This window comes from Patagioenas fasciata, chromosome 3 (assembly GCF_037038585.1).
Source record: "Patagioenas fasciata isolate bPatFas1 chromosome 3, bPatFas1.hap1, whole genome shotgun sequence".
Lineage (NCBI taxonomy): Eukaryota > Metazoa > Chordata > Aves > Columbiformes > Columbidae > Patagioenas > Patagioenas fasciata.
Genome location: NC_092522.1, coordinates 36,899,023 through 37,187,380, shown reverse-complemented (window position 1 = coordinate 37,187,380; position 288,358 = coordinate 36,899,023). Strand labels below are relative to the sequence as shown.

Below are 288,358 nucleotides of genomic sequence, written 5' to 3'. Positions count from 1 at the left end.
AGGAATTTGGTAAGAAGACAAGAGTTCCGGTATAATCTACCTCCACAGCCCTTTCACCTGTTACCTAGTCCCTTGTGGTCCTTGTTCCATCCTGTTTGGTTGTTGAGAAAAAAGACAACAAAGGCTGAGCCATAACACCCACAGCTGTCCTTTAAACAAAGGTCTTGCAAGATGTTTGTGGCTTTTAACTTATGGTTTGTATCCTCCTAGACCAATATCAGCAGTAGATATTAAGAGAGTTTGGAAGGAACTTGGATTTCCATGTTTGTTTTCTTCCAATGGTGCCTCCCACATGGCAAAACTCGGTGTAGAAGTAGCAAGCAAATCCAAGTCACTAGCAGATATGACTCTAAGGAGGCAACCTGGCACAGAAATGACTAAGACCATCAGGAAAAAATCCACCTGGTCTAGTGCTTCAGTCAACAGCTAGAGTGTTGTCACTGCTGAAAGTATAAAAGCTGCCTGCAAGTTATAGTGCGAGGGCGAAAACTCATGGACTCCACACAATTCAATATGAATTCAAGCGAAGCCATTTATTACAGAAACAAGCCTCCTTATATATGCAGTTATTTCCTGATCACACGTCCACGCTCCAAGCATGCATTAGCTGATTGGATATTGTCCATGTTCATGAGCTGTCCATGCGCTGAAGTCTCACTGCTGATAGGGCCGTTGATTTACACCACGTTGAGGCATCGTTATTTTGGAGGTGCTTCTCTCCCACGGCAGGTCCTGTTCCCACCCTTAAAATTCCTGGCTGGTTCAGTAACAAATCTCCATCTAACTGCAACCCCTCCACAACTCAGCCTCAAGAAAATCCCTCAGAACTCCCACATTATAGCTTACACTGGTCCTGGTCTCACAGTGAGCATCATGCTCTTGGTTCTCAATGGCTTTTCAGGGATGTGTGTGGAGTGTACAGTCAATTGCAAGATAACCCATGACTGAAGTGGTAAAGCAAGTCAGATGCTGGAGCTTTGCCTCATATTGTGTAGCACCTCAGCAGTGCTCTGTTTTTCGTTCTGTCCAATGGCCTCTTGGCCTCAGAATTGGAAAAAAGTATGGAGAAACTGAGGAAGCAGTGAGTGAATGGTACATCTGCAAAAATCTGTGGGGCAGTTGGTGGGGAGAGAAAGAGAAAAGGGATGGGGAAGGGAACACTGACCCCATCAAGATGAAGTGATGTGGTGCTCTCTACGGGCATCCAAACAGAGATGAACGTCCCCAGCTGCTTCTTTCACTCAAGAGGACCATCTGAGCCAGCCAGAGGTCTCCAGTGAATATTGCATTGCTAACATGCATTATAGAAACTAATGGTTAGCAGGCTGTTGGAGGTTTCACAACTCATTTCCTTTCAATATTAGTTATTTATTTTGTCAAAGAGAGAAGGAGAAAAAGGGAGGAGGAGGAAATAAAAGCTACATGGGTAGTTAATTTATTTTAAAAGATTGAGTCAGCAAGGAGATGGGTGAACTCTGCAGATAGCATTGCTTCAGTCAGGACAGAAAATTGTTTTCCTTGCAAGTGTTTAAGATTTCTTTGGAACAAGGAAGCGTATGCAAATAATAGGATCAATCTGCAAACATTCAGGTCAGCAGCCTTTGCTCAAGAACTCTCACTGATTTGGGATACTTGTAACAATAAAGATTCCCCAGGTCAGGGAGCCTGGCTCTTAGATCTGCCTCATTTTCTACCCTTGCTTCACTCCCTACTCTCACCCCCGATCTTTTGCAACTCAGTGACAGAGTTAATAAAAGGTGTGTCTATGATCCTATAAAGCAATTTGCATCATCATGTTTTGTGATGAAATTTTGACAGGGGAAGGAGAAACAGCAACATTTTGCCCAAGTCAAGGTTGTCCTGACAATATACCAAGAAGCCTGAAGCCCTTAATTCTCATAAGAGAGATGTGATTATGGCAGCCCAGATTTGAGTGCAGAAATGTGTCCTCCAGAAACTCCACCACCACCAACTCTCCACCCCACCACTTCCAAGAGAAGTCTAAAAGTAGTCCAGAGTGTCCACAGTCTTGCATTACTGCCTTAGTGTCACAAGCACATGGACAGGCTTGGGCTGCTTTCTGAAGTTATTGTACTGCATGTACAACAGATCGTGGGACGGCTGCCGCTGCCCTCCTGAAAACATCATTTTCTTTAGCTAGGTTGAAGAAACATGCTGCTTTCACTAAACAGAAGTGGCCAGAACCTGCTAGTTGATGTTAACTGTGTTGTACGTTATTTCAATGTGTGTGTATTCTAAACAGATTACAATGCAACTTTAATTTTGACTAAATGAGCTGATAATTGACACACATCTATTAAAATGTGACAAATAAGCCATGTCTAAGCCATCTGAATGAAAGAACCGTCAGAAACATGTGTCTTCTGCTGTGTTGTCTAGTGCTTAATAAACAAGTCCTCATTTAGTTCTGGGATTGTCTCAACACTCTTTTACAACCACTTGGGACAAGATCATTAAACTTGCCTGTATCAGCTGAAGACCTGCCTCTCCAACTTCCTTCTAATGCTGGGAAAGGCCCTAGTTACACAATTATACATTATCTAACAAATAATTATTCCCAGCAGTGGTGAGTTATTTTGCAGCTCTCTATTGGAGTGTTCAAATGCCTTGTATGAAATGTAGAGAGATTAAATTTCTTTGCCCTTCTTTCTAGTTGATCTGCTTGTAGGGCATGCTGCAATGCTGGCATCTAAATCTGCTTGGAGAGCAATGTGGAAAGATTACAACTGGAATATACATTCAAACAGTAATGTGTGGAAATCTGGCACCTGTTAACAGAGCAGTTTGGGAAGGACATTACTGAAACTCATAGGGAAAGCAGAGAGGGGACTTTGATACCAAATGTCACTAGTACAGAAGAAGGAGAAAAGCTGCTATGGTTCTTCACTGGCAAGACATGGTGAGGAGGCTGCTGGGGCAATAAGGTGGGCCCTGTAAGAAGGGGTGGCACTGGAGCTTGTGGGAAGGGTTGTGCAGGCTGCAGCCATTGCAGGCCTTCGCTGGAGACTTTGTAGGCAACAGGGCCACACGATGAACAACTACTACACCTATAATTTTTATTTTCCAGAAAAAAAGTTGGCTTTCGTATCTGGAGTGACTAAAGTGTCTTTTCTCCATTTAATCTTTATGCAAACTCAAATCTGTTTCTGAACAGAGATGCTGGGTTTTAGGATCCTGTTCAAATTTGAACATTTTCTTTCCTTTTGGTCTCCACTTGGTGAAAAATGCCTCTAAGTCCACCAGTCTTCCACATCAGAAATCTACTATTGTTACATTGATCGTGGTTCAGGCATAAAGCCTGAATTCAGTCCTGTGTGGATGGCAGGTTTTAATACCTTCAAACAGTGACAGAGAGGAAAAAAAAGGTAGAATAAAAATGCCTCGAATAATATAAAAGGTAAAATCTGCCACTGCTAAGGAGATAGATCAAATAACCTCTTGGTCTTTTCTATGGGTGACATTTGCAGTCTCACACAGGCTTTTCACAACAGCTGAGTACCCTGCATCAGAGCCAGGGTGCAGAGGTGAGGAAGAGCTTGCACTAGCAGCTTGAGAGTTTGCCAATGCATACAGAAGCAATACGCACCTTTCAGTTAGTCACTGCAGTGAATTATGTTTTCAGTTGTACCTTGCAGAGTGAATAGCAAATAACTTTAGACTATAACACTGTCCAATCTGTTCCCCCATATGCACTCCTTTTCCAAAGAATACACCGTACCATGCAGTAATGAAAGCGTTTAAATAACAATGGAAATAATGACTCTGATATTCTCCTGAACTAACTTCAAAGCTACATATCCAGTTTTCTGCCTTTTTTGGTCAGTCTCTTTAAACCATTTATGCCTGTTTTTAAACAGACTGGGTAGGAGAAGAGATTCCAGCACACCTGATCCAACTTTTAAACTCAGCTGCACAGAAAAGGAGACATAATGCAGTCATAGAGGAAAATGTCAGTAGAACTTTGCCTGCTCCCAGCAAATTTATATTTCTTAAAACTATCCAAATGATATATTGGTAAAGTAGGTAAAAATGAGAGTGGGAGGTTACACATGAACTGGAATGCAGGACACAAAAAGTCATATCTTTCTGTAACACTAAGTATTATCTCACATACAGGAGGCCACTTCCAGGCAACATATCAGAACTCACAAATCATCTTTTAGGCACCTGTGAAAAAACACTGAAACCAGCACAGGCCACCTGTGACACGCAGACACCCCAGCTGAAAAACTCCTATTTGCGAAGCTGAGCTCTGAAGTCCTCTATGCTAAAACGTCCTCCAAACTGGAAAGATTTATTGTACTTCTGGTGGGAGTTTTAGGCACACAACTTATTCCCACTGAGGTCTGACAGTTTCTCATATTCTGTTTCTTCTCACAGTATCTTCTCTATGGCCAGTCCTGCAGCTAGCTCGTCTTCTAGCTGGACAAGCTGCCTCTGCTATAGTATTAATATCAACACTTGTTGGGCCAACAGGGAAGACAGTGGAACCAGATACATACAGAAGAATGGTAATACTGGTATATACTTGATTCCTTGTATTGAGTTTCTCACTGAAGGACTGTGCACAGCACAATACTGAGTGAATTTCAGCCTTGTATGCAGGGCCAGGATATGGTTTATACAGTATCTGAGTTCTACCTAATCCTCAGGTTGGCTTAACACTTGTGGTACACTTCTGCATATGGGAAAAATTTTATTAAAGAGAACTAAAGATTATTTGGGAAGAGTGGAGATCCTTTTTTTTTTCCTTCTTTTTCTCAGTCTGGAAAGAACCACCAAAGCCCTTGTACCTACTGAACTATGAAGGCAAAGAATCAAAGTTGCAACTACTACAGCAGGGGAAAGCTTTTACACCGCAGCTCTGGCCTGTTGAAGTGACCACCTCCATATATTGTTCGTGCTTGTACAGTGCAGTTTCTATTCAGAAATGTTCCCATTTGAGTTTCTGCTACATGCTGCAATAGTTAACAGAACACTGTTGTACATGGTGCCTGGCATGGAGCATTGGTCTGCCTTTCCAACCTGCTGCGAAAGGGCTCAGCAGTGGCTGTGATGACATGGGTCAAGGCTCCCAAGTGCACTTGTCCAAGCAAATATATTTCTCCAGAAATAGTGTCTCAGAATAGGACAAGCGAAAACCAACAAGCATCTAATTGAAAAGCAGCCCATTAATTATTTCAGATTTTTTCTCTTCTGTTGGTCCAGACAAGAACCTGATTTATCTATTGAAGGTAATTTTGTTTATGCAGGGGATGGATACAAGCCTTTCATACCCCAGATCTTACATATAGATGTATAACTGTCTTCCCAGATGCATTTCATTCTTAATATAAAACAAGTCCAGCTCATCCCTCTGCAGACCTCTAAACTGTCAAAATTCTGGAACAGCGAGGCTCCTGGGTAATTGCATCACGGGAGAGGGGAGGAGGTCTGAGGGAATAATTCCTTGAGAATGCATCCCCACATCTCAGCTCCTATACATGATCCGACACTGGGCATGTCAGATCCTGCACAGAGGAGATGCGCAGGGCGTGCCACTGCCAGCAGACGCGTGCTGCTTGACAAGGTTGCTTTGCACATGGGTCCCTGTGAGGTCTCCTCCACCTACTCCACCTCCGGGCTCCAGCGCTTCCTCCCTGCAGCCGCAGTGCTGGTGGCAGTTCTTACCTTGGTGGGTGCTACCAGAAGGGATGGGAGCAGCAGAGAAGTTGCAGCAGAGCGAATCTTACTCAAAATGCCTCAGGCTCAGCAGGGCTCCTCTTGGCATCTATCAACAGAGCATGTCACTGCTGTCACAACTGCAGAAATAACGATGAAGGATGACTTCTCCCTTTAAAAATGGAGAAATTTCATATATTGAACCACATATTTCTAGGATGTTATTTGGCTTGCCAGATGGTTTTAACCTGTCAGCCTTCAGTTTCTTTTTACCGGGTCAGCCCAAGGCCTTCTCTAATCTCCTAAAAATGCTGTGTCTTGTACCTTATTGCTGAAAGATTAGTTTGGTCATGTTAGGCTAAAGAGGCTCCTTTCATGAGAATCTGTTAGTGTACAGGTTATTAAGCTCCTTGTAGCTTCCTCACAAAGCAAATATTGTTCCCTTTGCCCTAGAAAAACATTGAATTTGTCAAGGGATCAGTGTACGTTTAAGAATAAAAATATATATATAGAGAAAGCAAGGAGGTCAGAGAATAGACAACTTCTTTGGGTTTCTGTGTTTTAGAGCCAATATACTGAAAAGCATTTCTGTTCAAACACAGAAACTGTGGCTCTCTGTGCTCTCAAAAGGGCGTCACCAATTGCAGAAGTGTGGAAGAGGAGAGGAAATCTCATGGCACCAGCTAAAGGAAGGAGAGGCAGTGAGATGAACAGTGCCCCTTCAACCAGCAAGAAAAAGAGGAACCACCAGCTCTGTTTCTGATCTCTTTTCTGTGCCAGCAGGATGCTCCTCCCAGTCCCAGCTTCAATTTAAACTTGTGTTTCAGAGAAGCAAATGCAGATGTCCTGGGTGAGGACTAATTTGTATCACAGAAAATGAAAGGAACCTATGAAGAGTCAGGAAAATAAAGACTTGAGAAAGGGCTAAGTTGCATTGCACTGCGCTTTGCTTTGAACTAGCTGAAGTTCAGATACATTCAGAACTGGAGATTTGGAGCAGATCCAGCTCTGTTGTCACCTCACTTGACCTCTGTTGCTGTGGATTGTTTATTATAGAATAGCCTGCGCAAGATATTACTCAAAGTAAAAATGTATAAAAATGAGAGGTGAGTGCAGTGACCATAATAATTTCATTGTTTCAAAGACTTTAAATTATATGCTTAAGAAAGCTGGGGACTGGTACATATGAAGATATATTGTTTAAAACAGTGAACTTTAGCCATGTAGGTCTGCACATTGTACAGATAACAACATCATAAACTGAAGCACTCTTAGGTTAAAACAGGCTGGATTCATCAGGAACTCTTCAGCTGTGGACAGAACATATTTCAGCAAGTTGGAAATCATACCAAATGGTTGTAGGCTGAAAAAGCTTTTATCCTGCTCTGAGTTGCAAACAGAGCAGGATTTGGCCCAAAGTATACCATCAGAAGCTCTTAGAATTAATATAATAATAGAAATATGGTGGTTTTATACCTTTTATCTAATGGTCCCAAATTAATGTATAAGCATTACTTAGCACTAACTAGAGCTTTGATTTGTGGGAATGTGTTTTCACAGGCAACTGTGATATGGTTGTGTGAATGTGTCATTGTTATTTTTGAGATTTTTATTTGCCACCTTGTTGAATGCTTACCAGGTTCACTCAGGGATGGATATGAATGTGTCCCCTCAGAGAAGCCCAAACTGTACTATCATACTCTAGGAATAGTTTGTGAACTCAGTTATTCCGTAGGTATTAGAATAGGCTGTTCCTGTCAAACCATCCCTTTTATCTTTCCGAAGCACTGGATGTTTGCGCAGTGCTTTACATGCATGTAATTACATTGACACAATTGCAATATGCTCAAAAGGTAGTTTTATAATAAGCCTGTGGATTGTTGCTCAAGAGAGGTTACTTCAGTCACAAAAACCAGCCACACAGAACATGTCTGGATCTTTTCATAGGGTAGAAAAATTAACGCCAGGATCTTTGTAACCAAGAAGATGTTGAGAGATGTGCAAGCGTTAAAGGCTCTGACTAACAAACCAGGGAAATGATAGCAGACCACTGGCAATAAAGATGCTCTTACAGTTTCCCCACCCAGTAAAGGCTGGGTCCAAATGTTTGTTGTCAGTTGCTAGAGAGCCTGTAACTTGACATAATGAGGCGCTGATGTCAGGGCTTCAGGGCTAATACTGAGCTAAGATCTTGCCAACATTTATAGTTAACCTGTTTGTACTACAGATTGATAGCATGAAGCAAACTTAAGTCAATGTTTGCCTCTACTGTTAAAAGCAAGGAGAAGGGAAGAGGATGGTTGATGGCTGGAAGAGGGCTTGATGGCCAAAGACTAGTGTCCTTGTAAAACTGATTAATAACAGACAGTCCAAATTTTTGTAAGAGCTCCAAGGTTTCCTGTGGGATTCCTTTAGATAAGAATTTGAAGGGCGCTGGTCACTTCTGAAGGTACATTCCCCTCTCAAGGTCCAGCATATGAGCAGAAACAATGCTTTTACAAAAAACAAAAACACGAAAAACCAAAACAACAACAAAAAAAACAGCACACCAAACCCAAAACCAAAGAAACAGAAATACACACACACAAAACCCCACCAAACCCAACAATTTGTCCCTTATTTGCATAGAAATGGATGGTCTACACTCTCTTAGAAGCAGCATGCAGTCAGTGGATGTATAAAGCAAGAGGAACAATTGCACATGATGGTGAGCAGAAACATAAAAAGCAATGGAACTGAAAAACAAACAAATCCTGCTATATGTAGCCTCCTGAGGTAGGGTCATGCCCTAAATACACAATACTGTCTGAAAGAAGTGCATGTAGTATTTAGGTATCTAAACACATGGTATATACTTGTAAAATATTTTCCAGATCCAGCATAATACCTTGTAGAGTATGTTCCTTTAATAAGGAAGAGATGCCAATTCTGGACCTGCAGTCAGAGGCTTTTGTATTAGAGAAGGTTCCTGGAACCCTCTTGGCTCAGGTTCAAAGGCTACTCAAATGTTTAGGCTCAAACTAATCAAGTTAAGTATGTTCTTGACAGATTCTTTTCTCCCTTTCATAGCTCTCCTTTGAGAGATATTAGTCATAAACTCAGCAGAATGCCTACACTGCATCCACACAATTTGCAGTAGATGTTAAAATAATCGCCCACCTGAGAACACAAATCTGGCAACTGTTCAATCAGTTACGCAATTTTCATGTGTAAACAAATTTTGCATTCACATATGGACTCATATGTGTATTATGGATAGTTAAGAGGGGAATCTGAAAACTGTTCTATTGCATTAATTTTCCCTAATGTGATTTTGTCACATTAAATTATAACCCTATATATTTTTATATGGATACATATATATACAAAGATGCACGGAACATATCTGGCTGTGTTCACTTCACTTCTCGAGCTGTACGGCTGCTTAGCTAATTGAGAATGGGACGGTGGAGCTCTGCCCAGCAGAGCCTTTGCTTGTCACATTCTGGGAAAGTGAGTGAGACAGCAAGACTGGCAATTTTTTAAAACGGTAGTGACCCATGAGAATAGCTGATTTCATCCTCTGAGTGTTTGGATTTCAGTTTGCTCATCATTGTAACTTTTACTCTATTTTTCTTGCATGCAAATCTTCAGGTTACGCAATGCACTGTTCAGATTCTGTATTGCCAGTGCTCAGAAAGGAAACGTGTCACCAGTCCCACTGGCCATTCGTTGGCACCAAGTTGTCAGCAAAGGGTTGCGTGAGTGCTGGTTTTCTGGCACTGAAATTTTTTAATATTGTTTTCTTTAGAGAACAGACAAACACGCAGTTCTGAGCTTCACAGATGAATGTAGGAAAATAAGGTAGCTTAAGGTTTGAGCCTGACAGCTCTCTGTCAGTATTACTGGTTTCTATAGTATAATAAAAACCAGAAGTATTTTTGCATAATCAGTCCAGGATAAAATTGGGTAGTTTCAATGACTGATACTTCACCTAGCCTTAGAGATTTCAACTCTCATCAGTTTCTCATGGAACAGAAATATCTTCCAGATATTCATATGTTAAAAATATAACGCCTCTCACTTGCATGTTTACAAAACAGTTTCCCAAGATGATTTTCGCTTTCTATGTGGCTGAGGATTACAAAAAAGCTCTTTTTAGAAATCATCCTCTATTTCATGTTTAGTGATTGAATTAAAGTTTGAGTAGCAGTAATGGCACATTTAGGCTTTTCAAATTTCTCTTAGGAACCATGGGCTTACTGCTAGGAGCCATGAATGTGGCTTTACCTATATACCTATAGGTATAGGTTTATAATATAGATTTATAGGTTTATATATTTGACTATTCCCTGTCAAATAAAAGAACATTAATCAACATAAGATGTTAGGAACTGATTGAATCACTTGACTAATTCTCCATGGGCATCTCCCTTATACTGATCTGGTTTTGGCTTAAATGAAATGTACTTACCTCAAATTCTATTACCATATGGCCTTTAAAATTTAATCTCAAATATTCCCAGCAAATTTTGGGAAACCAAAAAAAAACCTTTCAATACTCTTCTTCAGTCATAACACAAAAAGGATCTCAGTACTTTTTCTTTTAGAAAAAAGAGCAAAAGGATACCTCTGAATTCGTGGATTCTCTTGTCTTCTTGGCTTATTTTTGAGGAAAAAAATAATAATAGAAATTTAAGAATTATAAAACTTTAGAAAAAGTACTATACCAGTGAGCAGACACTGGTATAGGACATTAACCAGCTAGAAAAATGAATGCTGACTAACTGAGGTGTTGGGGAGTTTTTTCTGCCTACTTTAAACTCAGTTTCTGGTTTGCAAATTCCCAATTCTAATGCCTTATAAAATGTTAGGAGGCAAAAAAAGGCTTTGGTGATGACTTTATGTTTCCTTCCTTCCCATTCTGTCACATTATTTAGTCAGACACTGATGCCAGTAATTCAAATAAACAAAAATAAAAAGCTCACTCATCCCCAGAGAGTCCTGTAGGTAAACCAGTCTTAAAAAAATAGCATTGACAATTCCTCTAAGTTCCATAACCTCACGAGAACTAGAAAAACTATTATTTTCCCTTTGTAAATCACTTTAAGGTCAGGGTATGTTACTTTACTTGAAAATTTCAATCCTAAAAAAGAAAGTGTCAAAAAGAATATTAATCCTGTCCACTGATTATTGCAGAAGATGTGCTGTTATGGGTACTCTCTGTCCTTTGCTGTTTTTTGGCTGCTGGTAGCTGCCCTTGTTTATACCTACTGCTGGAATACAGCCTTATTGCATGACATTGCTGTGTTACAGTGCTGCTTCCTCCTGGTGTGCTTCTGTTTCATTTCTTCAGTTACTGCCTCTTGTTTATGCCATTTGCAAGATGCGAATGGAAACAAAAACCACAGCATGAAAGACATTGACAATATAGATAAAGGTATAAATCTATATCTTCATTTAGTCCCCTACTTCAGTCTTTACTATCTTCATATTTGTTTTATTTTGTTATAGTGATATACTGCATTTGTGTTTACCCCAAAAAAGCCTAATGCTTTGGAACTTCTTTAGTTAACTAAGAAGTAGGAACATTTTTTCAGGCACAGCAAGTATTTTTCCATCCAGCTCTATCTTCACAACTTCATGATGTCTTTGACAGATGAGGTTATTAGTTTCTCTGTCATTTCCAGTGTGGACTATTTAGTACTAGTAAAAGACTTTGGTCCAAGACATGACCTACCAGAACTACATAGCTGAATCCCATAGGAAGAATGCAGCTGAAAAAAAAAAAGCAGATGTAATATTCTGCTTTTCATATGGTAATAAACTACTCTGATATACACACTTCACTGTCAATATATCTTCATCTGCACCTTAGAAGGTAGTTGGAGCAGTACGATTTCTGGGTGGAAATATGGCCCAAATGACTCTTTCATGACTCCTTTTAAATCCAGTTGGCTGTCCTGGTCAATGTGGAGTTCTAATTCAGTTTCATTTTGGATATATTTAGTTTAAGTGTTTGCTTGAAAAAACATGTATTTAAAATCTTGAATTAATCTAAGATTAAGTGCTTTACCACACAGGAATTTAGGTAAGTGCATAAGAGTTCTACTGAATCAGAACCCTGTGAATAAATGAATACCTACATGCCTTTATACATTCTCCTTTTAGATTACATATTTTCAAGCTCCAGAACTACTAATGGATTCAGCACAATGCTTATTGTACTTTTTTTTTTACCAGGAAAGACATTAAATGATACCATGCATATGAAATAACTATTTAAAACCATGTATTAAGACAATATTAAAACATATTAATGATATATTATGCTATTGTTATAGTATTCTGCACTATATAATAGATGGACAGAATTCAGAAAAGGATTATGCTTATTCCGGGAAGGCAATGGTCTAAAGACAGATGACAAAGTTAACAAGAATTATGGGGGTGGGGAAATACTATATATGGATTAACCATAAAATCTCTGGGCAGTGACGTGATGCTGAAGCAAAGAGTGTCATTAACATAGGTAAGATAATTTTATCTACTCAGACTTCAAAGTCAGAGAAAGATGAGAATCTTTGTGAGGGTTACATTTAATTTTTTATTGTCTTTCTTCCTTGCAAATGAATTTTTAGGCAATCTCCAAGGACTAGCGTGGTCAAATGAATCAAATATGTTGGGACAGACTGTGTAAATAGACAAAAGATGATTGTGAAAATTTAACCGTTGACAGTAGTGAGAAATTTTCATATAAAAGGGTTTTACTAGAAAATATATACTCATAAATCCCAAAATGTTTAACCAAAATATTTTCAGTGCTCTTCTGAAGAAAAGCAGGCTGGATCCACTGGCAACATCCAGCTTGCTCAATGTCCAGCCAATAGGTCTGGAAAGTAACCAAGAACTTCAGCTTCCAGGTCCATAGCTCCATGTCAGTGTCCCAGTGCTGATCGGGTGGCTCAGATTTAGCCTGTGAGGCTCCAAGGTCCCCTGCCTTACCATACGGGGTGTTTCAAAAACAGGGATCTAGAAGTTTCCATGCTTCCTGCCTTCCAGGACAAGCCCTGCAAGCTCTGGCAGCCAGTTCTGCTCAGGGACTGTTTCTGAGTGCCACTGCAGGGAATGTGGGAGTCCCTGTAAAATCAGATCTCTCTGTTGGGAAGAACTTCAGGACTCCCAGAAGTTGTGGCTGATCATATTGTACCACATCAGTATTCTAATTCTAAATGTATGTGATAACAAATAGTTATAACCATTTAACTTAGGGTGCAGTGCGACATGATAGCAATGACAGTCGAGGGGCTGGTGTCACTGAAAGAGTTCACAATTCTCTGCACAGTTCCTTGTGTGAACTTCCACTCACACAGCTATAAAGGTGTTAGGCAAGTGAGTCTTATATTTGTGTAGATATTGATGTTAAACTGATGTAATCTCAGTGGACATAGCATTCTCTGTGTTGATTTAGCTTCAGTTAATTGCCTACTGACTTAAGCTAAATCCTTAAAGCCACTCATAACTTCCTATGGTTCAGGGTGCATTCTGTCTAATCATTATAGTTTTCTTTTCTGTAAAGGGGTTATGTCCACAAACACACTTCAGTGATTTAGAAGCCTAAGTCTCCTTTTAGAAATTACTCGAATCTCTAGGAGCCTCAGTCTTTTTGAAAGACACTAAAACTTAAGCTTATCTTAAAAATGATATTGGTGGTCTTAAAATGGCAAAAGTCTGCACCTGTGTTGTGCAGCACAAAGCCCTAGATTAGAAAACAAGTCAAAAGTAAATATTTAATTGAGGATAAACAATTAACAGTTCAGAGAGATCAAAGAGAGACCTCACATTTTTGACTAGGACTGTTTAAACTTGCCTGGCTGCACGTTCGGAGCAGTGACCACTTCGAGGTCACCTTCACAGTCAGAATCGACAGGAACTTTAACATTTAAGCAATCTCAGATCTCCAGGCTTAAGGACCATGGAGAGCCCTGAACACCAAGCTAGCTATACATTTTCCATGGCTGGAGATTTCTAATGTCTCATTTAATTATGATCTCCAACCATGAAAGCCAGTGGTGATCACAAGTTCTTAAACTGCCTGTTATCTGGTATTTGCATCTCTTGTTGAGGGTAAAGAGCAGGGTGTGGAAGAGGGAAAGATGGTATGCAAAGTGAAACTGAAGTCAAAGAGAGATCTGCAAACATCCAGGCTGAAAAGACAGCTGCTAAGCTATCCTGTAATATGGAGACTTAGGAAAAGTTAGGAATGGGGAGTTATCTTCTGGCAACATCAATACACTGAGAAAGCAAAACATTAGCATGGCTTAAGACAGCTTAATGAACTTAATTGTCTTTTCCTGCTTTATACATTAATTCGATGAATTTGATATAGCCAAGGAGATTTCACACTTTAATCTCCTACCTCCTTTGGACATGGTGGTAACAGTTCAAAATCTGAGACACAAAGGTATGTCATTGTCATATGTTCTTGTCTAAACGTAAAGACCTCACTTTGTAATATGAATGACAACAATTTTAGCCTTAATCCTACCCTTCTGAGAGGCAAGTATTTTCCACAAGTAAGGAAGATAATTTGAACAGAAAAATATCTAAAGATCTACATAGGAGACTCATAGAATATACTCTTTCTGTGTCTTGCTAGTGGAACATGGCCAAACATGTTGATGGACCTGGTAGCCTGATCACAGCAGCTCTTTGTATTTGCAGTGTGAACTTTTGGGACTCTGTTTGAGGTTCTGGGACAGCTGACCAGTGCTATTTCAGCCCATGTTCCTCTCCAGTGCACTGTCTTGAAAATATTAACAGCAACAAACTATTTCTCTGTCAATAGAGAGGGCTATCATACAATAAAATTACCAAGATGAAGGTACAGAATGTAGCTGAAACCAAAAATGAATCTGTGTATGAAACAGTGTGAAAAGTACAGAACTGACATTTTTTTCACAGTTCAAAATGGAAAAGTCAGGCCTCTGAAATCATGATTAAAAAATCTATGTGTTTCTGAGCATGCTGTACAACCTTTACCCTCAATCTCATTCGCTCAGCATGTGTCAGCGTGACTGAGATGACTTGGTAGACAGCTCCCAGGTGTCCCTAAGATCACAAAGTCCCACTGTACTAGGGCTCTACCCCACAGCCAGCATCTCTCCCCTGTCCCACTGCAACTGTTCTTGTGGCTGCAGGTATTCTTTACCTTTCATCTTAGGATAGCTGATGTACATCAGCTACCCCAAGGTTAAAAAAAAAAAAAGGAAAAAGCAGCATTTAACACTGAAGACAAGCCCTAAGGAGATATTGACAAGCAATCTGTCTTGGGGTGGTGATTTCCAGATGGATCCAGTGCAGAAACCACATTCCTGAAACTAGTAGATGAAAGCATGGCAGCTGATACAGCTTAAATTTTTGACTCAAGCAAATCTGTGTTTACCCAGGTAGGATTGATGCTGATACCAGCCAAACTTGAAGTCACTTAGTGCCAGCAGTAACTGTTGTCCACCTAAAATGACTACTTGCTCTAGTGGCTGCTATAAATACACCATTGATTTCTTAATTTATTTTAAAAATGACAAAACAAACACTCCCAATACAATCTGGGCTTTCATTTGCAGGAGACCCAAGCTGGTTCAGGCAGGTTACAGTAATTTGTCTGTAGACATTCTTCTGATGGACAAAATGCCTTTTATAAATAGGTTTGTTGCTTCCCCCACTCTAGTGGCCTCTCGCCAGACGTATGATCTGATTCTGGCTTTAAGAGTTTGCTCTGCAGATACAGTGCTTCCATATGCAGTGCAGCTTCGAACACTAAGGAAAATTAATTAGACATACCACTTATTAGAATAGGGAAGTTTAGAAGGTTAAATCTTCCCACAGCTGAGTGAAGAGTTTGGAGACGTGTCTTTCTGTGGCTGGTGAATTCAAAACCTATGAAGCTTTTACAACCCATTAACCACAGAAAACGGATGTAGATGGTCAACAAGTCTGCAAGTGGCCTTGGCAGTTTAAAAAAAAAAAACAAAACCAAATCAACCAACCAAACCCCAAACAAACAAACAAACTTTAAAAAGTTATTATCTTTAAACCAGACCATACAGAACATATTGCAGACATAGAAATAATTATTTCTAGTGCAATGAAGAAGGAAGGAATATGATGCTGGGAAGGAGAGGAAGGAGAAGTTAAGACTAAGGCTGCCCTAACTTAAATCAGTTCAAGGTACCTAGAACCCTACTCAGAGTTTCAGCAAATACCTTTCAAGGTCTCACATGCATTTGCTTTGAGACCAATGCAAAATGAGCTGAAATTTATGTGCTTCTTGAGCTGATCTATATGAAATTCTAGTAATTCTGTCAGAGAAACCAAACCTCATTCATTTCCCAGAGCCCCAGCACCCTTCAGATTGCATCTAGCACTAATGCACACTTTACTTAAAACCACTTTGCATATTCAGCTACAAATGGTTTTCAGGATCAAAGCTTGCAGCAGTAAGGTGACACATGGTGACAAAAACGGGCTGGGAAATTCCATCACTCTCCCAGACCCCTCTGCTTACAGTGGTAAACAAAAGTGGAGAGGCACCCTCCGGTGCTAGGTACCAAACAGGATGCCCAGGGACTGCCACAGGACCATGGAAAGCCACTTTGCAAAGGCTGGTGCAAATCTAGAATGGAGAACAGAAAACCATGATGACCCGTCAAAACCTCTCATAGGAAGAGAGATTGGAAAGACTGATGTTTTCACAGATTGGAGGCAAGTAAGAGCTACATGAGAAAAATATGTAATACAGCAGGTGGTCTGGAAAAGAGAGACTAGGAACTAAGCTATAAGAAGAGGAAACTGACTTTGATCTTATAGCCCAGTACTTAAACCACTCTGGAGTAGATGGATTTCCATCTGCCTGCTGCAGGTTTCTTCTGCCTGCCTTGTAAATCTCTGGTCTGACCACAGTTTCAGGTGGGCTTGGACTAGCTGGATGTTCAATCTGATTTCTCATGGCCATTCCTGTATTCCTGTAATTGAACAAGGCTCATTCAAAGTTCAAATCTGATTGCTGTGGTGATATTTAAGCGCATATTTAAATGCCTCACTAAACCAGAATTTGTCAGTACCTGTTTTGGGGTCTACAGAAGTTGCGCCACTCAGAGGAGCAGATTTCTGGCCACTCTGGATGGGAAAAGATGGAAGCACATGACTTGTTAGCTCTGCTGGGTTGATTAGCACATGTTAACCAGTTGGGTGGATGTTTATTTAAAACCATCAGCTCAGTTAATCTTTGTAACTATCTGAAACAACTCCTGAGATCAGTCTTATAAACAAAGGGATTGGACAGATGGTTGGCACTGCAGTGCAGGTGGAGCACTACAGGTTTGAGGAAGCAGATATAATTCCAATATAAGCTTGAATTGCCCACTTTTCATGTAGTTGTTGGATTGTTAGAGCTGTTGCATCAGTTCCCAGGTGGTGTTTCTGGTAACATAACCACATTAATTCATGCTGCTCCTGAGGTCTAGCACCTGAGACCAAACATTAGGGCGTATGCATTTGTACAGCAGTTTCACTGCTCAACTTCCAACCACCACCCTGCAACTAGCAGCTGCCGCTGATTCAGCTGAAAAAGCACAACTATTTCAGTGTGGAGAGCTTTAGACCCCTTCTAGGGGACATTTAGACATGTGTGCTTAGTTTGCATTGCTATGACTTTTACTATGGCTGTGATCAGTTACTGTAGCTCAGCTGAAGTGGGGCAAAACTAAGCTCTGTGGGCTGCTACCTCCTTAAATTTACTGAAGATAAGGGAACATCTGACTCTGCACACTTATTACTTCTGCAGACTTCGCCTGGGTAGAGTCAAGCCAACAATCTACCTACCTATCTATGTTTCACTTTCTGTATTTACAAAAGAAAGTGATAGCACGTATCTGGCTCCTCAGTGGTATATGCAACATACATAAGGAGAAAATACACACATATGATAAAAACATCCATAGAAACAAAGATTGTTTTGTAGGTCTTTTGAGGGTACCACATGTTGAGCATGGAAATCCCAGCAGAAAAGGACAAGCTACGTTTGGATATTTTGATTGCCCTTGAAGCCTTACAGAACTGTGAGAGCCAAAGGGAAGGTAAATAGTTTAAAATATTTATTTATCAAGGAGGTTATCTGTCTGCAGAAAAACAGTGTGATTTTTCAGTAAGATTTGTTCTGAACAATTTCATCAGACACATCTACTAGATGGCTGTCCAAATAATTGATTTTGTGGCTTGGCAGCCAAATAAAAATTTTGGGTAAAATTCAGCTGGGATTAAAGAGAATTTGAATCTTCTTGCCAAACCAAAATTAGAAATTTATTTAATTTGACATGTCATGTTCTAGCTAACACGAAATACGTCATTTAAAGAATTATCACAGAAGCAGAAATATAAATATGTAGCGAGAACTGCTGCTGGGGAGACAGTGGCCCTTTTATTCAGTATCTCAAGGGCTGTAGCACTTACACAGGACACGAGCTATCCAGGTGCAGCTTTTTCCTCTTTCTCCATTGCTCACCTCCCAGAGAGGTGGTGTGATCACCACATGTGGTTAAAGAGCAGCTCTCAAGTTATGTATTGATGCACTTTCACTTCAGACAAACATTTGCAGGAGCAAAGACTGGAGCTCCAGCCTTACAGGGAGTTTATCGCACACATCAGGTGGAGGCTCATTCCAGGACACTTTTCTGTGGTCTTTCTCTTGTAATATTTAAATGTTCTATGTGAAGTGGACCTCTGCTGCTAATCCAGGTTTACTCACAGCCCAGGCAAACACTCTACTCCCAGTCTGTCAGATAAATCCGGGGTCTGTCTCATCCCCCTTTATCTTTGTGGTAAAAGAGAAGGAGCACCAGGTTGTAGCCAATTTGTAAATAACACTGGGTTAAAGAATCCAAATACACTTTGCAGAAAATTTATCTAGCTCTGGTAATTTCTTTGCAAACTCTTGAGAAAGGAATGTGTTATATATATATTGTCTGATACTGAAAATATTGCAGGATCCGTGGAGGTGGACTATGGTCAAAAAGTTTTAATTTTAGCTGCATTGAATATTTACAGTATATAAGTCTGCATTAATATATGAGAGTTACATTAATTAGATATGAAATACATTCCTGGGCTAGGCTGGACAAGACAAATTAAATGTAAACTTTGTATTAAAGTGACTGCCATTAAACATTTTTACACTTCAGATGTACAGAGTCATATCTCCTGAAAAAAATATTCATACAAATTCACTGGGAATATGGTGATCCTACCCTCTGAAATATGTTATCTCAGTTCTCCTTATCAAAATGGTAACCGACTAGCTATGTTTGAATTCAAGAAACTGTGTAGAGAAGACTAATAGAGGAAATTTTTAAGGGGTCACTTGACAAAGAAAGATCTAAGGAAGCATGCTGTCTCATGTGTTCTTGCTGACGCACAAAAAAACTGCCTGGAAGATGCCAAGACAGTGTCAAGAATGCTGGCATAAGTAGATGAATGACCAGTGCCTTTGGGGCACTGATGTTTCATTGCATAGACAAAAATAGACAAGACCATCACATGCATTCACATGTAGTGGGAATGAGGAAAAATTCTAATGCTTTCTCCATGTCAAGAATCTAAGCTGGGAGACTTCTTGAAATATATTGATAGATCACAGGACAAGGAGGAAAAAGGAGGGCACATAGTGGCTTTCATCTTCTTTTTCACTCTTGCAAAAATGAATCAGTTAGTGAAAACAGGTCATATTTTAGACCACACCAGAAATGACTGCAGTCTACTGCCATCATCCTTAGACAAAGTTGAAACACAAACTTGGGTCAAAAGTGATATCAAGACCTTTCTGCTTGGATGCAACAGCTTTATAACTGAGGCGCAACTTAGTACTATATATTCTTGGTGACTAATGGTGGCAGGAAGAAAAAAAAAAACAATAAAATTCCAGTCTGCTAACATTGTACTTAGGACAAAACACCAGCAGCCAAGTTTCCAGCAAATGGGAGCAACCCAGTCCACTGGGCAGCCAGAATACCTGCTCAGCTACAAACAGGGAAGCCAAGGAAGCTGGCTGGTTCCCTAAGAAGCTAGCCAGATTGTGAGCCCATCAGGCAGTCACACCTTTAGCCAGGCAGCCAACTTGCCTGACTTCTGCCAAAAGCCTTCAAAGTGCCATTGTGTCTCCAGGGGGAAAAAAAAAAAAGTTACCAGTGAAAAAGAGTTATTTTCCAAAAAAAGTGTTTTGGTGGAAAAATTTTTACCAGGTCAAGAGGCAATTTTGTCTGTGCTGCTTAAATAGCCTCCATTGCCTGAGGCCTGGAATAATTACAGAGTATTGCTGATGCCAAAAGGGAGGTACATACTAGAAATATGGTACATGATGTTGAAGGACTAACTGGTGAGGTAGACTGTAGGAGGACTCATAAGGCTAGCACAGGCAATGCACAGAAGCCTACCCTGCTAATGGCACTCTGCTGAATAAGGAATTACTCATATTCCCATTACTAGCTGTTTTTACCCATGGGACCAGAGCACTTGAGAAGTTTTGCCTCTAAATTTGCATTCTTGCAAATACAAGGTAAGAAAAGCATTTGCTAATATTTACAAACATCATACCCGGTATGTTTAATATGGAATAGGAGTACACAAAGAATCACTTAAGTCTGAGGTATAGCTGACTCCAGCCACAGTCCAAAAGTTGGGACATTTTATTTTTGTAAAACAACCTCGTTATTATTACTTACACTTGGCTTACGCACTTGTGTGTCCTAGGTTGACTCTCACTTGGGGTGAATATTGAATAGAAATCTTCTCATTTGCTTCACTCAGTGTCTTCCTAAATGTTCCTTTTATGATGCTTCCATAATGTGTGTACAGAATTAATGGCTGTCACTAGAACTTTATGGGACTTGACAGTCAGAAATAAAAGGGGCCATTGAGCTGTGATGGACCACTTAGAAGTCCTTGAGTACCTTGGTGTACTTTTCACTGACAGAAGCCAGCAGGAATATATAGCAGAGATGAGACACATTCTTTGCAGCACAAATCACACAGTCATGACAAGCTAGACGGTAAAGTGCTCTGTGTCACTGAGAAACAGCAACTTTACCTTTAATGAAAATTTTCACTGGTGCTAAATATTAGTCCTGCCCTGATCAGAATTCACAGTTCCTGCCACATATCCAAAGACCAGACAGTTTTCAGCTCTCAGAAGGACTGGAGCCTTTGATTTAGCCAAGGCAGACCTTAACAGTATCCCCCATTTTTGTATTTATATAATAGAAATGCTTTGCATTCCTCTAGCACCTGTTATCAGAGGATTGATCTCCTTTACAGACAGTAATGAATTAATGCTTGCAATGCCAGCGTAAATTTGGATTTGTTTTCCTTGTTCTGCAGATGGGAAAGAATGAAGCACAGAGATGATGCAACTCATTTGAAGAAGGCTTGGCAGAACCAGGCACAGAATCCAGATTTCCTGATACCTGAGCCAAAGTCTTCACCTTGCGATCATTGTCCTTGTCCCTGCATGCTGTGCAACAGGCGTTCCAGCTAGACACAAGTATAAAGAAAAGCTTCACCTGCTTTTTAAAATGGGTGCCTAAACTCATGGGTTTCTAGCTAGACATAAAGTGTGCTAAGTGTCCTGGGCATCTTCAGGCATGAGATTTCACTAGTTCCAAAAAGCAGGATTTAGTGACTAAATAAGGATTAAGAACCCTAGTTGTATCCATGCCTTAAAAAAAAAAAAAATCCCTTTTTCTAATAAGCACTTCTAGGTAGCTATGCTGATTATGAAAGTATCACAGAAAAAGAAAAGAAATAAATGTTTTGAAAATAAAAAGAAACTGCTTTTACTTCACTGGTGTCCATCTGTCTGAGATGTTATTAAAACCAAGGCTGATTTTATTTGTAAACATTTGGAAAAGTTTCCAGGAAATATGTGCACAGACTAGACCTGACAGTATGTGGTGTTGAACATAGAAGCCCAAGATTTTTCAGAGGGTGACTATCACAAGATCATCTTGTATCACATGGTCACCTTTTTTGCCCTGCCTAATGACACTATCTCATTTCCCACTTACACCAACTCATATTCATATACCACATCTATGCCAACCAGACAATTACTAATATTTGAGAAGAGAGAGTGAACCATAATTGGCATCGTGTAACACTCAAATTCTATATAGATGAACAATTTTGCTCCGGACTGTGACTTGGGTATATTCCTTGATGCAAGGAACATGTGTAAAGAACTATTCCAGTGGAAATAAACAAAAGCAGGTATAACCACAAATACATCCTCATACCTGCCCCTCCAGTAACTGTCTGTTTCTGAGCACTCTCTTGTCTTTCGTAACACATTTGAGGGTGTTTCTGTTTCAGTCTGCCAGTTCCTGTTCCTCTTTGCACACAGGGAGACACTGTCTATGTGAATCCACTGATTTGGGGGATATAGCTTCAGATGCAACTTGTGGTGTGAACTGCTTTGGGGCTGAAAGTTGTTGCTTTTCAGCTCCTGTTGTTTCCTAAAATCATGGTCAGAGAAGAGTTCTCAAAACTTCTACTAGTTTCATCTAGAGCCATTAGAGCCATAACTGCCCACGGTTAAAAACAAACAAACAAACAACAAACAAACAAAACACCCAAGGATTTAAAACTTGCTAGCTTAGTCCCAAGAAAACTGGGAATAATAAACCAATTTACAACACAGACCTTTCTTTTGCTCTTGTAGACCTCATTTGAGAGGTTAGCATGCGTTCCCCCATGACAATACAAAAGATAAAGTCTGAATACCACTATTTAACCAGTGTTTTAGAAACTCTGTTTGCTTCATCTTTGTTGTTTGTTTGATTTTCCTACCCTGCCACTGATTATTCTGTAGAAACTGCTTTTTACATTAACATTTCCTTTACTTTCCTGTACATTGTATTTCTACTAAAAATACAGTATCTCCAAGAGTCAATTTTTCTGATGTAATCTCTAACAAAAATTGTTGTTGGTCAATGCACCAATAGATTACTGTCCCTAACGTATTTCCACTGTGAGATTCAGGTGTTGGGGTTGGTGGGTGCATCGCTGTGCTGTACAGGCACACATGCAGACAGCCCTGTCTGACAGCTGTTCAGGCACCTAGACCAAATTCACAAATTCTGGGCTTCCAGGACCAAAAAAGCAAGTTGTCTGCAGATCAATGTTTGACTCTGATGCACAAATACTTGCTTTGTATCAGTACTAGTGTTGCACTGGGGAGGCACAAAATTGTATATGGCCATTGATTCCTTGTATTTTTTTTTCTGCAAATCACTCTGATCCTCACATGTGCTCTGATCCTGGCTGTTCCTGCCTTGTTCTTTATGGTTTAATTACTAAGAATGGTATTGCACCGTATATTTGTACAGCAAGCGACTACCACAGTCACTCTATTTTTTACGAGCTGTTTCCAAGTTGGATTTCTGCTTTAGCCCATCCTGGACCCCTCAGATCATCTGCATAAAGGATCTGAGATTTTCAAGTCATAACCATTGCTCAGGCCACAACCATTGCTCAGGCCACAGACATCCCCTGCTACCCTCAGTTTTGTACTTGGTCCTTTTCCACAAATATTCTCGCCACTCACATCCCTGTTCCTCTCCTCTCCCACTCATAAAAGCAGTCAATTAACCTTTGCAACAACCAGCCCCAAAACCACTCCTGGGGACAAGGCAGAGTAAAAACCTCACAGCCCGCCTCTCCAGAGGGAGGCAATAACCTGCAATCACAGTACAGTTTTTCCATGGAGCCAGACTCAGGCAAGCCATTGCACTACATAAAGAACCTCTGTTATACCAGGGATTTAGACCAGGTGGCTCAAAGCCCTTCCTTCAAGCAACAATGTTTTTCCAGTCTTTTGATTTTCCTAACCTGCCACTGATCCCCGTTTTCCTCCTATTCACACTGTCACCAGCTCTAAAGCAAAGCTAAAATGAGACAAAACCTGGACTAAAACCAAGTCCAGTTCAGTGGCTTTGGTTTACACAAAGCCAGGGACGTCTCAGCTACTCTTTGCCACGGGCAGCTTTCTGAAAGGCAAGCCTCCCACAGAAATGTCTCTGTATGGAGAGCACCTGTGCATGGAGCAGACCTCAGCCAGCAGAATAGCCCATCTTTGGGACAGTGAGGTCAGGGAGGCAGGTCAGCATTATCTTGTTTAACCTAGAGCAGGGGCAGAGTCATTTGTTTTTGGCTTGCAGAGCACCACACGTGCCAACAATGCAGTTCCCAGGCAGAAGAAAGCAACAGGAAAAAACAGGCACATATTTTTCCTTTAATGATTGACTATATGGAGTATTTTAGTTCAGAATTTGGATTTCCATCTTTCCTCATCTCTGTTCTTTCTTACAGGTCTTACTGTTTAGCTTTGAGGAGAATATTTTCTAAACATTTATTATTTAGCTCCTTCTTATTAATCAGTGCTTTTGATTTTAAATCCTGAAGTATCTCCCCTAATAGCATGTTTAAGGCTCACAGTCATAACATAGAAATATTTCCAGACACTGATGAAGACAATATATATGACTGATTTTAACACTGTCATAGTGCAGCAGTTTTCTTTCCATGCTAGTGGTCTGAAATGCAGTTGCCATTAAAAGCTTAGAAAAATAAATGTGCATTTTGGATGATGAACTCCAGGACAGGACATTCAGTGTAGCTGGGCAACGAGGGTGCATAATCAGTTAATGTAATTCCAGCCTCGCCATTCCGGAAGTCCAAAGGGGCAAGTAGAAATTTATCATCCAGTTAGTTAACTGTCTTGGCTAATCATAATCCTGGGTTATGTATATAGCAAAGGTATTTTCTTACCTCATACAGAGAGTTTGAGGGTTGATGTTTGAGTTCTTTTTGTGGAAGATCACTGACACATTAATTCAATGTGCTGGCCAAAGATTCCTAGCTGTTGAAAATTGAATGGAAGGTGGCAGTGATAAATATAGTTTCTGTCTTGCAAAGCAAGGTTGTGGGACTTCTCAGGGACTTAAGCAGTATAGATAGTACTGATCAGGAATATGCCATTTCTAACATGCAATTAGGAGCTACAACTGTAATCAATCTTTATACAGATCTGGAGCTGTGCAGAATACCTCCAAATTTTCCACTCCCTGCTTTTGCATTTCTTAGTGAAATGGACTTCATAAAGATTTGGTTTCTTCTAGCCAAAGTATATGGTAATATTGAGCAAAGACTTTCGTAGATAGATACATGCAATTATGCTTGTCTCAGCAGAATAACTATGTCTGGGCTTTTGGTTCTGCAAGACATATTTTTATTTCACTTATCCAAGGACATGTGTAAACTAAATCATGGAAAGCAGTGCAGAGATTCCTAATTTAGTATCTCCAGATGGCTATGTTTGGAGGATAAACACTCAAGACACTCACTTGGGTCCAGAAGCAATATGGGTCCATGACACACAGGTTGATAAGCCCTGCCACTCCACAAGGCTTATTATGACCTCTTGGGACAGTCTGGATTTTAATAGCTCTGCCTGAGTGCATCAGAGATTCCTCATGAACAAGGATATGCTTGTAAATAACATCCCTGGGAGCTGGGCCCTGACCTGGGATGAAGCAAGATGCTACAAATCAGCCATCTGACACTGCGGAAAGCTGAGCAGTCAGGCACTGGAACAGGCTGCCCAGAGAGGGTGTGGAATCTCCTCCTTTGAAGACATTCAAAACCTGCCTGGATGTGTTCCTGTGCAACCTGCTCTAGGTGAGCCTACTTTAGCAGGGGAGACAGGTCTAGATGATCTCCAGAGGTCCCTTCCAACCCCAACCATTCTGTGATTGATTGTGATCTGCTACCTCCACCCCAGTTCAGCTGCAGAAGCAAGGTGAAGAGCCGGGCTGGGGGATCAGGGGGCCTGGGCTGAGGTACTGGAGGTGGGCAGGTGGAGGAGCTGGAGCCTGGCTGTGGAAGTGGGGGAACCATAGGCATATCAGACACATGTGGTGACATGGTGGAAGAGGTTGCTGAGGACTCAGACTGTGGCATGAGGAAAATATGGTGTACGGAGGGATAATTCCCTGTGTGTCTGTGTGTGTGTCCAGACTTCCAGCAGCTGCAAATACCTGTCTTGGCTGAATGCCCTCCAGCAACAGCCCCAAGCAACAACAGCTCCAGTTCCTTTCACAGCTCTGCCCCGTGCCACGGACACCATACCAGGATAACTACGCTAAAACAAGCAGTCTTAAACGCAGACACCTGAGGCAAAATGGAATTGCAGGTGTTCAATTCACAGCCTATGTTTTTCAGTTTTCCGCAGCCGTTCCACACTCAGATGGGTATGTCCCGGGCACATGCTATTTACCTACAAGGAATCTGAAGCATTTAGTGGCATGCCAGCATCAGGATGATTGCTGCCTTGCTGGAGCTGCCCCCTCGCCCTGATGTGATATCCTGCCTGAACCGATGCCAGTGCTTTGGTCTTCCCATCCTCTCAATCTATCTGAATTCATGATATTCATTTGAGGGTGAGCTGACACCACATCATTTTGTGTCTATTTGAAAAGTTCTGTGTGCATCCTGTGCACTATGAGGAAACTGATATGGACACTGCCATCACAGCTTTGACGGATGAGTGCCAACAAAACTCACTGCGGTAGTTCAAGACTACTACTCCAGCTACTCCCTTTGCTCTGGATTGCTTTGTTCAGTAGGAAGAAAACTGTGATGGGGATTTATTTTATCCTGTCCCCCCACCATGAAGAAGGGCATAATCCCCATTCAGACAGTTACTTTGATGTATAATTTTTTCTCTCGAGTTTGGGTGCTTTGAGTAATTCAGCACTGTAAATTGAAGAGACACTTCTATAAAATAAAGTGCATGGGTAGTATATAGTCTAGTTTAGGGAGGACTCCCTTTTTTTCTATATGGAAGTTCCCTAACAGGAATACATTTGTGCCATGAAGCACATGAACATCCGATACAGTAACGCTCACAGGACTAACTGTATAAACTGTAGATTTGATGTGTACAAAACTGCTAGAAATTTTTGGGGGGGTTTCTTCTTGTCAGACAGTCTGGACAGAGATATACCACTGTAGTAAATGGGCTACTGGGCATCTGGGCACAATGTCTGGGCAGAAAGACAGGACACACTTGGGAAGACCTGGAAGTATGGAACTCCTAAAGCAGAGATATCTAAGTGAGATGCACACACTGAGTTGTTAGGAAGCCTGGGGAGCATAATTGAGGGTGCCGATATTACTTCCCTGCATTCGTTGCGTAATTGCCTACCTCTGTACTCCTTCTGGGTGCCTACATGAGTAAACTGCACCAAATTTTTCATTAGCTAATTATATTAAGATAATGAGAAAAATATATCCCATGTAGGCAAGCATTTAGACAAATCTCTAGCCACACTTAAATTAGCCACTAACATTCTGAAAAACTAGTACCTACATAATCTTTTACGTTGTTTACAATCTCTTCAAGTAACGTGAGAGTAGCTTTCCCTTGCAGAGAAACCAAGTGTTTCATGTTGCAGTGTAGATAAGTTGCTTTGCACATTGTTTTATTGTCATTGATTTGACATATTTTCCTTTTCCAAGCCCTGAAAACTGCTTTTATTTTACTTTAAGCTCTTTGGGGCAGAAATCATGTTTGTGTGTGTTTTTACAGCAGAAGTGGGTCTTGCTGTAAGACTGCGGTTTGTAAACATTACCACAATATAAATAGTACATCATTAATTTTATTGTTGATACATTGTTATGTCTTAATTGGTGGCACTGTCTGTGACTCTGGTTCCTCATAGAGATGAGGTCAAGACATTGCCATAATCATAACACCTGTCTGAAGTCATGGTTGCCCCAGATCTTCTTGGAACTGATCCGGAAGCAGAGACTGACATTGTATTGTGGACTTCAGTTGCCTAAGACAGCATCCATATCACAGATTGGTATACTTAGTGAAACTTCAGAAGATTAAAAATTATTAACTAAGGTATGTGCATTAAGTCACGTGCATCTATACACAATTTGATGTATGTGAGAATCTCAGACTGCTTTGCAAACTTTATTTGGCTTCCTATAATGTACAAAAATATTATAATCTCAAACTCCAGGATAAACTAGCATGTTTAGTCAGCACATTCACAAAATGTCAGAAAGTAGGTAAATTTGTTTGCTTGATGTGTATAGGAAATGAAGTTCAGATATATTCCGATTTCTTGTGATAGCCGATGCCTAAAACATTGAGTTCACTGTTATTTGATGTGAATTGATTTGATAGCCAAGGTCATACTGGAAATCTGCGGCAAAGCAAAAAAAAAAAAAAAAGAAAAAAGAAATGAGATCTCCTAACTCTCACTAAACGACAGTTTCTGAATTACAGCAACTGATGGTGTGATCCATAACAGCATTTGGACACATAAAGAGCATTTTAAGACCATTTCCCAGCTACTTGAAGCAAATAATCAAATCTCATATGAACTGCCAAGGGACACATGGCTTGGACTGAGAAGCCAAATTTCACTCTTCTATTTGTATGACTGATCAGCAATATAAAATACCTAACCAATGGTGGCCTGGGACACACAGCTCCTCCCCTCCCTCCTGAGTCCCCAGACACTGTGGTGGCCTATTGTGAGCCCCTCTTCCCCTGTTCTTCCTTGCCGCATGAGTTTTGTAGTCCTGGCCCCTTACCGTCAACAAGAGACTAGGAGGTGTCTACCAGGAACGGCTCATGCCTGGCGACTGGCTGTCCTGCAGGAAGGGAGCCCTGGGTTCAATGTCCCTGAGGCTGAGCAGGGCCAGAAAGTGACAACGCAAGAAGGAGCCACTGGAACAGACTGTTCTGCTACCTCATTTGCCTGTGTTCAAGTGCATGACTAAGGTGTCAAAGCTGAAGAGCTGGTTTTGGGTTCTGCCTCACAAAAGCACGTAACTCCATAGCTGAGTTACACTACTAAATAGAGGTGAGACAACTTCAGCCATATCCTTTTCTTCAGCATTTCCTACTGCCTGGCTGAGTGCTCTGAGTACCGGGATGCCTATTGTCAATCTCAACTTTAAACATCTGCCCCTGTTTGCTTCTTGTGTGTGACACCTCATTCAGCAGAAGGGTTCCCTTCCTGGAGTTGGGTACACACAGTTTAGGTGCTGAGTATCACAGCTCTCTAAACCTTTTGAGAGAGGGTCTTCTGAGATTCTTCAGTAACAAGGCACTATATTTCAGGTGCCCACAATCCTACTTTGATATAGGCCATCTAGAAGGGACTTCAATACATAGTGAAAATGCAGCACTTGATCATCAGGGGAAGCTGGAAGTCACTGTGGAAGAAATGGCTGGACTAGTGATCAGGGACTTAGGAAACCTTGATTCATGTTCTTACTTCTTGCACAATAAAGCTATGTGCAAATGGTGCCTCAATGCTTCAGTTCCTCCTCTGCAAAAAGAAGAGTACTTGTGTGTCCTGCACAACTGCTGTGAGGACAAACTGAAATGTGGAGACAGGATGGGAACAATGTCCAAAGGCAGAAGTGACAGTCTGAGTGATTATAAACCAAGTTACAAGAACTACTCACATGCACAGGGAGAAATTACTGTGAACAAGCCCCATCATGGATAAGGCTTTTTAATTTGTCCATGCATTGTCATATTGCAGGAGTTTATCTGCTTCTGGGGACACATTTAGCAAAATTATGAGTAAACTTTTTGAGCTTTATGGGGAATAAGAATCCCCACTCTCCAGCTGAGCCTGCCTGAGCTTTTCCTTTCTGACTGTCATGATCATCTGCTACTACTTAAATCCCAGTAATCCTACATGTCTTCATATGTAAACTACAGTTCTGACCCACATCACCCTCAGGCTGCCTCCATGTCAGATGTCTCTAGAGCAGAGAGGTCCAGGCTTTGTCTGGTACGGCCATTTCACAGGCAATGAAATAATAAAAATATTGATCAACAGAACATTAGGACCTGTATGAGCACTTATATTCTTTTCCACCCTTATCAGCACATGTTTCCAAGTCTCTTGAAATGAAGGAGTAAGGGCAATTTCATTGTTTGCTCATAATTAGAAATAACACTCATCATTCTATAATTGTGTTAATGTTTCTCAGAAGAGATCAAGTTTGCCCAGGTGTCTGGAAGGAATATACCTAAAGGTTTGATGTCAGACAACCAGTGAAAGCAACAAAGTAAATGGAGGAATGGGAAAGGTAGGACAAAAGTGACATTTTTCAGCTGGGCAGCTAGATAAAGTGAATACCCAAGTACTTTTTTACCACTATAAAAGCTTGTATTTGGTTGATAATGTTTCAGAAACAACGTTCTGGGAGAGGTCTGGAAGGAGAGACAACAGCCTTAGAAAGCAGAAAGAAGGGGAGGTGTTTCATGGTGGAAAAGAAAACAGAAAGGTGAGATCAGCAGAGACTTTTCACCCAAAAGACTTCATTCATGGTGTGCAGACTGCCAGCCTGCTCGTGCTGTTCATTTAGAGGAAAGCACTGAACATTTCTTTAATAGCAGTCATTTGTTTTATAGGGATGTCTTAACATCACATGCTTGTCATATTCTACAAAGGTACTAGAAGATAATTAACCAACTCTAATGAACCTCAGCACAGTCAAGTATTCTCTTTCAAGATTCAGCTGCATAAAGGTCACCAATTCTGAAAAATTAACTGCTTGATCTGATAAGGCTCTGCAGTACCTCTCCTTTTGAAGTTGAACTTAAGTGATCCTCAGATATTACCTATCATTTATGTAAGATCAATTCTATCCTGTAGTTCCTAGTGTCCTACTTCATTTAAGCTCTTTTGCAGCATGATTTTCTACACAGTATTCACCTAGTCCTCCAGATAAGACTCAAAAGTAGAATCTCTTTTTTCAACAATAAAATTGGAACATGTAGCATTGAGGTCCTGGAAGAATAAGGTGCTCATTCCTGTTATTATTGGAAATCACGGTGACAGTACAGTGGTAGTAGAGCAGCAGCATGCTGGATTCCCAAGAGAGAATTCTTAGTGCTGTGGAGGCTGGAAAACACCCAAAAGCAGTGTGCCTCAGTTTGCAATCTGATTTCACATGCAAGCTAACTACCTAGCCAGTACAGAGAGATAAGATCAAATGGCAAAAGTCTATGGTTTTAGGGCACTTGAAAGAAAGAGAGGATTTAAGCATAGTTGGAATGAAGAGGATGAAGCATGTGATTAGTACATTAATGGGAAGAAATCAGAACACCAGAATAGCACAGACAAAAAAGAAGTACATGAAGTGAGAGAAGACTAGGATTAAGTGTATGGGAATATAATAGGTTAGCCTGTTTTAAAGATGTTCACACTTGAATTCTTCATCTGAGCTACTAATGGACAGTCCAGGGTCGTTTGATACATACGCAGACAGAAACCCTGATGAGTTTTCCCTGTCCCTGACAGGAGCTCTGAAACCCAGACATGCACAGTAGATCTGGGAGGCCCACAATCACTGCTGTAATCCTATTTGAACTAGGGCATGGTTGCATGCCCTGTTGCAGGGTGTAGCTCAAAGTTTTCAAGTCACACACTAGTTATCACAGCTATTACATATCACTGTCTCTTTAAGGGAATCAATATCAGCAACCTCAAATATTTCAGGCTCCACTCCTATAAATAACAGAAGAATCACTTAGAGATTGCATAGCTTCCTTTATATTTAACTAGTTGCCATAGCATCTCTACTGCAAAACTGTGATAGCTATGGCTACCTAAGGGATGTCTAACCTTTGTCAATCATGTTTCTCTCTCTGCAAAATGAAAAGAAATAAGGATAGGAAATTAAGCTTTAAATAATTTTCTCAAAGCATGGCTAAGACTATCTGATGAGGTCCCTTGCCTTTTTAGAAAGTATCAAGTCAGAAAAATCCACGTTTATGAACACAAGGAATGAAGAATTAAAGTACATGTTCAGGCAACCTTTACCCTGCCTAGCTTGGGGAATAGCTCCCACACTGGAGGGTAACTTTGAACTGTGCAGGGGGGTGGCTACACTTGCCCTGCAGCCAAATTCCTGGCGCACCTCACCCCAGAACACTAGATCTCTCAAATTTGATAAGCCCTTTGCTTCTCTTTTATAGTCTCTTAGCCTTTATGTACTTGATGCAATCTAATCCTACACTCACCTGCCATTAAACTTGTCATGCACAGACAGCTACGGGCCAGCTGTTGACATCCTTATTTATAGGACAGATTCAATGTAGTGCCTAAGAGAGGTGTGTAGGAGCTCTTGAAGATACAGGAAGCCCTCCTTTGATCAAATGAGTGTCCCTGTAAAGGAATTTGCTACCCCATTCACAGATGGGAATGGTCCATCCAGATCACCTTTTAACATGAATCACAGGTCTGTTGAACGGCTGTGACCAGTCTTTCTGGCTAATCACACCTCATACAGGCACATGATTCCAGTGCTATCAAGGGAAGGGCAAGTGTCAAGGTTTTGCAGATACATCCTTTGATCCTTTATTTCCCTTTTTTTTTCAGATGTGGGAATTATACCTGAAGCATGCTTGAAGGGCATGAAATAAATACCAGTGGACAGCTTTAACTTTGCATTGGTGATGCCTTCTCCCAGCAAACATCTGTCAATGAACTTACGAAAATCCCTGATGTGGGAGCTGGCCAAGGATCATGTCTCCCTATCTAGAAGGAATAAAATGAAGCAGAAAGCTGAGCTGGGAGATGCTAAATCATCAATGCTTCATCCTTGTGATGCAAGGATTAGAAGATCAGGATACACTCAGAATGCCCTTTGAACTAGATGTACACAGGAATTTAAATTAACATGGTTGAAGGTCAGAAAGATTATTTTCCTGCTATTATTTTTTTAATGAAAAGACCTAATCCCCAATAAGTCTATGGCAAACCATTTCTCAGCACTATTGTCTGGAAAGGAGCACTTAGCCATTTGTCATTGAAAAGTGTGCGTCAGTTTTTATATAAAAATAATCTTTGCATGGGTTTCATGATTTAAAAGATGATGAAATACGAAAGAGGATGAAATGTACCTCTACTTATGACAGTCTTTCACTACTTTAGAGTCTGTCTTGCTTTAGAATAAATTGCTTTTAAATTGTATGAATGGTACTTTGGCTTTCCTTTATAGTACATCAATGAGTGCTTCGGAAACTCTGTGGGCTAAAAAATTAAGTAAACCAAACTGTTCAGAACAATAAAAATAGCCTCTTGGTCTGCTGAGTTTCCATCACCTGGCTGCTTGCTGTAGTTCTCTTTCTTATGAGTCAGTGTGAGCAGGATAGTTTGCTCAGCTGAATTATCTACCGGAGCTCAGGTTGTGTTGTAAGCAATGTGTGTTATAAACCAAGTTACAGGCGATGTGATGCAACCAAATATTTGCATACCACGGAGGTATGTGTGCTATAAATACATAAAAGCAAACGGACATGCTGTTTTCCCTGTGGTTACATTGGTTATTTACCATAGCAGGTGTCAGCCTCTTGAACAATTAAGATACCAACTAAGTTTAGAAATGGCTTCTATTTATTTATGTCTGTCAGGTATGTGGGTAATACTGAGAAGAACCTACCATTAAAGGGCATTAACCAGCATTCTCTATAAGTCTACTACATGATAGCAGAACCACTCCTAAGCTGCTCTCCTGGTATTTGAGTTTTTTTCATTAGCACATAAGAGAACATTCAGGTGCTGTTTTCCAGTTTTTGTGAGCATATACCAAAAAGGAGAAAAACTTAAATTATCATGTGGAAATCACTAATGAAGTAATAGTAATACCTTTTCAGTAAATACATAAGTTTGAAGTTAGAGCAAAAGAGCAAGAGCAAGGCCTCCTGAGTTTTGTTCTCTGGTCTGCTGCTAATGCCAAGCATCCATGCACAAGCCCCTTGCCAAGCTCCTAGGGAAGCTCCTGAAAGCACAGTCCTGCATTTACATCCTCCTCTCTTCTTCCACCAAGGGTGCATCTCAGAAACATGAAATGGATCAGTCCCATGAGATCAACTGAAGAAAAGGACTGGACAAATGCAGTGTATTGTCAGAAAGGAACATGTATGCTCATGACTTTGCTTCTTTGCCAACTTCCCCTCCAACACAACAAAGAAGCAACAAACCCAACAAAACACTACAGAACACTAAAATCACATGAGGCAATGCTGAACATACTACAGGGTTGTCAGCACTCATGATTTCTTTCCTATTTATCACATTTCAAAGCAGAATCACGTTTTAAACTACTGCATAAAGTTGGTCAGTGGCTGAAGTACTTCAAATTACTAAGTTCTAATTGCATATTAACTATCTAAAACACATTTTCATATCATAAAGGCTGATTATGGACTTCATTTTAAGGACCCTCCAGCTACTATGAGAACAGACAGTAGAGCTGTTTTCCCAGCTCTCTCATGGTAAGTGGAGGACAGTGAGAGCCTATTTGACTGCTGTAAACTTTCCATCTGAGATTTTAGGGTATATTTGGATGCCAGGCAATCCAAAACTTTTTTCAAAGCTGGATTGGTCCAACTTTTGTTCAGTCAAACTGAAAAAAAAAAAAGCAGAAAGTGAAAAAAAAAAATCAGTCTATTTGGCTGTTTTGAATTATAATACCTGTTTTCCTCTTTACTCCTCAGCTAAATTGCAGAGGTAATGTCCTGCAGAGATAATCCACTACCAGGTTGGATCTGCCCTGAGAAAGACTTAAATTTCTCTTTTCTGAAGCATATGTGCCAGCATTTTCTGTTATTACAGTATAGAAAGAACTCCATAGGCATAAGCAGGAGATAAACTGTTTGTGCTAAAATAAAATTCTTCAGCTGGATTTTATAGAAGTTGAACAAGGGAATTGTTCAAATCTCTTCTGCCATCATTATCTATTAATTGATGAACATGGATTCCTCAAAGCCTTTTGACCAACACTTTCCAGCAGCAACCATTTAAATTCAAGGGAAGATGAAGCCTTTTGTGAGCAAAGTGGACAAAGAGAGATTCAAGCAGCAAAGCATCCACGGAAATAACACCTTCCAACCCATTAGTGGAAGAACAAAACCTTCATGAATTAATCAAAAGGGAAAAAATGTTGGCTTCCTAATATCTCATGGTGGCATCCCTTCACAAGCTCTGTTGTGGCTGACATCTGTCCCTCTTCCCTCAGGTTTCCTCCTGTGCTACTTCATTAGGCCAAACACTGATTTCCAAGCTATGACCTGTTATACCACTTGTGGCATTTTGATCAACACTTAGATTATCAGATGTAACTTCAATGATATATAAATTCATTATATATATTTTGTGTGTTCAATAAAGGAGCATACCTAAAACAAGAAAGACCTTCAGTACCCTTTCCATTAGTAGTACGCTTGATCACAGATCATGAAACCTACATGGTAGAGGAAGTTCAGTCTCTAGTAATTCCCAGTAAGTTGGAGTTCAAAGCAGTCCATTGAGAGCACTAAAGTTTGAAGGGTTGCTTTGGGCTCTGCAGTCAGTGGCTTCATCTCTGTGACTCCCTTGCAAACAAATTTTAACCTATATCACCAGCACAGTGGTTTCCTAATTGCAGTGTAAATCGCATGTGGCAGTTTTAGAAATTTTTATGGAGTTGCTTTCACTTTTAGATACCTCTCAAATCCTCCTTCTCTTCCAAAACAGCGAAAAGAAGGCAATTATCCCCTTTCACAAGAAGCAAGACAGATTCTGTAACTAAACTAGGTAGATGGAAAGAGTTAACAGAGCAGGTCCTCTTTTCCTATCAAGGCTAACTTGGTACCTGAAGTGATGGTGGTATGTGGGGAAGGGGATTGCTAAGGACTCCACAGTGGCAGTGTTGGTGATGCAGGAGTCTGGAAACACAGGAGAAACTTTGCATTTTTTTGACAGATGTACAGTTTCCAGATGTGAATGCCATTCATATCTGAATAAAGTATATATTGCCTGCATTTCTGTTTCAAAATACTTAAAAAGCTTTTTCCATTCTGTTTCAAAATACCTATAAAACCTCCCTCAGCTCCTCTCTGCCTGTGTTGTGCAGGAGCAATATACTCCTATCCCCACAGCCCAGAGCTCCAGTAGCAGGAGCCAGCAGAGAAGTGTCTGGCAGTGACAGCGCAGCATTCAGCTGTGCAACACTCCTGTTCTCCTAATGCATTTCACACTCAGCAGATTAAATTGCTTTGGTCTTCTCATTTCTTTTTCTTCCAGCAAACAAAACAATTTTTTTTCCCTCCTTTTCCTTGACAAAGAGTTTTGCCATATGCTCCAAATCAATTGCAACCTTCTTGATGCTTTGTTACCACCCACATCTTGGGCTGCATTCAAAAAAAAAATGGCAGCTTAAGCATTTCTGTTTCTTCTCCAACCAAACTAAAATTGAAACATTCTGTTCATTAATTCAAGGGTTAATGTGTCTTATCACTCCTCTCTTACTCTGCATATAAGCAACTTCTTAACTAGATCTGAGCCAATCCCTTGCTGGAGCTAACACATCTAGCTGACACATTTTTTTCATTCTGCATGGATAGTTGTCATGAACAGAAAGGAATTTGCTCAATTCTTTCACTGATCAACATTATTTATTGACTTAAGATATACTTCCTTGATTATCCTCATTTGATTTAATGCTGCACTTTATGAAGTTCTCTCTCTTCCTATGTGCTGCCATCAGTCCTTCTGTGGCCACACAGTCAGCAGGGCCAGGGGCCTGACCTAGGAAGAAACAAAACCTTTTTATTGGTAAAACTCACACTGAGTTCTCCTGTGAGCATCCCCTAGTGAGTATCACCCTGGCCCAAAGGATAGGCAGAGGTAGGGGTACCCTCTGCCTTCAGCAGCTGTGGAGTCTTAGATGAACTTCGTCTTCTGCCTGGTTCTGGCAAATAGCTTTTGGGCTATGCTGTTCTAGGTGTTATTTAGGGCATAAGGTATCCATATGCCATACTAACTTCTAGTAAGGACATATTTATAGCAGTAGAATGGTCCTGCATTCAGATATGGTGAACTACCTATTAACTAACTGCACTGACAAAAGCACTTTGTTTGGGGAATAATTGGTTCAACCTTAGAATACCTGGTGGCACATCACATACTGATGAGGAATCGTGCCTCTTTCCTGCCCCCAGCTGATAAAAGTAAATCACATAGAAATCTCTTGGGTACTTCAGGATGTGATTTATCTAGAGGGATAGGAATAAGAAGGCAAATATTCAGAGCATGAAAACTTCATTGCTTAGGTTTCACCCAAGATTTCTATCTCCACTACCCCACTTTGTTCCTTCCCTTTCTTCCACCAAGGGCACAGGCCACTGGGGAGGTCACTCTGTACCTGTGGATGGGAAGAAGTGATGCCAGTGCAGTTCCTCATGCTGTGCGTCCAGCCTCTGTGTACTGCAAGTATTGTTTTGTATTCCCCAGATTCCCCAGCTCAAATGTGTTTTACAGGTACCCGGCTACTACTTTTCAAACTGGTTTCACTGAAACCTTCCAGTTATTTGATATGTTCAGTTTTCTTCAGTTCCTGTGTGTAGTCATTCCTGGAATGGAGAGTTGCATTTTCAAGTTCTATATTCATTTTTTACTTATCTGATATTTGCTGCAACTTGACTTTGTTTCTACTAAACTACCTGAATATACCAGTGAGAATTTTCATGGAAAGCAAAAGAGAAGGGATGCAAGCCCAGAAGAAAGAATGAAAGATAATGTCACACATCTACTGATAGAGATGAAATTTTAAAAGAACAAGAAAAAACAGGGAAAGAAAAAAAAAAAAAGAAAATTAATCCTTCAGGTCACTTCAGGTCATCTAGTTTATTTAATTCAGCTGCTTAGTTTACACCCATAAGGTATGTCTGCATTAGGAAGATTGTTGGTATAGCTATCCTGGTATAATTATATTAATGTACAAAATCAATGTAAATGTTGAAATTAAAAGCCAAAGCAAATTTTTCCTCTGCTGCTCCAGGTCTGCTTTTTCATTGTAAGAGGATAAGCAGCCAAAGTAACCCGACGTAGTCCAATTTACATCATGTGATAGAAAAGTGTTTCTGTCATAAAAGTTTTTTAATAGCCTTAGTACTTGCCTTAGGTAAAATACATTAAATACTTTCCTTATGTTACTCCTCAAAGACAGACTGTAGGAATGTTATATGACTGCAAATAGAAGAAAGCAGTTCTGAAAGGAAGGAAAAAGTGAGCCATTCACTGGAAAATTTGAGAACAGCTGAATATAACAGATAACACTGCAGGAGGAAATGCAAATTCTCTCCACCTCTTCTCTTCAACTCAACATCCGTCTTAGCTCAGTTGATCCTGTGGAGCAAAGCCTATGAAACAGAGTTACATTATCTCTCCCTTGCTATCTGGAGTGTTAGGAGTTAAGTTATTGATGTTTGTATAGTGCGTTGGCTTCTGGAGATACAGGTCCCATAGAAGTATTACCACTTCAAAGAGGTCAGCAGCTCAAAAAAAGGATGAGCTGAAATGACATGAGACAGTGGGGTAGATCTGCACTCATCTGAGTGAGCAAAGGCAGACGTTATTTGGATGCACTTTATATTGTTACATTTGTAAGGGACAAAGTCCTGAGTAGCCATACTCATTCATTTCAGCTCAGTGATCGTTGCCAATGTCTGTTTCCATAAATTTGCCATTTACAGAAGGTAAAGACTAAGTATGCAACCTGATTACATGGCTTGAGGTCTAACTCAGTCCTGAAACTCAGTTTCCTAAGGGCTTTGTTGCACAAATGTCTCGAGAATTCACTGTGTCCTTAAGGCAATTTACAAATTGTAATTACAGATGCACTGCACAAGTGTAAAGAGAGAGCTACATTAGTGTCAATCATGTTTGCAATTTTCTAAATTCAAACTGAAAAGTTTTGGTCTACCTTAGGGAATCAGTAAGTATGTTGATCAGAGGTGCAGTATCTTGTTTTTTACCAGACAAACGCTTATGCCATTAGAAGCCTCAGATAAAGTAATATAAACTATATTGCTTCTCAACCAAATTAACTGAGCAGCACTTCTAGTTGATATCTTTATATTTGTGATAAAGTGTGGGGAAAGGTTGCTTGCTTTGACTATACAAATACAGCAAAAGCTGCAAAACTTCCTAGTGCAAAGAAGGCTTTGCTCATTGAATCTCCTTTTCCTGAATGCAATGCTTGTTATTCTGGTGATTTTTTTTTTTTTCCTTCAGTGTAGATAAGGTTTTATCATCCTTCTCTGGAGTGCCAAATGGAGGGGCAATTGCAATTAACTCTTTGTTGGCTGAAGGCAGCTGCAGGGTGTGTCCCTACAATTTCCAATTTTTCATAAGCATCAAGACTGGAGAAGAAAAGGCGTCTCAGCCTGCTCTGTAAGCAATAACAAACATAGAAGAGGAATGCTGTTTATTTGGTGCAGCTGGAAAGAATGAAGATGATCTTCTTCCTTTATCCCTTTCAGGAATTCAGACCACTGTTAGGTAACAAGAAAACTATGCTAATAATTTTCCACCTAAGTAAGCAAGCATTTCACCACTGATGCTGCAACTGGCTTCTCTACTGCTGCTAAGTGGCATAGGTAATGGATGAAGCTCCTATAGTAATCCCGGATCCGCAGAGAAACTTTTCTGCCCAACTGCACTGTAGAGATTAAAGCATTTGAAGATGCTGAGCAGAGGAATAGTTAATTCTAATAAAATCTCTTTTTTTTTTTTTTTAAACAGGGCTGACATGATTTAAGTGTTTAGCTTTAGGACATGATCCATTGCTACACTATATTCCTTCCCTTGCTTAGACTACATTTTTTTTTTACACCATTAGATGTAAAATTTGTATTTCTCCTCCTCAGTATATGATTCTCAGAAGTAACGTTTTTAGGTTCTTTACTCAATTATCTGGTTGCACTGGACTTGGGGATTTGGGGCTGCATGTCGCTCTTAGTGTCAGGACAGCTGGACATGAGAGTCTGCAATGTGAAGCAGCATTCTGCTTTGTAGATTTAGCCTTTGCCTGCTAGCGATGATGAGGGTGACTCCAGACAGAGGGGTGCAGATGGTCCCAGGGCTGGTCTGCTTGCTGCCCAAGGCTGCCTGGATGTGAGCCAGTTCTGATGCAGAAGTCATGTCCTCAGCATGGCACTTCCATCTGAGTTCAAATCCTCTGCAAGGCTTCTGTGTTCACGGGCAGGACCATGGTAACATAACCGCATGGTTTCTGGTTTGGATCTGGCAGCCAGGAGGGACCATGGGGACAGCAGATGTGTGGATGTTTGCAGTGGACTAAAGCTGTGCTTCAGTTTCATCACAAATACTAAAGGATTCAGTTTCAGAGAGGCCTGGGAAGACCGACAAAGATATTTTGGTTTTGGGCAGATAGTGTTTTATTCAAAATGACAATATGAAGACCACGACTATGGAAAAGCAGTGGTGGGGTGGTGCACTCAGCAGACCAAACCATGAGCTAGTCATGTGGGCACCACTATCAGAAGACTGAGGTGTAGAACGGAGAGTCTAATAGTGAGTTGTGTGAGTGCCAGTGGAATTTCCAAAGGGATTTTAATGGAGGTCCTGAAGGAAAGGATCATTGTAGGCAGGAAACAGTACTAATCATGAAAGGTTCTTTGTCACTCCAGTAGATAAAACAGCAATAAAGTTTGAGGAACCTGAGATATTACTTTTAGCTGTCTTGTGAAGGGCTAAGACTGGAAGAGAGAAGCTGTAAGGGGAAATGTTGAGTGGCTTTGTCATTCCCTTTAACATGCAAAAAGAGCCTGGTTTGTGGCTAACAACCTTGGTTCAGTACTTCTGCAGTTGCGGGCAATACTGTAAGATACCTCTCCTCCAAAAGACTCCACACGCCTTCTCCTCCACGCTCTACCACAGACCACAAATCTCTCTACCGTACCCTACAGCAAACTTCTGTAGGGAAGGTTACAACACAAACCGTGCCGTAGCAAAGCATCAGGGTATCAAAGTGTGTTACTGGTGCCCTGCATTATTGCCCTAGAGAGGATATATTAGATAAACAATACACAAGATTTAGGAGTGTGGCCCTGCATTACAGAAAAGACAAAATAAAGAGATTAGATAGATAGATAGATAGATAGATAGATAGATAGATAGATAAAACAATTATTGGCAGGTTGAAATGAGGGAAGGTTCCTTCCAGACCCTACATTTGGTAACTGATAGACCTTACTTACACACTGGTGGCATTTGGGTTTTCCAGTACCAGTATCACTGGGAGTAACAGTGCATGCTAGAAGACGTCTGGCCAAACTGAAGGGTCACCAGTAGATGCAGAGACCTCCCTGAGCCAAGTGATAGAAAACGGGAAAATTCTGAAATGGGAAAACTAAGCTAGTATGTTTCATCCTTCAGGAGATGGCCTACCTCTCTGACATATGGTGCGAATGAAGTGCAAACGCAGTATTTTCCATCATATCCTGCTGACTTTTGAAGTATTCGAAACAGGGTCCATCTTCTTCTCTACATATAACTATTTGGGAAAACAGCATTCTGCTGTTAGTGCTACTGTAACACAACTCTGTATCATGGTACGGCCCTTAAAACACAAGTCATATTTTCCCCTCAGGACTTTTGCCTGATAGACGGTCTCATTATCACAGGAATAGCCCATATCTTTTCCTTATCTCTCCTGAGTCAGCATGGCCAGCCAGTAGTTCAGCACTGAGCTGCCAGACCTCACCTTCAGCTGGGACTGGGTGTTGGTTCACTTGCACAATCTGCCCAGGCTGCACTGCCACAATACGGGGATTTCAGCAATGAACCTGCTTGGGGAGCTCCTGCCCCAGTCCCATCCCATCCAGCTGCTTGTTCATATGAGCTGCTCCACTGTGTCAATAAAACATTCATGGGGCCATGCTGGGAGCCACAGCACTGAAATGAACCTCAGTGAAAATAGCTCTTTGAGGGAAGGGAGAGATGCACCTATTTGCAACTCATCTGCATTCAGTGGTCTAGCTCATGGGAAGGCCCCACAAATAGCTATATCAGCAGGAGTGAGGGACCAGTCTGCAGAGGTGTGGGGATGGTGCTCCCATAACCGTGAAAGGGCAGTGCCACCTTCACATGGCACTGTTGCCAGGATGCTTAGGCTGCTGTATGACCACCTTTGTGCTCCCATTTCTTCCAAGAGAAGGAAGGAAATTGCTAATGGTCACCTTGTCAGCATGTGCGAATTTGTAAGAAAGAGGCAAAGACTTATGAGAGTACTGTTAATTACCTCTTTTTGACTGACTATAAATAGCCTAAATTCCTGTTGCCAGGTTGAGAATAATCTTTCATTTTGTTATAAGAGGAATGTATTTGCTCTTAGTTTTATTTGGACAGTTTCATTAAACATGGGCTGAAGTAGAAAGCAGGAAAAATTAATTAAGCATATCTGGGTGTGAAAGTGAGAAGGGAATAGCAAGCTCTAAACAGGAAGGTGTATCAGTTTAACAAATAGTACAACACTGCACAGATTTAGTTAAACAATGTGATTCGGCATAAGGACATTCTGACATTGGCTTATGTCTTGTTTTCACTGGATGTATGCCACAGAAGACATACATAAATTAAAACTACATGTGCCAGTACTTGGGATTGGAATGATCTAAGACACAACATCATAACTTCATTTAAATACAACAAACCCTTTGAAAGATATATGTTTTAATTCTTATATATATATTTAAACTGTATCTTCTTGTGGGATCTGATTAGTTCTTGATATAGTTAGGACATAGATTAATCTTGCATGAAATACTTTTGTGTAGTACATTTTAACTAGGTACTTGCATCTTAGAGCAGTCATTGTATAACCTACATCTATAGAATAACTTATCTAAAAAAATCTGCAATCTGATTTTTTTCTATAACCACGTTGGGTGCAGTGTGTGTGAACTAAATTGCATATCTGTCAGTCAAAAAAGAGACCTCGAGTATGGTGGATTTCTTGGTCTGTAATTCTAAGCGAGAATGAGCGAAGCAAAGACAGATAGTCACAGCATGCTATTCAGTGGTCAATTAACAAGCAAAATTGTTTTGCTTGGTTGATAGCTGCTGACAACTGTGTGGTCGCAATAGCTGGGTGGTCCCTTTTCAGTTTTTATAAATAAACACTGCAAATTCTGATATGGCTGGACTAGAGTGTCTGTGAGTATAAATCGCATCCTCACACAAGAGAACACAGGAAGCTTGGTTTGCTGGCAGACATTTCTTGCGCTGGACTTCCCTGAGATAGTAATTCCACTCTCAGGGTACACAGTCATGGATCAAACCCACTGCAGTCGCAGGATGCGAGGGGCTGAACTAATACTCTCTCTGCCGGCTCAAAGATGTTCAAAATGTTTTGGAGGAGTAGCTCAGCAGGTAAGATCCGCTCCCCTGCAACTAAATACTCCCCAAAACAGCATCCTGATCTCATGACTCGTCCATATCAATTGTGCACTGTCACATGATCCTGTAAGGCACAGAAACTGGTATTGATGGAAAGGGAACTGCAGCCTCCGTGTTTCAGTTCAGCTAGAAGTTGGTATAGTGCAGTTTCCCCTCCTTTTAAGCCCAGGCTCTGTTTGAATTAATCAAGGAACATTTTGCAGCAGAATTCAGGACAAAGGGAGAGCTGGGTAAGCAACCTCAGAGCTGAAATGTAGCTCACAGATTAGGAATGGCTTACCCAGAGAAACATTATATAATTTCTGAAAATAATAAAAAAAAAAATGGAGATGAGAACTGTCAGAGCTGGTAATTGTAGTTAGGATTCAGATTCCTGCTTATTGGCTGATCAGATTTACAAAATAGTTTTGCACTCATGAATGTGGTTCTGCTATTTTGGCAGGCTCTTGGCACAAGAATGAAAGTTATTTCCTTAATATGAAGACAGCATGAGGACAAATGCCTGAGATGGTGAAGTTTGGCTTCACTGCTTGCTTTGGGGGTATTTGTATCATATAACATTAAGGACTTCACTGTCTGGGGTCCATCTATAGTCATTGAAAGGAGATAAGGATTCCTGCTCTCCATCAAAGAGCTTATCTCTCCCTAGTGACCACAGAAAAAGCCCAAGAAGATGAGCTAACTAACTTCTTCGGCTGTAGTTTTATGTTACAAAGAGTTTCACAGCTATTCTGCTTGAAAGTATAATCTTGTTCCTCTCCTTAGAGACCTCTCCCCAGAGATGTCTTCTCTCATTTACACCCTGTCGAGGTCCAGTGGCATGCTATCCCTCAGTAGTGCAGCTGTGCTGTAAACAGCCTTGCGCAACCACTCCAGTGAGAAAATGACTGTGATGGATGCACTAACAAAAAGGAAATCAGTTTTCAGATGGAGCCTTCCAATCTGTTTCACACAGTGACCACACAAGCAGCTCTATCAGCAACTGGTTTACCCTTGGCAGGGGCAGGGCAAAGCAGCAGTGGGAAGAAGCAACAGCAGTGGTTTAGTGTAGTCATAATGTCCTACAGTGTCTTGATGTGCCTTTGTGCTTCTGGAAAACACATTCATTTCCTGGGGCTGGGATATGCCCCAGCTATGTCCAAGGCCCTTAACAGGGCAAAGTTTGAGCATGCACCAGGCTCTCTCCTCCATCGTTCTCTTCCCGTTGTCCCTGTGTTCATGGGAAAGAAACCCAGAACCATGGGCGAGACCGGAGCAGTGCTGTGCTCCTGAGCAATGGCGCACGAGTCAGATGCTTTGGCACTTGTTGTTGAATGTAGATTCAACAGTAGGTACCTACTCTGAGCCAAGTCAAGTGCCTAAAAATTAAGTTGAGCAATTTCAATCCCTGCATTGATGTGTCACCTTGTATTTGCTTGAGAACCTCCTTTACCCATATCAAATTGGCACAACAATACTTTTCCAACTTTTCAGCTCATAGCAAGAGCTGCTGTGAAGACAGGCCACCAGATCAGTTAGGTTCAGGCAAGCTCAGAAAATCTAGAAGTCAATATTTCCTTTGATGCCAAATCTGTTGATAAGAGAATTTAGTGTAAATAGGAGCCAAATTCTGCTGGCTGCCTATCAAAGGCAGCCTCATGACAGAGCTTTTTTATGATGTGGCTTTACTCTGTAACTGCTGATTGTCAGCCTCTGTTGTAACACCATTCTGCAACAAGGCATCCATTCTTTGGGGGCAAAGAAAATGGATGCTTCATACCAGTAATGAAAGTGCCATTGATTTTGTTGAGAGTTGTTATTACAGTTACAAAAAGATCCCTTCAGACTTGCACACTGACACATGAGGCATTGAAAATCAAAATCACCCTCTTAACTATGAACAAGTAGTGTGCTGGAATGGGAAGCAGAGTAGTGGGAGTCAACTAAAACAGCTATGCAGCCGCATTCTGAGTTATTGCCAGAAGTAAAGTTTGCAGAGCGGGGCTTTCAGAAGAAGAAGGGGAGTGATGACCTGAGTTTGATGGTAGGCCCAAAATGTATCAGAATAAAAGTACCAACTTATATCAGAATTTCTAACTCCCTGAATAGAAAGAAGTACAAACAATTTCCAGAGGCAGTTTTAAACTATAGCAAAGTCTTCAAATTAGTCTGCAATTCAACAGCCAGCAAATAGGGGTGTAGAGTTCTGCAATGGGAGGAAAACTCTGTCAACATATCTTCAAAAAGGATTCTATGATGTGCACTGTCTCTGCTGTTTAGAACAGAGGATAAATACGGAGAGGATAAATAGCTCATGAAGACATGGTCAAATGCACATGGAAAACAGGGGGAAAAGGTGAAAGAGCTGCAGTTACTTCTGTGGGTCTGTGTCGCTTGGTCAGGAAAGCGCACACCAGACTGGACTATGCTGAAGGAGAGAGTATGCACCTGCACCCTGCTACAGCTAAACAACTCCTCTCCACCACTAGACATAAAAGAAGAGCAAACCACTTGAAGAGCTCTCTATTCAATAGCTGGATTTCTATTTTCTCAGGCTGAAGGGTGATCTAGCACAAATGCATCAAGCACCACTGGTATTGCAAAGAAATTGACAGAGGGTAGTTCCTCTGTGAACATTGGTTTAGACTTGGAAGAAGCCATTCACAATTTATAGGAATCCTTGATGCAGCAACAAGAGAATTGTCCCCAGCATTGGTTGGACTTTTTTTTTTTTTTTTTTTAATGGATGAGTGGGAAGCAAAAGGCAGATCTAGTCACAGAGGCATCAGCAATTAACAAAACCCCACTGATTGCTTCTTTTTATTTAGTTCTGAAACACACCCAGATTTAGCCCAGAGAGAAAAGTCATTGCCACAGTGCTGTGCAGAGCTGCTGCAGACGTGTTTCCTACCTAGAAGTGACCACCTGAGTGCAGAGGACTGGAAAAGTTATTGCAGCCCTGCTGACTTCTTTTTTCAGCTGAACTTCTGCTTGTCATGCCTAGCTGCCATTTTAATCTTATTTAATCTTAACTAATATATTGGATGTTTTGCCTTAATTTTTTATGATATCATTTTCTCATATAGACCTGTAACCTGGACATCATATTCAATGCAACTGATTATGTCCTTAGACTGGTTGAGTCTACATCTTGCAGCTTCTGACAGATATCTCCACATATACAGTTGAAGTTCTCTGCTAGGCTACTGTCATCTCACACCTTGATGACTAGTATTTCCTCTTTTCCTTCCTCCTTTACTTTAAAAGCAATTTTTATTGAACCCTGCTCAATTTTACACTACTGGTTTCATCCCTATTTAATGTCATAAAGGTTTCCTGGCTTCCTACAAGATGGTGCCTCAGACGGAATGTATCTTAGGGTAGAAGTGTTCAAAGGACCCATCTCTTACTAGCACTCCAATCTTGAGAGATGAGTTTTGCATATTATGTTTGCATCCATCCAAGCCTGTGGATTCTGCCTGATTAGGGTTCTTGCTGCCAGTGCTAGAATACAGAATTAATACTTGAGAAGAGACCGTTACAAAGAGTATCCACAGCAATATCAAGGACTGAAAATAATGATAGGAAAATAGGGGAGAGTTTAGAAGGATAATGCATAAGAACTGATGCTTTTGCTTCTTTCAAGATACAAAAGCTCACTGTGAGCTCAAGTGCTGACAGGTTTATGCAGGAATACAGGCACATACTGTCCAGCACAGGTCCCTTTGCTTGTGGCCTTGTTACAGCACAAGAATGTCCCCACAGCACACTAGCAGAGTTACTGCAGTTGTGTAAATATGTTGATAAATAAATAGCAGTGTATTTTTGCATACACAACTCCTACAATAATCAAATACCAAATGTTCAGCTGGAAAGAACCACAGAGTGTGAATGCCATCCAGCACAAGAAATTGCTGCATATATTTTTGCTTCTACTTCTTGAAACATATGTTTAGCTTTAGTATTGCTTTCTACATCTGTATCCTCAACTATATAAGCTGATGTCTTTATTTTAGTGTAGAAAAGAGAAAGAGTAAATCCTTTGGTCAGGAAAGAAGTGCAAGGCTGGAGAGGCTGTCCATGTGCAATGCACAGCAGGCTGCCAGTTGAAAACCCAAGGCACAGTAACAGGGGTGGGACTTGCACTCACACGCAGAAGTAATGAAGCTGTTATCTAGTTATGCACAGGTTGATGAGGGTTTGATATTATAAATGCCAAGAAGGAGAATGAAACATAAAAGGTAGGTGGGGAAGGAGGAGGAATAAGAAGGCGTGATATTTTCTATAAGTCAGAGGGAAAACAAAACAAAAACCAAAAACAACTTGCAAAGAATGGAAACATTTAAGCTACAGAGCATGTCATGTCAATAAGACCACAGCGATGCTGTGGACATTACAAGTGAATGGATAGCTCTTGTTTGTAGCACAAATGAATTGCAGAAGGGAGCCTCTGCCTTCAACCTGAGGAAGCCATCCTGTTGGCAGATGTACCTGGTATGTAAGTATCCCACTCGAATAGCTTTCTTTTTGGGGCTGTCGGACATCTCCAGATTAGGTGCATGGCAATGATGTCACTAAAACGTTGATAAGCCAATCGGAGGCGAAGCAAAGATCTCACTGTCATATGAGAGCTTGCAGGTTCAAGGGTCTGTGTAATCAAAACTGTGCTGCAGCCAGGAGGGGAGGAAACTGGGCTCTGCTCTAGCATTGCACTGCCAGCCAGCTAAGGACGAAGTCCTAAGCAGCTGCTCTTGTGCAAGACATCTGGGTTTTGGCAGCTTTAGATGCAAAATATGTTTGTAGCTTCTTTCTGGGCCAAGAGATAAGATGAACAAGAAAAAACTTAATCTTTTATTAGAGAGATGAATCATTACTAGTCCATGAGGCTGCTGAAGGGGCTTTTCTAGACTCAGAGTTTGGGTATTAATAAGGTGGAGTATACAGCATCATGTCATCAGGCACACTATCTGAGCAGAATGAATCGAAGCTTGATTTAGGGCGTGTGTAAGGTTCTCAAGGGAGATTCATGGGAGTGGCTCTTCACATGACAGAAAAGAATGACAGCATTTTGGGAGCAGATTTTTTTCATGGGAAGCTGTGAGCACTGAGGCTGCTCAGTGAGGACTGAATTTGGATTTGGCCAACAGGAGGAAGTGTGGAGTTGGGAAAAAGCCTTGCAATCAGGACGGTGTTCAAACACCAGTGAGAAACTGAGGTGAGCTGGCTGCTGCAAGGACTCTGCATGGCACTGCTCCACAGGTGACCTGACCTGGGACACCACACAGATCTACACTGTCCTAACAGAGTGTCCTAAGGCCATTATTATGCTTTTAATAGTGCTAGCTGAAAGGGATACAGGACATTCAAAACCATTGGGAATATGCCCGCTGAACCTTCAGTTTGTCATTTTCTTCAAGTCTGGAAGAAGAGCCAAGCCAGAAACTCACTGAGGCACATGAAGGAGTTTGGTCCCCTTTCATATTCAGAAGAAGAAAAATACTTAGCTTTATCTTCAGGTACTCAGGCTGTTTCTAGAGAGGTAACTTCTCACTTTTGCACTAACACTTCTGTCAGTGTTGCTGAGGGAATTAATACTTGTGTGACAACACTTGTGCTGCCACTGTGGTAACTAGGCTGGCCATCTGAGCTGGAAAACCTGTGATGTGATGAGACCAAACAGCATATGAATAACAACCATTAATGGACCATTTTACACTAAGCATATGTATGCATGTCTCCATGTGGGTGGGGAATGCATACAAGATGTTCCTACAGATTCTTGTAGAATGGAAATGTGAAAGCGGAATTGAAAGTGGTGAAACTACTGTGTGCTGCATGAAAGTTAATAAAAATGTCATGCAAGCAGATGGTTTTTCCATAAGTCATTGCTATAGCTCGGTATTGCCTGCACTATTTTAATGAGATGATGCTTGCTGGTAAATGTCCATACCAAACAAAAGTGCATTAAGGAGCAGTGTTTTTAATCAATAAGTGTTCATCTGTCTCTCATGTTAATTTTCTTCTCCTCAGCATATTCACTTTCATAGTGGAAAGATATTAAGATGAATGAACTCCAGCATCAAAAGAAGATGTCAGAAGAATTTTTAGAGTTTAGCATCTTTTATGTGGATTTGGAGGTTTTAGACACTTGTTAAATTTAGGAGTTAAAGAAAACAGCTTTGGCTGATGATGCAATGCAATGTTGAGATTGCAGGAAAAGAATATCCCAGCAGAAGGCCAGCACACAGATGTGTCAGATGATGTTGCATTCCACATACCAGAAGTCACGATCTCCTCACTGAGCCATCAGCGGCATCACTTTGGACTTCCTTGCATTTGAAAGCACTCAGAAACACTGGAAGAAATTCCAGTAATTGCAAATAAATTTAGCCTACTGCTAAAAAGCCAGAAAGTGTCTCACGAAACACTCTCACTTTTATAGTAAGTGGTAGTACCAATGTCCTTTATCTGGAATCATAATTTTTCAAATACCAGTTAGCTTAGAACAGAATAGAGTCTGGTCCATTTAAGCAAGTATTTTACTTTCCTTGTTTTTTCTAATGAAGTAAGGGAATTATTTCGTGACTTTACAGTTATGTATACTTTCCTGACTGTCCTGTTCTCTTTTGCTCTTTGGCAATACATGCAGGAACGAAAGCCCATGAAATGGTCTACGGACCAGATAGAGTTGCAGAATCACAGACTAATTAGGTCTGGAAGGCATCCCTGAAGCCATCTGACTAGACTACTTGCTTATAGCAGGGCTAACTTAAAAGTTAGGTGAGGTTGCACAAGGCCTTGACCAGCTGAGTTTTGAAAGCCTCCCAGGACTGGGACTCCACAGCCTCTCTGGATGCCTGTTCCAGTGCACAATCACTTTCAGGATGAAATTTTCCTTCCTTATATCGAGTCAGAGTTTTCCCTTACTGTCCATTGCCTCTTGCACCTTTCCTGATGCATGTTTGAGAATAATCTGTCTCTGTCTCATCTATAACCCCCCCATAGGTAGTGGAAGATGGCAATTAGCTTTTGCGGCTCAACAAACCTTGTTGTCTCAGTGTTTCCTCCCATCTCATGTTCCCACAATCATCCTTGTGGTCCTCTGCTGGACTCCCTCCTATAAGCTGGACGCAGTTCACCAAATACAGCCTCATGAATACCAAATTGAGGGAATTGTCCTGCTGGCAACTTTATTGCTAAGAAAGATCCTCTGTCATGTTTTTCTTGGAGACAGGTGTGACATTTGCCTTTCTACTTGACATTGGGGACCTCATCCCATAATCTTTCAAATATGATAGTGTGTGGCCTTACAATGACATCAGCCAACTCCCGCAGAACCTTTGGATCCATGCCATCCCATCCCAAGGACTTGTACGTTTCCCCATGCTTATGCTGATGCATTTGCTTACGCAGTCTCTGATTTAATCTTCCCCTGCCATTAGCAATATTTGTCTCCAAACTCAGCCACAAGGCATGCAGCTTTGGGAGGCTAAAGGCAAACTGACAGCAAAGACTGAGGAAAAGAAGGAAATCAGATCTTTAGCCTTTTCTTGGTTCCCCACAACCAGGTCTCCTGCCCTATCAGGGGACGTTTGGGTGTCTAAGCTCTGCAATGAATTTTCACTTCCAAAAATCTGGACTGTTTCTGCTGTAATTTCAATTAAAAAGTTTTGTGAGAGAAAAGAAAGCAGAAGGCTGTGGACGTGAATGTTTGCAGAAAAGAGAGCTATGGACCCAAACAGATGGGTCTCTTGCTGGGCTGTTACTTGTCAGATTACTCCTTACATAACGGCAAATATTTTTCCTTTTTAAAAATTAAGTTAATATAAAAAAATAATTATACAGGGAAAAAAAACCCACACAAACTCAACAACTCTTAATTCATTCCCCAGACGGTGGCTCAACAAAAAAGAAAACACAGATGTTTAATAACACAGCTGTAGAGTGAGCTTTACCAGGTTTGTGAATTTGGCACCCTACTGCCTCTTTGGGACCCAAGTTAATGGTTCAGGGCAGATGTAGATAGGAATGTGCTGCTGCAACAGGGATCAGGAGGTAAGCACAAGCTCTACCAGCACAAGCTCTTAGGATTCAGTGGAAACTGAACCTGAGATAATTTGTGCCATGGGTTTCAGTGTTTAGGTTATCCCACAAAATCATAAGTCGTTTGCAATAGACACTGATTTCACAAGCACTGATTTGCACAAGCAATAGACACTGATTTCACAGCCCTATGCAGATTAGAAATATGACACAGGGGAATTTTTACTTTTTTTAACAAATTCAAGCCATTTGTAGAATATATATGGTAGAGAGTAGGTGTAGCTTTTGCTCAATCCTTTGTGCATCAGCCGAGGTTGTAATCCAGTTGCTGGAGAGCTTCAGTGGTTGTGGCTGGTACACCTGTATATCATGACTTGCTTCAACTGAAGAGAAGGCAGGAAGGCTGCTATTGCCCGAAACAGTGTTCCTGAGGCAAACTGCCTTGATTATTCCTAGTAACAGTGCTGTTAATATATATTCCTTGCTAGAGACAGGTATACCAAGTCAGTGTGGCTGCCCAAGACAGGGTTGCTTCCTACATGCATTCAGTGCCTAGACTGAGAATCTCACTGCTTTATAAATAATTACTTTTCAAATCCCTTCCATTCTACAACTACGTCAGGTAACTTCATTCATTTCCCTGTTCCTGCAGCCAGTTCCTTCTGGACGCAAAGCCTGCAGTCCCCCTTCCCACATCTCCCAAACCACATACAGAATCAAACACCTAATTTCAAATTCACCTGCATTTAAGTACACTTTTTTAATAGCTAAGAAGACTAGAATTCTACATCTAATAACCAAAAAAAAAAAAAGGATTATGCTGAGGGGACAAGCTCTAATTGTCAGAATGAATTAACTGCAATCTGACCCTGCAAAGTAATTGGGACTATTGGTTCCCATTGCCCACACTGAGAATGAAGGATCTTCGGTGTTTCAGAGGTTCAGCTCTACTAATACTACATTACAGGACCAAAGTACTAACAGGATTACCTGTTGGAGCATCAAATTAAGATTTCCCTTGTGAAGAATTAAGATGAATAAGATTAATGATTTGTGGAAAGGCAGAAACTCTGTGTACCAGGCAGATCCCCTGTCTGTAGTCATTACAGTTTAGGCAAGGAAGAACAATGCACTAAGCTCTCTCCCTTTGGGACCATGGAAACTGATCAGTCTTATCTTTTTTGATGTGCATTATCCAGATTGGTTTGGCATAGCAGCAAGCGGACACTTATTGATTTCTTCTGAGCTTACAGTTCCATCATAATAGGGTCAGATTTTTCACAAGAGATTACTTAGTCTCAAGGAACAGAAGGGGACAGGAAAACAACACCACATTTTTAAGAGTTAGACATTGCTTTTCTGCTAATAGAGTGCACAATGAAAGCATGTTTGATTTGCTTCTAGAAAACAAGATGAATGAAAGAAAGATTTGGATCAAGCAGAAAAGAATGGGATTTGTTGGTCACAAATAGACAGCATTTTTCAGCTCCTAAATTACCTAGCATGCTATTTGAAGTAGATATGACAATTATGAGCACCTTGTCAGTGCCCAGAGAGACAGAAGAAGGGAGTCATGCTGTCTATCACTGGATAATTAACCTCCCATTACCATCCAAGAGGGTGGGATGAGATAAGCTGTGTATGTGACAGGTGGTAGGAGCAGAGTAGAGCAGTGGATCAGAGATGTCTGGAGGCAAGAAGCTAACCACTATGCAAAAATCAGAAATAAGGATCTAGTAAAAAGAGGTGCTTCAGCGCTCTATCACCTCTTTTCCCTATGGGAAGAGACACAACATCACAAACTAGCGTGTTGTCAGCTCCCTCAGCTCTAATTAGCCTTCTTCGGCAATGGTCATGTGCCAGAAGATTTATTTCCTAGTAAAATCTTGTCATTGTCGCCAAGGAACCAGGCAGTTACGGGGTAACAGAGGCCAAAGATGTAAATGCATTCAGCTATGGAAATCTACTTCCTAGGATTTTTCAAAGCATTAAGTCACCTGACTTTTTTTTTGACCCACTAACCACTTACCTGCCTTTTTAGGCTGCTCAGCAAGAAACCTGAACTTTGTCAAGAGATCAGCTATGCCACTTCTGACATGGAGTGTGCTACCTTCTCAAACTGCTTAAAGATTTATCAAGTGGATGACCAAATGTCATTACAAAGCCCAGTTTATAAATAGGAAATGCTGCACGCAAGAGGGCTGATTCATTTTGTCTGGCTAACTCTGCGGACCAAGGAAAGAGGCCTTTCACAAGGACTCACTTGCTTGGCCTCGTGTCTTCAGTTTTCCTGGGTCTGCTTCCTAACAATAAATTCAGGGTCTATAAAATAACTCTGGTGCGTTCAATATATTAATTTTGTTGAAAGCACAGATGTTCATTTCTTCAATGGAATAACAATAGCTTGTCTTTCTTAGAGACTGCAGTGGTGTGAATAAAAGAGCTCTGCTAGACAGCAAAGTATGCCAAATGGGCATATTTTACTAGATGAGAAAAACAGCTTGTCAGTTCTAATTGTTCAAATTATGTGTGATTCAGTTCTTCCTGCAGTTATTTTTAAGATGTTGTTAAGAGGGTATAATGTGCAGCTAAGAATAAAAAGGGTGTGAAATTGTTAGCTCCCCTGGTAGGTAGGTGGTGATAATGAACATTTCATAAAGTTCTTGTTAACAGACAAATCTCTGTAGCGCTCAGGAAGTCTCCCTCTCATAGCGCTAACAGTCTCTCACTGAAGTAATGGTTCCTAAGGAATACACACAGGTTTTGACCTACTGTTTTTCTTTTTTCCCTCCTGTTTTCTTAATTATGACTTTAAAAAGTCAGCTAAAGCCTGTGGGGTCAGAACTCCAGGATAGCAAGAGTTCTGTTGGTGTCCGAAAATAATAACAAAAAACGCTGATTGGGACCCCAGTGCATGGTCTGCAGCTGGATCCCAGGTCACGTTGTGTGCTCAGTACCATGCCCATCTCTGTCCACGAGAACAGCTGCAGCAGACGCTTTGCTTGCATGGCAATCCTTGCATCAGGTCTCACTTTCACAGCATGGCCCACAAGTCCGGCATTTGGGAACTATTGGCTTAGACCTTTTCTGACCTACTGTGACAACTTAGACCTTCCTCGCCTAGTAGTGACAACTACTCTTGTCCTTATGTGGGTATATGAAAGGCCTGCTACAGTGGCGAGATTTCTCTGGAATATCAGAGGAACTCAGCTCATACTGGTTTTGAAGACAGTGGGCAAGATCATTTAGGTTGCTGAACCACTATAGTTGATGGGCAGATCTCACGCCTAGCCCTCTGCCTAGTGTGGCACGGCTGGGTCCCTGAACCAGATGGCCATGCCATCAGAAGTCTCTCGTGCTGATGCAGTTTTAGCAGCAGAGCTGCGCTTCACCAGCAGAGCTTCGCCTGTCCCCATGACTTCACCTGCTCCTGTTTTGCCAGGCTGGGCTTACAGTTTCTGCAAACCTACAGGCAGCAACCTCCGCACACGCCTGAGCTGTAGCCACTGGAACTAGTAGCACTGCTTGAGCTAACTGTAGACTTGTTGGCGTGGGAGCTGGCAGGTATTTGTTTGGATGTTAGCAGTGTAGCTGTGGCATGAAAGAGCTCAGCACGAGCTAGCAGCACTAGCACCTAGCCAGCCTCACAACAAGTGTTACAGCCATTTTTGTCTGCAAGGCTATGGTGACTACAAATGGGAGCTTTCTGTTCTCCTGGGGAAAAGTACAGGAGCTTCCTTTTAGATGAAATATTTGCTAGTCATCTGTTCCTTCTGGGACACAGAAATCACTATACGGAGAAGAGATTGAAATCTGGGATATGGAGGAGATGGGGAGATGGAAATGGCAGTCTGGAGCACAGGAATCCATGGGAACCTTAGATCCCATTCAGGCTGCCTCAGTGCCCTTGGAATACGACTAATTAAGAGTGTGGACAGGGAGTAAAAATTGTCACTTTTATGGGGAACATCACATCCTCACACATGCAAGTGCCCACAGGGCCTTCCTGCCTGCACGACTGACACAGAGGCATTTACAGGCTGGGTGTATCAGTCTCATGAACATGCCGTAGTCTGATTCAAGGGCTTTTTTTTGCTAGGCTCCTGCATGGCCTTATCTTGCTGACCTTTATTCTTTTTCAATTAACCAGCTTGGTGGATAACCAGAGACCCTTCTGCCTATTCCATACCTTGCTTTTCTGGCAAGTATCTTGCAAATCCTGTTATTGGCATTTTAAGTGCAAGCTTCTTTCAGGCACTAGAGCTTCTGACTGTTGGTCTTGAAAGCGGTGCCTTTTCCAGAATCCTGGAAACATAATTTCTTTTCTGACTGTGGGCTCTGGCACAACAGAGTTCACTTCACAGGGTGACCTCTGCCTTTGTACTCACATTTTGTGTGGGATCTCATCAACTTCAGATGTTTATGATGTGAATCTCTATCTGAGGTAGTCATGCTAAGCTCACCTTATACCTAATGGAAATAAATACTTTTATAGTGAGATTTATCTGCTGTCTTTTCACCAGCAATTTAAGAATGAAATTAAATCATGCCCTAGCCATACCTTTTTTTCTCTCCATTATTTAACAGGAACAGTTAGTACCCCATTCAGATGTGAATGTCTACATTGGGTAAATTTCACCCCAAGCAAATCTCTATGCAAGGTGTTTGTAACATCATCTGATTGTAATTTAATTTTCATTGACAGAATTGTAACTAAAAATCTCACCAGTTACATCTGGTTTGAGGTTAATGAATTGTTTTCTTCCCATGACCAGCTTGTCTGTGTATTGGAATTGATCTGACCTACGAAACAGAATGAAAAGTGTTTACAAAGCATGGGAGTAGGCTAACATTTTTAAAAAGTGTCATGATGTGTCTCTTTAAAGAAATCTGGATCACAAGTGTTTGAAAAACACATTGCTGAATAAGCAATATTTTAAGTCTACAAGTCATAGAGACAAGACTTCTTGGTCTTACTCCTACCTGTAGCATCTAATTTGTGGCCTTCAGGTCACTTACAGCCAGCCAGTCTCCTAGGAGATGATGTGGACTTGCAGCAGAGACAAAAAGGAAATAAAATTAATTCTCGGTATCTTGAAAATTAGTTTTAAAAAAAGTCTTGAACTCAGTGCATAACTGTGATGAAAAACATTTCAGAGAACTGCTCTGAGGCTTAATTATCACAGCTGCAAAAGGCTCTGTGACCTACAAAAAGTCAAGAAATAGTGACCTCAATCCTGATCGCATTGATGTCAACAGAATTACAGCTAGCATGATCTGAGTTTCCAGACTTTGTTTTCAACCATTATTCCAAGCACCCACAAAATGCAAGACACCTGATAGTCAGTTTAATAGATATGTTTCTTTTTTGGAAGAACTTAGCAGCCCAATCCTTGTGCAATTTGCCATGCACTGCCAGTTACCTGTGAGGTAAAGGATTTGGGCTCTCCACCCTTTTCTGTAGGAGCAGTCAGTCCTTCTTGGATGCTGTAATTTTTAATGGTTGGAAGCAGAAAAAGGATAGGAGTTTATGAGTAGACATGCTGAACAAAAGCTACAATTATTGATTTTCTGCACAACCACTTGCGAGGAATAAGGAAACAACACTTAACTTTCCTTAACTGTCATTGTTCAGGTCCCTGGTTCACACTCCTGATAAGGGTTAAATTATAATCCAATGGGCAAATTACTTTGGAAAGAGTGATTCATTTACTATGGTGAATAACAGATGTTTGTTTCAAGGACAGAACACATCACTGGTCAGATTTGTATCTTAAATTATTGAGGCCCCTACTTAATGGCATTGTCAGGAAACAGCAACATTTGTGGACAGATAAAGGGAGTTAGGTGGGTCTTCCTACATTTCTTCTCATCAGCAGAACTATCATCAACAATCACAGCTTTGGAGCAGGGAAAGTGAGTAACCTCATACATTAGCTGCGATATTAGAGTCAGTAAAAATGTTAATTTTCAGACACGAAATACTTGATATTTGCCAGCCATAATTATTGACAAAAACTGCATAATAGCAAGAGTGATGAATCTTATGCTCTTAAAATATGATTGGAGTGTTAAGAAATTTGTGGAATAACAGCAAATCCTGTCCTGCCATGCCTAGAAATGAGACTCAAAACAGCACCAGTCATGGATTAGACAGGGTGTGAAACACTTGGTAACACTCATATCCCAAAGTCTGAGAGGTAAAAGGCCTTTATACTGAATCAGTAGGTTTCTTTGCTAATGGTTGAAGCAACTCAGGTAACACACGGGACTCACTCTGGGGTGGGTCTCAGTCTGATGGGAGGGTTTTGGGAGGACTTCACAGGTGCCCTGCCCTGGCACAGCATCTCCACCATTCATGCAAGTGAGAGGGCAGAAGAAAGGGAGACAGCCTGGAAATCCCCACAGCCAGTCACACTGGGACTCGTCACTTGGGTACATGAGTCAGGTACACTGGCCAATAACTGGATGATGATGGTTGTGTGGCTTGCAAGGAAATGGGAAACTGTTATGTATCTTATAAATTATATTGGTGCCTGCTGTGTTCACCTGGCTCCTGCTTGGATGTAACCAGCAGCTACTGTGCTTCCTTGAGGAAGGGGGGTGCATGGGGAGCTGGTGTGGGGGAGCTCCAGTATACAAGTGATTTTAGTCAACAGTTCTTTTCAACCCAAGTATACATAACAAAAGGCATTCTCAGAAATCCACTGATTAGCATCTGGGAATAGCTTGAATTTTATCATATAATCCAAGCCATGCAAACAAGATTTTTGTGCAGACACAGTAGAGGGTTTAGGCAAATGCATAGGCAGGAGCACAGCTGAACACTGCAATGCAGACCTATCCTGAAACCCTGATTCCTTTGTCTTGAGTACTTGTATCCAGTACAGACTATGAATGAAACCCATCAATTTGAATAGACAAGATGAAGAAAGAGAGATCCCAGGGTCAATCGACAGGTCAAAATAAAAACAGATAACAGAATCCAGACCTCTAAACCACCAGCTAACGACCCAGTTCACTGATTTGCACTGGTTTCCCTACAACCCATGTATGAGGTTAACGCAAGACATGTTCTGCCTCAAGTAATGCAGGCAAAGAAAAAGCTGAGATTTAGTATATGAAAGCAGATGCTTTTGGTGTAGGTTTACATATAGCTGTGCATGCTTTTATAACAGAAAGTACAATCCAAATCGGTATCTAGCTTGCCTGTACAAGTATGCATGAGTGACCAAGGAATAACAAACTAACCCATGCATAATTTGGTGTTCATGAAAAACAGTACAATACAAAAGTTCATACAGGCCAGTTCTTGTGGGCATCTCTGTAATACTGAAAGGGCAAACATAGCCCAGCATTCACAAATCACCTTAAGGTAATAAACCTGAATCTCTAGTACATATGACTTCCCCCAAAACAGCAAGACAGCTTGTACCGCTCCTAACTTTCATGAGCACTCCTGTCATCCCACATTATACATAAATTCCCATCAGAGACAGGGAAAAACCTGGATCAGGTAACCTTTCTGCTGCAAATCTGCAAAAGGCTATATATATAAAGAGAGGGGAAAAACAGTGATGTTGAAGGTTGTGGAAATTCCCAGATGCCTGCTGCAATGAATAGGGTGTTTTGTCCTTGTTTCAGAGCTGCTGAAACTAGTAACTATAAGTAGTGGGATAACAGCAGGCCTGTGACTGGCAGCAATAAATGGAGCAGTGGGGAAAGATAGGCATGTTTATGGCTGTTGTATGAAAGCCATTGAAAGGAAAATGAAGTATTTTACAGCCTGGATAACCTACATCATTTAAAGCTGGACAATACTGCTGCACACTTTCACTTCATACCTCTTGTAAACTCTGCAAGAAGACGCAGTGAATGAGACTTCATCACTGCTCCATCAACTTCAATGCACTTTGCCACTGGTGTTACTTTGCCTCACCTCTGATTAGCTGTTCCGTGGTTACCAGACTTGCATTACCCAGAGCATCCTCGGCAGGGCCCTCAGAACACCAGATACTGGATATATGGCTCTGTAACACCTCCGCTGCCCTGTGGAGAGGGGCTTCCTTCCCCGCGAAGCAGAGCATGTGTCAATGGAGGGACCTATCTCAGGCCCCAGGGACATTTCTTATCTTTCGGTGGGCTGATCAAGAGAAGAAGGATGGATTTAAAAATGTCACTGCCCTGGTGCCCTAAGATGCACTCCTGCATCCAGCAGCTCCTTCCATTTGTGCTCTCTTCTGTTCAGGTAACCCTGACTTCTGCACTATGCTCACATCTCACCCACTCACCTGTTCATTCATCTCTTTCTCTGCTTCTCAATTTATCCAACTTAAAAATCACTTAGAAACTGGCACAAGTGCATTCACTCAGACACTGATGTTAATTTGAATCAATCAATCTGGATCATCCCCTTGGGTATGGTTCCCATTTATATTTAAAATCATGTTTCACAGATCCAGGAAATGGAAAATTAGTTCTTTTCAATTAAATTGGCACTTTCCATTAATGCCAGAGGTCTGCTGTTTAGTGCAGCAGCAATTAAACCAGCCCAACATGTTGATTTCTGCATTCTCCAATATGGTGAAGAAAATGATCTTTATAGAAAAAGACTGGAAACATTTCAGCTGAAGACATAGAAGAGGATAAACCATTTAATGCGTCTCTTAAAAAAAAAAAGTTCCCACAAATGATGTCATTTGCTTTCGGTGTCTGATAGTGTTAGCTTTGAGCTGATTCTTTCTCCCCTGCTTTCTTCATCTCTGCTGGTGCTAGAATTCCTATATCTTTCTTATGCATATAGAGACATCAAGCAGGCCTTATTCTCCGCAGTCTTGATTATCCATGGTCAAAAAATATGGGGCAGTAAAACCTTTCAACAGTCTCTATATGTGACATAGAAAACCAAGAAAGAATCAAAACAGATACATTACTGCAACTCGTATCTCTGCCTTCAGAAAGGCTGGAGAAACCAACATTACAAAGCTGGTTTGTCCAGCTTCTTAACAGCTGGGTACTAACTTACGTAGTCAGGTAAATATAATTTAAAACAATTTGATTAAAAAAGAAGAAACTGTCCATGATACAGATGTACTCATCAATGGATTGAAAGTGGCTCTTGGGCTGCCTATAAGCACCCCTATAGTTAGATTATACTGTGCAAATGAGAATCCACACACTCCACATTAGACATTCCTTGAACATCAACAACAGTATAGACACACCAAACTATTTCAAAGAGGTAAGTGGTTTTGTCCAGATCCAGAGCGTCGTTTGTGTCACAGGAAGCCTCTTTTGCTTCAAGGGATGTAGTAGCTGCTGCATCTACAAAGGAGAAGGAAAAGTGGGAGTGGAAATCTGAGGTGTCCCTCCTGCACCAGAAACATGTAAGTCACAACTATTCTTGACTTGCTGATTATGTGGAAAGAGCCCAGAGTTCCTATATAGCCTCCAGAATGAGAAACACTGGACAATTCTGACTGACTTGCTCTCTAAATCTCTCACATTTATAAGTTAACTTTCAATTCAAACTGAAAATATGACTGTAGGCCTACATTCTTGGGTGACATCAGCTTGTACAAATTTACATCATTTGAAGATATGATCCATTACCTTTAATCACAATACGTTCATTTATCTCATCAAGAATCTGGCATATATTTACTGTTCTTCCCTTATCTTGATCTCTAGACTTTTATGAGAGGAAGGAAGTGTACACATTGGATCTGCAGTTTACCTGAGAACTTCTCAATGGGAAATTGGCTTAAGTGAGACTTGGTGTTTATAAACAATTTACAGTCAGTGCTGGCTTTAAACACTCCCTATGATTCCTCTTTGGTGGCTCCTAAGAACAGCACTCTCCATTGCGTAATAAGGAAGCGGGAGTGATAGCACTGTCTAGTGATGGCTGGTGGCTTGTCCACATTGCTCAGTGGAGCACAGGCACAGAGACACAGTCCAGCAGCATTGTGGATTGCAGCACAAACACAACAGACGCAGTGCAGCGCAGCACCTGGGAGGAAGGGTCTTTCCAAGGAAGCCTGCTGCTTCTAAACCAAAGCTAGTTTCTCCAAAGACAGCTGCTGTGCATTGTTCAGATGAACCAGCTTAGGTAGGAACAGCTCAGAGTTAGTCCATGTGCCTATGTTGCATGAAGTATACATATCCATGCCTTTTAAAACTCCCAAAATGATTGGACTGTGAAAGAAGGGTTTTAAAAAAGCTTCCACCTGCATGAAAACCAAGCAGAAAACCCCACAAAAATCCTGGGTGAAGTGTGGAAGGAGATCTTTAAACATAGGGCACAGAAATAAGTAGTTTGAACCCGGAGCTTACATTTTGGGGTAGAAAACCAGAAAACTGTTTTACAAAATCCGAGAGTAAAGAAAAATGTTTGAGTCTTTATCTCTTTGTAAAGAAAATAATTGGCTTGGATTGAGCCATTCTCTGGGAGTGTTTGCAAACCAAACATAACACAGCTGCCAAGTGCCTGAAAACCAAAATGTGAAACTGACCTAAAATAAAAGCAAAACTCATTATTTTATTTCCATCAACACAGAAGAAGAATGATCAGAGGCCTAAATGCAGGATGGGTAAAGACCTCTAGTATGTGATTTGTCTGACATCTCAATGTACACAATGAAAAGGCCTCCTATACAAGCAAATGAAATACCTACACACTGTTCAGGTGATATTCATCTTATCCTAAAAATGAGTCAGAGAAATCATATCCTTGAAGTGCCTTTGATTAAATTATACATAGATGCCTAATATTGGATGAGGTGAGTTCTTTGCCTAATCTTTAGTATAAGTCAATCTGCAACATTACAGTGCCCTTTTCAGTCAAAATAAGCATTTTAAAGACCAGGAGAAGCAGAAACAAGATTTTACAGATGAAAGAGATAAGGGAAGGCTGGAACTGCCCTGTGGTATCTGTGCAGTGGCAGTCATTCCCCAGGTTTCTTGTACACCAAATGATTTTACCAAAGCTGGTTTTTGCTTCCCATTCAGGACTGCATGTCTACAGGCACCAGCTAGGGCTTAGCATGACATGCCTGATGAAGCTTCAGGTGCACTCAGACATCTTTTGTCCCACAGAAATGGGAACTAGATTACCACTGAGAAACTGGCAGCCATGCAGACCACTTCTCACTTTCCTCAACAGCTGCATGGATGCTGCCACCAGCCACAGACACCACCTAGTTTAAAGGATTGTGTGGGTGTTCATAGCATGCTAACAGCACTCTGCCACGTTAGTGGAGGGCATTAGAGATCTTATTTCTAAAAAATATATCTTAAATAGTCACTTCTCTCAGTATTTCTGGGAGCTACAGAATAAGGAACATTAATTCCACTTCACAATTAGCAAAGTTGAATTACAGAGAAGTGAAAGGCTAAAGAGAGGTCTTACTCCTCCTTTCAAGATTTCCCAGCCTGTGTTGGTCCAGAGAATGAGTACAGCAGTTATTCCAACAAGATAAGCCTTTGTTTCCTTGGGGAAAGCAATACAAGCTTTGTACTTGTTGGGAGAGTTTCCTGGTATAGTAATACCAATTGAAGTTAACTGGCAAATACTTCCTCTTGCAGATAAGGTTTGAATTACTCCAGAAACACACGTTCCTACAACATGATCCTATATTTCCTCTGTACTATACTTCACCGTTTCTCATATACATAACCTATTACATTCAAAATCCTGTTCTTACCTTATTATGTACTGCTATGTGTGTCTGTGCACATGGTTCAGCAACCCTCCTGTCTTGGGCTAGAGCGTGCTGAACTGTAAAGTGAATTAACAGACAACTAACCAGACCTAAATTAGACCTGCCATGCCCATCTGATTGTAGGCATCTATGGCTACAAACTCAAAAGTTAGTATCTGTGTTTGTTAGTGAGTCAACAGATTACTGTGCAGGTCTCAAACCAGATGCAAGGTCAGTCACACCAGACCCTGCTTAATCAGCTGGCCTTGCTCGGAAATACGATAAGGGAGGGCAAGGCTGGGAGACACAGCTCCTATTGGCAGTGTCTGACAACTGCCTTTTACTGTAAAGCAAATGGTGTGGGTGATTACAGGTGAGAAACTTGCTCACCCACCCACAGTTTGACTTTCTTTTTGCACGTCACTTCTTTGTGTAATGGTACTGTACAGTCATTCCAGCTGTAGGTACAGCTACATCCTTTAAAATAGATCATTCAGGTCTGATGTAATTTAACTGAGCTCAGCAGAGCTTAACCATGCTCTGCAGTTCTGCATCGCAGCTGGCATCCTCAGGGCTCTGCAGTGGCAATCTCTCCATAGGTACCTCAGTCCTCCAATTTAGAGGCTAGTGACGTTCTCAAAATTGGTACAAGCTATTCAGCAGATGCTCACTTAGGATTTGGGGTGAAGGTTTGAAACCTCTGCCCCTCCTGAAGTGGTGCTACTAGGTACCTTGAGGCAAGTATTTTTCAAGCTCTGCAGGTACACTTGTCCCACTTGGTATAACTATTTAACATTCATGGGAATGGATCTTAAATTCACATTTTCACATCCCCCATACCTTCAATAATGAATTATAGGGTCAATCACTGACTCACTCCTTTCACAGAATCACAGAATGTTAGAGATTGAGAGGGACCTCCAAAGATCATCTAGTCCAATCCTCCCACCAGAGCAGGAACACCCAGCTGAGGTTACACAGGAATGTGTCCAGAGAAGGAGACTCCACAACCCCCCTGCGCAGCCTGTTCCAGTGTTCTGTTACCCTCACTGAGAAGAAGTTTCTTCTCATATTTAAGTGGAACCTCTTGTGTTCCAGTTTGTACCATTGCCCCTTGTCCTAATATTGGTTGTCACCAAGAAGAGCCTGGCTCCATCGTCGTGACACTCACCCTTTACATATTCATAAACATTAATAAGGTCACCCCTCAGTTTCCTCCAAACTAGAGAGACCCAGCTCCCTCAGCCTTTCCTCATAAGGGAGATGCTCCACTCCCTTAATCATCTTTGTTGCCCTGCGCTGGACTCTCTCCAGCAGTTCCCTGTCCTTCTGGAACTGAGGGGCCCAGAACTGGACACAATATTCCAGAAGTGGTCTCACCGGGGCAGAGTAAAGGGGAAGGAGAACCTCTCTCAACCTACTAACCACCCCCATTCTAATACACCCCAGAATGCCATTTGCCTTCCTGGCCACAAGGGCACAGTGCTGGCTCATGGTCATCCTGCTGTCCACTAGGACCCCCAGGTCCCTTTCTCCTCCTTTCTATTCCTGCAACAAATATTTAGCTCATGAGCTGGAGCATTTGCTGTAATACAGACTTCAATCCCTTAACTGGAATCACACAGAAATATGAACCTGTGTCACTTTGACCCAAGTGACTTCCCTAACCTGCTAGCTGTTTTGAGTTGTCTCTGGTTTCCACAAACAGAAAAGTGAAATGTAGAGGTCTGTCTCTGCAGAAGGATTTGTGGCCAACTGCTGTGTGGAAACAGGTGCCTGCGTGAGTCAGTCATATTTCTACAACTATCCTTTGCTCTTTTAATTTCTGTGCTTTTTTTTGCAAGCTTGCATGGAAAATTCCTTTCTAAAGACCAAGGGAGTTCTCCTAGCTATGTATTTAACTATTCCCGTACATCATATGGGAACATGCTTACCTTTCTCAGGGCTAAAGGCTCCACTATGGGACAAGTTCGTCTGATACCAAGATGTTATATAGTGTTTGAGAACCATGAAATGTTTAGTTCCAAGAAAGCTAACTCAATGACATCTGTGACAGCAATTCTTCACACTGCTGGTTACTTGCCATCCAAGTACCAGACTATTGTTTCTCTTCTTATTTTAGTCATTCCATAAGAGCTAAATCCACATAAGGATTTACACACATAGTGATTCATCAAGCAAGAGAGTAATAGATCCCCACCTCACGGCCAAGTTAATAATTTATGAGCAGTGAAACAGTTTCAAGAGTGACTGTGGTGACCTGCTCATGAACCTTGTGTAGATGGCACTCATGTCATGCTACTGGCCTGCCCTACCTGAGTCAGAGTGGAGACTTGAAAACAGATCCCTCCTTCCCAGATATGAGCTCCAAGCACTTCATTTTTCCAAGACAAAGCATTGGCTTTACATCTAACATCTGGAAATAGTCCAGACAAAGGCACTTCACTGTACTTGAGTAAGACTTGGGTCCTGTCCACCTGTTTGGCTTTTTTTTCCACTGGTTTGGTTAGCTCCTTTCATTATTTTCTGGATTCAGTCAATCCCACTCCATGCACAGCAGGAACATTGTACTGTTACTCTGAGAATTACAGGTTATATAGAGGGTGATGCAGATAGAGTGGTAAATATCCTTATTTTTGAAATCATGCAGAAACTCTCTGACAGGTCCCAGACTTTCCAAAGTTTTAGTGCATCATTGTAACAAGAACACTGTAGTGTACACTCTTCTGTGGCTATTAGTTATCATTATATTTTATGTCACATCAAAACCTCATATTCAATCTTTATCTCTTCAACTCATTGCTCAGCTGAAACATTCTGTTCTGAGCTCAGAAGGTGACAGTATCATGGAACAAACAGTAATAAAATCCAGGGGTTGATGGATCTCAAGAGAGATCCCCAGGGAAGACCATTCCCTGCTCAGTTCCCTGGGTCACTCATTGCTGCACAGTACTTCCTGAATTATTGCAAATAATGCTGTCTCAAAAGGGAGACAAACTTATGTGAAGCCATCACCACCTTCCTCTGGGCTTTCCCTGAAAATCTTAAGTGTTGCAAATTCCTTCAAATTCTCCACAAGCCAAATGAGTTTGGAGCATGGCTGCAGCAGACACTGAAAGCTTCAGCTTTGCAGTGAATGACAACCAACCTGAAAGCAAGCCATCTGAGACCGTCTGGGCCCCCTTGCTTCCCTCATGGAGAAGAGCAGAAGATCAGAACTGCTGCAGATATCAGGGAGATCTCAACCCTCTGCAGAGTTAGGATCCTAAAGTTAACATTAAAAAAAGAGAGTGTGAGCAGGAAAAGTAGTTTCTGCAAATCCTCTGCTCATCCTCCTTCTCTTTACTTTTTATACAATGTTAGCCCTAGCATGGTGGAGAAGACTCCTGGATGTAGTTCTTCCTGGCATAGAAGAAGGGTTTGAGCACACAGAGGAAAAGCTAGAGGAGCCGAGCTGATTTTGGCCTGGGAGCAGTGAGAGAACTCGCACTGGAGCAAGACTGATTAGGCAGAGGTGAGAACAGAAGAAAGCGTGAGAAAGAAATGCTTTATGAAGAAATCATAAGAGATTGTTTTATTTGCTGGGAAAGGGGTTGGAGCTGTGTGGAGAATGTGCTGTAGGGATTAATGGGGCTTGGAAACACAGACAGCACCATTTCTTTCTCTCTTTCATACAAACACACATAGACACAATGCTGTGCATTTCAATAACAGTTTGAAATTCAAAGGATAGACATTGAAAAGTACGCTCAGGATTTCTGAATCTCTGGACTAGAAAATGCTGTTAGATTTCAAAAGTCTTCTCATCCAAACGATGATGATGCTTGGGTTTCCTTATTATGAAGCATTATTTTGGCTGTACCTAAACTGGTTGTGTTCCATTAAACCCTTGACTTATATTCACTGCTTAATAAAGAGCAATTCTACCTTATTTTGAAGCCCATAACTATTTAAAATCCTCACTAAGCTTTGTTGACAGCAAAACCATGTAAAACCAAGCTGCCAGGCACTGTCTGCAATAGTTTCAGTACATCAGTCACGCACTCCATTTGCCTTCTACAATTATATTTTTCTGTCACAGTTGAGATGAACAAACGACATAGACCAAATTCTTCCAGGATGAAAGTAGCAGATGCCATTTATTGCCACAAACGCATTTTTATACAGTTTTACCATTTCATGTGTCTCTTCGCTATTGGTTACAAGTCACAGCAGTAACATCTCATTGGCTATTTTTGCTATCATCAATGTTACTCTTTTACTCCCTTCTCTCTCACAGGTACACCTTCATATCTCCAGATACTCATTTACTCCCATCTTTCTCACAGGTAGGTCTTAATATCTTCAAGGCTAATTTCTGTTCCCATGCCCTGTGTCAGGGAATCCAGGGACCCACCGTAGTCTCCAACATTTTTCTGTGCTATACCTCATAAAATTAGCATTTTTATATTTTAACCCAAAGCATACTGATTTAAACTTGTATTTGGGAGGCACCATGTTCACCTATTTGAGGTGAGGGGATCTGCAATGCTAGGATAATCTTCTAATTGGGAGCATCAGAAAGATTACCAGGAAAATGGATTAACCACAGTGTTACTCTGGATGAAAACTGAAATTCTTTAAAAACCCTGTCTTACAACTCTAACCTGTAATAGAATTATATACAGAATAATGGCAGCTATGGCACAATCATGCCCTTTCGATCAGCAGTTATCTAAATTGGGTTAATCCTAATCCTTTATTATATTGAAAGTTCCCCCAATTATCCATTCTTTGTTCATCATAACCAGTTGGCCAAATGCTTCACTGGATTTCTGCTTGCCTCAACTCATCCTTTCTTTTTCACCCTATCCTTACTGTGTGCCTCCTTGTTTGGTTCCACATCTGTGTCTCTTTCAGTTTTACCTCTGTTGGAAGATTTGTACAACCCTGACTTTATGCATTGAGCCTTTTTATTCACTCAGACACATGGCTGTCTGAAGTCTTTGCATAATCACTGACTAAATTCAGACGGATTCATTTATTTAAGAGATGGTTTTTAAAGGCATTACCAAAAAGAAATGTAGGAACCTAATTGAGTTTGATAAGCAGGTTCCTTAGGAATGAGTAACAAACTCCACAGGCTTGTCCACATTTCCTTTTCTATTATTTTTTCTCTCTTTCTGTTTTCATCTGTTACAAGTTACTTTGGTACACATGCTCTTGATTTAATTCAGCTATTTTGGAAACTTGTGTAACTCAACTAAATCTTATGTTCCAGTGAGTTTAAGTCAGTAGCAGGGAACATGAAAGAAAAAGGTTACGTATTTCCATAAACAATAAAACAGTTTCAAAGCCTCTCTATCTTATACTGCATTGTTTCCGCCCCAAGAGGTAGTTCCAGCTCGTAGACTCTAGCTCTATAGATCTACCTTTTTTTTTTTTAAATTGGGAACGTCTTCTAATACAAATTCCCTCAAAAATAAAGGTACCTTAACTCAAAACTTGGAAAGGAATAAAAAGTTTTGGAGACCACATTTGCAAGTATATTAACAGCAGCAGCTGTATAATACAATAATCCTATGAAACCTTGTTCAGCATTGATGATCTTAAAATAGCTTTTGTGTATTTTCTTGAAGTTCATTTTGTTCTGTTCCAGTATGCATAGTTTCTGAATGCCACATTGCAACCATCCCCTCCAACAGTGACAATTTATCAGAGGTTCTTACTGTAACATGCATTGACATCAGAGATACCTCTAACTACTTAGTGGTAGCTTAAAACACATATATCAGTTTATCTCTGGTAAAAAAACAAACACCACCAGCAAAAACCAACAACCAACCAAAACCCAAACCAACTGTTTGAATCTCAGTTCTAAGAAATTACAATTTTAAAAGGCTTAGATATTGTTCCATTATAATAATTCTCTTTCTGAGAAACCTTTGAGTTGTTACCCAGAACTTCGTAACATGACAGATAGTTGCCTAGACATGCAAACTCAACTCCACTTCAACTGTAAGCTTCCATGTACTTACAAAAGAGATGTAACCACCCCCACTTTTTGAAAAAAATACATTTTAAAATCAAAAAGGTGCTCAACAGCAATCACAAAAATTATCTGTCCTGATACTACCTCACTACTGGAAGAGGAGACACTATCAAGCACATGGTTCCCTAAGCCATAGCCTAACAGTACTGAAAAAGACGAGTGTTGTATTGCATTCCCCTTTTCCATCAGCCAGAATATTTATTTACAGAGATGGCAGGCTCATACTATAAGACCTAATTACATTAAACTTTTGCCCTGATTCAATTAGTAAGTAGCCGCCTGTACCGATATAAGTCTCTAATTTAGAAAGGATAGACCAAAGTGAGGTTTGCCTTACCTGAAGCGTGTCAGAGATGAGGTGTTGAATCCTTTTGCTGGAACTTGTAGGCAGATATAAGACAATTATGGGTAGCTATGCCAAGCTAAAAAGCTGAACCTCATTGCACATTTATGGAATACCACAATGCTCTCTAAACATCTGGAGGAGACTCCCCTGCCAACAAATTGTATCTGTCCTCTACTACCCTTTGTAAAAAGCTGTTCTCTGATAGAGAGATAATTACTGGCTACAAATTGTCCAGTGCAATGGAATTGAAATCTTGGTTGATATCTGCATAGACAAATGAAAATTCTGTAAGTTTTCATGAAAAACATACATAAATACACCATTCCATTGAGCTCGCTTAGGCTGAAAAGATCCATTTCTTCTCTGGGAAGAACTGGACCTACCACGCCTGCTGAGAGTGCAACCTGAATGTTAATGGAGATAGTTTTGAAAGAGTGGCAGGCTGCAGACTATGTGGAGAAGGATGGCTTGACCTTGAAAAAGAATCACAGAATGGTTAAGATTGGAAAGGACCTCTGGAAGTCATCTCATCAAACTCCCCTGCTCAAGCGGGGACACCTAGAGATGGAGACTCCACCAAACTCTCTGGCCAACCTGTGTCAGTGCTCAGTCATCCTTACACTGAAAAAACGCTCTCTGATGTTCAGGAAGAAACTCTTGCATTTCTGTTTGTGCCCATTGCCTCTTGTCCTGCCACAGGGCAGCACTGAAAAGAGTCTGGCTGCAGCTCCTTCAAACCTTCCCTGCAGATATTTATTTACATTGATGAAATCACCTTAAGCAGTCTGTTTTCTAGGCTAAACAGTTCCAGCTTTAAACCGAGCTGGGAGATGAGTTGTGCAATAAGATATCAGTTGTAAGACAAGATTTCACCTGCTAACCACTGTCAGAAAACTGACAGCCTGGATTTTTTGACTCAGATCATTACGGAAAAACTGTATTTTTGTTCTAGTCTAGGTATCTTAAGATACTTTAGCCAACTAGACTTAAAAATTGTGCAGTTCTGAGCAGTCTGTACAATGTTGCTGTAACATCTTATTACGTAGTTCTGGACATCTCTCTCCCCAAGGGGTAAACATCTCTTTTGGACTAGCTGAAAGAGCCAGCATGAGAAACACTGAGGCTGAAGCGAGGACTTGTCCTTGGAGTACAGGATCTAGAGAGAGGCCTATTTTCTTGCTTTAAGGGATTGATTTCCTGGGAAACTGTATAAAGGTCAGAAGCATATTATGCTCTATGTTATTGTGAAAAAGGCTCTGGACACTGTTACATAAATATTTACAACTACCATTACTAACTGAACCTGTTTCCAGCCCCTGATTCTCCCAAGGAAGAAAACAGGATAATAGGGAAGAATTGACTTGTGAAGAATAATAGCAGTGAAAGTCTAACCCAAAAATCACTAATATAAACTGCACACTTATCTGAACAGGAATAGACATTATAAAAAAAGCAAAAAAGCATCTGTAATTTTCCAATGCAGATTACAGAAGACTGCAAGTCAGCTGTGACAAGAATTATAACAGCAACATGCTTTTGTTTTCTTTATGTTACCCTTGAGCAGATAACCTTTCATATTTTGGTAGCGTAGACACATCGGTGATGATGTTTTTGTGATGTCGCAAAACTCCACTTTCTTCTCATCCCTCTGGGAACAAATTCATTCGCGTCACTTAATCGCAGCCCAGCTTGAGAAAGAACAGAAAGACTAGAGGCACAGCAGTTTGTGAGGACATGGGGACAACAGTATTATTCTCTGTGTAAAAAGCGAGCTTGGAAACTGTCAAGAAAAATGTATTCATAATTAACAACATGCTCATTTGGCATCAGAGAACCCAGGCAGAGATGGTATTCGACGCATTTCATATTTTTTCAGGTGACCCAGAACACAAGCATGAAACACGCTGCTCTGGAGTTACATGTGGCTTGCAAGCCATTCAGATGTGCGTCGTGTATCAGGGAGCTAGTGGCAGGACTGTGCTGGTTGTGAACTGCTGGGTAACACAACAGCACAGCTGCAAAGGAAGTGAATGAGCAAGGATTGCTGGGGCAGATATTGAGTCACCTTGAGACCCAGCCACATGCTTCAGTTTGCAGCTGAACCCTGACATACAGTGGAAACATTGAGATCTAAGAAGAATTAGCGTTTTTTCCTTTTTTCAAGACTACTCCTAGTGTACCTCCTCCTTTAGGTCTTAGGAGTGTAGTTAGCTGTCCTAAGCCACACAACTACACTTCAGTGCCCAAACCTCTCAGGCACTTCTGAAAACCTCATCCAAAAACCACAAATGCACAGGAATATGAATTAGATGTGATTAATACAATAGACATTCAAATTGAAAAGAATAAGGTCTTCTCAACTAAGCCTTCTCATCAAAGAGCAGAACTGGTAGAAATCCCCAGAGCCTGTGACATTCCAGGTTAAAGTTGAAATACACTTTGCATAGACATTCCCATGCTTTGACAGTAGAAACTGCTACTACCTCCTGGGTATCCAGATTTTGTGGTATAGTTAGATTTACTAAGTTTTGCACCTGAAAGAAGGTGCAAAGGATGTGCATGAAAGCACATAATATTTTAAGCTGTGGAATTGTGACTCACTTAGGTTTAAATAAATACACTTTGTTCTTACCTGTAGGCCAGTCTATCATGAATGTTAGTAAAACCTACGCTGTGTATCCATCAGTGAAAAATAAAGACAAAACATAGAAGAAATAGAAAAGTTTGTGCTAAAGGCTGTTAAAGAAATTACCCAATGTTCAAAAAAAATTGAAATGTATTTATTTTGCATCAGTTTCCCAACTGTGACCTGAGATCCCCACTACCTCCCCCTTTCTTATCTCTGCTGCCCATTGAAACAGTATTTGAGAGAACATTTATTACAGTGGAATCAGTAACAGGATGATGTCAAAAAGACTGACAAATTAATTTTCATTCAGCAGATTCCTTTCCTGCATTATCTCCTGTAATCAGTTTGACCACGTATCAACACTGAGACTGGTCTAATCTGGAAACAGTTTTTCTACTGTACATGTTCTAGAACTTGTGATCCTGAAGATGGTAAACATTTCACTTTCTGCATTTCTGTGAATCCAGCTATGGATATTTCTAAGTCCTCAGTCTCATACCCCAACAGACTGTGTTTTCAGTCTTTTCTCCACCATCCATGTGGAACCTTGGTCCAATGCAGCAGCTGAAGGCTCACCCAAATGCTTCTTCCTGCTTTACTACTATGGCCAAGTTTTCGAAGTTAATGCTCTAGGATGCACTGAGCACAACAGGAATAAGAAAACGAGAAGATTAGTTATGGGCATATAAATGGTAGCAGGGGTTAGACTGTTGGGTCTTTATAAATGGCATAACTTATCAGAAGATTTCTGAGAATGGAAAGGATTATAAAACCAAAACAGTCCTGTTTCATGATTGATACAAAGGCCAAATAAGCAGGTCTGGCATTCCATGGATCAAAATGTAGTTGTGCTTATATAAAAGATGCTAACTAGAATAGATATGCTATTCTTCTACGACACGAGAAGTACATCAGAATAGCATTTCTTGATCACAGTTGAAGATACTTTAGTCTGCTCCTACATTAAAGTAGCCCTTGTCAACATTGACCATGGGATAAAGTTAGAACTAATGGCACTTAAAACTGCCTCTAGTCTTCCTTTTTGGCTTCCAAAATGTGGCAAAATAAGACTCTATTTAAAAGAACTGTCACATTTAGCTGATGACATTCGGTCTACATAATACTTTACAAAGAACAAGCCTACATAAGTTCTGGAGTAAGGAAAAGCCTTGTCTCTTTTTAATAATAGTGGACCTCTGATGTAGAAAATTATTTTAAAGATTTAAATTATTTATTTCTATTACATACCTCTACAAGCTCTGCCTCATTGCCATCCATGATCAGACTGCAAAAGCACATTATCATCTTTGGCAAGCACAAGCATAGAGGTGATGGTGCACATTTGCAGTAACTGCCAGGTGGCTTTAAATAGTGCTTTTGACCAAGCCTTTAGCAACAAGCAATTTGTTTTCTGCATTAAATGGCAACTGCTTTTCTAGCTGTGGTATTTGCAAAACGCCATAAGTACAACTAGAAGCTACAAGAACTTGGCATGCAAAAAAAAAGGACAAGAGCTAGTGTTGCATATGGATGTCAAAGTTTACCTCATATATTGAGGAGGAAGGGTAGGTAATATTTTCATAAATCTGCTTTTGGCAAAGATCCTCATTGGGAATTCTTGGTGGTGCTGCAAATGAAACATGTCATTGCTCAATTCGGAATAGAAGCATTTCAAGCTCAGTAAGCTTTCACCCCATGTGAATGTCAGGGCAGCTCCATTACCACATTCCTAAGTGGTGCGTCTCTGGTGCACTAAAACCTAAGAGACATTAAGGGTGTGGGTTTTTTTCCCCTAGAGTGCTTCTGTGGGAGCTGTGTAGGTATGAGATTCATCTGGTCCTTTTGTTTTTGTGTCTTTGTCATTGCAGCTCTCCACATTGTGAAGTCCAGTCATACTATTTTTGTTGCTATCCATTAAGTCTTCTGCCATCTCTGTTGTCTTCTTGTTGCACTGACAGAAGTCACTGGAGCTCTCTAGAAAGTTGATGTAAAATTTGATAACCAGTGCTAGCCAGGCCATCCCAAAGAGGATCCAGAGAGAGATTATGTTCTTGTACCAGGCTGGATAGGTGCGGTCTGGGTTCATTCCTACAAAAAATTTCTAGATTGGATCAAGAGTGTCTCAAAGGAGACATTACATGTAAAGCAAAGCAGTGGAAATATGACTGAGTATTAATGATTTCTATATAAAATGTGAGTATGTCATCTACTTAGTATGTGAACATACGTTGTAAGGAAGTATGTTTCATGACATGTCAGCAAATGCCTAAAACTCCCTAAAAATTATAAAGATTACCCATAAGAAAGAAAAATAAATCCCAAATTACTTCCATGTCAAAGTGAAATTATTTAAATGCAGAGTTTCATTTCTCTACTTAGCACCACAATATTGTATTAGTATGTTACAGTATGCAGGCAGAGAGGTAAGTGGGTATTATGTACCAGTGTATGTATATATCTTTTAAGCCAGATACAAGTGAGTAAGCAAGTCTCTGAGAGCAGAAGAGAAGGGGCCAGGGCAATCCCAAAACCTCTAAGAACAATGAAGCCTTGGAAAACAAATTGAAATTATGGTACCTCTGTGTGGTTGTTCAGCTAGGTACTTCGTGATCCCTTCAGAACAAAGTCATATTTTTGGTTGTGTTTCCACAATGTTCAGTGCAAAGAGGCTTCTACATGCTAAATTAGTGTCAGTAGTAATATTATTATTAACACATGCAAAGAAAAGGAATTTGCTCAGCCTACAGGTACAGCCCTACGAAGTGCGTGGGCTGTACCTGTAAGGCAGGCTGAGGTACCCTTACAGACACAGGTAAGGCACAGGATACAAATTTCAGGGCCAGGAAGAGAAGCTACATGAATATTACCAAATAAAACAGGCTAGGGACCACTCTATGACTTCAAGTGCCATACCCTGGCTTGTATTTCCCCCAAAACAGAGCAGCTGTGTCCAAAGTGAACACTGGACATTGCTCCTGGCATGTGATATCCCCCAGAACTTACCTGGTTCAGAACAGTGCCAGAGATCACATTAGTGGGAAAACAGCATGCCTGTCACAAAATAGTGACAGTCCTTTGAACTCAGGCCCTGGCCCTGCTTATTTTTAAGTTGAGACATAAACCACAATAGCAGGATCATAAGGCCAACATGGTTTAGACTCTACACACCGTAGGTCACTGATGTATTCATTTAATCTCATCCTGAACCTAGCATATCTACGGTGGTGAGCCAGTTACAAAGGTACCACATAGGTGAAGGTATGTTTGGAAGTAGGAGGTATATGAGAGAAGAACTTCAACATCAGTTATTAGGACCTGAGAGGAATAAAGCTGCTGCAGCACGGAGTTCAGCATCATATATAAAATTAGTGCAAGAAAATGCTGAACTGGCCAGCTCTTGTTAAGCTCCATCTGGGTATCCTTAACCCAAGCTAACTTGATTCCAGCTCATTTAAGTGTGCCTACACAAGCTCTAGTCATAACTTAGTTGTAACTTTGATGCATTATAGACAGGTCATAAGGTAACTGCCACTAAGTTATCTAAGCATCAAACAAGCAGTATGAAAAAAATACAGAATCTGTAAGGTGCTTTAGCCTTTCTGTCTCCCAGGGATTCAAGGGCACATGTGTTTCTATAATCGATTTGGTTTTAATGAGAAAGTCTATATCAAAAAGGTGTGTCCTGTGTTTCAACAAATGCATCAGGCACGGGTCCAAACCCATTTCCTCTGGCAAAGGGTTTTGGCAACCAAAACTAGGCTGTGCCCGGTGCCTGACAGTCTACACCTAAGTGACTTATGCTGCCTTTTAGAAAGCAGTTGTCTGGGGTTTTGACAGAGGAAATGGTCACTGTCTGTTAATGGTGATGCAGAGCAGCATCTGGTTAAAATTAATCACTTGCTAACACTCAGATCAGAGCCTGCTGTGATAAAAAAAACGTAGCACTGCAATCTGGCGTTGTAGTCAATTCAAGGGACAGATCACCTGAGTTGGCAGAAGATTATTCATTGACTGGGAAACTATTTCTTCTTCCACAGGTGGCATTGCTATCTCAGAAATCATGTCTTCTCTAACCTGTCAAATGCCTACCACAACATATTTATCACCAGGTCTGTGGATTCCTAGTGGTATAAAATTGCCAAGTTGGGAGTTTCATACACCACATATTTGGCTTTGATGTCTAGTAGGTGAAAGCAATGAAATGTGAACTACTCACCAATCACATAATCTCCAAACCCTATAGTGCTGAGTGTGATGAAGGAATAGTAGAAGCCTTCTTCATAAGACCAGCCTTCTTTGACAGAGAACAACAAGGGAGGTAGCAGGAGGAACAGTAACAAGCCAGTTACCAGTGCACAGGCCTTAATCAGGAAGGAAACTTTTTTCTAGTAAAACAGAAAAAAAAAAAAAAAAGAAAAAGAAAACCATGATACTGTCACAAGAAGGGTGGCAGGGAAAGTCCAGCTCCATTTCTGGTTGAAGATGATGCTGGACTCCATTTAAACAAACCAAACACACAAACATTCACAACCTTCCACTAGAATAAATGGTGTAAGTCAACACAAACTGTGCGTCACCTTCATGAGTCCTAAATTCATGCCAATTTAAAGCCTATTCCACAAACATTCTCATGTAACTTAGATGCGCAATTCCAACTATGACTGATGATAAACAGACCAGATATTCTACGACTGTGCATGGCTCCAGGCTCTGGCACTCACATAGCTGTAGGGGAAGCCATTCATCATAGAAGTTCCCTCAATTAATAAACAACCTTATCTGACACCTCATAAGGCTGTCATAAGCTATATTTATTTGCTTCCAGTTATTCCTGAGTATTACTGCCTTTTTGGCCAAGTAGGTAGGCAGGCTGTCCTTGTTAGTCAGAAGATCCCAAATATATTGGACAATGCCCTTTCCGTCTTTCCTGAACTTGAGGGTGAGGCATATTTGTGCACATTGCTCACCTGCCAGTGAAACACCTCCTCTAGGCGATGGGCACAATGCTGAACCCCCAACAGCATCAGCTGCCCAATTTCATTCATGAGGATAAGGTTCAAAGGGATCCCAAAGAGTGCAAACAAGATGCAGAAGATTCGACCAGGCACAGTGCTTGGGCTCAGGTTCCCATAGCCTAGGCAGGGAAGGAATTAAGTGTTAAGTTTGAAATATTCTCTGCTTGCCCTTCTCCCCTGGAGGGGTGAACCTCCATCTTCTACAAAAGTTAGATGACAAGGTCACTACTCCAAAAGGACCCTTTTTTTATAAATAACTGTAAGTTAGATCCATTGTTTGTCATATCCTATTGTAGGCTGGAAAATAACATTTCTTTCCCTGCCAATTTTGTTTAGTTCCTTTTCCATTTACCAGTGAATTTCCTCCCCACTACCCACTGTCCTCGCTGGGGATCTGACGTAAATGCAAAACTTCCGTGCAGTTCAGTTTTTGAAAGCATTGTTGGCATTGGGTATGCTGGTAAATGATCCTGCATGGATGTCAGATGGTCTCTGAATCATAACAAGTGTTTTAATTATACCAACAACCTTTTTCTATCTTTGTCCCATAGGACTAATGAACTTAACGCTGACTCCTTGCTTACGCTCCTCTTTTGTGCCACAAGTACCAAGTACACTTTAGACAAATATTTTGACAATTTAAGCATAGAGTCAATAAAGCACAATAAATTATATTAAACCTGAGTAAAATACTCCAGTTTAGACCTAAAAAACTGAAGACAAGAGAAAGATGTCAAGCACTTTTTTCTTATTGTATGAATTGGTCTAATAAAAAGGTACTGCCCTGCAAGCATAGCCTTGCTTATATCCTTAGACCTTCAACATCACTGCTGCAATATTTGCCTTTATTCCCCACATTTTCTCTTAAAAATGTCCTGTAAATTTGCAGACTTACAATTCTGTAATTTCAAGGGGTTTCTGCCGCAAGAAGGTCAGACTTAACTTTATTTCACAGGATGCTTTTTAAGACAGGAGAAAAAACAGCACGTGACTATGACTTCAGCTGTGATTGAACCACACTTATCCTATGGCCTTGACTACATTTCAAAAAACACCTGCACTCACTAGATTTATGTATGTCCATATATAAGATTGATATAACCTGGCAAAGCTTATCTTTTCACCACAAATAATGCTATCATTATATGCACATATGCTATCATTATATGCAAGTAATGCATCATTCTATGATGATTTTATCCCCTCCCAGCAACACCCAGTTGTTGTCACAGTGCAAGCCCAGAGGAGCACCCACCACTAACATCTTGCTACCTTGCTTGCCAGTGGTGTAGCCCCAAGGCAAAGGAACAAGCCCCAGGAGAGAGAGGTCCAAGGGCTGGCCTCTGTCCATGAAATGAGTGCAAACATCCATGGTTTACTAGATGGACCCCTACTCCTTCACCAACCACTGTCCCACAACAGCTGCAGTAAACCACTAAACAACAAACGCAGAAAGTTATGTGCCTAAGAACTTGGGATATGTACACATTCTGTGCCAGTTTTTAGCTGCCAAAAATATCTCTTGCCATGGACAGCTCTGCAAAGAGTTAATTGTGCACATGCACCAGCAAACTACCCCCAGAAAAAGGTCTGGCAGCAAACTGTTTCACAGTATGTATACAGACTGTCCTTTCATTCTCCCCACAAATTCAAAATTTTACTATCTGGATGATTTTCCTTCTAATAATTTTAGCCTTGAATGACTTGTGAGCCCTTAAGTGTAATGTATGTGGCAACACATAATATACCTCCAAAGCAATATCCCAGCAGCCTGTCCCTGGGAAGGGGCTGAGCATCCCCTGGAGAGAATCAAAAACTAAATTGTTTTGAAATACACTCAAAGGGGCTAAATTGAGACTGTACAGCAGACTTAATTCCAGTGCCATATTCTTCACTTATGAGGAACTCCATGATGTTTACACACTTTTCCTCCCCTGACACATGTAGGTGCTGACTTCTCCCAGCTTTCACCATTTCTAGACTAACAGATGTGATAAATAAGAAATATGCAGGCAAGTACATCTGGTAGATGATCCCATATAAGTGAACTTAAAGGATATGTGCCTAGTGTGATCTGTTTCACACTGTGCCACATTTCAGTTCATTGGTTCCAGTTTTTGTCTTTTATAGAATAAGAGTGTTTTGTGGGCTGGTCTGTACCCAAGACAAAGAGCTGGGGGACATTTAGTGTGAGACTGGAGTCTGAACATGAGTCACCTACATTTATGGCCAGCTATTCCCAAGATGTATTTTTCCCTACCCCCTCCCTCCTTCTTCTTTCCCATATATAAGTTTAAAAATACTGCAATGGTTCAAGCAGTTCTTTTTTACCACAGATTTCCAGGTTATCCAGTCTCTGGAGAAAGCCATCAGATAAGAGAGGAAGAAAGGTCCATGATCTCAGGTCACTGTGTGAAGCACAGCAGCCTTCAGGATTTTGGGGACCTCACCAAGTGCTGACAGAAGAGCATCTAAGCTTAAGCTTCACAGCACATTCAATTTAGAGAAACAAATCCAATGATGTAAGAAAGCCCAATGTGTACAGTAAGCCCAGCACAGCAAATGCCAGTTCTACTTTGCATATGATTTATCTGGCTCCCTTTTCCCTTGGGCTCAGCAGCTCAAGACAATTTCCTGAAGACTTGGTGAGCAGTTGCTGTAAATATGCCAAAAAGCCATGTCCCACTAGCTTTTTATACAGGATACAAAGTTTGATCAAACAGCACAGGATCCTTCAGATTATGCAAAAAGGCTAACAATTTGTGTCTGGCTGAAAACACACCCATGCCTTTGGACTAGAAAAAAAAATGTGCCAACCCAGTTGCATATAAGCCTCAATTGTTATAAAACTCAAGCAGGAATGAGTAAATGGGACTTACCTCTCCAGTAAACTGAATGAGGGTAATCGGTGTATTACACCATTGTGGGCTATACATTAGAAGAACTGAACAAAGTTCAAAGACTAAACCAAACTACACTGGCAGCTGTGTCACATCTCTCAATAAGCCTGCCACTGGGATGACACCTGGTACATACCTGCACCAAGAGACACCAAGGGACAGTCACCAAAAACTACAAAGATGTCAAAGTGTCTTTTCAGTGAATCAGTTGGATTGAATCCCTGTATAGCTTTTCTCATTTTGAAATAAAGTTCAATGTAACTTCATTTTCCTTATAAGAGGCAAAATAAGAGTGGTTTTATTTCTAAATGTTCCTACCCACATGCTTTAACTCACATGCTTCTGTTACACATACTTAGTAAATTCAGGTTTGTTTTCCAGTACAGAAGGGATCTGGAGGCCCTGCAGGCTTGCTAAGAGGAGGAAACTGATGCATGATTAACGGATTATAGTAAACGATCTCTTCATTCACGAGCCAGTATTCTACTTGCAGTGCCCTGGTTCAGCTGAGGTAACTGTGACTTCCTGCAACCCACAATGGGAGGTTTGTTTGGCTCCCGTTCTCACTGCCCGGACATGAAAAAGTATTTTAAGCAAAAACTGCTTAGAATTAAAAAAAAAAAAAAAGTGTCTTTCATAGGCTGAAAAACATCTGCAAATTCACCAAATGATTTCAGCTATGAGGGGGGAAAAAACCCACCAAACACATAATTAAAAAATTCCCCCCTCCCCACCCCAAAGTTTGAGAAAGGCTCTCTTCTCTAACTGGTAACTTTGTCAGGAGTGTGAGCATTCAAACATATTTTGGGAGAGATTTGGTTTGATTCTTTCTCTTACCTGAGTTGCTACAAGCCATCACTTCCCACAGGAGTGACCTAATCCCAAATTTAGAGAATGTTCTTGTTGATAGTATTTTGCTTTGAACACCCAGGCACTCAGCAAAACCTGGGAGCCGGTTGTCTCACCTAACACATGAGTGTCTGATCCACAGGGCCACTGGGCACTTCAACAAGGGGTTCCAGTGCTAGAATTACTTTATTTTGCATTACACATTTAAATACTTGGAGAAAGATGCTCCACTTGGCAGTTGGGGTCATCTCCAGTGACCCACAATCCTGTTCTCCCAGGCACAGGAGGAAACTGCACACTGCTCTCCTGCATCCCCAGGGAGTGCATGAACCACTGAGCTGCTCCCACTACCAGCTCCTCCTCTAACACTTTTCAGAACATCTAAACTTTTCTTTCACTTGTGCTCCTTACAAGTAGCCTAAATGTTTTAATCTGGGCTAAACATAAGATTCTGTTCATGATTAATTCAAATGTTGCATTGAGAAAAAAAAATAAACCTACAGCTTAGATGGAAAAATTGTCTTCTTACGAATCAGCAAACGAAGTGGAAAAAAAAATAAACCAAAACACAAACGAATTGATTAGTCACACAGCCTTTAAGATATGTTTGTGGGTTTTTTTTAAATGTGGACATGGGTCCAGCTTAGCTAGAACATGTCCCCGATAAAGCCCCCAGTAATCTGGTCTGACCTCATAGCTGACTGCTTAAGCAGAAACTTGCACGAGACCTTCTGAGATACCAGAAAACCTGAATCATCCCATGATACTTAACAAGCATTAGGATTTTCAAAGGTCATTTGGTAGCACCTACATTCAACCAAACATCAGCAAGTCTGGAGTTTCTGTCCTCCCTCCCTCTCTCCCTTCTTCCCTCCCACTTTTGAATGTCTCCATGACACCGAACAAATGAACACACTTGACTTCTCAAGCTTCTTGTGAAATTTCGCATTACATCCAGCAACTCTGTTCTAAGTGCAGGAACATTTATCAGCTGAACACTGTGCTCAAGACATCTGCTATGGGATGTCACAGCCATTTCCAATTCACCTGTCAATGAAGCATGACTTTGCCAAGACCTCCCAGTTGTGGTAGAGACAGAAACAAGACTTCAAAGCCCCAGTATTTGCACTGGCATCCCAGCTTTACAAATAGAACAAACTAAACAATTTGATTTTAAAAACTAGTAGTGAATGAATCTCAGGGAAGTCTTACATGGGGAAGCTCACTGGGACTCTGGCAGGTTGAACCAGGGTGTATGTGGGAGATGCCCAGCACTATTCATTTTAAGTGGTGCTATGATGAAGTAGAGATGAATAACTAAGGCTAGTGGCTGAAAAACTTGTTTTAACAATGATCTACATCTTTAGCCCTATGAAATTCCAGACAACATCCAAGTTCAGTTGCACACTCACTCCTTCAGTGACTAAAAGACCAGAAAAGTACTTGACATGAGTACTGCAGTCTTCCTCCATTTGTTACACATGTACTCTATCCACTGGAAGCTGTGTAGTGGGCTTAGTCTCAACAGGACAAAACAACATGCAGTCAGGAAAGCAGACAGTTTGCCAGTGCTCAGGAGACAGTTCAGATAATGTTGCTGTAAGTGCCACCCCTAGTTCACCAGTGATCTCCCACAGACCATCATGCTATGCCCCACTTGGCCAAGCTCTTACTTTCTTCACTGTGAGATGGTTTACTTGCTTTTACTACTCTATTTCGTGTTTTAGAAAGGGCCTTTGAAATTCATACAAATGAGTACTTAGCTTTGCCACCAGAAAATGGAAAGGTAGCACTAGTTAATGGCATCCACCCATTCAAGATAAAAGGGGACGTTCAGGCTAGAGAGGACCATACTCTTCCTTCTACTCTTACACTAGCCCTTACAACCCTGGTCTCATCACAAATCCTTTCCCTAGCACCTTCTCTGAAATTACACCACCCTATGGTAGTTTGACTTTAGGAACTTTCATCTTGTGCCCCAACTCTGAACTTGCTTTGACCTCTGCCCTGCTAGTCCAAACTAACTAGGAGGAGAATAAACATTGAAAGGAGAGACTTTGTGTTGACAAGGGATAAAGATGTCTGAGATAAAACCAGCTCCAACTTAGTTTCTCTTTCTTTAATCATGTTTAGTACTAAAACTCTAAAGCAACTCTGAAGATGATTGATTCTTCAACATATTGAAGAGAGAGGGTTCCTATGGAAGCATCTTCAGAAAATCAGATAGCATACAAGATCTGGGATGATATGACATGTAAAAGACAACAACGAAGAAAGCACAGAAGCATAACAGTGGAGTGAAGGCATCAACAGAAGGCCAGGGCTGCCCATCCCGCATAATCAGGAGTTATAAATGCAGTTCCATTAAAATTATGAGATTGGCCAAAAACTACATAGGCTTTGAGGCACCTCTTTAAAGAAGATATTTTAGTTCACTCACATCTGTTCTTTAAACCTTTGGCATTAGGGTACCAAGCGCATCCAAGCCTGCAAGTTACAACATTGCTTTTTAAGCAAAATTTGCATACTGCTTTTAATCACTAGCTGAGATAGATGAAGCTCATTTAAATGCAAGATAGGCACAGCACAGAAGATACTGCAACAGGAGACACTGAGATTCAAACTGTGTCAGTGGGGGAAAAAAAAAATAATACCCCTCAGTTGGTGTTAATTGACAAACAAGCTGATGCCCTTCTCTGTATCCCAGTAAGAGTGAGCTCTGGTGGGGACCTGAGAAACACACCAGGCTTTATGAGACAGTAGCCATCTGCACCTAAAGCAAAAGCAGAAGCTGACAGAGTAGAAAGAGCATCTCATAAAGGAAAGTGATTAAGGTAAAAGTGATAATGGATTTGATTGGTGGACTGTTTGGTGGCTAAGGAATTGGCTGGATGGTCACACCTACGGAGTAGTGGCCAATGGCACAACATCTGGATGGACACTAGTAACAAGTGATGTCCCTCAGGGGTCCATACTGAGACCAGTACTGTTTAATATCTTCATCAACGACATATAGTGGGATTGAGTGCACCCTCAGCAAGTTTGTGGATGACACCAAGCTGAGTGGTGCAGCTGACAAGCCTGAGGGATGGAATACCATCCAGAGGAATCTGAACAAGCTTGAGAAGCAGGCCCATGTGTACCTCCTGAGGTTCAACAAGGCCAAGTGCAAGGTCCTGCAGCTGGGTCAGGGCAACCCCCAATATCAATACAAGCTGAAGGATAAAGGGATTGAGAGCATCCCTGCTGAGAAGGACTTGGGGCTACTGGTGGATGAAAGATTTGACATGAGCTGGCAATGTGCACTTGCAGCCCAGAAGGCCAATTGTATCTTGAGCTGCATCAGAATGAACATGGCCAGCAGGCTGAGGGATGTGATTCTGCCTCTCTGCTCTGGTGAGACCCCCACCTGGAGTCCTGCATCCAGCTCTGGAGCCCTCAGCACAGGAAAGACATGGACCTGTTGGAGAGGGGCCAGAGGAGGCCACCAAGATGATCAGAGGGCTGGAGCACCCCTCCTATGAGGACAAGCTGAGAGACTATGGGTTTTTCAGCCTAGATAGAGAAGGCTCTGGGAAGACCTTGTTGCAGCCTTTCAGTACTTAAAAGGAGCTTATAAGAAGGACAGGGACAGACTTTTTACAAGGGCATGTTATGACAGGGCAAGTGGTAATAAACTAAAAGAAGGGAGATTCAGGCTAGACACAAGGAAGAAATTTTTTACAATGAGGGTGCTGAAACACTGGCACAGGTTGCCCAGATAGGTGGTAGATGCCCCATCCCTGGAGACATTCAAGTCCAGGCTGGATGGGGCTCTGAGCAACCTGATCTAGCTGAAGATGTTCCTGCTCATTGCAGGAGGGTTAGACTAGATGGCCTTTGAAGGTCCCTTCCAACCCAAGCTGTTCGATGTTTCTATGACTCCTACCCAGTGCGGTTAACTTAAAATGGTTGCAGTAAAGCAGAGTCACTCCGACAGCCCAGAAACTAATCAGGATTAACTACAGAGGCAAGCAAAGCAGCTCTGAGCAGATGCTGCTTTGTGCCAAAGGCTGGAAGAAGCTGCCCAGGCTCTATGCTGGAAATGCACAGTCTGTATAGCCCTGTCTAATGGGCCTCCACTGCCATCATCTGGTACAACACTGTACCTGTTAGTACAACACACCAAACAATCTCCAACCAGAACACACGTGCAAAAGAAAAAGGCAGAAAGATGTACTGAATCACAGGAAGGTTTGGGGTTTTTGCCCCCCGTCATGCAAAAATAGAATCATTCTGAGTTCTTGTTTGGGGGCTTAATGTTCTGAAGTTAATGTATCTGCAATAACTATCAGAGAAATCAAAAGAATATTCTACCTGGGTGCACAAAGAAAATTTGTTGTACTTGAAACTGAAGAGAGCTGACAGATTCAACAGAAATCAGGAAACCTGCAAGGGCTTTTTTTTACTAAACCACCATCTCTCCACCCATGTTTTTTATAATACTAGGTCCTGCAGTAAGAAAAAGAGGTCAGGGGAAGTTATTAATTGTTTTGGGGATTGGGGAGATGCCCTGACAATAATTAATAGAACCTAACTTAAGTAACACTGTACCTAAATACATTTTATTGTTTCCATTCCCCTCACCCCCCCATTTTCCTCATTCCTTCATTGCTTTGCATTACTCATTTGCTGAAACCTGACTAAACCAAATTGTTTCATTTATCAAATTACCCAACTTTCACCTAAACAAGCAGGTCCTTATCCAATACAGGTAATAATAAAAAAGCAATAATTTATAAATACAGCCTCCATAGAAGTCAACAGCCAACATTACAAGTCCTTCCCTCTTCTTGTTAAAGGAAAAGCTTACTTCAATGCACAATTCACTTCAGATCTCTTAGAGAGCACTGGGCTTGGGAAAGTACAAGCAGTGTAGCGCCATGAAATAATACGTGTTCAGGCCCCAAAAGCTGCATAATTTAGTAGGGTTATGTACTGAGCTAATTATCCCTGTATCTATTAGTCAGAGATGATTATTGTGCTGGTACTTTCTAGGGCTAGGTTCATAGGTGCTCACTTATTGCATGAAATAGACAAGGTACACAAAGCCCCACAGGGCTGGAGCAGCATCTGATAGTTCAAGTCCTCATCCCCATTCCTTTCCCACCTAAAAGGCAGCCCTGCAAGCAGGGAACTCTTACCAATGGTTGTTATTGCAGAGACGGAGAAGAAGAAAGACCCACTGTAGTCCCACCTGCCCAGGCTAGTGGTGTTTCCCTGGAGGGTTATGCCACTCTTGTAGGCTTGGATGATACCCTGCAAAGAGAGAATAATGTGAGATCCCACAAACCCCTTTATGGCAAGTTCATGTGGCTGGCATTTCCAGTGCCAGCTGGTAAAGTTGCAAACTATTAGTGCAACTACTTCTGACTCTGTTGTTTCCTTTTAATAGGAAATATCCTGTGCCTTAGAGACCAAAGAGCTGAGAAATCAGCTAAAAAACCAGCCTATTGGTTCTAATAAAAGAATATATATAGAAAAAAAAGAAATATGCACATCGTAGATCACACAGGTAAATGTGGAAGAGGTTGGAGGGCAAGAACTACCTAGACAAAGCCTAGCCAGAAAGTTATTAAGACTGCCGTATGACTTTTTTTTTTCCCCTAATGAAAAGTGTTTCCAGATGGGATACTCCAATGGCAGAAGTCTCAGAGCAGCAAATATACATGCACATGTAAATTATACATGTCCCTTGCTTATACTGGGGAGAAATGTATATGGTGTGATATAGGAGATGGAAACTATGCAGGATGGCCAGTCTACTAGTATTGAGCAATATTTTCCCACATCAGGACTACAAATATATGATCAGATTAGCATAATGCCCAATGCTGTTCAATGCACCAGGCACTCAGAAGTCACTATGCTGAAGTGTGCAGAATTATGCCAAATTAAGATACCAGATGTCTTAAGTGTCCATATCTGACTGTACCTTCTCACATCAATAAAGTTAACATTGCACTGAGTTCTGTCCAAAGCAACATTAATCACAGCATGTACACTAAACATTTCACACCCACTGACCAAGAATCCTTGAATGTGAAGTATAACCAAAAATACATAAAATTCGTCACCTGAGAAAGACATGCGGATACCCAAAAATACTATCACTATCCTAGCAGTAAGGCTACTGATAAAGCTGTCACCATTGATAATAAAAGGAATCTCTCGAGTTAGATTTGCATCAGCCATAGTTTTTACGAAGAAGTTGTAGCTTATACAACCATCACACAAACCAGCACTTCAAGCCTGCAAAGCAAGGAAGCTTTGTTCCATTTTACTGACGTAAAATGCTTTAAGTGATTTATATAATACTATGAAGGGCTGAGAACTAAATACTATTTCCAGAGACTCAAGCAGCAGCTTAACCACAAGGACCATTATATCTTTTCTCCTGTGATACCAGGTTTCACGCTAAGAGCAAGGAGCAGCTCAGAGATCACCACATTTTTCCAAGTAAGAAACACGGTTTGATAGTTGCATTCTCAGAAATACATTAATTTACTCATAACTTAAGGCAATTTAAACCACTCAGGGTCACATTATAATCTACTAAAGTCTGACAACATGCTCTTCTCTGCATAAGACAGAGCAGAGAGCTCTTGCTCTGAAAAGGGCTAAGGACCAGATGCTGTATTACATTACACTTCCTTCTGCAGATTGTTACTACTACTTGAGTGAGGCATCTCACAGAATTACTATGCAGCATAAGTGACATGGAAGAATTAAGGCACTCCTTGCTCCCCAACCCAAAAAACCCCAAACAACACAACACTAAAAAACCAAACATCCAACACAGAGAAAAGGCTGTATTAGGAAGCATCCAGAAGGATTTGTTTTGAACAGCTTGTGTGTAATTTCCCCCTACCCACCCTGCTCCTTCCAGGGCTGCATTGAGGTTTGTCAGGTTGTATGAGATGCAGGTTCTGACCTTTCTCTGTTCTTGATCTCTAACAATACTTGACCTCAGGTTTAAGAAGTTTAAGAAGTTCTGCAGACAATGGCCTAATCAGGAATCACAGTCCTCATGACCATAAAATAACTCCCAAACTAAACCACGTAGCAGGGGGAGACACTGGCAATTTATACAGATGGCCTGTATTTCCCCCCGCTTCAGAAACTAGTGGTTAGATTTGAAAACAAAAAGTTTGTTGTTCTCTCCAACCTTCCTTCTGTAGACTGTGATCTCTGCAGTTCTAAGTAGTTAGTCTTGAACACATACATACCTTCTGGAATGGTAACAGTACAGCTCTCAGATTAATTATCAACTTGATCAGACAGACTCAAAAACCTACAGATGCAGCATATTTGTCGTCCATTCTCCTGCCTGATGTCCTGCTGACGCAAGCTCAGCAGTTGACGACATCGCACACAACATCAAGTTTTTAAGTCCAGAAGCACTTAAGAACCAGAGAGGCTTTTAAGAAATTGTGGCTGAATCGGCCCAAAGAAATTATAATTTATTTCTTCATGCAGAAAGGGGGAACATGCAGCCCATACAAGATATCACATGAGAAGCAAGCAGCAATAATCAGGTCAGTAGATGTCTAATTTCACATCATTGCACCATTTCTGCGTGGTTTAGGACCAAGAGACTGAGCAGCTGTGAGCAGTCGTGCTCCGCAGTGATTTACAGCAGCGCAGCATCTCAGAGTCGTCATCTTAAAACTTTCCCTGAGGTGCTGCTACTGCCAGGAAATACACTGTTTGTCTTCCAAGTCTGCAGATAGGCTGAAGTATTTGCATCAAACAGCATGATGATCCCACATTCATCTCAACTAAGAGAAAGGTATCATGTAACTATTACTCATTGGCAAAGAGCAAGCACTGAGCTTTCAGCATGGCAGCTGTTTTCTGCTTCTGGAATTGAGGCACTTCACATGTTTGTAGTAGGCCTTCAAGAGCTTTAGGAGTAAGCCTCTGGCTAAGCATTGTCTTGTTAAGTCTTGTTATCAAACATCCAGACAGCATCATTAACCATTAGGCCCACTGTGCCTGTCACAGTCCAATATGGGGATCATCAAATACTCATGCAAATCAAAGCCACTTCAATAAACAGATACTCCCAGGAGTAATATCATGTCCATTATGTTAGGAAGAAAGAGATACTGATGCCATCCTTAAATAGGAGGATTCATAGAGGGTAGAGATAAGTATACCGGCTTCTTTTTTTAGGTATAAAATGTTGTATTATAATATCTAGAATCAGCCTTTGACACAGTGACAATGATGACAGAAAATTAAAGATTGATTATTCTGAGAACAATAGAACTAATCGAGCTTTTCCTCCTACAGATGCACCCACAGAGGAGGATTAATGAAAAAGACATCCATAGATCGCTATTAATACACAGAAACTACTTCTGGCACAAGAAGTCATTGGATAGGCATCAGTGTATACTTGCCCTAATTTAGTATGTTCTTCTGGACTTTGCTTTTCACTAGTGCTTTTTTTAATATAAAAATAAGTGGTTTATCATTTTTGTTATAACACAGGAAAAACGCCAGCTAATAAACACTCCAACAGAACAGCTGAATTCTCCCTGCTTTTCCCATTGAAGTGGCACCAATGTCTCTGCTACTGATTTGAAAAAAAAAAAGAACAAAAACCCACCAACAAAACACAACACACTGAACTATATTTTCGCCTGTGGGTATCATCTGCTTGGTTCACTGAGCCTGCCTTCCTGAGAACCAGAGACATTTTTTCATTTTGCTTTACACAGGTTTGAGGTAAAATTCGAGCAGTTTTCCTTTTTCTCTTAACAAGGCTAGCAATTTATACAGCATCTGCTTCAAAACATAATGCACGAAAAGTAGAAGTAGCATCTCAAATCCAGTGTTTAAAAGCAGGTATCTGCCTGATCTAAGACCCCAGTCAATATCACCAACTGCTCAAACCCAACAGATCTTGAAATCGAAGAGCCTGGGGTTGATATTTTGGGGAACTCGAAAGGTCATGTGTGCAACTCAGAGAGAAACAGGAAGGAAACAGGTTGGTGGTTAAAATAAAAAGAAACAGAACTCAGTTCTACCTTGGCTTCTACTGACAGACAAGCTACGCAACACTAAAAAACCAGAAGTTTCACTTCTCTGCACTTACTTCTCCTCACCAAAAATGGTAACAATTTACAGTTCAGAGGGACTACTACATCTTTACCTGACAATACTTACATAATTTTAAACTGCAGATAAAAGTTTCTATGGAAACTATAGTAACTTCTATAAGATTTATAAAGTAGGATATTTCAAATTCTTAGGCATTCATAAGTCAACAAAACTTTATTTGCAGGCTGTCACATTGTCTCATCAAGTAGGCTGTTCTGTTTCTCGATAGCATCATGCAGAGCTACTTGCGTGGTCAAATATAACTGGTGATTGAAAAACCAGCACGACTTCTATTCAAAGTAGTCTATTTAAATGTAGATGTCTGATGTGCTACCTTTCTGACAGAATATGCTTCCTAACATCCAAATTTGGCTTCCAGCACTGTTTTGCTCAATCATGAGCTCTGAAGTTTCAGTTAGCAACATGATAAACTAATTATTGCAAATGCACACTAGATATCACTATATCCCAGTACAAATCAAAGCCTCGTTTTGTGTGTCCCTCTGCAGCAAATTCCACCCTTTAATTCAGCTCACTGGTAACTCCATAAGGAAGCTGTGGATTTCTGCTGATACCCTTTTCGAACATATCTCTGACTTACCAGACTTATTGTAGGGCAGCAATAGCTCTTCTTTCTTTCTCTTCTGCTATCAATTAGTATAACAATTGCTGGTTCTTCCTGCAGATGTGTTCAGATAACTTTGTCCCGGTTTCCTTATTGGAATCAAAACTACCAACCAACCTGTCCACATGGCTTCAGCCTGCCTGCCTTTTAGCCCTTCACAGCTCTGGGGCTCTACTTCCACAAATGATTGGCAATGAACACCTCTATCCTGGAAAAGTTTCACCCATCTACACAGCTTTGCATCAACAAAATCAATGTAGTTACAGTCATATTAGCAAAAATTAAAGCATATGACTGAACAACACTCTCAAAAGATCTCTTTTGTTGATATTTTCTAGTTAAAAATAAAAACAACACACAAACCCAAAGCATACAAAAACCCCACAAATGCTTGCAGCTAAACATACACACACACAAAAAAAAAGAGGAGTGAGGTTGCTGGTTCTACCAGGACACCCACTTAAGTGTGCAGAAACTTAATACAGAATCAGCCTACAGAGTGTTCAGTTCCCTCTTGACATTTGAGAGTTACATATTTTTCTTCCCTGCAAAATGTAGGTTTATTCTTTTCTATGTGCTGTGGAGTCACTCTATCCTTACCAGTCTTACCCGTAAGACTTTTTTTCATTCACCATGTGTGCTGTGTTATCAGTTCTGGGCAACTTCCAGCTTTCTCAGCTTGTACATGCATCCTCTCTTCTAAACCCCTTTTAGCACACGGGGGCCGCTCCGCTGCCAGCTCATGGCTGTAGCACAACTTCTCATCACCAACTGCTCCTTCATATCAATTAAAAATCTCGTCTTTCACCTCTGCACTGAGTCACAACTGCGTGTGACTAGGATACAGCTTTCAAAAAAAGGTATTTCAGACTAGCAATAAGGAATGAATGCATGTGTATATGTAAAATGAGACACTACTTTCCTTGTAATCTCTAGTATCTTCAGAAAATTATCCTTCTCTTTCCTCCTATAAAATTTACAACAACAACAACAACAAAACCCTTTATATAAATAATTAATCAGACCAATTATAATCTAACTGCCCCCACCACCCCAAAAACAGGAAGATATACAGTGAAAAGAGGGAAGTGAAACCCTGGAAGATTATGACATTACCAATGATTTCCACAAGAATTCCTGACTTTCAAGCTCAAAATTTCTAATTTCTGGAAAAAGAGACAAACCACTTTTTTTTTTTTCTGGAGCAAAGTATTATGGGAGTCACATGAATGACCCTTTTATTAACTACAGCTCCAGTCACTGCTGTTGCTCTGTGCTTCAGAACCATGGCATTTTGGCCAGAGTTCACAGTAACCTTGAGATATCTATCTAGGCAAAAGTAATATTTCATAATTGTATTTGAAAGCAGTTCTCAAGTAAGGCAAAAAGTGTGCAAATGGACTGGAGTCAGCTAAACTTAATTCCCAAGTTTAGTTGAAGTTTACATGTTCATACATAAAAATATCCACTTCTCCAGGGAGTGTGTGTTTTCCTAAAAATTGTTTGCCTCATTTCAGACACTTCCTCTCCTCACCCTTGTAATCTATCAATGAGGGAAATGATGTGTTCCCAAGGCACCAAACTACCATTTAGATTAATGAGAAAATATCAAGTCACAAAGCTTTTGCCCTGGAAATTCTGTGCAATGTTGGTATATAAACATTCATTTAGGTCTCACAGAATACCAGCTCAGAAGAAAATGGTTAACATTAACCTTGGTCTCAGATTTCAAGGACAAAGGTCAATTAACCTAAAAATAATTAATAGATTATGAACCACACCTCTCCCAGCCATTAGCTCTGATCCCCTGTCCTTTCCTGAAGTAGAAACTTACCTGAATTCTCAAGAAAAGAAGAGCAGGCACAAGGTGCATTATGAATTCAGTGGAATCCAGCTGTTTTCTTCATGTCACTTGAAAAACCTGAGGCCTGATCAAATAACTGCACCCCTCATCCCCCAGCCATGTTTGCTAATATAATTGGTACCAGTTCCTGTAAGTGAACCCTATGGGCAAAAACACTTTTACCTTGCAGCTGGGTCTGCACTTCAGTTTCTAGAATTCAGCTAGACTTACTCTTCAACAGAAAGGGAGCAAGATATTTAGTCAAGTACAGTAATGATGCAATCGATGCTACCCTTAACCAATAGAAATTAAGCTTTTATATCAAGGAAGAGTCGGTGGCCTGACTCATGAGACAAAATGTTGCTGAATCCAATCGCTTCCCCAACCCTAATGATGCAAGTAACTTGAGAGCTGGGGTGAAACATATCTATGCCTACTGCCAAAGGTGTACTCTAACAGGCTATTACAAGCACAGAATGCACATTAGGTCCAGAGAACAACAAACTGGCTATAACTTCTTTTGATAAGAAGGAAATTGGAAAGAACAGTTACAGGGGATCAACCCTATTTTACCCGTGACACACGAATGGATATTTAACTAAAGTAGGTTCTATACAGATGTCTGTACTCCACAATACCAAGAGGCGGTCCTGTTTCTGAAAGTCTCTTATCACCAACAGGTGATATCTGTTGCTGACACCTTAATATTCACTCATTGCTGCAACATCTGTGGGCAAGATGCTTTCAGTAAACCATATTGGCAGGGTTGTATTTCCCGACAGCTGGCACAAATCTCTGCTGGTTCAATGCCAGTGAAAGCCAAGGTATTGATGAGGATCTTTCAGTCACATGGGATCTCATTGCTCTTCTAAACATGAACTAAAACTCTCTGTGTAGCTCTAGCTGTTGACTATGTAGATAACAGTATCTAGATCCACCTGCAGCCTTTTAGTTTACAGCCTGCCTTTTAGACTCTGGTCCTTTTCACTACATCTTGCTAGACATAAAAACCAAAATATATTTATTCTGTTTATCTCAGTTTTCATTTTCTACTTCCCAGTTTATTTCATTAACTGGGTTTAAATAGCATTATGCATCTTCAATAATATAAAGTGGATAGAACAACGTAGTAAATACAGAAAACAGCTGTATTAGGAAAATATATATAACAACAACAAAAAGCTTCCAGCAAAAAAGGAATGGTAGCAGGAAAAGGATGTCATGGTAATAGCCTAACACAGAAAATGCAGTGGTCCAAGCCCAGCCAGACAATCACCTGACTAAAGAGACACTGAAAAATACAGCAGCTATAGCTACACTGATACCTGTAACCACTGAAAATGAAATAGGAAAAGGAGCAAGTTTGAAGGACAGCTCAGATGGAGCAGAGCTTTATATACACACACTCTAGGCAGTAAAACTAGAAGTGCATCACGCCGGGTAGCATGTCCAGGTGCTCCCCACTCCCAAAATGTCAGAGCAGGTCTCAGCTATAAGAGATATGCCAGTGCAGGAAAGTAGTTGAGTCCAGCTACTGTTCTTCAGTGTACTGAGGGTGCATTGCCCAAAACTTGCTTTATCACTGCACTTGTCTCCATCTCCTACGAGTCGTATCATTGAGAGCTTCCTTTGATGTGACCTCACAGCAAGTAGTTCTGGCATATGAAGACCACCACAATATTTATAATAAAAAGCCAGATATTATTCTTTGTGTGTTGCCTAATGGCTCTTGAGGAACGGTTTGCTCTTGATCTTTTTCCTCCTGAACATGTGTTTATGTCATAGACTGTAAACAATGTCAGAAAAATAACCTAGGTTTAGACAGGTCAACAGAAACAGAGTACATCTTCCTTGAGTAGTTGTAGAGGGACATGTGGCCAGAGTCCCTCTGTTGTCCCCTATGCTGCCCTTGTTCTAAGCACAAATAACAAAAGCCAAGAAAAATACAAATCTGTCTTCTTCATATACATACACACAAGTATGTATGTATAGACACATGAGCATGCATTTTTTGTTTGCTCATCCATAAAGCATTCCCACATACTACCCTCAGCTATTTAGGAAACATGCAACTGTTCAGCATCTTGCACGGGAAGAGCTGGCCAGTCCCTCCAGGAAAAAAACAAACCAAACAAAAAACCCAAACAAACAAACAACAACAACAAAGCAGGGGCTCTCTATTGCTCTTCATCTGCACACAGGCTGAAACATCGGATTTCCACTCCCAGTTGGTAACTAGGAAGTAAGTAACAAAGAGATTGTAAAAGGATGTTTACACGTTGCTTAGCAAACTGGGATTTTATTCCATATTGGCCCCTATACAAAATAAACAGTTTAGAATTATCTACGATGAAAGAGCTGTAAGAAAGGAACGAGGAATTGCTAGTGATGTCAAAGCAATTGAAATTCACACACTGCTTTGTTTTCACAAATGCTTTTATAGGTCTTCCATAATGAGCAAATAATCAGCTGTGTATCTAGAATACAAGTTTGTTATCTGAAGAGGGCTAGTGATGACACTGCCTGATAAATTGTGTGCAATTTACTGCAACAACCATTTACTGCACAAAAGAACCATCTCATCTTTTGAGCACACTTACAGTATCCAAGCAATTGGCTCACAGGGAGTTGAAAAAGAGCGTAGGAAAGTAGTAATCATGTGGATTATCTGTTTAAGATTGATTTATCACCCTGAAAGTTAAAAATAACACACAAAGCCATTCAAACTCAGCTTATGGTTTATCAAAGTATGAAGGCACTCACAGACTCTTTGCAAAACAAAATGAAACTTCTTTGTAACTTCCTCATCTAGGGCTTGCTCAGGTCACAACTAAGGACTCACACAGCATATTATAACAGTGTCTGCTCTAAAGGGATTTGGACAGCTGTCCTACTCCTTTAACTACTAGACAGTATCAAGAGTTAGTTGGGGTCAACCTACAGTAAAACAAACCGCCAAAATGACATTACAAAGATCTTTCTACCTGCTCAGTTGTTATCGTCATCTCTCCATTACTGTCATTCATCAAATGAAACCCTCCCAACTCCAGGGCAAGAGCCATACCTGCCACTCACTGGTCAGTGGACCAGGGCTGAATGAAGCTCAGCTCAAACCTGCCCTTATGAAGTGCCAGACTGGTCTTCTCCAAGGTATTTCTCACTTCTTTCCGACTATTTATATTCCACATGTAGCACAGTACACAACACACTCTTCAAATGAGAGTAGATAGCACAGTAGCTTAGACAGGTCCAAATTCATATAGTACGTTCAATGTACTACCAACTGCCACATAGAATTTACGTCTAGAAAGTCAAGGGATGGGAGCCTGACATAGGTTATCAGTGCAATTTTGTCTGCCAGAGCCTTATTGAAGCTCCTGATAAGATTATCTTCTTGGTGGTCTCTGTGTTTTTCACCCTGCTGAAAAAACAAACAAACACCACACACCCCCCTCCCCAAAACAACAAACAAACCTCAAAAAAACCAAAACACAACAACAAACAGCCAACCAAACCAAAACACCAAACCTGAAAACACTTTTCCAAGTCCCTTTTAGGTCCTTTGAACTTTGGGGGTTGCTACTACAGTTTCAGTCACTAAACATTGCCTATACAAGCAAAAAACAAACAAACATCCCACAAAAAAACAGCCCCCCTCCTGCCCACACACACACCCTCACCACAAATGATCTGGGTAAATATTCAAGTCTCTGCAATTTTGTAGGTTTTTCTTTTTCAGACAAGAGTTGAGAGAGAACCCATTTATCCACTTTGCTCTTGTCTGTATCATAGAATGCATCCACTTGGACTTTGGTAAGATGGCATTTGGTCCTGCATTTACATTCTGCAAATATCTTCAGAAACATTTGTAAGAATATCTTAAGTTGTGTTACCAGGATTTTCTGTTTCCTATTAAATAACAAGTAGAAAACCACAAAAGTTTGACACTAGTATAAACACCAATTGAACTTACCACGACAAAACCTTTCCACTAGAATTTATCACTCATAAGATGCTGTAGGCTATAATTCATTCCTACTAAGTTCAACAGCGAAGCAAACCCACCTGCAACTAAATCCAGGTAATTATCACATAATGTGAAACTCTGCCACCACCTTCCTTCAGGACGTGCCGCTTAAAAACTCGCGGACGCCCCAGCTTGTGGAAGGACAGAGGAGAACAGGAAAAAAACTTCTTATCGGCAGAAGAAAACACAGCCGCAGTACGCGGCGATAAGCTCAGCAAAGCCCAGCTTATCGGCAGCACAAAGTAACGAGTAACGCGGCGCTACACGCTGCTGCTCCGAGGCAGCTGCCCACGGGGCAGAAAACTTTTTTCCCACGCCGTGAGCAGCTTCTGCGCGGCGTGTCCATAGATACGGACAGGAAAAGACTTTTTTTTTCTTTTTTTTAAGAAGAAGATTACTGGCAGGCAGAAAGCCAGGTTGCTGCTGTTACCAGCCTCCCGTCCCCCTCACGACTAAGGCAGCGCCTGCCTCGGCAGCTCCCAGCCGGACGGGTGCGCTTCGCTCCGCCGCTGCCGGGCCGACGGAGCCCCGGGCTCACCTTGATGAGCCGCTTCAGGCCGGGCCCCCCCAGGCAGGTGTGGTTGGCCAGTAGCTCCCAGTGCTGTTGGAGGAGCTGCTGGGCCGCCTGCACTTCGGCCGGCCGCTCCAGCGCCTGCAGCACACCGGCGCCCATCCCCACATAGCCCACGTAGAGCACCAACAGCACCGGCACTCCCCAGCGCCACCGACACTGCTGCTGCTGCCGTCGCCGCGCCGCCACCATCGGCCTCATTGCTGCCGCCACCCCTGAAGCTGAAGAAGCTGCTGGAGTGAGAACAGGGCCACCGGCGGGAGGAGGGCTGCACCGGGGAAGGAGTCCGGCCAACCTTCAGCACCGCCCCCAGGCCTGCCCTCTGGTTTGCCCCTTCCCACTGTCCGTGGCGCACAGGGAAGCCCAGAGCCGGGCCGGGCACCTGGTTCTGCCGCCTCTCCTGCAGCCCGCCCGTCCTGCTGCTCTCCTTTTTCTCCCCTGCACTGCTCTGCTCTGCTTCCCACCTGTCTTCTCTGGAGGGCAAAACTGCCCTGGGGCTCCTTTCTCTGTGTCCCGTGTGTCCGCTCAGGGACGCGCACCAAGTCATGTTCATGGCTTGGAAGGATGCTACCCAACTCTTCCTAGCAAGCCGAATTACTTTTCTAAGCAGCTGATATCAGTTACAAATCACTATACCAGTAGCTGGTATAAATCTAACTTCCTCTTTTACTCGGTTGCTAAGCTAATTTAAAAGGCAGTAAACAGGAGTTTCTCATAACAACTCTGCACTATGAACAATTGTAAAGGTAACAAGTTCGTGAAAGTCTTTTCGCCATTTGTGGTTTTCCTAGGGAAGATGGGAGCACTTTCTTCATATAGGTAGTTCCTAAGACCTGTTTGATTAATTATTTTCTTGTACAGAACTGCATGAAATATTCCCCTCTGTTCTCTCACCAGTAAAAAAACCACACTTGTAATTTATCTATTTTGTTGCAGAATGTGAGATAAAGGCAAATAAACCCACTACATTTCTGAACAGGGAGCCTTTATATGCTGTTCAGATATAAATATTTTCTCACAGTGTGGTGTGATTTTTATTTTTTTTTTCAGGTGAGTGTTTGTTCTATTACAAATAAGGTGGCATTCAGGTATTATACCACCAGAACAGTTTGGTAATGTGCTAATTTAAGTTTTTCTGGGAGTTGCTTTAAGCTTATTAGCATAAACTCATGGTTTTACTGGCAAAATGCAAAACTCAACATGCAAGGGATAGACCAGTTCCAGTTTAAAGATATCATCCTAGACATATTAGACTCATTGCTCAGTCTCAACTCTGCTTTTTCAAGGTATTCATTACTGAATTGTGTTTAAAATGGAAAAGAAAAATATGAGAAAGAAAAGCTGTAAAGACATTAAAAGGTATGTATACTCAGGTTTCCTCTTCCATTTAAGATTAGGAAATAGACACATTTGAGCTACATTTTGACATTTTAATTGCATGAAAATCAGATAGTTTATACAAAGCACACTACTAAGTATAGCCATGTTCAAACATTATAGACTAAAGATATAGCATTTAATGTTTATACTAAAGGTGTATTATATAAAAAAATTACAGGTGATAGGATTTGCAAGTACAAGCAAGACTGAAAACTCAGCATGTGCTTTCTAGATGGAATTTGGAGAGGAAGAGATCAATATTAACAATAAAACTTCACTGAATTGTATAGTATTTTAATGACTGATTTTCTTGAGTATGCTCAGAAATGTCAATTGTGTGTCAGCCTTCTATATATGTATCTTGAAAGTGACTGGCTCAAATATTTGCAGATGATGTTTTTGTGTTGTCTGGAAGGTACCAGTATATCTGAGGATGAGGAAGGGCTTGCTGAGTAGGCTTAAAGGGCCTGGAAGGATGTTTGTTTCTTGTCTTGCACCAGACTACAAATGGTAGTTGCTCAGGACAATGTACTACTTTTCCACACCACAGACAAGCATTGCCTGGGCCATCACTTCTGCAACAGGTTACAAAGCTACAATCAGAGTTTTCAGAAGTGCTGTTTTTCATGCATCTGAGCTGAGCATCTCATAGCAGATTGTGTGATCTCCATTCTGTGCAGGATTGCACCGCTTGTAAAATGGATTATTGAAAGAGCAGAAGAGTCCCTTTTGTGCAGTCCTTTTTGTTAAATGAAGGGTACTAGAAAACACTTGATCCATCCACGCTCAAGAACTAGGGCAGTGTTCCCAGTGTGTATCTCACAGTAACTTTGATTATGGATGTGCATGACCTTCAGGATCTTTTGAGGATCTTGAAAAATTGACAAAGTGAGCAAGAGATTTCTATGACTTGTGTAATACAGGAGAGGTCATCAGTATCTTTCTCTTTTCTGTCCCAACATGACCATATGCTTGATTTAAGTTATCTTTTTGAGCCTTCTGGCAGGCAGCTTGAGAACTGCTGCAGCTACTTGCAGACTTACTAAAAGCAGCAGTAGCAAAAAAATCGGAAGATAATCTCACCTTGCTGCTACTTTGCTAAATCAGTATCAGGTACAGGGGCAATTTTCTGGACTACAGTAAAAACAATCCAAACTTCCTGCTGTCAGATGTCAAGTGAGAATGATTTTAACGAACACTTTGCCAGTAAGCGGTGCATGCATATCCCTGATAAACCTCATTATAATTTTTTATGGCATGAAGCATGATGTAAAACACTATATAGGATTATCTTTAGACTAGTGCATGTTTTGTGGCTGGCTGTGGCTATATAAAGTAAGGCATAGAAAAAGGCAAGGTGAAGGGAATAGGGCAGATATAAAAGTTGTAGAACTTCAGTTTTTTTTCTTTCACACAAACAGCCCTAAAATGGCTTGTAGTGTTGGCACATGGCGTGTACAGACTTCAGTGATTGTAATGATGTTAACAAGTGCATATGCAAAATTATGTCTGAGGAATAGAGAATAATGAGACAGAAAGTTTCCCCTGAGATTTGCAAAGATACAAAAAGCCAGACAGGAGAGAGTTGTCTGCTCTCAGTGAAAGAAGCTACAAAGTAAGTTGTTGCACAAATTTATGAGAATAGCTGAGGGCATAGAGGAAGATCAGTGCAAAAACTGAGGAGATAAAATCTGTGAGGTAGGTGGCAGTAAGACATAAGGGAAATCTCAGATGGGATAAGCATTCAAAACCACAGTTTTGAAATGAGTTGAATAAAGCATAGCTGGCACTCTTGTATGCCAGCATTTCAGATTTTAGCAGCCACATTTCACTATTCAAGAGTTATCAACTAGCAAAGAAAACAGGAACCAAGACAGATGTAAGAAAAACCATCTGTTGTGACTCTCCTCAGAAAGTATGTGGGAAGAGATTTGTGAACTACACATGTCTATGTGTTTATGGACACTTCCCCGAAATGAAATATCAAAACAGCTGCTGAAAGGCAGCTGAAAGTTTGATGTTACTGTAGCCCATCAGCCGTAAGGTAGCTTGGGGCTAGTTGTACATGGCAGTCATATTTCACTCACACTTTACTGAAAAGCTCCACTAACAAATGAGTTTAAAAGGATTAATTGATGTTTAGTTTGAGTTATAAACACACTGAATAAATAGCTGGATGTATGTAATTACAATCATACCCATGGAATGTGTTAATAATGATCTTAAACAATCTAGTATGGTACTCAATGAATGGATAATTGTTTTATCAAGCTTGTATAGTTTACTTTAATACAGAGTGTGACTACAGTTTCATATCTCAGCTACAAGCCTGTTATAGGGTGCTTACATGCCCTTTGGCTTTTCTGCTTCTTTGGAAATGGCTGCTGCTACTTTTGACTTACAAAATCTGTCAGAAAATCAAACTCCTTCTTTCTCATGGGTAACACTATGTGCATCACTGAGGATCAGATTTAGCACAGAAGCTCACCATTGGCCTCTTTAGAGTTATACAGACAGCATCAGCTTTCTACAGTGCAGAAGAGTTCTTCACTGAACTGGCCCAAAGCAAATGCCAGACTACTAATATTTGTGATCTGGCTGAAAATAAGGAAGTCTGCTTGCATTTAGATTTAAAATGCTGCTTTCAAGTGACTGTGAAATGAACTGAGATAAGGGTAAGGACCTGCTTTGAGCTGTTAGTTCTCTTTGAAACAAATTGTGACAGTCCAGGCACCACTGCACAGACACATATTTTCTGCACAATTTAAGAGAGAAGCATTTTAGTCCAGGAATTAAAGAAGTGTTATAATTTTATATGAAAGCTGCTGATTTCAGACAACAGCAAATTAATCTTAATTGGTTGGATGTCATTAAGCATATGGTCATTACTGTTGATATTCCTCTGTGGTTTTGTTTGTTTTCTGATTGGAAATGAAGAAAGATTGCTCTACCTGACTTTTTCCACTCAAGATTCTTGGTGACATGACTTCTCATTGGAACTGGGAGGGAGTCACTCTGGATTTTTTGAAAATGAGTGACAATAAGAATTGAATTCCACTGGAGAAAAAGGACAATAATTGATTACTTCAGGGGAAATTGCTTTTGTTGAGCGAGAAGTGTAAAATGAATCCTGGGGCAGTTGTTTTACCATGCGGACTACTTCTTTCGAGGTTTTAGTTGGCTGATGCCCACACAGTGTGTGGACATTTCAGAGCATCTGAAACATTTCCTCCACAGGAAACAGTCCACCAGCTGTGGTTTAGTCCTTTATCCACAGGGCTTGCTTAGTGTGAGATACAGATGAACAATGAGCTTTCAAGACAGCTTTCTGTGTACCTTGCTCAGCTCGGGATGTGGATTCTAGGCTGCTCAGGTTCATCTTCTGATTTGATCGTGGCTCCTTCTGCCAAGTTTAAGTCAGGCTGGTGCCACTTCAGCTGAAGGAATTTTTCCATCAAGTCAGCTCCCACGTTGAAGACCAGAGCCAGCCAGGCCAATCCAAAAACAATCCAAATTGCAGTTAAGCTCCTGTAGACTGGGATATAGTGCTTGTTGGGGTTTGTGCCTGAAAAATCCAGAAAATTTTGCATATTAATCTCGACAGTTTGGTCTGTTGGACGACATAAATTCCCTGCAGAAGTGCATGTTTAACAAGTTTGTGTGATCTATGAGCATTCTTTTTTTTTTTTTTTTTGTGTTTCAACTCTTAGGTTAAGCTTATCACAGTTGGTCTAAAATCTCTGAAGCTGAAGCTATATCATAAAAATAGCCACATCTGATTTTAACCAGGAATGCACAAAATCAAGTGTTTCTAGCCACTGGCAAAGAAAAAAAAAACATATTGGAAACTCAGTGTTGAATTCATATTAGCCATGTTTTATTCAAGGGGATCTCAGGTGATTTAGATGGATATGGTTTACTAGCTCAGTGATATATAGTGTTTGCTTTTAGTAGAGTGATATGCCTCAGTAACGAGGGTTCAAAATCACCTGGAGAATATTATTTGGAAATGCAGCCATTTTAAGTAAATGGTTATGGGATTCTTAATCCCCAGTTTGATATTTCCACAACATGGGCAATTTGTGCAGCTGATGCAGGCACAGGACAGCACAGCAGGCATCCGTTTAGTCTCAATCATCCAGATCATCACGAAACTCCACAGTACCCAGATTCAGATGGAATGGGTTTTTATCTCTGTTTGGGACATAGTTACAACCTCTAGGAGAGGAGAGCTACTACTCATGAAGTAAGAGACCCTAGTGTTTTTAACAAATAACCACACTATACATAATGTAGTAAGAGCATTTGTTCAAATAAGTGGGTGGGAAAATAGCCCCTGGTGTGTCTCACCCTGGATCTCTGAAGACTACGTAATCTCACTGGGTTTGTTTTCTTTCACAGACATCCCAGGGTTCTCAGTAATATTCTCCATGCTGTAAGTACTGATCGTTTCATATCTGACATGATTTCTTATTAGGAACAGTAGGCACTTGCTGAAACAAATCGGTGTTAGGAGAGGGTGGTTCAGAGGCTTACTGCTGACAGATATAATTTTTATTCTACCTGTGACTCATGGATCACATTTGTACCAGCTTGAATATAGTCACTGTTGAATAAGTGTTCAGTGGCATATGTGAAATGAGTTTGGTGACTCTCAGCTTAGCTGCCAAGAGAAAAATGCCCATGTCATATAATACATTAGCTCATTATTACCAGCCTGGCTCAGCTAACACTTGTGCCAAATTTATAGTGGAATGGATATTTGTGCTCTCTGTATTTAACTTTATACTAGAGTAACTAATTTCAACAAAGTTCAATCCAGTTCACCTTCTTTATTACCTATGACATAGTCCCCAAATCCAATGGTGCTCAGGGTGATGAAGGTGAAATAAAAGCCTTCTCCATAGCTCCAGCCTTCTATGTAACTGAAGACCAATGGTGGGAACACTAGAAAGAGCAAGGTCCCAGCGGTAAGGAAGATGGCCACTGCCAGTGTTTGAACTACCTGAAAGGTAAAAGGAAGATGGCAGCTAAATAGAACTGAGCAGTTGTCTAGTGGAAATTGCTCCATCTATTTTACTCTTGAATCACAAACACTCTCCAGCTGGAAGCAATGTCCAGAAAAGGAAGGATAAACCAATGTTTCCATGCACTGCAGGCTGACCTCGCCATTTATGCTGCACACAGATATTGTACCTAAACATGAATTTAAAAAAAAAAAATCTCAAAATTAGGTAAAAAATGACTATTTATTTAAAAGCTTTTTGCAATGAGTTTTTAAGTATGCTCAAGTCATATTTTCAAAATTATCATGGCAACCATAGGAATTAAATACTCACTTTACAATTTCAACTCAAGTGGAGATGCTCTTGTAATCAACTGGCTCCTGCCTTTGAGGAAAATCACGAAGTACTGCATAACTCATATACAAAGATTGGCAAGAACAAATTAGGGTTCTCTTCACCATGACTGCTTCCAAAGATTTATAAAGTGGCTTGCTAAGAGCTCAGCCAAAGATATGTTTGGATGAAATCTAAGTGAAGTCACTTTGGCTGCTTTTATTTTTAACTTAGAAGCATTCAGAGCAGAACTGTTTTCTGTCAGCACTGGGCAGATTTATGTCTCTCAGTACAAACATCTGCCTTCTGGAAGATAAGTTACAGCATAGGTGGCTGCAGTAGGTAAGTACATAGAATGGTCAGTGGATGGGTCAGGATGGGATTTTTGAAGTTTAGGATTGAAGATCAGGAACTCATGGCTTTCCAGGGAACACACTCTGGTGAACTTTCAACTAGTGATGTGTGGGCTGATGCAAACTCATTGCAATTGTTTAAAAAATGCCCTCAAGGGCATTCGAACCAGAATATGATTTTCTATGCATGTGCCTATTGTGACTAGATGAAAAACCAAACCACTGTTACAAAGTAGAAGGTCTAGGTATCATGTTTTTCTTTCTCTCTCTATGTTATCTCACATATAAAATAGTCTGCTGAGCTTGAGAAACTTGGCGTGAGCTTACTGGGTGACTTTGACAAATCACTTCTGTATTATGTACCACATCTGTCCAGCTGTATAATAATACCTCATTTGCATATCACTTTGAGAATTACTGACTGGCATGATTATAGTTGATATCTGTTCTCATTTAGTTCATTCCAGAAGTGTGATAGCATTTAATTAGATAGTAAAATTTTATACTGAAATGCAATTATATTACTTTTTATCCTGGCTTTTAAGAACTTTATGGTACAAACGTTAATGCAGGGGACAGTAAGTCAAGAATGAAGAACTGATTGTAATTCATTTCCGAAAGCGTGACTGAATTGTGTTTAAAAGGAGACAAACCTACTGCTTGGAAGAGGCTTTTCAGAGTGAACAAGCATATACAGCTCAAAAACTTTGTCTGATTGTAGGAGTTCTGCCAGAAATGAGGTGTTAATTCAGGAGTGAAAAAGAAAAAAGGAAAAAGAAATCACATCCCTGAGGTGCTATTGGAAATCTCAGAAAAGTTGCAGCTGTACTAGCATCAATATCCTTCTAGTGGTAGAGCTGCATATATTTGGCAAACAGACATAGGTTATGCAGCTAAAGAACTTCTTGCTCATATAAACCAAGTCTACCTTTGGCAGTACATTTATAGGTTTCTCAATGTAGGTAAGAATGCAGTGACTCAGAGATTTTACAAATGAAAAGGAGAAAAAAAGTTGTGCCAGAACTATGAAATGTTTCAACATACCTAATCTCCATTTTCCTTAGCTAAAGGGGTCAATCAATTGAAACTTTTCTCAGAAACAAGCAGTAACTTGGTTGTAAATTACCTTCATGTATTTTCTGCTATCAGTGTTTCCTTTATTCCAGTACATCTGGACTAGTGCAATGGCTTACTAATAAACTATATCTAAGGAGAAGTAGTATCTATTTATAATTCAAGAAAATAAGAGCAAATCCTAAATTGCTGGCACAGTCAGGGAAGGTAATTCAAGACAGATTAGCAGGCCAATAAAAGTAAGTTGTGTTTGCACAATGTAGAGAGAGATTCTGGATAGACACTAGCATAGGCTAGATAATAAGAGCTTGATTCAGCAATGTGTTAATGTGAGTGTATTCTGCTAGGGTCACCAGAGCTTAAGGACCCTGATCAAAATTGAGGCTATGCATGCTTAACAGTTTTGCTGAGTCACGTTTTAAAAAGGCAAATCTAGAGTCTCTCAAAGAAAAGCAAATTGCTATCATAGATAAAAAGAGTATATCAGTTTTCTGATATAGAGGGCCAAATAATTGCCATCGTTCACAAAAAATGTAGGCACACACAAGGAAACCCAATCTAGCAGCAGCAGTACCTATCTGAGAACTTTAATCAGTTTCAAAATAATGGGAATAAATGATAGACAGACATTGTACCTGGGCACGGCCTGGCATTTGCACCCATCTTTCCAGGGTGATCAGGTGAGCATTGAGGCTTTTCCCCAGCTGATTAAGGAAAGCCAGGTTAAGGGGCACTCCAAATAAGGCATAAAACACACAGAAGATCTGTCCTGCCACTGTGCTGGGGGACAGGTTACCATAACCTGGAAGAAAAAAGAAGAAAACAGCTACGTGAAAAGGCTTTACAATCAGGCTGCCGGCCAACACAGGAAGTTCATAGTCTTGGAAGCTCAACTCCATCAAGCTTCAGGGACCTGTGATCCTTCGATTTTGTGCAATTAAATCTGCCTACAAATTGTCATAGTTTATGATGGAGCCCTGTGCATTCACTATTGCTAACAAAATTTAACATGAAAAATATTACTCTTAAAGGGTATTGTAATTTTCTATAGGTCTCTGATTTTGTGGTCAGTGCAACTGAATGCTTTAAAGCAACCTCAAGATAAGCTGTTCATGTACAAAATCAGATGTCATGTACCCAATAGGCACTCAGCTTTTTTTTTTTTTTTTTTTTTTTAGGTGTTATATGCTGGATACACAAGAATAACAGGTATAATTGGGAACCAATAGAAAACTATAACCCACAATAGTCAAGATTGTCTTGCAGCTGTATTCTGTCCACCAACTGCACATTTCTGGGGGCTTTACAGGACAGCTGGGAGAAACTCCAATTAATAAGAAAAGAGAGTACCTCACCTATAGTGGTGACAACAGTTCCTGCAAAAAAGAAGGAGTTGCTGAAGTCCCAGTTACTGGGATTTGTAGAGTTTCCTTCTGGGCTGACTCCTTTTTCCCATGCTTCCATGAGGACCTGAGAAAGAAGAGGTAAAAGAAAGGAGCAAAGATGAGCAACCCATTAGACCAAATCAGAAAGAATAACAGGAAAAATAAAAAGAGAAGTAAATATTGCTTTCCATCTTGAGCAATAAATGATGCAAGTAACAGGGTAGAGTTCAACTAACATAGCTTTGCGCCGACATAGTGAAACGTGGAAATAGACCTGGTCAGGAATTTGACCTCTTGTCACTGGAGAACTGGCTATTGAAGTGGGATTGGTTCCATAACTACTTGAAGGTTAAGGGGAAGGGAGTGGAGGGAGCCCCCAGAGTGATCAGACAGGGAAAATGAAGTTATGCCGTAAAAAATAAAGGCAATCCCTCTTCTTCCCTAGTCTAGTAATCTAATTCTAGTTTTTAATTTGGGCATGTGTAAATTTTGGACTAGATGACCTTTTGAGGCCTCTTCCAATCCCTAGCATTGTCATTCTGTAAATGTATGTATGTATCTGTGGGGAGGGGCATGGGGAAGATGCTTATTTGTTTCCTCCATGTAAGTACTACTGAGGATGAATTACTATTTTCAGCTGTGGCTTTCTAGTAATTTTCAATGAATATCAGGCTTCTCCTAGTCTGAAAGATTAACTATTGAAATATACTTGGCTATTCCAGATAGCTCTTACCAGATCACCAAAACTATTGTGTACAAAAGAAATGCTTCTTCTATTTAAGCATCAAATGTCATGTTAGCTGCCTTAGGGAAGATTGTGTTCCCTTGCTCTCCCTAAGGATTCGTCTGAAAGAGACTGGCTACCTTCTGCTCAGTAGCTGGAGTTTCAAGAATCTTCTTGTTTGTTACATACCAATGTTGAGGTCCAGGTCACAGCCTTCATCATTTTGCCAAATGCCTGAAGGAATTACTTGTTCATCTCTTCTATATACTTTATTATGATGCAAGACATGGGTAGGTTTCAACAGCAACCCCAGCTTTAGTTGATTCCAGGAGTATGAGACCAAAGAAGATATTCTTTCTTACTTCAAATGTGGACCAGTGCCACAAGGATTGCTCATCTGATGAACATACCCTCTATAAAGTATCCGATTCTGCCTAAGTTCTGCAACATTAGCTGATCTGTGCTGGTGGACTGAGTATCCTAAGTTTAATAGCTCATGTTATTCCTTCAGTAAAACATCCTACAGCATTGGTCAAGCCCATCAGATAGGGCTGCTAGGCATCTTCATGTGTTGTTATGACCGAAGTGCCAGCAGAGTTTCTTTTCAATGTGACAAAGAACTTTACATTATCCATTAAAAGCTTGTTCTTAGAATGGGAAGAATTTGACTTGTGTAATTATCTGAAGTTTACAATTTTATTTACTGGTTAGAAGAACACAGAGAAGCTACTGAGGTGTGAGTCTTTTGAAATGCCTAAATCAATCAGAGGTTTAATTCAACCCTGTAAGGAACGCTTGTCAGTTCTATCCATTTCAGTGCACAAGAGTTCAGAGGAGCTACGTTCACATCTTGAAAGCCACCATGGATAAGTAATGTTGAACACTGAACACTTCAGACAGTCTGACAAGGCCAGACTTCTTGGTATGATGGTTGCTTTTAAGTACAACCTCATGAAAGAAATAGCATCCTGGTGCTCAGAAGAATCGTTCCTAAACAAACAGATTCATGTGGGCCAGTCATAGTGTCTCCTAGCTCCTTTCCACCTACACCTCAGGTAATGGTTATGGATCGAATGCGAACAGAGCAGCTGTTGAATGGCTGGTGTACATTAGCTGTTAGCTTTGTGAGCAGAAGCAGCCAGTAAGTAAAAGCAATGTCTTGCTTCTTCCATGCTCAGGATCAGAGCATCCCCACGTGTAGGAAGTCGAGGAAGGGAGCCAGAAGGCCTGTGTGGTTGAATAGGGATCTGTTCGGTATGCTCAAGCAGAAGAGGAGAGTTTACAGGTCATGGAAGCAGGGACTGGCCACTTGGGAGGAATATAAGGCTGCTGTTAGAGGATGCAGGAAGGCAGCTAGGGTAGCCAAGGCCTCCTTAGAATTACAGCTGGTGAGAGGGGTCAAGGACAGCAAAAAAGGACTTTTTCAAATATACAGCAGATAAAACTAGTACCAGAGGCAATGTAGGCCCACTGATGAATGAGGTGGGTGCCCTGGTGGCAGAAGACACAGAGAAGGCAGAATTGCTGAATGCCGCCTTTGTCTCTGTCTACTCTGCCGGAGGCTGCCCTGGGGAGCCCCGTACCCCTGAGACCCCAGATGAAGCCAGGTTAATGGAGGAGTTTGCTTTAGTCGATGAGGACTGGGTTAGGGAGCAATTAAATAGTCTGGACATCCATAAATCCAAGGGTCCAGATGGGACGCATCCGCGGGTGCTGAGGGAGCTGGCTGAAGTCATTGCTAGATCGCTCTCCGTCATTTTTGCCAAGTCTTGGGAAACGGGAGAGGTGCCCGAGGATTGGAGGAAAGCAAATGTCACTCCAGTCTTCAAAAAGGGCAAGAAGGAGGACCCGGGTAATTATAGACCGGTCAGCCTCACCTCTGTCCTGAGAAAGTAATGGAAAAGCTTATCCTTGGTGTCATCTCAAGGCACATCAGGGATAAGAGGGTCATTAGGGGCAGTCAGCATGGCTTTACCAAGGGGAAGTCATGCTTGACCAACCTCATAGCCTTTTATGAGAATGTAACAAGGTGGATGGATGATGGCAGGGCGGTGGATGTGGTCTACCTTGACTTCAGTAAAGCCTTTGACACAGTCTCTCACAGCATCCTCACGGCTAAATTGAGGAGGTGTGGTCTAGACAATAGAGTAGTGAGGTGGGTTGTAAACTGGCTTAAAGAGAGAAGCCAGAGAGTGGTGGTCAATGGTGCAGAGTCCAGTTGGAGGCCAGTATCTAGTGGAGTGCCTCAGGGGTCAGTACTGGGGCCAATATTATTCAATATATTCATTAACGATTTAGATGAGGGAATTGAGTGTACTATTGGCAAGTTTGCTGATGACACTAAGCTGGGAGGAGTGGCTGACAAGCCAGAAGCCTGTGCTGCCATCCAGCGGGACCTGGACAGGCTGGAGAGTTGGGCGGGGGATAACCTGATGGAATTTAACAAGGGAAAGTGTAGAGTCCTGCATCTGGGCAGGAACAAGCCCAGGTTCCAGTATAGGTTGGGAAATTACATATTAGAGAGCAGTGTAGGGGAAAGGGACCTGGGGGTCCTGGTGGACAACAGGATGACCATGAGCCAGCACTGTGCCCTTGTGGCCAGGAAGGCCAATGGCATCCTTGGGTGTATTACAAGGGGGGTGGTCAGTAGATCGAGAGAGGTTCTCCTTCCCCTCTACTCCGCCCTGGTGAGACCCCATCAGGAATATTGTGTCCAGTTCTGGGCCCCTCAGTTCAAGAAGGACAGGGAACTGCTGGAGAGGGTCCAGCGTAGGGCAACAAAGATGATTAAGGGAGTGGAGCATCTCCCTTATGAAGAAAGGCTGAGGGAGCTGGGGCTCTTTAGTTTGGAGAAGAGGAGACTGAGGGGTGACCTTATTAATGTTTATAAATATATAAAGGGTGAGTGCCATGAGAATGGAGCCAGGCTCTTCTCAGTGGCAAACAATGATAGGACAAGGAGTAATGGGATCAAGCTGGAACACAAGAGGTTCCACTTAAATTTGAGAAAAAACTTCTTCTCAGTGAGGGTGACAGAGCACTGGAACAGGCTGCCCAGGGGGGTTGTGGAGTCTCCTTCCCTGGAGACATTCAAAGCCCGCCCGGACACATTCCTGTGCGACCTCACCTAGGCGTTCCTGCTCCAGCAGGGGGATTGGACTAGATGATCTTTCGAGGTCCCTTCCAATCCCAAACATACTGTGATACTGTGATACTGTGATAATCTACAGTAAGAAGCCTACATAAAACTATAGTAGGGTATGGAGAGAATAAAAGATGCCTGCCATTTCTGTTTCTGTCCCCCCCTCAACACACATTGCAGCCACTTGTGGTCATAGACAAGGATTTGGTCCTCTTGGTCAATATTTACACTATATTTCCTTTGGGGTAGAAAAAGCATGGACATACTGAAAACAGGGACTTAAAAAAGGTTTCTCCTTACTCAATGAACCTAATTCTCAGTTATGCAGTCAGAATGGCATCATTTCCTGACCAAAGTTTGTTTAGCAGAGACACATCAGATCACAGAGTTTGGATTTGCACTCCCCCAAAGTTCTAGGCTGTTCAGCTTAGGAGCTGCAGGTCAGGACCACCTCTCAGCTTGGCAGTTTTAGCCAAACAGAGCCAATGCACTTCATGGGCATGAAATGGTGAGAATTTGCTTCCATACACAATCAAGCCAATAAGTGGTAACTCTGTTATTAGTGTTAATTGATATGCAAAAAGAAAGCCTGGGTTGATTCTCAGATTCCAGGATTTAGGTTTAAAGAACTGGCAATAAGACGAGACACCTTCTACTTGTCAGCTGAGCAGATTGAATCTAGTGGTTGTGTCTCACCACAGCAGGAATGCTGTCAGTTTTCAGACTGGAACTTCTGACGTGATGAACAGGCCACCCTAACCAAGTAGTGAAAAAGTGCACATAGATGATATCTTCCCTGCATTAGTTTTAGAGATTTAATATGGGAAGACTTCTATTCCCCACTGTAAAAAAGAGCTGGGCAAATTTCTTAAGAGGTCTTATAAATGGCAGGTGAGTTAGAGGGCACCTGCACTTACATTTACCCTGAGGACTATCGAGTATAAGTCCTTTCAAGCTTGGTTCATCGTAGAGGATAAAACTAGTGCCCCCAGCTCTTTTTTTCTATGGAACACTTTGCAAGTGAAATGTATGTGATTCAGCAGAGAGACAGCAACATGTGATTGTCTGGGTTGCCTGGCAGTGCTAAGAAAGCTCCACTGGAGCCAGAGAGAGGAGAATCTGGACATCTGTGAACCCTCCCTGAAGTTTCTAGGGTACTGGAGATTTAACTAAACTTCTCAATCCAATGGTGTATCCCAAATTGGTTTAGAATGAGAATGAGGGTTTTCTTGTCTACCATATCTGTGACAGAGCTAAGGGAAAGTCAGGTAACATCACCAACTGGTGAAGCTGAGAAAAAACAGAGTTATTTTTAGGTATGTAAGTTCTTGAAAACCCCAGTCATTTTCTGGCCAATGCCAAATGCTCCACAAGTGTTAGCAATGAGAAAATTCTCCTTGTAAAAAGAAGTTCAGGCACCTCCTTTTACCTTTGTAATCTGAATGTCACTATTTGCTTGAATCCATTTACAGAATCTGGACTTTTTGTTGATCAAAAGCATATACCTTCGTGGTAATCCTCTGGTTTGGACAGTGAAAACTTGCAGCATGTTTAGTGTTTCCAACAGGTCTAATGACCTGATAGAAAGAGTTCAAACCATTTAGGCACCCAGCTCTGAAACTGGATAGGTTTAGAGCATGAAGAAAGTGATAGTTAAAGGATTTCTGTTGAGTTCTTGCAATATGAGAATGAGAGGATTTGTCTATAAAAATACCAAGAAGGATCTCATAATTTATCTCTAGCCTGCTTTGAGGAATAGTTTAAAATGTAATTGAAGATGTCATTAATGAAGTGCAAGACCACCTTCAAAGGCAGTAGAAATTTTCTGGTAGAAAAGGGCAGAATTTGCACAGGTTTGGGCTGAAGTATGGTGGTAGGGCAACTTCCTTGTTGTAGGTTTGATTCTTGGTTTTTGTTCCCATGTATAATTCCCATGTAATAATGAATTAAAGAGCTGGAAATTATAAAGTGGAAATTATTGCAATTGAAAGTGCATTAGCAGATTTGCGTATCTTGGGAGTTCATGACTGAGAAAAGAAAAATTACAAAAGATCAAGACAAAGAGTATTATGAATGGGCTTGAGAAGCCTCTTCCTTTCTCTTCTACAGTTAGTCTTCTAACATCATGGACAGCAGATCAATTTATGACATGCTTGTTCTAAATACTGTAATTTCTCCTAACCAAAATAGTGCTTGAACTAAAATAATGAGACCCTGTTCCTCTTACCTGTACAAACTGCTCCAGGGCTTTCCTATCCAGGCATGTGTAGTTCTGTAGGAACTTGAGCTTCTCCAGCTGGAACTGGTCCCGAAAGTGGGTCTCTGCCTGCTTCTCCAGCAGCTGGAAGACCATAGCTCCCAGAAGGAGGTAAAAGAGATACCCCAGTACCAGCAGTGGAGTCCAGCCAATCTGCTGGTTGTGTAGGGTGAGGAGAGGCATGCTGCCGCTCTGCTGCCGCCAGTCCCTGTTCAGTACTTAATAGGTTACTGTCCCAAGACGTCTGCTACCCGGGACACCCAGAAATCACACACCCATGTTACCTGCTTCTGCCCTGGAGAATTTTTTAACAAAACACACAGGTATCAAGCCTATACAAAATGAGACTAACAGGCAAATTTTACCTCTCCACATCTTTTCTCTATCCAAAATAAAGGAAGAGAATTTATGGCTTAACAAGAACATGAATCATACTGTTTTTCTCCTGTTAAAAAAAAAGCAGGCAAACCAAACCAAACCAAAATAAACAAACAAACCCAAACAAAAAACAAACAAAAACAAAACAAAAAACTTTTATCCAGAAATCTCAATCAAATTCATGAAGCCTGACACAAGCCCTCTGGAGACTGGTATTGTTTTCCAGGCTAGAAAACTGAAGTAAAACTGTGGCTGAATTACTTACTCAGGGTCATACAAATATAGAGTCGCAAATATACTCTTAAGGTCTTCATAAGTAAAGACTCACTCTAAACACTAGACTTCTGTATAAGAAAACACTAAAAACTCTTTAATTACAGCAGACTCCCCAGAACTGAGTATGGAGCTGACTAAATGGAAAAGTCAACAGCTGCCGTCTGTACCATACAAACATTGCTGGCACCAGTGAAAGCAGCATGATGAAGCTCAAACATCCTGAGTTCAGCCCGATCACAAGACAGAAGTTCTCTTTCTTTTCTAACCTCAGTATGATCAGTCTCCTCACTGCCTCGCCTGCCAGTCCAAACTCTGTCAGAGAATTCCACACTTCAAAACCCTTTAGTCCATAGAGTTAGTGAATGAACTCCCGCCTCCCACTTTCAGTGTCTGCATTGCTCTTTTAATCCAAATGCATAAGGGAGAAGGAGGCCTTAAGGTTAATCGTTAGCTAAAAAAGTATCAGAGGTTCACTCCTGGGAGTCTTCATGATTATCATGTACTGGAAATGAGCTGGGCTTGCATATTTTTCTGTAGGAAGAGCTTTATGGCTGGTGTCATCTATGCCACACTGCTTCTGAAAGAAAATACACAAAGCAAGAAGGCCAAGTAGCTAGGGCTGCAGTTTTGTTGTTAAACTCCCTTCCAGTTAAAATGTTCTGGATACGGGTGTCCCTCCTTTGCTTAGTATTCAAATTGGTTTTCACCTACCTTCAAACAAGAGAACAGAGAAACAGACAAAGAAAACAGAGAAACAGACTGAAAAAATGGTTTCATTCATATCCGTACAATGGAAAACCCCTGTACTTGTCATTTGAACTGTGCTCCTAGCCTAGGGCCAGCCATCTCCACCCAGAAGAGGATAACTGACTGGCAGCAGCAGGCCACTTGTCACTCGGAAAAGTGAAAAGTATCATGGAGAACTCACAGAAGAACATCTTGGACCTTGTCTGGGACCACTCTGTTGCTGTAACTGGGGGACAGAAAGGTATCAAAAGAGAAGTGCAACATGCAAGGACTCAGAGCCTTGGTGCTCTTTCATTTCTTTTCAGCTAAGTGAAGCATTTGGGAGATAGAAGCTATAGTGACATTGATATTACCGAGCACTGCAATTACCTTATGGAGCAAACTGATCTGAAGCAACCAATATGTCCCACTTATCACTGATGGAAAGCCTTCTCTTTGTCCGTGCTAAGGATGACGATGACAATTACTTCCAGAGTATCTAGCAAGAACGTCTCTCTTGCATCTGATTTCCATAATTAAAAGGTACGACTCATTCTGTACCTCATGAAATGTTATAGGTAGACAAGCCTGGGATGTTGCACAACTGCCTGTTACACTAGCAGGGCTGTCTCTGGAGAGAAATCCAGATGTTTGTCATGTTGTAGTTTATAAGACCTATGTCTACCAGTGCAAGAGAATGCTGGCCTACTAATTTTCTGGAATGGATGCAAAAACATGCACATAACTGGGCTGAGACAAATTCCCACAGTTGAAGAAGGTTTCACAATTAAGGTTATAAACCTATTAATTAAATTATAAATGAACAGCACTGAGCCTCTTCTATGTCCCTGTCTGTTCAGTTCAACAAAGCATTCCAGCTGCCAAACTTGTACATCTAAATTATTGTGCCAAAAGAAAAAAAATGCCTGGTTAGGTTTACTTTTAGGATCTTAATTCTCTGAGGGATTTTGCAAATTGAGTCATTAAAATTGTCAAGGTGTGTTTACTGCTATACGGTAGATATTCGTACTTAAAGTACTTCAGCATTAGAAGTGTATCCTATTTGGATGGCTCTTCTAATGCTCTTCTGATTGAAAACAAACAAACAAACAAAACCCCCATGAGTTCACAAACATTACAAATCAAAAATGCTGGAAGCAAACATTTCTTGAAAGTAGCTGAACTTGGAAATCAACTGTTGCTCAGAAATTCTGCTATTCCAGTGCTCCCTGCCAATGTTAAACACAAGAGTGCATTTAGTCTCAGAGCTAAGGAATGAATTCTCATAAAACATGTTTTGAATCCAGAGCTGAACATGACCTCCTTGATTATTCCTTCAGTTATTGTATCTTCCTCCCTTGATACTGCTGCAATATGTGACTGACCCAGTAGGATCCAGCTTTTCCCAGAGAAAATCTGAACACTTCTGGAAAGGACAGATACCAAAATTACATCCTGGTCTACAATCAAGAGAATTAATCACTTTACTTGTATTACCTGGAGGAAGTCAAAGGATTCAGAGTTCTCCAGTTGTTTTACCTATTGTTGTTACAGTGCATAACAATTCTTAAACATGGAGGGATGCTAAATAAAAGATAAGCCCAAAATAACGGACATGGTTTTCTCACTCTGTACTTCAAAAGGCAGAAAAAATACTACTGTGATCAGTAGGAGTATAATTTACATAGACACATATATGCTGTTTCTTAAATAAGTAATTAAATGGTTGAAAGATACCTTGGCTGATCCCATCTTCCTCAAACTTCTGGTAAAGGGTGGATTTTTGGACTACATTTTCTGGAGGAAATGTCCCTGTAAAGAAATAGATGGCAAACTGGACACAAAGGTCCAAGGACATATTCTTTCCCAGGGTATTCACTTCAGGCTGAACAATTTGTACATGGAAATACTGAATTATTTTGAATTTGTCTTGCTCCTTGAATGACTTTCAAACCCTGCACTTCAGGGAAGAGATAAGGAAATTATTTAGAACCATGTTAAATATAAATAGCAGTAACTTTTTGCATTTCTTCAAGCATGACACTGCCATCTGGCAATTTTCCACTCTGATTTTTTTCTCACTCCAAATTTAAACTGATTGTTTTGACTTACTGATTTACACTCACATAGGTGAAAATATGGAGCATTTTCAGAGAAAGCTTATAAGGAGTTCCAAGATTTCAAGACTGTTTTTCTCAGATTCCACAGGTCAAGGAAGGGTGAAAATCCTTGAATTCTGTAGTTATTGTATTGGAGGTAGTCCTTTTCATTTCCATTCTATATCAGTATAAATGCATTTGAGTAACCCCACTGTTGTCTCACAAATACAAATATTTGTTTAGTTCACTGTTTGTGTCAAATGATATACCTCAGCTACCCTCAAAAAATGAACAGAAAATAGTCTTTAGAAAATCTCAGCTGTGGCCCCTGAGATTTACCTCAACAGAAAGGGAAAACAAAGTTTTAGTTGAAAGTCTTCAATTTTACTGTGGTGGTGTCAAATCAAAGTGTGTAAAGTAGCTATTATAAATATCTAGTTTACATTGCTTGCTGTATTGGTGAGATTTCAAAGTAAACACTGCAGGAATCAAAACAGAAAAAAAATAGAAAAAGATCATTTAACATTGATTTAAACAACAATAAAAGTGATTAATATTAAATAATCTAAAACCAGAAGTTTGGCTGTTGTGGTTATTAAAAATGGACTTTGAAAAGACAAACACATTCTATATAGTGCTACCAAGCATGCTATATCTAACTAGGCATTCCCAGGTTTTCATCTTGTTGGCAACCATATTCTCCAGCTGGATATTTTGTATAGGCAACATTTACAAGATCTTAATATTTTGTTATAGAATCATAGAATTGTTTAGGTTGGAAAAGACCTCTAAGACCATTGAGCCTAACCATTAACCTAACACTGCCAAGTCCACCACTAAACCATGTCCCTCAGTGCCACATCTACACATCTTTTATTTTATTTTCTTTTATGCTATATTGCTGTAGAAGACCAGCAGATATCTATCTTCTCCTGCAATAAACTATATAAAAGGATTGGAAATGCCTTGAAATAAGAGATGAGATGATCCACAATATCTGGCATAATTTAATTCTGGAAATATCTGTATGATATCCATCACTGTAGAGTTACTTAACCAAGAAATCTCCATGAATGAGATATTTGGATTTATTCTGGCTGGAGATAACAAATAAATTGAATTTACCATACAAACATTTAGCCAACCAGCAACTAGATATTATGGTGAATAGAGAGCAGTCAGATATGCATGAGAATCCCTGCGCTTAGCAATACTGTTTTAGAGGTGGCTTAGGCAGGAGTCAAACCATTACAAATAAATGTCACTGATTGTTTTTTCATTGTGGTAAATGCTTGGGTTATTTCAAATTACTCTAGAAATTATTTGAAGATAGATTATTAACACACATAACTTTGTTCACTTATGGCCAACCAAACTTTCTGGAAGCAATAAATGCTTTCATGAAAACGAAAAGAAGAAGAAACCTAGTAGATCACGCTGTTTTGAGCAAGAGATGGGATCAAAGACGTGCTGAGGTGCTTCCCAACCTGGACCCAAGAGGCAAACTTTGAAGAGTAGAGGCATTTTTTTAAGAAAGTGTATGCTATACTTCTTAAGACTATTATGTACTGAATGAGCAAACTTTTCTGTCCATATAATATTATGAAAATTCCAAAAGAAGCAAGAAAGGCCTTGCATTTGTTTATATGGCTTTTCTATATTTATATGTTCTTCTATTATTGGATGCACTTTTGCCCAAGATCTTATGTGTTTTGTATAATCAATCTCAAACCATTTTGCAAATCATGTTCTGCTTTGCTGATAGTGATTGAGTTTCACACCAGTTTTACAACATTTCAAAAAAAGTCTAGAGAATTTTGAAACAGGAGAGCAAGTAATCTTTTCTCTTAGTGAGTTAGCTGTGCAGCAAACTGAGAACAAAACACTGAATATGTAATCATCAAGTAGTAGCAGTGTCACATAGATCATACCAGGGTACCATAGAGATCCTTCTCTTCATCAGTTACTAAAAGTTATTGGAAATGCTTCAATGTCAAAAGGAATGAAATGTTGTACCAGTAGTACTCTTTTGGCCACCTTTGAATAAATTCACCATAATGGAGATGTTAATGAAAACCTAAAAAGACAGCTGCTTCCCTCAGCAAAGTTTTGGAACGTCTGGTTCTCCAGCTAGCTGGGTTGGCTGGAGGCAGGATGGCAGCCCTGCTCTCCTCAACAAAGCTGTATAAACATTAATTCAATATATATTTAGTAGTGTTCTTACATTTAACAGGGTAGGAACAAAAATAAAGACAGACAAAGATTCTGGTAGAAGAAGGACATTTTAATATAATCTCCAACAAAGAAGACATACAGAATGTTAGGGATTGGAAGGGACCTCGAAAGATCATCTAGTCCAATCCCCTCTTCGGAGCAGGAACACCTAGATGAGGTTACACAGGAAAGTGTCCAGGCAGGTTTTAAATGTCTCCAGAGGAGATTCCACACCCTCCCTGGGCAGCCTGTTCCAGTGTCTGTTACTCTCACTGAGGACAAGTTTCTTCTCAAATTTAAGTGGAACCTCTTGTGTTCCAGTTTGAACCCATTACCCCTTGTCTTACCATTTGTTGTCACCTAGAAGAGCCTGGCTCCATCCTCGTGACACTCACCCTTTATATATTTATAAACATTAATGAGGTCCCCCCTTAGTCTCCTCTTCTCCAAACTAAAGAGACCCAGCTCCCTCAGCCTTTCCTTATACGGGAGATGCTCCACTCCCTTAATCATCTTTGTTGCCCTGCGTGGGCCTCTCTCCAGCAGTTCCCTGTCCTTCTGGAACTGAGGGGCCCAGAACTGGACACAATATTCCACGTGTGGTCTCACCAGGGTGGAGTAGAGGGGAAGGAGAACCTTGTACATCCTAAATTCTGCATAAAGGTTACCAATTTATGTGGTAGCTGTGCTGATTTTTACAGAAAATCAAAATGCAGAAAAAGATATAACTGTAATATTTCTTAATTGATTGCTTCTTGGTTGTTAGTTTGATAAATGTATATTTTCTGTAGGTTAGAAAATACTAATGCATCATGTACTTCCAAATAATTAGGAACTTGCCGCTGAACTAAGTATCAGCAACTTCAGGAAATACACATCCTTGAGAATGATGTGTGATTCTGCCAACACATCACTGTATTTTTATGTGAACAACACAAACCCTTCTGCATGCATCCATATAAGCTTATCACTACCATGAAAAATGATGGCCTAAATCTAGAAGTAGGTATATCTCAGAGACTGCATTTTGTATTGCATTTTTTGATTTGTTTTAGTCTGATGGGTAAAAGAAGCTGTTGCAGAACCAAATATTATTCAGTAAAGTAGTACCGAGTCAATAGTGGACGTACATTGTATAGAATATATAAGTGCATTTAAATTTTCACATCTGATTTGTGTTTTATGACTATTTGCCCTTTAAGCTTTTCAAGTGTCAGAGTTTCTTCTGAAACCTGTATATTCTGGGAGGGTATATACTTTGCATAATATTTAATATATTCAAATGAAAGAAAAACAATTGGGATTTTTTTAAACTCTAGAATTTCTTTCTAATAAAGATTTATGTTCATATTACAATGCAATCTCAGTATTCTAATAATCTGATATGAAAACTACTATTTCTTGGAGAAAAAAATAAAAATCAGCAAAAGGTCTAAAATGAAATTGTACAGACTTTTGTAACTTTTCGCAACTATGACTTTTGCACAGAAGTCTCTGGAAGCTGACTAGATGAAATTAATATAGCCTTATGCAAATCTATGCAAACAAAAATACCATCAGAAGAAATAAGTGTTCCCCAGATTAACAATGTAGAAGAGCATTAAGACATTATATAATTTTAACATTTAGAAATCATACAATGAGTTCTCAGTAAAGAAACATATTTGGCACCTAATTGGTTGTTTTAGTTTTGCTTAATTTTAATGTAAGTTGAAGATACTGAGTGCAAATATTCAAATATTATTCACTGGAGAAATGGATTTTGCTGTCAAAGATTAATCACTTCTATAACTTTAACAATTAAATCTGTACATCTAAAGTAGTTATTCATACCTGTTTCTAAACAGAAGAGGAAGGCAAAGAATAAAGGTCTTTTTTTCTAAAAGGAAATAGTGGACTGCAAGAAGAATTTCATTTGTTCCCCAAGCCTGAAAGGACATAAAGAATACATTAGACTATGTTTTTGATTGAGTTGTCAGTTTAAAAATTGAACTTCAGAAACATAAAACGAAAGGAAAAAAAAAACAAACTTGTAAGACAAAAAAAAAAAATCATTCATCTACTCTTCGGCATTTTCATTTCTCTACCTCAAGACTGCCCAAGGCAACAAAAGCATATGTTTGCAGAGTAGCCCTTTGTAAAAAGCTTTCCAATGTAGTTATTACAGTGCTTTAACAACCCCAGCGAGCCTCTCTGAATGCACCTGCTTTAATTTATCTCTGTTTAGAAAGCAAACAGTAACAACCTACAAACTCCGAGGTAATCTTCTGTGAGACATCTCATTCCCTCTCCTGTATTACTGTCACTAAGGATATTGAGCATTCCCATGCTTTCTGTTTATGAAACATATTTTCCACTCTGTTGGCTTCTGCACACCTTTTTTCACCTTTTTTTTTTTTTTTTCCCCCAGCTGATGTAAAGTGGGGCCCTCAGTTTGCTTCTAAGATACTGTTATAAGAGTTTAAAAGGGTCAGGATCAATAAAGGAAAGAGCAATAAGCATGTTGACATATTTTAGGCCTAGTGGACTTTGGTTTGGCTGAGCCTGTGCTTTTTTCATGTAGTTTCCTGCAGGGCCCTCTGTGTGTAATAATCATGCAGGGAGTGAATACATTTGTGTGCAAGTGCAGAAATGCTTATTGAATATCTCAGTTGGACAGAGTTTGGGAAGGAGAAAACAGAGCACTGGACTGGGACTCAGCACACTTAGTTCCTAGATGGAGCTGTCTGACTTGGTGGCTCTGGGCAAATCATTTATCCATGTTCTATCTTGTATATGTTTGAGATTTATTGAGAAAAAGTTATGTATGAGGCTGATAACACATAATCTTTTCCCCCAAAGTATTCAGTCAGAATACATTCCTGCTTCTGCTCTTCCTTTCTGCTTAACTGTGCCTCTGATAGTTTTTCCTTATAAACAAAATCAAGTCCCCATCCCTACTCAAAAAGAGAAAACCCTCCAGTTTGGATGCAATAGTTTCTGCAAACTCCTTACAGCCAAAGATGCACAAACACTATAGCAATTACTGTTCCTCTCATCTCCTTTTAGACTAGGAACAAGTCAGGTAAGAGTGAAGTGACGTGCTCACAGGTAAAGGGAACACATACCCCTATCACATATATGGTAACAGTGGAGTCTTTCAGCCCACTTCTCCCAGTTAAAAAGGCTACCACAGCAAGTCATCAATGTCCTCAGGTTTCACTATGGTGATGAAGCACAAAGTACTTCCTTAGTAGTACTAATCCATAGGTTTTACTCTTCTTCATCTTGCTAAATCAGAATTCACAGGCTTTTTTGATCAATGGTTCCTGCTATCCATGGCTCCATTCTTCAAATTTAGGATGTTTTCCCTTTCCTCACATGCAGTCAAGGAAGAAAATCTTTCTCTTATCTGCTAAGTTGACTCCAAATGCTTCTCAGAACTTGCTGTTGCGCTGTCTGTTATCTATGACACATCAGGTCCCTATGTGTTTGTAACATGCCAGTCATACTTATGAAGTCTCTTTACTTTTTGTTCCCCTGCCTGTGCTTAGTGACTGGTTGTGCCATCCAGCCCACTGCCCAGATGACCAAACGCTACTCCATTCCTTTTCAGCTACTTAGGGCACCATGTAGTCCATCTTGTCTAACTGAACTTCAGATCTCCTCCGTTCTGCAAGAACACCTTTTACAACCTGGGGCCTAAGAGTTGCCAATGTTAATAATGCCTAGTCCCTTCTGAAACTGAGGGATGATGCTAGGTAATAACCTGTGGCTGAAAAACAATCAGGATGGAAAAGGCATTTGAGAGAGACATTTCTGATACAGTATGATTTAGGAGATGATCACAGGACATGATGTGCTCGTTAGTTAGATTACTGTACTTCACAGAATGAATCAACTTCTGACATTCTAAAGGCCTGAAACATTTGTTGTAAGACATCTCCAACCTTCTTCTTGAGAGAAGCCTGTAAACTCAATTTAATTTCATTTGCAGAAGACCTGACAACAGCTTTTCTAAATAAAGACAAAAGGGATCCCAAAGCTTAAGTGTATTAAGTGTTTGCTTTGGATGAGTGCAGGGAGGCTGTTTTTTCAGTCGCTGTGTGTTTACCTGACAGTTTTCTGATAAGCAATGTGATACCAAAACGCCACTTTGTGACAGTGCTAACACCATCTGCCAGGTGCTGATAGCTTGCTGGATAATGCTGCCATCAGCACTCACGTGCTGATGGAAAGTTATTTCTTCAGCAACTGCTACTGCTTTCAGCTTCTGACTAATTGGTTGCTACTACTAAAAACTATTAAAAAAAACCAAACCAAAACAAAAACCAAAAACATAAACCAAAACCCCACATGCAACAAAAAACAAAACCAAAACCAAACAAAACAGAAAAAGAAAATCACAAGTCATTTTTCTTTATTGTGATGAATTACTTTTAGGCTACCTTGCAGTGCAACCATTGTGAATTTATTGCTTTCTGCCTCCTGCTGATTTTACTTATCTACACTGTAGAGTGAACTTTATTGCCTACCTATGATTGCTCTCAGTATCTGACTTGGTGACAAATACTCATAGAAAGTTTAATTAGACCTTGATAAAGTGAAATACCTGTTAATGGTGTACACTGCTAGACAGAGTGGGCCAGTCTGCCTCATGAGGCAGGTACAGTGCAATCATTTGTGCAATCTTTATTTGGTGTCAATTGTTACAGATAAATTTTCCAGCTGAAAACCAGGAGAGGTAGTTTAAAGAAAACGTATAGAGAAAATTTTGGAAGTATTTTAATCATCAAGAGACCACATTCAAATGCATTTACTTCAGTGTAAAGAAATACACTGTGCAGGGTGCACAGACGTGCATGCCCCAGAAAGTTCACTGATGGTGACTGAGAAAAACAGACAGCCTTCATAGTTTTACACTGCAGCATTGAGCTACTAAAATAAATACATGTGAAGGACCTAAAGTGTTTAGAATGGCTGAGAACATAACGTAATATAACTTCAGCCAGAATCAGTTCTCACTTGCGTCAGTATAAATGTGGAGTAAAGCTATTTTGGCTTTAAAATGCTGTACTGGAGATTTTGGTTTGGCTTCCTGGTTTTTGGCAGGGTTTACCTTTCTTTTGCAGGATGTTCTGTCTTGCTTTCATGAAAGCTAGGATGTCAGCATCAGCCTGGCTGTCTCCAGTCAGAGGAACAGATGTGCTTGAACTTGATGGGGTCCTGAAATAAGAAAGTATACTTGTGGTCCCAACTGAGTAAGAAGGTCATTTTTCTATTCCATTATCTCCTCTCTTTTTTCAGCATGGAGGACTTTGTTTTCCGTACATACTGTTAGAGATGGCACAATTCTGAGCAAAATCAGACTCAGGACTTCTTAATGCTGTTATGCAGATTCTTAAGATTAGCCAGCATCTTTTTGTATTGTAGGGCTACATGCTGATCAGCTATAAAACCTCTCACAAAGGCTTAAAAATATTTTACTGCTGTGTCAAAGATTTTCTTCCAAGTGGAAAAGTGTAATATAGGAGTTTACCAATGAAATTATGGATGTGACTATGCCAAATGTTTGTTTACTTCAGGAAAACGTGCTGCTATTTATTCAAACAGATCAATATATTTTTGCCTATTAAGATAGAATTCCTATTAAGGAAATTAAGATAGAATAACAGACATAGAAGTAAACAACCATGACATTTATGACATTTGCTGACAGAGGCAACTCCTTTGTGCTGCTGAGTCTCCAGTCCCAGCTGCAATCTTGTATCTATGCAGTTAAATCACTGACTTACCTCTGCTTTTGATAGACCCTCTGGTGGTATAACATGATGTAGTACAATGAAGCTGTCCTATTCAACTAAGAAAGCTAAGAATTTGGCCCTGTGTCGTTAGCTTCATTTAAAGATTAAGTACTAATAGTGAAATGAGAAATGCAGTGACAAAAGTTACAATCTGAAAGGACAAGTAGAACTAGAGGGAAGTGGTGCTGGTTTTTTTTTTTCATATCCTACTTTTGTAATTAAAGTTATTTCCACTGTTCCTTACTGACTATTGCAGTAAAATGTAAGTGTGCCTGACATAAACCAGAAGTTTGATATAAAAAGAAATTGCTATGAAGTTAATAAAATATTTCTTTTAATACAATTTACAAGGTGGTCTCAGAACACCAGTAAATGACTATTCTCTCATTGATTTTAATTTGATTAGCAACAATATAATAAATAAAAAATACACAATATATTTGAGAAGATACCGTCTAAATTCCATTTTAGCTTCTCTTTTTCTTCTGTTTTCCTTAAGCACAAATGCATATTAAAACATTAGGCTTTGAGGGATGAAATTTTCCATGATTTTCCACTGTTCTAGAAATTGATTGTTTTGGAAAATGAAAGAAAACCCCGTTGTGATTTGTTCTTATGAATGCAGTAGGAAAAATAGTAACTTAACCCTATTTTCCTAAGGGTCTTAATAGCCAGAAGTGCAGAGCACAATAAGAATGTAACTTCTGAAAGTATACTGACGTGGCATGATGTTCTGGTGGGAGAAAACAACATGGAAATGAGCACATTAGAAAAAATAGAGAAGCTGTCAAAAAAAGAAAAAAAAAAGTAGTTTCTGTTAACCTGTTAAGCTAATTTTCACAAAGCAGTACCTCTTTTGAGAAAATGTGAGATATAACCTTTGCCAACTCTGACATATCTAGGCTGCTGGTATTATTTTATTTTATTAGAATAATTTGTAGGAGGGAGACTCAAAATATTTTAAGGACAAAACCATGAGAGTGAAAAAACTCTGTGTAGTCACTACATTCTTCCATACTTACATGCTCTGATCCCTCTGCCTTTCATTTTTTTTTAATTTGCTCTTTTAGAGTCACTTTCTGTTGCTGAGAAGACACAGCCATGTTGATTCATAAGCTCATGGTGAAAAAAGCTTCAGGTCAAACAAGAAACCACCTCTTTAATGCTGATAATGCAGCTACATGGTGTGAAGCTACAGGCAGCTTTGGTGTTGTTTTGGAAGCTGGAAGAAAATCTGCAATTTCAGGGTTTTTTGTGGGTTTTTGTTGTTTTGTTTTGTTTTTCAAGAAGATTGTTAAAGAGACTGATAAAGGATTATCTAGGCATTATATTACTTATGGTATGCTTTTTTCCTCTGAATAGCCCAGGTACCCTTCTTACCTTGTTTTTGAAATTGGGTTACTAGAAGCGATCGAATTGTTTTTCCCAGCTGGATCTTCACTGGGGCTGACTCTTGTGGTCTCTGAAAAGCTGAAATGAGAACAGAAATGACAGAAAGAATTTAGCCCTTCTGGAGAGAATATTAACACATGCTAAGTAACTATAAAGAAGCTGTTTTTCAAGACTTTTTATCTATATAAAGCACTTGTCATTTACTGGAAGAAGACTTTCAGTTGAATCCATGTGATGATCAGGTTTATGTAGAGAATGTAGCTATGAAAGAATGACAAGTAAGCTCATAATGATGACACTTTTAGTATTTGCCTTGTAAGCAGGGTTTGTAAAGCACTTTGATGTATGTATCTGATGTACAGTTTGTAATGGTATATTTAGTTCCCAAACTTAGCCAAGTGAGGCCTTAGCTCATTTTCCACTCTTTCTTTTGTCAGGCAAAATTATTACTGAAATCAGTGGGAGACTGGATGAGAACTCAGTGAGGACTTTGGGATGTGGCTCGTTGATGGTAGCCAAATATATTGCAAGCAGCTGTTGTGCATCCCTGTCCCTGCAAACAATGTTATTGGAGACCATCTCCACCAAGAAAGCAGAGCTCTGCCACGGGATGTCTGGGGACTCTCTCCTTTCCCCAGCGGTTGTGTATGCTGCCGGACTCAGTGCCAATCTTGGAGAAAGCGGCAACACCGAACTACTCAGTTTTAGGCTTTTTCCAGTAGATGGCAGGATTGGCAAGTTCTTGCTTTTCAAACTCTGCAGTAGTTCATTCATTGTTGGCTGATGAATTGATATTTCTGGCAGAGAACTTGAAAAGGGGAAGAAATTTATGACTAAAATTTTACTGTATTACACTGTGCCAGGTTCAGTTTTTCAGAAGATATTGTGCCCAAGAGTATACGTCATTTTCAAATGAATAGCTCCAGGTTTACTGAATGTTTCTCTTTAACTCCTTGAGTCCCATACCATTTGCACCTGCCTAAATGGTTGAAAATAACCTTAAGACTCAGCCTAATTCAACTAAATCAATATAATATTTAATGTTAACAATATTCCAGACTTTATTACACTTCCATATTATAAGAGCTAGAAAGGATGTGTGATGTTATTACCTACTATGTGATTTAACAACATTCAGGAACTTCACATCATAGTTCTGCTTTAGGATTTCCTGAATATTTTTTCATTGATTTGGCAGTTCTTAAAAACTACGTGATTTAGGGGCTTAAATTCAATTTTCTAGAAGGACTGTGTCTGTGCCCTGAGATACCTAGGCATTCAAGTCATATAACCAGAAGTGACTGATGATGGTTACATTTTTCTGCTGCAGAGGATGCACCAGGGTTTTACAGTATCAAATGCAATTTCATTGCGAAATAATACGCTGCATAAATGTAGCACCAGTACAATTCAACCACAAATCTATCTAGGCTATGGATTAAATGATTTGTTTTTCCTATTTGTGTGTGGGGGGGGGGTGCAGAGGATATATAATCTCCTCATATAGCAAAACTGATGACAGGCTTGCTTTCCTTAGCAATGTCATAGGGTCCCTAGTGACAGGTTTCCAGGCTCTCAAGATCAACAAGTCAAAAGAACTGAGTTACAATAAGATACCTTCAATATAACCGCAAAATACTGAAATGATAACGATTTGTTTTCTAAACAGTCATTTGTCTTGTAACTGGGAGCATGGTGTTTGAGTCTGATATTTGCAAAAGCATTCTGGTGAACTGTACTTCTACTAAAACTGCATTTTCTTACAAGTAAGGAAGAAAAAAATACCAATTTACCTGTTAATTGATAGATGTTGTGAGGGTTTTCTAAGCTGAGGATAAACAGTCACGGTATTTGATGAGCTAACCATCTCTGGCTTTTCCTGCTGGGTTTAGATTGAAAAACAAAATTATGTAGGATAAGATTTTTTTTAGAGTGCTTAATATTGGCCTACAGGTCTCAGCAATAATAAGGCAGGCAATGACCCATTCAGAAAACATGGAGTCTGAATCACACAGTATTTTCTTCACTTGGACAAACACTTCTGAATGAAGAGAAAATGTTGAGGATTGGTTCAAGTATTTCTAAGCTCAAGTTACAAGTTTTTAATATGTGACACCACGTGTTCGCTGATTTGAGTTTCTTAGGTAGCTCAGATGTATAGATAGGTCAAGATTCAATAAATCAATCTCAATTTTTTTTTTTTTTCAGTTTTCTAATCTTCTGCTGATGAATCATGAGAAGCTGAATACTGGACCTCTCCTGTTAAGGGGCAGAGAAAAATATGCTCCAGCAGATTCAACAATATTATTTGAAATGCTTTGAAAAGCCTAAATATTTAGACAGGAGAGTGACTAAAACATCCTCTTTGCCACTAATACGGTTAGAGATTTTAACCTGAGAAGTATTTTGCAATGACGACTTGAAGTTAAGCTAGTTAGGTGATACTTTATGGATCAACAACTTCGTCATGTTAAGTTCCATATTTACTTTAGGCTGTTTCCTTAAAAATACAGTTTAAATTTATACTCATAAGAATGAAACAAAATACTGACTAAACACTTCTTTGTTTATAACAGTTTTTCCCCAAGGAGTAAATCTGCTCTTCCAGTTAATAATAAATTATATGGGATGGACTGCACTCAGCACTCTTTCTCATTAGGCTGATATGCATTTCATGGTAGTGCTTTGCGGTGTGATGCCATGTGACTACTTGAAAGACATTTAAAAAAGTGTCTGAAGGGGAGCATAAGATAGCAATGTTGTTGTTTCAGTTGATGATCCTCCGGACCCTCTTGTACTGTCTCGTGTTTGTGTGAAACTGTGTAGCTTACAGACTGCATTATGAACTTCTAATACAATTTTTAAAATGACATCTTTTTAGTTGTTTTTATTTTTATTTTACACAAGTAATGAAATCAGAGCACTCTGTTTCTGTTGGGTTCTTAAACAGGCAATGATGGCAGTGGTGGACCTCAGCTAGAGTGAGGGGAGGCGCTCTGTGTTAGGAGCTGCTGACCCTTTGGGAGCTTAGGAAAGTGGAAAGGTTACCAGAGTCTTTGTAAAAAAAGGAAGCTGAAAACTAATTATATTTTCTGGGATTTGTCCATATTACAGTTACGACTGCCATCTTCCAATAAACATGTCATAAACCTGATGAAAATGTAGTTTTGCCAGCAGTAAAAAAGCTTATTTTTTTCCCCCATCTTCTCTATCTGTTTTACGTTCCTTCAGACTTTTTGGGTCCACTCTTTGTTTTCAATCAAGTTGTTTAGGGAAATGTCAAAACACAAAATAGAGCAGAAAACAAGGGTTTTTCTTTGTTTGTGTTAGCTTCCTATGAGCATAATTCACATTAGCTTTGTCTGATTCATGTTGGCATTAGCATGGGTGAATCAGGTCAAAATCCCATCCTTCATACTCCTTTCTTTAAGAAATGACTGAAGATGGTAGTTTACATGAGAATGGAAGAAATATGAAGTGTTTTCATACCTGTAGCTTTTGTGCTTCTTCAGACCACCAGATTTCAAAGTCTTTTTGCAGCTTCATCTTGGCTTTTTCCATAAGAAGCTGCAGGTGCTCAATCTCTACCTTCAGCCCTTTCAAGCGATTGAACATTGTTTTATAACTAATATAAGAAGAAAAAATTGCATTACAGATATTCCAACACATATCTGAACCAAAGCTTTAGACTACCTAGAACACTCACAGATTGAAACTACAAAAGAATATATAATAATTATGGATGCAGGGCACACCGAGTTGAGGTAGGAAGGGACATGTCACATTTTAAGAGAGCTTCACTGGACAGTAAGTACAAGAAATTTATCTCACAAAGCTTTTATTTCACTAAAGAAATTACTGACATTCAAGTGTGATCAATATTGATTAACAATTAAAATACACATTCAAATATGACAATCATTTCTTTTGATTTCTCAGCATGTTACCATTAATAAACAACTGGTCACCAGAGCCTGGATTCAGACAGGAGCTGGGTGCTGATTCCCCTTTCAGATGGAAGCTTCATTAATGAGGCCTCTTGGCTAACATGTAGTTGGAGCTTTACCATTTGTATGAAATAGTGAGAAGTTTCCTCACAGGTTGCACATGCCATAAATGCTAGAAAAATACTTAGAAGTGATACCCTTGCATCTATTTTCTTTCATCTTCCTGGCTACAGCAACATTAGAGCAAACAGAAGGATTGGTTAACCAATGCAAATTCTACATATTATTTACACTTAGTCAATCCTATATAGCCTAAAGATTTTCCTTAGGTCAGGGAAAGCAAGACATTTCTGAATCAACCAAAAAGGTTCACAATATATTTGGATTCAAACAAGTTTTTAACACTAATCCTCAGGGAGGATATTAAGCTATTTTTTTTTTATTATTTTTAGCCATTAGCCCAAACATAAATATTCCTCACTCACGTACTGTGGCATCTTACAGACAATCCAATAGCATATAAACAAATTTAAAAACTATTAGTGAACCATAAAGCTGACATTTTACAAATGTCAGAGAAAACCCTGAGGGTAGCTGTGTGTGCAGAATTGCAATTGGAATATACTATCAGTGTAATTTATCTTCTGAAGTTTGGCAGAATTTTAAGGCAGAAGGAATACCTTTTTTTTTCCTCTTCAATTTGTGTTCGAAGTTGCTCTTCTACTGGATCAAGTGTATTTAGCTTTTCAGAAGGACTGGAAACAGCTGCAGGAGAAATGACTAGATGTAAACAATGACCATATGATGTCAGAAGAAGCACCTTTTAATTACAATAAAACCTATTTTTAAGAGAAAGGTAATGATATGTGGCTGTCGTGGTTTAACCCGAGCTAGCAATACAACCAAGATGGCTGCTCACTCACCCCTTCCCCACCACCCCTCACCCTCCAACAGGGGAGAGAATCAAAAGGGAAAGGAGAAAATTGGATTGAGATAAATACAGTTTAATAAAATAACAAAATACTAATACAGTACTAGTAAATATGTATATAAAATAGAAATAAAAGATACTCAAGGCAATTCCTCATGAACACACTGAGCAGCCAATCCCAGGAAACAGCACCTGTTCCCAAAGCCAATCCCAGAGAGAGAAAAGAGAGGAAAAAGGCAAAAAAGGGTCAGAGGCCTCTGCAAAATGGTAAAAAGCTGACATAAACATCCTGCACAGAACTCTGGGTCTGATAAAAAAGAGCGAAGAGAAAAAGAACAACTCACACAAGAGAAAGAGCTCAAGAGAGGGAGCAAGAAAGAAGAACAGAAGAAAAAAGGGGGTGACAAACCAGAAGGCCCCACTCTTAAATCTGGAGCGTGATGCTAATGGGATGGAATACTCTCATGATCAGTCTGGATGTCATTCAAGGTCTACCCCATTCGTACCCCCCTTCCTCGCTGCCTCACACCTGTGGGCAGAGTGCTCAGAATGTCCTTGGCTCTCAGACCAGAGCAATTAAAAACATTGACTCTGCTGCACTGTTATCTTCTTGTTCTCAAACTAAGTCCAAATAATGAGCCTTCTAGCTATGAAAAAGAAAGGTTTCTAACTGCATGAAGAAAATTAATGGATTTTCAGTCAAACCAGCAGAGTGGCTCATTAACAGTTTCTCTCTTCTGGAAATATTTCTTCAAATTCCTTATTTAGGCCTTACTTAGTATACAAGACACCTGATAACTTTAGTGATTAGCTGTTTTTATTTTTTTTTTTCATTAAAGATTGCAATATTTATTTTAGATATGAATAAAAGTGAGTTTGCCAGTCCATTTAAAAAGTTTGTCTTGGCATAAACCCTGCCAAATGCATTTAACCTGGCAGTTTTGGCTATAAAGACAAGATCAGAACAGCAAAGTCTTTGTGAAAAAAAGATCCAACAGTAGCTGTGCTGGTACCTAGAAAGAGAGTAAAAGAAAGAAGAGTAAAAGCCAAATCTTGAAAGAGAAATTAATTTCAGTAAGCAATAAATTCAGACAATTAGTATAAATAGGGAAAAATGTCCTAAAACTGTGCGAGAAATTTTTCAAGATAAAGGAGAACTGAGGAAATACCTTAACAGTAGACTAAGTTGACTTAAGAAAGCAACTTAGGATTTGCCTGTCCTGTAACAGAGACAGTTAGCATTCAATACACAACATGCTTATTCTGAGACAGCAAACCAGTCTTTCTATCATGGCTTATATGTTCAGCAGAGACAGGAAATGTAAAGTTACCTACAAGTATGACAAAAGTTTCTATTTCTAGAATGAGTGAGAATAGTTTAAAGCTCCCAAGAAAACATGTTTAACCTTTGTAACTGAAGAAAAATGAAAGAATCAAAAGATTTGCTGTACAATACATGCAAGTTTCCATCCCATCTGCTACTTCTGCCAAGAAAATAAATTCTGCATCAACTTGTCATGAGGCCTGAGGAGTGCACCCTCTCTTCAAGAAGAAGGATTCTGTCTGGAACAAGGGGGTAATAATGACTCCTCTCCACCTGTCAGCAAGCCAGCTGAAACCATTAATCTTTTGTTTTAGCACCCTGTAGCTTTATATAGATGAAGCTGAAAAGCATTTTGTTTCATTTAGAGTACTCAGGTCAAGAATGTTAATACAGACAGCCAAGGTGGACAAACCCCACGCATAATTCTCATTTCATACATTGTTGGATGTGCAGGTTACAAAAGAAGGATAGGGTGAAGGTATTTGTGGTGGCGAGGGTACCCTCAAAACTTAAAAAATAAGCTGCTTGGAACGTTAAAATTAACACACAAGTCAGGAGGTGCAAACATCATAGCAGAGGAGATCCTATTGTGATGGCTTTGTATAATAAGTTGTAACCAAACACAACAGATAATAAGAAGGCCATAACAATTACATCAGAACCTGCAAGGAAAGCAGTAGATCTTCCAATGATTACAGGGGATCAGGGTTTTCTGATTTGTCATATTTCATCCTCAGGAGAAGGCATAATGCGGAGCTACACAGGGACCTCAAGGGGAGGCACTCACTGAAGAGCTCCTGAAGGTCCACACTTGTTCTGCCCCTCATGAATATGCAACATCCAGGCTTGAGAGAGATGTGCTCTTGTGGAACAAACTGAAATGATTTAGGGAGTTACTGCCTCCCAAGTGAGCCGTGCTCACAGACCATGTGAGCATCCTTAACGTGTTTCCACACAAAGCCAGCCAGGCTTAGCTTTAGTTGTCTTTAGTAGTGGTTAAAAGGAACTCTCCTGAGTGCACTGAAGTGCATTTGGCCCATTTGTACAATCTGTTATGGTGTCTGAGTTCAGGAGGTACCAGGTCCAGCCCCTTATAACGAAGTGGAAGACAGTAACGTCTTAAAATGTTAATGCTGTTTCTGAAGTGGGAACTTCCCTACATGAAAACACATCACCAAATTCTGCCAGTCATTACAGAGTAATGCAAGGCCATAATATTGCAACTTTCCTTCCCTGATTTATTTGGACATCTAGTACTTGGAAAAATATTTTCACACTAGCTCTCAAAGGGCAGCCAAACTTAGGTAAAACTTGATCACCTATATAAAAAGATCAAGAAAAATGGTTTTTTGCTGCTGATTACACTCTGTAGAAGGGATTATTTGGTTGGAAGTTACCCTCAGAAATAATCATAAAGCCTTTTATATGAGACAATTACCTCTATGGCACAAAGGCGCAAGCATCTTCCACCCTGAATACAGCTCCACCCAGTATCTCTAGCAATATACTGGTGATAACAGCAATAAACACAGCTGTGGACAAGGTAGTAAGCAGCACGAAGTTTTGTATATGTGCAGTACAGAAAGAGATGAGTACACTGAAAGCTCATGTGGCCCCAGCAGCAAAAATAGCATCAGATCTTTCATCAAGTAAGTGGCTTAAACTTAAGACATTCATCAATGTGTTCCAGTCACAAAAGCAGAAGAGATCTGATCACAGGGACAGGTCAAGTCCAGTGGTAAGTCAAGTCCAGAACATGCCTAGGTGGACACTGCCTTGTAAGTTCTCTGACGGCTTCTCTCATGCTCTTGCAGTCTCCATTTCAGCTTTTTGTCATGCCTGTTCATTGCAACAACATGCTTGTCAACCAAATAGCATTCTGGTCTACAGACTAGACCTTTTTGAATCTGCCTACTGTAATATATAAGGATGAACATTTCAAGCAAAAGAGAACTACAGTCTAGTGGAGTGTATTTCTATTTCCTTTTGTTTTCTGCTGCTTCTGCCTTCTCCTGATTCCTGCTACTTCTTTTCTCCCCTCTTCCCTTTACCTTTCCTAAATCCTATGCAATGGTCATTTACTGCCCCTACGTTTTTGCTGTTGCAACGTCACACCCCTTTCCTCCCATCAGCCCAGGCAATTTCAGCTGCAGCTGAAGCTGGGCAGCCAAGCCTCGTTGTATCTTATGTCTAATGTTAGCATTCCTCAATAGGTAGAGTCAGTTATTTTAAAATACATGAGCTGAACAACTGAGTGAATAGATAACAAAATGTGGAAAGTATAATATTTACTCACAAGTTTAAGATACTCAAGAAGAAATACTTTCTTTTTGCTACAGGTTTTTATGCCTCTAAAGAGCTTCCTTTTATTGCACATATCTGCCTGCTCATGCAGAAACAGATAACGTTTATTGAAACGTCAAATAATTTTATCTATGTATTAACCACATATATAGGAAGTACGTGTAATAAAGAAAAGCTGAAAATTCATGAGATCAACTTTTGCTCATATACTTTAAAAAAATTGAAATATATTAACAAGTGCAGAGGTACTACTACTGAAATATTAATTACCAGATATCACTTCTGCAACTGCACAGAACACAATGTTCTGGCTGCTCTGTTCACTCAGGGTTGACTTTTAATTCATCTTTTGACAGTTTTTCATATGAAACTTGATTTTACAGACTAGCTCTATGCTTTTAGTGCACCAGCTCAGATGAGCCATTCAGCTAATGTGCAGTTTCAGGTGCACTTTAAATGACCCTGTGACTCCACCTGAGAAACAAATGCAGTTGGTGCCATTTGATCCTGGATAAGGCAGACCCAGGTTTCAGAGGTGCAGGGAAGGTATGATGTGCACGTTTAGGAAAACATTGCCTACATGTATGCTAAGAGTTTCTGTTGGCATGACTCCATCCAGTTCTATACAACAGAGTTATTTTAGCAGAAGTCAGCAATGTACTCATAAGGAGTATGAGTTCCTTTACATTAGCATAAATGCACATACAGCTGAGTGGCAAAACTTATGAATCCTACATTGTGAAGTCTTTTGTTCAGATTACTGAGTTGCATGATATAAAGAAGAGATTTTGCCAGTGCTGCATTGGGTAGTGAAATAGCTAGCAACTTTTACATTTATACTTAGATGAACTGTTTTCATTTTATCTTCAGATACGACCCATTTGGTGAAGTGAGGCACAGCATATAATTGATAGGAGCTGTCTGCTTAGAAAGGAGGGTGAGAGCTCTGCATGAGTTGACACTCAGTTTGTATCATAAAGGTTTGTGGCTGGTTTGTTTGTTGGTTGGTTTGTTTCCTAAACAAGACTGTAAGAGGCATTTTAAGATATAATGATTTTATTCTAATGAAAGGGCCATTTTTGTAGCAAGGAAGTAGTGGATTTCACAGCACATTCCACATCAACAAATCACACAGTACCAGAAAGAAATGATAGCACCTGCTGATGGGATCATTATTTCAAAGCATTAAGGCAAGCAATGAAAAACACGACTTTTAGCATGACATACCAAGTGTTATCACCACAGTTTATTGCAAGCTGGCAACAACTAGAAATACTCCGGTAGATTCTTGTCTACAGTCAGAACATTTTGCAAGAAACTCTCTGTGACCCTGAACTTTATGCTCTCTGGGGCACTCATATATTTCTTGACCTGAGTGTATCCTAAAAGTCAAACTCCTAAGGATTTATTGTCTTGTGCCTTAAATAAAATTGTGCCCTGCCCTCCAGCTGTACTTTTGCAGTCAAAGATTTTCATTTTTTCACTGGATAGTCTTGTGTTTATCTGCTTAAATTTATAGTCACTTGAAGTAACCTAATTTACAATTGACTTCAGTATCCACTTAATATTTTTATTGCTTTATTTATCAGCTTTGCAGCTTTTGGCAAACTTGGGCTTTAGTGCATTCAAACTGGAGCATATGCTGTCATCTGAGTTTTTTAAAAAGAACTGGCCATTGTTATTCAGGCTTGGCTCACAAGTAATTCTCCTCTTCTTCTTTCTTATTCCTTCCCTGGGCCATGTCAAACTATGTTTGTCACCGGGCACCACATGTGTACCTTATACAAAAGCAAAGACAGGTATATGCAATGAAACTCTGGAGAAGATGGAAGTACTCTAATGTCTGGAAAAGTTTATATTGTGGGTTTTAGAGCAATTTACTCCTAACCCTAATGTAACACATTTTTTAAAAATATCACCCAGTTGGTCATGAGCATGTATCAAAACACTGTCCTATTTTCAGCACTTTACAAGTTTGAGGGATTAAGGGCATGTGTATCTTCTTGTTTGTTTGTTTTTTTTTTTTTAATTTAATTGCTGAATTTAGTACAAGTGTCCACCAGTATGCTGCTTTTCTTTGTATCATTGTATTGTTTATTGTTATACTGGCTTGCTATCGGCTCAAACTCACTTCCAATGGACACCTGGGAATTGAAACTATTTTTCCAGTCTCTGTGAGCTGTTTTAGCTAAATACAGACTCATGCTTCAATTCCCTCCAATTTTTTCATTGAAACTAGCTATCTACATACTTGCTCCTGAAAATACATGGCATATGAAACAGAAGGTGTTGCTTTCATGTCAGCTGCACTCAAGCCATTAAAGTTTCTGAAAATATTGTGCCTAAAGTTTTCTGTTGGTTTCTAAATATACAAGTACAATATAGTGAAAAAAAAAGAAAGAGAAGACCCAAAAGACAGCTTCAAGTTTAATATGTCCCATACAGGCCACTTGATCTAATGGAATGGTAACATAGCTGGGTCTTAGTCAGGAAACCCCTACTAGCTCAGATTCTTGCCTACACTTCGTAAATACCTTTAACCATTTGATTACATGGCGTTATTATTGCACCATTTATCTTGTTCATAATACTAGATAAAACCATAGTTGATATTTAAATGATCTTTCTCTGCCTCCCAATAAGGTGTGTGGTTTGTCATCCATAAGTTTTGAGGCTCCATTAGCATTCGTTTCTACAACATCCAGGAGCTTTAATGGGGAAAAAAGAAATCTCTTGGCTGTGTTTTGTTGTGCTCTTCTCAAAAGAAAAGGATGCTAAATACTTCTGAAGTTGGTTGCTCAACATAATGCTTAGACATTAGGAATACGTTGCCACCAATGTGCAGACTGCAGTTGCAATAAGACAGCACAATAACTCTTATAAAGGAATGCCTGGTCAAGATAAGACCTCGAATGAGAATATTACAGCACAACATTACTGAGAATAAGAAATACCTAAGGGTGCTAAAGGTGCAGACCCACTGTCACAGAGTATAGAAGAGATACTGAAGCTTACTTCCATCCATACTTCTTATGGGATTCTCAAATAAGCAGATGTACAGTTCTCAGTTCTCAGAAGTGGTAGCCTTACTGCACATAAGCAATATAGATATGCATGCACATTAAATCCTGTGTTTGCAGGTCACATTTAGGCATGCAATGCACACAGCAACTGTTGGATCAATTCGATAGGTCTAAAATTTTCTAAAAATAATGGGTATTTTCCCTGCTTTCTGTGTGGAAATTTGGCTGTAGCTGTCAGTACAAACACTGGTGACAAAAGCATTTATTTTGGACTGTACACTGAATTTGTAGCAAGGTAATTTGAAATAATATTAAGGAAAAATAAGCATGTGTGTTTTATACTGAACTGTTTCTATTTCAGCTGTGTATAGGTACAGATGGGTCATGCAACTGATGTGTCACTTCAAGTTAGACAACAAAAGAGGTTTTGACCTTGATTCAAGAGGTGAATACTAACCAGATGTATACAGTAGTATCAGCCTGAACAACTTTGATCTTTCTGATACAAGGTATTAGTAAAAGACCTTTCATTTGCAAGAGAGAAGCAGAGAAGATGGAAAAAAGAGAGGAAAAATACACCATTGTTGGTGACATCAATACATTATGAGCATGGGCTTGCACCATACAGTGTTTAGTCTAACTGTTGCTCCAAATAAGACAAAAGGTGTTGGGCCTGAAACACCTCTATCACAGATCTGATTTTTTGTTTTCTGTGCAAATAGCAGATAGTATGTGCTAAAGACCCCACCTCAGTTAAGTGTACAATAAAGACCAAAGTACTACAGAAGTTTTGTTTCCATTTGCCCACCTGGCTACTCCATCAGCCCTGTAAAAGAGTTTCCTGAAAACCTTTCTAAATGTTGGTATGATGTATGAGTTTTCCAGAAAATTTCTGAAGTCACAACCATAGGATTTCATGTCAGCAGAAACATTATTATTATATAGCGAGGAAATTTGTGCAGCCAAAGCTCAATTAGAGTTCAAGCTGGCCAGTACTGTGAGGCACAATAAAAAGTGCTTTTAAAAATATGTTAATGGCAAAAGACAAATCAGAAATAACATTGGCCTGTTCCTTGAGGAGCATGGTCACCTCATAAACAGGGACATAGCCAAAGCAGAGACATTTAATACTTTCTTCACCTGTGTCTTCAACACCAAAGATGGTCTTTGGGAGCCCCAGAGCCCTGGGCTAGAGAATGATGGCTGTGAGAACGATAAACTCTTAATCAATCTAGAACTTGTGTGGGATTTGCTGTTCCAAGTAGATCCCTATAAGTTGATGTGGCCTCATTGGATTCATCCAAGGGTTCTTAAAGAGATGGATGATGTCATAGTGAGACCTCTCTCCGTGATTTTTCAGTGCTCCTGGGAATCTGGAGAGGTCCCAGCTGACCAGAAGTTGGCAAACATTGTCTCAATCTTAAAGTAGGGCAACAAGGATGAGCCCAGCAACTGCAGGCCTGTCAGCCTCACTTCTGTGCCTGGCAAACTTGAAAAGATTATTCTGGGAGTTTTTGAAAAACACCTAAATGACAATGCAGTCATTGGTCCCAGCCAGCAGGGGTTCACGAGGGGAAAGTCTTGCTTGACCAACTTAATTTCTTTCTATGACAAGATTACCCACCTAGCTGACCAAGGGAAGCCAGTGGATGTAATCTCTTTGGATTTCAGTAAAGTGTTTGATATTGTCTCTTACAGTATCCTCCCGGACAAGATGTCCAGCGCACAGCTGGATAAACACACAATGCAGTGGGTGAGCAACTGGCTGACGGGCCAGGCTCAAAGGGTTCTCATAAATGGGGTTAGGTTGGTCTGGTGACCAGTCACTAGTGGGGTTCCGCAAGGATCCATCTTAGGGCCAGCACTCTTCAATGTCTTTATAAATTCCTCGGATGCAGGATTTGAGGGAGTACTAAGTAAGTTTGCTGATGACGCAAAACTAGGAGGAGCTGTTGCTACTCTTGAGGGCAGAGAGGCCCTGCAGAGACAAATTGGAGAACTGGACAATCACCAACCCCTGAAGTTCAAAATGAGCAAGTGCCAGGTTTTGCACCTCGGATACAGCAACCTTGGCTGTACATACAGACTGGGGAATGAGACGCTGGAAAGCAGCTCTGCAGAGAAGGATCTGGGGGTTCTGATCAATGGCAAGTTGAACGTGAACCAACAGTGTGCCCTGGCAGCCAAGAGGGCCAACTGTGTCCTGGGTGCATCAGACACAATATTGCCAGCCAGGTGAGGGAGGTGATTGTCCCGCTCTGCTCTGCACTGGTGTGGCCTCACCTGGAGCACTGCATGTTCTGGGCGCCACAGGATAAAAAGATATTAAGCTACTAGAGAGTGTCCAGAAGAGGGCCATGAAGTTGGTGGAGGGTTTAGAGGGGAAGCCATCTGAGGAGCGGCTAAAGTCACTGGGTTTGTTCAGCCTGGAGGAGGCTGAGGGGAGACCTCACAGCAGCTAAAGCTTCCTCACAAGGGGAGGAGGAGGGGCCAGTGCTGATCTCTCTGGTGACCAGTGATAGGACCTGAGCGAATGGCAGGAAGATCTGCCAGGGAGGTCTGGACATTAGGAAAAGTTTCTTCCCCCAGAGGGTGCTGGAGCACTGGAACAGGCTCCCCAGGGAGGTGTCACAGCCTCAAGCCTGGCAATATCCAAGAAGTCATTGGACACATGGTGTGAATTTTGGGTTTGTCCTATCAGGGACAGGATTTGGACTCAATGATCTTTGTGGGTCCCTTCCAACTTGGGACATTTTATGATTCTATGGTCATTCTTTAGGAAGATTCATTTTGATGTTGTTCAGTTTTCTGGCACATGTGCTACATTAGAGCCATATACAGCTTGGGCAGTCATGGGGACCAGATTATGTTCTTGGGACCCTCTGTCCCCGCTGGTCATACTCACATCCCACATCGAGTGTCACACTTTTGCTGGTTCTCCCATGCACACCCCACTGGCTGCAGCTGCAGAACAGCTTGCTGGTTGTGCTGGGCTACCAGCTCAAGGTGGTGTAAAAAGTACACAGGTATTTAGGCATTTCTCATAACTCAGACAGCTCTTTCCTATGACCTATGTGAGAAAGAACATTGAGCTCCATGTTCTGGTAGCTGCCAGCTGACTTACACTCTTCTGAGCAGAGACAAAACTGACATATCTAGAAACAATTACAACTTATCCACAGATTCTTATCTGGAGAAGGATATTCAGCATTTGCAAGTTTGTGGGATATTATTAGTAACTACTTGTTCCAAGCCATTATTTTCTTTGATCTTACACATGGAAGAAGTTTTGAGCAAAAAAAGTGGTGAATTAATTTCTTTTAGCCATTTCACAAAACATAAAATCAAAGTTTTTCACCAGATTTGCAGCTTGTTCTGAAATACCGGATATCAACATTAGCCATGCATTTCTCTTTCGCTCCTAGTCCTGTGCTTTATGTGATCAGATGGAAATTGCTATTCTAGGTCTGAACTTTACCTTGAAAAAATTAAAACAAACACAGATGTGAAAGAGCTTGATTTGTTGTTTACATTACATTACAGATTTTTTTTTTTTTGTTACAAAGAACTCCCATGGAGGAAACCTTGACTGATACAGAACTAGTCAAACTGCCCAACACACCCACTGGACATGGCTGGAAGAAAGAAGTTTGCAACACCTTGAACTGCATGTTACTCTTAGTTATCCTACAAGATTTTAGAGCCAACAGAGCTACTCTGAGATATACTGAAGATAAAGCTTAGGCTTGAAGAACAAGCTTAGGCATAGAATTAGTAGACTGTGAGCATTAAAACCAAATTAAATTTTGCTCATTCCACCTCAAGTCCTCGCTTAGAATTATAGAATCGCTTTGGTTGGAAGGGACCCTAGAAGGCTGTGTGGTCCAACCTACTGCTCAAAGCTGGGTGAAAACTGAATCAGACTATGTTGTCTGGACATGCTATGAAAAGCCTCCAAGGACAGAGATTCAGCAAACTTTTCTGAAGATTTCTTTCAAGGTATAACTGTTCTCATAGGATCTTTTTTTTCCTAATATCTTAATTCTAGTAGACCTAATTAGAGAATTGAGACCTTAATCTCCAGATCCTATCTTGCTTACCTACTAGTCAACAGAAGGAGTCTCTAAATAATAACACAATTCACACTGAACTTTTCAGTATTTCAGAAGAAATACTTATTGCAAGAAAGCTTACAGAAACTGGAAGCTGTTCCAACAACAGTGAAGTGCTGCAGTCAGTGTCAATAAAACTGAGAACTGGATAGCTGTGCTACAAGTTTATGACTCCTCATAAAAATATCACTTGATCCAAAGATATCTTTGCTCTTTTTTGAGATCTGATAGGCTGAAGCTGAGGGGGTCACAAGGAAAGCTGAACACATGGGTAATCTCAGAATTTTCTGACACTTCAGGAGAACACTTTTGCAAAGATTGACAGTAAAGATGCAGTTCTTGAAGACACAATGAAAGAGAAAACTTATGGCTGCCTCTATAGTTTAGCACTGTAACTAGTAAAACCTGCTAAAAAGAGTAACAAAAAAACCAGCAAGAAATACAACTACAAAACACCCTAGAAATTCCAAAGGGAAATTTATGGAAGGAAAGGTCTGTGTGGGCTTGAGGCCTGAAGTGACAGGTTTAAGAAGGGTCTTCTTATTAGAATATACTCCTACATTTTAAACTTAATTCCTGCATAATACTGGGAAAACCCAAAGCATATTACTTAAGAAGAAACCTCTAGTATTGCTGCAAGGGAATTGCTTGTCTAGCCTCTGCTTTGAATCCATGGTTCTTTTTCCTGATTGTGATCATCTTTACAGAAGAGCTTGGTACATACAAAAATACAGAAGGTCTTCACAAGGTTGGAGTTTTAGCCGTACGTATATTGTGCTGACCTGAAGCACAAAATAGCATGTGAAACCAAGGGAGTAAGTTTGTTACGGTGTGTAACTTCACAGTTACCACAGGATAAAAGTCTATGCTTTTTTCCTCCAGGACAAATATGGAATAACTACAGTGACTTAACTACACTGCAGTAAGAAGCTGCTATAAAGAAGCCCTAGTCTACTTATAATATTCTATATAACTAATATATGTTTTCAAAATTCATTGTCCATTAGTATTTCAATCATTCGCTTAAGAACTGATTTGGTAAATATTTCTAAAAGCACTTTGTATGTTACAATGATTGCGAAAAGCAAATTCAAAAGAATCTTTATAATTGCTAGAGTAAAAGGCTTATTTTAAGAACGGCAAAGATGCACCGGTTTCTGAATTTTCGGCCAGTTTTGCTGTTGATATCTTTGCACTAACAATAGTGAAAAATTCTCATCCTTTTTAACAAACACAATCTTACCAGCTTTCTGTCAGTCTCAGAGTTCTAAAAAGAAACCTTAATGCAAGTAATTTTTTTCCGTTTTTTGTCTCTTTGAAATGGAAAGAATGAAGACATTAAATCCATCACTAAAATGCCTTGATACCACTAGAGGTCACTCTAGGAATGAAGTCAGTGCCGTGCATGCGCGAGAGCAGCGAACTTTTACAAAAACACCGCTGTTGCCTGAGGTTTCAAACACAAATATGTAGAGGAGCATAACACACAGAAATATTGTGCACATCAAAATTACAAAATGACCACACCGCTATATTTTTTTCCTAAAAAAAAGAGCATATTTTACAGACTGGAAACATATGAACCCACCTACAAAGATTTAGAGGAAGCATCTTTGGATTCCTAGCAGCACTGAGGATGTGTCACTTCTTGTAAAAGAAAAAACAAAACCAATCAACCACCACCACCACCAAGCAACCAACCAAACAAAAACCCTTAAAATTCTGGACTTCAACAGATTATTTCTCCAAAGTACTTTATTTAGTCCATACAGAACATATCATTTTTCAGCACCAGGAATGATGTTCTTAAACCAGGACATCTATTATTCTCCATGGAGTGTGTTGGATTTGTGTGGGAAAACAGAGACTGCCACTTTCCTCAGCTTCTCTCATTTCCTGATTGAAAACACTTGTGTCTCATCATTTCATGGCATTAGTGCAGATCAAGACTTCCCTGCTTCATATGAACAGCTAAATGGTATCTCAGTTAAAAGATGGAAAGCAGTGAAAGAAACTGAGCTCATTTTATTGAAATATGGATTTATTTAAATAAGATATTAACTGCGATGCAAACCAGCAGTTTGGAAGTGCTACATGCTTTCCATTCACACAGATCACAGCAGGTGAGTTCAAGACAGTTACTAAATATTAGTCTAATTAATGTTCTATACATCTGTAGGATGCTGCTATTGTTGCAAAGAGAACTGTTGTACCCTTCCTAAACATATCTTATATTCTCATCAGATAAAAAACATGGTGACTCAGCCTTTCCAGTGGCATGAACTTTATTAGAAGTGTTCAAGGTCAGGCTGTACAGGGCTTTCAATAACCTGATCTAGTGAAAGATGTCCCTGCCCATGGCAGAGGGGTTGGACTAAATGATTCTTAAACTCTCTTTTGATCCAGACAACTCTGGAGTTATATATATATATATCACTCTGGACATGTGGCAGCAGCAGCCCCCAATTCTACCTCTCCAAATATGCAGAAATGTGTGAGACAACATATTGGCATCCCAGCAGGTACAGGATATATGGTAGTGGCAGCTTCTCAGAGCATCACAAACTAGTACATGGGAGGAATAGTTTCTTTCCTAACACTGTCTGGACTATTCCTGCAGCAGAACCCTGATGCATTATACAGTACTGTCTGTCACTGCTTTATCCTGGTATTGATCACACTGTTCTTTCACGTCTAATCAAGGAAAGGTGAGAAAGCAGAATGAAATACATTGTGAAGGAATACACAGAAGAGCAGGAACAAGGGCATAAACTAATACTAATATCTTTAGAACAGGTATGTAACTTTGAAGATGTAAAAAAATATTATATGGACAAAGCTATAAAAGGAACAAAGATAAGGAGAAAGCTCCCTATTTTTGCTTCAAACAAATGTGTGTTACAAATCCAAACATAAAAGCAACAAACACCCAAATCCTTGCTTGGAGTCATTTGCTGTGCTAAATCAAATGCTGGTATGCATTTTCAGGGATTCAAATGTATCTATCATATCTGTCTCTCACCTAGTCATTTTATTTTTCATGTGGAATGGGCTTTTTCAAAGGAAGTTTGCCCCCCCAAAAAAGAAGACTTTGGGAACAACTCTTTGAATAACAGCAGAAACATAGAATCATAGAACAGTTTGAGTTGGGAGGAAGCTTAAAGATAATTTAGTTCCAACATCTCTGCCATGGGCAGGGACACCTTCCACTAGACCAGCTTGCTCAAAGTCCCATTCAGCCTGGCCTTGAACACTTCCAGGGATGAGGCATCCACAGCTTCTCTGGGGAACCTCTTCCAGTGGCTCATCACCCTCATGGTGAATAATTTCTTCCTTATATCTAATGTAAAACTACCTTCTTTTACTTTCAAGCCATTACTTCTTATCCTATTAAATGTTACTTCTAAAAGCCAAGTTACAAAACCCAGGAAAACAAGGAGTTTTTTAACAAAATGGTGATAAAACTGGGCCTCAATGTTGAAATCCTTACAAAGACCCATATTTGCCATCTTTACCCTTGTTAGATTGTAACTTTTTTTTTTTTTTTCTTTTCAAATAGCTCTACAGAGACAATGGAGTTGGACAAAAAGCAAGAGATTCATTTGGTTCCAACAAACGTCCCTAGAAGCCGAAAGGTTTTGACATCTCTTGATGTTTCCAGAAGAATCCCAAAAGAACTGACAGGTTGCTACTAGCCCAGATTTCAAAACTCACATAAAAAGACAAGGAAGGCTCATTGAGAACAAGATGAATAAGAAAAATATTTGAAATGGAAATCTGCAAGGCTGCATTTCAACTAAAGTGACAGAGTAACTGCAATTATCAGTAACAAGGGGCACGTTGTACTGAAGATGCTACATCACTGGCTGCAGACTCTATCACACATGTTGATTTGGAAAATGCATTGCATACTGCACATAAACGAGTGACCTTTTTGTGTATGAAGCTTCATCAGGATCTGTTTGAACCTGACTGAACAGTCTGGGGGACTTGTAGATTTATTAAATGTTTCTCCTGATACGGACAGATCAGTCATGAATACATTCAACAGTCTTCCCTAACTTCCAGAGCTGACCCAACAGGAGCCTTTACTTCAGATGTAGTGGAACAGACAAAACTGTGCTAGTCTCAGTTTAGTTGCTTCTGTTAGAGGAAGTTATTGTACAAAATATGGCTTTGCTACCATGACTGTGTCTCCATAGAGGTGTCTTGCCATTACAATATGTCACAGGTTTTCCTATGTCATCAAGCAGTTTCAGTTTAGGATTCAGTCTTCCCCCAGAGCTGGAGAATATTGCTACATTAGCATGACCATCTGTTTGTAATCAAGTTCTATCAATGCAAAACTGGAAAAAGATAATGAAGAATCAGGTCTTGTACTTTACCAAAATGCTAGTTTAAAGCATCTTCAGATAGTTCTTCATTGAAATAATACAAAACATGTCTTTTCCTTCTACAACACTGTAAACCCCAGGGAAAGCTTTTGTTTTCACTCTTCCACCTTTTCCACCTAGAAGCATGTTTGTGACCCAGTGTTTTCGCTCTGTCAGTACTTCGATAGCATGCACATTATTTCATTTTAAATACTGCCCCAAAATGCAGTTAGGCATGCAAAAGGAATCTTAAATACTGCCTAAAATGCAGTAAAGTATGTTACTCTGAAAGATCTTAAAATAAGTTATTTGCATAATAAGGTATTCTTACAATTAATAAAGATGAAAGTCACACTCAGAGTGAACCTTTGCAATTTTACACGAAGTATTCATTGTTTCTGGTTGTGTAATGAAAAACAGGGAGCATTCCCTTGCCTCCAATGAAACCTCCCATCTATTTGTGTCTGTTGTTAATTCCCAGCCTATGGTGTTTTAAAAGAGATAGCTTAGAACAATGGGCTAAGTAGTAGAGTTTTTCTTCAATAAGAAATCCACATCTTAAGCATAGCTAGGAGGGAAACAGATCTACACTGTTTAGAGCACAACTAGAATAACTTTTTAAAGAATTATAACCATAAAATGCTTTAAGTTCAGAAAAAAAAATGCAGATGGAAGATGTTAACTTGGTTTATAATTGAAACAGTGACGTGTTTTATTTCATGTTGGGATTTCAACAGACTCTTAATTAGACTTCTTACCATGCAGTTTTGATTTAAAAATATCTCGATGACATTCTGGTTATGAAAAAGATCCTGGGAGACACCTGTTACCTCTTGGAAGAACATTAATCCAAAAAGGCAGACAGGCAAGCAATAGTCCCCAACCCATAGAATAAATATGAAATCAAAATATCCAGATATTTAAAAGAATAATGGGGAAAAAAGAATAACAGAAAAAAAAAAAAAAAAAAGAATAAGGGGAGAATAAGGTCTGAGAATAAGGGGAAAAAAGTCTGGAAAATACTTAGTGCGGTCCAGACTTAGTGATGATAAGCAGATAGCAATGCTCAAAACAAAAGCCAAAAACACATGCGTTGCCTGCTATGTTGTGGAATACTAATAGGATATTTACAATGTGAATGTATAGCTGGTAAAACCACTACTATGTCATTTCCTAAGGACAGGAAAAAACTATGCTTACTTGTTTTATGAAAAGCAGCTTAGTTATTGAAAACAGCATTTGCAACACAATTATCTATATAATAAGAAATCAGTCTACAAGACCAGATGTTATGATGCAGATTGAAACATACAGTCAGAATACATCACTTCATTTTTTAAAACACTGAACAATGAGTTCTCATAAATGGCATTGCTCTGATTCATCTTTATGTAAATTCTTAAAGTGGTATAAAATTAATAAATAGTATTAAAAGCTGGTGTGGATTAGAGAAAGAATTCCATGTTATACTGAAGATATCACCTTTAGATTGTATTTCAGAGAATAGAATACAATAGAATAGAATAGAATAGAATAGAATAGAATAGAATAGAATAGAATAGAATAGAATAGAATAGAATAGAATAGAATAGAACAGAACAGAACAGAACAGTTTGCAATGGCCTGACGACTTCAGGGCTGACCAAAAGTTAAGGCACATTACTGAGCATATTACTGAGAATATTACTGTTCAGATGCTTCTTACACACTGTCAGGTGTGGGACACTGAGCACCTCTCAAGGAAGCTCCAGTGTTTGACCACTTTCTTGGTAAAGAAATATTTCCTAATATCAAGTCTAAACCTCTTCGGATGCTACTTTGAACCATTCCCACATGTCCTGTCACTGGTTACCAGGGAGCTCAGCACCTCCTTTATTTCCCATTCTTGTACTGATAAAAATAAAGCGAGTTTGACTCCTGTGCTTTATTGACATGGGAAACATTAATTTTCAGTGCTGATTTTCAAATAAACATAAAAGAGGATAAAAGTATAAAATAATAATATCACCAACAGAGCTTGATTGGCATAGCTAAATTTGAAAGCAAAAGGTGAAACTATTTTTCTACTCTGCAGTAAATTATTTTCCTGACTTCTGGGAGAAAACAAAGCCCCCAAATTTTCTGTCTCCTATTAAGAGACAAATATTGTTCACTGTGTTATGCATACATATAAATAAAACCATCAACTGCAATCTGGTCTGGGTTAGCTCCTTTTTTATTTGAAAAAGCTCCATGAAGCTACATTTTGGGATTCTTTTATGGATCTAAGTGAGGGGGGCTTAAACTGTTATTGTCCCAGCAGTTCCCTGTCACATTTTAGCAGAAGTTTACTGTCCCAAGAGTGGAATTCTCATATGAACACTCTTAGCCTGTTTCAGTACAGTCAGTGAAGTCAGCTAAAAGCATCTTAAACCAAATTTGGATGACTTTACACTTATGTGAACAACTCACATGGACACTTTTAGCTTCACAGCTGTGTCAACAGAAACGGCAAGAAATAACTTCTCAGCTTCTATAACTAGATGCAAAAGAAATGATCTGTATACGCCTTCAGTTCCTCTTGGAATTGATTAAAATTGAAAAGGTTGTTAGACAGATTGTGGCAACATGGCTAGAAGCTCAGTCTCAAGACAGATCAATGACTATTAATGGGAATTCAAATCAGAGTCATCAGAAAAAAAACAATCAACCAACCAACCAACCACACCAAACCAAACCTAAAGATGAGGAGAGCTTAAATGTCTCTGTTCTTGTTTGGTCACTCTGAAAAGAAAGCTAATACCAAACCCTCAAGCCATTAAGATTTTTGCGTTATTTTTCTCATCGCACATAAAATCAGATGCCGTTTGAACCAAATCTCTGGCAAAGTTCACAGGGTCCATGTCATTTATGGTATGGACTAATGTAGACACTTTATGTCAAAAAACTGTCATGGAAAATACAACCTGTCCCACAAACAGATTCAGCCCTGGAAGAGAACTTGTTGCCCCTGTTGTATCCTATTGTATCTGAAATGTCTTAATCTTACCGAGAACTGCCCTCTGAATGTGCCTCTGGGTTATTTCTCCTTTCAGATGATCTGTAAAAGACACAAAATGCAAACAGTTAGGATTCAAAATGTCAAAAATCAATGAATTTATTACTGCTTCCCCACCATTTGAAACGCCTGTATTGCTGGCCAATTTAAGGGGATTTTTTTGGGGACAAGTAGTTTTTTGAGCTTTCTCCTTCCCACTACTGTAAGTAAACAAGTAGACACAATTTGGCTCTACATATCCTCAGATTTATCCTTGTCCATTAAGAAAGACTGAAAATTAAGCTATTTACTGTCAAGCACTTTCACAGGATAATGATCTCCTGCTGCTAGATACAAAAGAAGTCCAAGCGAGGCCAGAAGACATACAGAATTCCAAGTATTTGTTCAAACAGACTTATAGGCGCTAGCAGTGGAACTGAAATATTAGGTCATCCAGTCCACCCCTTTGCCAGTGAAGAATTGGCTCCCTACAGTCTATTTTTTCCTGTTCGTCCAGCTCAGTTTTAAATATCCCATGTGCCAGAGCTTCTGCAAGTTCTACTGCTCAACAGAACTCACTGTGTAGATGTCATTGGTCTTCCATCAAAATTTTGCTTTAATTACATTATCTCATTATTCCTAGTTAGGCTCTCATGCTCCATGTAATTCACCTTTACCCTTCTTTTATTAATTTCCTCCTTGATCTATGACACTGTTCCAGTTCACCAATTATTTCAAATGATAATTAGATTACCACATGGGAAGCCATTATTCATAGATATTAATGGAACCAAAAAAGGAAAAGCATTACCCTAAATGTGCAATTTCAGCAGTATATGTGTTCTGAGGGAAAATGGGATTATGTCTTTCAAGTTTTCAAATTAGAACAATTTCTAAGCAGAGACATGTTCATAATCTTTACTAAACCATACATCTGGATAACAGGGAAAGAAAACAAAATCCATGCTCGATTCATTGTGTTTTTGTTTTTTTTTTTTTTCCCAGAACTCTGATTATGGATATTACTATGAATTTTGAATTAGAAATATCCTTTTGCTTAGAAGTGAAGACTTACAGAGTAAGATAATCAGAGCTAATGAAGTCCTTAAAAGCTACTAAATGCTTAACTAGAGAATCTGAAAAAACATTTAAATTTACAAGTCACGAGAACTAGACTGTTTTATGAGCACCAAAGAACCATGAAAAATTAAGCTTCTTTAGGAACTACAAGAATAATTCTAAAGTATTTAGTAACATTGTAGAATAGGTATTATATACAATAGATTGCAGTATAACAGCCAGGTTATTTTGTTTTGAATGTTTTTAGAAAATGAAATAAAAAATTCTACCTACTCCTTGTCCATAAAACAGATATTGCAGATTACTATTTTTCTGCACAGGAAATTTTATTCTTTTCAATTATTTCTATTTAAGCCAATACATTCTTCTGTATTTAAAGTTATTTGTAAAATTAAGAAAAGCCTTCAGTTACTTAGAAACAGGTTAACTGAAAGAACTAACATCACCTACCCCAGCTTTGCCAAATAAATCCTCCATCTCAGCTGTACTAACACTCAACCCAAAACCCCATTCAGTTAAGTAAGCTCCCAGTTTCTGTAACTACAGACAACCCCCTTTGATTAATATTTTTTACCAATAAAAGCCCAGCTAAAGGATCAACACTTGTGCTATTTGTGCTTTGAAAGTTGTATATAGCAACTCAGCTGATGTCAATACTCAGTGAATTGTACAATTTTTTTCTCTTAATTTGCTTTTTGCTATTTTGGATACTTATATCTCTGTACTGTTCTATTGTACTGTATCACACAGGGTGCTGTTACTCAGTATTGAACCATGAGACAGTTATTAAATAATTTGTAGTAATCTTGAGATTTATCTCAATGCATTACCATTAACTTAGTTGCCTCAGAAAGCCATCTATACATATATCTTCATGTAAGGGCTCAGAAAATACCTTTCTTAAGCACTGTGAGCTGCAAAAGGCAATGCCACTGTGAAAAAAAAAATGGTTCAAGTAGTGAGAACATGCTGTTCATCAAGAATCAACTGAAAATGAAGGTGACATACAAGTTCTGTATCCTGTCAATACATGTTTTTAGTAGCGTTATTTCTCTTTTTTTTTAACCTTGCTGCTGATCTGTTACTAGCAATCTAAATGTTTTGCATAATTTGTATCAAGTGGCAATGAGGTCAACAGAAATCTGCAAGCCAAACAAGTCAATGAAAGCAAGATCGAACAGACAGGTAACAGCTTGCAGTCAGTACAAATATGTGGAAATGGAAGAATATGGGAACTGGTTTTTGAATTATTAGAGCCAAGAGGCTTGACTTCCAACTACCTAGAATTTACTTGCAATACACGTGGGACAGAGAGCACAGAGGTTGCAGAAGCCCTGCTTTTATTGCAAGGTTTGTTAGGCCTGCCAGCAGCGTGGAACTCTCCCAAATGCTCCTCCCTCCCTTCATTCTAGACTTCGTACAGTTCTGCTCCATCCCTGACATACATCATGAAATCTCGTCCTTCTTCTATTTGGAAACTTTATGAAAGAACAAGAAGTTGGAACAAGTCCACCATTAATCAAAGGGGCATAAAAAAAACCCTCATCCTTCTGTTAGAAAAATAAAAATCTAATTTTACCATTCTTATAGCAAAATACTTTTCTTTTTCTTCTATGAATAAAAGTAAACAGGTGACATTTATCCATTTCACATAGTCCAAACCGCCTTTTCAGGTCAGCAAAAATTTCATTTTGCAGAAGACTTCCCGAGGAGAATTTGTGATCGCGTTACGGGAATAGAAGTCCACATGGGAATTCTGATTTAGAGGACTTGATGGTATCATAAGGCACCTGACTATAATTACATGCCGAGACTTAGTCAGATATGTTTTAATCTTTCAATTTGCTTTAATACAATTAGAAATTTGACAGTTTATTTAGATTTCCTGGTTTTCATGTAGAAACTTATTTTTGACAAAACCTTAGCATTTTCTGTACATGTTTTTGATTAAAGTATTTTTTTCTGTTTTCACTACAAATACTTGTGGGGGAGAATGTTTCTGACCTCCTCTGATAACGCCATCACCCCAATGCAAGGCTTGAAGTTTGTAAGTGACAGAAGTAGGGGATGATTCCAGCACTACTGTTGCCTGCACAGACCTTCCCATATAAACAAATGGAAGATTATAGTCTTTAGTACTGCCAGTTCTACAATGTTCATAAACACAAATATTTACTCAAAGAAATATGAAGAATCACATTCTCTTAAAAATCTCTCATGCTTTCTGATTCCAACAGTGTAAAGTTGTAGACAAGGTAGTGCTTAAATGTGGTTTGCAAAAATTGAATTTAAGACTTGGCAAATGTCTCTCAACATATGGCTAATTATGTTTTCTAAAGTTTCACCAAACAAGAAGCTAAAAATAGTCTGTAGCTGATAGCAAATAATTTTTTCCAGTGGAGTCATTCTTCATTTGGAGATAACAGTCCCAATAAAATGTTGAATGCTGCAACTCCACATGTTTTGGCAAAAAAGTAGTTTTGGGGAATTTAAGAATTCACTCAGCATGCAGCCAGCTGTCATTAAGGCTGTGATAAATCTGTTGGTTTTGGCCTGTGTTTCTGGACACATGTACCATCCTGAGGTATGGAAAAGAGATGAACTGGTAACACAGAACTTCAGTTTTGTGACAGGAGACAAAAGCAAGGAGGGAAATAGAGAAGACAAAACCGAGTAGAGATGTCTAATTCAGACTGATATAAAGCAGAGGGAAGTATCCTGTATGCTGACTAAACATTACAGAATCCATAATCTGAATAGTATGGATGTCCTTTAACTTCTTGTTTTTGTGTTCCTGTGGGCTGTTTCAAGGAGCTGAAATTATATTCTAATTTATTACAGACTATGAATGTCTTGACAACACTGCATATGCTTCAGGGCGATACAAAAATGAGCATGTAATGATTTAAAAAAATATTGATTTTTAACAGTGTTTTGGTTTTGTTTGAATCCACATTACATGTTTTAAATATTTTCTTATGTTTTATCTGACCTTCCATATAATACTATTGCAAGTTTTCAAAGACTGCTAACTTAAAGGATAAAAACACTAAACAAACAAAGAGTACAGACACAACCTTAAGTCCCTCCCTTTGAGAATATTTGTTGTTCTTAATGTGGACAGACCTTTTACTTGATGCAGGGTTTCTTCTGACTTCATAATTGACAGGCTGGTAACCTTCATCAATAACCTCTCATCTCTTGTTATTTTTTAATGGTTTGCTGGAAGAAGGAAGATGCTTAGAGTGACGGTATTTGTCTTCCCAAGTCACCAGTAGGTGTGATGGAGCCCTATTTGCCTCGGGATGGCTGGAGACCTGCCTGCCCATGGAAACAAGTGAATGAAATCCTTATTTTGCTTTGTTTGTGCGGGCAGCTTTTGTTTTACCTACTAAACTGTTTTTATCTCAACCTGCAAGTCTTCTCAGTGTTACCCTTCCAATTCTCTCCTCCATGCCACCAAGGAGGAATGAGTGAGTGGCTGTGTGGTGCTTAGTTTCTGGCTGGGGTTAAACCAGGACAGAAAATATGCAGGGCCGTTGTTTGTAACATAATGCCCCTACATCCACAGTTGGACCCAGCTATCATCCAGCTATGAAGACCTACTCAAGACTCTGAATCTATTAAATTTGATTCATAAAGTAGCATCCATTCACTTGAGTCAGATAAGGAGTCCTGTTGAATGAGCACAAATTAAAGCTGTATACTCAGCAGATAATCACTGAGATAGGCTTTTAGAGAAAGGGGAAGGTAATCACATAACTTTCATAAGCCTTGTAGAGATATATTTTTAATAGGGCTTGAGGTCAGAGTTGTAACAGATTTCAAAGGATTTCTGGAAGTGGGAGACATTGAACCTAAATGGAGAGATTTGAATGGAGTAATTTCTCAAATGGAGAATACTCAAACAGAGATAGTCATTGGAAATCTTAGCAAATGTGTTGGATACTTTTGAAAATCTGGTGCTGAAAATGTATGAGAACACAACCTATGAAAAAAGTCTCTGATAAGAAAAGTCATGGAACAAAAGAATATATTCTGTTCTAACTCAAAATCCTACAGCACTAAAAGCAAAGTCTTCAGCCTTTCTCTGACCCAGGGAAATTTTGGGGAAATTCTCCTCTTTGCAACCTTTGCCCTTCTCTGATAGCAAAAACATGCCACTCAGCTCTATTAGGACAACAGGCAGGGGCAAAGTAGTCTGCACTAGTAACCTGGTTCAACACTATTTCTGATGCAAATGCTCTATTATGAGATACATGGTTGGCCAAAGTCTCATGTAACCTAAAAAGTTCTAACTTTCAGAAAGCCCTCAGAGGCATTAGGAAAGAAAAAATATAATTACAGCACTTGGAGCCTCCTGACTATAGCATACACATTTTTCAAAAGATGAGCAGCATTAAAAAATCTATTAATGACAATACTTGAGGTAACATACTGTAAAGTATAACCTGCTGCAACAGATTTCTGCTTTTCGTTCACTGAAGAAACATCTGCAGTAGTTTAAGATTTTACTGGGTCTCCTTTCTCTTTTTCCCTCTCTCCTCCCTCCTTCACAAGGTTTGCTGTCAAAGGTTACTGTCCCCACAGCAGAGTGGGCAGAAGCAAATGCCTACCTGTGTTCTGGCTTCTCCAGCAGTTTGGCATTTCACTACATGGATACTGGTAATTTAAGCTGATGACAGTATAATCTAGTGAGCACTCTCTTTTGTTAGCTGTGCTGGGAAGAAAGGATTGGAAGCAGTGACTGCCAGCAAAGAGATGGGCCAGACCATTGGGAGCAAGGTATTTCATAGTATTTAGTAGAATACATCATTTGGAGGCTCCAGGAAAGAGGACAAATTCAGAATTGAAAGCACAATCCTGACTTCGACACGAAATCCATAGCTGCAAACCACAGCCTGAACTCAGCACATGAACAAACACGCTTGGAAATACACAGTTTTCCCAACATACTCTCATTCTTTGTAGTTTAAATACCACAGATTCAAATGCATACATTTTACTGTGATCTGGGCTACTACACATTTTGAGATTACTGTTTAAAATACGTGATGGGGGCATCTTCTCTTCCTTGCCATACTCAGCTGAGACAATCACAGTTTTTGTCAACACTTTTAATACCTTCAAGCATGATCTAATTTATAGAAAATCTTATGAGACAGCAGTCTCTGTCATGCATTGCAATAGGATGACACTGTGTTTGACTTCAATTATAATTCCTTGAGCTACTCCATATAGAGTCCTCTAAACACGGTCTCCAAGTCTATGCATTTATTTCTAACCTCTATATTAACTCTACTCCCGATTTCCTACATGTTCTCATTATTTCTGGCCACATTACATCATCCTTATTTTTCTCACAAGATGATTACTTCTACTTTCTGATTGATGGGCATTCCTGTAACTGTTCATTGTTTAGCCTGCATTTCCACAGCACCCTTTATCCCACATTTCTTTCTTTAATAGCCTTTCATACCTTCTGGCTGGCGCAGAAGAAAGGGCTATACAGCAAAACTGTACAGAAACGGAATTTATTTTTCTGATGACAGCATTCTGAACCTCACTCTTCCTCTAAATACAGACTATCATGGGCTGTATGAGGTGTTCCCCATGGTCCCATTCATCTAAATAAGGGAAATGCCAGCATGAACCACAGCTCCTGTTCATCCAAAGGCACAGGACTCCTTTCTGTAGAAAGCAGAGTATGGGAAGTGGTAAGTGCTCATAAATTCCTAACAGGTCACGTACACAGTATTGGGTATCGAAAGCACTAAGGGACTGCAGTTCAACATCTCCTTGAAAATGGAACTCAGAACGTGGATGTTTTCTGAATTCAGAAACAAATGCTCAGACCTCTAGTCTATCATCTCAAGTTTGGCTGTCACTACCCAACTGGTTTTAAGTTGAACTGAAAGCCACTCAGGCAGTTTTAGCCAAGCATGGATGTTTAGTAGGAAGTGCACACCAAGAGACTTCTGCAGAAGGACACACTTCTTGATTCTCAACAGGTAGGACATATGCAGCTCAGTCAATAAAGTAGTGCTTCTGTGTGCAAAGGCAGTCTGTTATATTTCAGGAATTAAAGTGAATAGGATGTTTTTGTTTGTTCGTTTGTTTGTATTTTTGTGGGGTTTTTTTTGTTTGTTTTTGTTTGTTTGTTTGTTCGTTTTTTCCTAGCTAGCTTTCCTGAATTAACATGCATAACTTTCATGTAAGCTGTACCTTAGATGTCAGAGTGTTATTTTAGGTGTTGTCCAAAGTTAACAAATATTCTGTGCATCTATCTTCTTTTCATATACTAGAAAAGACACAGAAATGATGCACATCTGGAAACTGTTGCTCTGTTGTTTATCACATCTACTTGTTCATGAATTAAATATTAAGCTGGCATGAAAAGCATGGTTGAAAAGCAATGCCATATGGATAAGGAATCATAATCTGTGAATTTGGTATTCTGGATTGCTCATATGACTAAATGCAGCTTATCTCTTGATTATTTCTGAGAAATTAATGGAAGAGAAAGAATAAGGAAAATAAAGTCAGAGGAACAGCTTTATATACAGCTCCTCGCCTTTTTTTCTCTTTTTTTTTTTTTTTTATGTCCAAAGTTAAGAAGCTTAAAAAACAAATGAAGGGTCTTAAAGCACAAACAGGCAATGTCAAAGACAAAGAATTTTATCCCCAACAAGTTTTCTGCTACTAATACATTGGACTCAGTTAATATTTGAACAGAGTGAACACATCCAAGTGTAAGATGGAGATGGTTATTTTCTGTTATAATACTGCCTTCATGGCTTTGTAATTTCTATGCAACCATTTGATGTCCAGCTTCACTTTGTGATATTTTTTCTGGCCAGGGCTGCCCAAGAGAAAATTAAATATAGAGTTCCAGGCTCCACTATATACTTCAGTTTCACAACCTTTTAAAATTTTGCTATCTTACTCAAGAAATGGCCTTGGAATTGAGCTCACATTGCTGTGTGTCTTCTTGTCAGATGAGACATAGACTGATGTTAGGAATCTGATAGATTAGACACAAAATTATTATTATTATTATTATTATTATTATTGTTGTTGTTGTTGTTATTAAATTATGGTGCTGGAGCTGCATAGATATGCTACCATGTTTTGAGGGCATGTCAAGGTTTCAGGGTGACAGAAACAAGATCAGAGTGAGAACAGGCATTATCACTTATATTTTTAATGTTCATTTACTTATACTATATATACACCAAGCTTTTGAGAAATGGTTTTTTGAATGTTAGAGGCATATTAACATCCAGTAAAATCTGAAATAGCTTCCTGTAAAGATATAGTGTATATTTACTGTTGTGCATAAACCTAATCCGGCTTCTGGAATTGCTCATCAAATTAAAGCACAACCTGATTCTATGTATGTGGCATAATGATGTCATCAGCTCTGGACAGACGTCTTCTGACAGCCTTAACTGAAGTGCATGAGAACATCTTCATACTACAGCTATGCTTCACTGATCGCACCCCTCTTGCAATATTCACAACCAGCTGTGAATCATCACTACATCAGTAGTCCTACAAGATTTGGAACTAGTTTGATTAGAAAAAAAGAGCTATTGTATTTTAGTGAATGTAAGTATGTATGCCTGCTTTGCAAGTCTGTATGAATGCTGTCCAGATGTGTAAATGAACCATAAAATCCTATGAAAAACCATTTTCTATTTCTGTGCTCCTGAAAGGGGTAGCATTCTTTGACAATACTACTTGGAATGAGCTAAGGTGTACCCCTCTACAGTTTGAAGGTTTGATTCTTCACTTGTAACATCTCAGCTCATCCAGTACTAAAGACAGACATGATCAAGGAAAGCTTTTTGATGATCAAGGAAATCTTTTTGTACGAAAGATGGTAGAATTAAAAAAATCACACTGTAATATAGCATTAACTATCATCTAGCATATTTTCTTTAAAAAAAAACCCCAAATTTTAAAGAGTGACTTAAGAACTTATTAGCCTAATAAAAGAGAAAACGCAGTGTAGCAATCCAGCAATGACTATCCATTTTCAGTCTGTAGACAGCCTACAAGCAGAAAATCTGTCACTGAGAGGTAGTTTTCCAAGTTTATAGTCATGGCAGTTCATAGCTTAATTAAATCAAATAAGCGTGGTCCATTTGCTTTTAGTCATTCTAGTGAAAACCTTAAGTAAAAAGTGTTTACTTGGTTTCCTCCTGAGCATAACTTTTTCCCCTGAAAATACTTCTGTTTCTAAAGAACAGAACATAATTTGTAATAATTAGACAATGAAAAAGTTTCCTACATATGTAGATTCCAACACAGATCCAAAGAAAACATTAACATCTTAGGCCTGGAGTGACTGTTACACTAAAAATGTTCCTCTGTTTTAAGAATAGCACATCAGGGGAGCATAACAGAGCTGTTCAAATGAATTCATTCTGTTTGGTCTTTTCTGAATAGGTCATTTGACAAGTCGTGTTTTTTCATTCTAAGGACCCATTCAGCCTATGCACTGTCACCCAGGGGCATTGCCTATTGTTTAAAAGTAAAAACAAACATATGCAAGCTACTCTGAAACAATGGGCAATATTTAGCATTGGCATAAACATATGCATTGCCCCCTGAAGCCAAAAGACTTGTACCTTCAAAAAAAGTTTTCCTGAGTGCTCCTGCAAAGATGATTTTATGCTACCGAAGATGGTATCATCTTCTTATAGGGAGGAGCAGAAAAAGGAGAAAGGCTGCCAGAAAGCTGCTAGGGCTCCCTGGTTCTCTTGTCAGTCTCAGCTCTAACAGAGCAGGGAAGTAAAATCCTACACTAAGGACAGAGAGATTGTTTTGTCCGACAATTACCCAAGTATAACCCAGCGGGGGTCCAGCAGCGGAACAGACAGCTCTGGTACAGCTGCACCAGTCCAGGTATACATCTGAAGCGAGATAAGAGTTAGACCTATAATATTTACATTGCCTATAGTAAGTGTAACAAAGATGGATTGTCTCTCCTGATTTCAGAAGGGCACAGTAATGCTTTATGGGCTGTTATAATTGAGTTTATGTTCTTGTCTGTTTTTTTCTCCTTGTTTGTACATATTACTGTCAGTTTTCTGAGGACCCTCACTCAGCTAAAAGTATTACTTTATTATTAATCATAGGGTGTTAAGAATTACACTAAGCAAGTGTGACTGCATTATTCCAACACAATGTGAGCCCTGCTCACGTTGCAGCGACTTCTGAGATTCTAAGCACAAATACTCATGTAAATAAAAAATATGATTTGCTGTTGCAAACAAGGCAGTTAATTGATTACTCTGACTCACCATGAACACTGTGAAGAAACAAAAAATTCAGTAACATGAACCTTTCACTAAACTGCCAGCAAACAAGAAAAATATCTTTCTGTCACTCTGCTTTATATTATGAGCAAACTGGCTGCTCCTAGAACAAGAAAATTGTTGTGGAAACTTTCATCACAGTGCTGAGTCTGCCCCAAAATGGTAGCAACCAGTTACCATTTTGCAGCTACATAGCAGGTCTGTGCATGACATCCATCCTGCAATACAGCACCTTGAGGGAGATCTTCTGAAAGACGCTGTGTGAGATCACAGCATTTTTACATTGTGTTCTACAGATCCTTGGCTAAACTGAGCCACAGAAATCATGCCTGAAGTGAATTTGGCATCAGTAGAAAAAGAACCTTAGCAGAATCAGGGTGAAAGTAAACTATATTTCATCACAGAAAGAAGGAAATAAGTTAAAATGGAAGGAGTTGTAACCAAACAAAAATAAGATGGAGCATCCTGCAAAGTAATTCACATTTCTAACAGAGAACGAACTGCAGATGGTGGCGAGGTGGTTAAGAAAATGAAATCTGCAGAAACTCAGCTGGTTTTCTGTGTTTCCAATTCCATGCTTCCAAAAATCAAAATGTAACATTTAAAAAATAGATTCCGAAAGTGCAGTCATGATGGCACAATTATTAGATATGTATCCAAAACAAACACACATAGGAATTATGTTTTTTCAGCATTAGGTTGCAAAACAGTTGGGCCAAAAAATTAAGGAGAAAGAATCTGAAGACTGTGTCAGCCATACAGAACGGCTTCAGCTTTAACAGCTACTGCTATTTTTGGTGGACACATAAACATGCCTCCTTGATTACAAGACTGCTTTGATACTGACCTGGAGATCAGAAACAGGCTGGGGTTTCCAGGCACTGGGCCACAGTGAACAACATCCCAGCTGGGAAATTACAGCTGGGGACTGTTTGTCCCCATGGCCTGTTTTCTCTTCTGTTTTTCTCACAGATGGCTGCAGGTTTTGCAGAGCTAATGTGCTTTGTTATGTTAGTCATAAGTGACATCTCTTGGGAGTAAACAGCATCGTTACACAGCAGAGATTAAATACAGTAGAAATACCACTCGTGTTACCTTTTCTGAAAAAATCTCTCATGTCTTGAGACCAAGATTAACTCTGTCAAGTGGCAGAGGACATCTGAAACATGCAGGCAGCTTCCCAGGAGAGGAGAAATAAGTGGACACTAAGTGTATTGATGTGCTGGAACACAAGTGGTGAGGCAGCAGGTGGGCAATCTTTTTTGTTTCAGGGAGATTCAAGTCTGCACTGACATGTACTTGCCAAATCTCGCACTTCTCATGGTAAACTACTGTTTCATCTTGTTCTAGATCACTGACTTGGCTGTTCATCTGGAATTTCTCAGGTACTGAGCAGTCCAGCTGCGGGACCAGCTGCCTGGCAGCTGGAAGTCCTGGACACATAAATCGCTGTACACGCAGAATGCACGTAAAGCAACACAGAACCGGTTTTGTAGAAGTCATCTGGGCACATGCAGGATGTTTGACACCTATAGAATGTGCTGGATGGGTTGCACAGCTTGTGCTGCACTGGTGCCCAGTTGCACATGCTCAGCATGTCCTGAGCATGTCAGATTCACTGTACTGCTCAGATTTCTGTCTGAGAAGGAAATCTGAAATCCTTAGTTTTTTAATGTCAGGCATTGATGGATATGTTAATGCTTGGTTCTGAGGGACTTTCCACATCAAGAATGGACTCTGACCAAAGAACAAGATAAATGGCAAATAAAAAAATATCTTGCTCTTCTTTCAAGTTATACCTCTTGTGACACAGATCTCAGTGCAATCTTTAAGGGCAGTATACATCACTTCCATCGAGTGAAACGCTTGTAAATAAGAAAAAGCACTTGAAAGACCACACGTGATACCTGTTGTATCATTCCTGATGACAAGGAATGAGAAAGTATTTAAAGGTAACCACCTTTTAAATAGAAGACAGTGCTAAAGTGGCTGACTGAGCTCACAACAATGGATTGTTCTCAACATCAGAAGGCAGCTGAGCAGCCTCAGTGGCATAAAGTTTGGTGAAACTGTGAATGCAGTTCAAGGAGCCAGCTTTGGAAACGGTGGACTATATTACGATATATTTCATAGTATAAGTGGTATTATTTGTTTGTTTAAAACAATTGCTACCATACCTAATGCTTTTTATCAACTAAAACAATAAAGTCAAACATGGAAATATTATCAGAATTTGCTTTTCAATTCTTGCACAAGCAGAACTCAAACTGATCACAGCTGCAGTTTTTCTTGAGTGAGAATTTCAAGATTTCAAGTTCCACGGACTTTAAAGGTCTCTGCTGAGAACAGCAATTCATACTAAGCTACCTGAAGAATGAAACACTGTGGAATGATATTACTGAGTCATCTGTTCATTAAATCTGCATACTGAATTCATTTATTTATAAGTTGCTTGCATCTCATTTGAACCAGATTTGCCTGTGGAATGTAACCTTTCTTGGAGTTTCTCAATCCCTTTTTAAACCCAATCTTGCCATTTTTCTTCTGCACTAGTCATTTCCAGTAAAATTCACTGAGCATGTACATCAGATATAAGTCTGTGTAAGTACTTGATACTTTCTGGAATTAAACTGGAACAGTGAATTATACTAATCAGCAGCTATGAAGTCTCAGTGTTTATTTCCACAAAAGAATAAGTATGTCAGAATATTACACTGAAGAATGGAATGCATTTCAAAGCCTGGTAATTTCTCCCTTATTATAGCCTCACTTCATTCATGGCTGAAACAATATCCAGTAAGCTAATGTCTCTGACTCAGAACATTTATGTTAATATAAAATCAATAGATAATACTACCAATACTATTGATCTTTAAGAAAGTAACATTTTGATTAATTTTCTTTTCATATAGTAAATCATCACAACAGTTTCATTTCATTTAGCGTCAATGTGAAGCATGGGAATTTTCTTCAACAGAAAAATTCTATCCTTCCTAAGTACATATACTTCTTCAGCAAAAGTTTAAAAATGCTTTTTGCTGGTAAATTACTTCACTCAGTTCTTTCAGTCCATATAATTGTGGCCTAGAATATGCATCACATTCCTAATATTATCCTTGGGATTCTAGTTCTTAACTGACCTGTTTCCTTTCTCAATGTAATTTATTGCCTGTATGTGAAGCTAAAACCACATAGATGTACAATGCAGCCAACTGAGTGTTCTCAGGCCACCTCTGCCTGAGAAATATCACTTCCTCTTATTTCATTTCTTATCAATGCAAAAAGGTTGCTATCAGGTCCTTCATAAAGTTGTGCACAGGGAAAGAAAAACCTTGCACAAAATATTCTTACTTTGGAGTTTAAAAGTAGAGCTACTTGGCTTATCTCCATGGGGAGGTAGAGTCATCATAACAAAATATTTTTTATGTATACATACACGAAGTCTTGTACATAGAGAAAAAGGTGATTATAAATTCAGGTTTTACAATATGTAGGGTCTGATTAGGTTTTACATCTAACTTTGCATTCACAGAAATAGCAGTGTGAGGTACAAGACAGTGAATCAGAATCAATGTTATCCTTGAGCACTGCAATGTCTTGTCCCCACTCTCCAGTCCTCTTCATTTCAGTGTAGCACTCCATTAACCGTGATACATAAGGTCAATCATTTGAATAATTTGCAAGCAAATTAAAGGAAGACTTTTCAATAACCTTGCTTTGCAATAGTAGGACTTGCCATCACTGAAGAGTAAAATTTGCTTTGGTATCCTATGATCTTGTACACTAAAATCAAAGCTTGAAATGAGGCAGAGCAGTGCAACATCTCAGCATTCCTGTGGGTATAGCTGCATCATCAGCATCACATGCACATAATCCACCCACTTACCCTTTTTCATTCCAAGAGTGCCTGTTTCCTCACACAGTTATTACTCCCACATGAGTTTGCCCTTCCTCTCCCAGCTTCAATCATAATGTTAGCTGATTTCTGGACAGACTAAAAACAACAGCTGCTTCCCTTTGGGCATTAAATAGTGTTTAGTATGCTTTTTTTCCTTTAGGAAAAAATTAAATCTAATAGTGGTATAAATACCCAAAGTTGACAGCCATTTTAGGGATGAACTGGAAATCTTTACTAATCTTAAATGTGTTTAAGCCACAGCACATTCTTGTATATAGGCCACTTTTTTAGTCACTAAATTCTGAATGAATATATCTGTTTAATTTACACCAAAACCAGTATTTTTAATTCTCCCAACTCTAATTTGCTCTGTGATCAATGTCATAGCAGTTGGGCCTTTTTCTTATTCTTTAATGCTTTGCAGTTTGTTCAGATGTAGACTTCTTGCTGTCAGAATCCTTTCACAGAGAATGTTCTTAGTAATGGTGCAAAACTGCCTTGTTGATAACAGTATCCTGGAAACAAAGCTAAACCCGATAAGCAGAGAGGCTTTGACTGCAGAGGTGTTTGTTGTTTTGTTTTGTTTTGGTTTTTTGTCACCACTCAGCTCTGTTTTATTTGGAAATAAATTAAATTAATTTGATTTTCTCCAACTTGAGTCTGTTTTGCCCCTGATGGTAACTGGTAAGTGATGTCCCCATCTTTATCTTGACCCATGAGCTTTTTCTTCTTACTTTCTCCATCTGTTCTGATAAGTAAGGGGAGTAAGAGAGCAGCTGGTTAGTCACCTGGCAGCCAGCCAAGGTTGACCCATCACAATGTGCTCGCAACAATCATTCAGTTTTTTGCTAGAACAAATTCTGTATCTTCACTATTCTGAAATTAAATCCTTGGTTTCAGCATCAAATTACTTCACTATGTCTTTTTTCTGTAATACCAAAAGGATCTATAGTTCTTGTTAGAGACCCTAACTCTTTGGAAATTATACAATACAAAAACACTTGCAGTGACACAGCATGTTTTTTCACAATATATGTATATATATATATATTTAAGCTAGTGAAACACACATTTTAAAGTTTCTGAATGTTGGACTACGAAGGCAAAAATTTACTTGTACATCACTGCTGGCCCACTTTTCACTTCTCCTACTCTGGTTAGTGAGTTCTCATCAGTTCCCTGGCCTCTCAGTTATTTTTTTTCCCGTTGTACTCATGTTGTTTTTCTGTACTTCTCTTTTAAAGTCCAGTCCTTGGGTACGTTCTCCAGTCATGTGTAAACAATTCTGAATAGTTCACTCAAACCAATCCAGACATGTCTACATGTTCAAAGCCCATACTTCATCTCCCTGCCTTTTGATGGTGTATTTATGCAGTACCAGAAAAAGACAATTTTTATCCTACAATAAAATAGGAGACAACAGTGAAAAATAAGCATTATGAAAAATCTAAGACATACATATTATTTTCCACAAAAAAAAAAAAAAAAAAAAAGAAAAAAAAAAAAAATCTCTGCATTCTCTGCAGAGATATTAAACACAAATGGAGATAGAATCCAGGAATATGTGGTATAGTAGCAAAGAAGCATGCTAGCCACAGCATATCATTCATGATACTATAATCACTCTACACTTAAACTCCAGCTTACATCTAGACATTGTTTTCCTTAATCTTTTTATGCAAGCAATAACACTAGCGAAAGCCTTCCATGAAAATCTTACTGCAAATTCTTTTTCCAGTTTCAACTTCCTGATGTTTTTGAAATGCTAGTGTAATTGAGAAGTGGTTAGAGTATTTCGCGTACTTTTTACTGCAAAACACGAACATTTCCAAAGTCAGAAGGAAAGGTTATTTATGACATAAAAGTTACAGCCAGCTCTGTTGCTATCTCAAAATATGATCAGACTGCATGAAATGGGCACTAGGGCCTCTGTGGTGCATGGTTTTATACTATTAAGTGCAGCTTAGAAACAACAGAAACTGATATTGATGGGATCTGTTCTTGACTGTGCACAACAAGGCAGCCAGGACTGATTAAGGAAGCTGAAACAACAATAAAAGTAAATTAAAATCTATTTGCAGGCCGCAGATGACTCTTATTTCTCCTACCACATTTTCAGTAAAAATTTGGCAGGTTAGTAACCTTACTTAGCATCTATAATGGTCTTTTGAGTGTGTATGCTACAATGAGACAGATTTCGCTGAAAAATTGTTTCAAGCTGCTAAACTATAAAAACTAGTGTAATTGCATTGACTAAGTTAAATAAGCCAGAAAGTGTCCTACTGGATATAAGATTGAATAGTTTTTAGAGAGGTGCTAATAGGTAGATTAACAACTATGACAAAAAGAATGCTGGATAGGAGAAAAGGATCTATGAATAAAATGTAGCACTTATATTAACCAGAGTGCTAATTTTCACATGTATAAAGTTACACAGACAGAAATGAAGGAAGGACTGTAAAAGATGATCACTCTCAAGTTCAAAAACCATCCACAAAGTAGGATGCACAATCTGCATAGATCAGCATATGGATAGCTATAAAAGGATACATCATGGATGGAATCTCTTTCTTATACAGTAGGATTACAGTATGAACTAAATGAAACGACTGCTTTTCCATTTTACTACTGAATTAACAAAAGGGGGAGAATAATAAAAATAATTTTCAACTTGAGAACACTTTACTTGCAACTGCACTTTATAAACCTAAAGAAAACCAAAATGTGTAATTTTGTGCAATTTGTCTTAGAACTATGGAGACATTTCTAGTTTGATTCTTAAAGGTGCTTTGCAATATTCATGTGGACTACAAGCTATTATAAATTCCTATAGGAGGCATAAAAGCATTGTCAAGTTCAGCACACTACTACTAACTTTTCATACAGCTGATTGTTTTGTTCAATGGATCAGTTTGGTTTTTTAGGTTACATATACATATGAATATGCACTCAGATTTTTGTATCACTCATGTGCCTCAAATATGCTTCTGTTTCACTTCTAGCACTTAACCAAAACCAAATTTTAAACCAGATGCTTTTAATTGCAGCAAAATCTATACTCTGCCGCACTAGAGCGATCAGAAGTTTTGCCCAAGTTACTGGGGAAAAACCCACAGCAATTCAGTACAAACCAAGAATTTCTTATAGATTTTGCTGGGATCCATGGAGACAGAGTCTTGAGAGGCTACATCTACATTGCTGTGCTACATTTTTTTTCTGAGAGCTGCCATTGTAGACTGCTGCAAATCACAAGGAACTTATAGACCACACAAGTCCTGTCCTGACATGACACTACAAGAGGTACCTTCAGGACTGGCATATGTCCCACCACTTGTACTGTTCCTCACACCATCCAAACATTTGTTCTCCCCCTAAGACATTTGCAACAGCAATAAGGTAGCTGCTAGGCTCCTGTCTTCAAGTTGCAGCGGAACTGCAGAAGATGTGCTTGTGTGTGGCTTCACTGCTGGTGTTCAGTATGCCTGCTCCAAAATGGATTTCACCTTCAGCAAGAGAAAGAAGTTTAACACTCAGTGCTTTCTTTGGCTCTACTTCATTTAGGCCACAAAATTTCTTGGACTTATCAAAGAGTAAAATCGAGGAGAAAGAATTAGAGTAGGACAATATGGACTCCAAGATGGCAGCAGAAAAAAAGAGGTTGTATCCTGAAGTGGTGGCTCATGCACACCTGTGCACACCACTGCCCAAACACTGCAGGTGTTATTCACCTTGGAGGTGCTTCCTGTTGCTCAGAGAATAACATGCATTGTCCTCCAGAGTAACTTTAAACTGCTTTTCCAAGTTTACTAGGGCAAAAAGCCAGCTCAGCAGGATTTAAGTGAGCTTATATGGACACTGGACCAACTCATAGTTGCAAGATGGATATTAAAATTCCACTTGCATGGGCCAATCTGTTGATATCCATGCACAAGTTCTGTACTGACATTTATGTTCTGGCCAGTCTGAAGGAGACAAATGAACCTACTGAAAGAAGGCAGGTTGATTCAAGTGTCATGTCCTGCAGAAATAACCCAGTGTTCAGAAAACAGCTGCAGCAGAGCTCAGCACCTGATGCCTCTGGTTCTGGGTCACTACCAAACATCCTTTGTGCTGGGGCTTGAAAACACAGTGCCAACACGGCTGAGGCTTTCTGCATAGCTGACATAACTTTAAATATACTGCATAATATCTCTGAGGGACTTGTGGTGTACCCAAACGTGATTGGGAGGGGAATCTGGCAGTAGCTACCATTCATGACCACAGAGAATATAATCATGACTATGGTGAAAGTTCAGAGTACTTGTCAGGAGTTCCATGAGTTTTTTTGTCCTTTCCCAGAATCCAACTGCTCTTATAAGACAAAAAGTGATGATAATGACTTCACTGTCCATGTCTGTGCTGATGCCACCGAAAGAGGAAAGAGAGAGAAACTAAGAGCAAGGTCTACACCACTGGACCTGGGTGCCAGATTACATTTAAATCTAGTCCCTCACAGCCTGTATCTGGAAGCTTGAAGAGACTTGTGTCACCTGAATGTGTGCATACAGAAAAACATGGACCTGGTCTCCAAGGAATTCAGCAGCAGAGGACAAAACTGTGTTTTGCATCTGAGCTTAGACAGCAAATTTTTAGAAAATGAGCTACAGACTTGGGAGCGACAGGACTCAGAATTCAACCAGGGACATATCAAAGGCTGCTAGGAAGATCAGATAAGACCTAGCTTGGGGTTTAATGTATCTATAGGTGGTTTTTGGCTTTGAACAATCTGAAACCAGAAGCCAAGCATATGCTGTTGAAACCCTAAAGCAAAAAAATGACCATAAAACTCAGAAAACTGAGACACTCCTCAAAATTGCTCTAATTAATCTGCCCAAATGAGGTGCAGAGGGGTAATTTAACAATGAAATCTCCATTTATCAGAAGCTATATAAATTAATAGATAAATACAATGTTTAATCTATAAATATTATGATTTGAAACGATAGCTTTGGATTTTTTTATCTCAAAATAAAATTCATAAAATCCAATGTTAATACATTAACTTCTTTTGATAAATTTCAGACAACCTGTCAAGTAAGAAAGGGAGCTGTTTTTCACATTACAGTATTTGAAATAATAACAAAATTGTACATAAAATTATTACTGCTTTCATCAGCTAATTATTTACCTCATTGTAAATCTTAGTAATGTATTTACTCTTGTTTTTAAGAAACTAGAATCTATTCCAATATCCTCTGAATGCTGTGATTTCATCAGCTAAAAGGTAAAATGAAGCTAAAATGTACTCACTTATTTTATTTCTCACTTTATTTAATTTTTCTCCAAGGCATTTAGCTTCAGCAAACCTGTCAATGCAAGCATAATGACACAGAATTATTCTAAAGAACAACTAGTTAAGCTAGTTCTTCCCAATAAAATACAGAATTAGTCAGGTCTACTTTCTGATTTGTAAGTAGAACTAGTTGGAAATGATTTTCCATCAGAAAAGATTGTCCAATATAAAAGAAATCATGCAACACATAGGTTTACTAGACAGACAAAACAAATGTATTTAACTTTCTAATTTAAAAAATTGTGTGATTTCAGTTATAACAATTGGATTTGCTTAAATATTCATTCATATTACACTGCAATATTAATTTTAACATGCTACATTACTAGCAATGTTTTAACATTCAGTTATATAAAAGAAAAAATCCCAAGCAAAGTCAAAACAAAATATTTGAAAGTATTAGACCTTCTGCTCACCAGGAATTCTCAAATTTCAGCCTCTAATTTGCATATTGCTGACGATCGTTGTTTGTGCTGAGTGAAAATGTGCAGCCCAGTCACTAAGAAACCTCTCAAACAGAAATATGAGAAAGTGTGACAAAACCATATTATTTTATTCTTCTGCAGATTGTCCTTATGTGAATGCAGACTTTCAGATGATATTCAACTACTGCTCAAATACTGATACAAGCCCAAGCCAGTCACATAGATACATGCAAATAGCAAGCAAGAAGCAGGTTGAGAAGGATGGAAACAAATCAATGAACCAGGCTTTGGAAACTTTCTTTTTGCAATAAGCAAACGGCTCGACCTCAAATAAGAAATGGAAATCAGGAAATGGGAAATGTCCACCAGGTATGTTTCTAAATTGATCCACTGACCACTTCCTCATTATATTCAAATAACCAAATCTTCACATGGTATTTAAAATATTCTAATGATCAGAAGTTTATTTTCTAGGTTGCAACATGGTGTTGCAGTGATGCTCACCTCAGTGTTATTTAGCATCCTGCTCACTGTGTCTTGCTCTTTAGGAATGGTGTCATATCTACGCATAGCGTTAAGAAACAGCTGCCTACAGAGCCTTACAAATTCACTTATATTCTCCATATTCCCTACAGTTGACTATAACTTGATGCCTTCTCCTTTTGTGCTTTTTTCTGCCAGTTTTCTAATCTTACAGAGCAGTTATTGTCATAATTATTCTCTTACACTTATTTAACTTAGTACTGTATAAAACTGTTCAGGACAAATGGCATACATGTTGGGCTTTCAAATGCCAAGTATATTCTACTGTAAAAATAATGACAATCAAGTCAATGTACAATGGCAAAGTCTGAACAGTCTTTGAGAGAACTGAGGCTTGTTCAAATAAATATTCATTGTCATAGTCTAAATAGTTGTAGTTTAAAATGTAGAAGGATGATTTGCTGCACTGTGATATTTGTTGTAGGACATTAGGCTTGACATGAAATTCTGAATTGTTACTTGGATGTGCAGAAGTCAAACCTTGCTGAATGTGGAGAAAGAACTGTAATGCTTAACTGTTAAGCAAGCCTTCAGTTGATCTGGAATAGTCTTGGTCTAACCAAAGTAACCAAGGAAATCCACAAATTGTATTTCTCGCTCCCTTAAATAATGGCAAAAGAGAATAAAGAAATACAACTTTCCCCAGGGAGATGGGGTTTGGAAAATTGCCCCTTCTCAATTAGTCCATTTCTCTGTAAAACTGGAAGAAGACAGAATTTCAGGTGACCACATTCATATCTGCTCATGAACATTTGCTTTCAAGGCTGAATTCAACATGGCCAAATGGCTGAAGCTGGAGGGTTCCTCAGCACTTGCTGTTTCTTACATAAGAAAAGCAGAAGCTTTTGAAACATCTGTGAGACTTTTATATAAGCTTTTTCCACTGGTGGTGACTTAGAGCACCCAAGAAGACCTTGAAGACTGTGTAAAGATCAAAGGGAAACATTCTGAAGTGCCTCTCTCTTTCTCTTAGCTCCCAGGAGGCAAATCACTTAGGAATTCCTAAGGCAAATCTCCTGTTGACTATTGACTCTGATTCCTGTTCACAGAGAGATTTAGCTGGACAAGTTGAAGTCAGCTATCTATCCAGCCCTTATTCACAAGTTACTGCCAATAGTGGAATGGGCCATGCATCTGTTTCTCAAACAGCACAGTTTATAAACTGGCACAATAACATAAACTGAAATTTGGCATTAATTTATGACAGTCCAACAACTTCCATCTGTGACTATGAATCACAGTCAAACAAAATAAACCAGATAAAGGCGTAAGATTTGACTCTAATATTAAAAGGGAAAAGGCTATTTCTGATACTGCTTTAATAAAAAGGTGATATTATGTAGCATAAAGGTGATATTGCTATGAACGGTGATGAGTGAATAATTACATTGTTAGCTGAAAAGCGTACATATATATTTTACATGGAGACTATTCCATAGAAATGCTGAAGTTGCCAAATCATGGCTTCTATTACTTATTATACAAGATAAATATTCCATGATAAAACTCCAAAGTGAATTTAGCCACTAAATTTAGTGGAACAAGCTTTTTTTTGCAAAGATTTTGCTCTTTAAATGAAAATGTTATAAATTAAAAAATCAACATATTGAAAAACAAATCTCTAACTCATAATGTGAACCAAGAAATACTCAGAGGCTGTCTAATGAGAGAATGGAGACTTTTAGTGAATTAAATGAATATCCGCTCATTTTTAATTATTAGAAATTACAACAACAAGTGACCTAACTGAAACTCATCCTTTCCATGGAACTCATCCATAGGTACTGAAAAAACAATTTAACTGCCAACCAGCTGAAGCACAGAAAGCAAGGAAAGAAGAAAGTGGAAAAAATTAATGGAGAACAACAAAATGGAAACTAGCTTTACATCACATCTACCTCAGTAGAATTTTACTACTGGAAATATTGACTAGGATGGGATTTAAAAGCTTTGTGCAATATGCAATATTATGTTGGAGTGGCTCAGCTGGAAGATTTCTTTGTAGCGTATTTCACCACAAAATGAGATTAATTTTTCTCCTCCTCAGACAAACAATGCTAAGAGAACATGGTCACAATCAGAAGCAGGATATTATTAAGTTCTCTGGAGTTCAAGGATAGATAGTCCAAGTTGCAGAAATCTGATTCTCTCTGGGCATTAACACAGTTTTGTTTTGTTTTGTTTTTAAGTGGGGCAGCCATTATTAACATACAGAAGAAAAATGAAAAAGAATTGGTTCACATTACCTGCAAACTAAGCTTTAGAAGATCACCTTTCCTATCTTACAAAGCCACTTCCCATAGGAAACTGTCCTACAATAATAGCTTGAATCTATTGTCTTTCATTTGAACAGTAAGTCGGTAAATGAGCTTCAGAGAGAAGTTATGCTTAACTACTTATCAAATCCAGAGTTGGTACTGAGTTACAGTACTGAGCTGCTGCCCCTGTACAGACCTCTGAAGTAGTAGGTGAAAAGCTTATGTTAAAAACAATATTTCTTTTGTATATTTTTTTAACAAGAGAAATGTTTTTCAAGATTTGATTGTTTGTACACAGGTAGTTAAAAAAAAAAAAGTAGACTGTATATGTATGACCATATATATTCAATCTATATGAATAATTTCACAGCCCAAGCAACAGTCGCGACCTTCACAGTCAAACTTCCAACTATGCTCAGTCACAGTTCACCATTCAATTAATATGAGAATGATATAATTAGCAAACCAAGAAAATCTAGCGAAAATAGCCAACGGAAAAACTAAGACAGCTAAAAATAAGTAATTTGTGAATCAAATATTGTTTGTGGTATTACATAAGTGGTTATGAAACTACAAACAAAATTATTAACATAAGAGGCCTACGTATAAATGGAAGTTATGGTAACCTTTAAACATGTGGTGTCCACACACTTCTTCCTGTGCAATTTGAACACTGGCTGGGTAACAGAGCTTTTGTGTAAATGCTAGTTCAGCAGCTGCGTTTCAAATTACAGACTGGACTTGATATAAATCCATTTTGATGAACACTGTAAACTTGGAGCTATAGCCACCATGCTATAAATGACTGCAAATGGGGGGGGAAAACTGTGTTGGTCCGCGGTGTCAGCCTTCACATTTGCACTGATTTCCGTAATCAGCTGATGCAATATTAGAGAGGGGTTTCTCAAAGCATTAGCATGAATCTCTTTGTCCTTTAGGGAAAGCAAATCTGATGTCAAACTTTGTGGGTTCTGCCCATCTCTATTACACGTTCTGAAACCAGAAAGAAATAACAGTTTGCTTCATAGTAATAACAAACAGAGAAAATATGGAAGAATGATAATTAACTAGAGGAAATCCAGGGCATGGCTCGGAACTGTATTGCTCCCATTATCATGCTGTGACCATGAAGTGTTCTGCTCAACAGACAGCAGTGCCAGAAATGATTGCAGTGTATTCGTTTATACAGTCATGGCGCAGTGATGCAGCATGATCTGACATATTGTTCAGAAGAAAGGCATTGCTAAACCTCCAATTTCCATGGATAAATTCTAACATACATCTAATACCTTGGCAATTTATGTCCCTGTGGAGTTGTAGACCCAGGAATAAAGTCAGCCACCTCAGAAAAGTGATAAATAGTAGGATCTTTAATAAGTTGCAGAGATATAGAGAATATTTCTTGCCCTGAAAACAACGTCTTTCATGTCTATTAAGTGGGAAAATACTGTTAAGAAAACAGAAGAAAGCCGGAGAAACCTGGAGAAGGAGAAAACACCAGGACAACAAAGAAGAAAAAACAAACAAACAAACAAACCAACCCTTGTGTTTCTCTTGCAGTACAAGGAGGGTTAGCACTTGAAAAACTGACACTGAAGCAGTACTGTTATCCAATCAACAAGAACAAGCGTTGGTGGATTAATTTCTGAGATGTTCAAAATCTGATTTTTGAAAATTTGTGTTTTCAATGTTTTACCATTCTCACCGTCTTCACTTGAAGACTTTGAAGTGTTTTGCCAACATGAACAATAAATGTGGAAGAGGAAACTATTATTTCTGTTTTTGAGTGCAAAACTGGCAGAGAGAGAGGCTAAAATCACTTGACAAACAAGTTAGGAACAACAGACAAAAGCATATGTTAAACATCTCCTGGCTCACTGTCCAACTCAGTGCTGAAGCCAGCAAAGCATTTTTGACAATGGAAATTGCAGTAATTGATTCAGTCACATGGATCTTACTTCCTTTACATAATTCATGATCATGAATGCCATTTACCACATTGCTTCAACATGGCTATGAAGATAAGATGAATTAAACCACAGGAAAGAGGCACTGATTCTTCATGCTACTTTCATAGTCTATCCAGACTTTTATTCTGCCACCACTCAATGTCTTCTGAATATGAAATATCCTCAACAAGAAAAGGTGAATTTTCTATACCAATTTCTCAACAGAAGCTTGGGATGTCTGGTGTAAAGTTATGTCTTCCTACTCAGATTATAATGAAATCCTGGATGTCTGCCTCCAGCTGTACCTTGCTGTGACACTCACCTCTGTTTTAGAAGCTCTTTGTTGTCCTCAATGGCTATACTGTCACCATGGTCCTGCTTGAAAACTTCAAAAGCTTCCTGACATCCAAGTGACATCTTTCCTCCTACCCCAAGGGGAAAAAAAAAAAAAAAAAGAAAAAAAAAAAAAGAAAATAAAAGGTAACTACTTCAGAGTCACCAAAAGACAGACATTTTACATTTATTTAACTCCTATTTAGACAAATACAGCAAGTCAGCCCAGGAGTCTTAAAGCACCCAAAGATTAGTTCAGTGTTCCACCAACACAAAAGCATTTTTGACAAACGAGTTCTCTTATCTGAAAAATTAAGTTTGTTTCACTTCTCTGAAGTCTGAATGTTTGAGCTGTGAAATTTCTCAATGTTCATAAGTAAAACAACCTCAAAAAGTAAAACCAAACTTCAAAAACTAAAAATATGTGAAATATTCTTAAGCACGAGCCAGAGGTATTTTAACAACAGCAAACAGCTATTTGCTTCTGTAATTTCATCCCTGTTTCATATTAGCTCCTAAACATACCTTGAATATTTTCAGTATTCTTGGAAGAAAAAAAAAAACCCAACAGTTTATTTTATTTATGCATATGTTTTATCCCCCTTAGTGAATGTTTTTAATCCCCTTTTAAGTGAAGCAGGTACTGCACCTATAAAAATGGTAGGTTCCTGCCTTTAGTATTTTCAACATGGTATTAATTTCCTTTGATGTGCCAGAAGGTCAAGACCTATTTGACCTTCAAATCTTATAAAAAAATCACTACAGAAAAGTATTACAGTCTGCATTATTTATCAGTTCTCATTGCTAGATGATCTACAGATCAAAGTAAGAAATCATGCATCTGTATTATCATTAACAAAAAAATCTAAAGGCTTAAGAATGAAAGGTTACAGCAGCATCTGTATTATCATGAGTACATATATGCCAATAAATAAGCAAGAAAAGAGAAAGAATAAGACTTGTACTTGAATAAATTACAGTAATGAAGATAGTTCAGGAGCAGAAAGAGGGAGGAATCTCACACTCAAACTGTGTAAAAAATGCAAAATAGCTCCACCTCTAATTCAACCTCATGGCTGTAACTCAAACCTCAGAACGGTATTCCATAAATGGGATTTTTTTTTTCCCCTACTGTCTTTCTCCTGTCCTATTCACAAGCCTTCCCTCATGCTTCAGCACTATTGAGACCCCCAAACTCATTGTGCACAAGAGCTGTAATATAAAGTTTCCCAGGAGTTCTGCTGCGCAAGAGTTTTCTATATGTTTTGTGTCTATGGACCAGTATTACCAATAAGATATGTATGCATGTATGTCAATTATTTTCTGGGCTACCTGCTTTGCAATTTTGGTGTAAGTGGGGATGATACATTAAGAAAACATACCTACACAGTTTGGGAAATGCAGTACTGGGATGCTGCACCTTGGGGTCCAGCTCCATAAGCTGCATTTTATAGTCAATCCAAATGTGTTCTGCTGCCCCTCATCCTACTTGTAATATCAGGGTTACTCCCCACTGATTTCAGTGAGATTTCTGTGATGTAAGATACTGTTTACACTGAAGGCTGGAAACAAAAATTAGCATTCAGGGTTCAATAATCAGTAAAAGTTTAGTAAACTTTATTCAAAATACAGTAGAAAAAATTGCCCTCTGTTTCAGTCAAAAGAATCAGCACATCTGTTACTAATTTAACAATTTTTAGTTGAAAATAGAACCACCAGGAATGTTTGAATGGCAAAGCACACAGAAATACTCCACCCTTTTTGAATAAGAAAATTAAAATAAAAAATACAGTGCAGTCTTTACTGTTGTGTGATCCAAAACAGCAAGAGGATTTAGGAAAAATATATTTTTCTGTGATGATGACCTGAGAAAATAATGTTCATGTTTCATGCTTTCCTTGAAGAAAAAAAGGCAGTTTTGCAAGCAGAGTTTTATAGCACATTCATCCCATCACTAGAACTAAATTTAATATGCAGCCTGAATTGACCTGCTAGAATTGCTTTTTTTGCAGAAAAAGTTTGTATTAAGTGCAGAATCCTGAACAAAATTAATGACTGAGCCTAAAATAAACATTGAAACATCCTTTCTCATATTTACACTGCAATGTAAAGAATTTAACCCTTCTGACAATGTGTTGCCTTTGAGAGCAGAAGCAATGAAAGTAGAAGCAGGTTTAGAAAACAAAACTATTATAATGATCATTGCTTCTGCCTGGCAGAAATCAAAGGTAAAATTAAAGGTAATCTGATAATAATTTTCCAGTGCTACATTAAGAGGCAGCAGATTTGTATAGCCAAACAAAGCACACAAAAATAGATCCCCAGAACTCCTAGGAAGGGGAAAAATTCTGGTTTATACAATTCCTTTTAAGAAAATACAAAAATACATGGAATAGTAAACAACTGCATTCTGAAAATGGTATCTGAGGAAAAGAGCTTAAAAAGGACCATTAAGATTTTATCTCAGCATAATATAAGCATAAACCAGGTACAGAAGCATGTTGCAGCCTCTGGGAGATGTTCAGGATAATAATAAGGGAATTCTTCATAAAAGACTGCAAAAAACATGGAGTGGTTGTGTTTTCATTCTGCTCAGTAATAAAAATTATTCCTACTCCATGCTTGATGTTATATCTTCAATCATGCTGTTTATATTTCTTTAAACAATCTATAATTCCATAAAATAGCTTCACCTTCTTTTAAATGGTGTCCAAGTGGAAAGGTGCACTAACATTAGTGGCACAAAGTTTCACCTGGGCCCAATTCAAATAAATAAGCGATATGTTCCTTTACAACAAGGTGCTATTGAATTTCTATTTTTCTCTAGCTATAAATTGAAACCTATGTATAGGAAAATATACATGATATGAATAAAAGAAGAATTGAGAGAAGCAACCATTGATGATGACAAATTTTGGCAAGGTAGTCAAACAGTCCAGTGAAAACTGCTAGACTTCTAAAAAACAATTCCTTTTTCAGGCCAAACAATTTCTCCTCTCCTTCAATACTGTGGCATAGCATCATGAAATAAATAGTTGAAAATACTTATCTAAGGAAGAATGATCATATCCTACAGGATGAGGACAAGGAAACACATGTAATCAAGTCATTATAATGTGAACTGGAATAATCATTGTCATAAAAATAACTCAGATCATTGGAAAAAGCATTTCTTGCAATCACATTCATGAAACACTAGTTCACAGGGTTGCACTAAAAAGTGACAAACTTTGTATCGACTTAATTTTAATTATACCTTTCCTGTTAGGTTGTGTAAATTTGCTTTAATGGTAGAACACAAATATGCCCAACTCATGATGCAAAATTTACAGCAAAGTCATTATTATTTACAGCAAATTTGAACAGCTGAAATTTTGGGAAAATTCAGGTTTGGTGCACATCCTGAAGTCAAATGTTTAATAATGCTCTTATTGAAAGTTTGATTTCAGTCTGCACTCCTATCCAGTGCCTCTCACTCACTTTCATATTAAAAGAAATTTTCAGTTTGATAAGCTCCTCTCATACAATGTGCAAATTACAACTATCCCACTGAATGTGGATAAATCAGAAAGAAGGAGGAGAATGATGGCTCACAAGCTCTGAACTAGAGCAACAAGATCTGAAATGACCAAGAAATAGAAAGCTCGCTGTAATATCAATCATAGGCTAAACTCTTGAAATTGAGAATATTTCAAAATACATTGAGCAAAAATGTAATAAGGCTTTTGGATGTGGCTGATTACTTTTTGAGGTGACATGAAAAGATCAAAGCAATTCCAAGACTCAGTTGTATGTCTACAGAAGGCTGCATATCAGCGAAACCCTTGGCAGATATCATGCATCCTATTCTATCACTAAGTAAATTAGAGAAAATTTATCCTGTGCCATTACATAACCAAATGCTATTTATAGCCATCCTAAACAACAATTGTTTAGATCCTCACAAACTTTAATTAGGAAAGTAAGTTAAAGAAACTTGTAGGGCATAGTGTGGCACTGATTGCTCAACTGCCAGCAGAGAAATTATAGGGCTGAATGCTATTTTTGAGTTAAATAGTATCCACTGGGATTACTGAATGACTGTATCTGAGTAGGTAAGAGCATGCAAGTGTATAAACTTAGACCTTATTTTGTTGCCAGAAGTGATCAAACATGGTTGTACATTTTTAAATGACCATGCTCATTTTTAAATGTTTCCAACACCCAAAAATCCCATTGCAGCTTGCTGTAGTGATATCAGTTTATAAATACTGGATGATTTTTTAAGGATTTTATTTCAGCATTTTTAAAATAAAGATTTCAAGAATGCTCAAACTGGAAATGGCACTTACAGAGTGCTGAGTCTGGCCACCTTCTTTTTTTTTGTTGTTATTGGTTTGTTGAAAAAGAGTTTATTGCTCAGAGGGAGACAATCTTCAAAAAGTTTAATGCATGAAACCCAGAAAAAACATTCGCATTGGTCTTCAGTTAAGTCTGGAAAAGTCTGTCAAGCAGTAGCATGAAATTGATATCTTCTCTGTCAGAAAGCAAAATCACTGTGTCTCCTCAAGACCCCACCTTTCAACCAGATTTTGGTCTTTGTACAAGAGCTCCAAGGGTGTTCCAAGATACTTCATGCCAGAGGCTGCCAGTTTAACCTGCAAAAAGAATTGGAAACAACTCTCCAGGAGTGAAGAATCCAGGTTGAAAATTGAGCTGATCTGAGGGAGGAACATTAAGACTTTCTGCTAACAAAAGAAAACTCTTGGGAATAGCTGTTCAGACCGTATATTCTAACGAGAAAGGCATCTGTCCACATATCTACCCACATATCTGTTTTTGCAGAAACTACATTTTCACAGTAGGAGGCTTTGTCTTTCCATTCCTACTAAGTGCTCCGTCTGACAAGAATTGCCAGTTCTTCCACTAAAATCAATAGGAGCAACAAGTCCCCCTGGCTCAAGAAAAGTTCTCATCCAAGTCAGGGTTGTCTGAAGAATTTCAGGGTGGCAGGTAGCATGAATTGTGAGTCTCTGTGCTTGTGAAGACTCTCAACCTGTCCATGCCATTATGTATTTCCACCTATTATTAAATACAAACAAGGAACTGTGGAGACTTTCAAAAGAAAGTAAAAGCAAATTATTTGTTAAGTCTTTCTATTGGAACTAAGGTATTAGAAGTGTTTACATGCAAGCATAATTCATTACAACTTGACAAAGATTCCTCAAGATATTATAGCCATCTGTCCAGAATGGAAAAAATAGATGTAACAGAGCTTGGGAATAATGAATCAACAAAGAATAAATACTTAAAAACAGGAAAACAAACCCCAAAACAATATACAAGTACTTGCCCACTCTAAAGCTCAGCTAAATTCCTCATGTAAAGCATGTGTATTACACATGGCTACTTTCATTAGACTGGAATTCAAGAATGGGAAAGACATAAAACAAGGTTGCTCACGTTACCCCTGCAGTGTTGAACTGCAAAACATAATCTTTGGGAAAGTTAAAAGCCTCAAAGGAAAACCAGAATATTCAGACTTAATGAACTAAATAAAACCCTGGAAAATTCAATTTCTTTGGCTCTGGACTTTCTGTTTATTTACAGGGTAGGAAGAGGATAAAATAGCTTCTTGAAATCTTGAGCATATTTGTTGTGGTACTGAACACTGATCTAAGCAGATCAGACTGCACTTTGTAAACCCTCAAGTTAATTGGTATATCAGTCACTTACCCAGGCATCATCATTTTATCCACATAAAGTTAATTGATTGACAAGACAAACTATTCCATATACATTGAAATAATTTATAAACAGAAGAGAAATCACCACTAAATTAAACACTGCAAATGCCTAATACCAAAGAACAAACTTCTAGAGGAGTACGTCAGACACAAATCAAAGACAAGTACCATTTCTGCTGTTAGAGGACGTGATCACTAAAACTGGGATTTATTTAAGATTACTAAAATAAGAGAACAAAAATGAAATGTTACATACAATGCTAACTTTGTACAAGTCAATTTTTATAAAGTTCAACTGGAATGCTTCCAAAAAATCCTTCCAACCTCTTACAAGAATCCCATTAGGAGAAGGTTTTTGCATTTATTAATATTATTCTGCAAGAGTAGTAAGGCAAATACTGAACTGTATTTCAAAAACAAAGGTTAAATGAATATAAACTTAACTTAAAACAAGATAAAATTGACTATTTTAAGATTGTTCAACATCACAGAACAACAACAACAAAGCCCCAAATGGGATATGACAGCTGAATTGAATCACATTGACTTTCTCCAGTTTCATTATTTTAAGAAATCTCAGGTAACAGTACAGGTAAGAAAAATATTTTTCATATTATCCCAGCTGTACGTTTTTAATAGTTCTACTTTTGCAACAAAAGCCACTTGACCTTTAATTCCTAACAATAGTCAGAAATGCATTTAGGCTTCTTGCTCACTTGTGGTAAGTCTGATACCAGATTGAACCTTAGAATGATCTCAGTGTGAAAAGCTGAAAACTATTGAAATCTCTTTCCCTCATTTTCCTCTCTGGAAATTAGTATATCAGTTTGTCTACCTGACTAAATGCTGCAAAGCACAATGCAATGAGAATTACAGGATAAAACTGTTAATAGCAACTTAATATACTGTCAGACCCTTCACCTGATAGAGCACATATATTCCTGGGATGTGTTAGACTCAGTTAACAGTGCCATTTTTGCCTGATTATGTTTCTGTTAGTTATGGGTTCTAATGATTTCTCAGATTGCATGAGATAGCTTCAAGATGCTGTAGAATATCTGCACTAGCATTAAGGGTTTACAGTGTGCCTATTTTTATGTTATCTAGTTATGCTTTTACATATTCTTTGAAGAGCCAATGGGCAGCAGAGTTATCAAAGTAGGAGCAGAGGAGCCAAGTGTGCATATAGAGGCTACAAAATATGAACAAAATGTTTGCAGAAAGGAATGTCAGCAGTGAGGAATAAAGTAGTGTGTTTATTGGTAAAACCAAGTTTTTCTCATGTTCTGATACCAATATTATTGCAGAAATATTTTACATTTTGTGTATGACAGCTTGTATATCTCAAAAGAGAAAAAAATAATTTTTGGCTACTATTTGCAACCATTTACTTCTTTAAAGCTGTCTGTGAGATCATATTTGATTGTATAATACATGCACACATTGAAAGTCCTTAATTAGTAGGTACAAAGAGAGAGCCTGAAATGAAGCATGGTAGGCTTGGCAGAAGCTCAGCGGGTGGATACAAAGGAAAATATGAAGTCAAACCCACAAGAACTTTAGGAGACCCACCCAGCAGTGCTGCCACTTCTAAATAAATAAAATTCACTTTTGTCTATGCTGGAATCACACATTTCAGATAACTTCTTATAAAAGAAGACATATGTGTTATACTGCATTGGGCAGTTTACATTAAACACTGGGTATCAGAAACAGACTGTGCATTTCCCTCTGTATATGGGAGTTGAAATCTGTTCCCTTCAAAAGTCGATGCAGTTGAAAAAAATTTACTAAATACAAGGGCCAATATATTAGGCACTTGAGTTGCCTACTAAGTTTAGACTATTGTGCTTAAGATTAAGATTTCAGTTAAGATTGAATAATAGCAAATTAAATGTATATGTTTTAACATCTTTCATATATTTGCCATGTTGCAGTAGCAACATTTGCCACTTCTGTTTTAGACCTGAATAAAGGCTTTTATGTTCAAAAACTTGTCTTTTTCAACTAGAACAATATGTTCTCAACAAAATTTGCCTCATTGACATGTTCTATGCTGTTTTGAGTGATAGATACAGTATTTAAATTCTCCTTTTCCATTTTCTTTCTCAGTTTTAGAAAAATTACTCTGAATGGCTGGACAAGAATATTTTAAGAGCTCAACCAAATGGTAACCTACATCAATGGAGTCATGACAGCTTGGACCAAATGCAAGTGAAGTTTTTTGTTAGGGACATCTGTAGAGATTTGCATGTATTTTTGGTGCTTGCAGAATTGTGTCTACCATCTTGCCGGTAACACAAAAAACCACAAAAGAGACATATTTCATTTTCAGAGCAGTTTAGCAGAGAAAAATGACTTGTTATAAACATCAATCTGGTTTTGGAAACTTACTGTACTTGAAATTTCATATTACAGTTTAGTTTTATTCTTTATTAAGGTACTGAGGTTTTCTAAGTAGAAGTAGTCTGTATGTACTACAGCTTTGGCAGACAAGAAAAAACCATCTGTAATGGGTACACTATCAATTAGTACAAGCTTGGGCTATCTTAATATTTCAGGCTATAAACTACAGGAGTGCAAGAGTCACTTCATGATTTTTTTTAAAATTTGTTTTTTTTCTCTTCAGCAGGAACACCAGTACCAAAAAAATGGGGTATGTTGAGGGAGAGAGTTGACAGAAGAAACCATGAGATAAATTCTATGGTAAGCTATGTCTTCTTGCCAGTCAACCACCTAGATTAATGAATTTTGAAATTTGCTATCTATTTACATTCAAGATGAATGAGCTTTACCAATCCCTTTGCTTATTCCTTTTAACAGCTGGCGATAATGACAAATAACATGCGCATTACATTTTTAAGGAAAAAAAGATATGCAACACATTAATACTATTTACTTTTAATATTCTAAGAATAAAACCTACAGAAACAGTTATTCAACAGAAAGACAAATTTTAACTTGAAAATTCTTAAGATACCATTGAAAATTTACATAAGTTCACATGGTTTGAATTGTAGCCATTAGCAATTGCTGTTTGCAACAAGAGAAATGCCGACTCTATGGAAATACTGATAAATTAATCAAAATGGAAAAATATTTTAAGTAGTAAACATCCTTGTTAGAAAAAATTATAGGCAGCAGATGAAATTTTTAGAATACAAAAATGCACCTATATTGAGACACTTTCCAATGCTGCAAGCCTCAAGGAAGGCTGGTGAGAAGGAGCCATGTGTTGGATGTAAGGGCGACTGCATGGGAGAGATGCAAACTCTAGCTGTACGCTGGTTTTGCCATTCTTCTGGTACAGCTCAGGCTCAAGACATTCTAAGATAGATCTTTGACTTTCTTACATAATAGTTTATAGACAACATTGTTTTTTTTCTTAAAATGAAATTCTTCAATCAGACTCTACTAATATATCAACCTATGCAGAGACACAATCATGTATACTGAATGGAAGTGCTGCTGTAACTGCCAAAAATATAACTGACAGCAAACTCTATGACAGCCAAGTTCTTGTGAGGTGGCTTTTCTTTATGGTTATCAATTAATAAGACATTAATTATTTTTACCAAATATCTACTTACATGTTTCTAAGTTGATAATGTGACAACAAAATTCCTATCATCTCATTGTATTCACTGATATCCCTCTTTAGTTACTATATGTATGATGATACTTTTACTCTGACAATTTCATAACAACAGAGATTAAAAATTGTCATTTTCAAGCCAAAGGACAGCTGCAGAAGGTTAACTATGTGGATGTATTCTTTTATTAGCATTGGTATATAGTAAGTTGGATACTCAAAATGTGTAATTTCCTGTTTCAGTGCAGTTCAAAAACTGAGTTGATGAAACCCAAACCAACACCTTGCACAGTATTTGCACAGGTTTGAGTGAAGAAGGATGGAAGGAAGCAAGGCTGAGTGTTATTTAGGATCAATGAAAGTTAGAATTGCACCACACAATCCTATGTATCAGCTAAAGCCTTCTAAAAAACCTTGTGTTTGATAAATTTGGGAATTCCTATATATAAGGACAGATGTGTAAACACAAAATGATACAAGCAAAAACCTCATTGCTTATCTCAAGACTTGAAGTAATATGTGCTAACAATTACAATTTTGGGTTATCTTTAGCTTAGATTGTTTGAAGGAAATAAAAAATGCTTGACAAATTTCATTAATATTACAGATATATTTCTGGAATTCAAGTAAATATACTTGTTTATTCCTCTTGGCACAGGCACTCCTCATGGAAGACCAATACACATTTGAAAAAGACAATTAATAGGATTCTAACATCCCATCTGATATTAGAAGCAATACTTTAAAATCTGTATGTTTTATATTGAAGATGCAATTTATAACAGGAATGTTAACTTTCCCAACTAGTACTATCACTTGATGAGTTTGGAAACTTAAACTCAGCAATGGTGCAATTACTGTCTGTCATTTTCCCAAACTTCTCTGCTATGCATTTTGAAGTGCATTATTACCAAAAAACAAGGGGAAAAAAAAAAAAAACCCCAAACAAACAAGCAAACAAACAAACAAAAACACAAAAAAGCCCTCCAACCAAACAACCACTACCGCCACCACAAGATAAAAGATTTTGCATTACATAAAGCAAAAAACCTCACCTGAAATAAAAGCTTTAATTTCCAAAACTATTGCAAAAATATCCACTCAAATATATAGATAACTCTAGGTTTTGAATTAATAAGACTGAATATGAGAGCTCCCCACTGCCAGTCATGTCATCTTCAAATAGCTAAAAGTGGATTACTCTCTACTGCATAGTGTGTCTAGACCTTTGCAGCCAGATCTCAAAGCATCTTCCCTTCATCCCAGGGATTCACCTGGACATTTTCCTCTTTGCACATCCATTTTTGGGGCATTGTATATCCACTCCAGGATGATGAATGAGGAACATCTTTTATGACTAACTACAGCACTGTTCCCAGAACTGAGAAGGAACATAAAGGGGAAAAATAGAAGAATATATTCATTAAAAATTAATTCCCTACCTGACAACCTCAGGCATACAACATTTTGGAAACAGCACAGGGATGACAGCTTATGCTATTGCTGCTGCAAAGCGTTGGAGTGAGGGTTTTTTGTTAAATATATCTTAATGCATTTTAATAAAAAACTACCGCTTAATGATAAGAAACTTATATTTTGAGCTCAGAATCAAGAAGCTATGACCACTATAAAATGAATTCTGAGTTTCCCCTACTTTGTAGGTAAGATTCCACCCTGTACATTCCTCACTGAAATTATTAACATACCTTCCTTTAGGGCAGGCCCACTGCAGAGAACGAATTTCTCTGTCTTACCAAAGGGAGAATGAATAAGCAGAAACAACTAAGACCTCATAGTTGCTAAATTGGCCAAAAGATCTGTGCTATTAATATTATTTTCTGTCCTCAGAGAAAATATCAGAAATAATAAGATCAGGGTTTACAAATATAATTTTAAAACAAAAGTGTACATATTAACTCCAAATTTAATCCCTGAAACCTCACTGTGGTAAAATTAATCCAACTTTTTGATGAATTTGCCATCTTAAATTGTCCCTAGAGGCAGGAAGTGCCTTCTACCCTGTAGTTACGGGTTGGTGTAGTCTATCCCATTAACAGTAAGTCCTGCTGCCATAACAATAAATATCCACATTCAGTAAAATAATCATTCCTTGTACTTATATGCAGCAACCATTCCACATGAAATAAAAATCAGAGAGCAATTTGATACTACAGTGTGGTAAAATAAATCCTAGGATTCAACAACATCAATTTATAATAATTCACAGAATGTTTGTCTTCCAGAAATCTATCAGTGCATCTTTAGCAATTTCTTGACCATTTCTCTTTTTGTCTTATTAGAAGACGACTATTTATGGAAAAATATTTTGTGTTTTAAATTCCATAAGCCTGCAAAAGATTACAGTGGTTACAGATAACTTACTATTAGATGAATATTTACACTACACAATTACAAAGTATTTTTACCATCCTCAACACTGGTGGTAGAAAGTAAATTAATTTGGAATTTGAATTCCTGATCCTGCAAGTAAACATGTGCTGGCATTTTTTCCCCAAGTATGTTCAAGAAATTAGAAATACAGCTAACCTATGTATATGCACACATGGATAAGTATGGAGATGCAAAAGCTTTCTCCCTCCTGACAATAAATAGGTAAAACCCAATATCTCTAATATTAGAAAGCAACCTTAATAATTCAAAATACTGATTATTTTTTAAAACATGTATACAACTTCACAATAACTTGCAATACATTTCACATTACTTAAAAATGTTCTTTGCAGAGTCCATTCCTACTAATTTATCCTTAGTTATGATGACTATAGTCTCCACAGTACATTAAAAGGAAAACTGTGTTTTTATGATGCCTAATACCTGTCTAAAAATACATGTTAAAATCAAAAATAATTTTAAAAAGTAATCTGAGTTCTTCTGCATCATTATTATTGCCTTTTGTTTCTGTGATTCGAAAAACTCTCAGATTAATCCAAACTGATGACATTTTTGTCCCAGTGATATTAATGGTAAAACTGGTTGCTCACAGAGGCAAGACTCCCCTCTTGTCTCTCTGACACATACTACGACAGAGGTTTTCTGCTGAAAATTCATTGGTATCAGTAGTTCTATTAGGGAACTTCACTTAAAAAAAGAAAAAAAAGACATGCAAAATACTTGAGAGAAATTCCATTTCATATTGGGACAATTCCCACTGTGAAAAGCTACTTCTTTCAATTCCTTTTTAACCAAAATTTGTAACCAACTGAACTATGTGATTAATATGCAGCACAGGATCAAAAGATAATTTTTGCACCGATAACCTCTGTAGCTCTAAATCTGCTTATGTCAAGACATAAAAGTAAGAGTGGTTTTGCCCCTTGGAAATCTGTTGAAAAAAAGGGACTATCACTAGAATAATAGCATAATTCTTCCTGAATGCCAAGTACACTGTTTATTTGAAGGCTTTAAACAACTTGTTTTCCTTAAGATCAAAATGGGACAATACATTATGGAAATTCCTTGTCATATGAGCTTACTTCAGTATTAAATGTGCTGTATCTTAGAGCCATGAGCTCTCGCATTAGGCTTTAGTTAATTAAATAAACCTGCTGAAAATCAAAAGAATGTTTGCCTGGAACTCTGACATTTTCTTCTACTATTCCCTTATGTAGAATTGCTTTAAAGCTCCTGATACAAAACTAAGACATTGTCCTTCTGTTTCCAAACACTGGCCATTGTACAAAGTGATGTCACTGTCTCTCTGTACACTTAAAGATTAAAGGAAATTTCTGAAATATTTAGAATTTGTTATCCTCAGAGCTAAAGGTGGGTGTAAATGGCATAAATAAAGCGAGTTGATCAAAGTGGGAATGTATTGCAGAAGAAAGGATTCATAATAAAAAATGCAATCATGTAAACACTCAAAACCTTCCCAGCTCAATCTGAGTGCTTTGCTCTGCTTTCTTTTACTGAGTAAGTAGAGATGGCTTTGCATGAAATATATTTGTATACAGCTTACTCTTAGAATTTACAATAAATATCAAACATATAAATAGAAATGTTCACCCATGCTTACATAGATTTTTAAGTAGCAAATGTAAACTAGATTTTCAACAAAGCTTCCCAAACAAATCAGCTATTGATAAGGAGAAGTAATTTCAAGAACAAACATCTTGCAACATTTATGCTGACTTAAAATGAAGAGTCAAGACTTCCAAGGTTTTATATTAGTTTCTGCATCTAATTCACTATCTTACTTTCACAAATCATTTGATCTGTTCCTCGGTGTTAGAAAAACAATATTTTGCACTTAGAAATGGTCTTTGAATGTGAAATCTCAAAGTGATCAAGAAAGACAGGCCACTCTATTTTACAGTTGAGAAAATTGGTTCAGAGAGATGAGGTCACTTGTAAAATTTCACAAACTAAGTAAATAACAATGACTGAAATAAACAACAGATCCCCTGCGTCTCAGCCTTATGCATCTTATTCAATGCAATGTATTGCCTCTATAATGCAAGGGATTGTTTTATTTACAATTTAAATCCACACAACAGTAGAAGCATTCAAACGATAGTGACCAATAAAGGAAAAAAAAATAAATTCCAAGCCAGCTAACCACCTCAGTCAGACAACATAATTTATCACATGTATTCACCAAAAATCAGAAACATACAAAGGCAAACGTTAACAGAAGCTCATACATTATTCAGGAAAGATTCTTACTAAAAAGAAGTTTCATTTCTTTAGGACTAACAACACTGGCACAAGTAGTCATTAAGTACAATTGCAAACACGACAACCGTTTGCAGTTACTCTGCATAAGTAATGAAAATGTGAACATTACAAAACCAAAAAAACCCCCACATTATTATATAAAGAATGAAATATCAAAAGTAGTATCAAAAAGAAAAAGGGAAAGGTAAACTTCCATCCCCAAACACATTTACAGCAGCTGCTATTTATGACTTAGTAAGCACTGCCTTTGCCATTTGGGAAAGGTACAGAGAACAATTGCTTGTCTTTACTTATACTTTAATTATTGCACTGAACTGATTCCAGAGCATTTTTCCTTGTCTCCTCATCCATTAGAAGAAAAAATCTACACAAATCAACAGTTATACTAAGTTGTTTCATAGATCGTCTATTAATTGTAGCATTTTTTCTGACACTAAGATTTCTTCTGTGTCATAAGCATTTACTTTTATCTGTAAACTTTTGCATTTTGCAATATTATTTATAAGAAAACAGTATTTTTTTCTCAAGATTGCCATCTGATGCATCACAGTGTGACCCATTGCTACCACATTTTTTCAAAGCACTGTTTTTCGCTATTAGCAATTCTGAAATAGCCCCTCCTTTGCAATAACATTGAAAAAAAACACATTTGATACAAACCAGCTTGAACTTTTCGAGCATCTGAAAAAGAACTATGATTTGACCCTAAAATTAAGAGCATAGGAAGATGAAAACTGTGCTTAAATTACAGGCAGCTATCCAGCACTGTAAGGAAGGTTGCAGGCACTGTTATTGAAATATTCAGGACAGTAACCTTAAAAGAATAGGGAAAAAAAAAGAGAAGGAAAAAAAAAAAGCATGATTCAAAACCAGCAAGTTAGACTAGAAGAAGAATTTGCAGTAATATGAAAAATAGCACATGACCAACCATATTTTTAGCAGGATATGTTTAATGTTACATCAACTCATGTCTCTTTTGTTGACTGAAAATTATACCTGACAACATCTACTATCTTTCCTCTTATTTATTTATTTATTTAATGGCAGTAAATAGAAACTCTACTAAGCCTAAGGTTGCTGATAGCCCCCTACAACCTGTATCGTCATACAACACATTCTCTTGTGCCTCCACTACTTTGTGGCTGCCTTGACAATAGACAGCAAATGCCATCTTCTTTTTTCCAACCATAAAATAGACCAATGCAAAAAGGACCTTAGTAAAGACAACAGTTTCAGCAATTATGTACAGCTAAGGTCAACAGATTTTTAGTATTACTTTAATTGTATAAAGAAACTATCAATTAAAAAATATGATGCTGTTGTGAATACATCCAGATAAAATGGAATTTAATAATTTTGGGAAACTTCTTTTCAGAGGCTTTTAGGTGTGATCTTTCCTCTACCCTTTAACATCCCTCCTTATGCTTTCTTTCCTAAAGTCCACTTTTTGCAAAAAAGCAGATTCCAGGAAATGAAGTTACTTGTTTGGATACAACTGCCAAAGCCACTTCCTGTACGCACTTGGCAGAAATGCTTCGGTAAAAAAAGCCTTATGACATTTTTCAATCCAACCAAGATGGGCATTCCATTCAGCCACACAAAAACTCAATTTAGCCCCAGAACTGTATGCCAGTGTTATATATTTGACTGCTCAAAGTATTACAGTCCAGTAATAATAAATCAAATTTTACATCTGTCAGGAAAAATAGCATCAAACAGGTTCCAAACAACAAAAATGCCAGGTACTTCATCCACAAATTTGATATTATTCCATTATTGGTATTTTGCTGTTTTTCCTTTTTTATCCCTGTGCTGCTTCGCAGGTGAATGCACTGTGAAGAGTAACTTATTAAATATCTGCAAAGACACCATTGATTGAAACATGGCATAACAGTCGTTGTCATATTTGGCATTGACACTACTCATTCAGTAGCAGATGGAAAAGGAAAATTTTATGAGAAAGCGTCTATAACAAACACCTGGGCTGCTGTAACAAAAAAAGTGTCAATGTGATAGTCATCAGATGAGCTGAACAGGCTGTCAGTGATTGAATTTTGTTTTTTGGACTTTCTTAACAGTTGTTTCACCAGGCTTTGCCCTGCACAATCTGTATCATGACAAAGGTCTATGACAGTAACAACATAATTGCTCTAAATAAAGTGATTAAAAGTATCTACAAAGGAAAAAAATAATCTGCTATTAATCTGGCTGCTTTGAGTCCAGACAAACCTGTTTATCTTAAAGTATAAAAAATTTGCCTAATGGATAGCAATTAGCTATGCAACAGTGTAAAATTGTAACTTGTGTTCTTACCGACTCTAATTTAATGAAGCTCCATTAAATCTAAAACATGTTCCTGCTCAGGCCCCTGGCATGGAGCTCTCAGGTCTTTTTAGGGATAACAGCTAAATTAAGGGAGTCAAGCAGTCACTTCCCATTTACTGCTTTTGTTTTATTGTACATGTCATTTCAAGACATATAGAACTGTGTTTTCTCTCTAGCCATTTACTTCTCAGAAATTCTCTTGGGTTCACATTTTGTTCCTGTCCTGGTTTTGTTAAAAACAAGTTTCTCTTTTAGTGAATTTGCCTGTCAGCTAAAGCCTTCATGTTAGCTGCATTTTCCTGGAGAACCCGACACATGTTTTGGTTAAACCTAGCAATGGAATGCAAACTTATTGATAAGCACGGATGGACATCTCGCGAGAGGGGCAACGAGAAAACTGGTGATCGAGAGACTGACCAACGGGGTATAACATTCCATTCACATGAATGCTTCATATAAAAGTGGGAGATCACGAGGATCTCGGCCCCTTTGCCCTTTTTGCCCTCTTTCCCTTTTTCCTCATGGCTGACATTAGGAGAGGACCTTGCTGGTCATCCCTGTGAACTGAGGCCTAGTGAGAGACTGAATCCAGCTCCGGTTGGCTACAGAGTCTAATCCAGGACTTTGGGTGCTGGCTCTGCAGTTGCTGAGACTTTCAAGATTGGTTTTGTATATTTTGTATTATTTTCTCTATTCTTATTAGTAGCATTAGTAAAACATCTTTAACTTTTCCAACTCTTCTCTCTCTGTCCTTCTTTCCCTCCCGATCGCCTGTCCTGAGTGGGAAGGGGGGAGAGGGAGGGGCAAAAGGGGGAAGTGGGGGGGAGAGGAGGTTAACAATACATCTGCCAGGGTTTGATTGTCACCCCGCAATCCTAACCCTCGACAGATAATTGGCGCCCAACGTGGGGCCAGAGAAAGGGGTAAATTTGGAGATTTTTGGCTTTTCTACTGCTCTGACGTACCTTTCAATTTTCTTGGCACGGTGCCAGCTCATAGAGTTGTGATACTCGCGCGTCTGTTTGCTTCGGATATTATTTAGTGGTATTAAGGCAAAGTGAATTACATTGATTTAAAGATGTTATGGCAAAAGTTGTATCAGTTATTTTCTACATTGTGCTCGCTGATCCCATATCTGTGTTGGTGTTTCTTTCTGAATCGAAGTATTCACTATATAACAACAAGAAACTGGACAGCGGTCATGATGATTCTGTGTGGTATGGCACTGGTTTATTTCATTATACTGCAGCCGCTAATGAATTTCTACTCACTTCTGCTTTACCTTGAAAAACCTCCAGGAGAGATTAAAGAGCAGAATGGCTCTATATTTGCTAATTGGTCAAGCGAATCTTTAGAAAGGCTGACTAACAATACTTTTGTGATTTCGCTGGGACAGTTTGCAAATGTGTTAGAGAACTTTGAATACCCTTGGAGCTTTGATAGAACTGTGATGGTGTTATCTGGTTTGCTGAATGTGTGTCAGTTTGTGTTACTGTTAAGAGAAATGAGGTTCAATAGGAGGTTTGCGTCTCTTCTTAGTCCTGAGATTTGCAGTGCGTCTTCAGAAGCTTTAGCAAAAAGCACTCCTAGCCGCTCGAGAAAAGGCAAAACAGCCAAAGCTGCTGCTGCAGCCACGGCCCCCCCAACCGCGGCTTCACAGGCTGAAGCTACAGCTCCTCCGCAGAGCTCCTCTGCCAAGGTCGCTGCAGATAACGTTACTTCTCCAGCCTCAAAGGCTAACAAGGCAGCCCCCCCTTCTTCACACACTGGGCACTGTTGCTGCTGTAACCACAGCAATCACTGTGACAGTCATTCAGACTCTGAAAATGAATCAAATGATGGTGAACCCATATCAGCATCAGTTGCTGGTTGTAAGAAAGTCACTAGAAAGACTACCCGTGCAGCAGGTGATGGCACAGGGCCAACATCAACCCAAGAGGCATCATCATCAGGACAGGGTGGAGATGAAGTGACCACCACTCGGTCCTTTTCTCCAGGTGAGCTGAGAGATCTGCGAAAAGACTTTAGTCGTCGTGAAGGCGAGAATATTTTAACCTGGCTGCTGCGATGCTGGGACAATGGGGCAGAAACAATTGAATTAGAAGGTGGTGAAGCCAGGCAGCTGGGATCTCTGTCAAAAGATTCCACCATTGATAGGGCAATTTCAAGAGAGTCTAATGCCGCTACTCTCTGGACCCGACTCCTGGCAGCTATGAAAGTCAGATTTCCCTACAAGGAAGATTGTATATCCACGTTAGGGAAATGGAATACTATGGAGAGAGGTATCCAGTTCCTGAGAGAATTAGCTGTGCGAGAGATCATCTATCTAGGACCAAACAGCCAAGAGGGGACAGACCCAGATAGAATCAATTGTACAAAATCTATGTGGCGCAGATTTGTACAAAGTGCACCAGCTGCATATGCGAAGTCATTGGCAGGAATGGTCTGGTCGGCTAGAGGTATACAAGAAATTAATGAAGTGATTGAGCAGCTCCGGTACTTTGAGGACAGCCTTGCTGGTTCTCTACGGGCTTGTGTCTCCGCTGTGGAGAAACTGTGTGAAAAATCTGATGACCGGTTTGAAAAGCTGTTGCAAGAAATCAAAGAGCTCAGAGCAGACTCGTACCGTTCACGACCTGCACAAACCTATGTTTCAGCTGTTAGGAGAAGGCGTTTCCAATCTCGAGAGAGAAGGCAGAGACAGCCCACAAAAAGAGGTTCACTGTGGTTCTTCCTACATGAGCAGGGAGAAAACATGAATAAGTGGCATGGAAGGCCTACCTCAGAACTTCAAGAACGAGTACGTGAGATAAAAGGAAAAACTCCTAGGAAGGTGGCTGCTCCAGTTTACAAAAGGAGCAGAAGAGATTCTGATGCTCTTGAAGGAACCTCTAATTCACACCCAGAGACTGTGCAAAACAGGAATTAGAGGTGCCCTGCCTCCAACCAGGTGGAGGAAAGGGATAACAGAGTTTATTGGACTGTACAAATACTATGGCCTGGTACAACACAACCCCAGGAGTACAAAGCTTTAGTGGACACTGGTGCTCAGTGCACAATAATTCCTTCTAATTATAAAGGAACGCAATCCATCAATATTGTTGGAGTGACTGGGGGATCCCAGGAACTGACTGTTGTTGAGGCTGAAATGAGCCTAACTGGAAAAAACTGGCAAAAGCATCCCATTGTGACTGGTCCAGATGCTCCGTGCATCCTTGGTATAGACTACCTCAGGAGAGGGTATTTTAAGGACCCAAAAGGGTATAGGTGGGCATTTGGTATAGCAGCTGTGGACACTGAGAAAATTGAACAGCTGTCTGATTTGCCTGGTCTTTCAGATGACCCTTCTGTTGTAGGACTGCTGAGGGTTGACGATCAGCAGGTGCCAATTGCTACCACGACGGTGCATCGCCGGCAATATCGCACCAATCGAGACTCTTTGATTCCTATCCAGAAGCTGATCCGTCAATTGGAAAGCCAGGGTGTGATCAGTAAGACTCGCTCACCTTTCAACAGCCCAATCTGGCCAGTGCGTAAGTCTAGTGACGAGTGGAGACTAACTGTAGACTATCGTGGCCTGAATGAAGTTACACCACCACTGAGTGCTGCTGTGCCTGACATGCTAGAACTGCAATTTGAACTGGAGTCAAAGGCAGCCAAGTGGTATGCTACAATTGACATTGCTAATGCATTTTTCTCTATTCCTGTAGCAGCAGAGTGCAGGCCGCAGTTTGCTTTCACCTGGAGGGGCATCCAGTACACATGGAATCGCTTGCCCCAGGGGTGGAAACACAGTCCTACCATCTGCCATGGACTGATCCAGACCACGCTGGAGCAAGGTGAAGCTCCAGAACACTTGCAATATATTGATGACATCATCGTATGGGGCGACACAGCGAAAGAAGTCTTCGAGAAAGGTGAGAGAATAATTCATATTCTTTTGGATGCTGGCTTTGCCATAAAACGAAGCAAGGTCAAGGGACCTGCACGAGAGATCCAGTTTTTAGGAATAAAATGGCAAGATGGTCGTCGTCAGATCCCAATGGATGTGATCAACAAAATTGCAGCAATGTCTCCACCTACTAATAAAAAGGAGACACAGACTTTCTTGGGCGTTGTAGGTTTTTGGAGAATGCATATTCCTGACTACAGCCACATTGTGAGCCCTCTCTATCGAGTGACTCGTAAAAAGAACCAATTCGAGTGGGGCCCTGAACAACGACAAGCCTTTGAACAAATTAAGCGTGAGATAACTCATGCAGTGGCCCTTGGACCAGTCCGAACTGGACTAGATGTTAAAAATGTGCTTTACACCGCAGCCGGAGATAATGGACTTACCTGGAGCCTCTGGCAGAAAGCACCAGGAGAAACCCGAGGTCGACCCTTAGGTTTTTGGAGTCGAGGATACAAAGGATCTGAGGCCAACTATACTCCAACTGAAAAGGAGATACTAGCAGCATATGAAGGAGTTCGAGCTGCTTCAGAAGTGATCGGCACTGAAGCACAGCTCCTCCTGGCACCTCGACTGCCGGTGCTGAACTGGATGTTCAAAGGGACGGTTCCCTCTCCACATCATGCAACCGAAGTTACATGGAGTAAATGGATTGCACTGATCACGCAACGAGCTCGAATTGGAAGTCCCAACCGTCCAGGGATATTAGAAGTTATTACAGACTGGCCAGAAAGCAAAGACTTTGGGATGTCTCCAGATGAGGAGGAAGTAAAACGTGCTGAAGAAGCACCACCATATAATACGCTTTCAGAGACTGATAAGCAGTATGCACTGTTCACAGATGGATCCTGTCGTCTTGTAGGAAAATATCGAAGGTGGAAAGCTGCTGTGTGGAGTCCCACACGACAAGTTACAGAAGCCACTGAAGGACAAGGTGAATCCAGTCAGTTTGCAGAAGTGAAAGCCATCCAGCTGGCTTTGGACATTGCTGAACGAGAGAAGTGGCCAATACTTTACCTCTATACTGACTCATGGATGGTAGCAAATGCCTTGTGGGGGTGGCTACAGCAATGGAAGAAAAGCAACTGGCAGCGCAGAGGTAAGCCCATTTGGGCTGCCACACTGTGGCAAGACATTGCTGCTCGGCTAGAGAGCCTGCCTGTGAAAGTTCGTCATGTAGATGCTCATGTGCCTAAAAGTCGAGCCACCGAGGAACATCTAAACAACCAACAAGCGGATCAAGCTGCTAAGATTAAAGTAGCTGAGGTGGACTTGGACTGGCAACATAAAGGTGAACTTTTCCTAGCTCGGTGGGCCCATGATGCTTCAGGGCATCAAGGTAGAGATGCAACATACAAATGGGCTCGTGATCGAGGGGTGGATTTAACTATGGACACTATTTCACAGGTTATTCATGAATGTGAAACTTGCGCCGAAATCAAACAAGCAAAACGGTTAAAACCTGTATGGTATGGGGGGCGATGGTTAAAGTATAAGTATGGAGAAGCTTGGCAGATTGATTATATTACACTTCCACAAACACGTCAAGGTAAGCGTTATGTACTTACAATGGTGGAAGCAACCACTGGATGGTTGGAAACATATGCCGTACCTCATGCTACAGCCCGAAATACTATCTTGGGCCTTGAGAAGCAAGTCCTTTGGCGGCACGGTACGCCAGAAAGAATTGAATCAGACAATGGTACTCATTTCAAAAACAGTATTATAGACAATTGGGCCAAAGAACATGGTATTGAGTGGGTATATCATATTCCATATCATGCACCAGCCTCTGGGAAAATTGAAAGGTACAATGGTTTGTTAAAAACTACACTAAAGGCACTTGGTGGCGGAACCTTTAAAAACTGGGATTCACATTTAGCAAAAGCCACTTGGTTGGTCAACACTAGGGGATCAACCAATCGAGCCGGGCCTGCCCAATCAGAAATTCTACGGACTGTAGAAGGAGATAAAGTCCCTGTAGTACACATGAGAAATATCTTAGGAAAGGCAGTCTGGGTTACTCCTGCCTCAGGCAAAGGCAAACCTATTCGTGGGATTGTTTTTGCCCAGGGACCTGGCAGCACCTGGTGGGTGATGCTTAAGGATGGAGAAGTTCGGTGTGTACCTCAAGGGGATTTGATTTTAGGTGAAAATATGCAATGCTGAACTGTATGATGTGAATTGCTGCACTAACAATGTTTAATAAGTGTCTTTCAGATCAAGACAATGGTGATGAAACTAGAGCTAGCTTCTTCGAGTGGCGCCCGACACCTTCTTCGAAGTTGGTGTCCTTGACCCACAAGCAGTGGTCATGAGATGCACTTGTACCATTTTTCCTGCCCTGGGAGACTGTTGTGCAAAATGAACTTAATGAACTTTTCGAAGGATGGTCCACTGATTAATTACTCCTGTGTATATATGTACATATGTATATATATATATAGTAGTAGTGATTAATTAGATTGTATTGATAGATTGTATTGATAAGGTTTAAGTATTCAGTGAATGTCATATTATAAGGGGTGGAATGTCCTGGTTTTGTTAAAAACAAGTTTCTCTTTTAGTGAATTTGCCTGTCAGCTAAAGCCTTCATGTTAGCTGCATTTTCCTGGAGAACCCGACACATGTTTTGGTTAAACCTAGCAATGGAATGCAAACTTATTGATAAGCACGGATGGACATCTCGCGAGAGGGGCAACGAGAAAACTGGTGATCGAGAGACTGACCAACGGGGTATAACATTCCATTCACATGAATGCTTCATATAAAAGTGGGAGATCACGAGGATCTCGGCCCCTTTGCCCTTTTTGCCCTCTTTCCCTTTTTCCTCATGGCTGACATTAGGAGAGGACCTTGCTGGTCATCCCTGTGAACTGAGGCCTAGTGAGAGACTGAATCCAGCTCCGGTTGGCTACAGAGTCTAATCCAGGACTTTGGGTGCTGGCTCTGCAGTTGCTGAGACTTTCAAGATTGGTTTTGTATATTTTGTATTATTTTCTCTATTCTTATTAGTAGCATTAGTAAAACATCTTTAACTTTTCCAACTCTTCTCTCTCTGTCCTTCTTTCCCTCCCGATCGCCTGTCCTGAGTGGGAAGGGGGGAGAGGGAGGGGCAAAAGGGGGAAGTGGGGGGGAGAGGAGGTTAACAATACATCTGCCAGGGTTTGATTGTCACCCCGCAATCCTAACCCTCGACAGTTCCCTAGTAACTGATATCTTGGTTCACTCCATCCTACAGTCTCTCTTCTTCCTCATCTTGTTTGCAGCTTCATCCGGAATACATCTCAAGTCACACACCTCTCTGCCCTTCTTCACTCTATTTATCAAAAAAAACTCCAGTCCATACCTTCCCTTCCCTTTTGACCCCTTCCACACCAATTTTCTCCTCCCATGTTTTGGATAGTCAAGTGTGAGGCATCAAAACTATTGTAATATCAGTTGTTGTTGCTGTCTATTCCTACTACAGTTTTGTGGCAGCCACAGTATTTTCACAAGACAAAAAATAATACTCAGAAACAGATTTTCTATTTGTAACCAGTCTCCTAATGCATTCCACCAAACAGATCAAACAAATTCCTGACATTTGAACAAAAAACAAAAAAGAACCACAACCAAAAAACAACAACAAAAAACAAAACCAAAAAGACAAAAATAAAAAATCAACAAAATAAAACAGAAAGAGTTTGAGAGAGAAAATAAAAGGCCTATCATCCTTGCCACTTTTTCCCTTTTTTGAGCTCCCCTCCACTGCTTTAGACCTTATCACAGAAATTTAAAACCTAGCATTAAAGATAATTTACTCAAAAGACCAAAACAAGATCCAATTCATCCAAGCCCTTTTCACCTAAAAATAAATTCAATGATTTAACATTAAGAACTACAGCTAACAAGTTCACACAATATATTTTAGAAATATATATGTCCTCTCACAGATAGCAGCCTTCAATTTATTCCTTTCTTCTAAAATCTGGAGAAAAGCAGACTTGGCACAGTGCAGAAAGCTACTACAAAAAAGCTCTGGGGCACCTCATGAGGAGGTCAACAGAGAAAACACTTCTGAAACAACAGCCTGACCACAGATCTTCCCTTTTGCAATAGATGTAACTTCAAGCAGTATTTCTTAAGGAGGCAGGTCCCAAATAACTGACATTTCTAGGCCAAGGGCTTCATTTCAGAGATATCTGCAAAGAAGGAATACTGTAGAATTGTGCCATATGCAGAGACCACTCCTATTTAACAGACAAGCAGAGACTTTTTACACCAGATTCAGTTTCTAAACAGTTTAAAGTTCTAGGTCTCTATGGAATATACTGCAGGAGTCAAACCTAGGGCCACATACGTATGGAGGAGTGTAGCAGAATCCTTTATTTGAAAAATGCTTACTTAGAGTCTGTACTCAAATGAGCTTGTACTCTAAAAATCTACAAAGCTGTATTACGAACTGCAGGCAAGCTTCCTCTTCAGGTGTGCTACTCAAAGCTCTGAGTAGTTCTTCCCATTGTTCTTATAATGCAGCATAACATTTATCTGGATTTAAGTGGGTACGTTAATTTTCATTTAAATCTCAATTTCAAATAAGTGTATATCAGTATATCATTTTTTTTTAATCAAAACCTAACAGGTCATATTTCAATACATAATGCTAACTGAAATCCATTGTATAAGTATTCAGAAATTTCGGAAACGAATATGAGGGCTTTTTAACTCTGGAAAACACCTTATATTTTTATATCCAGCTTTATTTGATCTTAAATTCACTCAAAGACATACCTAAGAACAACACATGAGAGCAACCTGCAGTGATTCATGAGGGACGTTAGGCATAGGAAAGAGATCCTTTAGGTTTAACCTTGCCTCTTAAAAAATAAGGCTAAATGAAAGAAAGTTCTAATTCACAAAGTGTCAAGACATTAAATGAACATTCAATATGTGATTAGGTCCAACTGACTTCATAGAGAAATAACAACATGCTTATATGTACTTCCTCAGAGACTAAAATAGCCTTAGCGGTTTACAAAAGCACTGACAATGAATCCTGTTTGGTCATGCAATGGTACAATGAATCTTGTGACTACCTTGGACCTATTCTCTTTCCAAGCACTCATCCTTTTTCTGATTAACATGAGAAATCGCATCAATCAGTATTGACACAAAGCCATGAATAACATCTTAAGGTATGTTCTCTTACTGCCTGCCCTCTGGAAGCAAATACATTGGAAACAAGGACTGGAAAATACATTTACTTTTATTCGTGAGGAAAACAGATGCACAGATACTTCAAATAATAAAAATCTTCTTTTCAAGAAAAGATCTGTATCACTTTGCCAGTTTATCACTTGGAGACATCCTAGATAATTTTGTATCTTCTGTATTATAAAAGATTAGTTGCACATTGACTTCTTTGTTTTAAATACAGCAATTTAAGAGAGAAGTAAAGTTACCTCTTCAAATTTTTACGTATCTCTTTCACTGAGATAGTAAATGCATCTAGTTTTCTATGCATTTCATATAATAAAGTGTGTATTTTCTTTTTTTTAAATGACCGCTGGATCCTCATAAATGCAAAAGGAAAAAATAAGGCTGAAAGTGTAAGTATTGCTGAAAATCTCAAATCCTTCATTAAAAAATGCAGCAAGAGTCTGCCTTTACTTTAAGGAGGGCACAAATCAGGTATATACACACTCTAAAGCATGCCAAGATATTGGTATCCCTTATACAGTGAAAAATTTTAGTGTCGAAGATTTAATAAACTTGAACTGCTAATGTGATAAACTAGACTCTCTATGTTTGTATTGTCTATATAGAGACATAAATATGGAGAAACTTGTTTGCCTTCCGTTGAGGGATAAACAACTGAAACGGTGCCTTTCTAAAATAGTGTATGAATATATATTTTAAATATTAAAGAAGTTTATGTCTCCATTCAGGTTTTTGGGAAAGTTTATTCTTAGTTCCAGCATGATAAACTGATGTTCCTGAAGGCTTTTATCTCCAGGTAATACAAAGCCTAAAATGGCAGCAGAAAGCAATAGTTACAGTGTAATAGGCATAATAAATTAAATTGCAGAAGGTTTCAGACATGGTATCCACTATTAAGAGCATCAGATTTTCAGACCACTTTTCTATATTATTTTGGCTAGAGCTGTACTTCAGAATATAGTTTTTGAGCTGCTCTTTATTTGAAGGAATTATGGAATTACAATAAACAAAAAAATACTGAGATAGTAAGCAAGTTCAGCAACATAAAGAGGCAGCAGCAGTTCAAGGCCAGGAGTCGACCAAATGGAAAAGGCTTGAGATTATGACACTCAAGACACAATAAAGTAAAAGAGTGAGAATACTGATTACAGAAAATCGTTAACAGTATGATAGGAAACTAAAAAAGACAGTAAAAGATGAAATTTAGTTATATTTGAATGCAGGTCTACTAAAAGTATGCTGAAAATCAGGTAGGGGGTTCACACTAGAAGTATAAGTATTTGGCATAGCATCATTAGCAACAACAGCAACAAGATTGTTCAGCAAATGTTTTGCTCCATAGTAATGAAATGAATCACTTATAGAAATCATATTGTCAGGAAAAAATGAAAAAAAAAAAAAAGGAAAACAAAAACTACTGAGGAGAAAGTTAACCATAAGCACTGTAATACAATACAAAAGTAGTCAGTTCAGAACTTTGTTATGAGTAGCTTCCACCAGTCACTGTATCAGAGTCACATATCAGTGGTTTGAAGAAGAACTGGAATTCCTGCTAAATGCTTACCAACACTAAATAATTCCTTTAGCCACACCACTTCTGCTACAGGAGAGTGGCCACAGTCAGCTACACCTCAGGCATCTTTGCACACAGGTTTACAAAGAACCTCTTCAGCTCTTTGTGTAGTCAGCCCAACTTTTGAATTTGCCTTAAGTTGTAGAAGTGTCAGACCAGCTTTTGCCTCCCTTTAGGAATAAAAATACTAAAGCCTGTTTTCACTGTAGCTCTGTGGATGGTTACAGCAGAGCATCTTGGTCGTAGATTTGCACAAAAGACCAACTCTGAAATGAAAAATAGTAAGACCTTTTACCTGACCTAGAAGTAAAAGTTACCAAAGTTGCTGCATAACATCATGGAAAAACAAATATCACCTCAGCTCTAATTGTATAGCTCATCTCCAATAATTTGTTTACTCTTTTCTTTCACATGAAAGACAATAATGGTCCAAATTTTCTCAAATTAATGTAAATACTATGTAACTTCCCTCTAATATAATGTTATCCTTTTAAAAGTATTTTTCTGAGCTAACAACAGAGGCTGAAAATGAACAAAACAAAGGCACAGTTACTAAATAGATGTTCCAGAGTTAAAACTGTAAAAGACAAAAAGATGATGTATCAGAGATAAGTGAACTGTACAATGTTTGCTTTTTTCAGGAAAAGCATCCAAATCTTGGGAGCTCATTCTTGCTGAGATGAAAAGTCATAGCTCCAACAACTTCAGTGAAAAAAATCGCACAATAACAGAAGCACTAAATTGGCCTGAAACATTTGTATGAAACTTATCTTAACCTGTTAAATGTAATGCAAATATGAAGAAAAAGTAGGGTTTTATGGGATATTTCCAATAATTTCTGTTTTGGTTTTATATTGAAATACACTGAGACTAGCGTCTCAAGACTATATCTGCTTCTGTTAGGAGCAGGATGTGAAAAGGCATTTTTTTAGATTAAATATACAAACAAAAGTGAAACAGAACTTTTTAGACTATCTTACTATTTAGCAGAATTAGCAGTATCTGCACAGAAATATCTATAGATTAAGTTAATTGGAAGAGTTTCTAGTCTTTTGTATTACCCATATGCACAGATAATGTGTGTGTAATGGCTCTCTTTAAAAGGCACTGTAATGCCTTGGGACTAATGTTCATAACAGCAACAATATGGAAGAAGTTTTACAGATGCATTTGCCAAACATGACAGTCAATATATAAAGGAATTCAATCACCCTTCAAGTATGCAGAAACTTTCACCAGCATATTTTGCCTCTAAAATATCAAGAGTTGAAGAGCTTCAGTCACAAAAACTGAAAACATCTTTAAGGAGTTAGTCTGAAGGATCCGATAGCATTTTTAGACAGCCAAATATAGCTAATGAATCAGAAAGCCAAAAAGATTTGAAATAGTAGAGAACTTCCAGGGAACACTAGGTTACATTTCAGCAGACTAATCTGGATAAGAGAACAGTAAACTAGCATAAAAACACTGGAAAGTTTCCCCTTCTAAACAGACCCAAGACGAAGGCAGTAAAAACTGCCAAAAGCATCTTTAACAAGCTTCTAAACATACGTTCCACATCAGAAGAGATTCCCAGCTGAGAAGTGGAAAGGAAGACATGATGGGCATCTTAGAAAAACCAGAAAACTTTTGTAAAACAATAACTGTGGGGAAAGAAAAAGCCGTTGATGGTCATATAAGCAGTAAGTGGTTTTACATAACAGCATTTTCAATATATTAATTAAGCTTCAGTGTCTCTGAAAAATTAATGAAAGTACTGCAATGATCCGCTCCCCACTCTCGTTAAATCCTTACAACTTAAAAAATCTGCCTTTGATGTTGCGAATGGAGACCTAGCTTCCAAAAAGCAAAATCTGGGCTTCATCTCCTAAAAATAACTCTATGTTCATATTTATAAACACGTAGTTAAGATGGCAAAAATCCTAACACACAGGGATTTATCACGGAATACCAATTGCAAGAGCTCACTTAGCTTTGAATCTTACAACATATTTATATTTCTTCGTAACAAAGAATAGTCATCTGTTGTTGCTTACATAGATGTCTCTACAGAGCCTCAAGCTTCTTAACGCATTCATTTTTTACTGCTCACTAATCTCAGTGAGTTCAATTCAAAGTCCTCACTCAAGCAAGAATCACAGTAGACTCGCTGTGAATACTGACAAAATAAAGGTCTTGGAAGCAGTTCAGTTACAAGAATAGATTTTGAAAAACAAAACAAAACCAAACAAAAAAATATTATTCATCTCATAAATAAACAGAGTTAGTTTTCTTAGTACTTATTGCAATCAATATACTTTTAAAGAGAGTAATTTTGTTCTAGAAACAACTTCTCTGAATTCTAATTTTTACTTATTGTTCATTTCACAAGATTAAAAAGGGAAATAAAACCATGATATTTAAGACAGTCAGAGATACCAAAATGTATAAAATCATATGACAAATTCAAAAATTCCTACAGTTACATGCTACAAAATCTGCCTGAAGATAGACATGCATTCATATTTATTACATGAATTGGAGGCTTAGCAATACATGTTTTATCTGGCAACTTGTAATACCAGAAAAAAAATTTTGTTAAACTTATCACAAGTAAAGCCACATAAAATTGTTCAAAAGCATATGCTGATGGTTAACATTTGCTGAATTTATTTTGAAGGTGTTTTAAAATACCTAATGTTAAGCAGTGAAGTCTGATACTTCCTACTTGGTCCTTAAACTTGGAAACCTTGAAAAATTTATTGTAGCAAATAATCACTCTACATTATAGAAAACATATAACACTTAAGAAATCAGCAACACATCTCTTCAAATTTTATTTACAGAAGTTTAACAGTAGCAATGAAATATTCACTACATCTTACTAATAGCTGGTAGAAATTCAGCTGGAGAGTAAATGGAATACATACTTTTTCCTGGACCCATAACAGAAAAATGTAGCACATAGTTTCTTTTCTGACTGATGAGAAAGATCAACAGTAAGTCTGAACAATGCCCTAAAAGCATCAGTGAGCTCTTTTGCTGACCAAATAGCAATAAAATGGGTACATTTGTTTGTCGACAAAAGATCTGTCATGAACCAAATGCCAAGAGTCTGTCCCCAAATATCCCAAAGCACTACCAGACACAGAAAATACTCCAAGAAACATATAGGTTTACTAAGCACTTCATTTTTCTGGAGGGTTGAGACCTGCCTTTTTCTGAACTGAAGAACATAGAAGAGATTCTGATGGAAAACCTCAGTCAATCCTTTCCATTAGGGAACTTTCTGTGGGTTTTCCAACAATAGAAGGAAGCTTTTCCCTCAAATTATTACATAAATATATAAAATAGCCAAGATAAATATTTTGAGAAGTCTTAATACAAGATGAAAATATTTAGCTTTCAGAACCGAACAGTTGGTGTGCTATCATCACTGCTTCCCAGCTATTCAAAATCACCATCTGTTTATAGAGACCATCTCTCACCTTTCATTTTAAAGTCAACTAATCAGACCTTCAGTAGAAATGCTCTTTTTTGCACGTGCTTGCCTATTGCCTAGCAAAAAGTGATCTTAAACCCTGAACGCGATGCATAGCAGGTATGTTCTTTACCAAACTCTCAAAAAAATGCACAACTTGTCAGCGAAAGAAATAGGAAATTGCTAAAAATGGTCAAAACATGACCCTAATAAAATCTTTTGAGAGAGTAAAATAATCCTTCTCAAACCCATCAGAACAAACAACTATTGGAAGCTATTACTTGGATTTATTGTGTTCTTTGAATGTCACAATATTCACACTGTTTTCTGGTAACCGAACTGTTTATATTTCAGGAGAAAAACAAACCCAGGAGGAGGAAGAATGGTATCATATGTCTCTTACACTGACAGAATTATTCTAGAAGCAAGCAGCAAAGACTTATTTCAAAATAAGATTTACCTCTAAAGAAGAAGTGATATAATATGCTAAAAGTAAACCACAAAATGTTTATCACTCCAGTGAAACGTATGACGAGTCTGATTTTTTCTTGTTTAGACAGGTTCATTCATACTTTGATTTATCCTGAAACTACTAATTTGTGATAGTTGACTCCATCTCCTGAGAAAGATTATATGTAATTCCACATTTGAATTTAGACTTCACATACTTTATCTCTACCAGATATAAATTATGAATAAAACTAAAGCTATAGTAGAGACTTTATTATGAACTAAATTATTGTATTAAATTTTTGAAGCATTTGTAAAGCTCAGATCATTATACCAATAACTTATCTTTCCTGGAATGCTCATCTGAAATGTAAGCTAAATTCACAGCCAGAGATTTGTCTGTTTCAGATTTATGAGAGATGCTATGATGCAATAAAAGCAGCTACTGAGTATATTAGAGTGTTTTGCTCACACTTACTCATGTAGTTATGGACTTATAATTTAGAGTGCTCTGTAATTAGGTTGGGTATTGAAAAGTAATTTCTCACATTTCATGGTATAACACTTGAAATGAATGCCTCCAGGTAGTTCTGAAAATTTACTATGAAGCAGACCACATTTTCCAAAATAGCTTGTACCTCTGTATCTTTTATAACACACTCTTCCAGAATCTAATGATTCGAATATTTAATTTCATCTTTTAAGGTGCATGATTCAGTATTTCTAACTTTGGGGGTTGACAACATAATTTTCTGGAATTACTTTAATAGCTATATTAATTCAAGATCGCAAGACAACCTTAGAAGAAACAGGTATGAGTCATGACGAGGTCTATGGGAATTTGTAACTCCTGCAAATGACATTTCATCCTTTTGTAACGGTTCCTATCAAATTTCTTTCCCATTATTTCACAAACCTCCCCAGTCAGTTGACAACTTTATCACTGCAGTAGGCCTGTAACTGTCAAAAACTTACTATGATGAGAAAGCTTTTCAAATCCATAAAGAAATCTGATGGTTAAAAAGAAAACCTTAAGTTAGAACATATAGTTGGTGGATACCAGAGTATTAAAATTACATATTTGCAAATGACTTCTTTTGCCTCGTAAGTTGACCGTTATGCTTTTCACCAGATGGTGTTCTTTCAAGACATTTTTCTTCATTCTTGAATAGAACAAATGAGATTAATAAAGTCTGAAGCACATAAATGTGCCAAGGGCTGAGTCCAATAGGAAAGAGAGCTATATCCTAGACATTAGCAGACAGAGCTAAGAGTTTTTGGCTGCCATGGAATGTACCAATGTATCTTTGCACTGTCAAAGAAAAATAGTAATAACCACTTGAGGTTTTACGGTACTTTACAGCTAAGCATCTCAAAACAATAACTCACCTACCAAGAAAGTACAATATATGAATATAGACTTTTCTTCATGTGATATTGTTCTGTATTGTTTGGCCTTATCTTAATTATTAATGCATGCTCTAAAATATTTGTTTTATTTTTCCAAAATTTCGGGTCATTATCCATTCTGATGTTTTGTATATTCTTTTAAAATCTAAAATACCATTTTAAAATCTCAAATGTAATTTTGAAGACCATAGAAGCATTCTAATACCTCTAAAAAGATTATTTAAGTTTCATTAAAATTTTTCTCCTGTAGCAAAACTTTACATCTGCTATGATGGCTTTATGTAAACTGTGAGACACAGTAAGAACTTTTTCAGCATTTCCAATGAGTTGTTTGCATGTGTTTACAAGTGTTATGTAGTGAATGTTTCCCAAACATGTCTCTTGGTACCACAGAGAATCAAACTGTGAAAAACCTACAAGCTGATTTGAAAAATATATACTCTCCAATCTACAAGAACTTTTGAATATAAATGTTAATTAGGATATGAAGATAATATTGAAGCTTTTTACTTCCAGGACTTTCAGAAACAAAAAAAAAGAAAAAAAAAGAAAGATAAAAATAAAGTTATTTATATAAAATATTAGGGAGAAAATGCTACCACTTTCAGAGACACAAATGCATGGAAAAGCCTGGACACTCAGTTATATTCTTGCAAAGACAATTGGTCTCCCAAAGTTGGATTGATGTCACACTGGGAAGGTTGTAGATGCTGTATTATTATTGATGTTTCTACTGTTTTACATACAATCATAGAATGTCCTGATTCGGAAGGGACACACAAGGATCATCAAGTACAACTCCTGTCCCTGCATATGACAATCCCACAGTTCACACCATGTGTCTGAGGGCTTGTCCAGTCTCTTGAACACTGTCAGGCTTGGGGCCGTGACACCTCCCTGGGGAGCCTGTTCCAGTGTCCACCACCCTCTGGGGAAGAACCTTCTCCTGATATCCAGCCTAAACCTCCCCTAGCACATCTTCCTGCCATTCCCTTGGGTTCTGACATCAGTCGCCAAAGAGAAGAGATTGGTACCTATTCTAAGTATTCCCTGAGCAAAACAATGCAAGTATTTTAAGAATAGTGTTATATGGCATTATCATTATAACAGATCTACATTACAGAAAATTATAAGTCCTAAAACTGCCAGCATCACTGGATTAGACTTGTAGCAGAATGTCCAGCCACTCTAAAGGAATGCAGATGTGTAGGACAACCTAAAATAACCTGGAAATGACTTTTCATTTACCTGTAGCCCTCAAACAACATGACTGAAAAGTTTAAATATAAATCAAGTGAACCTAAGGGAGGAATTTCATGTTCATATTTAGCATCTTGGTTATTAAGGTCTTAACCATTTTCATGTCCACATAGATGCAGAACAACAGAACCTGACCTAAAATTGAAAGAAAAGACGACTATAAAGAAGGGATTAGGTTTCTGGCTACTTTCAGAATGAGAAAAATCACATAACAAGCAATCTAATAATATAAAAAGCATCATCTTCCAATAATTTAAAAAAAAAAAAAAAATCTCAAAAACATACTACCTTCTCATTCCAGACACATGTCCATTTAAAACTCACTATCTGAATAGGATGGAAATCAATTACATTTATTTTACTTATTGATTAACCAAAGACAATACTTCATCACGGTGGCAAGATTCCCTCTGCCAACCATCTGTCCCAAAGAATTATTTTTTCACTGAGCAGTATTTGATATGCTTATGCACTGAATTTTACAAAACAAACAGCTCAATTAGAATAAAGCATGAATAACAATACACTGCCTTTACTCTAAGAGATTGAAGCCTTTTATCACCTACCTACAGACAAATAGTACTCATCTGCTGACAAAGGCATAGCACCTAGTAAAATGTTGTTGAATGTGTTAGCAATCCTAAATGAATGCATTGTTTATTAATTCAGCTCTAACTTGTTTGCAAAGTATGTGAATTATTAAAACACTTGAGAAAAAAATAAAATATATATTTTTCTAAATATGTCAGCATAAGAATTTTTACTTGGTTCACACTTACTAAAGTCTCGTTCCAGAAAGGTACCACTTCACTAAAGCTACACACATGCACAAAAATGGAGCTATTTGTCATTTTTGGAACTAAGGTCTCAGGTCACTTAATCACATTCATTTTTTTAAACAAAAGAAATAACCACCATGGTATATTAAAAACACTAAAGAAAGCCCAGATATCTAAAGTGTGTAATAAGGAAAGAAAAAAAAATCTTAAAGATAATCACAAAAAGTTTTGTTTTTACAGTCTGATGCCAGAGCTAGAAGCGTAAGTAAGAAAATTTCATTTTATTTGAATATAAGATTTCTCTTCTAGGTTGGAAGATTAAGAAAGCGGGGCGGGGGGGGCGGGGAATGGGGAGAAGTGTTTATTGTTTTTTAAGGATAATGCCCAATTAATAATGCCCACACAAAAATTAGCCTGGTATCTTCAGTTCCAGTTTAGATTACTTTTTTTAAAAAAAAAAAAAAGTCAATATTTTCAAATATTCCAGGGGAAATAGGTTATTTCCTAGCATTTTTTAATGAATTATGCTAAAACTCCATCATTTTCTGAGAATTCACTCAAAGATTCAAGGGCCTGTAACTGAACTTCTATTGTGATTTCGTAGGACTGTTCAACAGAATATTCCCATCAGCTTGTAAAAGACATCAGCACGTTGAGAGGCTTATAAATTTCAATCCCTGAATTTGTGGGTACAATATAAACATAATACGGCTGATATTGAAAATAAAACTTTCCTGTTCTGGAACACATTTTAATTATATACTGTAAATCATATTGTAATAATCCGGTAACTGTTCACTTAATTAATTACACAAACCTGTTTGTCTGGAAAGAAAAGGTGGTCTGTGAACTGAAGAGCTGAAATCTTTTGCCTCTTTCAGACTAGAAGAGCTAGCTGGGCTCTGACTTTCTTCCAAGTTTACACAAAGAGACTGCTCCAAGACTGTAGAACCAGCAGAGGCAGCATTAAGCTGGAAAAGACCCTCTTGTGCTCTCTTCTTTTCTTTTTTTAGCATATTTACCAGAATATCTTCAAGATAAATCAAGGAAATCATTAAGGACATATTTTTTTAATAAAGCAACAATCATCTTTGTTTATCCCTAAGTCTTTCGTTTTTAAGTGGAACAATTCACATTATGGAAGACTATATGTGAATGCGAATTTCGAGTTGGGCATATTCTTTGTAATTATAGTCACCCACCCCGGTCTGTCAAAACAGCAGGTTCATGTTTACTAAACAGTAACAAATTCACATATTGACTACAATTGTTGATCCCATTCAGTTGATGCCTGATAAAAGTAGATTTACAGACAAACAGGAATGAAATCTCTGGTATCTTATTGCTATTGGGTGACACTCCCAGTTTGGTTTGGTTTTGGTTTTGTGGGGATTTTGTTTGTTTGTTTTTTAAAATAATATTATAGCTAAATTTATTTGAAAGTCAACCTTGGAAAATAAACATCTCATCTTCTGTGACAGAGCAGAAAAAGAAGCTTTCTTGCCACCTCAATTTAGACTGGTACCATGTTACACCTTGATGTAAAATGCCATTCTCATTTGATATATAAAATTGATCTGGAATTATTGAACACAGAGAATCCAATTCAATTTGGTTTTCTCTAATATCTGTGAAACAATCTCTGTAACAAGCCAAAACAAACCAAATTTGTTATTTCTCTTCCATATTCAAATTTCACCCACCAAATAGCCACGAAGTTGGGGACACAGGGATGCTGGAGTCTTCTTACAGTTCTGCCAATCTGTGAAAAATGACTCCCACCTATTGTGCAAGAGTGCAGCTACTCACATGTTTCCTGTGAGGTAGTGACAAGGACAAAGGCTGTTTGAGCAGGTTAGTACTTTTATATGCAAAAATCTTTAGCTTTAATTTAAATTTTAAAGTTGCAGGTAAAGAGTACGAGTTTTATATTTATTCTAAAGGCAAATAGCTCAATAGTCCCCAGAGCAGCACTTCATCTGGCGAAAAATAGCACTTACAGGAAATTGTATCCTTTCTAAGGTAACAAATGAGTCTTTATATAGCATCAGAGTATTGCATTCTAAAAAAAAAGTTTAATTTGCTTGAGGAGAGTGTTTTAGGTGTGGCCTGATCCATGGTATTTGGATCTTGCCTGGACTGTTCTAAAGTTAAGTGGTGCTTGGATCCAGGATGTTGGTTTGGGTCACAACTGAAATAGAAGCAGGTGCAAAGCAGGAGTCCTGTCACGTAAAAGTTGGGAACTGAGAAATTGCTTCAACACAGTGGGGTCAGTAGAGAGAATTTCCTTCCATATAGCTATCTCATACACACAAAACCCATTGCAGCCAAGTCACCTCAAACCCAAATATTATTTTTTTCTCACAAAGGATACTGATTTCATTGTCTCTTTGCTGCAGAAGTTCTTTCAGTTTTTTTAGTTCTTCTTCTCCTACTTCTTTGTTACTGTCTTTTTCTTCAGAGTTGTGTTGCAAGAGCGGTTTTTTATCAGGCATCTTTGAATCATTCATTAGCTGCTATTAGGAGAAACGAAAAAACAAAAAAGCATACTCTCTTAACTTCACCTCCAGCTACATATTTATTCTAATCTGAGATTCTCTAGTGATGGTAGAAAAGGCAAGATCTTTCTAAACTCTTGACAGAACAAATTCATGCCACCAGCTGACTGTCCAATTATATGTGTTGTGTCACGTATGGGACAAATTGTATTTGTTGATCTTCACTACCAAGCATACAATACACTTTACTCTTTCTACACATAAATTCCACTCTTCTCTAGTATCTCAGAGCTTTCAGTATTAACAATATAACTAAAGCTTAATTATTTAAAAGCAATATTGAAGAGAAATACCTTCAAATGAATGAAGCAATATTTGATCTTGCGCATGTCAGCACCAACATCCAGAGTGCTATCAGGATCATTATCTTCAAGAAATGTTTCAATTAACTCATCCAACCTGAAAATACATAGGATTTGTAAGGAAAAAAAATCACAAACAAGCAAACAACTCTGTAAAGTAACGTGTCAAACACAAGATTTACCAAGCTGACTGATATTAGCAGTCTATTTTCCTTCAAGGTCCATGCAACTGCAATGTACTTTTGTTCTTGATACTAAAACCTGGATTTGATACTGGAGATTGTTTGCCAGGGATTTACCCATACTGAGAGTACCACAGATTTACGCTATGGGAATAAATCCAAAAATTACACTATTTTGCAGCATTACTGGAATAACACTGCAGAAAGATAAATATTTCAAGAGAAAGAAAAAGAATATGTAAGTCTTGAAAAACAACGCTCTATTTTTGAAAATTATTCATATTTAGCAGTCAAGATTCAAGGTTAATTTATCAAGAGTAACAAATCACACAAACTGTAGTTATGGATATGAGCTATTTCCTCTCTCTTACATTACCTTTAATATGTTTGGTATTATTGAAAAAACACAACAGCCCAATTTATTTTTTTGTTTCTCAAGGACTACACAGAAGCCAAAAGAGATCTGAGCACCAGAGGACTGACTCAAGTCTGAAACAGTAGAATGCAAATCAGAAGTTATAAAGCAATTCAGCCTCTTCACCCGTTTGAGGAAATAACAGACTCTTCAGTGTATTTTTAGATCTATTTTAAAAACGTCAACTTCAAGAATCACAACGCGAACAGACCAACCTGGTCTAAAGACTAAGGACAAAAAACAAACAAACAAACAAAAACAACAAAAAAAACCACCCCAGCACAACAAAGAAAATCCCTATGAATACCAGCAAAAGAAATCACCACATCCCTCGCACTTTTTTAGGTTTCCATGTAAAAATTACCAGAACTCTTTCTAAAATAAACACAGAGTCTGACTACATTCTGGGTATTCTGGGAGTTATTCCAGTATATTGCAGTATTCAACAAAGGCAAAAAATACACTGACAATGTGATGCAGATTCAGCTTGAAGTTTCTCCTGTTAATGAACAGATCTTAGTTGAGTGAGCCATTTTTTTTTTTCCAAATGATTTATCAGGTCAAGGATTGTGAAAACAACTGAAACATTCTCCTATGAACTTACACAACAGCAAGATTTGCAGTTTTACAAATGAAAAAAAAAAACAGTGCTACTTCCAATTCACTTCCAGAATGTTCACAGACTAAATCTAGGAGACAATAATCAGCGGAGGATGAAAGGAAAAAGAAAAAAAAGGGACCACTGAGAATACTAAATATACATTTTCTTTCCTAACATATATTAGACAAGGCAGATCTGCTTGCTAGGTGACTTAAAAACAAAGGACAATAAAATTCTACAAAATTAACATCCTTTTCTTTCTCATAGTCCTGACTCAAACTTCTTATTACATTTATCTCTATAAATATGCATAAAAAGAAAACTAAATATATGGAATATATGAAATCTAGAACACAGAATTATGTAAAATAGGGCTGTAAAAGATTTAAGAAATTCATATAGTGAGAGAAGCTAGAGTTACAGCTCTGCCACATTTTTTCTAGTCAAAACGTCACACACAGGCTATAGTCATCTTCCTACTTAAAGAGGCAGAATGAGAAAACCTTTTTTCATAAATAAAGGATAGTCAAAATGGCTTTTGGTTTTCATTCAGTTACCTTCAAGTGATGGATAATACCTTTCTCCTTAGCAATAATAATTTCTTGTGAGATAGTCACCTAATCTTTGACCCTTAGTTCTCTACCAGAAGAATGCATACTGAACAGTTTTCCTCCAACCAAAGACTGTTACAAGAATATACGTCAGCAAGAATCAAGCCAGAAAAACACATAAAGCAGCCCAGCACTGAACAAAGTTGGGTCTAGATGTTCAAAAGCAACAAGAAATCCATAAAGAGCAAGAAATCCAGAGAATTCACTCACAAATCTTGCTTTAGTTGCCTAGTCAGAGTCATGTATGTGCAGCAGAGCAAAGGTCGTATGAAACAATGAGGTAAAATATCATTGTCCTTTTTCTTAAGGACTTTTTTCACCTCAGTCATAGTAGAATAACTAAAAAAGCAGAGGAAACAAAATATTTTTGGTCAGATGTTGTGGCTCAGTCCTGAGATCACACATCTAGGCCTGTCTTAGATAGTCAGTATGTTCTGTTTCCTGGAAAAGATAATCAACCCAAAGACCTAGTAACAAGATAACAACAACAAAAAACCTGGTAACAATTATTCAGGTTTCTGCTCCAGTGAGTGAGAAGTAAAGAGGTGGTCTCTATACTATCATGTGAAGATCAGCACCAAGATTTATATTTCACACTGAGAAGACATCTATAAAAAATTCTTTGCCTCCAGTCTTCTCATTGCTCAGCTTAGAAAGTTGAACTGCACTCAGCTTGATGGGAAAAAGTAATGATGGAAACTGCTTAATTAACTGAAATTCAATGGAAACCTAATTATGGGGTTAGATACAAACATAGAATTGAAAACTTACTGAACTACTTACACGTCACACTTAATTGCTTCACTGGAAATATGCAGCATGTGTCTTTATTTCAGAATTTGATACTCTTTCAATATAAGATGGTCAATTAAAGTTATTTTAATTTGAGGGAGTTTTGTAATACGGGTGAGTTACATCAGAAAAGGCTACGTTAATATGCAATAAAAGTACCTAGCCATGAGATACTTGCGTACTAAACTAGCACAACACAAACAAAACAGAACAAAAAGCACAGCACCAAAACCAACAAAAAACCCCAAACCAAACAAAAATTCAAACAAACACAACCAGCACCACCAACAAAACCTAAAGGTATATTTTAGAGATACTAAAATATCTGTTTCTGTGTAGAAACAAATTTTAAACTAATAGTCTTATATTTGTTGTAGTTAATAACATTAGCAAGTCAGCTACTTCATTCTTCATTAGTTTCAGCTTACTAAGGCTCTCAATAATGTTTCCACACAGAATTTGTGCTAATCAAATCTGGAAGATGGATAATCATAGCTAATTTCACATGACAAGTTTCAAATCAGTGTCAGATGAAGATGTCTTTTCTACCTTCTGGAGATCTAAAATGGTTCATTTTTTTCCTTCTCTCTTGCACTATGTTAGGTAAAGGAAGTTATAGACCATTAAATATTTATTATTTAATGTTATTACAGTAGATGAAGCCTAAAGAGGGGATTTTTCATACTTCTCCATTCTTCCACTTAGCACTGTGAGGTTCTGCCCTAAGAACAGCAGGCCTAACTTGTACTGAGAGCAAGGGTGTGCTGAAGCCCATTGCCAGAACCCTGCTGTATCAGGAAGAATAATTTTCCAAACAGAAATTCCCTGAAGGAGGAAGAATATGAAAATATCAAACAAAGACCCATTTTCTGTGAAAAACAGCAGTAAACAAAGAATGGGTTTTCTTTCTCAGTGCTCATCAGGGAAAAAAAAAAAAAAACCAAACAAGAAAAAAAAGAAAATCAGAAAACATGAGTAAAAAATTCCACACACACACACACAAAAACATTTTCTAAGTCAATGCCAATGGAACAGTATCACACCATTTATGACATTAATTTAAAACTCATTTTGATAGAAGTCTTATTAACAGAGTAAAAAAAGAAAGGCATTACAGTGTTGATCCAGGTGAGTCTGGATCATGATAGCAGACTCTGAAAACACACTGTGTCAAGCACAAGTCTGTTCTTAGGCTGATGCTGGGAAGAAAACTCAAAGTGAAACAGCCATAAACAGTTGGGATGGAAACATGTTAAGCTAACTGTGCTCTCTGCTAAGTGACTGTGAATCTGTCCCAAATTCTTGGTCTAGCATTTCCCTGTATTTTTTTTTTTTTTCAAATAATGTAAGCACAGACTGTACTGCAGCTCACAGACAGCTTTTACATTATTAACTTTATTCTCTTCTGTTACTTTCCACCCTTCAGAAATTCTTTTTTAATGAACCCTGCTTACCATTTAGACCACACATAAATCACAAAAGCTTTCTCTCCACATTACTTCAGATTCCGTGCAATTTTTCTGATAGCTCAGCTCCAAAGTGATTAGAAGAGCCTGGGCTACTTCAGTTTTACTCATTCATTAAATAACAGACTTCCATATTAAAAAAAAAAAAAAGTCCACTTCTGAATCAGTCTTATGTTTGCATGAAGAGGGATGCAGATCGCACAGCTGAAATGCATCAGAAAAGCACTCCTAGCCAACTGAAAGTATGTTTTTTAAAGTTTAAAGCTCTCTAAAGCATGCAGGATGCATGTTCTCAAAACAGAGATCTGGAAGGACTCATTTTAACCTTGCTTTATGTGCCATGATTCATTTCTGGGAGAGCTTGCCTTTTGACCCCTGATCACTGACACTGTATATTATATATCAAAATTAAGTTCACTTAAAGAACAATTAATTTTGTGTTTCAGCTGTCAACTCTGTGACAAGCAAAGTGGAAATCCAAGTTAGAAAAATTAGGCTGCAAACAAAGAAGCTACTGAAACACTTCAGGTAACCAGAGAGGTTGCTTCAGTTAAAGAAGTTTGCTTACCTAAACTCTTGCAATCACTTTCCTATTGGTAACATATTTGATATATGTTATTTAAACAAACAAACAAAAAGTAAGTCCAGATCTTCACATATTTTATGCATCTATCTAAAAATGCATGATACTTGATGTAGACTTGCCACTATATTTCATAAGATCTAACTACGTAAATTAGCTTCAAGTGTGCACCAATATGGGAAGACCATAGAGATTCTAAGCAGCAAATGTTTTCAATAATGTTATGGGGAACAGGAGAAACAAGTGAGAAGTGAATCCTGTGATACTTCCACAAATATTATCACCTTTAAACTTTCAGGTCTCTCCTAAGCCTGCATAGATAGCAATTGTCTTGAATGGTGAAAAGAGAGCTGGTGAATAAGATTTGAATGAGGGTATCAATTCAGTAACGTTCCTGAAGAGGAAGTCACGATATTTCACAAAACAAAACAAAAAAACAACCCAAACCCAAAAAGCCATAGACATCATAAAAACATTAAATTCTCATATTTAGAAATGTAAAAAGAAAAGGTGAAACAGAAAACACAGGAATACAGCTGATGATTTACATATATGGAGATAAACTGTTTTTCATAGATACTGAATGTTGGCTGGTATTTATTGGTCCAATATGAACATGTTTGTTAGACCAAATGGTCTTTCTTAACTTTCTATTCCAAATTATCTAATGTTTTCAGCAGGGGTCAAGTGCTTATAAAATGATAATAGAGCTAAAGGAGACTCTTCCCTATTAATAATGAGTAGAAACAAATAGATTTTTTTAATACCATGTGCTTTTTGTTGGTATTATAGGCATCAATTAGGATTTATATGCTGTCTCTTTACCTAGCAAATAGGCTGGCGTCCAAAGAGATTACCTAAATTCAAGTTGGCACAAAACATTTGGATTTTTTTCCAGTTGCATCAAGTTCAGTTATTTGAGGGTAAAAAAAATGAAAATAGGGCTTCAAATTTTGTAAACAAATGGTAGCTTACACACAGGTGAATGATTACCATTAAACATTTGCACTGCACAGTAGAGAAGCGTAAATCTCCTATTTGAGATATAATCCCCACTTTTTTATCAGAAATATTTTTGCTACTTCTTTACGTAAGGAGATTCTTTTGAATTAGATGGCTACAATGTGGCAAACAGATGTAAAGAGTTTCCACACAGTTTGAAATAATTCATTCCAGTGATGAAATGCACACAGATCTAAGTTTTTGTATTAGTAAGTCAAGGGGAGTTTAGGCATTGACTACAAAAAGACCAAGACTGGCTTATAGAGAGAAAAAAATGCCTACACCTCGAAAATTTTTGCAGAGAAGAAACATGTCAAGTAGCTTGCAGAGTAGATGATTCCTCCTTTAAAAGCACTATGATAAACCAAAAGCACATATATCAAGAAATGCTACTCACTGCCAGCTATCATTCATGGCCATAACAGTAGTCACATTCAAATCACTAGAGTACTTCTAAAAGTAACAAGAGAAAACTAAGCTTCAGTTTCTAAGAATTTGAAAAATAGAAAAAAATATATACTACATATATAGTATATATATTATACCAAATTTCATTATTTTATTTGAAGCCATGTGACATTAGATGGCTGGTATACTTTCGAACATTAGAAAACAGGACATGGTACGTAGTCTTCCCCCTGCTCCCCAAGATAAAACAAACTGGCTAATCTTTGAAAATAACTTTAAATTACCTCTCAAGAGTTTCAATGTAAAAGGTGACCAGTTTAAATAACAAAAGAACTTTTGATACCTTCATTGACCTTGGTACAAAAAGGTAAGATCAAAGAAAAGTATTACATTTACACTTTAAGCATCCAGCTTACACACCTGCCTTAGGAATCTGAACTTCCTGTGCTGACACTAAAGATTTTATAACATCTACACGAAAACAAAATGCCCTCTAGAGACATACATTGATTTAATAGCATTCTAAATCAGGTATCTAAGCTAGAAGTTAATGCGAGATATTTTAAGACTACTTTATACTTAAGGCAGCTTCTTTTCTCTTGAATATTGGCTATGCAGGTTATATCAGTCAGTCTGCTAACTTCTACCCAAATCCACTGTCTGCCAAACTGTGTTGACATAAGGCAAGGTAATCTGCTTCTATTTCTTCCACCTTGCAACTGAAATTGAACACTGACATCAGCAAATAAGAACATTTGCTCTGCTTTGTAAATGAAACCATTTGTTCAACAGCTTAAGTATGAGTAACTGTTAAAGCTCTATATTGTACAACAGTGCAATACTGTTAATGCCATGATAGCATACAGATGTCACAATGTTGAAACAGAAAAATGAAAGACAGAAAGAAGTAATGAGAAATCCAGGACTTGAGTAAGATGAACAATATATGACTGTTGAAGTAAAAAATAGAAGCGTCTGTAACAACATATGTATCTGAAAGAAATAAGGTAAAGTTATTAATAAATTATAGTGCTAAGCCAGTACTTCCGGTGCTGTTCTTAGAGAATTCCAGCTGGCAAAAGCCGGGGAAGCGTGGGTGCTCTGGAACACAGGGCCTTGATTTGAAATCCTGACTTTCTGGGCACACATTTTAAATTGCTAGCGAGCTCATTTATAACAAAGAAAAAAAAAAAAATCCAAAAATCCCAAATGATTCAAGCAAAAAGGACCCTTCTACTTTTGGCATGCTTCTCACACACACACACACAAACTTTTGAAGGCCATTTAATTTTACTCTAAAGAATAATACAGAAGCCTATGGGAGTACAATTTCCTTCTATTTAGGATGTATGACTTTTTTTCTATATTAAAAAGAAAATACATATATATATTTATATTTTTTTCACCCTAAACAAGAAACTAATTCTCCAGCTCAAATAAACATTTAGAGATCAGCCCTTTACAGCCGAGGAAGTGCATGGTGATACCCAAAGCAAGCAATTCAGATTTTGGAAGCGTTTTACGAACTATGTTCTGAACCACTTATGTAATCTAGCTGAATATTTTATACTGTGCTTTTAAATAAGCAAAACGAAAGAATTCATGTTTGTTTAACATTTATGATAATAAAATAATAAAATAAAAATATTACATAGTAATGTAAATGCTGAACATTTAACACAGAATTCTGAAGTAAGAATTCCAGACAGCTGTAGCTTTACTTATAGGACTGATAAGTTATGTTTCATTATAATTTAGCATTCAGAAGACAAGTCAAGAGCATTTGTTTTCCATTCTGTTTTAAACTTAGTGAATGACATGACATTTTAGTGTTCATGAGGAAAGCCCATTTGACAGATTTCTTTTTCCTTCCATTAAATAAATAATTAAAAAAAAATCCCTGAAGACACTTAATTTAAGTGAGAAAAAAAAATTAAGAATGAACTACATCTTATTCACATGCTAACTTCAAATATGTAGCGATTTTAACTGCATTGAGTAGCCCACTTATTTTATTTGCAATGCCCTGCAAGTAAACCAGTGGAATGAAGCTCAAAATTGGAGTAAATATTTGGCATTTCTTAGCAAGTCAAGAAACATACAAAATATAATTTTAACATAATATTAATACTTATTTCCAGGGCAATCACTAAGACTTATTTCTTGCAATATATGTAGAGAGCAAAAACCCTATGCATTACGATAACCATTTTATAAGATTAAAATATATTATTGGATCTACATATGTACTACTGGATCTAATTTCATTTTGACATCTTTCTTCTGCTGAAAGCTGCCTAAGAAAAAAGCCTGTACAGAGACAACAAAATAAATACATACTTATAGCACGGATTTTCTCATTGACATGTTTTTGGATGAGTTTTTTTGATGATTTTTTTTTTATCATCTGTGTTCAGAATCAAGGCAAAAAAAAGGCACAGAATTCTTTCAGCAGATTAGTTTTGCTCTGAGCTCCCTTGAAATATGTATTATGAATCTGAAGAAATAAAATACATCAATTTTTTGAGACTATATTCAGTAACACTTCTGTTTACTAAAATAGTTAATTATCTTATTTGTAGCAAAATGAATCACAGTAAGGCTTTTGTTGAAGCCCAAGAATTTTGAAAAGAATTATGTAAACGTGAATTATTTATATATATATATATACATGTTGAGATTCAGTTTATTTAAGTTTAAGGATATAATTTCGGATATAACTAAGCAGAAAATTCTGAATACTATTTGAAATACCTAATGGCCCTAATCCCTAATTATAATTACCTATCTGGCATGATAAAAAAGCAGAAAAAAAAAAATATTCGTCTGGAATCCCCTAGAGTAACTACTTCCCTAAGAACCAAATACAGTGCAACACAGTATGGTGCATTATTACCCATACCATGTTTCTTTCCCTATTTTGTCTGTTATAACAATCTGATCCATATGTCTTGTGATAAGTAATATTATTTAGGCTTCATTATAGATACGAACTAGATGCAAACCACAACATAGATATTTTCCTGTAACAGTAAACCATGATTTTATCAGCCATTATCCAGGTCAAAACTTCTGTTTGGACTACTCTCTCATATATTTATTCTTTAATGTGAACAAAGTCTCCAGATAATGAGAAGCTCCAAACTCAGATGGCCAGTCTCAATAAACAGAATTGTCATAAAGATTTGCTGTGCTATGCACTGATAGGCTCTAACCAGAGACAGAACTCTTAGACACTATCTATTGATTTTCATGAATGCTCAGGACATTCATGGAGAGGAGACTCAGACAGATACAAACCAGCATGGTCACAAACATTATCACCATTTGAAAGCCAGCTCAAAATGTTTATATGTTCAAAATGACAGAAAGATATTTTCATTGAAGTAGAAGCTTTTTATCATTTTTTTATCATTTCATTATACTTTCAGTTGGGTCTTCAGTCCACATCAAGTTTTTTTTTATCTGTGAACACTCAGCTTGCAAGAACACATACAAACGAAAAACACATAAGCCCTGACATTTGATATTTTCCTCTAGCTGTACAGTTTTAAAAAAGATTGACCTTTCTTTCAACATTTAATTCAGCTACAGTACATAGTATTAATAAGCCAGTCTGACTCATGTATATGACAGTTATTCTCTGGCAGTATCTTCTGCTCTTAGCTTGAAACTACACTACCCATTAAAAAAAAACCTCTGTATATATCGTACTCTTTTTTCCCATTTTAAGTCTATATTTAAAAGAATGATCTTTGAATAGAGCCATTATATGGTTAATCATTTGAGGTTCTTCTTGTTTATTATTGCTCTTCAGGAAAAGTATTGTATCTCAGGTAGCAGTACCTGAGAAAACATAAATAAATGATAAATATAAAAAAATTTGAAGTTTTGTGTTGTCCTAACATAACTGAAGTCTCTGAAGGTTATTTCTCCTTTTGTGTCTTATTACAAGTAGAAACTTATTAAACTCTCCACCTGATTCTTTCTGGAGGAATGGGAAGCAAAATTTGTTGCTATGATCTAAGATGAAACATTTTCCGACAATGTAACACACTATACATTGTGCTATATAGATAAAAAGGAAAAACATACAACTGACACTTTTTAGTCACATGTTTCTGAAACATGGCCTCCCAGATGTATGCTATGGTGCAACTGAATGCAGTTGGTGTGTTCCTAGTTTTCCTTTGTATATTCATATTAAAAATGTCAATCAAATGTGAACTCATTCTCATTTGTAAGACTGCCATTTTCATGACAAAAAGTCAGGAAGGAAATCTTAGGAAGGAAGATTCATGAGTGTGGCCTAAAAAACCCAAATGATTTCCGGAAACCCAGTTTCCCTATACAAAATAAATAGCAAACAAGACCACAGTTGAAAATTCATGTGACAGATTAATACAGTAATGTTAGATTATTTAAGTATATCTGAATAAAATGACTGAGAAACATTAATTTTCTGAAGGACTAGTTCTGTCAGGGTAAAAAGAATCTAGCTATTATAATAAGGGCATTTAATTTTGCATGTAAAGAAAAAGATAGATACTTCTCTGTTCTTGTTTCTTTAATTTGCTTTCTATGGCTTGATTTTGCCACATTCAGTGCTACCCTATAATGTTCTTGGTACATTTGATTCCCAAACTTTCGGGAAGAATGACAGATAAATATTAAGCCAGTAAGAACTGAGGAGACGTTTCTGGTTAGAAGATTATACTGGTAACTGCCTATGTTGAAAATGATGCAGATTGATGGTGTAAAAGAAATACATACATAATGCTATCTAGCTCCTCATCCTTGATCCTGATGTAATTTAGCTTCTGAATTAAAACAGAACAAAACAATCAAACCCAAGAATGAATAATGACAACAATCTACATGAGAAAATCAAAGTTCAAGGTATCAGCTTGTCCTAATGTCTCCAAAATCTCCTTAATGTCAGAGGAAATTGTTAGCACTGTTAGTTTTCTTCTGGAAATTCCAAGGGAAATTAAAATAAGACTAAAAAGTCTCACAGCTTTAACTCAGTTACCAATAATACACCAACCAAACAAAATCTCTAGGCAGTTACTACTTTCTTTATACAGATGAAGCACAGGGATTAAATAGGTCCAACCTACAGAATCAATTAATTTTTCAAAACCGGGAATTTAATTTAGTTGTTGTGAACATTGAGACCCAAGTAACTATTTCTACATTACACATAGAAAGTTCTTACATGCTGGACTGATCTGTTGCAAAAAGCAGTAAGATGTTACAACACTTATGTGAATTAACCAAGCATTTTCAATAGCACGCTCAGTAAAAAATGTGAATATTTGGTTCTTAAGACATTGATTAATAGTGTATCAGAAATGCAAGATTTCTCTTGGCCCATGTAAAACTAAGACTGCAGCAGGATACTTCTCAGCACAAATATTTCTTGAATTCTACTCAGATCATATATCCAGTTTTGAGAGAGACTGTTTTTTTATTCTGCACTATTATACAACACTTCTTTTTGCCTGGCATCTGACAGGCATTCCCATCCTTTGCATTTACTTCACTTCCTCAAAGCTGAGGCTGCAAAAACTCAGCCAGCAGCCTCATAGACCTTTTCATGGAAAACTGCCATTCTAACCTGGCACCTAATTGCACTTTGTTATTCACTCAGAGAAGTTTAAAACTCTGAGATGAACTTAAATATTTATACCAACAAAGAAACTGATGAAAGAGTATCACCACAAAAGAAAACAATAACAATGTAAGCCATTACTTAAGTAGCTCCTCTTGTGAAAGCTCTGATGTTCTTTCCTTGCCAGTCACCAGCACCAGCTCATCCTTCAACTCCTGGATCTCCTTTTTCAGCTTGATAATCATCTGCAAACAGTAAGGCATAAACCAAACATCACATATAAATTAACAACTACTTTCTGATTTTTGCATTAGAAGGCTGAGTTTAGGGAAACCTTATAATTTGGCTTTTTTTTTTAAACAACCTCTCATTTTTAAAAAACAGTCCAAATGCCTTAAATACAGCAAGCACTTCTTTTCCTCTTCCATTTATAAAAACTAGAAAAGTCTTCCAAACTCAGTAAGTTCTATGTTAGAAGACGTGGCTGTACAGAAAGATTTCAAAAGACTATTTCCAAAAGAGAAGATTGCCATGAGATCAAAAGAGCTTTCTGACTCATTAGTTTTGCCTGTTAATATTGAAAACACCTTTAAAATAAAACTGATGTCTTAGAGAATGGACCACACATGAAAAGTCAGGGCTTTTTTTACCTTCTCTTTAGAAACAGAAATACCAAAACAGAATCTTAGTATTCTAATCTGATGTTTTCTTCTTTTGCATGTAACATCCACTCTTATTAGAATTGTAATTGTAGGATGTATCAGATGCTAACAACAACTGAATAGCATAAATCAAATGAAATTAAATTACATTAACAAACAGTAATGATTGGAAAATTGACTCACAGAACTGCATTAGATTTTCAAATTCTAATAGCTCATTATTGGAGCCTGTAGAGTTGGGAAAAAATGTCTGTATTAAACCTTCTTTTACAAATCCTTTGCCTCCCAGGGCCAAATTCTACAAAGCAGGGACAATATAAAAATCCCTAAGTCTATAATCCAAATGAGCAAATTCTTGGATACTTTATAATCAATCATTTTAATGATGCATGACCTTATAATGGCTCAAATGTATCAGGAGTCCAATGATATTTTTAGATGGATATGAGTACACCGATTCCACATGCAAAATAAGTTTTCAGGAGAAAAAGGTTTTCAAGGAAAAAGGAACAATTCTTGATTGCATGCACTTCATAGAAATAAGATTATTGTAACTAACGACACGTTTTCACTGGATGTTAAAATACCTTCAAAAATCTTTATTTCTTTTAATGTTTAAATTTAACCACGACTTCCTGAACTTTAAATTAGTAGTTTTACTTTAAAAATCAAAACATTCTAAACATAGATGATTATTTCTTTTAACTCTAGACTTACATTTGTTACTATAAAGCATGAAAGGTGAACTTAACAATATTTTGTTTAAGAATCTGTTAAGGTGGTGAACTGCCAGTTACAGATGTTGCAAGAGTGTTTCAAGAATATTTCAGTCCAAACATTTTACCCTGATTTTAGTTTGCTTCACCCTAGTGCCACACTCTGCTGTAGTCTCTAACAATTACTGTGTCAATAAAATAAAATATGGGATTGGAGTATAAAATAACAGAAAACTGAACTGATAGTACCATCCCTCTTCAATGTTCAACAGAAACACCATTTTCAAGACACGAATAAAAGACTGATTTTCAAGTATTATTAAGACAAACAAAAACCTACAGAAGCATAACAATTTCATTTATATTTTTAAATGAATGCCAGAGTAGACTAGATTTAATTCAGGTTCAACTGTTTGTTTTTCAGTTTAAAAAAATCTTTTGGTCATCAGTGAGAGAGGTTCAAAGCTGAATTACTTAAAAAGTACTATGGGTACAGGTTCATCTTCTTATTAAGATACACAGTCAGGTAGTCTGCATTATGAAGAATAAAGTTAACACAACAGTCAGACTTAACTCAAATCTATCAAGAGGTACTATACACTCTCTTTATAAAACAAGCATTTGATTTCCAGATGATAAATAGTGTAAATAGCATTTGATCTTAAAAAAAAAAAACAACCCACGTGTAAGTCCAGCATTTCACTGAATAATCAGGTTACACCATAAGAATATAATTTAGGTAGTTAAGATAGCAACAAGTTCCACAATGAGCAAAGAGCCAAATAAAGGCTAGGTACCTGTGTTCCCCTGCAGTTTCCACAAGAGTGGATGGTTTTCTAATTCTCACAGGTCCACTTTTGCTTTACTTGCTAAATGATCCTGCAGAGCGACACATACCATACTCATGGAGTATAGCTCCACAGGATGCAGTAAATGTTCAGGAGCCTGTACATGTTCCACCTCAATCAAAGGCTTCTGTGGCCATGGAACAAATATTTTGCATGATATGCTACTACAAAGCCTATGTAGGAAAAAAAAAAAAGGACAGATGGGAATACAGAATTTGTTACAGACAAAAATGAAGAAGTTGTTCAGTGCCTACTAGCTTTATTTTTTTTGGCCATTTTTTGTTGTTGCTGTCAATTTGGTTTTGGTTTGGATTTTGTTTTTTTTGGTGATGCTGTTACTCTTAGAAATTGCTTCAAAGAAAAAATAAATAAATAATGAGAAAGCTAAACCAGCAGAAAATCTGACAATAATCTGTTCTCTTTGAAATTCAAGGACAAGAGAAAATAAAAGCACAATCCATTACAGTAACTGAAATATGTTAATTTCCATTGAGTAACAATGAATGAAATAATCATCTAATTGTCCAAATTTTAGACAAGAAATGCTTCTTATGTTTTATAATCAAGCATTTTACAGTCTAACATTCAAGGGAAAGGCATTTCCTAGCCAGTTCAGAAGGTCATATGAGAAGAAAATAAAACTGGTGTTAACAAATTAGTAATGAGAAATTTAGAAATACAATCATAATTAAACATACAGGACCACTTAAATGAAAATATTTAATTCGGATTTTATATTCTTTAGAGGTTAAAAGCTCAGTTCAATTTTATGTTGTTAAAAACTACGTTTTAAATATTGTCTGTTTATATATAAACAGAATAATATAATAGCTTAACCAGAACTTATTTGTCATCTGATGTCTCTGTCACAGAGACAGATGTTATGCGGAAATGCATCCATAGTTCTTCATTGTATCCACATATGCAGCTTTGGCATGACCAATGTAACCTCAGTCTAACATTTCCCATATCAGAAAACATCTCCAATATACAGCATGCAACCCAGCAGCTCCAGTAGTTATCATTATCTACAACATTATGTTGAATTAATCAGTCCTTAATAGGTGTACTCAGTGTTTAGATAGGAAATCAATTTCCCAGGTAATACAGAAAATTACATTAAATAAACGAACAAAGGCCTCTTAATGTAGTACAACTTACTGAAGAGCACATCTTCAAACACATCTGGCATGCAACAAGTCAGAAATATATAAAAACTTTCAAAGGAAAGACTAACCAAATACTAAGAATTATGAATAAAATATATTTTTGTTATGACATTAAAAGAATAAAATAATTTTCTTTATTCAGCAATGCTTTATGCTTTACCAATGTGTATTATTACCTCTACCATTCTCTGCACTTCCTAAATCCCAATCCATTCTGCAGAGCTCCTCTGCTGCTCTTTGGGATGTGAACATGAGCCTAATGCTCTATGTGGAAATCTGATTTCTACATCTCATTTACCTGTCTTCCTTTTTTTCATAATGGTAACTTTATAGAGTTCTTAGCTACAATGTTCCTTGGACCAATTTCAAGGAAGGACTATATCTGTATGTCTCTTAGCTTTTAAATACACAAACTGTTTCAGTGCAGCAGTGCACCTTCATCAAGTGACTAGTAATCTTAGTAGATTTTTTAAGAGTTTTAAGGACATCCAGATATCTATGACTATGATTTAGAAACTAACACCCTAAAAGAAGCAACACAAAGACAATAATGAAAGTGATCATTGCTCCTCAGATGACTTAAGAGCTGAGAAAGCCTTTGGAAGTTTTATAAATGTCCATTTAATTATAATTATGTTTAAAAGAAAAAAGTAAAAATAGCAGTTATTTTATAGAAAAAAAGGAACTTGCATTTGAAAACAATTTAATGGGGTGATTCAGTAAAAAACCTTCCACATCCATTTTACTGCTATTGATTATTGAAGCTTAAAACAATCTCCTCCCCTCTGCCCCCAGACATCTCTCACCAGTGTGGGGTCAATTTCTTCATTAAGAACTGCTTCATTTTTAATAAGAGCAACTCGCTGTGCAAATCTGCAGGTTGATATAGATTCCTGGAAAAAAACATTAAAAGAAGAGAAAAAAGAAAAATTTCATTTAGCTTTGCACCAGGTAAGTAGAACAGAGTACTAATGAACTCATCAAACACATTTATATATATTTTTTTAAATATTCAAGGGAAATCAGGTTAGTATATTAACTACAATGACAACAAAACTGCCAAATCATAGTACATGTTTTAGTGACCCTGTCAATCCCCTGATCACTTGTGTTTGAAATGAGTTCCCAGCAGGCACTAAAGGATAAGAAAACTGCACTACTGAGAAGGTAAAACCTTCTGAATGATGAGAAAAAGAGAAAAGTAATTAAATCCAATTTTTTGGCAAATATGGAACTAGAGAAGTGTATGTAAAAGAAGCTGGGAAAAGAGCTGAAGGGAAGACAAGTGGAAGTCCATAACAAATAAGAAGCAAACCAGGAGACTTGGAAGGCACACAGAAGTATAATATCAGATAAAAAACTGTCAGATGAGCGAAGATGGGGTCCAGGAGAAAAGGAAGGCAGGGAAAAAAAAAAAACAAAAAAGATAAAAGAGGGAACTTGTGGAGGAAACTCCATGACAATCAGTGTGTACCCTCATCCAGGGCACAGAAAGAATTTGAAGATCCCTAAGTATCTATCTCTCCTTTGAGATCAGCTGATACTGACATGCTGGACCCTGGTAGAGAACTTATCTACCTGATGAATAAAAAAACCAGCAATTGTTTTCAGCTAGCTCAAAGAATAAAACATCATGCAGTAGTCTTAGAAATTCCAATTATGCTTGATAAACTGTGTGAAAAAAAAATTCTGAGATATGTCAGTCTGCATTTGAAATGCAAGAATTTACACATAACCCCTTGTTGTCATGTAATCCACAGGCAGATAAACACCACAAACAACTGATAGCTTCCCCTGCAGTGGGATGTGGGAGAGAATTGGTGGAAAAAATAAACCTCATGCATTAAAATAAAGACAGTTTAATAGGACAGAAGGGAAAATAATAATAATGACAATAACAATACATACAAAACAAGTGATGCACAATGCAACTGCTCATCACCCGACAACTGATACCCAACCAGTTCCTCAGCAGCAGTTCTCCTGGCCAGTTTCCCCAAAATATATATTGATCATGATATCATCTGCTATCAAATATCTCTTTGACCACTTAACTTGACTACTTAACAACAACTAAAAGATCACTGTGTTATCAACATTATTCTTATTCTAAATCCAAAACAGCATTACAGCAGCTACTAGGAAGAAAATCAACTATCCCAGCCAAAACAAGGACACCCCTGCATTAAGAGAACTTTACTACTGTTACAGACTCATATTTCAGAATCAAAGTAATTCTGCAGTTTTCGGTCCTCCAACATATGAAAATACCAATTTAAATATACGGTCGTTTTTCCACAGGCCATGTGTCTCTTTTAGTGCTGGGAGGGGTGGTATCTGAATTAGGGTTACATGAAGAAAAATACTAGCGTTTATTGCAGAATCAAAAAAGACTTCTCAAGGAAAAGAAAGGAAGGCCTTACAATTAATAAAGCTGCACACAGTCTTAGCTCAGTTCTATGTTTGCCTCTGTTGTATGGTTCCTATGCTATGATGATCAGCTGATGTGATTTTAATTAGGTTCTACACATATATTAAGTACTATTACATGTACAGTACACATACATATATTTCCACCAGACCTCTACCCCATTCAATGTGAAGCATATGCTAAATAAATGAGTAGCTAATTAATTCAGTCTTCAATGTTCAATATGTAAGCTTATGATCTATTTATTCTATGCCATCAAAATGGTAATCAAAGCTGACAGCTACTAATTTCCTAATCATTTTTTCTGCCATACTTATCATTATAGTACCTGAGGGCTTCACAAAAATAAATCAATTAATACTCTAGGGATTGCTTTGCTGCAGGTGTATGAAATAATTGCAAAAATGTTATGTAGGTGATGTGAGAAGTTGTGTACAAACTCTTTGATAGAAATAGGAATATAATCTAGTTCTCTAGGATAACAGTCTATCTGTCCTTTTCATGAGACTGCCCTTTCCAACTTTGAACTCTCTGCTTCATTGATTTCATTGCAAGAGACAAAGCTATGTCCTAATGGTTAACAAAGATATTGAACAGATTTTGCCCTAAGATTGAACTCTGAGGAGCACTGCTGGCAATCAGTCATGAGCCAGATGTAGCCCCATTCACTACAGCCCTTGGAGTAAACAAAGAGAAGAAAACATCACTACATATAATTCCAGTGCAGAAAACTGGTGAAGGGAGATAGAAGTATAAGAAAAATGTCCAAAAATCCCAGATTACCACACCCGATTCCCTCTCCTTCCAAGTGAACTTTCTAGTTGTCCACCATACTCAATGAAATTTCAACTCCAAAGAAGTCTACGGAAGTTCTGCCAAGGCTTTCAAGTATGATCCATAATCTACTTTTACATCTTACTGTGGAAATTTCATTGGAAATACGTTTCCCTAACTCAAAGATTTTTTCATCAGGAAAATAGTAAATTAAAAAAAAAAATTAGTTCATTACTAGGAGCAAGTCATTTCCCAATGGCTCATTGACTTGAGATTATTTACAGAAAAGCACATTTCCTAAGGGATTTGTCTACATCCTACTGCAATTTCCACTGATTAGATTATGTCTTGGAAACAAAGTTTAAAAGTTTTTTTGTAAAGATAAGAATGAAGCATACAAACTTGAATTGCAAGCTTAATAGAAGTTGTAAGATGATTTTTAAAGAAGTGAACACATTTTTGTTGAAAATAGATGAAAATAACATACATCTATGTTTCTTCTGTCTATAGAGAGCGTTGCTATCATGGTAGTCATGCAGTTTCCTCCCAGACTGTCTCTTAGCACCGAAGTCATCATAGAGTTTCGGTAAGGAATGTGGGACCGGTTTTTCTCTGCAAGAGCAATTATTACCTGAAACAACAGCAAAAACCTTAGAATTCACATGTCTATTAATGATTGACACATAAAAAGAACAAACCAAATCTTTTCAGGAACCTAAACTTCTCATACGACAAAACTATGCTTAAGGACCCAGTTAGCTGCAATCTCACCAATTTTATCGAAATAATTTTAACTTAAATTTCAGTGAGTTTATATCTCTTTGTAGGAGCTGGACCTGAAAGACCAACTAAGTTAATTTTATCATACCCTTGCCTCTCAGCAACATGGAAAGTGAACAAGATAAATTAAAACCCATAGGCTTTCCTAAGACATGGGAACTTCTTGAAAATCTTCCTCATATTTTTTCTATCATAATAATAAAGTATGAATAGTATTCAAGTAAAACTTCCTTAAAGTTTTATTTAAAAATTGCACATTCTTATAGCACATGTTTCTTAGATGGGTCAATACATTTATTTCTGAGAAAATGTATTAAAGTGTAAAACACAAATAAAAGAGCACATGATTACAATGTATTGCTGTAAAGAAATAACTCAGTTTAGAATTATATATGCCTTGGCCTAACCGGAAATGGTACACCTATTATTCTCAGTTTCCTTTCTCTGTTGTTTACATTATGGGACGTAATTATTATCAAATAAAAAGCTAGATCAACCCATGATCTGTTGTGGTATAAAAGATTTGAACTGTTATCTGGCCAAGCACTGTATTGAAAAAACAGCTATACAAGTTGTGCAAGCTATCCTAAGTTATTAGTTGTTTTTCCTTTAATAAATGTCACACACCAGAATATATTTTGTTTATGCTGCACTTAAGAAAATCATTATTTTAGAAAACTTAGTAGCAACTCTTTTGTTTGCACCAGTTTCTCTTAACAGTCTTCAGAAAGCTAAAATTTCTTATTGCTATAAATCTTACACAGGCAGCCCTGAGAGGGATAGATGCATAATATGAAAATCACTATCTTGTGAAGGAATCCAGAAACCCATTCCTGGATCAAGGTTTTCAAATCTCATGTATTACAACTTGTTAGATGGAAATATGTTATATCTCTGTTAGTTTATAATCTTGCATAAAAACCTCACGGTAGGGTAGCCTATACATTAAAAAGCACAGGCTCAGTCTCTGCCACACGGAGACTTTGATATGAATAGACAAGATGGGAAAAGATCCAGAAGGAATATATGTTATTTCCATTAAAAATGACAACTGTGTTACAGAGAAGTTCATTTTTTCTGAAGTTCATGCAGGAGGTCTGTGTCACAGGTAGAATTTGAACCCTCTCACACTGGGACTGAAAAGCTGTATGACCAGCTCTCATGATGCAGAAGTCACTGTACTGTCATATGACATAACACAAAAGACAATGGTCTTAGTCCCTTTAATAGAAACTCATATAAATCACTAACTCAGTCTTTACAATCCAATCAAGGAATCCAGAATAGAAAGAGAAGTCTGAAGGAGGGGGAAATTATGTTATTTCACAAAGTGACAGAGACCACCCATACAGAATCTCAACTTGCATCTTCTAACAGCCAACCAAATGTAATAATCAGAAAATTGTCTCATTTTGACATGGCCAAAAAGGTGTTACTATCCTTCTGTTAGGAAAAAAAAAAAAAAAAAAAAAGAGAAAAAAGAAAAAAAGTGTTGGCTTTTTTTTTTGGTTGTTTTTGTTTTGCTTTGTTTGTTTGGGTTCATTGTGTTGTGTTCTTTTGTTTTTTAATACTGGTAGGTCTAAGCTTAAAAGGCCTTAATATCATTGAACTAGGACTGTAATATGATGATTAAAATCAACATAATGTAAGGCAGAAAGTTTCATTTTGCATGGCTAAAAAAAACACTTCAAGACCTAATTAATTTTTATATGTGGAAGCTGTCAGAAATACTGTCACTTTTTATAAAATTTCATCTTATATAAAACATAATAGCATAAAGTAGGTACAATCACTCACATATAACTTCACTGAAACATATAGAAATATTGTTAAGCATAAAGGAAGGTCTGAGACTCACAAGTCAATATGATATGATTGATATGAAATGTGCCCTAGAGTCCCTGTTCTGTCCACATCCTTTGTGCAAGCAGTAACTTCATACAGGCAATAGATTTGCACTTCATGCCAACAGGTAGCCAGGACATTCTCAGGGTATTCTCAGGAGATGAGGATTTTGGGGTGCATCAGTTACAGGTACAGCATTATCAGTTACATCTATATCTTTCAGAGCGTATCACATGCTCTGAAGCCATATGCAAGCTCCAGAGGTCTCCTTTTTTCTCCTGTCCATCTGCAGTCACAAGACCTCTGACACTGCCTTTCATCCATACCCAGAATCCTTCCAGATTCCTGCTCACACCTCCCCACTCTTCAGATTTCTGTCAATTAAGCCTCTCATCCCACCTCCCATCTCTAGTAGAGTTTATCAGCTTAAACTCTGGTCCTTACAGCAAAAAAATCCAAACTCTACTGCTGGGTCTTGTACTTAATAAAAAGCATTCTTAGCTTTTGGACACGTGTTTGTCTCCAGCATATACTACAGATCTTGCTGGAAATAATTCACCCCAAAAAATCATGAATTGCTAATTGGAAACAAATGTAGATAATTCACTTTAAATTATTAAAAGGTTCCTGGTTGGTGGTTTTTTTTGTTTTGTTTGGTGTCTGTTGCGTTTGCTGTTTTGTTGTTGTTGTTATTTGGGTTTTTTTTTCTTTTTTTGTGTGTTTGTTTGTTTGTTTGTGTTTGTTTGGTTTTTGTTTTTTCTTCTGTTACTATAATATCTATGTATGTTAATTGGGAAACAATAAAGCCAGAAAATCACTTTTTCTATAGGATGTGCATAAATCTAGCTTGATGGCTGGCAGTGGTTTCAAATTTTATGGGCAAAAACTCCAGTAGGTGTGAGTAGCAATCATTCCCTAATGAATAAAAATTTTCAGCATTCCCTAAATGGAAATGTGTTAAATGACAGGTAACGTGTTAAAAGACAGTTAACAGGCATATTCATCAATGCAGAGGGAACATTGTATTCTATTGCTTTAGGGAAATACATACAGTTCTAATTCCACTATAGTGTCAAATCATGTGGCTGTTTTACTGTTAATCTGTAACTTTAAATTCTTCCCAGGATACCTTTTGTTGTGTATCAGAAGGGAATATCTACACACACATTCTAGAACATGCTACTTTGTCTTACAGACAACAAAATCTACTTGGATATGGTAGAAAGGACTTTGAAGAGCACCTTCACATCAAATCACTGTGGGCATTAAAATAGAGTTGTCCCTATTGCCACTGTAGATCAGCTGCATGACACTATCTCACCTGCATTTTGTTCTAGACATATAGGCCCCCTGGGAAAAAGTGCAGTTGATTTATTTGAAGATTTTTTTAACACATTGTGGATATTTAACAAATAGAGCAAGTGTGATAACACAGAACTGTGTTCCCACTGTCATCTTGACACACATAATTTTGCATGACTATTTCATTAATGCAAGCTTTTTAAAAATGGCGTAACCCAACACTGAAACACTAGTAGGTAACTAAGTAGTTGAGCATGTAAATAAGCTTATTTTAAGGAATCACTGCACTTTAATTTTAGTCACTGCAAAGTCAGGATTGAATGGCCCAATGAACCACTGAACAAAAAGATATTTTTTACTGTCTTCAGTGGTCTTTTATTCACTATTAGAAAACTCTTTTACTAATGATAAGCAATCCCAGACAGAACCATATGTGCTTATCTCTGTTTTTATTTTAAAAATAAGGGTTAAAAGTTGCATGACAAAATATGAATATTTTACGCTTTTACAGCACTTCAAACCTGAGTATCTCAAAACACACTACACTGATTATTAAATTCAGCCTCACAGAAGCTCATGTAATGTTGCATCATAAATACATAAAAATAATACAATAAATGAGAAGGGTACCAAGTACAATGTATATGATTCTGAAGGGGTCAGTTTTAGAATAATTTACCCTTGCCATGAAATACAGACATTTTTCTTCAAGGTAAAATTTAAGCAAATGAGTGATATGAAAAAAATACAGTATAATAGTAAATGACTAACTGCCACCTGCTGTGTCTTAAGCTGCTTCTTTTGACAGATGAAATATGTCTGACAGTAGATTAAATTAAATCTAAGAGATTTCTTTGTATTAACAGAAAAACAACATAAAAATGAAAAATATCCTTCACAGTAAGTGGAACTATCAGTTATATTTCCTAATAATAATTTTAAAGAATTTTCACATATAGATACCCAAGGAATTTTGTTTTAATGGATTTCCTCAACTGTAAATTTTACTAAATAACATATATACTGTAGCGTAATTTAAAAGGGATAAATTTTAATTTTATAGTTACACATTTTTTCTTCTCTCCCCACCCCTTATTTCTTCCCCTACATGACAGCTTCACAGACCTGCTATTGTTGTATATCAAAATATTCAAATAAGTCTTGAGAAAAAATGCCATATTATCCAGCAGAATTCAAAAAAATAACAAATTTCTGGCAAAAGGAACAGTATTTACTGTGAAAACAATATTATGTATTCAATCTCAGAAAATTTCATTTCTCTTACAAATGTGACATCTGAAATATAAAGCAGCAGTGAAAAGAGGACAGAGATTTGAGCATACCTTAAATCAACAGGCTAACCCTTTTTTGGTAACAACAGCTAAATTACGAAGGTTTGTGGAGATTTATTATTATTGCAGTTGCATCTGTTAATCTTATTGTTTAAAACCAATTATCACAGTATCACAGTGTCATAGTATGTTTGGGATTGGAAGGGACCTTGAAAGATCATCTAGTCCAATCTTTCTGCTGGAGCAGGAATGCCTAGGTGAGGTCGCACAGGAATGCGTCCAAGCGGGCTTTGAATGTCTCCAGGGAAGGAGACTCCACAACCTCCCTGGGTAGCCTGTTCCAGTGCTCTCTTACCCTCACTGAGAAGAAGTTCCTTCTCAAATTTAAGTGGAACCTCTTGTGTTCCAGCTTGATCCCATTGCCCCTTGTCCTATCATTGTTTGCCACTGAGAAGAGCCTGACTCCATCCTCGTGGCACTCACCCTTTATGTATTTATAAACATTAATAAGGTCACCCCTCAGTCTCCTCTTCTCCAAACTAAAGAGCCCCAGCTCCCTCAGCCTTTCTTCATAAGGGAGATGCTCCACTCCCTTAATCATCTTTGTTGCCCTACGCTGGACCCTCTCCAGCAGTTCCCTGTCCTTCTTGAACTGAGGGGCCCAGAACTGGACACAATATTCCAGATGGGGTCTCACCAGGGCGGAGTAGAAGGGAAGGAGGACCTCTCTCGATCTACTGACCACCCCCCTTGTAATACACCCAAGGATGCCATTGGCCTTCCTGGCCACAAGGGCACAGTGCTGGCTCATGGTCATCCTGTTGTCCACCAGGACCCCCAGGTCCCTTTCCCCTACACTGCTCTCTAATAGGTCATTCCCCAACCTATACTGGAACTTGGGATTGTTCCTGCCCAGATGCAGGACTCTACACTTTCCCTTGTTAATTTCCATCAGGTTATCCCCCGCCCAACTCTCCAGCCTGTCCAGGTTCCGCTGGATGGCAGCACAGCCTTCTGGCGTGTCAGCCACTCCTCCCAGCTTAGTGTCATCAGCAAACTTGCTGATGGTACACTCAATTCCCTCGTCTAAATCATTAATGAATATATTGAATAATATTGGCCCCAGTACTGACCCCTGAGGCACTCCACTAGATACTGGCCTCCAACTGGACTCTGCACCATTGACCACCACTCTCTGGCTTCTCTCTTTAAGCCAGTTTGCAACCCACCTCACTACTCTATTGTCTAGACCACACCTCCTCAATTTAGCTGTGAGGATGCTGTGAGGGACTGTGTCAAAGGCTTTACTGAAGTCAAGGTAGACCACATCCACCGCTCTGCCATCATCCATCCACCTTGTTACATTCTCATAAAAGGCTATGAGGTTGGTCAAGCATGACTTACTCTTGGTAAAGCCATGCTGACTGCCCCTAATGATGGATAGCGGTCTAGCAATGACTTCAGCCAGCTCCCTCAGCACCCGCGGATGCATCCCATCTGGACCCATGGATTTATGGACGTCCAGACTATTTAATTGCTCCCTAACCCAGTCCTCATCGACTAAAGCAAACTCCTCCATTAACCTGGCTTCATCCAGGGTCTCAGGGGTACAGGGTTCCCCAGGACAGCCTCCAGCGGAGTAGACAGAGACAAAGAAGGCATTCAGCAATTCTGCCTTCTCTGTGTCTTCTGCCACCAGGGCACCCACCTCATTCATCAGTGGGCCTACATTGCCTCTGGTATTAGTTTTATCTGCTATGTATTTGAAAAAGTTCTTCTTGCTGTCCTTGACCCCTCTCGCCAGCTGTAATTCTAAGGAGGCATTGGCTACCCTAGCTGCCTCCCTGCATCCTCTAACAGCAGCCTTATATTCCTCCCAAGTGGCCAGTCCCTGCTTCCATGACCTGTAAACTCGCCTCTTCTGCTTGAGCATACCCAACAGATCCCTATTCAACTACACAGGCCTCCTGGCTCCCTTCCTCGACTTTCTACGTGTGGGGATGCTCTGATCCTGAGCATGGAAGAAGCAATCTCTGAATGCAATCCAGCTCTCTTGGGCCCCTTTTCCTTCAAGCAGTCTTGCCCATGGGATTTCCCCCAGCAATTGCTTGAAAAGGCCGAAATTAGCCCTGCCAAAGTCCAGGGTTGCAATTCTACTTGCTATTCTGTTCCTGCCACACGAGATGCTGAACTCCACCATCTCGTGGTCACTGCAACCCAGGCAGCCCTCGACCTTTACTGCTTCGACCAGACCCTCTTTGTTAGTGAGGATGAGATCCAGCAGTGTACCTCTCCTGGTCGGCTCCTCCACCATCTGCATGAGGAAGTTATCATCAATGCACTGGAGGAACCTCCTGGACTGTGGCTGGCTGGCTGAATGGTCCTTCCAGCAAACATCAGGGAAGTTAAAATCACCCACAACAACCAGGGCCTGTGACTGTGAGGCCACTCTCAGCTGCGCATAGAAGGCCTCATCAACTTCCTCAGCCTGATCTGGTGGCCTGTAATAGACACCTACAACAGTATCACCCCTGCCAGCCTGTCCCTTGATCCTGACCCATACACTCTCAACTCGTTCCTCATCCGCTCCTGGGCAGAATTTAGTACATTGCAGTTGCTCTCTCACATAGAGAGCAACTCCACCACCACGCCTGGCTGGCCTGTCTTTCCTGAAAAGGGCGTAGCCATCCATGACCACATTCCAGTCATGTGAACTGTCCCACCACGTTTCTGTGATTGCCACCAGATCATAATCTCCCGACCGAACATAGGATTCTAACTCCTCCTGCTTATTCCCCATGCTGCGCGCATTGGTGTACGGGCATTTCAGGGAGCGAGCAGAGCACACCAATTTCTCCCTAGGGGCACAGGAGGCCACCCGGTCCTCATCTGTTTTAGAATGCTGCCCCACTGGGGCAAGCCCAACTACAACCCCATCCCCCTTCGAGCCTAGTTTAAAGCTCTCCAAATGAGCCCAGCTAATTCCTGCCCCAGCATCCTTTTGCCTCTGCGAGATAAGCCTTTCCTGCATAACACTGTCCGGACTGGAGTCTTATAAAACCAGCCATTATCAAAAAAACCAAAGCCCTGCCTGTAGCACCAGTCTTGGAGCCAACCATTTAGAGATTGAATTTTCCCATTCCACCCCACATCGTCACTTGAAGAGGGAAGGAGTGAAGAGAAGATCACTTGAGCCCCTGAATCTTTCACCATCCTTCCCAAGACCTTGAAGTCATTCTTCATTCCCCTCAGACTACGGGAAGCAATAAATACATTAACAAAGGTAACTCCTCTCTCAAAGAGTCTGAAGATTCACATTAGTAGAGGAATGAAACAACACATGAGAGAAAAGCCTAATATTTTACCATATTAGAATGTTTGAACCAAATAAAACCTGATCATTTTAGTTCAATGACTCTTGAGTGATACATCTTGATTCCAGCTATAGAAGAGGGAGAAGACCACAAAGAACATTTTTTTTTTCAGAAATATAACTGCAATCTTGTAAATAAATTTAGTTTTCCAAATAAACCAAGAAAACTATTTTAAAATACTACCCTGTATACATATTGTAAGTGTACTATTTAATTTTATAAGCTTTTCCTAAATTAAAATATGTTATTTTAAATGAAGAGCTATCACTCAAACATTTTTAAAAACTGCATTAAAGACTAACTGAATATTTTAATTAAGATTTCCAAAACATTGTACATTGCTAAACAGGATGTAGTAAAGGGAGAAATGTTTCACTCTATTCCAAGCTTACCTGTTCCAAATGATGTAATGAGAGGTTGATATATTTGGCTTCTGTCAATATGTGACCTCCAACTCCAGTCTTTGCAACACGCTCTGATCCAGCAAGGTCTACTAAGTGTAACTTGGAATGTCGGATAGTTGCAGATCCAGGTTCCTTGCTGGAGATGTGAATAGTGAAAATGCAGTGCGATCGGCTTGAGGCTTGGTTCATTGGTGTCTACAGTGAAAAGAAAGGAAGAGGCCTCAGTGCTCATTTAATAAATAAATGTAGCTTTTTAGCTCATTAATCTGGGAACTGAAATCATGTCTCCAATTTTTTAGCTATTGCACCTGTAACAAATATGCAAGAAGAACCCAAAAGGATCTACCTGGCACTCACATTCTGACTAAATACTTGGATAACTCTGATCTGGACAAATTGTAGTGCAAGCAAATAACCTTGTTCCAAGATTCTCTAGCATTGAGTATATCAGCAAAGCAGCTGGCCTTACTATGCTGAGGGATACTGGGAAATACTAGAAAAAGGCATCATGATCAGAGGGAAAGTTACTAATTCCTGAGCTCCATCAGGTCAATGTCCCCATTGGTAAGCCTCCCCACCGCCCCTGCCTTTTTTGGGGGTGGGCTAGATAGCTGCCAGTATAAGACTAGAAGTTTCTATAAGGCTTTAGACTTTCAAATTTCATTGCTTTTGTGAAAAAAAATTAACTTGGCAAAATCTGTATCAGAATTTTATGTGGCATGAGAATTTTCATAAAAGGTTTGGCATTAAATATATTTATTTGGAATAGCTAGTGCCATTCTTCTTTAACTATACTCATGGAAACTCTTGGTCCATTTTCAGAGATGCTCAGCTTTACTATGACTTTAGTGATGTTCCCACTATATTAGAAATGCAAAACAGAAGATTTTAAACAGCTCTCAGATATTTTAGATTTCAAATGGCCACACACCATCACACATGCACCCTTCTTTTCTTAAACAACATATAAAAGAGCTTTAAGCATCTAAAGGCCCTTTCATTTACGTATATCAAGCTGTTTATGAAAACTGAAAACTAAATGAATTCCTTATTATCCTCGTTTATAAATAGCTAAAGCTTTAGAATATCTATGGAGATTATAGGCTTACCATACAAATAGTATATTTATAAACTATAACAACTATGACTACATTGTTATCAGGCCATAAATACTTGACTTGCAGAAAAACAGGGTAGTGAAATAGATTAATAATTAGTATTATTAAGTTAGCAACAAAATCTATAATTATTTATAGTTGTTTAAAATTATGATAAAAATCCTAGTTAAATTGTATACATCAATCTCATAATATATACTTCACTCCTTTCTTATTCTCGAGTAATTATTCATCTAGGCATACCCTGGGATTCAGATTACATATACCAACATATTGCCTTTTTTTATTCCATAGTCTGCTTTGTTATGAAACATTGTAAGTGTTAATATGTTAATATAGCCTGCACGTTACAGGTGTTAACAGCGTTGTCTTGTTAATCTAGGAAGGACAGCTCTTGACAGAAAGATTGTAAACTGAACACTCTCATGCCAGGAATAATCTGAACAGCTATACATCTTGGTTGTAATATCTACCTTTCAATTTAACTTTTTTTTTTTTTTTTTTTTCCCCAGTCTTAATAGTGCCATTACAACTGAACTCCTTTTGGGAACAGCTCCAGCTCAAATGTAAAAATAATTAAAAAAAAAAAGTCTGCAAACCATAGGTATTTAACCTGGAGCAGTGTCTGGATTCAGTCACAGCACAGCTGTAGAAAACAGTCCTCCTAGAATAATTGAAAATAGCAGGATACAGCATGTGAACAACTAGGTGTTGTGCAGGAATAGCGTATGCTTGTAGCTGTTGGTGAAAATTCTGTAATGAAATTACAGCCTTAGCATTATTTATTATTTTATTTTGGGCTGTTTTACCTAATAAGGCCAAGCTCAGAGGGAAATGGAGAAGAGTTTTGATCATTATATAGATGAAGAATTTTGGAGTAATATAGGCAAGCCACTGGCTCTCTCTATCTGCCTGGTTTCTAAGGATCATTTCACAGTCCTGTGAAATGAGCATCAACATGCAGTCCCACACTGCTGAATTCAGAGGCGAAGCTGAACAAACGCAGGGCAGTTTATTGTAGCATGAGAATAAAAAATAAACAGGTTCGGGGAAAGATCTCAAGCAAGAAAATACTCCCAAACATGTTTAAAATGCAGTTCTACTCAGAAAAATTATATGCTTTTAAAATGTACTTCATTCAACAATTCTGATTCCATGAATAATCAGATCCAGCTACACTTATTTTACTAGGAGAGCTATGATTTTACTACTTACAGCTCTGTGAAGCAGGACTGCATATTTTATTTTTCCAGCTCACAATTCATAACAGAAATAATACTGATATTTGAAGATGTTTTGCATTGCAGTCATGGCATTAGTCACACTATACTGCAGACAAGTCTAAGCCAGATCTAATATAAACACAGGACTAGCTATGGAAGCACAAAAATAAAGGTTGCTCTAAAAAAAGCAGAAGAAATCATCATACCTCAGAATAAGCATTCTTAAGCAAACTTAAGTTTCACTATGCTGCAAAACATTATGCATTTCAATATTTGCTTTTAGTCACACCTGTTTAACCCCAATAGAGGTAAAATATTTTCAAGCATAAAAGGAAATAATTTTAGGACTCTGAGTTCCAAAAGGCTCAGGGCAATATTTGCCCTATTAGGTCTTTATTGCCTACAGCATTACACTAGCCACAACTTGATTTTTCATGTTTCAGGCAGATTCTGCTAGACTGGTCATTAGAAATTCCATTGCTTTTCTCTCCACAACTTCTTTTTTCATGTAAAATGAGCAATGCTGATTTGGAAGTCATTGGCTGGAATCACAAACTTATTTTTACGAAGACTATCAGAGAAGAACCATGCTTTAATAAATACACCAGTCATCTTTTTTACAATGATTCTATCTCCAGTTTGCAGTTCCCATATAAAGCAAGGAAGCACAAAGCAATAAAAATGTAAACTGTTAAATGGGATGGGATTGTGTAATGTTAATTGCAGTCATAATCCTCCACACTTTGCTGCTTTTACCACACAAGTAGGTGCAAAACACACAGTAACAGAAACGACAGCTTATCAGCATCATCAGTCCAAAAATAAGCCTTTTTTTGTTTGTTTGCTATCTTACACGTGCAACTTCTGAGTATTACCATTCAGCTATTCAGAAAGTTTGAAAACTGAAAAAAAACCCAATCTGGACAGTTTCTCAGAGCCTACTAAAAGGTTCCTTTAGTGGCTTTCAGAGTTCATTTTGGCTTTGTTAGCAGTATTCAAACCATATGTATATGAAATCATCCTCACACTAATTTGATGTGATGAAGGAAAATAAGGAAAGAGGGGAGTGGCCTGGCTTTCAGCAGATGGTTGCTATTGTCAAAGTTATATATAGAACAACTGATGAGCTGCAGTTACTTACAAAGAAATAAATTTTTCCAGGAATTCTGTGACATCATAAACCACATAAGCAGACTTCAGATGCTTTGTGATATCACATGAACGCTACAAAGGAATTAATGCCAGGTCATCTGTTGCTGCCAATTTTTGGCATGGTAAAAGAGGAATTCAGTAACATTTCTTTCTTTTGATTTGGTAAAGCATGTGTGTTTTGTTTGATCTTGGAAAATACATACAAGAGAGATTTCAAGCCATACTATCCAGTCTCCTTAATTTCAAGGACCAAGATATACTTGTGATTGCTGAAATTGAATAAACTGTATAGAAGCTTTGTGTCTTAAACCATTACATGTATTCATGCAACAGTTGCAAGAAGGTGGTTTCTACTTAAATGAGAACCTGCAGCACAGCCATATTGCAAGAAGTATCTGAGTTGGATGGTTCTATCAAGGAATGCAAGGGCACAAAATGTCCAAAAACCTGCTGGAGCCCAAGTTATCCTTCTTAATCTAATTGTAAACTATCTTAAATCAACAAAAGGCTGAAGGAGTTCCTCCATGTACACGAACTTCTGTATTTCCCAAATCCTTTATTTGTTGCAGCTGCTATTAGAAGTGTTGTTTTCACTCAGAACAGACAGAAATAGAATGCTACTGGTCTAACAGACTTCCTAATAACTGAGGACCTAAGAAAGCGATTATTTCTTAAATAGAGGAAAACATATGAAAAGCTGCTTGAAAACCACCATTAGACTAAAAGCTGCTGCTACTATCTGGAAAAATAATGTGTTGAGTACAGTTGCCAAATACACTCAGAGAAAATATCGAAAAGAGTTCAGGACAGCTGGGACAAAAAGATTTCACAGGTGATAAATGCAGTCATTCAGTCTATATTGCAAACCATCATCACTTGGCAGTTTATACAGTTCCAGTGGAATCTTTTCTTCTTTGAATCAAAATATTTATATTTATACATCAGAAGAACATGATTTTCCTGTATGAGTGAATTAGTGATTAGCCAAGGCTGAAGAAAGGCTGATTCTGAATGCTTCCATTTTTTTGAGAGAGTGTTTTAGTGAAATGGTACAACGTTTTGGTTTAAGCAGGGTTTCTTTTTCTTCCTAAGTTGCTGTTCTTTTTTTTTTTTTTGTCTGTGTGTTTGTTGCTTTTTTTGTTTGTTTGTTTTTGGGGTTTTTTTTGACCTTTTTGAAGAAGGTCAAGAGAAAAGCACTAATAGCATCCAAGGCTGATATCAAATGGGTTTTCCGCAAGTTCAAGATATAGTCAGATGGATACCTGCAGGAAGAATTTCTAACAGCTTCAGTCATTCCACATTTCAGATGGTAAGAAAAGAGCCATTGTGTCCTACAAGAATGATAGTAAAGCAATATAACACAGTTTGTTTCTCTGGGTGAAGTTCAGCATCAGAATATTCTGGTGTTCTCACATTGTTGGTTTATAGCACAGAACATCATATGGCAAGGGTGAAGGAGCAGAGATTCTTCGTTGAAAAAGAGTGGATATATCTCTTTAATCAATAGAAACTCCACCAGTTCCAACAGAACCACGCTGTATGGAAGGGTATGTAAGTTGAAGAATAGGAGGTTCCTGCCTTAATACATCTTCCTATTCCTTTCTGATTAATATGGTGCAAGCGAAAGGGCTCTTCGGGTGTACTTAGGTACACTTAACACAATTGAAGTTGGAAGTTTATTGCCATGAAAATATAAGGATCAGAATAGGTGCAATCCAACACTTCCATGATTTCAGAAAGCAATACGTGACCTTTCCATACTTACCACAAGTACAGTTTCACAGTTAGACCATGGTAACTGAGGTAACTTTTAAAGCAATTAATGTTCTCTGGTGAGAATAAAATTAAACTTTATGTTATACAGTGCCTTTTATCCATATAAATCCCAAGTCACTTTAAGAACTATTCCAAGTAGCACGTATGACCAGTGATTGTTTTAGCACACATGGAAATGAAAACACCTGTAATGACATGATGATGGTATTTGGTGATAATGATACTGTAGAACAAGTTTCTCAGAGTGGAAATAAGTTAAAAATTGACGCCAATAGGGAACCTGAGGAAGCAGAAAGTAGTAATTTGTTCTGGAATGCAGCTCTAACATGGATAACATGCCTTCTTGGCAAGAACGTCATTTAATCTCATATGTTCACACATTCAAATCCTATTTTTCATATTTCATCCAAAACAAATGCATACAAACACTACCAGAGGCTTTCTAAATATATACAAGAGAATACTAATGGACAATAAAAATAAATACAAAGGGAATGAGTCCAATTCAGAGGTCACAAGTCAGTCCCAACAACTATCTTTAAATGTTTAAACATTTAATTCTTTCTTGAAATCAACATATTTAAACATTGCCAAAAGCTTACTGCTTGCCCCCATGTGTACTTCAAGCATTTTAAATGATGAAACAAATACTATATACTATGCACTGTCTTCCAGATTTAAACAATGGAGTATTTTAGGTATAAAACCACATACTAAAACATTCTCTTCCTCATTAAATAAAGTAATTTTTCATTAGAGGAAAAACAAATGCTAACTGTATATGCAACTGCAGTGTTGAGGCATATCAATCTCACATAAAGATTTTACAGTTTTGAAACTGATGGATGCCCTTGGGAGTCTACCGAGTCCACCTTACTCTGCTATTTTCAGAAAAATATTTTAAAAGTACTAAGAATTCTCTAAAACCAGAGATTTGTGTATATTATTTCACAAGACAGAGATCACAACATATTCCCATCACAAGAATTTAGAAAAGACCACTTCAGCTGAAGACACATTAATTATGTATCTACCAAAATAAAATTATTCGTGAACACTACCTACATGGTCAGACACTTATTTCTGTACATGAGCTTTTTTCGATGCTGCTGCTACCATCTGTGTCATATGTACAAATTAGGTTTTGTTATACTTTGTTTGCATGTATTTGAGACACCTACATACCAGAGTTGGCTTAAAAAAATTTAAAAAATTTTTTTAACAAAGTGGTGCTGATATTCCTATGCATTCAAACATAAAAATAAACTGTGTTTTATGGGAAAAACAAATATACAAAAATATAGTCCTTATAGTTGGAAGACCTGACAACAAAAGAATCGGGTTTTGGAGTTTGTTCTCTGCCTATTTCTCCATGGCAAAACACAAGGGACAAAAAGTTCCTATATGCATTTTTACATTATGAAGTGTTTGTGCACGGATGTCTCTTACCATTTCCACAAGTTGTAGTACATGTCAAAACTAGAGCAAAGGATTTGTCACATACTGACCAATAAAACAATCTTGCACAAACTAGATTAGCTTCCTCTTTTTTCCTACTCATGAACTATATAGTTATGTGTGGGAAAGAAGTAATCAGCTATTAAAGTTCCCTTAAGTTCTGACATTTCATGAATGAATGGATGTCACCTCTAAAATACTTTTAATATTATGATCACTTTCTTTTTAGCACAGTCAGCAGTGAGGGCAAAATGCAGCCCTAGAATCACAAGTCAGACTCCACTAGCCAAGGCACTGCAGAAATTTAATTGTCATGCTTATTATATTTTAAAAATGGTCAAGGGTTATCTTGGGGCAAAGCACTAGATTGCAATTTTACAGGTTGCAGTTTGGCCACAGATTTTATAGCTGATCCATGAAACTTACCTTAGTTTTTCCATAGCCAAAGTCCTCATCATTAAAACAGATGAGTCAAGGATTTATTTTACTTTATTTTCCATTTAGGTTTATTCACCTTGTGTGTTTTTATTTGAAGTTCACTTAAATAGGGTCCTAATCTTTTAAACATAATTCAATTAAGGTTTAAAAATATGGATGTCTGGAGAAGCAGCTATGGTTGATATTGTAAGTCATCTTCCCTAGACCTCTACATTAATCCCTCATTTCTACAAACACTAGTTTCTCATTCTGATAACTTATCATCTAAAATTCCACATTCATCTGAAGCCAAAAGTGCTAAATGATAATGGGTGATCATTTCTGTAATGCTTAAGAGTAAGCAGCACTCAGGAAGCTCTCTGAACTGCATTGTAATATACCTGCTGCAATTGCAAAGAAACGATGTATGAGATAACTACATAAGTAAAACCTCTACAATAAAATCTACGTCATTTGAAGTTTTTGGAATTGTACTAGCATTCAGACTAAGCAAAGTAAATATTGCTGCAATGTGTGGTAGTTATGCCAAGCAAGTATTCTCTGAATTTTTTAATTTTAAGTAATCTTCATTAAAAATCAATAAAACAACTTTATAGCATTTATGTAACAAAAAATCACTGCTGTGACAAAGGCAGTAAAAGTGACAATGGCATCACATTTGCCAACCCAAGCCACTCAGACTAATGAATCCTCTAGTATTGGACCCGTACACATTCTTACGTCTATTCTTCTTTTTTTTAGCAAGTACTAGCACAGCACAAATAAATTACCAAAGTGTAGATTAAAAAATAAGTGAAAGGAGATTGCTCTTCACACTACACAGTTAAATCATGGAACTTAGTGTCACATGAGATCTCATGATAAAAATTTACCAAGGTTCCAAAAAAGCATCTGGACCAATTATGTAAGGAAAAAATACAACAAAAGTTATTAGCTATAAACAACCTGAAACACAAATGCTAATGAAGATCAGGAGATCAATAAATAAATAAATAAACAAACATTATTTACTTGGTTTATCTTTTACTTATCTCTGTATAACTACTACTGGCCATTGTTCAAAACAGGAAACAGGAGCAGACATTTTAGTTCTACTAAGCATTACTAATCTTGACCTTTAATGAGTAACCATCTTCATTAGTCCTGCTATTTGTTCATGACTTTCAGTGTTTAGGACATATTTTCTCATTAGGCAACATTTTCCAAATATGTCACACAATTGCCTTTTACAGTTGCTGACTTATGACACTGTCGGCCAGCAGCACACCACTCTTTAAATATTCTGTCCCATTTTCATACACAAGGTCTTTAAACTGATCAGATATTTCCTGAAGACTTTTCTCCATGTAATGAACTTTCTTTTTCTGTTTTCATTACAAACTATCATGGTATCTTTTCAGGCTTTTGAACTCAATAGCATATTTTTGTCTCCTCTATTACATTTTGTGAAGTTTCTTTCCTCTCAATTGTATCAATTTTTCCATTTCAGTATCATCTAAAAGTTCCATGCCTTAATATTAGTATTTACTAATAGCCCAGAAGTATAGCTTGATAATCTCTTGCCTTAACGTCTTTCTGCCTCTCAAAATGTCACTGCCAAAATAGTCTTCCTTGAGAAAGAGATAATAAATCATTCTTGTTCCCATTTACATTTTGTAATCAAACCCTTCATCCCCTGTGCCCAGGTGTACACGGTCTGCTAGCAAAACCAGAGTTACTTGACTACTTCATATACTTTAAATGTTTTGTTGGTTTTTTTTTTCCATTGAGTTATTAAACATCTTTTTTGGTCAGACAGAGGAAGAAACCCCACAAATTTCTAAAACAGAATTAGCTGTGTTGTGATAAAGACACATTGACAGTGCTCACATTATATAGATTAAAAAGAAGTCCTACAGATTTTATTACTGGATATGGAAACATTTCATTTGAATTTTCCAGAATCAGTAAAAACACTCTTGTCTTTGCATATTGGCAAGTATTTATTTTCAATGTGCTTCACACTATCATTCAATTTTTTACACATAATACCACCTGTTTATGCAATAAGAACAAAAGAGGGGGAACTGCTAACTCTTACTGTAACTGCTTCAAAGGTATACTAGGTACTTCTCTGGGAATGTTTGACAATGCTTTGTAAGGCCATGTTTTCTAATCTCTAAATGTGTATGTATGTATATAGATACATGGCACATTCAGAAGTCTGTCAATGGTTTATGAGGAGTATTTTTTTCTTACTTATTTTAATTGCAGTTAGGTACGACATCAACAACCACCAATCAGATTCACTAAGGAGAAACAGAAAGCTGTTTGCAACCTGAAAACCATAATGAAAGAAAAATTTATTTAATTTCACTGTGGAAATAGACTCAAAAAGAAGACATTTACTGATTTATCTCCAAGGACTTCCAAAATATGTATCTTATATGGAGATATTTATGTCTATTTTAACTCCAGTGATGTTAAGTAAGATTTGTAGCAGCAGTTCTCACCTCAGCAATCATTCTGTTAGTGTCTCCCAAGAAGAGCAAGTTTAAGGCTTCCTCTTCATTGGTCGCTTGCTGAAGAGACAAGTTTTTCAGATGAATGTTCTGATCAGGGTCTTCCATGATTGTTACCTTTCTACAAGGAAAAAACAAAACAAAACAAAATAAACTAGAATTTATGTAAGGTGATCTTTGTTCCATACTTTTATTTTGATTGCACTTAAAAGGTGACATTTAAAACCCAAAACCAATCATAAGAAAATAACCAAAATCCTGAAGAGTTGATGATGCACGTTAAGGAAAGTCCTGATTTTTTTTACTCTGTCACCTCCTTTTTATTCCTTTATTATAAACCTTTGCATAGAAAAGGAATATATAGACTCTATAACTATAGAGAAACCTCTGGGATTTTTTATTTTTATGAGGCATAGTAAAATCTCAAGACCAAGAATTTAGATGAATCATCTATTATAATCAATAATGGTTTGTTTGCCATTACTACAGGTATTTAAGCATAAATGATACATAAAGCATACTGTAATCTTGATGAACAAATATGCCTAGAATATTTCAGAATCAACACATCTCTACTCAACATGTTTCTAATAACTTTGCATTTGTCAAGATCATTTCCCTTTTCATTCTTCTCAAATGGTACTAACCACAAATGTAAATGACACCTTTATTTAAATTAAAAGCAAGAAAAGAGAATTATTTTAGTTATTTCCACTCACGTTAGAAATGCTTCTCATTGTATCTCTTTAAGCCCTAAAGCTCAGAAAAAGGAAGTTAGATGGAAACAGCAAGGATATGGCAAAAGCTCCAGGAGAGCTACTAAATATCACTGAAACTCCTTTTCACTTCTCTAAATACACCTTTAATATATATATTTTTTTCCTTTTGATCACGTTACTGAGAGTTGAACTTCATTTGCTTTACTGAACAGCCATTAAGGTCTCCTCAATTAGGGCATTCTATAGTATCAAACATGGAAGCCAAGCAGTTGCATCACTGGATTTGGCAAACTCCCAGAGTGAAGACTCTACTAAAAATGAAATACACTAATTCTGAGGATGAATGACATGTCCTTCAGGGTGAATTACACATTCAGAAACAACAACAAAAAGCAAATCACAACTTGTTTAAAAGAAAGACATTTAAAAAAACCAACCAAACAACAACAACAAAACAACAAAAACACAGGTGTGTCCCCCCATACATAACATTAATACTTTTTATATATATACATATGTATGTATATATATTTTTTCTCCATATTCTTCGAGGTTAACCACAAGAGGGAGTATGGGGCTTGAGTTTTTATCTCTAGATAGTTCTTGCATATTAATTACTCCAAGCTGCTTCAAAACCACACAGGTTGGTTTTTGTTTTGCTTTGCTTGTCCTTTATTTCCCTCAAAAACTGACAGAATCAAGTTGAGCAGCTACACAGCATTCCATAGAATTACTCTTAAGTATTGGGGAAGTAGTTCACCCTCTGATGGTCAAAACATTGGAATGGATATACAGAAATAATTTGAACACATTGCAATACACTCACTATTTTCAAGAGAAAAATGCATGTAACAGTACACACAATGCCTCTTTAGTAGTCATAATAATTGTTTTTCCAAGTATAATTGTCTCCCACTATATCCTTATTTTTGTGTGGTATGGTAAGGCAGCAGTAGTACAGTCACTAAACTCCACTTCCCCATTCAGAGCATAAACCCCAAAGGATAATTTTCCTCTTGCATAACAATGTTTTGATAATGTCACGTTGTATCCTGTTTGCAATTCCATCTGTCCGTGCATCACACGCTTAAGCCCAGAATGGTTCTGATTATAGCATAATGCTTTGACTAACTTTAACATTTTGAAATGCACAGTACACATCATCTACCTCTTTCCATAGTTTAGGAAAAGAATGTTGTTTTACAGTGCACACTTGGCATAGTACTTAAATTTTTAAGGATCTCTTCAGACCATATTTTGATCAATGGTTATAAACAATTTCCAGACAAGGAAGATATGTCAATGAACTAAGCATTGGATGAAAAGCTCTGGAGGATTGCTATATCAGAAAGCAGACAATGGGATGTCACAAACCAGTGACAAAGTCAAGACTGATTCAAGAGTCAAGATTACAAAGTTATTCAGCCACCAGCACAACTTTCAATAGCACACAGATTTGATTTTCCATTCAAGTATAGACCTAGTCCATAATCACTTTAGCTCGTGACACATACCAGAACTATGAGAATGGAAAGTATTAGTGCAGGTTGTTCTCCTGACATGACATATTGTGATAGGAAATCCTTCCCTCTGTCTCCAATGAACGCTACATGTGAGACAAGAAAAACACCGTTGGCTTGTTCTACGCTTTCCGGGCACAGAAGTGCATTGATACTGATTGAGAGGCTGTTGCATGTTTAGAAGTTAGCAATCCATGTAACAGTTCACCTGAGCGGGCACAGCTTGTGCTGTGGCATCCTGGACTGTGTCGTGCTGCACAGACCCCTTGGCTGCAGGATAAATTCAGCCAGGCCACTGTAACAGAAGAGCCTGCAGACAGCTCCCACCTGGTCATCACATGATCTGTGTGGCCTTGCCTTTAGCAAAAAATGTCACAAGAAATTCTCATGAGAAGACCCTTTAGAAATGGGTCTGTTTTCTTGTAAGGAAATTATATAATAGCTTGAATGACCAATAGGATGGGATCTGTGCTATTCTGCGCAGTGCACCATGGGAAATCCACCCAGGCTCTGCCCAATGCTGCACAAACCATGGGTGCCCAGCATCTGATGCAATGCAAGGTTTACTGGCCATCTACATTGCTCTTCGTATTCTGTCTTATTAAAGCAGTTACCTTATTAAGCCATTTGCTGTTGGGCTTTTTTACTGAAACTTGGCAAGACCCCTGCACCAGTTCTCTCCCCTGCTCCTCCACTGTACAGAACAAGGAGCTACAACCAGAACAATGAGATTGGTGGTTCATGTTCAAACAAAACATATAAATTTTGTTAGAATCTCTGGGCAACTGCATAATATCACAAAAAATGTTAAATAATATTTTGATATTCAAGAGTAAAGTTGCCTTGAACAGCACAGCAATAATCTTAAAACAGTTTCACTGGCTTCTTCTACTGGGTTCCAGAAAAGAAATCAACATAAAATCCGGATGGGAATAAACAATATGTAATGTATGCTGAAGACATTTTACACATTTAAAATGTAATTTGTTGGAACTATAAAGAACAAAATAATCTTTGAAGAAATGATCTGGAGCTGTTTTCAGGTCTCTCTCCATTAATGAACAGAAAAGATTAAGTTTACAAACCTAAGATTCTCCTTATCTTTCATATTCAGTAGTAACACACTGAACACACTTCATTTTGAAAGAATGCATTTCATATTGAAAGAGTGAGCTATTATAAGCTTTATAAATTTTAAAACACGAGTAATTCTCAGAACATTGAAAATATAGTTCTTGAAGATCTACGGATGGTGGTCAGTTTCTGGATTACATATCTGGTACAGCCACTGAAAAGAGGAAGGGCTGACATTAACACTCTTGAGATTGAAGATAGGCAACAGGTTTATTTGCATTTAAAAACAAAAACAAAAACAAACACCCCACCCTCAAATTAGACTGAATAAAATGTATTTCCTGTATGTTGAAAATTATTCCTTTAGTCTTTTTCTTTTTTTCTCCTTCTTCTTTGTTAAGGAGTACAGGAATTATTATACTAGTTGGTTTACAATATAAATTATTCTGAACCAATACTCAGTTCCAGATGTTTTATAAAAATGAAAATATTTTACACTAAACCCATGGAACATAACAGTTCTGCATGTCACTAATATATTGGTATAGTTGTCATTGTTGATGTTTGAAGTTAATTGACTCTTAGTTTAAAGTGTCTTCCTTTTCATGGAATTGAGTTCACTTAATCTACAGTTCAAATAAACGTCATCTTTCAGAAGCATAAGCTGTTTTGTTTTGTTTTTAAAGTCAGCCAACATCATACTAAATCTTATACATTTCCCTATCAAAGAGGACTTTAAAGAATTTTCATACAGAAATAGGGAATCAGTTAAGCTGGCTGGCCATTTAGATTACATCTTCCCCCAGCCACATGACTCCTGATTAATGGTTGTCTGAGCTCTCTGTGAAGTAGCTTCTAAACTAATGGAGTTAAAAGACTGACATTTTAAGGTAAAAAAAGCATTAATTTTATACTGCTTTCACATGCAAGAGTGTCACCTACCGTAGTTTGGACAGGTAAAGCAGTAGCTTATCGGTTGTCCTGACTTAATCTATGACTAACGGTTCTATGATCACAGTCTTTATTTTTGTGGTTTTGTTCAGTGCCAAGAAAATTCTTAGTTCTTAATAAATAATACTAGTTAGCAAGAGTTTGTACTGGTATGGTGCAACTACATTAAATTGGTATGAGTCTGTATCATGGTGTTATATAAATTACAAATACACTGTACAACAGAGAAACTGTTAGAGGAGAAAGTCTTGTACAACCTTGGAGCAAATGAAGAGCTTCAGAAAAAATTTCCTAATTTGAAAAGTCCTGCAAATCTTTTGTGAAAACAAGAGATGGCAGTAAGATTTCAAATAGTCTTCTACCAGCTGTATTTTGTAGCAATAGCTTTATACTTTTTATATGTTTTAAAATAATCATAATTTATTTGTATGAACATGTAATTCTCTATAGCTACAAGCAGAATTAGATTGTCAATATTATTTTTTTTTCATTCTAATAAATAAGATTCATCAAATGTATTTGCATCTGCATATGCTATGTTTCAGCTACAGTGTCACAAAATTAAAACATGGTCAGCTTTGTATTGAAAAACAAATTACAATTGTAAACTAAGGCATATTGTACATGAAGTGTTAAGGTATATCAGACAATAACTTGCATGGGCTACATGTAATATCATTACAACTAAACATTATGAAAACTGTCTTTTTTCCTGTGAAAATAAAAATTCAATGGGATTTCAACCCCAAATTTAGTTGATGCATAAGTATCTGCACCTATTACAAACATGATACATACTGAGGTATACATGTATCAATAAATACGTATATGCATACATAGCTCTACATATATAGAGAGAAATAATTAAGTAATTCTATATATGAATCTATATACATTTACATACAGATAGACATATAGATATACAGATCTATGAATTAAATTCAGATTTGTCAGCAATTTATTTCCAGAAAAGTAGTGATTTTTTGTGAGAACCTCCTCCCTTCTTATCTGCCAGACTCTAATGAAATTATTAGGCACTATTAAGATGAAAATTTAGTAGTGTACAGAATATATGAAGGACGGCTACACACAAAACACTGACTTCAGGAGCTGGGGATTCCAAATCTAATTATGCAATGATTAGATGCAATGTGCAATTTTCAAAGTTTTTATTATTCAATTTACCTTAAATATTAAATACAATTTTAATGTCTGTTTTTTTTTTTCCAAGTACTACCAACAGGTCTCTTGCGTGTTTTTCATAACTTGTATTACTTGACTGCCATCACCCTGTGTTTATTCCTTCCATCAAACTGATAACATTAACTCATGAACACAGTCTGCTAAGCAGAAGCTCATATCTTTGATTCAAATTGCATCCCCTTCTTCTGCAGGAATATGGATAACAACACTGTTCCAAAACAATCTTCATATTTTAAGAGGCTAACTAATATTTTATTTACTCTTCTAAAATGACAAACGTTTTCAAGACTTTTCTTGTCCATCTTACACAGACTGCTAATATTTAACCAAGCATACAAAACGTGCATTTGGCTTTGTATGGTACTTAAAACCTTAATAATCCACTGCGGAGTTCAACAGGAAATTATGCTTAATATGACCCTTTTAAAGTACAAAGAACTGAAGTGCCTCTTAATATTCTCATTAAATAAGTGCTTTTAAACAAATTTGAGGAAGTTCGATTATGCTGTACTTATGTCCACTAAAATCTTAAAAGGTCTAAGCACGTAAAGGTCTCAGAAAAATTAAATGTATAGGAGGTAGTAAACACCCGGAGTATTTTAAATTATGTGATTACTATCTAATTTACATGTAACTGCTACTTATTTTGTCATTTACAAATATTAACCAAGAGACTAAAATACAGCTAATCACACAACTACCCCATCCAGCAATTTGTACTCCCTTTTTAGCTCAGAATGTCACTATATATTTTATAATTTTGAACCTGTAAAGAAGCATCTTAAACAATAAACAAAATCTTATTAAATATTTCTATATAATGCTAAATATGAGTAGTGAAGGTATAGCTTTAGTGCACAGTGTATATTTTTTGACAAATGATGTACTGGAAATAATAATGACCATCTACAGTAAAACCAGTAAGCACTTCTTAAAATTAGTTACTCTGCAGAGAAAAATTTATTATCTCAGTGAAACCCATCCTGCAACAGTACACACTACATAAGTTTACAAGTAATTATGATTATCTTGGTGTGCTTTATCCCTAATTTACCACCAAATTATATGTCAACTTTTACTTTTTCAAAATAGACTAATACAAACAAAGAAGTTATTCTTTAGCTTAATTGAATGACCTCAAGAGAGGTTCTCCTTCCCCTCTACTCTGCCTTGGTGAGAACACACCTGGAATATTGTTTCCAGTTCTGGGCCCCTCAGTTCAAGAAGGACAGGGAACTGTTGGAGAGGGTCCAGCGTAGGGCAACAAAGATGATTAAGGGAGTGGAGCATCGCCCTTATGAGGAAAGGCTGAGGGAGCTGAGTCGCTTCAGCTTGGAGGAGACTGAGGGGTGACCTTATTAATGTTTATGAATATATAAAGGATGAGTGTCATGAGGATGGAGCCAGGCTCTTCTCAGTGACAACCGACGGTAGGACAAGGGGTAATGGGTTCAAAGTGGAACACAAGAGGTTCCACTTAAATTTGAGAAGAAATTTCTTAGTGAGGGTAACAGACACTGGAACAGGCTGCCTGGGGAAGTTGTGGAGTCTCCTTTCCTGGAGACATTTAAAACCTGCCTGGACACATTCCTGTGTAGCCTCATCTGGGTGCTCCTGCTCCTGCAGGGAAATTGGACTAGATGATCTTTTTAGGTCCCTCCCAATCCCTAACATTCTGTGATTCTGTGATTCTAAAATTCATTTTATTAGTAAACACACAGAACCTAGTTTTAAAAGTTATATTTTCCAGGGTATATGACACCCAAATAACTGTTTCAAACAAAGCTGCAATTAAATTAATGAAATTCAGTTTAGCTCAATTGAAGAAAATCAGTTTAATAAAATGAATATATGAAATGAGCTCAAAAAAAAATTTGAAAAACACGTAAAAAATGCAGTTAATTATTTAATAAAATTGAATAAGCTAATAGTATTAGCTAATAAGCTGAATAAAAGTTTAAGTAACAGACTATTTTACATATGACTGTGAAAAAATCTGCATCTTTAAAAATTAACTCAAAAAGTGATATTATTACCCAGGTTAGTATCCAATTTAGAATTTTTCTCTGCATAGTACATGAAGTGGATAATAAATCAAATTTAATTCCTCAACTTTCCCATGAAAGATATCGGGAAATACACACAGTTGTTATAGCATCAATATGTGATATCAAAAGTGATAAAATCTAGTTCCATTTTACAGATGAAGTGAAGCAATGAGACCAACTTACAGAGCAGTCTCCTACTTTGAGTTTGTTGGCTGCCTTCCTTATCTCTAGAATAGCTTGTTTTACAAAAATCAGTCTTGAAGGTTTTTCGTAGATATACCACATATTGTGTGGAAAACTAAAGCTCAATTTTAAAACCAGTTGAAAGACTTTATTTTTTAAAGAAATATAATGGGTTTAATACATTAACAGTGAAATTAACTATTTTGATGAAAAATTCTATTGACTTCCGTTATTGCTCCATTGGCCGTTTTGTGTACATTTCCTGCTCTTGTATCAGCAGTGATTTAATTGCTATGAATATTTACACGTTTCTGTCACCATCATGATGAGCGGGAAAGTTTATCGTTTCCAGAATTATTTCAGGGTATTTGCAAATCCAAGCAGTGAACAACTCTCTTATTGATACTTGTTTACTGTTTGCTAAGTTATTTTAAGAATAATGCAGACTATATATTTTCAGAAGAAACTTAGAAACTAAGGTCTGAACTTCATATAAATTAAAAGATCTTTAACTTCATCAGGCTTACGTTTTCATGATCTTATAACCTTTATTTACTACTCTTCTCCAAGTATTAGTAGGTGCTAGTGTCTTATCAATGAAAACTACTATAGCAATTCTGAAGTAAATGTATTGTCCTTTGGAGTTCCTTGTGGCCTTTTCTACCTGTTACTTACCTTATTTCATAATAGCTGATTCTAGAAAAATAATAGCCCTTGAAGGAAAAGGTCCAAGTGGAAGCAGGAAGATTTTCTCCCTACCATTGCAGAGAAATACTGCCTGTTACATATGTCTCTGCCACACACAGAATGCGCATACCCATATAAAGAGAGATGCTGTCACAAGGAATACAAGAATATCTGTTTTCAGTGACCGCAATAGATGTCTTCTGCATAGTATCAATATACATTTCTAATAATTCCACTTTCAGTTACTCCTATCTAGTTTCCCTAGCCTCTATTGCATTTAAAATAAGAGAAAATTTAGACAGTGTTCATAAAATAGAGAAAATAATGGATTTTGAGTGAATTAACACTGAGATCAGTAGCACAGTTCCAAAAATTCCCCAAACAATGCAACAGGGTATCTGAAAATGATTTTTGTTGGTTTTGATGATAATCTTGTAGTAGTTTTACTCACGGTAAATCTTTCAATCTGGAGGCCTCGTGTCTTGGGTCCAGCAGATCATAACCACATTCATTGTAGATTTCTAAGTAGGAAACATGAGTTGTATACACTTTACTGCCATCCTGGATAAGAAAAAAAAAAAGAAAAAAAAAAGAAAAAAAAACAGGAAGAACTATAAAGAGAAGTCAGAGCTAGACCAGAGAACCAATTTATCACTACAGCTTTTATGATGCTTCCTTACTCCATCTCTTTTTCTTTTCCTCGGTATCAGTTATATTTTCAATTGGTGATATTCTTATGGTTTCTGTTACCATATCCATAAAGGCTCAAGAAGAAGAAAAACAAAAAGGAAAAAACCCAACACCAAAACCAAAAACCCACGACCAAAAAACAAAACCACAAAAACAACCACACATTGAAATGGTTCTACAGTATTTTATTTATGACCTAACACACACACACACATCGCCCACATCCTCTGTTTGAAAGAAGTTTTTATACCTGGAATGCCAATCACAATATCATCAGCTACTTATTGTTATTTCTCACAGTCCCCTTATATGTGGCAAAAAGTAGGATACATTACTTAAGTTTTCTTTCCAACCTGTAGGCTACAAGTCAATCAGAAAATTCATGATTAAAATTCACTTCTCTGTTCAATGAGAAATTTAGTTGCTGGCATATTATCCGAGTTCCTGAAGTATTTCAGTTGACAAGTATCATTTACTTATTAGAAAAAATTTTGTAAGGAGATGGAGATAATAAGTAATATTTCAGGTGGGGTAAGTCTTTTAAAGTTGGAGGTTTTTTACAAGTTGTATTTATTCTGTTCTATCATTGCTCTTAGACATTGAGACATTACAGTGTACACAGCTGATCCAGAAGAACTATACAATTAAATTGCAGTCAGTTTTCTCCTTCTCTCAAATTCCATGATTCTCTTTCTGCCAGGTTTGATAGCGCTTTTCCCGTCCCCTCCCCCCCCCCCGCCCCGCGCAGGAGGCATTTTTTTGATTCAAAGAGTAAAAGACTTCAAATTCAGTGAGGCACAATGATTTTTAAATCAGCTTGCTTAATTTGTAAGTTCAACAGTTACACATTGTTTCTGCAAGGTATTTCTACTTTCGTAATCACAAAACTATTTTGAGACTTGGTATTGTTTCCCTCCCTACTTCTGCAGGGCTTGAGTTTTTGAAATATACTGTTCGTTTTTACTTTACTGGATTCACATAAAAAGTAAGTTTATAGCTCTTCGGTTTAGGTCAGTCACTGCTCTGGAGTGATGTGTTTTGCCCCATAAGCTATGTCATATTCAGTATTTAAACAGCAGTTGCATTGAACTGTCAAGTGCAGGAAAATCTTTGCAGTGTTTCAAAAAAGAAAAGAATTAAGAAATAACTGGGACAGAATTGTAAAACTCAGAAATACTATAAGATGAGAGGAAAGGGAAGAGAAAGAGAAATCATATAACTATTTCAGATATTTACTACTGTTCAAGTTTTTGGTGAAACCAAATCAATATTTATATGAGTGCACTGACTATTTCTCCACAACAAGTTTCAGACACGAAGCACTTGGAAAACTGGTTTTCGAAATAAAGTTTACTCCATTGAAAGTGTTTTTCTAGACATTGTTAATTAGTGTTTAGGTACTGATACTGTTTTAAAAACAGTCCAAAAGCTTTTTTTTCATTTTTTTCTTCAATTTGGAAATAATTAATTAAAAATAATGAATAACAGCAATAAGAATAATAATAAAGAACATTCGTGACATTTTACTATTGACATCTTTATCTCTAAATATGTTGTATGTAATCATATTAAGAAATGTGCCTAACAGTTTCTATCCAACCATATTAAGTGAATCAGGCTTCAATTATTAATACCATATACACTTAAAACATTCCATATAAATGCATAATGGGACTGAAACAGAAAACAGTAGAGAAGGAAAATGAAAATGAATATGGATGTCTATTTTCTTTCAAATACTTAAAGGATTTGTATTACTGACTTTAAAAATTGCTTTACATCATAATAAGATGTATCTAGCATATAATTCTATAACATTCTAGCTAATAAGTAACATCAGATAAAATAAAGGCATTAGGTGAATTAGTCGAATAATTTAAAATGTTTAATACTCACTTTACTATTTCACTTTTTTGGGGGGGGATGGTGGGTTTTTTTTAAGCATCAGTCAAGAACAAAGAAATTAGGTAACTTATGAAAAGTGAAAATAGTGGTCCATCTTTTATACAATATTGTTGGCTTACATAGGAATCAGAGCAACTTTTGTACAAGATGTACATGATGCAAAGTATATAATACAAAACCAGAGTGGAGCTAATGTAAGTGTTAAGACAAGGAGAACCAATTATGTGATCAGAATATTTGTTGTACCAACTAAAGATAGTGTGGTTTTTAAAACCACAAAAACCCCCTCCAGTGATGTCCATTATTTTCAGTTCAGTGCAACAAAACAGGTAACCAAAACTAACAGCAATGTATTTTTGCATAACGTATACCATCAGGTTAGACATTTTCTTTAGCATTGCTTCAGTATTAATTTTAGGGCTTCCTCTAACACTTACAGGAACAGCCTTTTGCGATATAGTTAAGTATTTGTAAACCAGACACTAAAAATAAACAGAAAATAATGTCCCATACCTTCTGCAGTTGATCAAAAATATAAGACAGAGTCCTGGGAATGATGCCTCGATCACTGTAACGTTCTGCTCCTCCTGTGATGGTAAAAGTTTTGCCACTGCCTGTCTGACCATATGCAAAGATAGTACCATTATATCCCGCCAAAACACTATAGAATAAAAAAAAGGGGACATAATTAATTTACGAGGCATAACATATTTTCCATAATCAATTTTGTACAGAATCAAACCCAGTAATTTTTAATTACATAGTAGCTATCTTCAGTATTACAAGATCACGCTTCATGATAGGTATTCTAGATTCAATGGAATTCAAGACAGGTATTCTAGATTCACTGGCATTTAAACTCTCTAGACCTGAAGGACTTCTTGATGCCTTGACTTACCCCATTTTTCACACCTCCTACTTACAGAAGTGCCTAACAAAAATCTAGTTCAAATATCTTTCTCCAATTCACCACACTCTCATTGTTAACTTCCACCTGATTCCTATCAAACAGAAGATAAACTTAAGGACTATGGAGGAAACGTGGGCCTTGCCTGCAGCTGACACACTGAAGGGAATTTTCAAGTTGCGACTCAACACATTTCAAGATTTTTGGTCCTGGTTTCTTTCGAAGGGAGAGGGCTTTTAATGCAACAAACACAAAGTAGTCTCCTAAATTATGGTGATCTAGATTCCACTACTGATAAGCAGTACAATTCAAAGGAACTATTTTTACATGCAAATATAGCAATTTTTTCATATTAGTATATGGCAAACTGTCTTGCACTATTTATGAAGACAGAGTCATATTTTTCTCAAGTGAGACCCCTCTGATGGGCTGACACCTGAAAAATAACTAAAACATTTCATTTTTTCCTTGATATTAAAAGTAAAATTTACGGTATCCAATGTTTAAAATTTCTTTTGATACTCACGGTTGACTATCATACATTTCCCTTGTACAGCTCTGTCTCAAAAGAAAAAATACTAAAAGTCTAATTTCTAATTGATCTATTGTGAATTATTGTGAACCGTCCTGAACTTGAAAAGTATTTTAAGTGCTCCAAGACTTTATCATTCACACCAACCAGCTATAAATAATTAGGTAAAAATGATGGACATAATTATTCTTAATTTTCACTTGTCTGTAAAAGCAAACAAAAACTTAATAAAACTACCAGCAATTACTAAAATCAATGATAAATCAAACAAGGACTCATGAGAGTCTATAGTTGATAGGATATATAATAAAGAAATCAGATTAGACTGTCAAGCTTTTTCTATTCCCTGTCAATTATAAAACATTTCCTGGATTCATCAGTTGCAAAATTGTTCTACAACAATCCCAGCAACTCCTGACAAAATATATGCAAGCAGTCTTCGAAAACAAATAATCAAGAAAGAATTATTTTGTTGATAAAATTTATCAGAACCAAAATCTACTTTGGATTTTATTTACTACACTTAAAGTCCTACTACTTTAGCTAACGAAAAGCTAATGTTATTCTTGTGCATTTTGTTTATTGAAAAAGTGATATATAAGCTAAGATTTAAAAAAAAAAAAATAATAAAAAGGGGGCAAACAATCCTTGCATAAGAGGAAAAGAACTATGTATAGATAGCTGCTGGTCTGGCGCCACAAGTGATGCAATGGTCTCCAAGTTATTAAAGTTTATTTAAAGGCCAGAGTGGTTGCCAAATTGCTTATTTTAATCCATTACAGTAGGATGTCAGAGGCAAAACCAGAAACATGTTGAAAGGAACTACAGTGAACATCTGTTCCCAGAGACCAAAGTGCCCAAAGACAGAGTATGTAAAGATTTGAGATTCCAGATGTCAAAAATCAAAACAAGTATTATTATAAAACACCTCATTCAGCTATCTTAGGAATTTTGGGTGTCCACTGTGAGAGTATTTGAATGCTGAAGACAGTAATGAGTTGTCAGAAGGCAAAGGGTATCAAAAGAAGCTCAGAGATGGCAGGTTCAAAACAAGCAAAGGGAAATGATTCTTCATGCAAAATGTAGTTAAGCTGTGAAACTCCTTGCAATGGGATGATTTGAATGCTAAAAGTTCACACAGGCTTCAGCAGAGACTGGACTAACTAATGAAAAAATAATTCTCTCAGGACTACTAAACACAGAGAAATCAGAAAGTCCCTAAGATACAAATGGCTAGAGGGTAACAGAATACTTGGAGGATGTAGCTCTACATGCTTACACTGTTTTTGCTTGGTTGGTTTTGTTGTTTTTCCCTTGAACATTAACTTAGTCTCTGTGAGAGATAACATACTGGGATAGATGGAACTTTGGTCTGACCCAATTCGGTTGTTCTTTTGTTTTTACATATCCGCCTTCTGGCTCTTTGGCTTTTCTAGATCTAGTATTTTGGGTTGTTAAGTTTTCTTACCCTTTCTATTCTTTAAAATTGTTAAAGGTACATATTTTCAACTACTGTGACATGGCCCCTGCACAAAGGTGTGTTTTGCAATGTCTCTAAAAGAAGTGCTAAATGTGTGGCTGCAAACTACTAACTTGAGCTCCCTGTACTTCACAAAAAGCTACTGATTAGGATCACCACATATGTAAACATAGGATAAAATGTCACACACCATACACTCTCAAAATAACTACAAAAGTCAGTGAGTTTTCTTTGTGTTATTTGATTCATATATTTCTTATTGTAGCAGCACAGCTCTGAACACTTTTCAAGAAAAGATTGATTGTTCAGAAAACGTGAATATGTCAATGTCAGAGTCCAATGTAGTTATAGGTAATAATGTAGCATTACAGAGATGCCCTATGAAAGTGTTGGTTATGATTTTAAAGGTGACTTTCATCTTGGATTTTGAAGTGGAACTCAATCTTCTTTTTTATGTATGTGTGTATAATTATATATATAATTGCATCCTGTCCATATTTACAACACTCATTCCTTTCATTCAGAGTATATTAAAACTAAGAACGAAGACAATTGAAGAAAAGTTTGCTTGAGGTGTTAAGGAAGCCTACAAGGAAAAGAACTACCAATGACATAAGTGAAAATGCTGGCAAAGCCTTCTAAGAGTGAAGCCCAAGCCCGTGAAGACAGTATGGAGAATAAATCTCCTTTCTAAGTATAGTAAGAAAACCACCCTCATAAAAGACAAGGGACTAGGAGTTCAAGTAGGACTGAACAAGCTCTTTTGGCTTAGAAGCAAACTGAAGACTATGATCTAATCTTCTGAAGAGTAGATGGAAAGACAAACTGAAAAGGAAAAGTCTCTACTGTATCAGCTTGTTCACAAAGAATTACACTTATGAACTAAACAGAACCGAAGCTTATGTGTACACATCTATGTTTATGAAAGAACAAATTTAAGAACTGAAGATGTGTGACCACCGATCAGGGTTTAATATTCTGAATATCAGCCAATGTCAGTTTTGAAGGCCTGCATGTGATAAAGTCTACATGGATTAAGTCATATAAAATCCATGCCTGATACTAATTCACACTTCTTTGAAGGAACTTCTCTTGGATTCAATGGGAATACAGGATATTTTAGCAATGAGGCTTGTGGAAAAACTATTTTCATAGCAAATACTTGCTAAAGATATACTATGTTCTTTTTCCACTTCTAAGAACTACAAGTCAAAAATAAACACCAAACTTGATCAATCTAGCTTTTCCTCAAATACCAAAACTTATCAATCTAGCTTTTATTCATTGTCATAAGGAGTTTCACACTGAAATGGTAACATATGCAGGTGGACCAATACCTAATCAATCAATAAATCAATTAAACCAATGTCTATTTACTAAATACTCTGCAAGTTTAAGATACTTACAATACAGTTTTCAACCTAAGATGCAAAAACCTACTTGGAAAATAAAAATATGGAAAACTTCACAGCCCTTTAGGCACCCATAAAACATTATTTTAAAAAACAACAAATTACACTGCAGAATTACCCTTGACAAAGTGAAGGGTCTCTCGCATGCTAAGAGTTAGTATAGTGAGCAGAAAATATACATATTTTCGCTTTTACTGCAAAATGTAATCACAACAGGTGCCTAAAAAGGTTGGCACCAACTATGAGATGACAAGAAGAAAGTGTATTTTCTAAACAGCATCCACCAAAAGGATGCTTCAAGTTTCTCACTTGCAAATTAAAGCTGTCTTTAATAGTAATGGAACTGATTTTCTATTGGGAAGCGTCTCTTTATTGCCTATTCTACAGAATCTACTTTGCAAGATGTCAGTTTACCCAGGTGAATTCTGCACCTTTGCTCTACAGATTCTCTCAACAAAAATCCCAAACCTTTGTTAAATGTAGCATTTGAAAGTACACAGGTTGGTTATTGATGGTAGTCTTGTGCGGACTTTATAATATGCATACATAAAAATCACACGCTAAAAGGATATTTTCAGTCATGTTATCAGAATATCCAGAATATTGCAATCTTTTTTTCTCCGAGTAAGCTGAGTTTTGGCATGATTAAGGAGACACTTTGTTGAATAAATTGTCTCTTTACTACTTCAAACAACACACATCAAAGACACATAATCCAAGGAGAGGCTTTGCTGAAAAGATCTTTCATGAATTTATGCAAGGTTGTATAGCACTCTATTCAGAAGTTCATGGACTGCTTCCAAAGAGATTAGCTAAAATGTTGCTGGAGAAATCTGTCTCTGATATATTTTAGCAGTTATGCCTGTTATGATTGTCAGAGTTCCTGGAGGGTCTTATTTTTTTTATAATACGAATCTCAGAACTATGAAGCCTACTACAGAGAAAAATAAATTCTAACAATACTATTACTAAAACTGGTCCAAATTCATATATGCTTCACTGTGTTAGGAAATTCTAAGAGTTAATTTTCCTTACATGCTAAAACATGCGGGCATACATTTAGAACACTTTGTGATAGACTTAGCTTTTATAGAAAGAAGAGAAAGTGCTCTTCATCACATGCCACATAAAGCAATCTTTACAAGGTAAAACGCATATCAGTTTTACTTACAGAAATATTTAGGGTTAGCTTTAAACATACAGAAAAGGAGATACCAAAAAAGTCAGTTTCTAATAACTAATCTGTCGTTTCAGCTTTGTTTCTACTGCTTTACAAGCAGCTATGCCATGTTCCTATCTGGAAAATATGGGTCAACTTAAATGTGTAAAGGGAAAACCTAAGTTGTCATGTACATGAGCAGTAAGTCCAACATGTTGGACTTCATACCTGTAAATGACAAAATCTATTGAATATGGACAAGTGTCATTGGCCTGCATTGCTACATGTAAAGAAGTCTCAGAAAAATTACCCAAGACCTCAAATTCTGTGAAGACAAGATTTCCAGAAACAAAAAGATGACACTTCTGGGAAAACACAGATATATAGTAGTTCTGCAAACAATCAAACTATTTTTATCTCATTTAATATTCTGAGCTGTCTACGTACCTTGTTATCAACACATAGGAGATCTCATGACTGCCAAGAAAGGCCCAAAAAGGTCACACTCTGCAAATTCAAATGGATCAGAAGAACTAAACCAAAATGAATCTTAATATTTTAGATTGAAATCATGATGTCAGTATATTAGGATTTCCCAGATTTTGTAGCATAATTAATAATTGTGTCACCCTTGGTAAATATATATTTTTAAATTGTATATCTATTTTTGTGTTTCAGTGAAAATCCATATGGTCAAACTACATGAAGACTCATATCACAAAGCTGTATTCATGAAAAAATTGTAACATTTGCTAGATACAGTAATTTGAAATGGAAATATATGCCTATGTGACAATATATTCACATATGCATGCTGTATGTAAAGGTGTGGACAATACATTTTAGTCTTGTTGGTTTTAATCATTGTAAGAAAAGTAAATTTAAAGCAAAATATTGGTGAGGAAATATGATTACCTGCTAAGCATTCTGAATTTATCAACAAGTATTTATCTAATAAGCAGCTCTGTTTACAAAAGTTACACAACAAAAATTTCTCTTGGTGGAAGTCAGAATAAGACAGAGGGAAAAAAATCATAAACCAACATGAAAACAGTAACAACAGCTAATATCACTTTTAATGAAATACTAACATTAATTGCTTGCAAACAACTCCTAATCTATGAATAAGTATTGTTTTATTACAGTCCTAAACCTTTATCCTATTATTCTGCAGTATAATTTCTAATCTAATTATATGCCCACTTCAATACGATTTTAACACAGAAAAAGGTTAGATCAGTTCTTACATTTTATTCAAAGAACCAAATGCTTCTCTCCTGGTTAAGCACTGAAAAAATACCACCAGTTTTTAGAAACACAACAACTTGTGCTTGACACAAAGCTAAACATAAAGAAAGTATTGTGTATGTCCTCTGTGCTGCAGAATTGAAACCACACCTGAGAGATGGTACACAACTGAATAAGGTGATTAATTTGATCATAGTGCTATATAAAACTAACCATGTATTATGACAGCGACACAATTCAGCATGATGTGATGCAACAAACCAAAAAGTTTCAAGTTTTACCTCCAAGCTATGACACAGACTACAAAGAATTCTCCCACAATTATAATCTTTGAGATAGATATTACAACACTTACAGTATTTTTCTAATCAGAATACTGAAATAATGAGCAGAGGTTTAGAAAACACACTGAGAAAGAGTTCTTCACCTGCAAAGCATCACTAAGACCATGATCCGAAGCTTATTTAAGTCAATGGCCGCCTTTGCAATAATCCCACTGAATTTTAGGTGGGATCCAAAGCGTTGGACAATTTTATGTAAATTTTTTGCTAGTGTAAATTCTTAAACACACTACAGTATTTAAACATATCTGTATGTATCAAAAGTACTTCTAACACTTCATGAACTCCAAACATACTTGCTATAAATTATTTTTTTCCAATTAACTTGAAATACTCTTAATTTTAATACTCCTATTACTTGGGAGAAAGGACATAACAAAAAAGCAGCATATAATCTGAGGAAATTAAGACTAGGCTCAAGGCTTCAGTGGACTATTGCTTTTTTTGGTTACATTAGAAAAACCCTGCCTCTTCCCTTAAAATCTTGCTAAGCAAAAGCTGTGAGTAGCACTTTGTATCAAATATCAGGCACAGGACAATTCTTTCTAGTATACTCATACATTAATGTTGTTAAAGGCCATGTGCTTTTTGCCCCTCAAAGTTTCTTACTCAGTTATGGGTTAACCTGCACTTTCTAACTTAGTCATAATTAGTGGTGATTTTAAAACATGCACTGTGAGAAACTGACTTTTACTTTAAAAATTCATTTTAGATCCAGATCCCTAGTCAAATAAATAGCTGTTGTAGAGTCATGTGCTGGCATTTTCAGTCACCCAACTGACTTGCCTCAAGCCTAAAAGATGTCTAATTCCTAAATAAAGGGTGTGATACAGAAGTCTAACTCATGCAAGCAATTCCACTGAAATTGATAGATACATTATGTTTACAACTGCTTAATGTTCCTCAAGTGAGAGCCAGACAATTTATGGGTAGTCACTACAGTTTAAAATATCATTCAGTACTTTGTCCTTGAATATCTGAGACAATATAAATAGTGGTACAAAGCCCAGTGACAGCAGACAGAGATTGAAAGCAGACCGAGGTTGGTTTATTGTGGTTGGTTTTTCTGACTACATTTTGTTTTAATTTCCAGTAAAGATCATTTGTTCTATTTAAAGTTTAAGGACACAGAACTTTTCATTTGTTTCTGTGCTCACTGTTAACGAGAACTCAGAGAGGCTTGTGCCCAAGTATAAAGAACAGCTCTGCTTCCTCTGCTGCTACACTGGTTTTGCTAAACCAAACAGAATAGTTACCTCCAAAATTTGCGAAAAAATAAACTCTCCCCCTTGAGCTCCATGTCCAGTTTGGACCCCGAAGTAGAAGAAGGATATTACAAAGAAATTGGAGTAAGTCTGACAAAACCAAGTTACTTCAGGTGGGAGCACATCACATACACAGGGAAGCCAAGGGAGCTGTTTTCTGTCAACCTGGAGAAGAAAAAGCTATGTGTGTACCTAATTACCACCTGCCATTATGCAATGGATTGTTACAGAGGTGGAGTCAAACCCTTCTCAGAGGCTTACAGTGGTAGGACAAGAGACAGTGGTCACAAGTTGCAAGAGATGGGTATAAGGATAATATTCTTCACAGTGAGAAGAGCTCAGCTCTGGAACAGGTGCCCAGGTGGATTCTGGGATCCCCACCTTTGGATATCTTCAAAGCTTTGCTGGACAAGGGCCTGAGCAACCTGATCTAACCTTGGAATATTTCGCCAATGTCCCTCACTTTCCTTCTTTCTACCTCAGAAAAAAAAAATAGACTCACAGTTATTTTATTAAAAAACAACACAACCAACAACGCAGTCCCAGAAAAACCAGTCCTCAAACACGCCATTTAAGATAAAAAGAAAAAAGAATTTCATTCACAGGATGTGAAAAACAAGTTTTCAGGGAGGATTTTTCTATATAGAGACTTGGTATTCAGGTATCTTCCATCACTTAGAGCTCAGGTTAAAGTTTCTTTTAATTAAAATAAACTATCTCAATATGACATTTTTTCTTTATGCCTTTGCCAGATTTAAGGAACAAATCTAATTTGGTAATGCCTCATCTTTCAAAAACAACACCAATTTCCAAATGTGCATGTAACTGTGTTTTTGAGAGCTTAGTGTAAGTAAGTTTCCTTAGAAATTTCAAAGGGGATTTCCTAAAAAAAAATAAGGTGTAATACAATTTCTTATTTTAACTACAATCTCTGAATATATTTAGAATTCCACCATAAGGACTGCAGAAGATAAGTGACACAGAGATGGTCTGAGTCAAAGCTATCAAATTGTAAGTTATAATAAGAAGCTTTCTTCAACAATCTTAAACTGTGCAATTTAAGTAAAAATAAATATGAGCAACTAACAGTGATTTGAGATGAAACATTGATTAAACTTCTCAGTTTTTATTGCCTCATAATAGTACACACTTTCAGGAAGAACTGCTAGAATTACTGCTCCAATTTATCAATTTAAGGTAAATTTTAAACTACATTTGTTTCAAGATGACCTTCAAAAAATCCTTTACTATATACAGATTCCACAGGTCTTTTGTACCTAAATCACCCACATTAGCAATAACACAGCTGTGATGTGAGGTTGCCTGCAGGTGACCCAAGCCACTGCTTCCCACACTATGTCACCAATATAGACGGGTCAGAATGGATAATTATTCATACAATCCTATCATTTAATTAGTAAACAAGCCTGATGCTCACACCTTAACAGAATTCCAGAAAAACAAAACAAAACAAAACACTCCATTACCAGAGCATAGTTGTTTTACTAGGCATTTGCTAGGCATTTTAATGATATTAGCATGAAGATTTAACAGGTCTTTATAGAACGGCCAGCTGTGACCACAGCATCAGATATTGTATTACGTTGATGATACCAAGAGATTTTAACCTGGATGTGGAGTCACTGTGCCAGGCCTGGAAAGAGAAAGTAAGCGACTGGCATCACAAGGGTCTTACAAACAACCATTCAATCCTTTTATATCACAGCTTAAGTGACTTGACATTTATATTGACATTGCAGTACCAAAACTGTACAAGTCTTCATTGAGCTTACTGTGTTGGAAATAATTAGGGCATGCAGCAGCCAACAATCTCCACAAATACAGAGGCAACATGCTGCAGCTGCACTAAAGAAGACTAGAAAGAAAGCAGGGGCAGAGGGAAGGGAATGTGGATAAAAAGGGTGGAGAAACACCTTCCTACATGTGACACTCATATAGGAGGATACATAGATACAAGCAAGATTTTTTGAATGCTCAGGTAAGGTCAGTCCAAATAAGAATGGAAGTTTAGTGCATCTTCTAAGGAACTTAATTCAGATTACTTCCTCACTGAAACAGAGAGATACAGGTAAGGAACCTGCACCTGTTGCAGGTCTCCTCATTAAGAAGAGCTGCTTTAGTTGACCCCTCAAAAGGATGATTTTTATACACTTCTTTTGAGATCTAATTTCTTTTGAGTGGAAAATAATTCTTAAGTTTTGTTGAGATGCTAAACAACAAATAACTAGTTTAATGGTAAGTTCTGGCTTGTCCTGGTTTTCTTAAAAACCAAGTTTCTCTTTTAGTGAATTTGCCTGTCAGCTAAAGCCTTCATATTAGCTGCATTTTCTTGGAGAACCAGATACATATTTTGGTAAACATAGCAATGGAATGCGAAGTTATTGATAAGCATGGATGGACATCTCATGAGAGCGGTGATGAGAAACAGGTGACCAAGAAACTGACCAATGGAGTGTAACATTCCATTCACGTGAATACTTCATATAAAAGTGGGAGATCACAAGGTTCTCATCCCTTCCTATTTTCCCTTTTGCTTATGGCTGACATTAGGAGAGGACCTTGCTAGATGTCCCTGTGATCTGAGGCCTAGTGACAGACTGAATACAGCTCTGGTTGGCTGCAGAGTCCAACCCAGGACTTCGGGTGCTGGCTCTGCAGTTGCTGAGACTTTCAAGACTGGTTTTGTATATTTTGTATTATTTTCTCTATTCTTATTAGTAGCATTAGTAAAACATTTTTAATTTTTCCAACTCTCTTCTCTCTCTCCTTCTTTCCCTCCCGATCGCCTGTCCTTAGTGGGAAGGGGGGAGAGGGAGGGGCAAAAGGGGGAAGTGGGGAAGGAGAGGAGGTTAACAATACATCTGCCAGGGTTTTATTCTCACCCCGCAATCAAAATCCTCAACATGGCTATTACATAACGAATAAATAATCATGACTGACTTCTACTTTTTTGTTCTCCTGTCACATATGCTTCCTGCTATTGTATTTTGATTTTCCCTAAGACAGTTTGTGCTGTTACAACTAATGTTATTAAAGCCATCTTAAACATCAAACATGTTGTGTATGTAAAATTACACTGTTAAATACTCAAAAACCCACCTTGTATTCAAATTATACAAAAGTAAAAATAAAGTGAATTAAAAAATAAATGGAAATTCCAGACACATGATAATTATCTTTTCCCCCAAAGCCAAACATTTGCATGCAGCCAAATTTTGCATAATAACTTTATACAATAACTGAGATTAAGGAGGTTCTGAAAGACTCAGAGAAAGCAAAAAGAGAGATATATATATATGTCCCTATGTAAAACCAAATTATTATAGCATTTTAGATATGTGGATTTTATTTTTCTTTTTCCACAATTTAAGATCTACCTCACAAGGAAAATACAAATTTTGTCACATTTCGAAGCATGACAAACTCTGCAGATTAAGTACTATCAAAGGAATAGCCCCATTAATTCCCCATTCTTACAATAAGGTATTGTATATAAAAAGGAGTACCAAGAAAACAAAAAACTCTTCGTTCTGCTGCAAAAATATGTAAAGGTGTAACTCTTATCTGTCTCTAAAAAATAGCTTTCAAAGTAATAAAGAGGAATGAAGAGTTCAGAAATAAGAATTTACAGTTTTTAAGAATCTCTCAATTTCTTTTACTCTGTGATGTTTAAAAACAGAGGTCATAATTTATTTGAAACCTATTTGAAATTTTTTTTCATTTATTACAAAATCTTGTAAACTAAGTAAGATTTCATGTTTCAAACAATTCTTTATTCTAATGGTTCAAATTTCAGTGTGATTATTCAACCACAATCCTATTGAAGTCAGTAAAAGGTCACTCAGCATTACTCTAGCTTAGATGACCAAAAGAAGATCACGATTTTTAAAAATATTCTTCTCCTTTTACAAACTACTGAAATTTCCTTGAAGAAACTTGTAGATACAGAGTAAAACACAAATCTCTGAGTTGTGAGAAAAAAAAAGCCAAAATAAAACCAAAACAAATAGCACAAACCACAGACAACAAAACCCCGGGTCCAAATACTTATCACATTATCTTATTCATAGACTTAGACAGGAAGAAAAAAAATATAATAGCAGAAAAGCAAAGGATGGTCACTGGATATATATAAGCATATTCAATAAAGCTAGAAATGTCCTATTAGGATGTTTAGTCTGCATCCTGTGGCTTTGTATTACATGGCAATCTAATGATGTAAATATGTCTTCAAAACATTTTCAATTACTGGTGAAATATTTTCTAAAACTGGAGAGACATTATGAAACACAGTCAACATTATAATGATGCTGTTCTGTGAAATATTTTGACTAAATTTTCTGTAAGAATAAGCAGATAAGCAAACCACAGAAAAGAGTAAAGGGAAGTAGTTTGTATATTACAGATGCTAATTCCTGGGGGAAAAAAAAGAGCACATGAGAGGAAACTAAAATTTGGGGCAATAAGAGTATTATCCTGGAGGCCTTCAGCTCTTCCAAAAAAAATAGGTGTCATTAGGTTTATAAACAATAGATCTGTTTCTTATTTTGATATATCTGAAGAGAAAATGTTTTCAGTGCTATTCTTCAGTAACTCAAAAGACATTGGCCATATTAGAACTGAAAACTAATTCTAAAGCACTAATATTTTCTACTTAATTTCTAATTGCATTCACCATCATAACACTCATATTTGAAGCATTATAAGAGTAACCTTGTTCTGTTGTTAGGCTAAAGCAATGCCTAATTGTTAGCAAACTCTAAAAGAAGGACGATATTGTCTCTATTTTTTGATAGAGTAATAGAGTTAGTGCTGCTTCTTAAAGATCAAGTTTGCTCTGCACAAAAACAAAATAAATCAAGAACACATATTTTAAATGGAAAGGAAAAGAGGAAAGTACAAACAAATAATAAAAAGAAACCAAGTAAGAGATGACTGAAGCATTAGAAAAAGTAATTTTTTAAAAAATCAAGCAAATCACATGTTTATAATTGTTTGCAGGGGCTAGCACTTTTAACTGAAGAAGCAAATCAATTGAACTAATGTCTGGTGCCTCTGAAACCACAGGGAAGATGACAATGTTACTGGACTTGAAGAGAGAAAAGTAGTGGCCCAGCATCAAAGAAAACACACTTAAAAGGAAGCAAACAAATAAAAATAAAAAAGAAAGTTGCATCTAATTTCCATCCATCCAAGAACAGAATCCTGAACACTGCACTGCTGTTTCTAGTTTAAACAATGCCCAAGTCTTTTTTTTTCTGTTTTTTTTTTTGTTTGTTTTGTTTTGTTTTTTTGTTTTTTTCTGAGTATTCAAGTCTAACCGAATTTTCTCATGATTATAAGTATGCATAGCAAAGAGCCTCAAAATGTTGCTGAACTATTTCACTGATACTTTCCTGCTACTTTCTTTTCCCTGGTAATACACAGACAAAAACTGTTCCCCTAGTACAGTTACTCCATCAACAGAAATTAGTGCATTTGCAATGTTTTGCTTCCTGCAAGACAATGTTGACATCATAGAAAGAAACAAATAATGAAGAACATTTTGCTATGTAAGACTGTGGTCTTTCAGAGTAACGGGCAATTCTTATTGTCCCACAATGGAAAGGAAAATGGAGTCATTAACTATTGGGTGTGTCAGCCAATACTAACAAAAAAGGAAAACAATACCATCTCCAGTTTATTAGAGCACTGTACAGGTAAATCATTCAGGTGGAAAACCTTCCCATATCTTAGCAAAACACTGCAAAGGAAAAGCATCAGGTCTGTCTGTTGCTAGTTAGCTTTGATACTCTGAGTTTTTGTTCAGGATAATTCAACCCACAGCATGTAACAAGAGTTTAACCCTTCTCTTTCCAAGCACAGTTAAGTAAGATACAGAAATTTTTGTCTGCAGTCACTATTAAACCCAGAAATATTTAAAGTTAAGTAGATGAATTAACCTGAAGTTATATGTCATAAAGTCAGATAAGCAAAGAAATCCCTTTGGGGTGAAAGAAGAATATAACAAAAACATTTTAAAGCATATTTAACTTATCCTAGTAGTTTCAAATTCACTGGCTCTTCATTTTCACCATCCGTTACTCTCGTGCTTTATGTGCGACTTTTAAGAAGAGAATAGAGGCAAAAAACAAGAAAAATGAAATTATAGAGAGCTAGGTATATTTTTACTTCTAAGTAACAACTTGACAATGACTAAGTGTCCAACTGAGGCTGTGTGTTTTCCTGCACTGCAAAACATGTGGCAGTGCAACAGGCTGAAGAATAACTTGCAGAATCACAGCTTAAACCAACAGATGGGTCAGACAATGAATGAGAAAAGTAATACTTCCCAACTCACTACATATGAGTAGGACCAACCCCAGGTTCCAGTATAAGCTGGGGAATGACCTGTTAGAGTGCAGTGTAGGGGAAAAGGACCTTGGGATCCTGGTGGACAGCAGGATGACCATGAGCCAGCACTGTGCCCTTGTGGCCAAGAAGACCAATGGCATCCTGGAATGTATTAGAAGGGGGGTCGTCAGTAGGTTGAGAGATGTTCTCCTTCCCCTCTATCTTGCCCTGGTGAGGCCGCATCTGGAATACTGTGTCCAGTTCTGGGCCCCTCAGTTCAAGAAGGACAGGGAACTGCTGGAGAGAGTCCAGCACAGGGCAACAACGATGATTAAGGGAGTGGAGCATCTCCCTTATAAGAGGAAAGACCGAGGGAGCTGGGTCTCTTTAGTTTGGAGGAGACTGAGGGATGACCTTATTAATGTTTAAGAATATATAAAGGGTGAGTGTCATGAGGATGGAGCCAGGCTCTTCTCAGTGACAACCGACGGTAGGACAAGGGGTAATGGGTTCAAACTGGAACACAGGAGGTTCCACTTAAATTTGAGAAGAAACTTCTTCTCAGTGAGGGTAATAGAGCACTGGAACAGGCTGCCTGGGGAAGTTGTGGAGTCTCCTTCTCTGGAGACATTCAAAACCTGCCTGGACACATTCCTGTGTAGCCTCCTCTAGGTGCTCCTGCTCTGGCAGGTGGATTGAACTAGATGATCTTTTGAGGTCCCTTCCAATCCCTAACATTCTGCGATTCTGTGAGTTAATAATGGAACCTTACCATACATAAAATTCTCAGGAGGCTCTTGTATATCTCCTAGATTCAGACACATTAGTATTAAGCAGATTAAAACATCTATCCATTTCTACAACAGTGAGGCAAACACTTGTCCACTCTCCCCCAAGCAATACAATGAAAACTATTTTTGACCTTGTGTTACCCCAGTTTCTCAGAAGATCAACAACTTACCATTCTGCTACTGGTTTGGCAATGTTGTCAAAAACCACATCTTGTTTTGCCTCTTGATCAAAAATTTTCTGAAATCTGAAAATATTAAGCAAATAATAATTGCTTAGAATCTTAAAACACTACTTGATTCATACATTTTTGTTTGTGTTTGTAATAGTCAATGTTTACATCATTAGGCTTACATAACTTAGTACAATGTTTGCCCTGTAGTCTTAACCACAGCGTGCTGTTGTGCTATTGTACATAAATAGTCTGTACACAGTGCTGCTTTGACAAGATCTGTACAATAAAATCCTCTGATAAAATGATGTGGCTTAGAAAAAAATAAACCGTATTCTAAATATCTCAAGAGAATCAGTGTTTGTAACTGGCACCACACTGAAACATGGATAAATAGATTACACTATAACCAAATACAACATCCACCAGTATAGTCAGGCTCACATTTTTTTGTAAGTACTTCCTTCATTCTGCTGCACAGTTACTGTAAGTAACAAGGAGATATTAAATTCAGTCTAAGTTTTGTCACTTCCCATATAAAATATCTGCAGTTGCCTTACAGAATCAAAGAATATTGCAGGTTGGAAGGGACCATCTGCTCCAATCCCCCTGCTCAAATGAGGGTCAGCTACAGAAGAAGTCTGTATGGTCGGGTTTCGAGTATCTCCACTCACAGAGACTCCACAACCTTTCTAGGCAATCTTTTCCAGTATTTGATCACCCCACAGTAAAAAAGGTTTTTTTGCTGTATCCTCTATTTCAGTTTCTGCCCATTAACTCTTTTCCTGTCACTGGGCACCACTGAGAAGCATCTGACTCCATCTCCTTTATTCTCCTCCTCACCATCAGGTGTTCACACACATTTATAAGATCCCCTTGAGCCTTCTCTCAGGATAAACAGTCACAGCTCTGTCAGCCTCTCCTCATATGTCAGATGCTCCAGTCCTTTAGTCATCTTTGTGTCCCTTTTCTGGAGCCCAGAACTGGACACAGAACTCCAGACATGATCTCACTGGTGGTGACTAGAGGGCAAGGACCTACTGCCTTCACCTGCTGGCAGAGTTCTTCCTAACGCAGCCCAGAGGCTGTTGGCCTTCTTTGCTGCAAATGGTGTATTGCTGATTCATATTCAACTTTGTGCTTATCAGGACTCCAGGTCCTTTTCTGCAAACCTGCTTTCAGTCAACCCTGAGCTGGTCATTGTTATTTCTCACCAGGAGCAGGACTTGGCATTTCACATTGTTCAGTGTCATGAGATTCCTATTGGCCCATTTCTCCAGCCCTTTAAGGTCCCTCTGAACAGCAGCACAACTATCTGGTAGGTCAATCATTGCTCCCCGTTTCATAGGGTCTGTGAACTTGCTGAAGCTTCACTCCGTCCCATCACCCTGGTCATTAATGCTAAACAGTACTGGATTGCAGTATTGATTACACCACTGGTGACTGGCCTCCAGCTGGACTTCATACCCCTGATGACAACACTCTGAACCTAGCAGCTCAGCTCATTTTCAACAGCCCCCCATGTACTTATCTAGACTTTCCTGATCCCATTCCTCAAACAGCCTTCCTGGATCTCCTGACCCTGCTGCCACCTCTTGTACACTTCCTTTTTATATTTGCATTTAGTCAGGAGCTGCTTGCTCATTCATGCAGCCCTCCTGCTGCCTTTTCTTGATTTCCTGCTAATCAGGATGGACTGTTCTTGGACTTGGAGGACGTGATCCTTGAAAATCAGCCAGCTCTCCTGGACTTCTCTCCAGGTCTGTGTCTCAGGGGATTCTTTCAAGCAGGTCCCTGAACAGGCGCAAGTCTGCTCTCCTAAGTCCAGTGTTGTGATCCTGCTTTTTGTCTTGCTCTCTCCATGTCTCTGATCAGTTCCTCCATGTTTCCCAATAAGAGGTGTAGCAGAGCTTCTCCCCTCATCAGCTCTTTAACTGTATGTTAGGAAACTGTCATTAATATGTTCCAAAAACCTCCTGGACTGCTTATGCCCTGCTGTGTTGTCCCTCTTATTTGGAACAGTATACTCACATAGAACTTCACAGGGTATGCAGAAAGGATTATGCAGTGTGTACAGCATCAGAGACAAATGTGATACACGAAGTATAGAGGCATATATTTCCTCCTGCTAACCCTTAATTAGTCAGGTCATTGAAACAATTGTGTTTGTCTCCCATATTAAAAAGTAAGAACAAATGCAAATAATGAGGAAAGGCTGAGGGAGCTGGGTCTCTTTAGCTTGGAGGAGACTGAGGGGTGACCATATTAATGTTTACAAATATATAAAGGGTGAGTGTCACGAGGATGGACCCAGGCTCTTCTCGGTGACAACCAACAGTAGGACAAGGGGTAGTAGGTTCAAACTGGAACACAAGAGGTTCCACTTAAACTTGAGAAGAAACTTCTTCTCGGTAAGGATAACAGAACACTCGAACAGGCTGCCCAGGGGGGTTGTGGAATCTCCTACTCTGGAGACATTCAAAACCTGCCTGGATGCTTTCCTCTGTAGCCTCATCTAGGTGTTCCTGCTCCGGCAGGGGGATTGGACTAGATGATCTTTTGAGGTCCCTTCCAATCCCTAACATTCTGTGCTTCTGTAAATGCTCAAAATGACCAGGATAGACAGACTGCATTAAAGCATGAGTTTTATGGCCAAAAATATGCTTACTCCATAGTGTTATTTTTGCATTGGTTTATAAATAAGGCACAGTGCTTCTCAAAATCCAACTCTGCAGTGATAAAGTCAGAAGAAAAACCAGCATTCATCAGGGCTGGCTAGGGCATCTGCGACCTAAACTAGATTCACATGTTAATCTAGTTGGAAAAGGCAGCTCCTCTCTTCCCAAGCAGAACAGATTTCCTCAGCTGATGTAAAATGACATCACTCTGAGCTGCAGATGTTTATCTAGAGCTCTCTTTTTTAATACCAAAGAGCAACAAGTTTACTTGATTTGGTATTATAAAACATAGAGAATATTCCAATTAGAAAAAGACAATCTCAACATAGTAATTATGGATGATTATACATCTGGTTTTCTTCCTCATCAAAATTTTGCAATGTTGTCTCCAAGTTTTCTGTTGAAAAGATTAAAATATTTGATATTTCTAATACTTATTTTTAGTTTCTAAAAACTATTTACATTCTACAAGCATTTTTTTTTTCTTTCAACAATCTTTGGTTTTCTTTACTGTGTTTTGGTTATGTCTGAAACAATTTTTAAACAGAGCATTTTACATCAAGATGGCTTTAGCCAGCCTATGCCAACTCACTAGTTCACAAGAGAACACACTATTCTGCATCCAATTTTCATATGCAAATTCAAAACAAGCTGTAAAAATGAAAGAACTGCTAAATGAAGATGCATTTTTTGAGATAAGACTTAGAAATGTGTAATAACATGCAATGGACAGACAAAAACCCCACAACTTTATCAAATGCTATCAAACTCATTCAGGTGCAGAGCATAACATGCTGAAGTATTCCTCTTGTTAGTGGAGTTGTATAAAAATAAACCTAATTATACCAAAGCTTGATTTAATAATAGGTTTTTCCAGGTTCTACAGATTTGTATCACTACACAGTGACATCAGTCACTAAAGGCAGAAGATACAAAGATAAGACTTTAACTTACTTGAACTTGTAGCTCTCTTGTTTATTATTGACAAACCCATCTGCTAAGTCACGTGGCACAATAATCTCCAGACTGGACAGAGATTTCTCGTCATTGTCAACTGAATAAATCTAAAAAGCATGGATATGAATTCACAAAATAATTTTACCAATAGAACAACAGAGCCCTTGGATATAACACTTATGGAAGCTTACCACCTGTAACTGACTAAAGAAAAACTTAACGCAAATTGCATTGTGTACCCTGGCTAATCAGTGTGAGAAAACAGCATTGCAAACCAGAATAGTTCTGCTAACTTCAAAAGCCCTTGACACATGTGCAGATCCTCCTTCAGCTATTATACAACAAAACAACCACATTCTAACACCATCCTGTTTGTTACCATGTAAACACTACAACAAGATTTGAAACGTAATTAGTTTACTAAATGACTGTAATATGGGAGCTGTTATAAAAAGCAAAGCACAGCCCCCACTGCAACTCCCTCTAAAAAAAACCTGGAAGAACACATTAGGAAAGACTAACAGAATGAGTAGAGCTGTTTTAGAATGAAAAGACAATGAAGAGACCTAAATGCACAATTTCTGAGGAATGTTTTCATTATCTTTATTATGCCTTGCAAGGACAGCTAAATACTGGGAGCTACACATTCCCCTCCAAAGTTCAGAACAGTGTTGAACTGCATAAACCCAGTGACCAGCGTCAAATGTTTTTTTTCCTGTGCAGTCTTTCTCTAACGACCAGGCAGGAAAGAAGTTCCTCGTCCCCTCCCCCAATAATTACAGTCTACGCTTCTGTACTTCGTGATTTCGTCAACTTAAGGCTTCGGAGAACAGTACAGGGCTGTGGCTTTCCGCTCCGCACCCGATCACGTACAAACCTCTCAGCCCTCACAAGCCGGCCTGGCCGGCGGGCGCGGCCTTTGCACAGGGGCCACGGCCACCGCCCGCTCCCTCCCGCCTTCAGGCCCCCGGGCCGCCCTGTGCCTCGCCTCAGCCGCCCCATTCCACCCCGCGGACGCATAGCAGAGGGTTCCCCATCCTACCCCCGCCTGCTGCCGCCTGCCCAGCGGCTTCACCCGCGCGTACACCCGGATGGTTTCCTTCACCATGGCCGCTCTCCGAGCGTGGGGCGGCCGGCGGCGCCGCTCGCCTAGCAACGGTAACTACGGCACGCTACCCAGCGTGCACCTGGCGCCCTCGGGATCCCCTCACGCCCGCTGGGGCTCTGGCGGGGCTTGAGGGAGGGAACGAGCGAGCGAGCAGCTGGGTGCCACCTGCGCCGGTGGGTGACCGCCTGATTGGTCCTCAGTGGTAATTCCCCGCCGGCTGTTCTGCCCGAGGCCAAAGTGTAGTGGCTGTGAGAAAAGGGAACTTACGAGCACTGCCCGGCCTGCCTGAAACCACCCGTGTGAGGACACTTGGTTCCAGGGAAGTGTCTGTTAACCAGCTGAAACATCAGCAAGGGAAATTGGGGGAAAATACCGAGATCACATGCAATGATGACATCAATTTTTTAAAATTCAAATATAAAAAAGGTTCTGAAAAAAAGTGCTAGTGGGAAATACTTGGTGTTTTCTTGTTATGAGTGCTAAACTTGCACAGAAGTAATAGTGGGAGCCTCTTTTTTTGTGACGTGGTTACCAAAGAGTCACACAAACAACATGATGGTGTTTTGGCCTTAGTTTTGGTGAGATACAGTGGTAAAGATCAAATTACAGTAATTACAACTCACTAATTTAAAGTATGTGGAAAACTAGGGATTTTATTACGTAGGATTGTAAAAGTCCCTTTAACTCAGATATGGTAAAAGTATGTTGAACTTGTATTCCAAACAAGAAACACAGTAGGGGAAAGGTTTTATGTCCCAACTGAACACATGACTGTCTCGGAAAGCGTATGAGGCATAAGTAGTGAGGCTTCAGGGAATTAAATGGAAAAGGACTAAAGTCAAGTGCAAAAGTCAAAAGGGTAAAAATGAAAACAAATGGAAAATATTACTCAGCAATTAAATAGAGAAGGACATTGGAATGCAATAATGGAATAAATAGTGAATATCTTCTCAGTATTGCTCCAAAACTACAAAAAAAAAAAAAAAAATTGTCCATTGTCAGTAGGGATGGGGATGCTGAAAGTGATGGCAGAGGCAGAAGTGACTAACAGGAAGGAAGTGTGAGAGGGAAATAATTGCAACCAAGAGGGAAGCAGAGCTCACAGGGTTCATTGAATGGGAGATGGGGATTTGGGAGGGAAGAGTAGTCGATTTCAGTTCCAGAATTCTGAAGTAGTTGAGGTAGTTAATTAAAGGTCCAGGAACCATGCGGTTTTTGTTGTTTTGTTTTGTGTTGAAAGAGACGCAGGAGAGCACAACATTTTTGGAAAACTGCAAATGTAAGTAACCCTTGTTATGTAACAGCTTAGGTAGATTTTGAATTAACTGGGCAGGGGACATTGAAACACTGCTACTGACTGGTGTTCAGTAGCTGGCATATGGAGTTGAGTAATGAGACTGTATTACTTTCGGAACTGTCGGGGGTTAAGATTGCGGGGTGACAATCAAACCCTGGCAGATGTATTGTTAACCACCTCTCCCCCCAACTTCCCCCATTTGCCCCTCCCTCTCCCCCCCTTCCCACTCAGGACAGGTGATCAGGAGGGAAAGAAGGACAGAGAGAAGAGAGTTGGAAAAGTTAAAGATGTTTTACTAATGCTACTAATAAGAATAGAGAAAATAATACAAAATGTACAAAACCAATCTTGTAAGTCTCAGCAACTGCAGACCCAGCACCCAAAGTCCTGGATTAGACTCTGTAGCCAACCGGAGCTGGATTCAGTCTCTCACTAGGCCTCAGTTCGCAGGGACGACCAGCGAGGTCCTCTCCTAATGTTGGCCATAAGCAGAAGGGAAGGAAAAAGGCAAAAAAGGGCCGAGATCCTCGTGATCTCCCACTTTTATATGAAGTATTCACGTGAATGGGATGTTATACACCATTGGTCAGTCTCTCGGTCATCAGTTTCTCGTTCCCCCTCTCGCGAGATGTCCATCCGTGCTTATCAATAAGTTTGCATTCCATTGCTAGGTTTAACCAAAACACGTGTCGGGTTCTCCAGGAAAATGCAGCTAATATGAAGGCTTTAGCTGACAGGCAAATTCACTAAAAGAGAAACTTGTTTTTAACAAAACCAGGACAGGGACCAAGTCTGATCTGCAAAGGCTTTAGGTGTCCTTCAACAAGAAGTCTGAGTGGTGAACTCTGAACTATTGGCATAGTGAAGAGACACCCAACTGGGTTTGCATAGAACTAGTCTGAATGTGATATGGCCTGCACAGGTAAGTCAGTGAGCTGTCTCAGACTCAGGCTGCTTCCAGCATAAAAACATAGTCTGAATTTCTGGATTGTGAGAAGGAATCCTGGGCCACCTGCAGAATGGTCACTTGTGCAATAAAACAAGAACAGAGATAACAGAAAGGACCCTCAGATATTTTAAAATACCCTTTTTATTGCACAGCCATCCTTGCAGAAATGCTGGAATGCTTCTGTGTTGTGTTCCACAATACCTTGCCTTCAAGAAGAGCATGTTAGCCCAGTGGCAGCCAGCTCAGAGCTAGCACTCTAGACTTGCTGGTCCTTCTGCAAAACAAAACCTATATCATTAATTTGAGCATCAGAATTACCCAGATTTTCCTCTTGAGTGGGTTATGTGGTATGTTGACTGCAGAAGATTGGAGATCAGTGGAAAAATTGTAATATGGGTGAGAACCTAGTTAAAGGTGATCTAATATAGTTTGTTAAGAAAAACAGTATTCTTGGTCTCTAAGGAAATTTTTTGTAGACTTTTGTGAGGAGGCAGATCTTATGTAATATTTTAATTAATAACTTTGTGCCAAAAATGGGAGTGTATATAAATTAAACTCTGATGACGTGGCCTGAGATTCATACGTGCTGAAAAGGATCAAGATATCTAGGAGAAGATGAATGACTGTAAGGATTAGAGGAATAGGTATAGATAACCATTAAACGTGGTGTGAGTTGCAAAATCAGGCAGGCATGTAGGACTGAGAACTAATGACAGCATATTCTGCTACAATCTGGAACCCATTCAGCTAGAAGTGTCAGAAGATTTTCTGGTTGTGGAAGTCCACATGACAGCTGCCAATGAAAAAAGGCAGCTGTGGTTCGTTCTTCAATGAATTGAGAATGTATTCTACAAAGGAAATAAAGCATTCACACTGTGTACAGGGTCCTGGTGAGACCTCCAGGATACTTATTGTGTGTGTGTTTATGGTCAGGTCTTTTTATTTCTTTGAGCTTTTTATACGAGGGCTACTAGAATGATTAGGCTGATGGAGGTTTTGCTGTAAGAGAACAGACCAGTAGGACTTGATTCATTTAGCAAAGACTAAATGAGAGGCTATTTGCATGTGTATAAATACATTACTGGGAACTGAAGTAAACTGGAAGTAAAAGAATCTTCTAAGATAGACATATGAAAAAATTGAAAAAATTGAAATAATTTAATGTGAATAAATGCACACTGGAAAGTAGAAGAAAATTTAAGGTATGAGGTGCTCAATTGGTCCCTTTGGATACTGGAGAAAACATGATAAAGTTCTGAAAGAGTATTATGTGATCACTTCTCTTAGCAGAGGCTTGACGTAGAAGATGAAATAAAGAACCTCTATTCCAAAAGGTTTTTTTTAAAAGATCACCGAAACATTGTTCTAAAACCATACTAGGAATGAGAAGGCAAAAACAGTGTGAGTACTTTCTCTTCCCCCAAGTCACTTGATGGAACTTACCTTCACCTTATTTTGTGGACTTAACCATGCTAATATTTCCCTGCCTGGATGTAATGTATGCCTGTCTTCTGTATAAGATCACTATCAATGGATAATCTGGAATTTATTAGAAAAAACATGCTCTCATTTGTAATTTTTAGTCTGCAGGGAAACTTCATAACTTGAAAAGCTACAGGGCATTCACTGTTCCCAATTAGATCGGTCAACAGTTGCACATTTCTGAGAAAATATAAAATAAAAATCTCCTAATCAAAGAACTTCTGCATCTTCATTATTTATCTTATTGTGCATCTTTAGGTCTTCATTTTGTCTGTAAGAAATCAACCTTTCTCATTTTACTGATTCTCATTTTCCTAGTCTCTAATGTCTTTGTCTACTTCAGCTTGTCCAGTACAGAAGAGAGTAAGAAGCTGAATATGGTTCTTCTAACTGTCATTACCATGGTTTTAATTTTCATGTAGAGCTTCTGAGGCATTTAAACCTGAATTTCAAAATAATGTAGCAGTGGCAGCAAAGAAAGTTGTTTGCTGCTTCAAATTGAACAATAGCACTATTGCCTACCAGAAGGCTGAGATGCTTGGAGGTAGAGCATTTTATCTCATCCTCTTAAGGCGAACTCATACACTCAAGTATGGTCAAGAAAGCAAAAAAACCAGACAAGTTCCTCACTTGATTCGGTCATCCCAGCAACTTAAAATCAAAGTCAGGTGTTGTCTGCACTTGTTTCAGTAGGTTGAATACAACTTCTGCTTAGGAGGAAGAAATGCTGATAAGTACTGTATGAGGTTCAAAGCAGTTTCAGAAGGAGTTAATTCTGTCCCTGAGAGAGATTCAATAAGAAATAATCAATTTGGAGTTTTAGGAATTAGTGGACAACGTTTTATGTTGTCTGTTATACAAAAGGTCAGATTTCATAGCTTTAAAGACACTTCCAATTTCAAAATAGATAACCTCCAGTTTTTTCTGTCCTTGAGTTATAACTTGCTTCCATGTGAGTAATTTTGTGTAGGATTTGAAAAGTGTCAAGCAGGGGAAAATTTGTGGGAGCTAAAATGTGTAGCAGGCTCCCATATTTGCAACTGTTGAGAGACAGACATTTCACAATGAAGACATAAGGAGACCTTTTAAAAAACCTGGTCTCCTAATATCTTGTAATAATACTACTTTGTAGTATCTTATTTGCTGAAGTGCTGTAGGTATTAATATGACTGCTACCTTTTCACAGACATTAGTCCCAGGGAAATTTTTCTAAACTAACATTCTTTTTCTGGAAAAATGGTGTAAATGATCAAAGTAGTATGTACAGGTATATATGAAGACAGAAACTATTCGGAACATTAAAAGCTAATTAAAAGATTAATTAAACTAATTATTTTCTTTGAAGCTGTAAAAATAACACAACTAGCACAATAATTACAAAAAAAAAAAAAAAAAACAAATAACACAAAACTTTCATTAGCCAAGAGAGATTAAGACATCTGTCTCAATCTCTTCACTATTCCGTGATACAACTTAATTTTCATATGAACAGGGACTTGATTAGAGTCCCTACTGTGATGAATCTACACACCATGTCCAGTGCTTGCTAGAACCTATAAGAGAAAATAAGTTAGAAAGATACGAAAGAAATACAATGGACAAAGGCCATTTTTTAAATCCACAATTACAGAGTTGCTGATTAAAAAAATCTTTTCTCGAAGCCTAGCTGAAGTACTAAACTGGTTTTTAAATTTTTTGTAAGATTTGGAAAAGAGGTCTCTCATTAGAGGTAAAGAGCTGATTACAGAGATGCAAGAATTGTAGGATGTCTTTCTGGTTTTACCATACAATAAAAACTGTTTTCGGCATTTGTATTTCTCAGACCTTTGAAGAAAGTCTTAGAAAATGGAGCCTGAAAGTGTCAGCGGACTATTCTGGCTAATGTACTGGTCTAGAGATGGATTGCATCCTATACTGGAGACCTGAAAAGTTTTCATTTGCTTTGAATTTACTATGTTTAAGGTCTTCTTTTTGTCTTCTCTGGGAAGAATTTTTGGCAATTGCATTTACTAAGCCTCAGAAATAAGTGTCAAGCCTTTTTCAGCTCCAGTACTTGAAAGTGCCCCACAGAACACAAGCAACCTATAGGCTTGAAACAACTATGTGACTTTATGAGTTACAGGATCTGGCAATTACATGTTTTAAAAAGGTCAGCCATTGCATTCTGATTTAAGAATTACAACATCACAACTAACCATCTGCCTTTACTGTTGTAGTTTTCTCCCGATTAAAAAATATAATATGGGTCACCTTATATACTGGAGCTGGCATTCGAAGAACTTTCCAATCCCTAACATTCTGTGATTCTGTGATTCTGTGAACTTCTACTCCATTATGTCACCTAGCAACTTCATATGCTTCCAAGTAAACAGCCTTGTAAGTTTTATAATAGCTCAAACTTTCAAGTCTCCTCTTTTTCTGAAGTTTTACTTTTCATAGACCTTACTTATTTTTGGCAAATATCATGCCATTTGGCTGAGATAATGATTAGAAGTTAGAACATTAAAATCTTTCCACAGATCAACTGGACAGGATGAAGGGCCAAAGCTCTTGCCAAAGTTTGAGTTTGTCTCATCATCCAACTCCTGGAAACATTTGTGCCAAATGTGTTTCTTCTACATGACCAGAAACTCTTCCTAAATGACCAGAACTTAAGATCTGAAACTTGGCCTAAATATATGTATAGTATCTGTTGAGTATGTTATATGAGCTCTGCCAGAAAGAGTACAACCTTTATTTGTAAAAGGCATGGTAGTATGGAAACTTATGTTTCTATACTTGAATGTGAAAAAGTTGTGGCAATATTTTTTAATATATTAGGCATCATCCCAAAGACCTATAACCTTTGTATTTTCTGCGTATGTGTTCAGTATTAAAATGGTTACTCCTGTCATATAAACTGTCTTATTCAGCTTTTACTAGTCCAGCCCCATGAGAAGAGCAGGTATGTTTCTGTCTTTTATGCTACTGTTACGATCTGTTTCTCAGGAAACTGTGCTACAGCTTCATGTGTGTCAGAGTCTCAATTTGGAAAGGACCCTAAAATTTTGCTGCTGTTCTGACATTCATACCAGACACACTTATGTGTTTCCTGAAAATGTATGTCTTGGTAGCCTCATTCAAGACAGAAAACCTTAAAATAACCTCCCAAGGGTTTATGTATATGCATACATGTATACATATATGTTTGTATTTTTTTGTCTGCTTTAGAGTAAGCTGAAATTCCATAGGGTCCTTAGGACTCTGACTGCAACAGGCAACAAATATTTTTTCTAACTTTGTTTCATTTTGTTTTGTTTGTTGTGTTGGTTTGTTGGGGTTATTTTTGGCCTTCTGAATGGTAAACTGCATCCTTTGTTGCAAACTACAATGTAAGAAGTGTTAGCAGGAGACTTCTAATGCAATGCTGACGTTATCTGCACAATTTTCTCTACCTCCCTCCCACATTTATCTCTAGCATTATAGTTTTTCCTATTTGTTATTTTGTCATGAAACCTTCCAAAGTCCATTATTGATTTGTCTCTGACCTGGGGATAGATGAAATTCTAGGTGACCACGAGCAGAAAAGACTGTAGGGTTTAGGGTTTTTTTAATCTGAAAACTGGTGAAAAATTTAGATTCTTGTGATCAGTTCTGCTCAACAAATAATTCCTTTTATAGTAAATGTATAATTAGTTTGGGTATGCTCTTGTTTGAACAGGATTACAGTCCCCTCAGTTTCAACAGACCATTATGAAACATAATTATTAGTTATCATTGATTTGTAATAAATCTTAGAAATTGAAGCTGTGGACTAGAAGTTTTGTTGGGCACTGTGTAGGTTTAGAGATAAAAAAAAGAAAAAAAAAAAAAGAGAAACATCCCTGTACCAAACAGCTCTTGCTATCCAAGTTTAGCACAGGGGGCAATAAATAAAAGGAAATTAAAAGGAAATAGCCTGGATAATACTAGCACAATAGTCAGAGGCTAGGATTCTCCTATCAAGCTGTTAGACAGACATTACCATAAAGAGGATTTAAAGGACAGTTATGTAACTTTACAGATTTTTGTAAAGAGGTCTTTTTGGGAATGAAGACTAACACAGTAGAAAGCAGGGAAAATTTGTTTGAAGGTGTAACATGAAGCTGATACTATCAATTCATGATAGACGGTAACCTATCTGCAACTTTGCCATGCATCAGGTGTTACAGAATGGACAAGGGCCTTAAAGACAAAGTAATGCAGCAAAGGAGAGTTACTGGAAGAGGCACAATTATGTGCAGCGTAATTGAGGTGATAACCAAAAGAATTATATTAGCAATAGAATTCTTAGAGTCTGTGTGTTGGATTCAGAGTAGAAAGAGGATTTCTTTCATTGGGGCCAGGTAGGAGTAAAATGCAAATATGTGATGAAAGGTGGTTACAGCCATGGAGTAGAATTAAGTTTTGTAGTTCAAAAGTGTAGAGATAAAGGCCTGGGTCTCAGTTTTACAATTATCATTAAGTGCAAATAGAGGGCATGATGCAGGGAGGTATATTGAAGGAAGCTCTAGGGTATAAGTGTTAAGAACTCCAGACAATAAAAATAAGCTGTGTGTTTTAGTTAATGTAAAAATTAAAAGAAAAGGGGGAAGTTAAGTATTGCTTTGGAGGCAAAGGGAAACAAAGGTAGCAGACCACTTGAGGGCTTTTTGTTCTGCCTGTTATTTGGATGGAAAATAATGAAGTACAGTGTTAGTATGGGGAAAGTGGAGAGACATAGGAGGGTGACTGATTAACAAAAATACAGAAGGATAATAGCTGATCTCATTAGAAGATGGATTAGGATGGGACAACTAGTACTTGAGTAGGCGACTAGATGAGAATCTTGTATCTACAATGCGATGAAGGCTCTCTGTAAGGAAACAAAATTTTGCATCATAATCTAAGCAGCACAGCATAGCTAAAACTAAGGGAATTCCTACTTCCTGGGTACACTGATCTCAAGAAGCTGCCATAATGAGCACACATAAGTACTCACACAGGCTCACAGGTGCTTCAGTGTGGATATAATAACACTCTCCAGCCAGGCGTGCCAGACATTAACAGATTTAGCTGCAGAGTTGGTAGATGACCTTTTCTTAGACGAGAAAATTAAGACATGGAGAAATTGGGTAATGTGTCCAGTTGTGCAAGCACAGCCTGCAGTGTAGCCAGAGAAGATTGTGTCTTCAGTAACAAGCCTCCAAATACCTTAAGAGACCAAGACCAATCTTCCCACTAAACTTGCCATGTATTTGCGTATTGTTGTAAACAAGGGACAAACAGGTCAATGCACAAATCGGTGCAAATGTATTCATGTGCTACCATTTGCAAAGCAGCTGGTTTGCCCAGTTTGATTTTGAATGTTGTTTCCCCCCAATACAATTCTGTGAATAGGTGGGATATATGCATGATATTATTGAAGTATACAGCATCACAATAGCTACAGAAAACAGTATTCTAAAAGTAAACAAACAAACAAACAAACTTGTATCAAAGCAATGTAAAATTAAGAAGTATTCTGGAAGTGTTTGAGATCAAATAGAATAGCCTTTATTTA

The 288,358-nt window shown here is 38.2% G+C and overlaps 3 protein-coding genes and 1 pseudogene across 9 annotated transcripts; 1 reads left to right on the top strand and 3 right to left on the bottom strand.

Moving 5' to 3' along the window:
- Positions 1 to 71,924: 71,924 nt before the first annotated feature.
- On the bottom strand, positions 71,925 to 97,055 carry LOC136099214 (potassium channel subfamily K member 17). Of its 2 annotated transcripts, XR_011738275.1 has the most exons (6): positions 96,739 to 97,055; positions 85,739 to 85,853; positions 76,759 to 76,925; positions 76,008 to 76,176; positions 73,336 to 73,879; positions 71,925 to 72,430 (listed from the first exon to the last, which is right to left on the bottom strand). XR_011738275.1 is itself a non-coding variant. In XM_065833156.2 (5 exons), exons 1-5 carry the CDS (start codon positions 96,970 to 96,972, stop codon positions 73,584 to 73,586), a joined length of 981 nt encoding a protein of 326 aa, XP_065689228.1. In that variant the 5' UTR covers positions 96,973 to 97,055; the 3' UTR covers positions 71,925 to 73,583. The 2 variants fall into 2 exon arrangements, 1 of the variants encoding a protein (XP_065689228.1); XM_065833156.2 differs by having other exon boundaries at positions 71,925 to 73,879.
- Positions 97,056 to 98,241: 1,186 nt separating this feature from the next.
- LOC136099215 (potassium channel, subfamily K, member 16-like) lies at positions 98,242 to 112,872 on the bottom strand. Its single transcript, XM_065833157.2, has 5 exons — positions 112,396 to 112,872; positions 106,273 to 106,387; positions 105,553 to 105,719; positions 102,991 to 103,156; positions 98,242 to 101,716 (listed from the first exon to the last, which is right to left on the bottom strand). Exons 1-5 carry the CDS (start codon positions 112,606 to 112,608, stop codon positions 101,493 to 101,495), a joined length of 885 nt encoding a protein of 294 aa, XP_065689229.1. The 5' UTR covers positions 112,609 to 112,872; the 3' UTR covers positions 98,242 to 101,492.
- A 63-nt stretch (positions 112,873 to 112,935) lies between these two features.
- KIF6 (kinesin family member 6) lies at positions 112,936 to 279,162 on the bottom strand. 6 transcript variants are annotated; one of them, XR_011738273.1, is made up of 24 exons: positions 279,005 to 279,162; positions 277,960 to 278,069; positions 274,328 to 274,402; positions 259,182 to 259,329; positions 256,525 to 256,634; positions 247,680 to 247,809; positions 238,011 to 238,217; positions 229,513 to 229,656; positions 226,627 to 226,713; positions 222,567 to 222,670; positions 210,743 to 210,848; positions 210,266 to 210,407; positions 208,709 to 208,921; positions 173,457 to 173,559; positions 167,917 to 167,972; positions 148,336 to 148,386; positions 129,921 to 130,005; positions 128,783 to 128,918; positions 127,087 to 127,175; positions 125,282 to 125,371; positions 123,217 to 123,323; positions 119,952 to 120,046; positions 115,543 to 115,617; positions 112,936 to 113,656 (listed from the first exon to the last, which is right to left on the bottom strand). XR_011738273.1 is itself a non-coding variant. In XM_065833155.2 (22 exons), the coding sequence occupies exons 1-22, from the start codon at positions 279,068 to 279,070 to the stop codon at positions 120,030 to 120,032; spliced, it is 2,376 nt and encodes a 791-aa protein (XP_065689227.2). In that variant the 5' UTR covers positions 279,071 to 279,162; the 3' UTR covers positions 118,168 to 120,029. The 6 variants fall into 6 exon arrangements, 3 of the variants coding, with proteins under 3 accessions (XP_065689227.2, XP_071662218.1, XP_071662219.1); XR_011738272.1 differs by having other exon boundaries at positions 112,936 to 115,617; XM_065833155.2 differs by lacking the exons at positions 112,936 to 113,656; positions 115,543 to 115,617 and having other exon boundaries at positions 118,168 to 120,046.
- LOC136099268 (adenylosuccinate lyase pseudogene) lies at positions 163,302 to 167,141 on the top strand (annotated as a pseudogene).
- Positions 279,163 to 288,358: the final 9,196 nt, after the last annotated feature.

What these genes read in the sequence shown, in the direction of transcription:
- LOC136099214 (XM_065833156.2), bottom strand. Translation starts at nt 96,972, where the DNA reads ATGAGGCCGATGGTGGCGGCGCGGCGACGGCAGCAGCAGCAGTGTCGG. An exon ending in CTCTGCAATAACAACCATTG is followed by an intron (nt 76,926 to 85,738) that starts GTAAGAGTTCCC and finishes TTCCCTGCCTAG; the next exon opens with GCTATGGGAACCTGAGCCCA. An exon ending in AGGAGGTGTTTCACTGGCAG is followed by an intron (nt 76,177 to 76,758) that starts GTGAGCAATGTG and finishes CTGTTTTACTAG; the next exon opens with AAAAAAGTTTCCTTCCTGAT.
- LOC136099215 (XM_065833157.2), bottom strand. Translation starts at nt 112,608, where the DNA reads ATGCCTCTCCTCACCCTACACAACCAGCAGATTGGCTGGACTCCACTG. An exon ending in CCCTGGAGCAGTTTGTACAG is followed by an intron (nt 106,388 to 112,395) that starts GTAAGAGGAACA and finishes CTTCTTTCTCAG; the next exon opens with GTCCTCATGGAAGCATGGGA. An exon ending in AACTGTTGTCACCACTATAG is followed by an intron (nt 105,720 to 106,272) that starts GTGAGGTACTCT and finishes TTTTTCTTCCAG; the next exon opens with GTTATGGTAACCTGTCCCCC.
- KIF6 (XM_065833155.2), bottom strand. Translation starts at nt 279,070, where the DNA reads ATGGTGAAGGAAACCATCCGGGTGTACGCGCGGGTGAAGCCGCTGGGC. An exon ending in AAGAAGCACAAAAGCTACAG is followed by an intron (nt 127,176 to 128,782) that starts GTATGAAAACAC and finishes ATCTAAACCCAG; the next exon opens with CAGGAAAAGCCAGAGATGGT. An exon ending in AACCCAATTTCAAAAACAAG is followed by an intron (nt 123,324 to 125,281) that starts GTAAGAAGGGTA and finishes TTCTTATTTCAG; the next exon opens with GACCCCATCAAGTTCAAGCA.